At 38.8% G+C, this 288,358-nt stretch overlaps 8 protein-coding genes across 11 annotated transcripts; 3 read left to right on the top strand and 5 right to left on the bottom strand.

Moving 5' to 3' along the window:
- Positions 1 to 7,659: 7,659 nt before the first annotated feature.
- On the bottom strand, positions 7,660 to 11,822 carry ANKRD66 (ankyrin repeat domain 66). Its single transcript, XM_070956694.1, is given in 3 exon segments — positions 7,660 to 7,916; positions 9,260 to 9,488; positions 11,504 to 11,822. Coding segments are annotated over 3 exon segments (738 nt in total). The 3' UTR covers positions 7,660 to 7,726.
- A 16,864-nt stretch (positions 11,823 to 28,686) lies between these two features.
- Positions 28,687 to 46,584, bottom strand: LOC139326983 (meprin A subunit alpha-like). The gene is made up of 13 exons (XM_070956688.1): positions 46,495 to 46,584; positions 46,378 to 46,402; positions 46,198 to 46,254; positions 45,588 to 45,628; positions 45,437 to 45,512; positions 44,845 to 44,962; positions 43,207 to 43,382; positions 35,825 to 36,046; positions 35,066 to 35,200; positions 34,183 to 34,398; positions 32,559 to 33,026; positions 30,258 to 30,425; positions 28,687 to 28,715 (listed from the first exon to the last, which is right to left on the bottom strand). The coding sequence occupies exons 1-13, from the start codon at positions 46,582 to 46,584 to the stop codon at positions 28,687 to 28,689; spliced, it is 1,821 nt and encodes a 606-aa protein (XP_070812789.1).
- Positions 46,585 to 94,395: 47,811 nt separating this feature from the next.
- On the top strand, positions 94,396 to 116,681 carry PLA2G7 (phospholipase A2 group VII). Its single transcript, XM_070956682.1, has 11 exons — positions 94,396 to 94,464; positions 102,780 to 102,881; positions 103,900 to 104,050; positions 105,271 to 105,364; positions 108,270 to 108,338; positions 109,515 to 109,659; positions 110,265 to 110,378; positions 111,732 to 111,823; positions 112,791 to 112,961; positions 115,084 to 115,232; positions 116,578 to 116,681. The coding sequence occupies exons 1-11, from the start codon at positions 94,396 to 94,398 to the stop codon at positions 116,679 to 116,681; spliced, it is 1,260 nt and encodes a 419-aa protein (XP_070812783.1).
- A 7,264-nt stretch (positions 116,682 to 123,945) lies between these two features.
- Positions 123,946 to 143,089, bottom strand: TDRD6 (tudor domain containing 6). Its single transcript, XM_070956672.1, has 5 exons — positions 136,843 to 143,089; positions 135,774 to 135,892; positions 135,568 to 135,657; positions 132,417 to 132,471; positions 123,946 to 124,189 (listed from the first exon to the last, which is right to left on the bottom strand). Exons 1-5 carry the CDS (start codon positions 143,087 to 143,089, stop codon positions 124,104 to 124,106), a joined length of 6,597 nt encoding a protein of 2,198 aa, XP_070812773.1. The 3' UTR covers positions 123,946 to 124,103.
- An 8,389-nt stretch (positions 143,090 to 151,478) lies between these two features.
- RCAN2 (regulator of calcineurin 2) lies at positions 151,479 to 173,758 on the top strand. The gene is made up of 4 exons (XM_070956668.1): positions 151,479 to 151,565; positions 164,766 to 164,939; positions 167,273 to 167,444; positions 173,533 to 173,758. Exons 1-4 carry the CDS (start codon positions 151,479 to 151,481, stop codon positions 173,691 to 173,693), a joined length of 594 nt encoding a protein of 197 aa, XP_070812769.1. The 3' UTR covers positions 173,694 to 173,758.
- A 3,638-nt stretch (positions 173,759 to 177,396) lies between these two features.
- On the bottom strand, positions 177,397 to 189,217 carry LOC139309052 (bis(5'-adenosyl)-triphosphatase ENPP4-like). 3 transcript variants are annotated; one of them, XM_070933124.1, is made up of 4 exons: positions 189,032 to 189,217; positions 184,211 to 185,075; positions 182,136 to 182,306; positions 177,397 to 180,235 (listed from the first exon to the last, which is right to left on the bottom strand). In XM_070933124.1, the coding sequence occupies exons 2-4, from the start codon at positions 185,058 to 185,060 to the stop codon at positions 179,871 to 179,873; spliced, it is 1,386 nt and encodes a 461-aa protein (XP_070789225.1). In that variant the 5' UTR covers positions 185,061 to 185,075; positions 189,032 to 189,217; the 3' UTR covers positions 177,397 to 179,870. The 3 variants fall into 3 exon arrangements, with proteins under 3 accessions (XP_070789225.1, XP_070789227.1, XP_070789226.1); XM_070933126.1 differs by having other exon boundaries at positions 189,002 to 189,058; XM_070933125.1 differs by lacking the exon at positions 189,032 to 189,217 and adding an exon at positions 188,910 to 188,984.
- A 1,706-nt stretch (positions 189,218 to 190,923) lies between these two features.
- On the bottom strand, positions 190,924 to 193,027 carry LOC139309047 (endogenous retrovirus group 3 member 1 Env polyprotein-like). Its single transcript, XM_070933119.1, has 2 exons — positions 192,137 to 193,027; positions 190,924 to 192,036 (listed from the first exon to the last, which is right to left on the bottom strand). Exons 1-2 carry the CDS (start codon positions 193,025 to 193,027, stop codon positions 190,924 to 190,926), a joined length of 2,004 nt encoding a protein of 667 aa, XP_070789220.1.
- Positions 193,028 to 213,231: 20,204 nt separating this feature from the next.
- On the top strand, positions 213,232 to 284,473 carry CLIC5 (chloride intracellular channel 5). 2 transcript variants are annotated; one of them, XM_070933122.1, is made up of 6 exons: positions 213,232 to 213,660; positions 257,367 to 257,476; positions 257,753 to 257,878; positions 259,074 to 259,180; positions 278,844 to 279,025; positions 281,743 to 284,473. In XM_070933122.1, the coding sequence occupies exons 1-6, from the start codon at positions 213,232 to 213,234 to the stop codon at positions 281,908 to 281,910; spliced, it is 1,122 nt and encodes a 373-aa protein (XP_070789223.1). In that variant the 3' UTR covers positions 281,911 to 284,473. The 2 variants fall into 2 exon arrangements, with proteins under 2 accessions (XP_070789223.1, XP_070789224.1); XM_070933123.1 differs by lacking the exon at positions 213,232 to 213,660 and adding an exon at positions 227,379 to 227,708.
- Positions 284,474 to 288,358: the final 3,885 nt, after the last annotated feature.

The following is a 288,358-nucleotide window of genomic DNA, read 5'->3' as shown; positions in this document are numbered from 1 at the left end:
ATGGCACGCATGCCACAGGTGGCACATGGAGCCATATCTGTGGGCACACGAGTGTTGCCCTAGCTCAGCTCCAGCGTGCATGCATGTGCCGATCAGCTGATTTTCGGGCCTTCCAGGCCCACCGGAAGTCAGGAAACGGACCATTTCTGGCCTCTGTAGGGACTCCGGAGGGGTGGGGAAGGCTGCTTTCACCTTCCCAGGTTCCAAGAAAGCCTCTGGAGCCTGGGTAGGGCGAAAAACGGGCCTACAGGTGGAGTGCAGGGGGGGGGTCGCATGCGCATGGGTGGGGGTGGGTCGCATTGAATTATGGTTGTGGGCACACATGTGTGTGACCCCCCCATGCTCCCCCCCTGCTTTTGGCACACAACAGCAAAAAGGTTAGCCATCACTGACTTAGTGCAATTTTGCTTGGAAAATCATCTCAGCATAACACATGGTTGTGTTGAATAAACCAACACAAGCGACATTTAAACACATGGACAGCACTAAATGGACAACATCAAATTAGGTAGAATTCATTTTATGCCAACAATGCTGGAAAGATTCAGTTATATCTGTTAAGACACTTCCTGGCACTTATTGCAGCTCTGACCATCAGTTATTAATGGCTAAACTGAAACTCAAACTGTGCAAAAGGGAAAAAAAATCCCCAAAATTCAATGTGAACAATATCTTACCTATCTATGCCATAGAAGTTATGAATAAGTTTGAACCAGTGAATCTAGAAGGGAAAGATCAAAATGAACAGTGGCCAGAGATCCAAGGTAACATGGAAATTGCTGGAAAGTATGTGTCAGGCCAAAAACCAAAGAAAACAAACAAGTAACTATCTGATGATACCATCAAAGTAGCTGATCAGTATAGGGTTGCCAAAGCCAAAGATAATAAGGATGAAGTTAAAAGGCTGAATGCAATTTTCCAATATGAAACCAGGAAAGACGAAAAGAGGCAGTGGGAGAAGGAGTGTCAACACCTGGAAGAAGCTAATAGGACGGGACATACTAAGGTCATGTTTGCTTTAGTGAAAATGATGCGATCCAGCTTTTCAGTATGGTAAGGAATTGTTAAAGACTGCAACAGGAATGTACTAAGTGACCAGTGGGAAATCAAGAACAGATGGAAAGAATATACTGAATGACTCTATTACAATTTGTTTTCCATCAAGATGATAATGACAACCCAATTAATAAAGAACCAAACATCTTGAAAGAAAAGGTAGAATGGGTCATGGAGAAATTGCCGAACTGGAAAGCCCCAGGTATTGATGGAACACCTGCGGAATTACTAAGACCAGTGCCAGTTAACATCATTACTGCCCTGTGTCAAGAGATATGGTCTACATGTCAATGGCCTCAGGACTGGAAAAGATCTGTTTTCATCCCATTAGTAAAAAAGGCAATGCCAGGCAATGCTCCAATTGTCGTACAATTGCATTGATTTCTCATGCAAGCAAGATTCTGTTAAAGACCATTCCATGGAGGTTACAGAAAGTCATGGACCAAGAGTTACCTGAAGTACAAGCTGGCTTTAGAAAGGGGTGTGGCACTTGAGATCACATTGCCAATATTAAATGGATTATGGAAAAGGCACATGAATATCAAAAGGATCTATATGTGTGTTTTATTGATTACAGAAATGCTTTTGACTGTAGAACACAATAAGCCATGGGTGAGTTTGCATCATCTTGGTGTCCCAACCCAGACTTATCAGATCACTATACACTGATCAGGAGGCAACAGTGAGAACACTTTATGGCAAGGTGTCAAATTTGTGGCTGGATGCATCACGTGCTGGCCATGCCCACCCCCGGTTTAGTAAAGGGGGAAAAGGTAGTGATATGTCACGTGATGACGTGACATGAGTTTGACACCCCTGCTCTACGGCAACACAGATTAACTCAGGATCAGTAAAGGAGTTAGACAGGGATGTATTTTATCACCATTTTTGTTCAATCCGTATACTGTAGAAATTAGACCTGGAACCACCTGATATGGGAATGAAGATTGGAGGAAGAACCATAAATAATTTGAAGTATGCAGATGATACAACACTGTTGCCTTAAAAATAAGGAAGATCCTGAAAAAGACCCTGAAGTTTTAACATCAGGAAAGCAAAGATAATGGCAACAACTGCATATGGACATGAGATGTTTAAAATCAGCAAGGAGGAAATTGAAGTAGTTTTGAGAATTTATCAATGGATCAAGAATTGTTCAAGATGGCAGTTTTATTCTGAAATCAAATGCAGGACAATCTTAGACTGTACTGCAATGGTTAATATGAATAAGATCTGAAAAAGCAGAGATATCGATATAAATACAAAAAGGTTAGTTAGAACAATAGTCTTCCTTATAATCACTATTGGTGTGAGTTGGACACTAAGAATGGTTATTCAAAGAATTGATGTCTTTGAATTGTGGTGCTGGCATAAATTATTGTGTATATCATGGACAGCCAAAATAACAAAAAAGAGACACTGAATCATATAAAACCAGAAACATCACTATAAACCAAAAATCACAAGACTACATCTGATTTTCTTTGGCCATGTCATGTGTGCAAATTCATTGGAAAGGCAATGATGCTAGAATGGTTAACGGATCAAGAGTGGGCAAGCAAAGAATTTGCTGGATTATAGTTAAAGCTGATACAAAGATTGAACACCCAATAACTGAAAGAAGCTGTACTTGACAGGGTAGCATGGAGAGTACTTGCCTATAAAGTTGCCAAGAGTCAGAGTGACTGGTTAAAACTAATTATAGAATGGATATGGATATAGAATGGAAGTTACTTGGCTTGGCAAGTAGCAAGATACTAGGACAATAATTAATATTGATATGGCTGCAAAAAACAGCAAATGAAATTATAAATTGCTTCAACAGAAATGATTTCTAAATCATGTATTGTGTATCATGCGGAGGGAGTAGAAAAAACAGGTTTAAGCACAAGACCTTGAAATAATCTTTTTTTTAATGAGTGCAGAAACAGCAATAGCATAGATAGTGTAACTTAATGGCTTTTGATTAGAAAACAGTTGGAGGGAGTGCCATTGGTGTCTGACTCAGGACTTCGCAGAGCAGTTATTTTCTCCCTTTTCTAACCTGCTAATCTTGCAAAATATCTAGTCACAACTTGGCAATAGGCTTCCAAGTCTTGCTGACATAAATGGGATCACTGTAGAGGTGAGCAAATGGAGTTTTTAAGTTTCAGTGATATAGACAAAGAGGATTTTATTCATCCTCTGGAAAACAGCTGTTGCTTTTCCAATGCAACTCTTGATATCCCTCATTGCATCTCCATTTCAAGCGAGTACACTGCCCAAATAGGTAAAAAACCTTTCTACTTCTTCAAGTGGTTGTGTGATCCATGTGTGATTCCCTGTATCTGTGCAGTGGAGCTCACATACATGATCTACATGATTCCTCCATACTTATCCTGAGGTCAATTTGGTTGCTTCTTCATCTACTGTAAGGCAGTTGTCACTTGTATTTTCATATCATCTTCCTCAAGTAGGACAATATCATCTGCCACTCATTACATAGGACAGCAATTTGACTACGTACATTTGTTTTCACAGTCTGTTGCAAAGATTAAGTTTAAAAACTAGTTCCAAAATCTTACTGGTAATATTTTATTTAACTTTACATGGCATTACTAGAATATACCCTGGAACATACAGTCACTATGGCATCTACTATTAGTAAACTCCTGTTATTTAGGACAGTCATGCTTAGTTCACACGTCTTATACACCCAGCCCTGAGTGATCTTTACCATGAAGTCAGCCAGAAGTGTTATTTTACTTGGATTCTATCTTTTGTGTCTCTGTCTTTGGCAAATAAACTGCCTTAAAATTGTGGAGCATGCTGATAGATTTTTGATAGAATTAAAATATACCGGTAGTTCTTTCCCATTTTTTCCAGTCATTGCAAATTGCTACTTTTTCATATTAATGTGGAAAATTAGGAGCAAATGTGTTGTTTAGACACAGAAGGGACTTTGCTACTGTATATCATCTAAAACAGCTGACAACATGTTCTGAGCAGTAGCAGATAGCAATGTCCTAGGAACAGTAGCTATATGATCCAGTTTACCTCTTTTACCACTCAGAGAACAACTAAATTGCTGACCTATAATTTTATAATAATTGAGTTAGAAGGAACATAAAAATGCTAACTCTCAGTTAAACCAAAGCTAGCATTTTAATTAATTGACACAGAGACAATAGTTTCTGTTCGAAGGTAAATCCACTATTGTGATCTATATTCATGCAAAATTTTTAAAAATGTGCAGGAAGAGAATGTGCTTTATAATCCCTTTGCCAGTGTGGTTTTCCAATCCACTGGATTCTTTTCCATAAAAACACAAAGTGTTTTTAAAAGGAGTTAACTAACAGGAATTGCACTTTTCTTAATAACTGTATCCTGTGAATTATTCTACAATGCTATTTTTCTACCTCACAGAGTTCCTTTAGCAATAGTGCAATGTTTTTCAAACTTGGCAACTTCAAGATGTGTGGATTTCAGCTCTCCAAGAATCCTGGTTGGGAATTCTGGGAGTTGGGATCCACATATCTTAAAGTCGTCAAGTTAAAAAAAAATGCAACAGATTGTCCTAACTTGCCTATGTTACTATGCAAAGCGACAAAAGAATTATTTAGATCAGGGGTCACCAACCTTTCGGACCTCAGGGACCACTAAATTCATAATTTTAAATCCTACGGACCACTAATATGATTTTTTTAAAAAAGATAAATAGTATTTAGTGCAATATAAAAAATGCAAATAATTTTTCTGTGGACCATCAACATTTTCTCGCAGACCACCAGGGGTCCATGGTTGGTGACCACTGATTTAAATTAACAAAGATAAAAAGGAATTTGGAAATCCTCTAATCTAATCTTGTTTAAGCAGGACACCTTATATCATTCTGGACAAATGACCATTCAATCTCTTAAAAATCTCCAGTATTAGAGCACCCATAACTTTTGAAGGCAAGCTGTTCCATTGATTAATTGTTCTCACTAACAGGAAATTTTTCCTTAATTCTAGGTTGGATCAAGGAGACATTTCCTATTCAGATTTCCAGGTAGCACAGAAGTCTTCTTATGTAGCAACTCATTCTATAACAGGACATGGAGGATCCCTCAGTCACCTTCTTTATTGTGTAATATACCTTTAGCCAGTTACATTCTTAAGAGGAAACTCAATGCAATCTGGATGCTTGTGGTTAGCATGTCATGGCTTTGGGTGAGAGCAAAATAACCAGTTACTATGAAACCAGAGACTCTATGTGTAAGCAATCTAGCCAATATATATCCTCTACCTGATCTGAAATGAGACACCAAATCAAATTCAAGCTCAGAAGAATCTTGTTGAAATGCAGGATCAGGATAAATAATGAAAATTTGATTGAGCAAGAAGGAAGAAATGTACAGTCATCCAAAGCTCACAATAAAGTTAATGTTCACTCACGGCAATTTACCTTAAGAAAAAACTTATTCTGTTTCATTTAGCAATGAAAAGAAAATGGTCAGTGAATGCCAGAAGAATTTTATGAAGTGGCAATTCTTACTTGATTGTTAACCCACGTGGGTAAATATTTCTAGGTTTCAGATGAGCTGCTGGAATGGAATTGGAAAGAGCCATGCTCTAATCCAACCTCAGCAGAAATCCATTGGGTAACTTTGGCTCAACCATTCCTTAATTTAGTGCATTTCACAAGGTTGAGGGAAAAATGGGAGAAATGAGTGCGATGGATGCCAAACTGAATTGGGCAATATACTATAAATTGAATACATACAGTATATACCTATATACATGTGGGGATAGGCAATTAAGGAAATAAAAGGTAATATGTAATGCAATCATTTATTTCCATAGTGAAAAAAGCAAGGCTGTGTGAAACTTGTTACCATCATAAATAATAACCCAAAAAAATGGCAAGCAAAGGGGCAAAGTTCCAAGAATGGCTAGGCTTTTATGGTTAGTCATAAGATACTTGGATTTCTTAGCTGTTGAGGTCGTTATTGGTCTAGCGATTAAGGTACAATGTTAGGAACTGTGAGACTATGATTTCTAGTTCCACCTTAGCTATGAAAGCTAGTTGGGTGATTTTGGGCCAGTTACTCTCTCTCAGCCCAACTCACTACAAAGGGTTGTTCTGGTAGGGAAAATAGGAGAAAGGTGTGTTGGATATGTTAATCACCTTGAGTTATTTATAAAAATAATAAAAGTCGGAAATAAATAAAGTCACTGAATGTTTTCAGAGTTACACTGAAGTGACACAGGAAATTGAAATCCATTTATTAATTCTTGGTAGCACTAAGATCTCTAGTTTTTTCTTCTATGTGGTATCAGCCACTTATTAATGATAATTTTTTTCCCCAGAGCAATAAAAAATAGCATCTCGAGCAATCTGTGATGATCTTCCAAACAGAAGTATGAAGCTTACAAGCAAACTGGATTTAGCTTCCTAAAAAATTAGGATTGGGCCCACTCCGTAAGGCAGAGCCACCAATGAAAACGCTGTTACCTGGTCTTATGCCCAGTGAGGTATTGGAATACTCAACAGGTGCGTCCAGGAAATTCAAACAGGCTGATTTTCCCATGGCATTCCCTCATAAAAACTGGTGCCTCCCCCTAGCCCCCTAGTCAGCACTTACATGCATTTATGTCAAACATAGAAAGCTGTTGATCCAGCTTCTAATGGTGTACTTTAGAACTTCTTTGCCTTCCCATGAACTCTACTGTGCCAAGACTAACTGACAGCACTCAAGGCTTTCCACAGTGACTATAGAAAGTTGATAAATCTGTAGAACATTTGAACCTGTCCTTTATGCTAGCTTTTTCCATTGGTGTAGAACCATCTCTTAATTGCTGTCCACGCACTAAAATCTAAGTTCTTCATACTTCAGTAGGTTTCAAATGTTTGGAATAGAATTCAACATTACCTTATTATCATAACCCCTTATTTCTTATCCAAGCACCTTGTTTATAAGGTCATAAGTATTAAAGCTATATGAAGTATTAACTTCCAACATGCAGTAACCCAGCCCTTGCTATCTTCACTGTAAGATATCCTATATGCAAAATATATATAAAAAGAAAGAATGTTATCAAAATAATCTTAAAATAATCTTAATTTAAAATTTTTGAAACCCTAACCTAGCACCTTGTTAAAGTACAATATTCCAACTATCTGCATCTTTCTCATGTTTATCGTCAAACAATTTGTTAACAATGAATAAAACTGTAAAGTTTCTTTATATACATTAAAAAGCAAGAGAAATAATTTTCATCTGCATTTAGTGCAACCTTGTTTCACACTTTGGCTATTGTGGCAGCATCTTCCAATTAAAACATGGCCCAAAACACTAATAAAATAAAAATAAAGAATATTAATATTCCCCTTAATGTTAATAAAAATATTAAGAGAATATTACAGAAAAGATAGACATAGTGTAGTCATAAATCACAAAATTTTATTAAATTAGAGGAAAGCTTAAAAACATGAATATATTATACAAAAGTGCACAAAATGAATCAGGCATAAAGCATATAAAAATAGTATTTTTCATGCATGTTTTAAAAAATGTCTTAAACTGAGATAGTGACTAACTAGTTCAAAATAAGAAAAATAATAAATGAAATAGATGAGTTGCAATGACTATAAAGTTAAGGTAGCTGAGACCCTCTTGTCTAGCTTATCTGAAATATAGCATTCTTCTCATTGTTTTCTTAAAGGAAGTTGCACGCCATCCTTTCCGTGCATCTTGTGTTTCATATGTTTCTTTGGAGAGAAGGGTTTACTTTTCAAAAGTTCTTCCTTCTTAAGCTCCCAAGCTTCATCCTTCTCATCCAGTTGGATTCCCTTTGATTTTGCCATCTGGCAATATGCCCTGTATTCTATTTCAGCTCTAGATCAAAAGGAAAGAGGAAACAATTTTGGATAGTTGATAAATGGGAGATATTGCATCCGCGTTGACCATAAGCTCCTCTTGACCTCAGTTCTAAAATTAATTAAAAGCAAAACAGCTTTGGCTTTGCTTTCTCAAAGCCTAGAGGACACTAACGCAACAAAATATGGGGAAATTCCTTAAATACATATGGAGGCTTTATCATTACTGCAGTTCAGCTCTACAGAGAAATATCATTTTAAGAGCAATGAAGACAACATCACTGAATGCTTATTTAGGCAAAGAGAAAGCAGGAGGCAATCACTCATAAAGATTTGCTAGTACAATTACTATCCTCAATCCAACTGTGTTATATTTTACTTCCTTGAACAGAGGGTTGTGAATTTTAAAGTTGTGAAGAGTTCCTCATAGAACAGAGGATGTGGAGAGAGCAGATGGGAAGGTGTCAAACGTGAGGAAGAGGGGATTTTTTTGGGGGGGGGAAGAGAATGACATAAAAAGGCATACAGGTACTCTTCTACTTCCAACTGTTCATTTAGTGACTGTTCCAAGTTACAATGGCACTGAGAAAAGTGACATGACCATTTTTTCACGCAACCCATTGCAGAATCTCCATGGTCACATGATCAAAATTCAGCAACTGACTATTTGTGATGATTGCAGTGTTCTGGCTTCATGTGGTCATCCCTTGCAAGTCAAGGACAACCTATACTGATCGAAAGAGCAGGTCCCAAAGACCAGCCTACAAAGGAAAAGCAATTAATTGTTTGCTTTCCCAACATGCATTGGGAGAAAAGAAGCAGGGACATCCACCAACTGGAGATTTGGTTAAGTGTAATGTGGTGAAAATGGAGGAAAAGGTTGAAGGTTTAGAAAGGCTGAGAGTTAAATAGATTAATACTGCTGTGCAGAAAGTTATTGGGCTTTAAAGCCCAAACATTTTGAGTTGATTTAAGATCATTCTCAGAAACCCTGCTCATTATCCATTATCTTCATCCCAAACCGTATGATCTGGAAATGCAAAAAATAGGAGAGGTGCAGCTCTTATGCCATTGCTCTAAAATACTACTCCTAAAGTAGATTTGGCTGGCTGCTCTTTTAATGTTATTTTAAAAGCTTTTAATTTTTGAAAGATCTTTAATATGTGATTTGACTGTTTTTTTTTTTAAAAAAAGCAGATTTTTGTATTGACTGATTTGGATACTATCAATTTGAATTGTTTTGATAATTTCATTTCCCCCTCTAACTCTGGAGTGAAGTAAGCCCCTTTGCTCCACCACAAACTAGCATTAGGAAAGTTACAGGGTCACCTGCCTTAATTCTTTTGCCAATACCGTGCTTACATTTCTAAGAATTTGACGCAGGCTTTGTGCCCATAGATTTCTGCAATTCTTCTTGGGACATCTCCATAGAGATCTGGGGCATCCATCGGTGCGTGCAAGGAGTGCAGTGTTCTCAACACGCCCAGTTGCCCTGATTCTGCAGCAAAATGAACTGGAGTCCAACCTGCCTCAGTTCGCAAAATCAAGCGAGCGCCACGTTCCACAAGCAGCTTTACTATCTTTGAGTGGCCTGTTGAAAATGCAAACAGATTAGAGTGATAAGGACAAGGGCAAAAGTAGCTACTTCTGTCTTTCCCCTTAAGACAGAAGTAGCTCTTTTTACACCAGCCTCTGGAATCTCTTGTTTTGGGAAACTTTTTTTTTTTAATTTGGAGAATTGGGTTTGTTGTGACTTCTTCAAACTATTAATTGGAGAACTTTTTCACATTCTGCATTGGCTGAAATTTTCCTGAATTACCTGGGTGGATATCATGCACTCCATTTTTTTAAAATGTCTATTCATACAAATACATGGTATAAAGTTACATGTCACTTGGCATTTACCTTGTAACCACAACATATTGGAGATTCATGGTTCACATATTCTAATTTATTTATTTACTTATCTGAATGGTATACAAAGTTAAAAGAACAAAAAAAGCCCAAAACCACAGAACCACCATTATAAGGACCATTTAAAAACATTAAAAAATAATCCGCAGGAAAACACACTCCTTTTCCCTATTAATACAGCTCCTTTGCAGGCACCTCACCCACATCTCAGGAGGGCTGACTTATATTCCCCCTCTTGAAATCTTTATACTTATCGGTTTCATGAACAACACAATGGAGGTATTATTTACCAATATATCTACGTTATTTTTGGGGTATTTTCTTTTCATGAATTTAAATAGGTGTCTAAAATATGTAGATCCTTAGTAGGGGAACACATGTGAGGCGATAGCATAGTGACATTCCCTATTGGCTGCCTTCCCGCCTTCTGACTCTTGTGTAAAAATTCATAGATGTGGTGGATGCCACAGATCAATGCCAGTTCTTTTGTCCCAACAATTCCTTGTAAAGGGCAAGTCGGGCCTTCGCCCCATGCTTGAGTCAGTGTATTTTGCGTTTAAATCATAGTGCTTGTCATTAGAGGTGTTCTCATGTGTTGGCACTGCTTTATGCCCAAAATTGTAATGCTAAGCACTCTATAGCATAGCATATTTTTTTTCAAATCAAATTTAAACTTTAAGACTGAAATCACTTTTGTCATTCACAAACCTTATTTTCAATTAAGTCAATATTTTTTATTTTATTTTATTTTAATCTGGATGGCGTAGCATTTTTTTTTCAAATTAAATTTAAACTTTTAAGACCGCAAACATGATTCTGGGTGGCTAATAACAATTTTAAAAAAGCAGATCAAACCAAGAATCTTTTCCCAGCATCCCATGGACACTTCCATTGAGGATTTGGGAGATGGGCAGGAAGGGGGATGCTTGGAGTCTGCTCCAAGCATGTCCCCCTTCCTGCCCATCTCCCAAATCCTCAATGGAAGTGTCCATGGGATGCTGGGAAAAGATTCAGGGTCTACATCCAGCCACTTCTTCTATGCAGGTTCTGCTGCTGACCATGTCCTCTCATACCAAAATACAGGATTACAGATTCTGCACTTCTCGCTGCCTGGGGAAGCACTTGTAAGGCACACAACAGCACCTCATTTTAACCCCAGGGAGAACTCATGAAAGATCCGTGGTGAAAATGTGAGTGAAAAGGAAGATGCTCCGGGGTTCCTGCTCTCATTCTTCTGCCTCCTGCAACGTTGCATAAAAATCGTCCCCGTCAACTCGTTTCTTTACTGAGGCAGAGCAAAGGAAGGATCGCCTGGCGCGCCCTTTCCGCTTTTATTCTGCTAGGTACCTAAACTGGGATAACCAAAGGCCCCGCCAATAACCCGCCCTGGTAATCAGCCGCAGCACTGATTCCAGAATCTAAAAGGGAGGCAGCCTGTTGCTCCTGACTGTCTCGACCTCTGCTTTTGCCTAACTTTTACCTGCTTTTGATTTCTGTTACACCGTGGGGATATATCTTTGCTAACCGATCGGAGCGGCTTGCTTGCTCCGATCGGGATGTGGAGAAGGGCTGGGAATATGCCGTCTGCAACCTGAATGCTGTAACTTGCCTCCACGCACACATTACTTCGGGCACAGCGCCTGTCCTCCAGTTTCCTCCCGGCGCATGCGCGTCCCCCGGGCGATTGCTTACCTTTTGCTGCCGCCCAGTGGAGGGGCGTGCGGTCGCTCCAGTCCGCATCTTTGCAATTTGGGTCTGCGAGCTCCCTCTGGAGGATTTCTTCCGCTAAGTCGTATTTACCCAAAGCCACCGCTTCGTGCAGCTCCGTCATGCTGCCTTTGGCCAAGTTCTTGAAGTTGAACCCGCAGCTACGAGTTCAGCAAAGCCTCAAAGAAACTAGTTTTTGTCCTCAAGAGAGGCGGGTCAGATGTGGCGAATAAATTATTCCGGACCCCTTTCTGCTACTGCCGCCATCCGCCCCAAACACCCCAAGGGCTGCTAAGGGCAACATAAACAAAGAGAGAGCGCCATTTCCCCCCTCCCTGCCATTAGGACCCAGCTATCTCCCGGGCGACACGAGTTGCTACTTGTTTCCTAGAGAAACTGGCTCCTCCTGCGGGGAAGCCTTCGAGATGCCCCCGCGAGCCTTCCATTCACGGCGGTCGGCAGGAGGGCGACTCCGACGGCAGGAATATTATGAAGTGGTGCGTTGTTGTTTTTTCTGGTGGCCAGGCGTTGCTTGAACGAGAGGAAACCCTCTTTGAAGTGCAGCGAAGGAGCAAAGCTGCCCTTCAAGCGGTCAGGTTGGCCTCTGCTGGATAAAGCGGGGGTCGCTTGCAGAAACCGGGGAAAGTTTGGGGGGGTAGTTTAGGCACCTGCTGCTTCGGGCACGAGTTCTGCCTCCCCAAACAGCCGCTGATCCTCCCAGGCAACCGCGCAGTGTCCCTTATCACCTCTCTCGGGGTTATTTTTTTTTCTTTGTGCTTCTGGTCCTACAAATGGCGGAGTAGAATCCCCTTTCGAGTTATAATAATGGATCGGCGGGACAATCTTCTCCTTTCTGCCCCTAAATACCGAGCATCGGAACCAGCCTTCTTAGTTGCTTCCTTATCAAGGGTGGATTCTAATTTTTTTTTACTACCGGTTCTGTGGGCGTGGCTTATTTGGTGGGCGTGGCTTGGCGGTCATGTGACTGGGAGTGGCTTAGTGGTCACATGTCTGGGTACGGCTTGGTGGTCATGTGACTGGGTGGGCGTAGCTGGGTGGTCATGTGATTGGGTGGGTGTGGCCAGCTTGCCGTCACTCATGTCAAGGGTTATGGTTACGGTGCCTGGCCTCTCCTCCCCGCAATGGCCTCAACAAGATACAGTTTCTCTGTCTATTTATTTACTACTACTGAACATCCAAAATATATTATTTAATCCTATGTACATATGCCATATGTGTATATGCATATTACATAGTATAGTGTATAGGAACACAAAAAGATACATTGTTTACTATATATACTGTATGTGTATGTACACACACACACACACACCTCTTCTAAAACTACATATTCAACCTCCCTTACAACATTTGGCAAAACACACCCAGAGTCCACTTTCTGCCACACATTTAACTATAACTTCTATACATTTAGAACATTACACACGCCTTCAGATGTTCTTCCCTAACTTGTACATCACTGTTAAAGCCAAGAGAGATCATGGATTGAGTAAAATGTGGTGAAACTCACTTAACAACGCTCTTGCTTAACAATCAAAATTTTGGGCTCAATTCTGGTCATAAATCAAGGACTATCTCTGCCTTTCTCTGTATGGCAGCCTTGTCCTAGTAAACTCCATCTCCTTTCTGACAATTTTCCTCTCTGTTAGAGGCACCAAAATAATCCAGGCGATGTAAGGTTTCCTGCTGGAGCAGGGGGTTGGACTAGATGGCCTCTAAGGTCCCTTCCAGCCCTAGATTGCTATCCTGTTTCAAAGCGTCTTCTAAAGCCACGTCTAAGTGCCAGGGTTTGTGGTCTTTCCTTCTTTCTTTCTTTCTTTCTTTCTTTCTTTCTTTCTTTCTTTCTTTCTTTCTTTCTTTCTTTCTTTCTTTCTTTCTTTCTTTCTTTCTTTCTTTCTTTCTTTCCTTCCTTCCTTCTTTCTTTCTTGTCTCTCCCTTTCTTTTTCTTTCTTTTTGCTCTCTCTCCCTTCCTCTCCCTTCTTTCTTTCTTTCTTGTCTCTCCCTTACTCTCTCTTTCTTTCTTTTTTCTCTCTCTCCATTCCTCTCTCCTTCTTTCTCTTTCTTTTTTCTTTCTTTGTCTCTCCCTTCCTTCCTTCCTTCCTTCCTTTCTCTTCCTTTCTTTCTTTGTTTTTTCTTTGTCTCTTTTTCTTTCATTCTTTCTTTTCTCTCTCTCTCCCTTCCTTTCCTACTTTCTTTTTCTTTCTTGTCTCTCTCTTCTTCTTTCTTTTTTTCTCTTTCTTTCATTTTCTTTGTCTCTTTTCCTTTCTCTCTCTTGCTTTCTTTCACTTTTTCTCTCCCTCCCTCCCTCCTTCAAAGTCTAGGAGAGTGAGACTGGGACTGGGAGGCCCGAGAGAAAATGCCTGGCCGTGGTGGCGGCGGCAGCAGCGGCACCCAAAACAGGAGCTTCAGGCCGTGGCAGGAGGAAGCCAGTAATTATGAGATTGGTTTTTATGAGAAAAATAAAGGTTATATACTGTATAGGGTTTCCTACCTAAGCTGGTGGTTGGACTAAGAGACCTCCAAGGTACTTTCTATTCTATTCTATTCTATTCTATTCTATTCTATTCTATTCTATTCTATTCTATTCTATTCTATTCTATTCTATTCTGCCCTAGAAATAACTGTTGGAAAAAGGGAAAGTTGCTTCTAGAATTCTCTTTTTATTCATTTAAAAAACTTGCTTTGTTTTGCTTTTTACTTTTTTTCTTAGAAATTCTTTAGATGCATACATATAATTCTTTTTTGTTTTTGCTTTGCTTGCATGTTTTAACCAATAATATAATAGACAGGTTTTTTTTAAAAAAATTAACAGTTGGAATTTTTTAGATTAAAGCCTTTTCAATAACAAATGATATTTTGAAATGATCTTATTTGTTATTGGAGATGCAGTGAAATTAATACTTTATTTTGTATTTTTGGAAAAAAAAATAGAATCAAAACACTCACTAAGTGAGAAACTACATGGTTATGGATGAAACATGTAACAGTGATACCCATTGTCATTGGGGCACTTGCTAGCATGTCCAATAATTTTATAAAACATTTTTTTTATTAAAAAAAAATCAAGAAATTGCAGCTTCCTGTAATAACACCAGCAGAACTGCAAAAAACTGCGCTACTTGGAACATCGTAAATGTTAAGAAGATACTTGGTTGATACCTAGGATGCTGGCAGCAACCTGTATCAACCATTAGCACCAGTCAATGGTATTTGTGATACATTTTTAAATGTTTGTTGCCTGAGTTTCACGTTTAATGAATAAAAGATAATAATAATTGGTCATCTATTGGGCTATTGTTAGTCATCTAGTCTTCCCTAATTTGGTGTGGGTTGGGAAGCATTTTTATTGTGAGGTCTCATCACAATGAATAGGTATCACGTATGTCCCACAAACTAGCTAATAAACACAAGTTCTAGACTGTTGCATAAACCCACTCTCTGAAATTCAGATTCAGTGTGTTGTAAGTACAGGATGGTGGAGCAGGAGCCACATTGTAGTTACTCTGCCAAGCACAGAAATCTGTCCAATTCTTTCCTCTGTACCATCTTTCCTTCTAAATTGTGCATATTTTTCCAGAGATCTCCCTGCTTTCTTCAGTGGCACTAATTTTTCAATGGCATTTTTGTTGTTAGCTAATCTTCTGATTCTACCAAACCTATCAACAGGATTTTGTACTGACACTTTTATCAATATTGAAAAATTGAAAAATAAATAAAACTCTGAGTAGCCTTCATTCAGCCCATCAGTTTGCTTTGCTTTTCCTTTGTGAGGTGATGCTTCATAATGGTGCTGAGAGGTAGATGAGCTCACAAAGGGGAGGTATATAAAATCTTTGGGTGGGCTGAATGAAAGTTGCTCACTGATGAGTTTTACTCTGTGTGCACGTTGACTAGTGGTAGCTTAGATCAGATTTTGGCTTTCTTTAACTTTTCAGTACTTGTTTGTTTGTTTGTTTATTTGCTTATTTTTCTTATTTAATATACTTGTTTACTTAGATTACTTTACACACAATATTTATTTATTCATTTATTTCTTATATTTATTTATATTTATTTCTTATATTTACTTATATTTATTTATTAATTATATTTAATATATTTAGTTTAGGATTAGAATCATTAAATTCAGGGCATTAGGGATGGAGACATTCCTCTATTATGGGGGGAAACTCCTCTTTGAGGTAAGAGATCCTTTGTTTTATTTATTTACTTGCCAACTTGTATGTGCAACTCTAGGATTAGTTCAGGATTTGAAATTCTATCTGCTTCTTTGGCAATTTCTTTAGGAAAATTGTTGAAAAAGTGATGAGGCTCAAGACTTGGGCAGAAACAGCACTGGTTGCCCCTGGTGAATGGTTGGGGAAGGGCACCTTTCTTGGTTCTTTTACATTTCTAAGGGCTTCAGTATTATTCACCAAAACATCCTGGACTACTTAGAAGGGTAGGCAGTTGAGAACAACTTGTGGTGATACTGCTACTTTCTGAGTGGGTTATACCAGTTATTGGAAATAAGGGAGGAAAGGAGAAGTCATCCAGTGGCTGCTCATTTCAGTACATGAAGCTGCTGAGGGAAGGTCATCCCTCAGTTTTGGATGTAGGATCACTGATATACTGAGGAAAACCAAGTGCATATCCCAGGGATGTGCCATGGATATGGTGAAAGTCCTGACCGAGTGTTTGGGGGCTGTTAGGTTCTAAATCAGGAGTTTCAGACTCGCAGCCCACGAGCTGGATGCCCCATGTTGGCCCCATCCCCACCCAGTTTAGCAAAGGGGGGAAAAGTCCTGATACCTCACATGATGCCGCCGTCACGGCATGAGTTTGACACCCCAGCTCTAAATGAAGAAGCTGAGATTTAATCTTATGTTGTCAATTTTATTATACGCAACACTGGAACCAGAACAGTAGATGTAGCAATGTCTTCTTTGATAACTGTATCGGAGGAAAGATGGATAGAAGCTGGCTCAGGCTGTATTATTTAATAATACATAGTATTTTTATATTGCTGGCTCCATAGGAAGTCTTGACAATTTACAAACATCTGCATAACATCCATACAACTAGTAGTCACGAGGTCTAGAATCACTTTACACTAAACTAGAGATGGGAGGATCCTAGCTTCAGACCAAGTTGTCATCAGCACTATCTTGGAGGCTCTGTCAATTGTTTATACAACAAGGTTTATCTTGGAAGAAGAGTGCCATTAAAACATCACTTTAACAGCAGAGCAACTAAAGGCAGCTTCAGCTGTCCCTGCAGCTGGCTAGAAGTGAAATTCATGATGTCATGAGGATTGTTGCTTAACAATGGTTAATGAGGGTCTTCATGCTATGGTTAGAGGGACATGAGGATGAACTAGCTGAGTTGATTCACTCTAACTTTCTAAATAAGATTAGCATATGGGATCCAATGGAACTTTTGTTCCTGTTAATCTTTTTTCTATAATTGGGAAATTCTACCATATGTATATTTTTAAAAATCCAAGTGGCCTTCTGTGTCCAAAATCCTTTCTTTCAAAATTGAGTTGACTTGCTTTGACCATAACAGCAAAATACCATCTGAAGAAAAGCCTTGAAAGTGTAGTTTCCCAGAATTAATTATATTTCTCAGTTTAAAAAAAAAATCTGAAAGAAGACATTTGCCCATCATTGATTTGTGCTGCCACAAAATTTAATGAAAGCATGAATATAGTCAGTAGGGGGTCTCATTCTCTCTCTCCCCCTCCCCATCTCCACTAACTAGGACAGTGTATCTCAACCTTGACCTCTTGAAGATGTCTGGATTTCAACTCCCAGAATTTTCTCACCGGCATGAATTCTGGGAGTTGAAGTCTACACATCTTCAGGTGGCCAAGGTTGAGAAATACTGAGCTAGTGATGCTAAATTTTGCCTTAATTATGAGATAGGTTTTTATAAGAAAAAGATTATGAGGCAATGCTTGGTTTTCTGCCCTAGAAATGTTGCACAATCTTATTGGGCAGAACAGAGTTTGCTTTTATGCATCTATATTATTGACCATCTTAGACCAAGCCAAGTCCAAAAACAGGAGATAATTCCTGGAAGCCTAGCATTCTGACAAACTGGCCCTCAAGAGATACATAGACATAAACAATAAATACATACTATGCAAGAGACAGTCAACAAGACAAAAAAGGAACAAAAAGATTAAAACACTTCCCCACCAAAACAACACTTAGATGAGCATAGACTAACACTGAGATTAAAATCCTACCAACAATCAAGAAGTAAACAATACCCCAATCAAGGAAGTACCACACAAGCTAATGCAAATAGCGCAACAAAAAAATCTCCAAGACTACTCCCTCCAACAGTGACAGGGCAAGCTACCAGAAAATAAATTGAGAGCAAACCCCACTCCTTCCTAGCACTGATGATGTTACCTAGTTTGGGAAATGAAACAGCTGCAAGAAAGGAACCAGCCTCAGAAAAAACCAAGGACCCCTCATTTCTCATTATTGTCCTTTCTGCTCAAGCATGTTTCTGATGTGACTTTCAGCAGCAGTGTGGATGTTCATAAAGAATTAGGATTGGGAGTGTATGCAAGGCCAAGCGTCTCATGACACATCTTTGGAAAACTGGGCTGCCTGAGCACATTTTGTATTGCCTCAGAAGTACAGGCCAGAGGCAGGAGGTGCGCTACTTCTCCTTGTTCAGTTATACAGAAATAGCCCCCTATGTTCACATCAGAAACTTTTTGTTCAACATAAATAAGGAATCATGTTGATTTTGACTTCAGGAAAGATGGCAAGCAAGTAAGCAAAGATGATTTGTATTATTCGTCAAGCATGTATTTTAAGATGGATACAAGTGTAAACATAATTATAAATACATGAAATGAATACGAATAAAAGAAAGCATTAGGACAGGGACAGTAGGCACACTGGTGCGCTTATGCACGCCCAAAAGACCAGTCAAGTGAAGCAGTGGGAGTGGAGAAAGAACAAAGAATCCTAATCCCCGGACATTGATTCTATAACATGTGGGCCTCACCATTTTCATTTGATACAGCATGGCAAATTGAAAACAAATTCTAGGAGTACTTCTTGCAGTACTATTCTTGCAGTACTATTTGTAGAGAGTTAGAAACAATATACTTTAAAAAATGGGTTCAATCTGCCAAATTGTACAGCCTATGGAAATTGCTGTTTTTTCTCTCACACTGACTTCAATAGAGAAATACTCCCCCAGAAATGAATAAAGAAATAAAATCCCAAGAAAATTCAGTTTAGCTCCTATCTTATTAGCCTGATTTAACTTAACAGAAAACAATCTATTATGTTCTACTAGCTGCAGAGGCAGAGCATATAAAAATGAACCCTTTTCATTAATCCAAGCAGTTTTTGTTGACCTGTGAGATACACACACACACACACACACACACACACCCATATACCCATACATACATATTCATATATATATACACACAAACACACCAGTGGTCCGAACCGGTTTGCTACCAGTTTGGTGGCCGTGCATGTGCACTGTGCACCAAATACACCCTGTGTGTGCATGCACAGTGCAACCAAATGCACACTCTGCACATGCATGCATGCACAGTGTGACCAAACATACTCTCTGCATGCACATGCATGCATAATGCAACCAAACACATGCTCTTCATGTGCACATGCGCAGTGCGACAATGCACGCTCTGCACACACATACATGCGCAGTACGTGCCAAAAGGAGGCTTGGGAAGGTAAGTAGAAGTGAGGGGGGGATCAGCTGTGGCGCGCGATTTAGCTTCGCTAGAAAGTAGGATTTCCTGCTTTCTAGCAAAGCTAAACCCTGCTGCACAGCTGATCATCGGAAATACCAGTTCGGAGAAACCAATAGCATTTTTTAACTACTGGTTCGCGTGGACCAGTAGCTTTTTTTTACTACAGGTTCACCCGAACCAGTAGTTTTTATCACTACCGGTTTGCCTGAACCGGAGTGAACCGGAAACATTTCACCCCTGAAAAACACACACACACACACACACACACACACACACACACACACACACACATATTTAGAGCTAGAGGATTCCTTACAAATTTTTTAAAAGTAGAGGGAAGGTCGACAAAATAATTATTCTCAGCAGCTTCATCTGTATTCAGCCTGTTTAAGGATTGCTGCTAAAAATCTAAACCTACCATATTTTGTCCCATCTACAAGTATTAACATTTTCCTTAGAGGAGGCATATATAAATTCCACTAAAAACATGAAGATGCCACAATGTAAAACTGACAATAGATTGATGTAGTTACTTTGCTTTTTAAAAGGTGGCTTTATGGTCCAAGCATTTTATTTATTTATTTATTTATTTATTTATTTATTTATTTATTTATTTATTTATTTATTTATTATTTTATTTTATTTATATACCGCCCTTCTCCCAAAGGGACTCAGGGCGGTGTACAGCCAGCATAAAACACACAAATATAAAATTTAAAAACAATTTAAAAATATTAAATAGTTTGGCCCATATCTAATTAAAATAAATTTTATCCAATTTAGACATTTAAAATTAAGAATTAACAATTAAAAAATTAAAATTAGGCAGCCCGGCTTGTTGAAATAAAAGCATCTTGAGGGCCTGGCGGAAGGTGCGTAAGTCGGGAATCCTCCGCATCTCGGGGGGCAATTCGTTCCAGAGGGCAGGAGCCCCCACAGAGAAGGCTCTCCCCCTGGGGGTCGCCAGCCGACATTGCTTGGCCGACAGCACCCGGAGGAGCCCCTCTCTGTGGAAGCGAATTGGCCGGTGGGAGGCTGTTGGTAGCAGCAGGTGGTCTTGTAAGTACCCAGGTCCTAAGCCATGGAGCGCTCTGAAGGTGGTAACCAATACCTTCAATCGCACCCAGAGGACCACCGGGAGCCAGTGCAGCTCGCGCCATGACGCTCCCATAACCACCCATGCGGCCGCATTCTGGACCAGTTGGAGCCTCCAGGTGCTCCTCAAGGGGAGCCCCATGTAGAGAGCATTACAATAGTCCAGGCGGGACTTTTGCCAGAACTACTGCAAAGTGTTTTAGAAAAAATGGCCAGAGCACAGCCAAAGGACATTGCAACTAGATAAGACTCCAGCCAGTATGATTGTATCCAGACTATGGTTTATAATACTTAGTAAATTCGCCTCCTCCAGTTGGCTTGTCCTCAGGTGTTGACAATGTCTTCTTTTGGCAGGTGTGTCTGAATAAATATAAACAATACCAAAGAGACCAAAGTAAGTAACCAACTATTTTGTTTCTGTGAAAACCTGTAGCAGGAGTGGGGATACAAAGACAGTCCTCCCTCTGCCTCACACCTGACCCTTCCTATTTAATGGCCAGCCTTAACTTTCAGTGTTGTTGGTGGGTTAATATGTAATGTCTTTTGTGAATATTGTTTAATAGCACAAGTCTTTTTCCATAAAAATACAGAAATAAAATGCATAGAAGAACTTGCGTTGCTGCAAGGAAGAGAGCTGGCTGAAAAAAAGTCACAATAAGAGCTGTAAGTCATTCATTTCCCTTAAAATGTTGTTTTTGTCCACATATTTATATTATATGACTGATGTTTGCTTCTTGTAATTTCTGCATCTTAGTTGGAAGAGGAGAACAGCCGTTTAGCCAGCAAAGTGGCTGTTCTTTTAAGGGAGAATGAGGAGCTGGAGAAGAAAATAAAAGACAATCCAGAAAGTGAGTATCATTTAAATTTAATATTTTAATTGTTTTCATTCTAAAAAGAAAAGTGATTTATTTCATCTTAAGTTTGACTGCATTAGTTCTAGTTCTTTTGTTATTTTTTTGCCAGGAGATGCTGACAGAGATATGTATAAGGACTATGAGGTGCTAAAGGACAAATACGAGATGTACCAGAAAGTCATCAGAAGAGCAAAGACTGTAAGTATCGTACATGATAGTAAGAAATTAGAACAACCTTGTTAATCAAGATTTCATCATGCATTAAAAGTTAATTTTAATGATTCAAAATCCCTTTTTAAAAAATTTGATAGATTTGTGGAATAAATGGAGATATTGGCTAAATGCCAGGAATTTCCATTTCCACCACCAGTGTTAAAGAACACTGGTGGTGGAAATGGAGAAATTCACTAAGATTGAATTGAAAGAATGGATTAGTAAACCAAAAGAAAATCAAATATATAAATTGGAAGACTGGAAGAACAAGATAAAGAATGTAACACAACTAAAGAATGTTTTAGCAGATATTAAATTATATTGGTTGTATTTAATACAATTAGAGAAATGAATAAAAGTGGAAGAAAGATTTGAGGAGAAAGATAGATAGTTAACAAAATTTGAAATGATTATAAAAGAATCTGAGGTGAATGAAGAATATATAGGTTAAGGAAAAATTTGGGAAATATATAGAATATTAACTGAATTAGAAGAGCAGCCAAAAGGTTTATAATTAATTTGGAAATCAGATTTAGGATAAATAAATGATAATGATTGGAAAAATATTTGGAATAGAAGAGTATATAAGAATATGTCAAGAGCCTTGATAGTACAGTGGTTTAGTGCACCCTGTCATTAACACAGCTGCCTGCAATTTCTGCTGGTTCGAATGAGTGGTATAATGAAACTTGGAATGTGGCAACAAATGATAAATTAACAACAGAAATTAAATTTTAAAAAGGGATGATCAAAGCAAACAATTATAATGAAATATGCAGGGATTTTATAAAATCAGCATTGGTGGAAAGCAAAGGGAATAAACGTACTCAAAAATTTATGTTGTTTTGGAGGAGATAAGGGCACAGTTAGAATATATTGTATGTCTTTTAGTTGTTATAGAAGAAAAAATAAAAGGGAAAAAATGGTCGCTGGGATGGGGGTGGACTGTAAAATTCATATTTTCCCCCCTTTTTTGTATTTAGATATGTATTATGTTTGCATTGTTTGTATTTGTATTTAAAAATTTTTTTTTTAAAAAAAGTTAATTTTGATTGTACTTCACCAATTTCTTTTTACAGGAGGTCTCAAAAGAAAGGGAAAAAACCAGAGAACTGGTAAGGGCTCGGGATCAGGCAATTGATGACGTCTGCTCTGAAATTGTATCCCTACCAGTCCGGGGAAGACCAAGACGGTAAGATTTGTCCTTCCGTTTCTTGGAGAGAAATAAACGTGTTTCAATTGATGATTCTCTACTTTGTTCTAAAATATTTGTTTAACATTTTTCAGTCTCTGCCAAAGAAGTGTCCACAGAAACACCTGATTGCGTTCAAAAGGTAAATGATACCATTTTTAAGACATTACATATTTTTATTCTGTAGAAAAGTTGTTATGCAACATTTGGTAATAAAAATAAATCAATTTTGCAACAGTGTTTATTCTTTTACAGAATCTAGGCATCAAGCTGTCGGCACCGGCCCCTCCAGCAACTGAATCAGAGGAGGAGGTGGCGTGGGATTCAGGGTCAGCAGCAATGCCCCTGGCCAGTCGATGCCCCAAGGCCCTGAAACAGGGTGGCGGACTTTGACAGAGTATGTTAGTGAGTTCCATCTTTGTACAAACGCCATGTGCCAAGTAAATAACTAAATAATAAACCTGCTTATGAACATCTTTCAAATTGCTAACTGGTTTGGTCGCTGATGTAGTCCAACACTGTCTAATGAAAAACAAGCTCTTTCCATCTGAGCAGAAAAAACATTGCCCTATACAGAGGAACAAAAGTTCAACTCCTGATTGACAAAATAATTTGTGGAAACTGCAAGAAAAGCAAGACCAACTTGAATGTACCATAGGTTGATTACAAGAAGGTGTTTGACTCCATTCAACCTGATTGGATAATCAAGTACCTAGAACTATCATGGGTCAACAGAAACAGCAAAAGCTTTGTCAAAGATCAATGTCACAATGGAAGACACAGCTGCTGGTCAATGGTGATAACAGACTGGGAGAGGTTAATATCAAGACTCTTCCAAGAAGACTCCGTATCACCACTATTATTTGTCATTGCACTAATGTCTCTGTCAACAATGCTGAATAACTCAGGCTACGGCTATCAAACATCAAAAACATCTGTAAGAGTATTCTGCCTCCTTTACATGAATGATCCAAAGTGGTATGGAAAAGCACCAACTGAAATAGAATTGCTGCTCAACAGTGTTGAGCCAAGGTATCACAGTGGAGTTTGGACTGGACCCATCAAATGAGGAAAAATAGTGAAACTGAAGGAATCAAGATGCTCTACGGAAATAACATGAAGAGTTTAGATGAGGACAATCACTAGAAATACCTGGGCTGACAACATCAAGCATACTCAAGAAAAAGGTTAGAAATGAACATATCAAGAGAATGAAGAAGATCTTAAAGTCCAAACTGGTTGGAGGAAGTACCTTCAAGGCAATTAATACCTGGGCAATTCCAGGCATTGAATACACAGAGGAAATAGTGAATTGGACTCAAACAGAACTAAAGGCCATCAATAGGAAGATCAGAAACATAATAACAATGTATCATGCCCTTCATCATTGCAGCAATGCTGACGAACTCTACATGCCCAGGAAAAAAGATAGGCCTGGAATGTTGTAAGTACATCAGATCATTGAAGGGGAAAAAAAGGGCTTTGTAAGAATATCTGAAGGGAAGGGAAGAAGATGCACTGAAGCTAGTGTATCAGGAAGACCTACTGAGTACCGGAGAGACCAAACAGGCCTGCAAGAAAGACCAAATGAAGAACAGAAATGAGACATGGGAAGACAAAGTATTACGTTGTTAGCGTGTTAAAAAGAAAATAGGCAGAGCTGATAATACTGGTAATGGCTAAGAGCAGGAAAGTTGAAGAAAGAGACCAAAGGGCTAATTCTGGCTGCACAAGACCAAGCCTTAAGAACAAATGCACACAAGGCCAGAATTGAGAAACTGGGAACAGATAACAAGTGCTGCCTTTGCAAAGAAGCTGAAGAAAGAACCACCTGATTAACTCCTACAAGTAGATCACATTGCAAGATCTGCAAAAAGACAAAAAACCATTTGCCTGCAAGTAAGAACTGTTGGGACCATGAAATAAAGGCACAGGAAATGAAGAAGCTAAAGGGTTCTAGGACTTCAGAATTCAAACAGACAGGTAGCTGCCATATAACAAGCCAATTGTCAATAAGAAATACAAAACAGTCTTGGAGAGTGGATGTGGCAATACCTGGGGACAGTGAAATAGAAGAGAAAGACTGGAGAAGATAACAAAATACAAAAACCCACAAGTAGAAATAGAACAATCCCCATTGATTAATTGCAAAACGCATCTTTACTCACAACAGGTTACCTCCAGGGACAATATCTCTAAAACCATCAGACATTAACGTCTGCCTATCCTAGGTCCTTGGGAAGGACTCAACATGTGAATAAAAATGCCAAATCCATGTCTGAACATCTGGCTGACTGTGCAATGAACCATTATAATAACTAACTGCAAAACCCCATGCTTTCTCCCCTTTACAAGGACCCCACGTGTAAGGAGGCTGCCCTAAGTATCCTTAGCAGAACTGGTGTGAAAGGAAGAATATTTTTCTCCTTCCAGCCAGCAGTAGATTCCCCAACTTCATCTGTTGTATAAAATCTGTTAGGCTTTGTCATCCATTTGTGTATGGAGGGAATTTAGATGACCACCAAGATTGGGAATAGCATCAGGACTGGGATTAGCAATCGAGACAGGTATGGTGTATCTTTCTGCCAGCTCTAGGATTGGGGGAGTGAGTGAATGAGTGGGTGGGTGCATTAACAGCAGCGGTGGAGAAAGGTTCCAGTGCAACCCCTGGCTGTGATGTGAAATTCCACTAGATGGAGGCAATCCCTTGCATTGCTGAATTTCAAGCATGAGAGAGGATGTCAGCTGTTTTGGAAGTGTTTGTCCAAACAGCAAAAATTAATAAAATAGGAGAAACATGATGTAACTGAAAGCAAGTCTTGGCAACCGATGCTTTGAGACAGTAGGGGAAATCTTATTTTCTGTGTGAAGATAAAGCAGTGGCTATAAATCACATTCCACAATGTCATGTAATTAAGCATGTACCTAAGTGCTCAATTGCAGGGTGTCATGCTGCATACCACGGTGAGGAAATGCAAATCTATGTAAGACTATACTATAGTAATGTCTTACATAAACATGACATGACATATATAAACATGACAAAACAAACAAACCAACAAATACAAAATTATGCATATACCCACATATATTATATGACACAGAGAAACAACAGAGTCTAGTTCAGATGTATACATGTACCTGGTGAGAGAAACCAATCTTGCATGTTTACCAGATGGATGGCGGGTAAACAAAGCTGTTGCAGAATCTTGTAGTCCTGCTAGAAATACTCCAAAACCTCCCCTCAGAGCGGAGCAATAGAAACAGACTATAAAGTCTTGTATTGGCCTTCTGTGTTTAGAATCCTTTCTTTCAAAATTGAGTTGATTTGCAAAAGATCAACCGAAGAAAAGCCTTAGAAGTCTAATTTCCCAGAATGCATTTTTCTTTTTCAAAAAAAATCTAAAAGAAGACATTGACTAACCATTATTTGTGCTGCCACAAAAATTAATTAAAGCATACATGTAATCACTAGGGGGTCTCCCTCTCTCTCCCTCCCTCCCTCCCTCCCTCTTTCTCTCTCTCTCCCCCCCTCTCTCTCCCTCTCTTTTGTATACAGTTAGTTCAGTTAGTATATTAGTTCAGTTTTTCTCAACTTTGACAACTTAAAGATGTGTGGATTTCAACTCCCAGAATTCTCTTGCCAGCATAAATTCTGGGAGTTGATGTCTACATATCTTCAGGCAGTCCTGGTATGCTTCACGGTTTCGAGTTCACTGCCTGTACTTTCTTAACCCAACGCAAACATTTTAGTTTTAAGGGTCAGAACTTTCTTCGTAGTGACTTAAAAATGCATTGGGGGAGATGTGAACAGGGAGGAAAATCATGGATATTCTCAAAGCAACTCACTTGAATTTATTTGTGGGGTATCATCTCTCAGCTTACCAGCAGCAGCATTTACAGTGATTTATATAACACACTGGTGCATTTCTAGAACTGAAGTACAAATTTCTTCATTCTGAATCCCCAGGAAAGAGAGAAAAAGCAAAATATTTTGCCAAGGACGTTTTAGTGAATTTTTGGCCTTACCCTTTCAATATTAGGCTGTAAAATCTATGGTGAGAATGTCCTGGAATTTGCCCAAATTTAAGTTCATTGAATAAATAATACTATTGAACCATTTCATCCTCTGCTGTCCCCTTTTCCTTTTGCCTTCTATATTTCCCAACATCAGAGTCTTTTCCAATGAGTCCTCTCTTCTCACTTGATGGTCAAAATAGCTGAGATTTAGCTTTCCTTTGATTTGTCTTTCCAAAAACAATCAGGGTTGATTTCCTTAGGATTGATTGATTTGATCTCCTAGCAGTCCAAGGGAGTGCTAAGAGTCTTCTCCAACACTGCAATTTGAAAGAATCAATTCTTCAGTGCTTGGCAAGGATACTGTGAGAGGGTTACCATTTCCTTCTCTAGTGGACCACATTTTGTCAGAACTGTCCACTATGACCTGTCCATCTTGGATAGCCCTGCACATCTTAACTCATATCTACTATGGGCTGTGAAGCCCCTTTGCCATGATAAGGCAGTAATCCATGAAGGGGTATAACTTTTAATGGATTATAAAATATATATTACATACTTATTAACTGGCTTAGATTAATTAAAGTTAGAGTGAAGTACATCCTTTAACATACCCCTCAAATACTAAGTCTGACCCTGAACTACAGTAAAAAAAAACAAAAAACATTCCTTTTTATGACCCTGTAATCCCTTAATATGAGGTGGAGATGAGCAACTGCATGGAGCTGAGTGTTTACAAGCCAGATGCTCTTCCTGATGCCATGTACAGTTCGCAGCAGATTTTTTTTCTTTGTGCCCTAGGAGAGAAACACCTGCCGCTACCTAGAATTGAACTCTCAACCTTCTAAGTGGGAGGTGACTGTCTTCACCACTAGGCCACCATGCCGCTCTGGATACCCTGATATACAGTATTACTATGAAAATGTAGAATCTGTCATTGTCAGGCAAAAATTCTCATCCCATATTTGATACTGAAGGGCATTATTTCATTAATTCCCCAGAGGTGTATCTTCCTTTTACTTGAAAACTCTCCGTCTATCATCAAACATATATTCACTGTATTTTTTTTTATTTAGCGATCTGCAAAAACAGCTAGATTCCCAAATAAAACCTACTTTTCATCAAATATAAATCTATACTGTCTTCTGATATGTTATAAATTGTTACGATCTGATGAGCGGCCGCCCAGCAACGGAGGCTTCCTGATCGGCTGAGCTGATAGCTCGGCCGGCGGGAGGTGTGAATGTTTTAAAGTGTTTTATTGGCCGTGCGAGCCCAGCTGCAATATAAATAGCGGCTGCGCACGACCGAGGTTAGGTTACATTTTAACCCTTGTGTTTGTTGCTGTGAATAAACCGTGTTGCTTATCTTGGTCTCTTATCCGCCGTTCTCAATTCAGAACATAAATAATTTTCACTATTGGATATTTCAACTGTTTGCTGTTTGCAGGTTTATATGATGTGATTAAGATGTTGGATTTGTCAGCCAAAAGGTAGGAGTTTGAGATCCAAGTGGCACATGATGGAGTGGGCTTCCGATACTTGCCCAGCTCCTGCCCACCTAGTTTGAAAGCATGCAAATGTGAGTAGATAAACAGGTACCACTTTGGTAAGAAGATAACAGCATTCCATGTGCCTCAGAATATAGTCATGCTGGCGACATGACCATAGAAATATTTTCAGACAACACTGGCTCCCTTGGCTAAGAAACAGAGATGAGCACTGCCTCCTAGAGTCAGACATGACTGGACTTTACATTTTTTATGACTTAAAAAGTCATTTTTTTTGACAAATACAGCATGTGGACTATGCCACAGTTATAAACAAAATTTGAAGAATTATAGACTGAGATACAAAAGATATTCAGATTAACTCATGAAACAGTGCATTTTATTATTATTATTTTATTTTCCACTTCTGTTTTCAAGGGAACAGGGCCGGTAAGCGTGAATCCATAGGCCAACTGTCAGAAATTGTTTGGGATAGCTGATGAAAGCAGATGAGATGGACATTTGTTTGTCAAGAATTCCAAGGATTTATAAAATACTACCTGGATCGTGAATAACTGCAGATATGACCAGAAGGGGAGAAAAAGAAAAAGCTTTTAATTATAATTGTCAGCAAGAAGCAGAAAGATAAATTACATGATCTTTGGACTTGAGAAATAAACTGATAAAAGTTTTTCTGCCCAGTAAGCAGAGCTCTCATGTAAAAATAGAAGTTCAGTCATGCAACTGAACCCAGGGAGCTACAGGATTACCTTAATCTATATTTTATTTTACAATGAAGCCCAAATAGAGCTCAGGTTTTTTCTTCATGCGTCCACATAAAACAACTACCGGTAAGTTTAAATGTGTGTGGTCATCACATAAGCATATATAAGTATACCTTATATAGTTCCTGTATGCATCTCACTTGATCATGGCCACTATGACATTTCATCCACGCTGCCTGTTGTTTGTTGTTGATTTAACAGTCAGACTGGCAAGTTATCCTGATTAAATTTCTTCTCCTCTCACCCTAGTATTTCCTTTGATCTTTGATTTTGCATTGAGGATTCCACACATTGTGCTGAGCACTGTTTGAGCTTATCTTTAGCAAGAACACTGTTCTTTGTGAGTTCCCTTCGCCCCTCCTATTAGTTATATCAAAAATGTATGCAATTCATCCTCCCCCTATTCTGCCTCTTGCTCCGATTTGCTCCTTCTCATCTGATACCTATCAAAGTTATGCAACAGTCGATCACATCAAACCTAAAAGTGGCAACCATGTTCTTATCTACTTTTTCTGCTTAAAACACCTGCCAAACCACCTTCATATCCTTTGTGTCCATGATTCTTCTGTCATTTTTTTCCCTATCACTCTGATCTCACAGTCCCTTCTTTGATTTCTATCTGGGCTTCCTGTCTCCTCCTGAGTCCAATGCAGACATTCCATGGAGCTGGTCTCCTATTCCCTCGACTGTCCTGTCCTGATATGTGCCTGGCCTTGGTGTTGCTGCTACAGCTCTGCTACCACATGTAGTCCAAAAACCTGTTTCTTCTATCTGGCAAATGTGGCCTTAGCTATCTTCCCTAACTGGGCGAAGACCTTTAAAGTGAATCAATTATTGTCCAGCCTTAAAAAGCAAACCACACATATTAAAAAGCTGTGCGGCAGGAGTGAAATCTAGCAGGTTCTGACAGGTTCTGGAGAACCGGTAGCAGAAATTTTGAGCAGTTCGGAGAACCAGCAAATACCACCTCTGGTTGACCCCAGACTGGGGTGGGAATGGAGATTTTGCAATATCTTCCCCCAGGGGTAGAGAGGGAATGGAGAATTTGCCGTATCCTTCCCCTGCCACGCCCACCAAGTCACACCACACCCACCAAGCCATGCCCACAGAACCAGTAGTAAAAAAAATTGGATTTCACCACTGGTGTGCAGCCTTTTCAAACAACATCTCAATAAAAGCTACTTCTTAAATGAGTATGGGACAAGTAGGCAAACCAATGACTATTCAAACTCAGGTGAAGCGACACTGCTTTAAATATTTTAAATCTTTCTGTGTAGAACTATATTTTTCAAAGACTTCAATACAATACAATAAATAATATTTTGAACCTACTTTCAAAATTTGCCAAAATGATGAGATTGCCATTTTTAAGAAAATTTCTCCGACGCAATTCACTGTGTGGCAAGATGTAACGCCATCCCCATCTTTGACCTACGTGGATATTATAGAAAGGATCAACAGCTCCAGTAATGTCAGCCTTATCCCAAAAAGGTTTCCCATCTGTCAAGCAAAATAAACAACCATAAATAAACTGAAATGGATCAATATTTTAAATATACAACCTCCAATGTTTTTAGTAGGCTATGTAAGATTCAAATAACCAGGCACAACATTCCATCCAACATTTTTTAATGGAGATGCTTAAATTCTATTTGGAATTTAAGATAATTTTGATTCAGTGGAATGGGAGCATTGTTCTTCCTACATTGTTTTATAAAGTCTGTGTTAATAAACTTTCTCATTCTCCAGAGTAATTCTTGAAAAAAATGATCCTGGTCTAGTTACCATAACTTCCATTATATGTTATGCTGGGGATTAACTGTAAAGCCCTATGTGGTTGGGAGCAGGGTACCTGAGAGATCCTCTTTTTACAAGAGTTTCTACCTGTCCAATTAGATCAAATATAATGGGCATGCTGCAGATCCTGTCAGCCAAAGATTGTCAGCTGATGGGAGCTAGAAAAAGAGCTTTTTCTGCAGCAGCCCTTGTTCTGTGGAACATTCTCCCTGCAGAGATTATAATGGCTCCTACCCTGTTAACCTTCTTTAAAGCTTTAAAGACCTGGCTATGCTCCTCAGCCTGCAGCACTACATGCGACAAAGGCCCTGCTTCCTGGATTTATTTTTAAGAAGCCAGATGTCTGGTTTTGTACATACTCAAATTAGATGTTTTGATGTTTTTTTTAGTATTTAAATGTCTATGGAGATTCTCAGTCATCCAGGTCATGGTTGTTTTTTAAACACTTTTAATTGTTTGTTTTTATTGTTTTAAAATGTTTTTAAGATTTTAATTGTAATATATGTTTTTGAATTGCAAACCACCCAGACTTGTTTGCTGAGATGGATGGCTATAGAAATTGAACAAACAAACAAACAAACAAGCTGGATTTACATGTTACAGGGTTTGACTACGTCTGCAAAATGGAGACTTAGCTCAGACAGTATCTTGTTTATAACTAAGTCTGCATTATATTTTGTCAGTGAATACAGATGTGGCAAGATGCTAATTTATTTTCAGAGCCATTTAAAATGCTACTGATAAACCTTGAAAAATCAAATGATGGTAAACAAAATCTAAAAGAGCCTGAGTGGCACAGCAGACTAATGCTACTGTTAAAGGTAGTATTTAGCTTCCAGCTGCCTGCAATTACTGCGAATTCAATTCTCACCAGGCTCAAGGTTGACTCAGCCTTCCATCCTTTCTGAGGTAGGTAAAATGAGGACCCGGTTTGTGGGGGCAATAAGCTGCCTTTGTATAAAATATACAAAAGTATGAAGGCTATTGCTTAACGCCTTGTAAGCCACCCTCAGTCTCTGGAGAAGGGCGGCATATAAATAAATAAATAAAAATTACTGCCATGGTCTAAATACACCTACTTTTTCCAAATGAAGGAGATGACGGAATTACCGGTAATAAAGTAGCATGGAATACTATTAATAGATTCATTTTTAGATTCCTTAACATTTTCTTTTCCTATCAGGTGCCAACTACTTTATGCTTGATATTTTTTACACTTATTGTCACCTGAATTTGTCATAGGTTCTAGGGATTGCCTCAAATTTACCACCAACCCAAGAATTTGTAGCATTTCCAGATTGGATTTCACTCAGTAAATTAGAAATGGAGTAAGAGGTATAGAATATAATAGTTGATTTCTATTCTGCAGAAAATTAGACTTGTTTGTTATGATAACCTTAATACTTATTTTGTGTCCAGATAGTGCTATAGTATCTTAAATAATTATGTGATTCTTAACATATTTTAATCTATCCAGTCATAGGGATTATTTCAAACTCTAGGCCAGCTGGCATTGTTTTACAAAACTGTCATTTAAGTTCAAAAATAGTACAGATTATTGGAAGACAGTTTGAATACATTGTCTTAGATATATTCTAATTATTAATCATAACCTTGAAGATTTAGTAAGTTTGCCTGATTAATTGATAGAGCCACCTGTGAAATTTGCCAGCTTTAACCTTCACTTGCTTATTAACAGAATTACTTTAGATGATCTCACTTACCGATAGCATCTTTGCATCACACTTGAAAAAGGATCTGCTAAGCAGCCATAGAATTATGCTGCTAAAAAAGAAAGCAGTCAATTCTGCATAACCCCACACCCCCTCGACTTACTGTAACGCTGGTTGGGGTCTGTAACAAAACTTCGACTTGCTGACATCCTTTGGGTGATGTCAGGATCTTGATCCACTATGGTGAGTGTCACTTGCCTGTTCCCAGCTGGCCATTCTAATGCTCCATCATTCTGGCTACTACATAAAGAAAACATCATTCCCACGTAATCTCCATTTGATTTGGCTGGACCACGGGGATAGAGACTGAGCACAAAGCAGTAGCCTTCAGAGTTATAAAAGATAGGGCTTGACACATAATCTCCTTTTGAGGAACTCTTTACAATGGAAGTGAAGTTTCTTATCTGCCAAACGCTGGTAGGACATTGCGTTTCAGTCAGAGTAATATCATCAATGTGAATTCCTCCTTTGGAATTCTGTGGGTCTCCTTTAAGGCCATGAAAAACATAGCGGAATTTGGTCCGGCTGTTGAAAGGAATGTTTGCAAAGTTCCACTGTTTCTCTCCATCACCTGAAAGGGGAGAGGGGGGGAGATCTAATATTTGATTCATTTACACATTCAACCCATTTTATGCTACTTTCCCCGCGATTATCTCAAAGCAATATTTAGCAGACATTAAGTGAGGAAGATATGACGATGAAATTACTATAACTTAAAAGAGTTGAAGAAACAATTGCATTTAATAAAGTTGGAAAGTCCTCCATCGTAGGAGTGCATTGCACTGATGCCATGTTTGAGGTCCTTTACGTGACCACAGAGAAGCAACAGTTTTGTCAAGGTGTGTTCCAAACTTTGCTTAATATTTGAATGTCTTTTGAAAGAAGACTGATTTTTGTTCATTCTTTATTTTTTAGATTTAATCCTTCTGATCTCAGCTGGTCACATATATGAAAGACTAACCTGACGTATTTTAACAGAAGGGGGTTTCTTAACTTTGGTAACTTTCAGATATGTGGACTTCAATCTCAGAATTGGAGTGGCTGTCTGACTGGGGAATTCTGGGAACAGAACGCCACACATCTTAAAAGTTGCTGAGGTTGAGAAACACTGTAATGGAGTGATGAGAAACTGTTTGGCGTGGAAATTAGGAGATAATTTGCATGCCTGTGTGCGCCCCAATGTGCATGCACGTGCACACACACAGCTGTTCCTTTCTACTTGCCACAGATCTCAACAAAATCCCTGAAAGAGGAGAGCTGTGTGGCTTGGTCTGTCTCACAAGATAGCTTCTGAGTTAGCTGGATGAGGGGGAAGGCTTCTTCCTTGTCTCAAAACAGTAACAGAGTTGGAAGGGACCTTGGAGGTCATCTAGTTCAACCCCCTGCTCACACAGACCTGTACGAGGGATTCGAACCTCCGAACTGCTGACCTTTCTGATCGACAAGCTCAGTGTCTTAGCCACTGAGCCACCTAGTCACGCTATGTGGAAGCTCACAGACTGCACCAATAGGCTTGCAGTGTGGCATGAAGGGGGAAGCCAGGACAATTCTTATTCCCTCTCTGCAAAAGGCCACCAATCTTTTCAAAGTTTTTCTGGATTTATAACACACACCAATTAGATATTGGATATGAGGAGCGAAGATATCTGATGCTCTCTTTAGAAGATAAAGTGTAGTCCTGGATGTGTCATTGTAACTAAATCTTCAAAGGTTATTTAAGAACTTACGATGGATGCTTTTCAGTTTCATTGACTTCCTAACGTTTCCAGTACCATCATCAGTTTTAAGCCATACAATCAGCTCATCTTTTGGACTGCCATCAAATTTGTAATAAAATTGTAGACACTTTTCATTTCTTCTTGGATAAAGAATACGGGACTGCAAAATGGCTGTTTCACCTGAGAGGCCTTTGGTGGTATCAAAGCTCATAACGTACTCTTTCTCTGTAAAGTAGATGAAGGTGATTTAATGTCCTGTGGACCATGATTCACTTCAGACAATTGTGCAGGATTTCACTGGGTTTAAACAGAGGCGCTCGTGAAAATGTGCTACTGTAATCTTATAATAATAGTAATATTAGCATTCATAACTTTGGTTTCCTAGCCCTGTCTACTTCAAGGGGCTGGCATCATTTTTGCAGGTCTGAATATGCTTCCCTCTCCTTCCCTTCTTCCTGTTATCTTTCTGAAACCTGGGAAGGGTCAATTCTGAGACACTTTCTCAAATTACTTTTGCACCCCAGATTTCTTTTGTTTGGCCATTCCCTTGGTTGTGGGTCTCCCTCCTGATCCTCAAGGTTTTTCCTTCTGCCCACAACATATAATTTTTTTTAATGCCCATATATTTGCAAGAGGAACATAATAATAATTATATGTATGTATTTATGTATGTATGTATATTAGTGTGTGTATATACTGTATATATATCATTATAAGGAGAATTTCATTTCTGATTACTTTGTCACATATTAACACTTTGGATACAATTAACGTTTCTAATTTTGTCTTTTTCTTTCATATGCTATATCCTTCCTATTGGTTTTCATTACTAAATGATTTCCAGTTGTACAGCCACTTTCTCATCCATTTAAATTACACATTAGTATGTTACCTAAGCAGTTGTTGTTGTTATCCCGACTTGTAGTCAAGGTATGTTTCCAGGTCGCATCGTCTCTTCCATTTTGCACCATGCCACAGATATTGATGGACTCAAATAAACATTGGTCAAGCAGAGTAAGACTGGAAGCTGCAGGAAACAATCCTTGCATTTCAGATTAAAGAAATCTAAATACAAAACTACCTTGTTAAAACAACCTAGGACAGTTTGAGAACCATTCCCAGCTCCATATGAGTGAGTATTAGTGTAATGTAGTGTAGGCACTGAAGGCAATTAATGGGGACTAATAGTTGGATCCCTTCTGTTTCAGGATCATAGGCAGCCGTAGGCCACAGGTTGTGTATCCATTGATTATGTAAGTTTGGTGGTTGTTGAATGAAACAATCTGGATGTTACTTCCTTGGCTAATTTAACTTCCTCATTGCACTGGTCCTTTTCAGAGGTGATAGATTGGGTAGGAGAATTCATGCATAGAAGCTACTGAAAGATTCCTTGGGAAAAACATGTATGATGTATAATCTTGGGTGATGTCATGCAAGGCTTAAGAAGTTGCAGTGGGTGTGTCTGCATTCTGATGAACTGCCAAAACACCTTTGTGCATTCAATTCTGTAATTTCCATAGACTTATTCCTAATATAATATAAGGTGATAGACTTAGTGGTTAACTGTTCTTTGTTGGTAATGAATATATCAGATGTAAGGTTTCACCATTACTGTAACATTAAAAAGTTGAGTAAAATAGAATAAACTTACCACAATGGTACATGCGGTTAAGCCTTTCTACATCTATCTTGCTCATATCCTGGCTTTGCCCAATGACGTTGTTGAATTCTGGAATTTTTGTTGTAATTGAAGGGACAGAATTGTTCTTACTGAATGAATAAGGTCCATAATGCATGACAGATTCATAATCATATGGAGTGTATAAATCAGAAATAAAACTGTCATTATATTTGTTGAAGTTATATGCCTGACCTAGGAAAGAAAATACCAAACTTGTCAGGCAAGTTTGACTATTAATGCTTTAATATTTTATTAAACAATTAGCGGAAGCAATCATTTATAACAGATATAACTTATACAACTTTGTTGCAATATTTTCAGGATCAGACTCAATAAAGATAATAAGAATTAGAGATTTAAATATATTTCTCTTTAATAATAATAGGCATTCTATATTCGCTGAATATTCAAGATAGAAGCAAAGAAAATGGTGAGGGTGGCTCCTTATATATACAAGGGGTGGAGCCAGGAATGGGAGTGGTAAATTATGAATACATTAAAATCCAAAGAATAAGTTAACCCCTGATGTCCCATATATACATTATTTACACAATAGAGAATAAGGCATTTATATCTGACAAATCCCCCTCTAAATGCCGGTTCGCTATACAACACCAATTACATTCAGATTCAGGACAATATAATACATACAATTTAGAAGTTAAATATTTGTGCTGTTTAGAAGGTAAAGGCTTCGTTAATATGTCAGCTAATTGTTCAGAAGTATCACAATGTATTGCTTTGATGAACCCATCTTGAGATAATTGTCTCACGTGCTTAAATTTTATATCAATATGCCTGGACCTTTGTCCAATGGCATCGGATCTGGATATTTCAATGGCTGCTTTATTATCTTCATGCACAACAAAAGGTAATGCAGGTTTTTTCCAAACATCTGAGATCAAGTCATTGAACCATACAAGGTTATTTGCAGCTTTGGATAAACAAACATATTCCGCTTCTGTGGTTGAAGTGGCTACCAGTTCTTGTTTACCAGTGTACCAGTAAACTGGACAATCATTCAATAGAAAAATATAACCAGAAGTACTCTTTCTGCATGATGTATCACCAGCCCAATCTGCATCCGCATAACAGGTAATTTTTGGTTCTTTGTCATTATTAGGTTCTAATACTAAACAAAAATCTAATGTACTTTTCAAATATCTTAGAATTCTTTTGACAGCTTCCCAATGATACATGGTTGGTTTGCTAACATATCTTGACAATAAATTGAGAGGTAATGCAATATCTGGTCTGGTCCAATTAGATATATAAAGTAGTGAGCCTATAACTGATCTGTAAAATGTATTATCTTTAAATTCAGGGGAAGACTCATCAGTGTTTCTAAGGAAATCAGTTTGCATAGGAGTGTCACAGGTTTTGGCATTGTTTAAATTACATTTGTTTAGAAGTTCAATGATCTTATCTTTCTGAGTAAGTTTGAATCCCCTTCTAGTTTTGTTAATTTGTACACCAAGGTATTTATTCACTTTACCTAGAGATTTCAACGAGAAATGTTCGTTTAACTTATTTACAAAGATTTCTCTGCTCTCTTTGTGTTTTCCTATATATAAAATATCATCCACATAAATTAATACAAATTCAATGTGATCATCACTCTTTTTTACAAAGAAACAGTTATCAGCAGTGGTAGCGTTGAAATCCATGGTCTTTAGTACTTTTACCAAGCAATCGTACCATCTCTTGCCAGATTGCTTTAATCCGTATAGACTCTTATTTAATAACCAAATTTCATTCTTATTAGTGTATTGACTATGTGGTGCTCTTACATATATTTCCTTATCTAGTTTTGCGTGTAAATACGCAGTCTGTATGTCATATTGAAATACGTCCAGATTGAGTGCAGATGCTACTACTAGAGCTGTTTTAACACTCTCTGTCCTCACCGTGGGGGAGTATGTATCAGTATAGTCTTCTGGATATTTTTGTGCATAACCTTGTGCAACTAGTCTAGCCTTGTATAAAGTATTGCCTCCTTCTAGGTTCTTAATTTTATAAATCCACCTGGTACCTATAATTGTTTTATCCTTAGGTGCGATCGCAGGAGTGAATACATTTAATCCTTGCAAACTTTCCATCTCTTTTTTCATAGCTAGTTCCCATTTTTCTCTTTCTTCACGAGGGAGTTTTAATACTTCCTCATATGTATTAGGTGTTATTTGTTCTTCATTCATATGCATTATGTAATCTTTGTATTTACTTGGTATTTGATTTCTATTGTTTCTAATAGCTCTTTCAGGTTTGCTATGGTTGTCGTGCAAATATCTAGCTTCCTTTTTTGTTAATGTGTCTGTCTTTATTTTATGTTGACTATTTGTCCAAGTTTTGGTTTTGTTCTTATTTTTGTTAATGTTTTGATTTTTTATTGTCCCTTCCTCGCAAGATATCGCATCTTTGCATTTATTTGGAAATATTTCATTAAGGTGCAGTTTAGACCAATTGGCCTGCTCATGGAACACAGCTGTTCTGGAGACTATAAATTTGTTATTATTATCAATGAATCTGTACCCTTTGGTTCCAGTTTCATATCCCATAAATCTTAATCTTCTGGATACGTTTTCTCCCTTTCTCCTCAACTGCTTAGGTATGTGCACATCTGCAGTGACTCCAAATATGTGCATGTGTGCTAATTTAGGTTTCCTATTGTACATCACCTCATACGGTGTCTTATTCACAATACTGGACCAGGTTCTATTTTGAGTGTAATTTGAATAATGTAGGGCTTCTGACCAGAATTGTTTGCCTAAACCAGCATCCTCTAATGTGCATCTAATCATGGTTTGTAGTGTGGAATTCTTTCTCTCTGCAATCCCGTTTTGAAACGCAGAAAATGGATTGGACGTGAAATGTAGCATTCCCTTATCCTTTAACCATTGGGAGAATTCTTTAGACATGAATTCACATCCCCTATCTGTCATAATTTGTTTTATTTTGATATTATGTTGTGTTTCTATGCGTTTGTAGAATTCCTTAAATTTCTGAAAGGTTTCATCCTTGTGCTTTAATGTGTAAACAAAACCATAGCGACTATAATCATCCACTATTGTTAGAAAGTAACGTTTCCTATAGGTAATTGACGGAGTTAATGGACCAACTAAATCCATATGTACTAAGTCAAAAATATTGTTAGTTGATCTGTTAGATTTTTTTGGTCTGGGACTGGTTTTTAGTTTGGTGGATTTACATACTGAGCATTCCAAATAATTATCACAATTTTTTATTTTGACACCTTCTGCGTGTTCAGTCATTTTTTGAACTACAGGAAAGCTTGCATGTCCTAACTTCCTATGTAAGATGTGAGCACACTCATCATGAATTGGTTTACCTATTTTTGGTTTCTTCTCATTGTGTGTATTTTTGTGATCATGAGGTATTTTACATTCATCATTGTCACTGTTACTAACATTTTCATCATCTGCTTCAATACAATCTTCCATATTTGAATCAATGTTATGTAACCATCTTTCTTTTGTTATCAGATAGGGTAGACCTCCTTTTATCATCACAGTGCCTATATTTGTTTTGTCCTTCTCTAAAGTTGCTTTCCCCTTTGAGAAAACTATATTGATGTCAGAATCTCTGCTTAGTTTTATAGCACTTAGTATGTTATGAGGTATTTCTGGGATTAATAATACCCCCTCTATTTTACCTAAACCAGGCAAGGTCACATTTCCTCTGCCTAATACTTGAACCTTTTCTTGATTAGCTACCTTTATCACAAACTTATCTTCTGTAAATGAAGATAATATACTTTTGTTGTTAGTGGTGTGATTGGTTGCACCAGAATCAATAAGCCAATTATTGTTCTCATTTTGTTGTGTTTTGGTGCTTTCTTGTTTGTTTAGTCCATTTAGTGACCCAGATTTTCTCTCTTTTGAATTTTCTCTACCCCCTCTACTTTCTCTGTAATTTGGTGGGCTTCTATATTTGTGTCTATCTGTGGAAGACTGTCTATAATGGTATTTGCTCCTATATTCTGGCCTATGTCTCTCCCTTGAGACTTTGGGACAGTCTCTTCTACTGTGTTCCCTGGATCCACAATTGTGGCATCTAAAGGCTTCATTATATTTTTCTTGGAAAGCTACTTTCCTAAAAGATTTGTGTTCTGTTTGATTACTGGAATGATTTTTTCTTGAATTGTCTTCTGCTATCAATTTGTTAGATAGACTTTCTATGGTTAAATATCCTAAATTAATAGTATCTAGGTGTGACATAAAGTTATCCCATGATGAATCAAGTGAATTGATAATAACACTTTTCATTGTTTGATCTGAAATCACTTCCCCCCTCAATTGCAGCTCAGCTCTTATTTTGTTTAGAGATATCAAATGCTCACTTATAGAAACCCCTGGTTTCACTCTAGAAGAAAAGAAATCCTTAGACATTCTTGTAGTTGTAGCTACGCTATCGCTGTGAAATAGATTAAACATGCATTGAATTATTTCTGACACAGTTAGGTTTGATTTGATGCTATGATACATTGCAGGAGACACGCTAGATATTATTATGAAAAATGCTCTATGATGTAAACAATCTATTTTTAAAGTCCAAGGTCTTCTTGGAGGACTAGTTATAAAGAATAGTAAATTTTCTTTCATAAAGACAACCTGAAGTTGTTGATACCACTCTTGTAAATTAATGCCATCAATTCTAAGTTTTGGGAAGTCACTGGGTAAGTTCCCCACATTATTTTGTCCATTACTTACAACCTGAGGCAGTCCGTGGTCTCGCAAGTGCAGGAAATTACAGAACGGCATGGGGATGCTCGCAACGAGTCTGCGCGGTTCTCTGGCCAGTTCAAGTCTTTCGGGGCCGTCTACGTAGCTTTGCACATGCGCGTTGCTCATTTCTTCCTTGGCGTCGTCGTGGAAGGTTCTCTCCATTTCAGTTCTCTCGTTCCGCTCCTCTTCAGATGAGTCGGTCTCTGGTTCGGTTTTAGGGGTTCTGGTGGTGGCGACAGCTCTTCTCTTTCTTTCGTGTGCGTTGGCACTTGATCCGGTCTGCGGTGTAGGACGGAATCGGCATGGCTCTCTGGGCTCAGGTGTCGTCGCCTTCGAAGTCAGGATGGGAGCGTGCAGGTCTCGAGTTGTCGGTTTGATCTCTTGCTTCTTCGTTGGTGCCTTGGAAATTTTCAATCTTGGCCCAAAAGCAGCAAAAAGCGTTTTTATTGCTGACTTTACTTGAGACTTTGTTAAATCGTCTTCACTTTCTGATTCTGGTTCTTCTGAAGAGTTTGAGTCTTCTTTTTCACTTTCGTCGTCTGATAGCGTTTTTCGCGCCAGAAATTTTGAACTGAGCGTTTTGATTGGCTCTGCTTCACTCTCTTTTGAAGTTCGTTGAAACCAAGATGGCTGCCATTCAAAATTTCGCGCGGGATCACATCTTTTCTTTTTCACAACGACTTTCTCAGTATTCATTTCACTCACAGTTTTTTGATCTTTGGGTTTTTCTTTAACGACGTTTTTCTCTCTCGCTGCTCTGTTGTTCTTCAGCATTTCTTGGAGGTTCGCGATGAGGCTTTCATCGTTCTTCTGGCTTTTTAGTATCTTCAATATCTCTGACCTGAGTTCGTTATTTTCTATTTCGATTTCTTCCTGGTCATTATTTTCATTTATCAGTTCTTCTTCTTCAGTGGTGTATTCTTCGGATTCTCTCGAAATCGCGTTAGTGGATTCGTTGATCATCTCTTGTTCAGTTTCTATTTCCTTGCTGTAGGCCCTGGTGTTGGGCCTATCTTTCTTAGACATTTTTAATTATTTATTGAGTCAATTAACCATCCTCTGCTACCAGCTTGTTGCAATATTTTCAGGATCAGACTCAATAAAGATAATAAGAATTAGAGATTTAAATATATTTCTCTTTAATAATAATAGGCATTCTATATTCGCTGAATATTCAAGATAGAAGCAAAGAAAATGGTGAGGGTGGCTCCTTATATATACAAGGGGTGGAGCCAGGAATGGGAGTGGTAAATTATGAATACATTAAAATCCAAAGAATAAGTTAACCCCTGATGTCCCATATATACATTATTTACACAATAGAGAATAAGGCATTTATATCTGACAAACTTCATCCGTAATACATTATTTAACAGATGGTTTCATCACATCCCTTATATTTTATTTAATACTTATAAGAATCCACTGGAAATTGCTTTACAATTTTTGAGTGAATTAATTTGTTGTTGCATTTTAAATTCCAAACAACAGACAGAGTTCAGTAATGGGTTGGTTTTTTGTTTAATAATTGAAAGCTTTACTAAGTTTTACTACTTTAATAACTAATAACTTTACTAAGTCTGCACTGCTATTAATCTTCTCATCATTCCTATCACCCATCTCTTCCCACCTATGACTGTATGACTGTAACCTTGTTGCTTGTAGCCTTACGATTCATATTGACTGTTTCCTAATATGATTTGATTGCTTATTTGTACCCTATGACTATCATTAAGTGTTATACCTTATGATTCTTGGTGAATGTATCTTTTCTTTTATGTACACTGAGAGCATATGCACCAAGACAAATTCCTTGTGTGTCCAATCACACTTGGCCAATAAAGAATTCTATTCTATTCTATTCTATTCTATTCTATTCTATTCTATTCTATTCTATTCTATTCTATTCTATTCTATTCTATTCTATTCTATTCTATTCTATTCTATTCTACTCTACTCTACTCTACTCTACTCTACTCCAAGATGGAGCAGTTAGATATGTTGAGAGACATTTGATCCAAAGAGTAGTAGACCATTATACCTCTTAGAAAATAAGATTTAAAGTTTGGGAATAGTCCTCAATCTATAGAACATTTATTCTTGAATAATTAAGTGGTAAATAAAATCACACACATAACATAGATTTGTGGATTGGTCTGTACTTAATGCATACTTAATGCACAACATTGTTGCATTGTATTGAACTGCTGTTTGGTACTTTACTTCAATCTGCCTTTTGTACATCTTTAGTCATGTGGCCTTGTGCCTTTCTTATTCTCCCTATTAATTGAAACAGAGATTGATAAATCTATCTCTCATATTTAGGAATTGTCTTTTAGATGAGAAAAACACAGAATTGTTCATCCTCTCTTGAAGCAAGTAGGAGGCCCAAAATACTCAGGTCAGTCTGTTTTTTCCTTGCCTGAGACACGTGGCATTATTGCATTATGATAGGTTTAATATCCTTTTTAATAATTATAAGGTAAGTTACACTTTCTAAAATCAAATTGAGTGAGATGATTTCTAGCTCAAATCTATCTGAAGTAATAAAAATCCAAATGGGAACAAAAGATTTGAAAGGTGCCAAACTTTTCTGTCCCTTCCACTTACCATCAATGATTTGATTCCACCAAATCTTAACATAGTCATCTCGATCAGTGCGTGACTGTTCATGATAAAATCCAAGGGCATGCAAGACTTCATGCTCCACAATATCTTTATATTCACAGCGTGATCCAATAGAAATGACCTGGCCAGTCTGAAGATTTCCCACATAAGACCAGCATCTGTTATACAAAGATATATTTATTCATTCAAAATAGCTGATTTAACACAGCAACTAATATAAACACAAAGCCACTTAGCTTACAAGAGCCAAATGATAGCAGAGTGAGAACTCCCCATCTACCACACAGGATACCATCCTACGTTTCTAAGTTATCCATTCAAAAAAATAAACTGATACTGCTTTATATCAACCAAATGCAACCCCTGGGTGACGCCTATTCTTATAGTTCTTAAAAGGCAGAAAATCATAGGACTATTCATGACTTATATCGAACAATCACAAGTTTTACAGAAATGACTGTGTATTCAAAGACTTCTTTGCTGTAGACATTAGCCTCATATTGATGGCAACCAAGGGAGGGTGATGTCATGGGAACAGAATTCGTCAACAGGAGTTTCTAACTTGGTTCCATTCTCATTTAGGTATCAAGATAAACAGGTTTACTAACATATATATTCATGTTTATTAATAATCCATGTGATCCAATGGGGGGGGGGAAGGACTATTTACTGCATGTCCCTAAATCAAGATCTTGCAGAAGACCTCAGCTTTGTTTATAAAAACAAACAAACATTTTAGCTCATTTCCAGGTGGAATTATCATATTTAGTTGGGGGTGTGGGTTGATGAATTATTTATGCCAAGCAATCCAGACTGCATTATCACTGAACAGCAAGGAATTTCCCAAAGCATTGCATTTTTACTGAATAATCATTAAAAAATATATAGAGGATAGATTACAGACATACACAGAAAGAATAGGGAAGGTGGATGGGAAAAATGGCTTTTATTACAATGCCCACTGAGGTGATATGGTAATCCATTACTTCAGACTATAAGCAGTGTGTGTGTCTTATAAAGGGAAGAAACCTTATAGAATGCTAGCATGTCAGGAATTCTAGAAATTCCTCCATGATACCTAGGATTTACCTACATGTTTTCTTAATAAAGCAGTGTCCAGCTCCAAACAAGAGATTCTGTGTGCAGTAAGCTAACTATGGGTCTAGTGATCTCAACTGGAACTGCAATATGCAACCTGGGGAAGATGAAGAGGAAATCTACCATTCCTTCTGGCAACAAGCAGGGAATAGGTTTCCTTGAATACACTGACTTCTCAAAAGGCTGTACTGCAGACTAAATGACACCACAAGAGAAACATGCCAGGTGGTGCAAATAATAGGTGGAGAATATCCAGATGACAAGAAGGACATGCAAGGGCTACTTCTTCTTGCTTGGTAATAAAGCATTTCAGGGAAATCAAGGAAACACAACCTGATCCAGCCTTGAAATATGGGCAAAAGCTTAGTTTGTGCTTTATACTAGGTTTCGATAAAGAACGAGGGAAGGAATACAATATCATTTAACTACTTTAACTACTGTGTACTTTAATTATGGGCAATAATTATTTAAATGCTACAGCTTTCTGTCATGACATTAGCTTGTCTGTTTGAATAAATTTACCCATCCAGCTTTTCAAATTGGAGGTAGGACTTCTCTCCTTCGTAGGGTTTAAAGTCAATGCAAGATTTGAGTCGAAACATCTCAAATGCTTGAAATATGACACCCTTGGTATTCAGGCCTGAAAGAAAAGAATGCATGTTTTATATTCTTATCCAGGCTGTAGACAAATGAGATGAATGTTAGTTAGAAATATTGGATCTTTTATTACTAGAACCCTCTTTCTCACTCAGTGCTTGTTCCTCTCCATCAGGGCTTGACTAGAAACAGCCTGGAAGAAAGCAACCACTTCCATATTGCTGTCAGGAAGGTTACATGAAGGTAGCTAATGGATCAGACTCAAGGTGAGTTTCTCTATCTACTAAAAAGCCTGAAATCTGGAAGAGCTGGCTGGAAACATTGAAACTGAAGCCCAAGAGAAAATGAGCATTCAGTTAAAGAAAGGAACTTTGAAGGAACATTTTTAGGGAGTTGCAAGGGGAAGAGGGCAGATGATCTACTCAATTTGCCCTCTACTGGAATTTACTGCTTAATCCATTGTATGTATCATGGTAATAATTAACCTAGAGTTCTAGACCAGAAAATGTCTTGTTACCTATACTGGCGCCAATTTTGTACGGAATTGGAAGTTTCCATCTATAGACGTCATTCCTCAGTGCATTTCTGTCAAACTGTTAAGAAAATTAAACTATATTTTTTTAAAAGTTTATTTTCTAATCTCTTTATAAAAAGTAGATTAACCTTACCAGCATGATAATGTCACCTTCAAAGAACTTCTTTCCTGTTGCTAAATTTGGAATGAACAATAATTAAGAGCAAAGCAATATTTAAGAAATTATTACATGTTTTTGTTATCAAAATCTTAGACATATAGATAAAAAACAGCATTTGATAGAATTTTTTCCCCATTTACTATTTAACATGTCCATATCTAGGCCTGAGAATTAGGCTGGATTTTTGCTGCATTGCTATACACTTTAGCTTGAACATTTTTTTTACTGGACACAATAGAGTGAATAGACATCTGAGTCTTCGGAGAAAGGTGGCATACAAGTTGAACAAATAAATAGACATAGATTGGATGTCATTAGTCATACACTGATGTAGGTTCTTTGTCATAAACAATCTCTCAGAGCATTCTCTGATGTAGTGGATATGAAGTAAAATAATTGTGATAATGAGGGAGATAAGAATGTCTGAAGCCAACATGCTATCTTGATTGATTGTTTTGATGTTCTGTATGTAGCCCTACTCTTTTCTATTGATATCAGTGGATCCCAGGCAAGTATTTCCCCCCCCCCCAATTTATATACATAAATATACAGTACAATAGTTCTCTCCAATGGATTTGCTTACCTGCATTGATTTCAGGGATGCCTTGCCTAGGTTTTCCTTCATCTAAGGAGTGCCCTTCTAGATAAATAAATACATACATTAGTATTCAATACATTCTTCTTTACAGATAATTACTTCAGATTGTATGTTTCCCACCTTAGAAAAAGATACTTATTTCTTTTGGAGTTTGTTTTTATTTACCTTCATGTTCTGCTGTCCTCCTGATCTGCAACGGCAATTGAACATTTTTAGAAACTCAAGCAAGGAAAATAAAACAGTATCATATCAAATCCGGAAGTATCTAGGAAAGTATCATACCGTAAGGGTGGAAGATACAGTCAGCAGTGCAGCCAGGCACAGGAGACGAGGAGAAGACATTTTGGAGTGGCTGTGAATGATTGAGGGCATGTCTTAAATAACATGTAAATTTCCAGTCTTTTTATGCAGTGTCAGAGAAAATTATTAAGAATTAAGCAACTACAGGCTAATATTTAATTCATCTTATTGTTTCCTAATTATACACTTGACAAGGAAATCAGTTTAAACAATTATTTTATTTATACACTCCCTGTCAACTTCTTGATTCAACAAAATGTAACTTGTCAGTAGCTCAGAGGAACAATGGATAAGACAGAATAGTGTGAGCCTTGATAGTACAGTGGTTTAGTGCACCCTGTTATTAACACAGCTGCCTGCAATTTCTGCTGGTTCGAATCTCTCCAAGGCTCAAGGTTGACTCAGCCTTCCATCCTTTCTAAGGTAGGTGAAATGAGGACCCAGTTTGTGGGGGCAATAAGCTGACAATGTATATACAATAAAATATACAAAAGTATGAAGGCTATTGCTTAACACATTGTAAGCTGCCCTGAGTCTCCGGAGAAGGGCGGCATATAAATCAAATTAAAATTAAAAAAAAAAATAGTGTAACAAAGATCCCATAAATCTGTCACTCAGTTACTGTAACAGCCAGGCTGAAACTCACAAAGAGCATTCCTCTGAAAGAATGGTGAACCAGAAAAACCCTTTAAAAAGTAGGGCTTTAAGAACATAGAGGATGCCTATATGTACACATATGTCTAAAGATAACCTGAAAGATTTAGATGAGGCCATCTCTATTCCAGAGTTGTACAATTGTAGGAAATAAATACTTCAAAACAGATTTATACAAAGATTTGCTTTCTCTATAAATACCTCTACCTGGGAATACTGAAATTTACAGAAGAGATATTTGTAGCTCAGGGTTGAACTCTGGCAACCTTGATGTTCTCTGAACTTGGTGCTTTTTCTTGCAGATCTTTCATTACCAAGTTAGGTGACATAATCAGTGCTAGGTGGGAGTAGGGTTTTCTCTCTTTTTATATACTACTGACTTGTTCTGCTAGTAGTGGAAATGTTTTTGGTGGTTTCTTGATTAGGCTCTTCTTTACTGCTAGATTGTTTGTATGTGTTGATAGTTCCTTGATTAGGGTATTCATTTAATAGAATAAAGGAACTTTGGAAGGGACCTTGGAGGTCTTCTAGTCCAACCCCCTGCTCAAGTAGGTGACCCTATATCATTTCAGACAATTGGCTTCCAGGCTCCTTTTAAAAGTCTGCAGTGATGAAGCACCCACAACTTCTGAAGGCAAGATATTCCACTGGTTTATTGTTCTCTCTGTCAGAAAATTTCTCTTTAGTTCTAGGTTGCTTCTCTCCTTCATTAGTTTCCAACCATTACTTATTGTCTTGCCTTCTGGTGTTTTGGAAAATAAGTTGGCCTTCTCCTCTTTATTTATTATTTATTTATTAATTAAATTTCTATACCGCCCTTCTCCAAATAGGACTCAGGGCGGTGTACAGCCAAGGTAAAAACAGAGCATACAAAATTTAAAAACAGTATTAAAATAATTAAATATTTGGCCGTAAATTAAAACAACCCAATTTAAAATCAATTTAAAATTTAACTCAAGCCAGCCCAGCTAGTTGAAATAAATAGGTTTTCAGGGCCCGACGAAAAATCTGGAGGTCTGTTATTGTACGTAACTCTGGAGGAAGGTTGTTCCAGAGGGTGGGCGCCGTCACAGAGAAGGCTCTCCCCCTGGGTGTCGCCAGCCGACATTGTCTGGTGGATGGCACCCTGAGGAGGCCCACTCTGTGCGAGCGTACTGGCCGGTGGGAGGCTATTGGTGGCAGAAGGCGGTCTCGTAAGTACCCCGGCCCTAAGCCATGGAGCGCTTTAAAGGTGGTCACCAACACCTTGAAGCGCACCCGGAAGACCACCGGAAGCCAGTGCAGCTCGCGCAGGAGAGGTGTCACATGGGAGCGCCTCGTCGCCCCCATAATCCCCCGCGCGGCCGCATTCTGGACCAGCTGGAGCCTCCGGGTGCACCCCAGGGGGAGCCCCATGTAGAGAGTGTTGCAGTAGTCCAGGCGGGAAGTGACTAGTGCCTGAGTGACTGTGCGTAGAGAGTCCCGATCTAGAAAGGGACGTAACTGGCGTATCAGGCGAACCTGATAAAAAGCCCCCCTGGCCACGGCCGTCAAATGATCTTCTAAAGACAGCCGTGCGTCCAGGAGGATGCCCAAGTTACGAGCCCTCTCCGTGGGGGTGAGTGATTCGCCCCCAATAGCCAGCGATGGCGTCAGCTGGCTATATCGGGACGCTGGAAGCCACAGCCACTCGGTCTTGGAGGGGTTGAGTCGGAGCCTGTTTCTCCCCATCCAGGCCCGCACGGCCTCCAGGCACTGGGACATCACTTCAAGGGCATTGTTGGGGTGGCCTGGGGTGGAGATGTACAGCTGGGTGTCATCAGCGTACTGATGGAACTCCACCCCGAAGCCACAGATGATCTCACCCAGCGGCTTTACATAAATGTTGAACAGAAGGGGCGAGAGGACCGAACCTTGTGGCACCCCACAAGCAAGGTGCCTCGGGGTCGACTGCTGCCCCCCCGTCAACACAGATTGCGACCGGTCAGAGAGGTAGGAGGAGAACCACCGCAGAACGGTGCCCCCCACCCCCAACCCCGCCAACCGGTGCAACATGATACCATGGTCGATGGTATCAAAAGCCGCTGAGAGGTCTAACAGGACCAGGATAGAGGAGCAACCCCTATCCCGAGCCCTCCAGAGATCATCCACCAACGCGACGAATGCCGTTTCCGTGCTGTGCCCAGGCCGGAAGCTGGACTGGAGCGGGTCTAGATAGACAGCTTCATCCAGGTACCGGGGAAGCTGTTGCGCTACCACACTCTCAACAACCTTCGCAAGGAAGCGAAGGTTGGAGACTGGACGATAGTTAGCCAAAACAGCCGGATCCAGAGAGGGCTTCTTGAGGAGGGGCCTCACAACTGCTTCTTTCAAAGCAGCCGGCAGGACCCCCTCACTCAAAGAAGCGTTAACAATCTTCTGGAGCCAGCCTCGTGTCACCTCCCGGGAAGCCAGTACCAACCAGGAGGGACACGGGTCCAATAAACATGTGGTCGCGTTCAGCTGTCCCAGGACCCTGTCCATGTCCTCGGGAGCCACAGGATCGAACTCCCCCCAGATAACACTCTCAAGACCTGCCTCAGTCATCCCGTCCGGACATACCCAGTCAGAGGCCAGCCCTTCCCGAATCTGAGCGATTTTGTCATACAGATACTGCACAAAGTCCTCAGCTCGGCCCTGCAAGGGGTCATCCCGCGCTTCCAGATGGAGGAGGGAGTGGGTCACCCTAAACAGGGCGGCCGGGCGATTATCTGATGATGCGATAAGAGTGGCAAAATAGCTAGATTTCGCCGCTTTTATCGCCACTAGGTAGGTCTTAATATGAGACCTCACCAGTGTTCGGTCGGATTCAGAGCGGCTGGTCCTCCAACTACTCTCCAGGCGTCTTTTCCGGCACTTCATCTCCCTGAGCTCCTCAGAGAACCAAGGAGCTAGGTGAGTTTGGTGCCGGGTCAGAGGCCGCAAAGGCACGACACGGTCCAAGGCCCTGGCAGCCGCACTATCCCAGGCGGCCACCAGGTCCTCAGCCGAGTCATGAGCCAGAGTCTCAGGAAATGGCCCAAGCTCCATCTGGAACCTATTAGGGTCCATTAGGTGCCTGGGGCGGAACCACCTGGTCGGTCCCGCCTCCCTGCAGCGGGGTGCAGCAGTTAGAAAGTCAAGTCGAAGGAGCGAGTGGTCAGACCATGACAAGGGTTCAATGTCTATATCCCCTGTATCAACGCCACTCAACCACTGACCAGAGACAAAAACTAAGTCCAGAGTCTGTCCATCCGTGTGAGTGGGGTCATAAATTAACTGAGTAAGGTCCATGGCCGTCATGGAAGCCATGAACTCTCGAGCCACCTCAGACGTTTCGCCGACAGATGGCAGGTTGAAATCCCCCATGACTAGAAGTCTGGGGGTACCAACCACCACCTCAGCTATGACATTGAGCAGCTCGAGCAGGGCTGTTGCCACGCGGCAGGGAGCCAGGTACATGATCAACAAGCCCATCTGTACTCCACGACCCCACTTCACAAAAAGGGACTCACATCCAGCTATCTGTGGAACAGTGGTCTCCCTCGGATCAAGACTTTCCTTTATAATAACCGCCACCCCCCCCGCCCCTGCCCTGAGCTCTCGGCTGATGGAATGCTCGGAAACCTGGTGGGAGCATATCCACGAGGGGAACCCCCCCCTCATGGCCCAACCAGGTCTCCGTAATACCCGCCAGGTCCGCTCCACCCTCCTGAATAAGATCGCAAATGAGGGGGGCTTTGTGACAGTCCCTCAAATATTGGAACACTGCAATCATGTCACCCCAGTCTTTCTTTTCAGGAGAATAGACATACTCAATTCCTGCAACCATTCATAGCCTTCTGTCCCCTAGTCATCTTTGTTGCTCTTCTTTGCACTCTTTCCAGAGTCTCAACACCTTTTTTATATTGTGGTGACCAAAACTGGATGCAGTATTCCAAGTGTGGTCTTCTCAAGGCAATTATAAAGTGGTACTAACACTTCTTGTGATTTTGATTCTATCACTCTGTTAATCCAGACTAGGATTGCATTGGCTCTTTTGGTGGCTGCAGCACACTGCTGGCTCATATTTAAGAAATTGTCCACTAGGATTCCAAGATCTCTCTCGCAGTTTACTGCTATTGAGCCATGTTTCACCTAATCTGTACCTCTACATTTGGTTTTTCTTGGCTAGGTGTAAAACCTTACTTTTCTCTACAATGAACTTCATTTTATTATATAGAGCCCAGTGTTCAAGTCTGTCAAGATCCATGTGGATCTTGAGCTTAACCAGAAGAATAGGAGTGTTGGCTATTCCTGTCAGCCTTGTGTCGTCTGCAAATTTGATGAGTTCCCCTTCTATTCCCTCATCTAAAGCATTCTGGTCTAGAAAGAAGTTTCATTTTGGTAATGAAATATATAAGAATTGTTCATAAATTTCATGAATAAAGCATCCAGGTATATGGAACCATTGAAGTATTAATAAATGAGAAAATGGCCTGGCCAAACTGTTATATATTATCCCTGGAAACTCCTAGGGAACTGCACTACCTGACACTGCGGTTTCTTCCCCTAACCCCCAAAATGTTAACCTTAGACTGTCTATTGTCGGCCTCACCCCATTCCTAAGGGGCGTGCATTATTAGGGCTGTTTACTGTAATTTATTTATTTATTTATTTATTTATTTATTTAATTAAATTTTTTATACCGCCCTTCTCCAAAATAGGACTCAGGGCGGTGCACAGCCAAGGTAAAAACAAGACATATATACAAACATGGTGAATCTAAAAAAACTATTTAAAATAATTAAATGTTTTGGCCGAATTAAAACCATTTCCAATTTAAAATCAATTTAAAAATTAAAAAATTTGGTCAAGCCAGCCCAGCTTGTTGGAATAAATAGGTTTTTAGGGCCCGACGAAAAATCCGGAGGTCTGTTATTATGCGTAATTCTGGGGGGAGGGTGTTCCAGAGGGTAGGCGCCACCACAGAGAAGGCTCTCCCCCTGGGGGTCGCCAGCCGACATTGCCTGGCGGACGGCACCCTGAGGAGGCCCACTCTGTGTGAGCGTACTGGCCGGTGGGAGGCTATTGGTGGCAGAAGGCGGTCTCGTAAGTACATCATCAGATAATCGCCCGGCCGCCCTGTTTAGGGTGACCCACTCCCTCCTCCATCTGGAAGCGCGGGATGACCCCTTGGCTAACTATCGTCCAGTATAAAAAATTTAATTAAATAAATAAATAAATAAATAAATAAATAAATGCACTACCTGACACTGCGGTTTCTTCCCCTAACCCCCAAAATGTTAACCTTAGACTGTCTATTGTCGGCCTCACCCCATTCCTAAGGGGCGTGCATTATTAGGGCTGTTTACTGTAATTTATTAATTTTGATTAATTTTGATTAGTATTAATAATATGTATTAATATGAGGGAAAGCACTGTTATTATAGGATTACTATTGGAGAATGCAATTATTGTTACTATGATGAATGTTACTCAAAAGAATTGTAACCAGACAACACACTGTTTATATGGATTTTGAACATCTTGCTCTTTTTATCTATATTACTAAAAAAAATTAAAATTAAAGTGTAAGAGAAATAATTTTCATCAGCATTTAGCTAGTACAATTACTATCCTCAATCCAGCTGGATTTTAAAACGATGCAGAGCTGTCCTCATAGAATAGAAGACATGGAAAGAGGATGCATCAGACGGGAAGGTGTCAAACATAAGGAAGAGGGGATTTTGTGGGGGAGGGGGAGGGAATGACATAAAAAGGCATACAGGTACTCCTGTACTTCCAACCGTTCGTTTAGTGACTGTTCCAAGTTACAATGGCACTGAGAAAATTTTCCCTTCTAACTCTGGAGTGAAGTAAGCCCCTTTGCTCCACCACAAATTAGCATTAGGAAAGTTACAGGGTCACCTGCCTTAATTCTTTTGCCAATACCGTGCTTACATTTCTAAGAATTTGATGCAAGCTTTGTGCCCATAGATTCTGCAGTTCTTCTTGGGACATCTCCATAGAGATCTGGGGCATCCATCGGTGCGTGCAAGGAGTGCAGTGTTCTCAACACGCCCAGTTGCCCTGATTCTGCAGCAAAATGAACTGGAATCCAACCTGCCTCATTTCGCAAAACCAGGCGAGCGCCACGTTCCACAAGAAGCTTTACTATCTTTGAGTGGCCTGTTGAAAATGCAAACAGGAGATTAGAGCGATGAGGACAAGGACAAAACTTTCCCATTGAGACAGAAGTAGCTCTTTTACACCAGCCTCTGGAATCTCTTGTTTTGGGAAACGTTGTTTTTTTTTAAATTTGGAGAATTGGGTCTTCTTGTGACTTCTTCAAACTATTAATTGGAGAACTTTTTCACATTCTGCATTGGCTGAAATTTTCCTGAATTACCTGAGTGGATATCATGTACTCCATTTTTTCAAAATGTCTATTCATACAAATACATGGTATAAAGTTACATGTCACTTGGCATTTACCTTTTAACCACAACATATTGGAGATTCATGGTTCACATATTCTAATTTATTTCTATACTTATGGTAAAAGAACAAAAAAACCAACACTCACCAAAAGCCACAGAACCACCATTATAAAAACATTTAACAATAATCTGCAGGAAAAACACTCTTCTTCTCCCTATTAATACAGCTCCTTTCCAGGCACTACACCCACATCCCAGAAAGGCTGACTTGTATTCCCCCTCTTGAAATCTTTATATTTATTAGTTTCATGAGCACCATATGGAGGTATTATTTACCAATATATATCTAGGTTATTTAATGGGTATTTTCATGAATTTAAATAGGTGTCTAAAATATGTAGATTCTTAGTAGGGGAACACATGTAAGGCAATGCCATAGTGATATTTCCTATTGGCTGCCTTCCCTCCCCCAGAATCTCTATTTTTAATATCTGGCTAATGCCTTCCATTCGATATTATGCCTATAAACCCCATTGCCTTATATCCACACTCAACTGATGATGGCCAAGACCAGCCTTTAATTCTACCATTACTCACCAGTCTATTTAATGTGGCAACTAGATGAAGCACAATCTTATTGGGGAAATACCTTCTGACTCTTGTGTAAAAATTCATAGATGTGGTGGATGCCACAGATAAATGCCATCTCTTTTGTCCCAACAATTCCTTGTAACGGGCAAGTTAAGCCTTCGTCCCACGCTTGACTCAGTGTATTTTGCATTTAAATCATAGGACTTGTCATTAGAGATGTTATCATGTGTTGGCACTGCTTTATGCCCAAAATTGTATGCTAAGCATAGCATTTTTTTTCCAGATCAAATTTAAACTTTAAGACTGCAAACATGATTCTGGGTAGCTAAGAACAATTTTTAAAAAGCAGACCAAAGCAAGAATCTGTTCCCAGCATTCCAAGGACGCTTCTATTGAAGATTTGGGAGATGGGCAGGGAGGGGGACATGCTTGGAGCAGAGAGTCCCCATCCAGCCATGCCCTGTTTTTGGCCTGAATGGTCTCCTGCATTTTGCAGACCAAAATGGGGCATGGGGGGGGGCTGCACTTTTAGTTTGACACCCCTGGACTATAGCAATGAGGTGAATCCCCGGAAGGGAGAGGGTGCATTCTAGAGAAATAAGAGGCGACCCAACCCAGTTATTATGTGTGGGAGAAAGAGGGAAACACAGGCTCTCCCTAATAGTTCACAGAGTATATTGTACAAGCAGATTGTGGGATCCTTAGTCTGCCAATAGTCTATAGTGTGAAACAGGAAAGAATCTGAAGAATTGTCACATTATTCTTGGTTTTGGACCTGACAATATCCAGGCTTATACTCAGAAGCTTACATAACATTTACTTACAGTATTTGACCTGTAGGAAGACTGTTTTTCCTAAATGATTACCTGCAAATGGCATAGTCTCATTTACATCTACAATATCTATATACTACTAAAACGCTCATTGTCATGCCTTTCAACTGGGTAAAATGGCCCATCATAGTTCTTGAACCAAGGCACTTCAGATGGGCTAATTTATAGAATGTGTCCAAATCTGGGACCCATGACTCTTAAGAGGATTAAATTAAGGAACATTGTGGCTGCTTAGTGCTACTGTGCTGGTGGGCTGATGCGGCAATCATGTGATCTTCATTTTCAGTATTCTATGACAGTTACCCACACAATCTCCCAACTTTCTGCTTCTTTCCCCTACCCAGCGGCCTCCACTAACCTTCCTGCTAGAAGGGAAGGGAAGGGAAGGGAAGGGAAGGGAAGGGAAGGGAAGGGAAGGGAAGGGAAGGGAAGGGAAGGGAAGGGAAGGGAAGGGAAGGGAAAGAAGGTTTCTCATGCTCTCTGCCAGCTTCCCATAAAAAATCTCAATGTGGAAGCTAGCAGAAAATCAGAGTCGTTTCCACTCCCACTGCTTTTTTGCCCACCTATGGTCATTCTATTTCTCTGTTTAGGTAAGGAAATATTTCTGAAATGAACACCCAATGGGGAATGGGTTGTCTAGCCCGTGAGAAAAATAAAAGTTGTAGAAACCAAAGTAATGAGCAAAATGAAGATTGAAGATTAACCTAACGATGACTAATGCTTAAAAGTGGCTGTTTGCCTGCTGAATGTACAGGCAGTCCTTGAATTAAAACCACAAATGAGCCAAAAAATTATGTTGCTACGTGAGACAGTTGTTAACTGAGTTTTACCCCATTTTACGATCTTTCTTGCCACAGTTGTTAAGTGAATCTGGCTTTCCCATTGACTTTGCTTGTCAGAAGTTGCAAAAGGGGATCAAATGACTCTGGGACTAGTGGTGGGTTGCTAAAAGTTCTCTCCGGCTTGGGCAAACCGGTAGCGGCGGTAGCAGGAGGTTCCACCCACCTGCCTGGACACTTCTGCACATGCGCAGAAGCATCATGCGTGTGCGAACACGCATGCACAAGCGAACCAGTAGCAAACTAAATTGAAACTCACTACTGCCTGGGAAACTGCAACTATCAGAAATTTGAGTCAGTTACCAAGCATCTGAATTTTGATTATCTATCTAAGGGATTCGACAATTGTCAGAAGTGTGAAAAACAGTCATACTTTTTCAGTTCTATTTTAACTTTGAATGGTCACTAAATGAAAGTTGAGGACTACCTGTAATCTTTTAATAAGATTCAGAGAGGGCTTTTCTGTTTGTTATTTTTTCTTCATCTCCATTAAGTTTTGTTTCGATTTTTTTATTTTCCAGAGCAGTTTCTGTTTCCTCATAGTAGCTTTTCCTTCTCTTTTTGTTGGAGGGGTGGAAAGGAAAGCATGTATTTGTGTGAGAGAGAATAGTTGGTGTATGGAGATGGGGAATCAATGAACTCTGGGATACTTTATTTATAGGCAATTAATCCCCCAAACTGACTTTTCAAGGCTACCAGTGGTGTACCCTTGTCACTGTAATTGAGTCCATCCACTCCCTATTGATTATCCTCTTCTTCCATTTCCTCTTTCCCAGCCTTAAAGTCTTCTCAGGTGAGCTGGGTCCTCACATCTTGTGTTCAAAATTTGAGCCTAGTCATTTGCAATTAGTAAGTTAAAAATTAGTAAATTTCTACTTTATTTTTTGGTGGGCGGTTCTTCTGGCAGATATATCTACACACACATATAATTGTAATATCTCCACATTAATTGAGGGGCTGAGATTTCAGGATTGGTTTTAGCTGGTGTTGGCCTCCCTTGATTGATAAGATAGAAAAGCTAGCTATGCAGGTGGTTTTGGACTGTATTGATAATTAAGAGACTAAATTATCTGTAGCTCAGAGTTGAATCTTGGGTGCTCTTTGACTTTGCTTCCTTACTTGTCTGCTCTGCAGATATTTCTTTACCAGACTAGGTAATATATTCAGTACAGTAATTCTTTTCTCTATTCTAACTTTATGGAAGGGGGGTGGTCAGTTTAAATTACAGGTTGCCTTCCTTTGTGGTAAATACTATACATTCTAGCTTCATAGCTAAGCTAGTGTGAAGACCAATGAAAGGGCAAACATTTCTTTTATAAATCCTGTGTTTTTCTAGTTTTTGGCTACTGCTATAGATGAGAATGTGACTCTAATGATCCTAAATCTATTGTCAGAAATACTGAGTGCTGTATCTCATCATTGCTATCACCATCAGTATTCATTGGTCTTCATGTGGTCACTGCTATGGCTGTCATTGCCCTAAATTCTTGCACAGGACATTTAAACTAAGAGAAAAAGTGGGACTAAAAACACCAGAAGATTATGCTCTTCATATCGCTTTCCATGGGGCAGGAAGAAATCTTGTGCAGTAGATTCACATAAAAATGGAATTTGGTTAAGATTAGAGCTAGGATGAATGGGTAATATTGATTTTTAAAAGAAAGAGAGAGAGAGAGAGAGAGAGAAAGAAGAAAATAGAGAGAATAAATACTATGGCAAAAAGGGAATATATAAATTGTGTTGAAATGACTAAAAATTGTTTAAATTTGTGAACTGGCCAATACTCTATTCAGAAAAAATACATTGTATGTGTGTCTGTCTGTGTGTCTAAAAAATAAAAAAACTTAAAAAAAAAGATTCACAGGGATTGCACAATAGTTGTTAATGGTTACATTAGAATGATGTCACAATGCTTCTGGAGGAAAGCATGACATTTTTCTTTAACTTATATCCATTGAGAATGTATAATAATGATATGCATATAGGAGTAGGAAGGTACTTTATTAGCTATAAATGTAGGAAATAACTTCAATAAGGGTTGTAGACAAAACAAAAACAGCTGCAGATATGACACAGGATAAAAGAGAGAAGATTGGCATCAAAACTAATACTAGCCAAGCCAAAACAAAAACCTGTGATCAAAGGACCAAAAAAAAACTTTCTGCCACTCTTTTGTAAGTATATCATTACTTTGACCCAAGGAGAGGGAAGCATTCCTGGTCACTGTTGGGATTCATCTTTCTTGGGCATTTGCCACTTATTTTGAGACTGCATCTAATTCAGTAACAGGGCCTAAAGCAGTGATGGTTAACCTTTTCTGAACTGAATGCCCAAAGCGTGCGCGTGTGTCCGAATCCCTAAAATGCAGTGTGCATGAGGCCCCTTTGCATGTGCCCTGCACTCAGTGGTGGGTTGCCCCCGGTTCACATTGGTTCTATAGAACTGGTAGTAAAACCAGTGGGAGGCTTCGCCCACTGGCCCTGATGTTATCAAAATGCTTTTGCACATGCACAGAAGCTTCTGTGCTTGCGCAGAAGAGCGCATGTGTGCGCGCACGCGAGTGAAGAGCATTCCCATTGCAAACCAGTAATAAAGGTAAGTAGAACCCATTTCTGCCTGCACCCCATGCATGCTCACGTGCCCCCCTGCATGCCCCCCCCCCCGCACATGCACGGCAGAAACCCGATGACTAGCTGGCTGGTGGGAGATATGTGCGCATGCGCAGCAGAGGTGAACTGGGGCGACGGCTCACATTCCAACAGAGAGGGCACTGTGTGCCACTTATGGCACGCATGCCGTAGGTTTGCCATCATGGGCCTAAAGGAAATCCTTTCACTGCAACCCAGATTGAAGGATGTTATTAAATCAGGGCCACATATATGCATGCACACAGACATGAAAAACACAATAGGCAGACAAGGTGTCCCATGCTGTTGCAAAGAACATCTTACCCTGAACTTCTGCTTGCATTTGGAAAACAATCTCAGTTTATGTAGCAAACTGAGGAGAGAGGAGATTTTCACTGGAACCATGGCAAGGGTTAAAAGGCTGAACTCCCCATTGTTCATGGTAGTCATTTATGCATCCATGTAGTTGCTATTTGCAAAGGTTATTTCTTTCTCTTGGCCACTTAATAATTTTAGTTATTTAAGTGAATGAATGAATAGAAAGAATACATATATAAAAATTTGGATTTTTGCAGGAACCTTTTGGACACTGAGGATGAACTTTCTAGTATCCGGTGGGATTCAGTACCTATGGATGTAAAAGAGTGGTTAACAGACACTTTTGCAAAGAAAAAAGAGGCATACAGACTGCAACCTGATGAAATAACAAGCATTCGGAGTATTTCATACGCTTTAGAGAATGGCGTTGTGGTAGAAAGGCAAGCATAGATTGCATAGCAAATTATGAGTTTTTCAGAATATGACCTAAATGATGTAGTTGATAATTAGAAAAATGAATTCCAGACTCAGAGCTGGAATTGACCAGAGCTGTTGTTGTTATGGGAAAAGGAGGAGGAAGGAGTATTATGTATGTTCACAGTCTAATAAATAAATCTACAGTAACAAAAAAATAAAAAAGATCATCTAGTACAGGGATTAAACTGTTTCAGCTTTAGGTAGGAGTGTTAGGGACTAGATCCAAAAATAGTTGATCATGTTTTTATACCTATATAACAGTGATGCCAAATGTTTTTGGTGTTCTGACCGAGGCTTCCTGATACAATAAAAGCACACAATGAGTCCCCAAAAACCCTCTTTTTATTTCAACGGCTGTGAATTCTGCTCATTCAGAGCCTGTTCATTCTCAATCTGTTCATTCACAGATGAGTCCCAAATAGTTGTAAAGTGTCCGACTGAAGTCTGCCACAGTTCTTCTGATAAGGCTGATAAACACCCACCTTTATCTCCCTTGACATGCTGCCAAGACCTAATTGGCAATTAACTTTGCAAGGCCATACGGAACACAGAGTCAACATGGAGTTGCAGTCTTGAAACCGGCCAGCACAAACAACAGTTGCTTCCTTCAAGGCCCATGTGCCTTTACTCCTCCTTTATGTCTTATGGGAGGGGCCAATCATCTCCAAGCCCTACTCCCGAGTCGACCCTTTTGTTTTAACTGTTCTTGCCTTCTGGCAGCTCTGTGCATGTGTGTACTGGGAACAGGCTCCCCCTGTTCCTCTGCCTCCCTGATGTCCGACTCTGAAGGCTCCGGAGTCCACACATAACTCCCAGATGGTCCTGGCCCCATCTCTGCCTCTGATGCAAAGCCCTCATCCAAGCCTTCCCCAGACTCCAGGACTGGCCCATGGTCCTCCCCAGCCTCCTCACTTTGCTGCCAGCTCCGCAGGCTGCTGGCAGACCACAACATTTGGCACAGAGTGCCCAAGCCAGAAGGGGAAACCCAGTGACCAGCTGGCTGGCATGCATGCGTGCCTTGGAAACCTGACGACCAGTTGGCTGAACTGGGGTGATGGCGCTCGTGCCCACAGAGATGGGTCTGCATGCCACCTCTGGCATGCGTGCCATAGGTTTGCCATCACAGCTATATAATAGAGTGCCATAGGCTGTAATCATCATTGGGGCTATGTAATCCCTGCAATTTGTGAACCTGTGCAGAAAATTCAAAATGAAACATGAATCGTGCTAATGCAAGTCCAGCCCCTAAAATGTGTGTCTTTGAAGTGTATAAAAACCAACATGTTCTTGCTTGCTATTCCTTTCTTTCTATGTTTTTGTTTGGAATTTATGGTGGCCCTTGCACCCTCTTTGTTTTTCTATTGTATGATGTAAGAGATGACCAGGCTGTACCTGAGAGAGGGGACAAATGCATCCTTAGTCCCTTTGCATCCACAGGAGATCTAGGTCCAGCCCACCTTGAATTCCTTTGAAGCCATGTTGACTATTAGTAGTTCAGATTCTTGTAGAGAGCTTTAGCTTGCAATAAATCTTTATATTCATTTGAACTGCCTGGGTTTCCTGATTTTCCTGGTGCTTGACATAATCTCTCTTACCAATGTCTTGCCAGCCCCAACTTCAAACTAAGTTTTATCTGTTGAGCCATTCATCACTTCCATTAAGAAGACTACAAGTAATTCTTGATTTAAAGCCATTCATTAAGTGACCATTTAAAGTTACAATGGCACTGACCTCTGGTTGCAACCTTGGCATGAACAGCTGGAAAATAGTGGGCTCTGCTGAGCCCTGTGAAAATCCAGCTGGTAACAGCTGCCAGGAGACCCTTCGGGGTCATAGCCGTCTTGTAGGGATAGTGAAGGAAGGAGAGGCGCTTCGCTGACCATGAGGAATCTGCAAATTCCTCGTTAGGTCTGAAGCAAGATCTCCCTGAACAGCAGCAGGCACGGCTGCCCCGAAGCCAGGACAATCGGGAACCAAGATTGTGCAGGAGTGGTGTATGGACAGAACATTGAAATTGGGTGAGATATTTACTAACTTTTACTTTAACGACTTGCAATAACAAAAAGATTATGAAAAGAAAACTCCTAAGCTTAAAATAGTGGCGAATTGACACACGGAGAAAAAAAGAAAAAGCTGGAAATGACAAGGTGAAAAAAAAGCCCAAGAGAAGCTATAACACTATAGCTATAGCCCAAGAGAAGCTATAAAACACAGACAGCTGAAAAAAGCCCAAATAATCTGAAAGCGGCTTTAGGGAGAAATTATTTGTGTATTTGAATTTCTAAACCCCTTGGATTTATCCCACAATCAGCTGTTTTTGACAGATTGCTTATTTTGGATTGGGGCATAAGAGAGCCATCTACTGGAGAAAGAGAAGTACTACAATACTATAGCCGCAGTATATTTAATGAAAGCTAATCTAATACACAAAGTCTGATACACAGAACTGAAGTAACAACATCTGGTGAATGGCCTGACCTTGACTCTCTTGTTAGAAGACGACTGGAAAAAATTGAGAACATTCAATAGTGGTTTTTTTTTCTTTCCTTTTGAAGAGTTATAAAAGGAACTAATTTGCAAATAACTAAATCATACTAAAATTGACTTGGATTATAGATTAGAAAGACTGGAAGAATTTAGTGGACTAACCTGGACAAATTTGGACTTGGACTTGGACTATTAATGTTATTTAATAGAATATTATATGAGGCAAAAGAAGAAAAGGTCAGAAGAAAAGAGAGAAGGAGGAAATAAGATTTTAAAATTTGGACAATTGGGGAACTATAAGGCTGAAAACTATTATGAAATAAAATGTGGGGTTTTGGCGGTATAGCTATGGGATTGATGTAACTTGATAAAATAGAAGTTTCTTAAATATTGAGATATTGGAATAATATATACTTTTTATAAGCTGTATTAAATCACTATAAAATGGATTTATCATTTTACATAGGAAAATAATGTAAGATCTTGAATCAGCTGCATGTAATCCTGGGATAAAGCTCTGTATTATTGGAAAATCTTGAAAGCAGGTTTTATACATTCACTCTGGGTAATCTATAAAACTACTAGAACATGACTATATGTAACCATCCATTGATTCCTGTTAAGTGTATTTATAAAAGTCTGACTACCATATTTTTTGGTGTATAAGATGCACTTTTTTCCCTCCCTAAAAGGCTGAAAATTTGAGTGCGTCTTATACTCCGAATGTAGCTTTTTTGAAGCTTTTTTTCAGCCCTAACGAGGTGCTAGCGAGTGAAACAATCTTCCAGGCTTTGCCTGCTCCCTCCAACTCTCAGCTGTGCTTCAGAAGCTTTTTTCACTGAAGCGATCTCCGTGCTTTGCCTGCTTTTCTCATTGCTTTTCTCTCCAAAGATCAATTGTGCTTTAGAAGCTGTTTTTTATCCCCAAGCAGGGGATAAAAAGCATGCGTGCACACTCAAAACCAGCAAACTAATGTGCTGAAGCTGACCAGACTAAGGACGCTAGCCAGATAAATACCTGGTAGGCAGATTCCCCCCCCCCCCCCATTTTCCTCTCCAAAATCTAAGCTGCCTCTTATACTCCAGTGTGTTTTATACTCCGAAAAATACGGTAATTGCTTTGATATATTCTGTTGTCTATCAGCCAAGTATGGCAGAACAAATTAGTTTTTAGGATATTTAGTTAACCATTGTAGTTGGCTGTGTAAAACAACATCATAAATAATAAAATGCAGTGCTATGGTAGGTGATTCTATACTCAAAAGGGAATTGATGAGAATTTTTCAGAAGATGGATGGATGGATGGAAGGAAGGAAGGAAGGAAGGAAGGAAGGAAGGAAGGAAGGAAGGAAGGAAGGAAGGAAAGAAATACATTATCCCCCTTCCTTCCTTCCTTCCTTCCTTCCTTCCTTCCTTCCTTCCTTCCTTCCTTCCTTCCTTCCTTCCTTCCTTCATTCCTTTATATTCCATATATAACCAGAAGCTGACGGCAGACAAAACTCATACTGAGATGAAAAAGGGAAGCAGGAAAGATGCCAAAAAAAGGAGTGCAGGGGAAAATCCCCCCTGATCTGGCTGGAAGTGAAGAGGAGAGCCAAGAAATACTTGCTCAAGTTCAATCAGGGCAGGAGTTGTCTTGTCTTGTTTCAGAACTTCAGCTGCATTCTTTGTCTTTCCCAGTGCATTGTTCTGCTATTATATTCTTGTTTCGTCTGAGAAATTAGAAGGAAAAGGAGGAGAAAAGTAATGAAGATTCCTAGCGAGGACTGTAGATTGAACCACATTATCTCCAGTAGACATTACTATATCAGGTCCAGGAGTCCACCCCTACTTTAGAGAGCCATGACAAAACTGTGAGATAATCTAGTTCTAAATCATTCTTAAAATTGAAATTATCTGTTAGTGGCCTCAGGTTTGAAAGCTGGGTCCCCAAGAATCCCACTGGATCTTCTGAAGCTCCTATGAGTCAAAGATCTTGGAACCAAGCATGCCTCCACCTAACTATTGGAAGCTTAATATGAAATGTCAAATTCCACCCCACTTTCTAAAAAAAAAAAAAATCTAATTAAAATTATACAGTTTATTTATTTATTTATTTATTTATTAAATTTTTATACCGCCCCCTCTCCCGAAGGAGAGAGGTAAATCATTTATAAATAAAGTCAACCCAGTAGCACTCTGCTGGCCGAAAATGGGCTGTGGGGAGGCCGCATGTGGCCCGTTTTGGCAGGCAGAGGCACTGCGGGCCAGTCCTTTGATATTTCCAGGTCGGCCCCACGGGCTAGATTTAAGCACCCAGTGGGCTGGATCTGGCCCATAGGCCTTGAGTTTGCCACCACCGATACAGATCATACTTACACTAGTTACTTGTTTTTCAATAAGAAAAATGCTGGCAAAACCTCTGAAGGAACTGTGCATTAACAGGCTTTTAAAAACTTGCACATTGTGTTTAATAATTTCCTCCCATCAATATTGGGAAGAATTAATATTAACGATAGTGTCCTATGGGAATCTAGAGCAAAGTATAAAATTAGAGTCATGACCTTCAGAATAGAGACAGATGGATGTATAAAATCCAAATTTTGTGTTCTGGTCCAACACTGTAACCCCTAAACCACCTGGTATAGCAGCCTTGGCATTGAATTTGGCCAACTCTGTACATGGGATTGTAATCTTGGTAAATAAACTCGCTTACATGTATTTAATTTGTCCTAGGGAGTTCCGTACAGCCACTACGTCAATGGGCATGGCTTATGAATTTGAAGTAATACAAGCTATGAAGGTGAAATCTTTATTATTGTTGTCTTTCAATAAAATAATAGGATAAATCTTTCAGAAAGAGCAGTTCTAAAGAGAACGACTAAAACAGAAGCTACTTAGGTTACATAAGAAAACTATATGGTAAATTCCATGACGATTATGTCCAATATGGAGGGATATTAGGAATTATGGTTTGATAATATTGTGGGTGAAGGAGCACCCCTCACCTTATTGTTCCTTACTGCTGTTGTAGAAAGACATAACATATGCTTTGTTTAGATTTTTAACTAGTGGTATGAGGATATCTTTGCCAAAATATTTAGGATTATAAAGAATTAGAAAACATGGACAGATATCTTGCTAATGAAAGGGAAAGCTGCAGTACAATATTGTCATAGACACGCACAGAGAGAGAGAGAGAGAGAGAGAGAGAGAGAGAGAGAGAGAGAGAGAGAGAGAGAGAGAGAGAGAAAGGGAGGGAGGGAGAGAGAAGGGGGGGGCAAAGTTAATCATTTCTTCCTTTTCCTTATAAAAATCTCCATAAAAATGCTATGTGAAAGTCTCCATAACATATGCATGCATATGATAGCTGTTTCCTATGGGCTGACATTAGCTGCTTCTTGCTTTCCCCAGGCAATTGACAGACGTGCTTGGCAGGAATTCTGACATATCATACTCCTTTTCTCCAGCCATGTTTTATTTTCTTGCTGAAAATGTTGCTTGTATGTTTACACAATCAAAAGCTTTTTCCCTGTCTCTCTCTCTTTTTAAAAAAAGAAATCAGCATTTTCAGATGTTCAAATAAATCTTGGCATGGCGATAGAGATAATGCTGTCATGCTTGCCAATTAATTAATACTTTGCCCAGCTGATTTTTGTGCAAAAATATGCCTTTCCCATTTTTGACCCTGAAAAATCTATTCATTCATATAGCCTGGACTGGATGCCTTTCCTATATTTAAGTGACAGTTCACTCTAAATTCTCTTGCAATGCAGTAAAATATGAGCAGGATTCTTAATTAAAAAGCATATTCTTTTCTTTTGCTTTTCATACCACAGCTGTGGCTCCTTCCCCCTCCCCCAAAATGCATATGCACTACTGAATGTTGTGGCTATATTTTAGATTATTTATTTATTGATTTAGCTTGATGTTGACAAGCTCACACACACACACACACTCCTATACAGAAGAGTGTTAGGATTGGTGCCAGGTTCAGCAGGGACTTTGATGCTCTGTCCTATTTACATAGTGGGCTCAACTTTCAGCCCAGCTCCTCCCTCATCCTCTCCCCCTTGTGGGGCCAGCATCAGACAGATACTGCTGCAAAAGAACTTTGCTGCCAAGTCTGTGGTTGGCTCTATTATCAGGTAGTGCTGGAACGATTCCAGGACCATCAATCTGAATTTATGAAAAACTCACATCCAATTTGGATGGTATGAAATTATATTAACATGATAAGTCTTTCTATAAAGGGTCATTCCATGCCACAAGTCCTGTTTTTTATGTCTATATATTTAAGAACTGCTGTATCTGTCTGGGTCACATCTAAGGCTTTGCGAGTATGTATAGTAGAGTGATATTATGGATTTTGTTCAAATTAATTAAATGAAATTTGCACATTTATACTGCACATGTTCTTGAATTCTGTTCTGGCCCTGTTAGTATGAAATGAGACCAGTTTTGGAAAGCTAAAATACTTGTATTTATGTTTTAGCTTAAATTTTACAGATCTTGTTGTGGCCAATTCTGGCTAAATATATTTGCTTATTTATATATGTTTTTCATTATTGACAGACTATCGATAAATGGGATTTTAATGTGTTTACCTTAGATGAAGCTGCTGAAGGACACTGCTTAAGATTTATGATGTGTGAAATATTCAGCAAATATGATCTTTTGAAACGTTTCCAGGTCAGGAACTAAATAGAAAACAAAACCATAATATGTTAAACCCTCCTTTCCCCTGTGTGTGTGTGTGTGTGTGTGTGTGTGTGTGTGTGTGTGTGTGTATCAGGAAATACAGAAGTCCAAATTCTTAACAGGCTTAATATAGAGCACAAACACTATTAAGACATGATCATCAAGTTGTCTTAGTTTATAAAGTTCATCAGGAGCAAAATAAGATGCTTTAGTATATCTCGCCCTTAGGACTTAAGAGAAAAATCTAGCAAATTTCTGAACAGATGTGGAATTGAGCTGTTCCTTCTGATCTTCTAAAGAAAGATCTTTTCATGATGCCCCAGTATTAGCATTGTTTTGGGCCTAATCCATGTATAATTAAAACCCTCCATATGACATTGAATACTGAAAATCAATAGTTGCAAGAATGACACCTTGTTTGATCTTGTGAATGGCTATTGTATACACTCAATTCTTTTCTCCCACAGATACCACTTAACATTCTAATCTCCTTTGCAAAAGCTTTGGAAGCTGGTTACAGTAAACACAAAAATCCATATCACAATTCTATCCACGCTGCAGATGTTACTCAAACTGTGCACGCCATTATGATTCATACTGGAATGATGGTAAGAGATGACACAATACCCCAGAGAGATAAATTCTCTCTTTAAGAAGCCTCTGACGTTAAGTCACATATGATAGTTGTATCCTACATCTGGCAACTAGCTACTATCTGAAAATTAATAATGTACTTTGTGTACTCAGTGGAAAAGTAAGTTTTTACTCATGAGATTTCCAGTGGCAGATAAAGCTTTGCTGGTTCAAAGTCTATTTGCTTTCTCTGCTTCCTCATCAGTGAAGTAAAGAAGCAGCTCTGGATGCGCCCATAAGATTGTATCTGTCTCCATGAAGTATTAGATAATAAGCAACTTAATGGTGCAGACCAACATTTCACAAAATGTAACCCAGATTTTATTGTCCCTCCGGTTGTTATTATTATTATCTTCCCATTCTCTCCCTGTGATGACTTCCTTGGCAATATTTACACTGTACTTTTGGGGACAAAACCCCCCAAACCAACCCAGTAATACTGCAGGAATAGAAAAATAATGGAACCAAATTGCATTTTAAGCATGAACAATGAAGCACCATTGGAGTGCTATAAAGGCAAGCAAATCTGTGATACTTTGATCCTTCAGATGAAATTAGCAATTTGCTTTTAGTGCTTTTATTTGTTCTAAGTTCCCCTTTCCAGTTCCTATAGCTCCTATAGTTCCTATTTCAGTCATGTCCAGTGTTTTCCTTCATACCTCTTCCAAACTCTGTAAATTCTCCATCTGTTTCTGGTTTTGTAGCCCATTCTTCTAAACCTCAAGAGTATGTTGGATGCCTGACATAAAAGGGAGAGGTTTCAGATGAAACCTTCACTGGTGGGATAAAGGTCGTCTGGAACTTGGCAAAGGGACTTCCGACTTACTGTCTTTTGTGTGTCCCAGAGAAAGTTGTGAACTAATAAATTTGCTAAAGTTGTCAGGATGGGCATTCTAGCCAAATGTACACCCAGCCATTTACTTTCATTTGCATAAAAATGAGTAAAGCATGTGGGTCGACAGATGTTGCTAACACAGTTTCCAACATTCATCACCACTGACATCATAGTGCACATTGCAATGATTTTTGAGTTAGTGCAGTTTGTGCTGGTATATCTATGTTTATCAGAGAATCTTACATATGGAGATGCAGAAGGAGGAACTGATTGGAACCTGGCACAAGCTAAAGTACCAGTATTTGATAACCCACTTGATATTTACCTGAAGCTGCCATTTATTGCATATGAGAGGACGTTCGTTTCAGTAAAAATCCTTTCCTCCCACTCCCCATCTATTTTGTAAAATAAGAGATAGTATTTACAGATACTGTAGACTTCGTACTTTATTATTGTGTTAAGGAACATCATGAGCTTCTAATTCTTTCCACTAGCAATGGTTCACTGACCTGGAGATCTTAGCTATTTTTTTTAGCAGCATCATCCATGATTATGAGCACACCGGAACTACAAACCATTTCCACATAGAGACAAGGTAAATCATCTGTCCTATTCTACCTGTTGCCAAAATGGAAAGCTTGAGTGGTTTAATGAATTATGGCTGATGCTCAATAGGCATACTTAAGTTTAGCAAAGCAAATAGTCCCTGCCTGGGTCTTCCTCTGAGATAAGGAATTATTACTCCTTCTGAGATAAGGATTAACAAACAGGTAGGTATATGATGACTCAGAGCTGGAGATGAAACTTTCACTACTCAGTTCCTATAGTTGATCTCATCCAGCCATAGAAATGTAGGAGCTAAAGTGATTTAGTGTTTGGTTTATTTCCCATTAACAGTAGTTGTAGAGTAGTTGAAGCCCAAAGCATTCATTCCACTACCCCTGTATTTCATGAAAGTGAACTTCACTATTGACAGACTGCTGGCTGACAATATGCTTCTCAACTGTTTGTGGTTTCCACTAATAATTCTTTTATGATGAAAATACAATATAATCTATTTCATTTGCTTGCAGGACTCCATTTTTTAATCTCTCTTAAAATGTTGTGCAGGTGCAAGAGGATCCAGGCACGTAATTCTCTCTCAGCCAGCCATAAAGCTGCTGCTAAATAACCTCTATTCAGATAGATATTTATGAAACTGTTATTCTAAAAAGTAAACATAAAGGGTATCTCTATCTATCATCCACCCATCCATCCATCCATCCATCCATCCATCCATATCTGTCTGTCTGTCTGTCTATCTATCTATCTATCTATCTATCTATCTATCTATCTATCTATCCATCCATCCATCCATCCATCCATCATCTATCTTTTTCCATTAATTTATCTTTTTCCATCAATTTAACACAAACATTCTTTGGACTTCTACATTAGGTCAAAAGCTGCTCTTTTGTATAATGATAGATCAGTTCTTGAAAATCATCACCTGAGTGCTGCTTTCCGCCTGCTGCAAGACAGAGATACAAATATCTTAGGCAACTTAATCAAAGATGAGTGGAGGTGAGGCTATATATTGATATGTAGCTAAGCTGTTACAATATATACAGTATTAATTGCCAGTTTCTTTTGCTTTCTTTCTGACAAGCAAAGTCAATGGGAAACCAGATTCACTTAACAACCATATTGCTAACTTAACTAACTGCAGTGATTCACTGAACAACTGTGGCAAGAAAGGTTGTAAAATGGGGCAAAATTCATTTAACAACTGTCTCACTTAGCAACATAAGCTTGAAGGTTGAGGACTACCTGTAGTCAAATCGTGTAAGTTGCTACAGTGTAAAATACCAATGATTTTCAATAACTCTTCGAATTTACCCTAAAGTTGTTTCCTTGCTTTTTTCATGTTGGGGATGTGATGACTATTTGAAACATTTTTCAGAAGTCCAAATGTGGAAGTTAATTTGTTCACATTTGGAGATGGCCCAGGGACTTCTTTCCATGCTAACCTCACTGAAGCAGAACAATTAGAACAAGTAGTGAAGGCATCCAGTGAAGGGCTTATACAGATGGAAATAGATAAAAAACCGAAGCCATACTTTGCAGCAAGTGCCTGCAAATTGTTTTTCCCAAGTAGAAGATAGGATAAAGTGCCTCTTAAGGCTTGGTAATATTTGGACATTCTTATTTTGACAACACCTAGAATAAAATGTTCCTCTGCTTGCTTTCAGGGAGTTGCGTCGCATGGTTATTAATATAGTTTTGTCTACAGATATGTCACATCATTTCCAGCAGATGAAAGTCATGAAACATGTTCTGCAGTGTCTCCAGTTAACTGACAGGTTAGTTGTATTGGAAAGAGAAGCTGTCCTTACTCTGAATAGGGAGTAGGAGGAGGGCATGGAGACTGCTTAAGAGTTCTAAAGTTTTTTTCTGGCTAAAAAAAAGTGGATCCTTTTTTTGTCTGGTGATCAGAATGATCTTAATTTGACAGGACACACAAGGATAAAATCATGTCTTTTCTGGTACACATAGCTGATATCAGTCATCCAGCAAAGCCTTGGGAACTGCACCATCGATGGTCAGAAGCATTACTGGAAGAATTCTTTGAACAGGTGCTGGATTTAGAAGTCTAAGCATATATTATAGGTCTGTGCAACAATTTGGATTTAAAGGCAAAAGGCTGATTCAGAGCATACAGAATGCAAATGTAGTACCTGTCTGCAACTTCTTAAATGTTTTTAAGGGACTTTTTGGTCTCCTCCTCATCCCTGCCTTCCAACTTTGCTATGGAGCATATGAAAAAAAGGCAGGGGGAGAGGGGTATTTACAATGTCAATTTCACTGATGGAAAGAAATTGCAGGATAAAATCTTCTGATGTGGCTCTTGGTATTTTTGCTAAAACGTGTGTATCTCTCTTCCTCTGTTTTAAAAAGAGTATGTTCAAAATACTGTTTTTAACTGTTTTCATAGTATAGCATGTTTAAAGCATCACTTGTTCAGAATAGCTCATGCTTCTGTGAATTCCTTCCTCCAATGCTAGGGAGACAAAGAGGCTGAAATGGGACTTCCAATTTCTTCACTCTGTGATCGCAAGACAACCAATATTGCAGAATCCCAAATAGGTGAAGCTCATTTAAAACAGGGGAGGCAATCTTTGTTTCCCCTCCACTCTTTTTACTTCTGACATTGTTGACTCTTCTTCCTAACCATTCTCCAAACAATGACTGTCCTTTATGTTAAGCTTTTTCTTTTTTTTTTTGAAGCTTCCCCCGTCAGTATCGACTAGGATGGAGAGAGGGATCTTGGTAACAAGTCAGATTGCAATTATGATTTCATTAAATTACAATGTCGTATTTTTCTCTTCTAGAGAAAACTTTTCCCTTGTCAGTCACATTGGGGCAGGGGTGAAATCCAGCAGGTTCTGACAGGTTCTGGAGAACTGGAAATTTTGAGTAGTTCAGAGAGTGGAAGTTTGAGTTTGAGTAGTGGGGTGGGAATGGAGATTTTGCAATATCCTTCCCCCAGAAGTGGGGAGGGAATGGGGATTTTGCAGTATCCTTTCCCTGCCATGCCCACCAAGTCACGCCTACCAAGCCACGCCCACAGAACCAGTAGTAAAAAAAATTGAATTCCACCACTGCATTGAGGTAATTCTTTTAAGTGTAGTAAAACAACCATCGGAATAAAGAATGATTCCCTTTTACTTAGGTAATGAAATGCATCATTGCATTGGCTGAATTCATACATCACATGAAGCCATGGTTTCAATAAAGGAGAATATTTGTAGCTCAAGGGCTGAAATGAGGGGCCTTTGGTGCTCTCTGAGCTTGGCTGTTTTCTTGAAGATGTTTCATTACCCAAACTAGGTAACAGGTTACATTACAACAGGTAACATTATTCATACCTAGTATGAATAATGAAACATCTTCAAGGAAACAACCAAACTCAGAGAGCACCAGAGTTACGCTTTGTTTCACTGATGCTTTGTTGAATCACATTGATATAATTTATGTATAACATTAAGTTGGAAACAATGATTTAGGAGGCTGGTGAAAAAAATATATGCCTTTCAGAAGAAAGAAATTCTTCTTCCATCTACTTTTTGGAGAGAGATCAAAAATTAAAATGTATATGTGAGTTCAAGTCCTGCCGTAGCCATGAAAGCCACCTGGGTGACTTTAGGCCAGTCACTCTTCTCAGCTGAAAACCACCTCACCAGTTTATTGTTGTGGGGAAAACAGGATGAGGAAGATCTATTGGATATACTGTATTCACTGCCTTGAGTTATTTGTAAACTAATAGAGGCGGGATACAAATAAATAAAGAACCCTGTAATAATGCTATGCATTTTAGAAATTAATGACCTGCTTTTTATCAGGAGCAGCCTTCCCAAACATGGTCTCCTCCAGATATATTAGATTACAACTGCCCTAAATTCTAGCCTGCAAAGATGATTTTTTTTAATGGTATGTGGGAATGACCTTGGGAGACAGGGCAAAGTGAAACAACCCAATAAAAGACAGCTGAGCCCACAGCAATAATGTGGGTGGAGCCAGAGGCTCACAAGAGACCCTAGTTTTGGCTCTGTAAAAAGGAATGTGGGAAGAGAAATACTGTCAGTCTTGCAAGATTCTGTTAATGTAACCTTACAATAATGTATAATTAGGTCACTTGATTATGCTTCCTGTCTGGTCTACCTCATAAGGCTAACGGGTTTGGAGTGTAGAAGTAATAATTTTACTGAGGCTTTGACTAAGGAGCTACTAAGTGACCATTAAAGAGAGCATTTTTAAAGACTTTTGGCCATTAACCACACTCAACTGAACCTGAGTAAAGCTTATTTGTTCAGTTTTAAACTAGTCATTGTGTTTAAATTTTTCCTTTCTTTCTTCCTTTAGGTTTTATTGATGTTATAGTAAAACCAGCATTTGTTCTTCTACTTGAAAGTGTGGAAAAACCACCTACTCCTGTTACATCTGAAGCTGCTAATTCTCTATGTGAAAAAGATAGGTGTGGACATCCTTGCTTATTTCAGTTACTGTTGATTCCAAAATTCTGTTTCAGCTTTCCTTTAAGAAATTTCTTGAAATAACTTTACCAAAGTAGAAATTATAATGTCATGTTCTAAACACTTTACAGGAAAGGCAAAGAGCAAGATAGCACTCTTCTTTCCATTCATTGTTTCCAACCCTGGGAACATGCAAATACATTTTCTTTCCACTCTTCCAAATATTCTTTTCCAGTTAGTTTTAATATATTTGTGAGTTTCTAGAAAAGTTGACGGGGAAGAAGAGAGACTCAAGAAATACCCAAAATGTTTGGGGCAGTTTCACAACTGGAGGAGTTAAGTTTTAACTCCATCACTTAGCAACTCTTGCAACAATGGCAACACACTGTAAGGCCGGGGTCTCCAACATTGGCAACTTTAAGCCTGGTGGACTTCAACTTCCAGCAAAGCTGGGGAGTTCTGGAAGTTGAAGTCCTCCAAGCTTAAAGTTGCCAAGGTTGGAGACCCCTGCTGTAAGGGATATTATACAAGTAGTCCTCAGGTGACAACTACATTTAGCCCAAAATTTATGTTGAAACATTTGTTAAGTGGGTTTGCCCCATTTTACGACTTTTCTCGCTACAGTTGTTAAGTGAGTCATTGCATTTGTTAAGTTAGTAACATGGTTGTTAAGTGAATCTGGATTCCCCATTGACTTTGCTTTGTCAGAAGGTCGCAAAAGCTGATCAAATGACTCTGGGACACTGCAACCATTATAAATATGAACCACTTACCCAGGGTCTGAATTTTGATCATGTGACCATGGGGATGCTGCATGAGTGTGAAAAATTGTCATAAGACCCTTTTTTTCAGTGCCGTTGTAACTTTGAATGGTCACTAAATGAACTGTTGTAAGTCAAGGACTATTTGTAGTATTCTGTGCCAGCTTTTCTCAATGGCATTAAGGGAATAAATTGTTATAGGTGGAGGTGATGGTGTTCTTGCTTTTCCAGCACAGGTTTGGGAAGAAACTAAATAAGAGTTTACTTTCACAGGTATAGCTATCTTCTGTATTCTTTTACAATTCATGCAAAAGTGGCTTCTACATTAAGTTTACATTATAAGATAATAGTAGTATCTCATACAGTAATACTGTGTTTGCTTAGTCATGGCAGTAATTAGTAGAATCTCATAACACTTCTGTAACATACTGTATGCATAAAACACATATTATCTATTTGTTGTTGAATTGAGAAATAACAACAGAAGAGGTTAATGCCTGTTCTTTGAAGCCTGGTGAGCAGATACAAGATTATGTAGTATTCCCTAATCTTTGTGTCATATATTCTGTCTCATGTATTCCAGCACTTATTCTCCCCCGTTTCCACAAATTAGGTGCAACAGTCTGAAGAAGACCAGCCCTCACATTTGCTCCCACATGTGTACTGTCATGTTCAGACTTTCTCATGGAGACTAGAAGAATGTGGTAGGGTAGAATGTTAATGGAAGGATAGAGCAGAGGATTAGTGTACAGACTCGTTCAATTTTTTTCATATAATTTGTACATCTGAATAGAATTATTTCATAACCAGATCTCTAGGTCATGTTTTTTATACTAGCATTGTTCATTGCTTTTCCTATAATTATTTCAGTGCTTGCTTCATATGTAAGATGTGATGCTTGCTTTGTTTTGGGAGTTTTGCAGCTTTATTCTTTTTTTTTTCTTTTTAAAGATGAATATTCTGCTTTAGGAGCTGTACAATGGAATAATATAAAGCTCCCAAAGAAATTGCTTATCTGAAAAGCAGAATTTATGATAACAACTCCATGTTGCTGTAAATATTTATTAAATGGTTTATGCAGAAATATAAACAACACTATGTAAACTGAAATTAGTTCTTTTGAATGTTTTTCAAAGAAACATATTCTTTCCTGGAGGTATAGAAGAACTGATAAACTTGAGACAACTATCTGTCCCAAATTTCCATGTTGCATCTTACAGAGAGGAATTAAATTCCTTTAATTTCTTGATTCAGAAACTCCCCTATTACAGAACCTAAGTGGGAGTGGGCATGCTCAACATTGTAGCACGTTCCCTGATTGCAAAAAAGCAAGTGATAGCTATAAGAGGAAATGGAATGGAGTAGTTATAAACATACTGGTGAAAAAGATCCATCCATGTAAAATGGTAAAGAAATTCAGCTCAGGATGAAGAACAGGGACCTTTGATTTTTGTGGTTTTCATCTCCCCTGAAAGCAGAGGTGAAATGCTGCTGGCTCTATCTGGCTTGCGGGAGCTGGTAACGCTGGTGGTGGGTAGTTTGGAAAGCTGGTAGTGCCAGCGGTGGGAGGCTCCGCCCCCCCTAAACCGGGACAATGTCACATCCATTTTGACCATCTGCACATGTGCAGAAGGCTTTACGCATGCACAGATGACGGTGCACGTGGTGCATGCACATCAGCAAGCCAGTAGGAAAGGTAAGTACATTTCACCTCTGCCTGAAAGGTATTTATTAAGAGCATAGCATAAATGAACTACAGTACTAAATGTTATTATAGTCCTCCTTAACTGTATTATACAGAGCTGTGGTGGCGCAGTGGCTAGAATGCAGTACTGCAGGCTACTTCCGCTGACTGCCAGCTGCCAGCAGTTCGGCAGTTCAATTCTCACCAGTTCAAGGTTGACTCAGCCTTCCATCCCTCTGAGGTCGGTAAAATGAGGAATCAGATTGTTGGGGGCAATATGCTGACTCTGTAAACCGCTCAGAGAGGGCTGTAAAGCACGTGAAGCGGTATATAAGTCTAAGTGCTATTGTTATTTATTAGATTTTTATCCCACCTTTATTACTTTATAAGAGCCTTGGTAGGACAGGGGTTTAAGGCACCCTGTTATTAAGCTTATTAAGACCAGCTGCCTGCAATTACTGCAGGGTTCGAATCTCGCCAAGGCTCAAGGTTGACTCAGCCTTCCATCCTTTCTAAGGTAGGTGAAATGAGGACCCAGTTTGAGGGGGCAATAAGCTGACTTTGTATAAATATACAAAAGGATGAAGGCTATTGCTGAGCACATTGTAAGCCGCCCTGAGTCTCCGGAGAAGGGCGGCATATAAATCAAATTAAAAAAATAAATAAATAAAAAAAAATAAGTAACTCAAGGCAGCAAATATACATAATGCTTCCTTTTCCACCTGTTGGACTGAGAGAGAGTAGGTGACTCACTAAAGTAATTTCTAATTGTGGAACTATCCTGGTTATTACAAGAAGTCCTTAACTTACAACTATTCATTTGATGACTGTTCAAAGTTACAATGAAAAAAGTGATTTATGACCATTTCCCACACTTCTGACTGTTGCAGCATCCTTGTGTTCACATGCTCAAAATTCGGACACTTGGCAATGAGCATGTATTTGTGATGGATGCAGTATCCTAGGTCATGAGATCGCCTTTTGTGACTTGACAGATAAAGCCAATGGGGAAGCCAGATTCACTTAACAACCATATTGCTAACTTAACTAACTGCAGTGATTCACTGAACAACTATGGCAAGAAAGGTCATAAAATCGGACAAAATTCACTTAACTGTCTTGCTTGGCAATGGAAAGTTTAGGATCAATTGTGATTTTTAAGTCGAGAACTACTTGTATTAACCACAAACCTACTGTCTCCTGTTAATTTGCTATTCCAGGTTCACTTTAAAATGTGATTTGCATTTAAATACAATCCACATTAATCCAATGACAAAATAGAATTATATGATTAAAACAAGCATGTTAACAATTCCTTCCTTCCTGCTTGCTTTCTTGTGTGACTGCCTTCCTAGGAAAGAACAATCCACGGAGAATAATGAAGTAAATCCCAGTGGAAACTGTCTACCTAAAGATTATGTGATTTGCCTAGAAAAACAGAATTTAAACCTACCAAGCTTTAGGGGCCAAATTCTGCACAATATTGAAACAAATAGAAACAAATGGATGGATAATAAAGAAGCTGTTAACAAAGGTATGGATAACATATACTGACATACTTGTGTTTGATCTTAATGCAGATATTCATATAAACAAAATTTTATATTTTTTTTAAAAAAAATTGAGATAATTTGAGATGAAGGCAGTGCCAATAAAAATTTATGCTGCCTCTCCATACTGTGGTTTATAAAATGAGGAACAACCTCCACTGAAAATTCATGACTCTACAGAAATGGATACTTTCTTCTTCTTCCTTCTTTCTTCTTTTCTGAGTGCAAAATTCCTCCTTCATTTTCTTAATAATTTGGGGGAGTAACATGTTGTCCAATAACTGCAAAGGTCAGACAGTAAATACTGTGGGTAGAGCTGTAATGATCAGATTCTCAAAGCAGAAATCAATTTTTAAAGGTGTACCAACCAATTCAAAACAGAAAGCCAAGCAAACACAAATTAAAATTACTTACTACTGAGCCATAAACTTCCTGAGAGTAGCTGGACACTAAGTAAGTGTGATACAATATTGGAAGAAAAATAAACTGTATTCAGGGGTGATAGAGGTGATAGAGATGAAGGCAGTGTACTATTGTACTACAAGTCCCAATCTTGTGACACATGAAAAAAGCAGAACTTGCATTGCAAAGTTTGATTCAGTTTGATTGGACAGCCATTTGTCCAGAATGATATAGGTCTCCTGCTCGAGCAGGGGGTTGGACTAGAAAACCTCCAAGGTCCCTTCCATCTCTGTTAGTCTGTTCTGTTCTGACTCTGCATATGCCATTTGGTTGAAATCATTGGATCTCTTGAGGATGCCTTGGTTGAGTATGCTCTAACTTGGTGCAGAGGAGCACAGAGATTACACCTTGGAGAAAGTATAATGAGACAGTTAGCAAAACATCATCTTAGCCCAAGAAAACAAAAAAAATATGTGAGAGAAAACACTTAAAGTAGACTCCTTGGCTCACTTTAGTATAAAAAGTAGGGAAAGGAAAATGCTATCAGGTTTTAAGTTTCTCTATCAATAAAATAAAAGTTGTGAGAATTAAATGAGGAAATTTTTCTATGAGTGTCAGTCATGAGTATTGAGAAATAAACATAAGCAAAATGTTTTCTTTTTTAAAAATGACTAAAATAAGCATAGGTAACCTTTTAAATATCCCAAATTATTCCACTCACAAAGAATTGATTATGGAGAGAGAGAAAGTGGCCCTGGTCGTAGTCCCAGTTGGTGCCTAGGACATAGAATAAGATGAATGTACAAATTTAATGTATATTCAGGTGGAAAAATTGCTATGGATATGTAGCTCCAAAATAAGGGTTCTGATAAAAAACCAAATTGACAGGGAAAATTAAAAGAGCAAATTCTTCTTACACCTTTGAGATTACTCAAACCATTATATTAAAAGTTCCCCTGGATATACCATATCACATACCAGGAAAAACACCACTAAGCCCAAGAAGTAAGAATAGTTAATAAGCATTATCAAGGAAGATTCTAGAAGGAACAAAGGCTTCATCTGGAAATAGGTCTTTTCTAAAAAAAGAACAAAAAATAACACTATATAGTCCCATACAAGAGATGCAGGCAAGGAAAAAGAGCCACCCACAAGTAGCATGTTGCCAGGATCAAAATGCTGAAAGAATTCTTGGCGTCAGCTTTTTCACTGCAGAAATCCTATGCCTGACATGAAATTTTCCAGAAAGGAGAGTGGGGAGGTTAAACAATTAGTGGTATAAAGAAGTGGTATTATAGTGACAAACTGAACAGTCTAAAAAGGTTGTCCATTCTTATGTCTATACCTGCATCCTATTTCTCCTTTCTAAATGGGAGCTCTGTGCTATCACTTGGTTTTCTGCGTATACAAAAAGACACTAACATGAGAAAAATGTACAACCTAGATAGGGAACTTGTAAGAACAAATCCAATGAAAAAATTGAACTTTAGGAAAATTCACAAGTGCTGCATAATATATTATTTTAACAGTCTTTCTTCCTATAAGCTTAGGGTTTTTAAAAAACTTTTTAACACTGTTTGAACATTTATTTTTCAGGAGAACCGCTAGATAAGGAAAGCAACAAGGCTAAAAAGCAAGTTACAGTTAAATCTAAAGGACAGCAAGGAAAACCTCAGAAAACAACAAAGGAAAAATCCCAGGTTTCTAGCCCAAAGGATTACTGTACTGCAGCACAAAATCCCTCAACTTGCCGTTGTCAACTTTGTATCAGCAAAGCATTTGAACCAATGGAGGTCAGCTTCATAGTTTACAATGCAAATTCATCAGAATTATCACAACCACAGCAGGATACTGATGTCATGGATGTCACGGAATCATATGGTATGAAAAGCTCTCTTGTACAATTGTTGACTTTGTAGAATCATTCTTTTTGCCATGCAAAATGTATCAAGGTGTCTTTGGTTATCTATAAATAGACTTCATTATGAATTCAGGTAAAGGGGGAAAAAACTCTTGTTTATTCATACCCATAGGTTTTTTTTTTACCCATAGTTCTAGAAAGCTATAGATGAAATAGATTTACAAACCAGAAAATCTATATGATGCAAATGAAAATACATAATACTATAATAAATGCAGAATTTTACTTCTGCAATATTTTTCTTAAAAAATATGTAAAGATATACCTGCAAAATTCAAACAAACTCCAAGTGCCTGTGTCTTCCAAGCATTAGAAATTCAATAGAAATTTCTGTTAACAGGGTATGGGATATTTTTCCTTTGTAGATGCCTATTGCTTCATGATGAATCCAGTTGAAACTTCCACTTCACCAAATTCTCTTTGCATTTTTTCCCTGCTGTCAGAGCCGTTCCATACATGAATTACCACATTTGACAAATCCTATCTTGCTCCATCAAATTAAATAATTTTTATTAATAATTATGCAAATTTTCTGTTGCTGAATGTTCACTTGTAAATTTGAGGTGATGTGGAAATCTTTGTCTACCATCTGTAACTTCCAACAGAGAATTCATCTTTCTAAACATTCCATCACTGAATTCCAGATGTGTTATATTTTCATGTCTTGATTAGGTCAACTAATTGAGATTATGTGTTCAGCTAGTGTTTCATTAATGGGGATCACTGTAACAAAATGAAGTGGCTTATTCTAATTATAGCTTTATAAATTCTAATAAAATGTAGATTTTAAGCATAAATCATCTCTGGATATACATGCATATTTTAGTCTTGATCAGTATAATAGCTGTTATAATTTACATCTAGCTGTCTGCATATTGCTAATACATTAGTATCTTTTTGCTGAATTACTTTAAAATTCCTTTGTAAAATTGTCCTGATACATTTTATAAATATAAGCTTACAATTTTTTTTAAATAAAAAATTGACCTTCATTTTTTTCTAATATGAGACAGCATTACTTTTCATACAAAATGACTTAATTGAATATTCCTTTCTATGCATTATTTTCTAGAGGAACTAGTAGATAATGAAAGTTCTTGGAGGAAAGCAACATGTCAGAATATAGATGAAAGTGTGCAAGAAATGAGAAACATGGTTCCCAAAACGAAGGTTCTGCATCCTGATGAAAGTGATGATGTCATCATTGAGGAATTTATGCCAAATGATCCAGAGCCCCCCAAAACTACTAAACCACCTGATGATGTTACTCCAATGGATTGTCAGCAACTACCTAATCTTGGATTTTTACGGACAAATTTAACCAAAAGTGACCTGGAAATTTTTTCACTGTGGAATGGTAATCTGCTGCTTCATGGATAATACCTGGGGAAACCGGGATAATTGAAATGTATTAGCAAGAAAAAAGTACATACAAAAACCAGAAATCAGGAAATATCACAATAAATATACACTTTGTGTATGAACTTTACAAAATCTTAAGTAGGACAATTGGATTTCAACTGCAAAAATGAGAAATAGTGAGAAAACTACACATCTTATTTATTTATTTATTTATTTATTTATTTTTGATTGATTGATTGATTGATTGATTGATTCGATTTATATGCCGCCCTTCTCCAGAGACTCATTATTATTATCATAATTATTTTAGGATTTGTTTTCTAAATGGTAAAGTACTGAAAAAGTTACTGTAAACTTGTGTCACATGCTGGCCCGTTTAGCGAAGGGGGAAAAAAGTCGTGATACGTCACGTGATGACAATGTGACTGCGTGAGTTTGACACTCATGCTGTAAGGCATCAGTTTTGTTACTTTTCCCTTTGAAATGGGCAAATGTGAGAATGCAAACAGCAAGAACAAGAACCAATGAGCAAGTCATGAAAAAGGAAGCATTTCTACCGATAGGTCACTTTAGAGTTCCTAGACTGAATATAGACACTAGGTAGTATTTCAGAATACTAAAATACTATTCTTTAAAGCATTAGTAAGGTGGATATCTCCCCCAGTTAAGCCCAGTTTTGGGGGAATTATAGCCTATTTTGCATGGCAGTTTTAAACTGTTTGTGTCCTTACTGAAACCAGCTGGAAATCAAGACACGTTTTTAAAAATGGCAGATTCCAATTTATTTTATTTTTTTACTTGGCAATGAAGCTAGCCAGGGCCTCTGTCAGGATGGCAGTTATCATTAGCCTCTGAGTCTAATTGGCAGATTCCTTTATTTAAAAAAAAAAAAAACTGGTAGAAATGTTGGCAGTTTCATCTGTTTAAAACACACCCACAATTTCATAAAACAAAAAGAAAACCTAGCCTTTCATTGGTCCACCAGTGAAAAAAGGAGGAGGAAGGGAGGCTTTCAGAAGGGGGTAAAAATCCCAGCCACTTGGTACGAAACAGGTAAAAAGGGGAGCCCTCCAGTCAAATACCCAGGGCCAAGTGGAGCTGAGGCATCTGCCTATGATTAAGTGAACTGAAGTTGGCAATCTACAAAGCACTGTTTGTGCTGGCATACATCACAAAGTGCTACTTTTGATGTACAGCAAGAAAATATAGGTGGAAGTTGCCTTCATGGTGACCTGGGGGTGAGTTGAAGACAACATCATGTGTGTGCCCCTCCTTAAGAAACCATCAGAGGACCATTCTTGTGCCAGGAGAACAGGACATGTGGATGATCTTTATATACATGCCTTTTTCTTGTCAATGCCATATGACTTGCCATGTTTCCATCCAGAATACTTTTTTTTCAATCTTCAGGCCTAGCATATGCCATTCCTAGAAAATCCAATAATAACTATAAGCAATGCTTCTTGTTTCCAAGATAAAGCAGTGTCAAAAAGGTGCTGCCATCTTCCAAAAATTCTATGACTTATTCATAAAATACTAGATTTTCTACAGGGAGAAATATATTAGAAAGATGCATATAATCAGAAACCTCGTTACTTCATGGAGAAGCTCTGATTAGCACATGTAAACTGAGAAAAAAAATGTGAAACTAAAAATGTGGGGGGGGAAACCAATGAGCCTATCATGTGACCATCTATATATAATTTTCATAGCACTTGGGAATCATAGTTTTTTAAAATCAAAATTGCATCTGCAGTGAAATTCACAACACATTCTATGTGCTTTTACAAATATTGCTGGCCCTAGAATGGTAATTATTTCAAGATGTTACTTTCTCTCTCTACAGAAGAAGTTATGAGACGTGCAGCTGATCAGCAGAAAAAAAAATTGACCGACACAACCGTACAAGTGGCAGCGCAATTGGTGCAAAATGAACAGTGTCAAGGAAGTGGAAAAGCTCCTGCTCAAAATCCTGAAACATTCATCTTACAAGTAATCTCCGTTGATTCTCCTTCTGCAACATGCCAAGATCACACGTCATGTCAGCAGGGCGTTGCCAGTACTCCCGCCCCCACCAATGCTCCTGTACCAGCATCAAATGTCTCTCAAGCAAATGAAGCAAATCCGTGTGGAGCTGCAGCTGTATCTGTCACATCCCTGAGTTATGGGGTCTTTAAAATCCCTTAGTAACTTGTTCACTTGCAGAGTCGGATTGCTCTGTCTTCAAGCAGAATAGGCACCCATATCACGTACAAGGCCAGTTGACGCAAATAAATAGATCTTTTGCCTGCTGGTGGTTCAATTTTCAATGCAGAAAATGTTCATGTGGGAACTTAAAAACCAAGCAGTTGTTTTAGTGAGGTACAGGGCATGTATGAAGTCCAAAGTAATTCCAATTTATTTTCAAAGTATGCATAGCCTTATTATTTTATTTTAATATAATGTGGGGGAGGGGTACCATGAGAACTGTCATGGACACCGTGGCAACTATAGATCACATTGCTGATTTTTTTGTTTGTTTGTTTAGTAACATGGAGCCACTATTGTTTGGTTAACAGAACACAATATTAAAAATCCTCATCAATATTTGTGAACATTGCTATGAAGAACAAAGTCCCTCTGAGCTGAGTACAACTTAGTTCTAAGTAAATGGTGCCACAGCTCTCCCAATTTTCATATCTTGTTTTATTTAACTTTGCTTGACTTCTTAGTTTTCTTGGAGATTTAAACAGCTTTCTGAATTTAAAATCTAAATAGAAAAATATTAGTTGGTTAGGTGCCATTGAGTCATGCTTGACTTCTGGCAACAGCTTTGTGTACAGTAATATACTTGTAGCTCTTCCAAGGAGGTCCCGTATTAATTTTTCTACCTGCTCCCACTAGATAGCAGCAAAGATATAATTTCTTGTGGCATTTGTTTTCAACTAGATCTGTGATGATGAACCTATGGCACACGTGCCAGAGGTGGCATGCAGTGCCCTCACTGTGGGCACACGAGCCATCACCCCAGTTCAGCTTTGCCACACATGTGCATGCGCCTCCCACCGGCCAGCTGGTCTTCAGGTCTCTGCTGTGCATGCATGAGGGGAGGGGTGCATGTGGGGAGGCTGTACGCGCATGGGTGTCGAGTGGGGTGCGTGCATGCGGAGCTGCATGCGGGGGGCGCGCACATGTGGGGGGGTGAGGTGCATGCCTCACACATTGCATTGGTGGGGTTTGGGCACATGCATGCGCTCTGGGAACTCAGTCCGGAAAAGGTTAGCCATCACTGAACTAGATCAACCCCTAGAATATTTATTTTTATTTTATTTTATTTTATTTTGAATTTGTATACCGCCCTTCTCCCTGAGGACTCAGGGCGGTGAACAGCCAAGTAAAAACATCAAGTACAAATATTAAAATACAGTTAAAATATACATATATAAATTTGGCCCCATTAATTAAAAACAATAAACAAAACACTTAAAAACACTTAAAAAATTAGGCCAGCCCGGCTTGCTGGAAAAGGAAGGTTTTAAGGGCACGGCGGAAGGCACCGAGGTCTTGGATTCTCCTTATCTCTGGAGGCAATTGATTCCAGAGGGTAGGTGCCCCCACAGAGAAGGCCCTCCCCCTGGGGGTCACCAGCCTGCACTGTTTGGCTGATGGCACCCCGAGGAGGCCCTCTCTGCACAGGTCGATGGGAGATCGTTGGTGGCAGCAGGCGGTCTCGAAGATAGCTAGGCCCTATGCCATGGAGCGCTTTAAAGGTGATAACCAACACCTTGAAGCGCACCCGGAAGACCACTGGGAGCCAGTGCAGCTCGCGTAGGAGCGGTGTTACATGGGAGCGCCAGGTTGCTCCCGTCACTACCCGCGCTGCTGCATTCTGGACCAGTTGGAGCCTCCGGGTGCTCCTCAAGGGGAGCCCCATGTAGAGAGCGTTGCAGTAGTCAAGGCGAGAGCTACCATAGCTGAGCAGCAAAAATTCTGCAGCAAAAGTATACAGTAGTAAAATTCTGTCTTTTTTGCCACCTAATGGCCAACTAGGCCAGACATGGTTATCCTTACACAATGCCTAGAAATTGTAGTTGCATTCTAAAATTAAATGCTATTGTTACAAATGTTTTCTTTAAAGGTAGTATTTTCCTATTACCTTGCACAAATTTACGGAGTACTTCCAGTGTTAAGATAAAAAATCATATCTAGGATGCTCAACAAGTTATTTAAAGGCACAATGAGTATATCATGCCTCTGTGCGTGGTTTTCATGAATCTTAATGAATCAAATACCTTTTTGTAGTCAATGAAAGCCATGCACAGAGGCATGATGTACTCACTGTGCCTTTCAATGACTTGCTGAGCAATCTGGATATGATCCATTGAGCTGTAACCACTTCTGAATCCTGCCTGGTCCTTTGGCTGGGCATCATTTAATGTTTTCAATGTTCTTTTTGCTATTATCTCGGTGAAAGCCTTGTAGATGACTTTAAAGGCTTATTGGGGGACAGTTCTTTCAATCTTCTTGGGCCCTTTTCTTGTGTATAAGAATCACTTCAGCACTTTTCTATACATCGGGTATTTTTTCTTCTCTGAGGCACCTTGAATAGTTTGCTGGTATCTTGTGTAAACTGACCATCTGCTTTCAGCATTTCAACCGTAACACAGTCATTTCCGGAAGTTTTGCCATTTCTCATTGATTTTATGGCACTTGATACTTCCTCTACTAGGATGTCTGACATTTCCTCTTTCATGGATGTTGTTACTGTTGAGTGGTCTTGATCTTTGTATAGCTCTCAATAGAATTTTCCAATTATTTCCAATATTTCCTGTCTTGTTCTACACCTACAGCCATCTTCATGTTTGCATTTTCCTTGATTAATTCCTTTGTTTTCTTCAATTGCCTTTTTCACAAGCTTCATGTTAAATGGATATATTTCTTCTTGGATATGTTTTCTTATGATCTTGCAAAGTTCAAGGTACTCCAGTTCATTAGTAAAATTTATAGTATTCTTCATGAGTACATCATGCCTCTGAGCTTGGTTTTATTTTTTATTTGAAAACAATTTTTTATTTTAAAACAAAGGCGAAGCATAAAACCATCATCATTCCAAACAATTACAGACAGTGTATCGATCGGTTAACATCCTTTTGTGCTCAATCCCATCTTCACAATATCCATATATGACCAAAGCTTATTTTTCATATTTTTTATAAAAAAATTTTCACAAATTTTATCTTAACTTCCACTTCATATTACATATTTCATCTCCATATTTTATTATCTATTCATTGATAAAACAAATCCCATATCAAATAATATTGTTTATCTTCCTGTTCTCTTATTTCAAATGTCAATTTACTCATTTCAGCACAGTCCATCATTTTCTTAATGACTTCTTCATCAGTAGGTTTCTTCTCTCCTTTCCAGTTTTTAGCAAATACAATTCTAACTGCTGTTAAAACATTCCCGATTAAATATTGCAACTCTCTATCATATGTCTCTGGTAAGATCCCTAATAAAAATATCTCTGGTTTAAAGTCAATATGTCTCTTTATCATTTTTTCCAACCACGTGTGTATCTTAGTCCAATAGCTTCTACGCATGTCCACCACATATGGTAGTATGATCCTGGAGTCTGATGACACTTCCAACATTTCTCTGATTTATTCTTGAACATTCTGGCTATCCTCGTCGGGGGTAAATACCACCTGTAAAACATCTTATACAAATTCTCCTTATATGCTGTAGACATTGTCATTTTATAGTTATGCGACCACAATTTTTGCCATTTCTCTAAATCAATACCATGACCAAAGTTTTTCCCACAGAGCTTGGTTTTAATTGACTATTTTCCTTGTATGATGTGGCCATTTTCAGTTTCCAATTTCTCTCCAAAAGCTTTTATTTATTTATTTATTTTTATTTAATTTGTATACCGCCCTTCTCCAACAGGACTCAGGGCGGTGAACAGCAACAGTAAAACACAACATATAAAATTTAAAAGCAGTTTAAAAGACATTAAATAATTTTGGCCATCAATTTAAAACAACCCAGTTAAAACCAATTACAAATTAAAACCGCATGGATGGGATCAAGCCAGCCCGGCTAAATGAAATAGATGTGTTTTCAAGGCCCAACGAAAAGTCCGGAGGTCTGGTATCGTGCGTATCTCTGGGGGTAGGTCATTCCAGAGGGCAGGTGCCTCCACAGAGAAGGCTCTCCCCCTGGTGGTCGCCAGCCAACATTGTCTGGCCGACGGTACCCTGAGGAGGCCCTCTCTGTGCGAGCGAACTGGCCGGTGGGAGGCTATTGGCGGCAGAAGGCGGTCTCGTAGACCGCCTTTTGCCATTTATCCAAATCGATATTATATCCAAAATGTTTAACCCATACTATCATCGTCTCTTTAACGTGTTCTTCTTCCATTTTATAATTTAATAAATAATTGTAGAGTATCCTTATCAATATGTCATCAGTCCCCACTAATATCTTGTAAAACGTTTTTAGTTCTTTATAAAAATAACATGTTTTCACATCTTTCACATAACACATTTGTATCTGCAGATACGACCACCACTCTAATTCCACCCCTTAGTCTTTTAATTCTAATCTGGTTTTCAATTCACCATTCTCATTTAATATATCCTTATAAGAAACAACTTTTTCCATATTTATAAGATTTGGGTGTATTAATGCTTCTAAGGTGGAGAGTCAGACTGGTATTTCCCTATAGTTTTGTTGTATAATTTTGTCCTGCACTGATAACAATGTGTTTCTTACATAATGTCTTTGGAAATATTGATGTACTGTATTTCTCCCGTACCAGAGAAACGCATGCCACCCCAGTTGAAGGTCATGACCCTCCAATAATAATAGTCTTCTATTCCTCAAAGTTATCCATTCTTTCACCCATGTGAGTGCAGCTGCTTGGTAATACAATTCCCAGTCAGGCAGACCAAAACCTCCTTTCCCCTTTGACTCTTGCAGTAGTTTCAGTTTTATTCTGTTTTTTTGCTTGCCAAATGAATTTCAAGATTATTTTATTCAATTCCTCAAAATCTTTTTTTTCTCTAGTATTATTGGTATTGTTTGGAATAAAAAAAGTATCTTCGGCAGTGTGTTCATCTTTATTGCAGCTATTCTACCCATCATTGACAGTTGCAAGCTTTTCCATCTTTCTATATCCAGTTTAATTTGATGCATTAATTTTGTATAGTTGTCCTCTTTGATTGTTACATATCTTATTGTTAGATTCCTATGAATTTCACTTTTTTCACTATCTGGATATTAATTTTCTTTATTAATTCATCCCTCTGTTTATTTGTAAGATTTTAAACTATCATTTTGTTTTTTTCCTTATTTATTTTTAGTCCAGCAACCAATCCATATTCCTCTAATTTCTCTATGAGTCTCAGGCCTGATTCTAATGGTTCCTCTAAGATGAAAACTAAATTGTCAGCAAAAGCTTGTAATTGGTACTTTTCTGTTTTGATTTCCATTCCTTTGATTTGCTCATCTTGTCTAATGTTTCTAGTTAGTACTTCCAGTGTTAAGATAAATAATCATATCCAGGTTGCTCAGCAAGTCATTGAAAGGCACAATGAGTACATCATGCCTCTGTGCATGGTTTTCATTGACTACAAAAAGGCATTTGATTCATTATCTTAACAATGAATCAAATGCCTTTTGTAGTCAATGAAAGCCATGCACAGAGGCATGATGTACTCATTGTGCCTTTCAATGACTTGCTGAGCAACCTGGATATGATCCATTGAGCTGTAACCACTTCTGAATCCTGCCTGCTCCTTTGGCTGGGCATCATTTAATGTTTTCAATGTTCTTTTTGCTATTATCTCGGTGAAAGCCTCGTAGATGACTTTAAAGGCTTATTGGGGGACAGTTCTTTCAATCTTCTTGGGCCCTTTTCTTGTGTATAAGAATCACTTCAGCATTTTTCCATGCATTGGGTACTTTTTCTTCTCTGAGGCATCTCGAGTAGTTTGCCTGTATCTTTTGTAGACTTACCATCTGCTTTCAGCATTTCAACCACACAGTCATTTCCGGAAGCCATTTCTCATTGATTTTATGCAGGGGTGAAATCTAAAATTTGTTACTACCGGTTCTGAGGGCGTGGCTTGGTGGGAGGGGGGGTAATGTGACTGGGTGGGCGTGGCCAACTTTTTTAAAAAAAACTTTTAAAAGCATTTTTTTTTACAACCTCTTCAGCCGAAGAAGTTGAAGAAAAAAATGCTTTTAGAAGCTTCTGACAATCCCAGCTGAGCCAAGCGATCATCAGAGGGTTTTTTTTACTTTTAAAAGCATTTTTTCAGCCAACAAGGTTGTAGAAAAAATGCTTTTAAAAGTAAAAAAAAACAGCCTCTGATGATCTCGTGGCTCAGCTGGGCATTGGGGGGGGCGCACAGGGATGTTTGCTACCGGTTCTCCGAATCACCCGCCTCCATCGCTACCAGATCGGGCGATCCGGTCCAAACCAGGAGCATTTCACCCCTGATTTTATGGCACTTGACACTTCCTCTACTAGGATGCCTGACATTTCCTCTTTCATGGGTGTTGTTACTGTTGAGTGATCTTGATCTTTGTATAGTTCTCAATAGAATTTTCCAATTATTTCCAACATTTCCTGTCTTGTTCTACACCTACAGCCATCTTCATGTCTTAATGCAAAAACCTTTTTTCTTATATTTATATGTATTTCTTGTATTGCTTGATTAATTCCTTTGTTTTCTTCAATTGCTTTTTTCACAAGCTTCATGTTAAATGGACATGTTTCTTCTTTAGCAGCTTATCACTCTTTATTTTCATTTTTTTGTGACATTTTTATCATTTTCATATGCTCTTTTTGACAGTCTATCTTCACTTTAGCTTGTACCATTCTACGGTCACTTCCAACATTAAAGCCATTGATGACAGTTTAATTGCAAAATATGGTTTTATCACTTGACATGATGTAGTCAATTTCGCTTGTGTACCCAGATGGACTCTTTCATGTCCATTTTCTGCTAGTCTTTTGCTTGTAAAATGAGTTCATGATATAAAAGTTCCTGTCTTTCGACAAAATATACTAGTCTGTTGCTTCTATTGCCATTTTTCTTTGTCTTGAAGATGGGCCACATTATCGTAAAACTCTTCAATCTCATCATCACTACAGATTATATTGGCGCATAAACTTGGATGATTTGAAGCATGTATTGTTTGTTCGATTGAATGATACATTGGGTAACACTGTCTAATATACTTTCATATTTTATTAGAGTCTTTCAGCTTTTGGTGGATGAGAAAACCAACCCCACCACACTGTCTATCCTCAGTACGGCTAGTGTAGAGTAGATGCCCAGTCCTATCAAGTTCGGCTAAATTTTCAATTTTTTGACGTGCTTCACATAATCCAATGATATCCCAATGAACACTGTTGAGTTCAATCAGCAGTTCTTCTAGTCGAGCATCCATTCTCATTGTTTAGATGTTGAGCATTCCTATATTCAAAGTCCAAAGGCAGCCTGATTTAGCCAGAGATTCTTAGCACCCTCTGCCTTTAGGCAGGTCTTTCTGCTGCCATAGGTAGTTGCCCTAGGGCCGTTTTTGAGGTTGTATTGACATGTTGAAGGAATAGACTATAATCTGCCATGATGGCCTGCCACCGATCACATCTACAGGTTGGCAGATGTGATTGGTGTTAGTCTGGGGTATCCATCATGGCCTGTTTGCTTGGGTGACCCTTCTGGACATATACATGTCTGACAACATAGCCCACAGTTTCATGTACCTGCAGAAGCCCCTTCGCCTCATCAAGCCCCCAATCATAGAATGGGCCTCTCCTTTTACCAACATATAAATACACATATAAATATATACACCGGAGATCTTAATATTAAGTAGTTTTGGACTGAAATTGTCATCAGATAATTACTACCCCATTATGATATGCAGTGGTCTTTTAAATATTATACTCAATTTTGGATAAAATAATTAACCTGGAAATATTCCCTGTGTTATATATGTGTACACTTTTGAGAGCAGGCAATAGAATTTCATTTTTAATGTGTACCAGAGAGTCCACAGAAAAAATGACAATAAAGGTTATGTTATTTAAATATGATTAGTTTTCTGTTTAAACCAGCAGGCTTTACTCCGTTCTAACTATACTGAAATGTACTCTGAAATTCATGTTTTTCTCACCTCGCATTTCAAGTTCCTCTTAATCTTAAATATATCTCTGTATACTCATACCAGTTATTCATACTTTTAAACATGACTGTGATTATTATAGTTTGGGAAAATAGCACTAAGTAATTGTGAATAAACAATATTTGTTCATATTACTGTCCTTTTAATGTTTATTCAATGACATTCTTTATAGTCCTTATTAGTATAAGAAAAACTCTTTTTATATAATTTTGGCTTCAGTTTATTAACAGAATTATTAATAAACAAAGACTGACATTAAACTAGGACTGCACTCTTGATTATCACACAACAACTTTAAAAAAATAACATTTTTGAGCATCGGTTCTATGTTTAATATATGTACCTCAGCTAAAGAATTTCTCAATTTGTTAGTAATCGAAGTACATTTCGTATTTTTGCAGTGGGATAGGGCCAGTGGTGGGTTCTAACCAGCTTTACTATCGGTTCTCTTTGTGCACGCGCTTCACGCGCGATCACCTCTTTGGTCACTTGCTTCGCAATAAAATATAATAAAATAGATTATAATAACACCATCCCCAATAATTTCTACAAAGTAACAACCAGTAAATAGATGTGGCAGTATTTTATAACTCAAAAGTCATCTCTGGTGTGATGGCCAGTGTACAAGTTTAATCAAGAAGCCAAAGCTGATTAGAAAAGTTGTTCCTGAAGTTACTCCAGGGTCAAACCATCTAGGGCTTTTAAAGGTAAAAAAACAGCATTTTGAATTGCCAATAGAAAAGAATATTTGTAGCTCAGTTGAGCTGGTGCTCTCTGAACTTCATTGCTTTGTTGTTGTTTTTGCAGACATTTTACTACCTGATTAATAACATCAACAATGCTAGGATTACTTGGATAATGAAACTTCTGCAATAATAATATATACTAGAGGAAGAAATAAAAAATGTATAAAGTAGCTGGCATAATTAATGATTAAATCTAAGTTTAACTTTGTCTCATTTTCTCTGTGTTAATTACACTTGTCCAAGTTAGAATCATTTTGGTATGTTGTTCACTTATTTTAAACATTTTTAAGACCCACTTCTATAACTGGGAGATGCCACCATGTTTTTCTTTTCGCATTGTTTTAAACCGGTGCAATGTTTAAATGTGGCTTGGGAGAAAGGGAAGTCAATGCAATAGAGAGAAGATGGGAACGCAGAGTCCTGAAATTAAGGAATTTGTGCAATGACAACAGATGCGCCCTAACTGCTCGGTGGCCCTCTTTGCTGTGAAATCTGGGTTACCGGAGAGTGGTCCAACCCGTCTCCAGGGAGAACAGGCGATTTCCTCAACTGCGTCTGATGTTATGTCCATCCTGGAGAAGCCGCCTTCGTCCAGTGGCGGTCAGCCTCCCTGCTTTCCCGGCGTGCTACCAGAGGGCGCTGCAGCAGCAGCAACACGGGGGGGGCGGGGGGGACAAGGAAAGCCGGAGGAAAACCAAGGCCGGTCCCTTTTTCTTACTGGGGGGACAGGACTGCAGAGGCCGCCCACTGATGTCGAGACCAGGTCGTCGTTCTTAAAAGAGCTCGTGCTCCCGTGTCGCCAGCCCCGTCAGCATCCCTTCGGCGCCGCAGGCAGTGCGCAAGTCCGACGCGGAGGCTCCGAGGGAAGAGGCGGCACGGATTCGGGAAGGGCGTCCAATCTAAGCGGCGTCCGCGCCTGTCTCCGCAGGGCAAGGGGAGGTTCGTGCCCACTTGGGGAATTAAGCTTTCTGCTGTTGTCTAGCGGGATGCTTCATTTGATTTATATTCTCGCGCTTTTCTCCTTCTCCGCAATTCAAGCCGTTTTCTCTATGGCGGTTTGCTTCCAAAATAAATTGGAGGAGCGTCATTATTTCTATCCTTGAGCCTCTTCTGTTTAGTTTCATGCAACGTTGTGAGTTGCTTTTGCCCAGTTTCAGTTTCAGGGCCTATCTAGTTGAAGTGTGCTAACTAATTAAAAATAAAAATTTAAAACACATTGCTGTAAGATTCGAGATGGTAAGGGAAGCATGTTAACAATGTGTACAAAAAGAGCATTCTCCAATTCTCCAAAGAATTCTGTCGTTTGTTAAGGATATACCAAAAGAGATCTACCGGTAAAATGACAGGACAATTTCACAATAAATACCTTTCTGACCAAGGTAAGTATGGACATTCCCAAATCCTAAGTATTTCTGGGCTTTACTTGGGAAGTTCCAATATCTGTATTATTAGTCTTTTTAAGTTCTTAGGGTTGCCTTTTAAATTAAGAGAATAGAATATTTATTGCAGTCAATGACAAGCACATAAAACACTGGTATTTTATGAATATTGATCAGTTAGTTAATGTAACAGCTCTGTCAGGCTGCTGCACATCTTGCAGATCATATTACAGAATTTGGCCATACTTAGAATTATTTGAAGAGTGACTTTAATAGAACTGATCAGAGTGGCCATGATACATAATTTAGGTTGGGATTAATAGCTGATAGCAAGTGTTGGCATAAAATACACAGTATAATAAGGCAACCCAAAGGTACTTTTTCAAGAGGCAACTGAACTTCCTTGTTTTTTCTTTGAAAACTTTTAGCTTCTCATCATGGAAGCTTATTCAGCTCTGGCAGGATTTGGAAGGATTTATATTCCTTACAGACGTCAGGGACCACTAAATTCATAATTTTAAATTATGCGGACCACTAATATGAACCCAGCACGCCGCTTGCTGAAGCGCTTGGACTCCCAGTGACAGGATGGGGTCCTTCAGGCACTCTCCCCCTCTCTTTCTCTCTCTCTTTCCTCCCTCTCTCTCTCTCATCTCTCTCTCTCCCCCCTCTCCTTCTCTCTTTCTCACCCCCCCTCTCTCTTCCCTATCTCTTTCTCTCTCTCCCCCCCTCTCTCTCTCTTTCCCTATCTCTTTTCTCTCTCATCTCTCTCTCCCTTTCTGTCTCTCATCTCTCTCACCCCTCTCTCACCCTCTTTCTTTCTCTCTCATCTCCCTCTCTCTCTCATCTCCCTCCCCTTCTCTCTCTCATCCCTCTCCCCCTTTCTCTCCCCCTCCTCTTTCTCTTCCTCTCCCATCTCTCTCGCCTCTCTCACCTCTCTCTCATCTCTCCCCCTCCCCCTCTTTCTCTCCCCTTTCACTCTCATCTCTCTCGCCCTCTCTCCTTCTCTCCCCCCTCTCCTCTCTCTCATCTCCCCCCTCTCTCCCCCTCTGCCCTCTCTCTCCCTCTCTCCTTCTCTTTTTCATCTCTCTCCCCCTCTTTCTCTCCCCCCTCTCTCTTTGACTTTCTCACATCTCTCTCTGTCTCATCTCTCTCCATCCCCCCCCCCCGTCTGTCTGTCTGTTTCATTTTTCTTTCTCTCTCATTCTGATTCTCTGGCGTTCTCTGGATTTCGCAGGCACTTCTTCAGCCTTTGTTGGTGCTGGACGCACAACCTGATCTCTCTCCCCCATTGTGAAGCACGCTAAATTTAACTGCGTTACAAGAGCAGTGGGCAGGCCATGGAGTCACCAACAACAGCGGCAGAGAGAAACAGCCGGATCAGGCCAGTGTCTCCGGGCTGAGAGGAAGTTGTGTGTCTCCCTGAGAGACCAAACTGCATGGAGCACCAACAAGGGCTGGAAGAAACGGCCGCAAGACCCAGCAACAGATGAAGCTTTGTTCCCGGTCTGAAACATGGAGTGAATCTCCATCCCCCGCCCTTCCCTTCTCAAGCCAGGCGAGGAGTGACTGGGAGGGTGAGGGGTGGGGACAGCCAATGGTGGGTTCAGTTGACAGGAAGCCACAGCAGGGGGAAGAAAGAGCTGCGGGTTGCTGACACCTGTTGCTTTGGCCCACCTGCGCTACCCCCCTTTTGCACCATTACCTCATTCTGACAGGTGAAGGCTGTGCTACTTGCTACTGGCAGAGAATTCCAGCCCCACCATGATCTGCCTGGCCGGTCCCATATTCCAGAGTTCTAGTCATAGGACTAGCCATTGGTCATCCCAGAGCAGCTCGGGTGCGCTGCAGACCACCAAAATTTTCTTGCGAACCACCAGTGGTCCACGGACCACCAGTTGGTGACCTCTGTTTTAGAGGGTAGTTGAAGCACTTGGAGGTTTATCTGTGTCGTCAGGGTTACAGTAGTGCTCCTGGTTCCTATAGTCTGCAATTTTTTTTTCTGGAAATCCATTTCTACTCCTACACCATTCAAAGGGTGTTCATCCCAAATTGTGTAGCTAAAAGTCTATAGAGATTCTCAGTCATCCAGGTCATGGTTGTCCCATGGTTGTTTGGGACAACCATGATCTGGATGACTGAGAATTTCCACAGACATTTATTATGGGGAAAACAGCAGTTTAGTTCCAGTATGTGAAAATATATATCCAGGATTTACAGTGAGTCTTGCTAATGCTAACCTCATGATATAAGATCACATTTGAAATACAACAGGGTATTTGGAATAAGGTCCTGAGAAATTTAGTCTGAACCCTTTCCAAGGGGGAAAAAAACTTGTATGTACATCAAAGAATAATTGTGACAAGACCTGGGCTGAATATACTCAAAAGTACAGCAAACTGTACAGTACCCCTTTTGTATGAAAGTGATTTGGAGGGCTGTGGCAGATTATTCATCTAAAGTTTGCTGAATACCCTGTTTCCCCAAAAATAAGATCTCCCCAGATAATTAGCCCAATTGGGCTTTTGAGAGCATGCCCTAAAATAAGCCCTCCCCCAAAAATAAGACCTAGTGAAGAGGTGGGTGTTTGAGAAGTTGGAATTAATTGATTGAATTCACGGGAAGTATTTTTTTATGGTACAGCTTGTTTCCCTGCACACAATGGCGAGAAACATGACACAGTTGGAAATCAAGTAAGATGGCAAGAGGAGCCCCGTATTGCTTCATGCACCCCAAAATAATAAAACTTCCCTGAAAATAAGACCAAGAGCTTATTTTGGGGTTCCAAAAAAATATAAGATTGTATATAGACTTGTTATATGCTTGTCTGGCAACTTTGCAAGATGATGTGAGAGGTTATTCCTCCTGGTGACTATAGAATTGTTGTAATAGTTTCAACAGTGATGGTGCCAGAATGCAAACTTACTGGATCAAGATTTCGTTAGAATAATGGGACTCTAAGGACTGCATCTGATCTTTAAAGTAGAAGTGTCATATAGTTTATAAATGAATAAATGGACCCTTCTGCCAATGATTAGACCAGGAAATTAAAGATTGCTGTGAAATCAATGAAGGGAGCCTATAGATTTTCATGAGGTTTTGAAGCATATTTCTCTGTCAAGTATTGCAGAATAAGAGCATGACAAGTACGATAAGAGTGAAAATAGAACAGCCATTTATGAATCCAGCTTGTTCCTTGGCTAGTATTGCATATTCTTCAGATCTAGCCTACCCTGAAACCTTATGGTTAGATGCCTGTCCTAGATACTGATGGGGCAGTGCTTAGCTGTGAGAACATCAACTGTTTATTAAGTCTGTGAAATCAGCATCTGTGCTGGGGAAGAGGGGAAGGTACTGAGGGTCTGAACAGTCAGTTCCTTTGGGATCTGTGTTTATCAAGGGTGTATCATCTGTTCTACCGTATTTTCCGGCGTATAAGACGACGTTTTAACACATGAAAATCTTCTTAAAAGTTGGGGGTCGTCTTATACACCGGGTGTCGTTCTCCTGTAACCAGGCAGACCAGCCCAAAAGGCTCTGACGAGCCAAACTCTGACCATCCCAGCTGAGTTGCCTGCTAATCAGGCAACTCAGCTGGGATCGCCAGAGCCATTTAAAAGGAAAAAAAATTTCCCCCTCCAGCTTGCTTACCTTAGCTGCTAGTCGCAACGCTTGCCTTGCTTCGCTTGCCTGAATCCATTCCATCAGCAAGCAACTCCCTGCCTGCAATCAAGCAGGCAGAGTTGTGGACTTCAACTCCCAGAATTCCTCAGCCAGCAAAGCAAAGCTGGCTGAGGAATTCTGGGAGTTAAAGTCTACAAGTCTTAAAGTTGCCAAGGTTGGAGACCCCTGTTCTATTGGGTAAGTTTTTTTCCCCTTTGGGAACTTTAAAAAAATAGTTAATTGGGATTTTTTTTAGTTGTTCTTTATTAGACCTAGCCATTTAAAGTTTAGGAAGCTTTAAATTTAACTTTCATATAAAAATAAAAATAAAAATAAAATAATATTTGTGCAGCTTTCTGAGATTTAGTGTGTTTCTGTAGTGTTTCACTCTAACTACACAAACACACAAAATCTCACAAAGCTGTATGTGGAATTTTGTGTGTGTAAAGTGTGAAAGTTGGGTTTTTGGGCTTTTTGTGGCTGTGTGAGGTTCCTGCTTGTTGCAGGGGCCATTTTGGGTCTAGCACAGCTGCTTTTACATTGTGGGTGAGCCAGTTGATGTTTTTTAATTTTTATTTGGTGTGCGTTGGAAGAGGGGTAGTATACGGCGAGTATAGCCCAAACCCTATATTTTAACAGGAAAAGTCGGGGGTCATCTTATACGCCCAGTCGTCTTATACGCTGGAAAATACGGTATGTAAAGTCTAGAAATTGTCTTCCCATTCAGTAGCTAGTATTAAAACATGAAAGTTGAGGCTGTTAGAATGATGGGAATAATGTGATGTTAAAACATAGTTGTATTGAACTGTGCCATGCCTATGAGTAGCTGCTGCCGCCTTTGAGTAGGTGCTTCTTCTTTTGTTGCATCAGCCTCTTGTATTGCCTTTTCCTATTAAAGAGGTCTTCTCTATGTTTTCTGAAACAATTGATGAGTTCATTTCCAATGTTAGTGGTCATACCATGGTTGGTTTGGAAGTGCATGACATAAAGGAAAAAAAGGAGTTACAATCATTTAGGTGGTGATCATTGGCCTCCCAACATTCTTGAGATAAAAGAATTTCATATTTGATAATGAAGCTCATAAAGCTGTAGTCTTTGCATCTGGCACACCACCTGACATTATTCCAAGAGACAAATGTCAGCAGGTTCCTGGAGCCTAAATGTAAGAGAAATGGTTCCCCTTCATATACTAAAGGGGCCAATGAATTAGAGGTGCTTCAGTCAAGTGCAATTTTCATAGGAAGGTGAATATATTCCTGAGGGGCCATCATTGTAAGTTTGGTTGTTGGCTTCGGTCAGGGCCGGATTTAGATGAAAAGAGGCCCTAGGCTATTCCACTTATGAGGCCCTTTCACCAGTGGTGGGATTCAATTTTTTTAACAACAGGTTCTGTGGGCGTGGCTTAGTTGGGGGTGTGGCTTGGCAATCATGTGACTGGGTGGGCGTGGCTAGCTGGTCACGTGACTGTGTAGGCGTGGGTAGCTCGTCATGTGACCGGGTGGGCGTGGCTATGTGCATAGGGACTACTCAGAGGGCTGAAAAAAGTCATTTCTGACTGGGCCTCGCACTTTTGACCAGTCCTCACACTTATGACCATCCTCACATTTATGCCCATGCAGCTTTCTTAACAACCATGTCATTCATTTCACAACTGCTTCTCTTTACCATGGTGACAAGATAGGGCAAAAACGTAAAATGTGAGGACAGTCGTAAGTTCGAGGATTGGTCAAAAGTGTGAGGACCAGTCAGAAATAACTTTTTCAGCCCTCTGAGTAGTCCATATGCATAAAAGGATACAGCAATAGAGAGGGATGAAGGAAGGGAAGGGAAATTAGAGTAGGAGGGAGGGTAAGAGAGGGAGGAAGAGAGGAGGAGAAGGAGAAAGGAAGAGGAAGTAGGGAGGAGAAGAAGAGGGGGAGGAAGAGAAAGTAAGAAGGAAAGAAAAGAGAGAGGTGGTAGGTTTGAGGAGAAAGATTGCTGTACAATAAAAAAGATGAAAGGGAAGAAAGCCAACCCCAAACAAATATAAATATATTAAGATAAAAATGAATTGTTAAACTTTAAAGAATAAAAGAGAACAAATATGAATAAATAACAATAATTAGGAACACACCTACAAACATACAATGTATTTTCTTTGAACAGAGTATTTAGCCGGTTCACAAATTTAAACAGTGTTTAGTCATTTCAATTTAATTTACAATTTCTATATTTCCTTTTTGCCATATTTATTCCTCATCTATTTTTGTAAAAAACCAATATTACCCTTCATCCTCATCTCTAATCTTAATCAAATTCAATTTTTCCCTTCTATTCTATATTATACCCCTTCCCATTGTCATCTATTTTTATATCCATCCTCACATTGGTTAATTATGTAATATTAGTTGTTTAATATAAATTCAACATTTTAATATAAATCAATTAGTTATATAACTACCTTTTTTGTATATTAATCAATATGAACATGAATATTCCAATTATTTCCATGCAATCCAATTTCTTACAAATCAATTAATTATATTTACCAATAATAATAAACCAAATAATTTCCCCCATATATTCCTCCAAACCACAATTTAACCATTTCTGCTTTCAGAAATATACAATTAATAGTATCTCAATTATTACAATTCCCTAGTTAAATAGAGCTTTTTTTCTTTTGTGTTTTAAAATCCTGAACTCTCCTCTTTTTCCCTAAATTTCCCATTGTTTGCACCTACCTTTTTTGGTGAGGAAAAAGAAAAGTTCTGCCTGCCTAATTTTCCAACCTTGCAGCAACAGCAAAGCAGTTTCAGTTTTGTTTCTCAGCATAGCTAGGGGAAAAAAAATCAACACTCTTTGCACGGAAGCAGAAGAGCCCTGAGCAAAACAGCTGAGACAAATCAGCTGAGAGCCGGGAGGCCAATTAGCCTATGCTGAAGCTCCGTGGGCCAATAAAATTACAAAAAAAACACCGAAACCTTTGTTAAATTGCTGGCTCCCCCGCCCCTCGCCCACCACTATTTATTGGCAATTAATAGTGGTGCGGAGGGGCGGGGCAAGCCAGCAATTTAACAAAGGGTTCAGCTGCACCACTGGCTCTAGGGCGGCCCTTTGAAGCCCCGCGGCAAGAATTTGAAGTTTTTTTTTCCTCTAGCCATTGGAGGCAGCAATAGATTGGGAGTGGGCAGGGTAAGCGAATGGCCGGCGATCCAACAGAGCAGAGAGTGAGGGTGAGTGAAGGCGTGGAAGCTGCTTTCTCCATCCTGCTCTCTTGTGTCCGGAGCCGGTGGGGAACCACGTGGCAGCCCACGTGGATCCCAGGCAGCGGAACTCAGGCTAGGGAAGGGGTGGGCAATTGTGGCTCTTTTACAACCTGTGGCCTTCAACTCCCAGAATTCCTGAGACAGCCAAGCTGTCTCAGGAATTCTGGAAGTTGAAGTCCACAGGTTGTAAAAGAGCCACAATTGCCTACCCCTGGCTACGGTAGGCTGGCGCCGCGCGGGTGGGAGGCGAGGAGTGGGCGAGCCAGCAATTTAACAAAGGGTTCGGCCGAACCCCCTAGAACCCCCAGAATCCCACCACTGTGTAGGCCCCTCTTGATCTTGAGGCCCTAGGCTGAAGCCTAGTTAGCCTATAGGAAAATCCGGCCCTGGCTTCGGTTAATGACAGAGTCAAACCATTTGGCATTTGCATGAAATGATTTTGGGAAAAGAACTAAGTCATTTGTGTGTGATTTGACTCCAAAACCAGGAAGCAGGAGCGCCCAGAGATTACTGGGATGGAACCGATGTTCTGAGGGTTCTGAACATAGCAAGTCACTCTGATTTCCATCTAGGAAAGTAGTACACAGAGACCGCAATTAAGCTTTTATTTGACAAGTTGTCTTGCAATGGGGCATTTCCATATGATTTAAGTAGCTGGCATGCTCATCCTCATCAGAAGAAATGCATCTCAGCTCTAACTTGATCAGGACACACTTGGATGCTGGAGATTGGCTTTGGATAAGACTGAGAATGATTTGGTCTTGGCTATTGCCTAGCAACGTGACTGGTCTGTCCACTTTCATTTTGAGAAAATTTCTTAAGGACATTTTGCTTCTCTAAGATGTCAGCAGGGCAGCTGTTACCATGAAAGACTTGGAAGGGTGTAATATGAAACCTCCTTAAATAGTTTTTAGCATTATTGGTGAAATCCTTGTATATCTGAAAGTAAGAACCACTCTTGTGTACCTAGTATGGCTAAGTAATCTGGGTAGCAATTCAGTACTGATAGAATCACTGTGAGAAATGAGACAATACATCAACTATGTCAGTGACTGATTAAATAACCCACCTGGAATGCCATCTGTCATGATTGGCATTTCTCCATTAAAATTATTTTCCTGTCTGGTGTCCTTACGCTGCCCCTCCCTTCCATAATGGATTATGAGATCTTCTATCCATTGTGGTTAATGTTTAGTCATTTCTTGTCAGGGAATCCATCTGAAAGTTTAAATTTAAACAATCTATCAAGGATTTTAAGCTATCAATTTTGCTGTTAGTCATCAGAATTTTATTATAAATAAATATCACCATTTGTGCTATCAGGAACAATTCTTCTATTATTATTGCTTTTTTTCTTCTTTCCTTTTTTTTAGGTAGCAAAAATTTGCTTTTTCTATCTTTTCTCCCCTTTTCATTTTAGCCATTGTCCCTCCACTGCAGGATGAAGGCCTCTTCCACATATTTCCAACCAATATGGTCTTGAGCTTCCCTTTGCCAGTTGGGCCCCAATACTTGCTGATGTCATCAGTCCATCTTGTTTTAGGTCTCTTTTATGGATGCTTTTTATCGAGTGGGATCCATTTTTATGACTGCCTTGGTCCACCTGCCATCAGTTCTTCTTGCTATGTGACCAGCCCATTTCCATTTCAATTCTTTTACTCACTTGATGATATCCTATATTTTTGTTTGTCCTCTAATCCATGTGCAGGTCTTTCTATCTTGTCTTCTATTGCTGAACATGTATCTTTCCATCGCTCTTTATGCCATCATAGCTTTTGTATTGATTGTGAGGTTAGTGTTGATGTTTCACCGGCATATGTTAGAACAGGTAGCACACACTGATTGAAAACTTTTCTCTTCAGGCATAGTGGGAGGTGAGATATAGATAGATAGATAGATAGATAGATAGATAGATAGATGATATAGATATAGATATAGATATAGATATAGATATAGATATAGATATAGATATAGATATAGATATAGATATAGATATAGATATAGATAAGAAACATTTTTTTCCCATATTTATAAGATTTGGGTGTATTAACGCTTCTAATGTGGAGAGCCAGACTGGTATTTCCCTATAGTGTTGTTTAATTTTGTCCCACACTGATAACAATGTGTTTCTTACATAATGTCTCTGGAAATATCGATGTGCCGTATTTCTCCCATACCAGAGAAACGCATGCCACTCTACTTGAAGGTCATGACCATCCAATAATAATAGTCTTCTATTCCTCAAAGTTATCCACTCTTTCACCCATGTGATTGCAGCTCCTTGGTAATACAATTCCCAGTCAGGCAGACCAAAACTTCCTTTCCCCTTTGACTCTTGCAGTAATTTCAGTTTTATTCTCAGTTTTTTTCCCTTGCCAAATGAATTTCAACATTATTTTATTCATTCCTCAAAGTATTTTTTTTCTCTAGTTTTATTGGTATTGTTTGGAATAAAAAAAGTATCTTCGGCAGTGTGTTCATCTTTATTGTGGCTATTCTACCCATCATAGTATGTGTGTGTATGTGTGTTTTATGAAAAACATTTATGAAAAACATAATCTAAAATGTTACATATACAGGACAGTCCCTTTTAGAGTTCTGTTTCTTTCAGTAGCAGGTAATTCATAAATGGATACTATTAAATATTGCTACCATCATCTCTCCCCAGCTAATCTCTACAGTAACAAAGGAAGGGAAGGAAGTAATAAATATATGCATATTATAATAGTTCCTTACAAAGATTTTCTGCATCAGTAATAATATATACTAGAGGAAGAGATAAGAAATGTATAGAGTAGTTGGCATAATTAATAATTAATCTAAATTAATTTGTCTCATTTTCCTCTGTTGAATTTTCAGTGCATTTCTCATCTGGACAAACCCGTTTTAATATTTAACTTTGTTGTTGCATTGTTCAATTTAGTATAATTCCCATACTTTTATCCATTTCTTTGTTTTTCAGGTTTGTCTGCAAAAGTTAAAGCAAATGGGCATGGAAATTCCTGAAGGGAAAGGCCCTTATTCTGTGGGATGTACAGACCTCATGTCTGGTAATGGTATTGAGGTACTTATAACTGCCATTATTAATAAACCCAATTTTACATTAATAAGAATGTAAACAAGCCAAAGAGCTTGCATGAAAAGAAAACCAATCCAAAATATAAAATAGTTTAGCCTATTATCCATCTAACATTATTGTTTTTAGGGTAGAAGTTTTATTAATTACTGTAGTCAGGTAACTGGCAGAATGTCATTTCCAAACAAAGCAGGTATCACCAAGGTACCTGTGCAATCAGTTTCTCCATTCCTCCCCTGTCAGTTATGCATTATATAATTTGAACCAGTCATGATCCAAGCCCACTATGGTCCCATTCAGAAGTCTAACTTGTTACACAAATACTTAGCTTTATTTATTTATTAAATTTCCATGTCTCCCATCTTGCTGAGATGCCTCTAGGTGGTTTATTGTTGTTCTCTTTTCTTTTTATAATTGTAAAAACAACCTGGCTTTCATTTAAAAAACTTTTATGGAAAACCTCCATAACAAATCTATGTTTTGGATTCATTCACATATCTCATTCATTTTGCTACCATAGAAATAAGGAAGAAGGTGTTCATTTGCTTTTTTCACTCATTACAAAATAAATACAAAAATCTATCCAAGCCAATTTTAAGGCGATTATAATAATGGGATATAAAAAGGGATACTTTTTATAATGGGGATACTATAATAATGGGATATAAAAATGGATTTCAAGTTGTTTGAGATAGACAAATTTTCTGTGTATAGGGTAGATATACAATTCCAGACTGCAATGAAGTGCAAAGTTTCACCATTTGGCTAGGCTAATCCCATAAATCAGCAGATGCAGATAATGATACCATCCAAATTCTATTTTGGTTATGGCCGACATGAATACTAGTTCAATTTGAAGCACTACTTTTAAGCAAATTTTTGTCACATGTCAGTGTTTAAAATAAGTTGAATTAAGGGTACAACACTTCTTATTAATTCATGCTTTTTTAAAAAAATTAACATTTAGAAACAGCTTTCAATAATTACTTTTATTATTTTATACTAGGGGACTTTTTTGCGTCTGTATTATCCTTCCCAAAATCATATGAATTATGAAAAGACAAAATGGATTCCCAATAAAGAATATTATTCTGGACTGTCTCGTTTTCTTAACATGTATTGGATAGTAGGGGAATTAATTCTAGCAGATTATTTTGGTAAGTTTCAGAGGGGTTATGAATTATAGCACCAGTCCATTATGAGCATATTCTTATGCAGATATGTTTTCAGTCTCTCGCTCTCAAGTGTATGCATTTTCTAAATCTGATTGTTAGGAAAGTTATTATGTAGATACTAGCATTATTCTGATTAATGCTATTAGAGAAATAGATTCTTATACATTGAGACTTTAGCTGCTTGTTACTTATTACAGATAATCCTTGATTTACAACAGTTCATTTAGAGACCATTACAAGGGCACTGAAAAAAGTGGCATGGTCATTTTTCACACTTACGACCGTTGCAGCATCTCCATAGTCACATAATCAAAATTCAGACACTTGTCCACTGGTTCATATTTATGACAGTTGCAGTGTCCTGGGGTCAAGTGATCACCTTTTACAACCTTCTATCATCAAAGTCAGTGGGAAAGCCAAATTCACTTAACAACCATGGTAAGAAAGGTTGTAAAATGGGGCCACTTAACAATTACAGTGTTTCACTTAACAACTGTGGTAAGAAAGGTTGTAAAATGGGGCAAAATTCATTTAACTACTGTCTCGCTTAGCAACAGACATTTTGGGCTCATAAGTCGAGGACTACCTCTATTTGTAAAAGAATGTTATAACACACTATGAAAGCTATATAAAATCACTTTTATCCCAGTCCCATCCAAAGTTGATTTGGATAGAAAAACATATAGTGAAAGATAGAAACAAATCCCACAAACTATTCCAAGGTACAGTAGTTTAAGGCAAAACGTACTGGTATGTTACTATACTTTTTTATGACCCATAAGAATCTAGAAAAATTGCTAAAGCTTATTTATGAACTCTTTCGGTCCAAAGTGGCAATATTTTTTATTCAGCTTCAATTACGTCCCACAGAGGAAATTGAGCTTAGATTGCTTTATTGTGTTCAATTTCAATGATTCCAAACATTGTGAATGCTAAAATGGCCATCACATGATTAGTTAGCACACAGCACAATTTGTACTACCATTTTTCTGAAAAGAACTTTATAAAATATATTTATATGGGACAGTGTCATTCGGGATAAAAAAAATTAACCTTTTGCATTAAGTGTATCTTGAATTATTCTTTAAAAGCTAGCTTAAGGATGCAGTGCAGTTTTCAAAATGAGTTCAATTTCAGTCTAGTGAAATCATTAAAAAAAAAAAAACCAGAAAAAGTAACAAAATTTGCTTTCTTCTGTCTAGGCTCAGTTACATCTCCTGCAAAGTGGAATGCTGAATTCAAGACTGGAGAAAAATATCCCCTAATTATTTTTTCCCATGGACTTGGAGCATTTAGGTAATACTGCCTATTTACATATCTGATATCTCTGAAAAAGCAAGTCTGATTTACCGTGTATGCTTGCATTCATTGCAGACATTACACGACAAATTACTTCTAAAACTAAAATCCTGTGACATTTCTGGGCTCCTACATAAATGGATAGCTGCCTTCCTGTTGATAGTGGTGTTCCTCAAGGTCCAACACTCTTCATACTTTACATAAATGACCTTTGCGATCATATTAAAAGCAACTGTGTTTGCCAATGATGTTAAACTATTCAACACCATCAACAATGCAACTACCCTTCAAAAAGACCTTGACTATGTGTCAGATTGGTCTAACAAGTGGCAACTTCAAATCTCAACCAACAAATGCTCTGTTTTGAATATTGGCAAAAAAAATCAAAACATAAAATACAAATTAGATGGACATGACCTTGTAGATGACCCTCACTTTGTCAAGGACCTTGGAATACTCATTTCTAAAGATCTAAGTGCCAGAGCCCACTGTAACAACATTGCCCAAAAGGCATTAAGAGTTGTTAACCTAATCTTGTGTAGCTGCTTCTCTGGTAATATTGTACTACTAACTAGAGCATACAAAACATTTGCTAGACCAATTCTCGAATACAGCTCATCTGTCTGGAACCTGCACTGCATATCAGACTTAAATACAATTGAGAGAGTCCAGAGATATTTCACGAGAAGAGTCCTCCATTCCTGTACCCGCAATAAAATACCTTATGCCACCAGACTTCAAATTTTGGGCTTAGACAACTTAGAACCAAGCCGACTTCGGTCTGACCTAAGCATAGTACATAAAATTATCTGCCACAATGTCCTACCTGTCAATGGCTACTTCAGCTTCAACTACAACAATACACAAGCAAATAATAGATACAAACTCAAGGCAAACCACTCCAAACTTGATTGCAGAAAATATGACTTCAGTAACAGAGTGGTCAATGCCTGGAATGCACTACATGACTCTGTGGTTTCTTCCCCAACCCCCCCCACAAACTTTAACCTTAAACTGTCTACTGTTGACCTCACCCCATTCCTAAGAGGTCTGTAAGGGGCGTGAATAAATGCACCAGCGTGCCTACTGTCCCTGTCCTAATGTTCCTTTTTACTCTTACTCTTTTCATGCATTCAAATTATGTTTATACTTTTACCTGTTATCTTATATATGCTTGACAAATAAAATAAAATAAAATAAAATAAAATAAAATAAAATAATAAAATAATAAAATAATAAAATAATAAAATAATAAAATAAAATAAAATAAAATAAAATAAAATAAAATAAAATAAAATAAAATAAAATAAATACATAAAATCCTCATTTTTTTTCTGGCACAACTTCACCCTACATATGTCATCAGTCAGAAATATGGCAAAACGGGCAGCATATGACTTTCATAATAAATAAAAAAATTGCCTGAAATAAGTTCCATGAGCCTTTTCTTACATATTATTTAACCATTTCATAACTGCAATATTAATATTTATAGTTTGGAAGATGATAATTATGATGATGAAGAAGATTATAATCAAAAGTAACATAATTCCATGCCAAGAGCAGCCTTTGGCCATACTGACTCTATTAGCTGTGGTCAGACATACCTGTAGGAACCCAGATGAAACTAGAGCTTCTAGTTTTTGGCCATATATGAGCTTTATTCTTTGTTTTTCTGATTGTTAAAATGGAATTCTCTCAGGCCTGCCTATCTGTACAATTCCCATATTGCATTCTCCCTCTCTCTCCCTCTCCCTCCCCCCTCCCTCCCTCCCTCTCTCTCTCTCTCTCTGTCTCTCTCTCTCTATCTCTCTCTATATATGTAGGTCTTTGGTTATTCGGGTTTTCTCCCGTGTTTTCTCCAAAGACCTACATACAAACACCCGCGAAAACCTCAGAAAACAAATATATATATGGTTTTTTTTAGCCAGGTTTTTCCTACGTATAGGATATACGTAGGAATATACATACATATATATATATATATATATATATATATATATATATATATATATATATATATATATTTTGAGAGAGAGAGAGAGAAAGTGTGTGTGTGTGTGTGTGTGTGTGTGTGTGTGTGTATATATGTAACGAAGTGTGTGTGTGTGTGTGTGTGTACACACACACACACACACACACACACACACACACACACATCTGCCCTACAAGATGGCTCTGGGCATTTTTTTTCCCGTCATCCATCTCCTCCTCAATCTTTTACCATCCAACACACTCTCCACTTTATTGTCTTTGTTCATTTTTTCTGCCCTGTACATTTCTAGTTACCTGCTGACCCAGCTGCTTCTCTAGCTTCTCATAGCTGCACATTTTTCTCTGTCCCAAGCTGTGCTCTTTTTCCAATTAGCAGTTGTCCAAAAGGGACTCCTCCTCTCTTTCTTTTTCCTAATATCAACTTTGCCCGGAATGAGTAAAACCCAGGAGCGACCTATGGCATGAAGATGATTAAGGGGTGGGGGATGGGGAAGCTAAAATGTTTTACAGCAGTACATTTTCCATGCCCCTAATTGTTTACGGATGTGAATAGAATATGGGGAGAGGAAACAAACAGCCTTAAAGCTGGCTTGACCTCTTTGGGGTTTTGTGACTATGGGCAAGACTAAGAAATATTTCCCACATTGCAGAAGGGGAAGCGGAAGACTAGCAGAATGCTTTTCAATATAGGATGTGTATATTTCCCCGATCCATTCTCTTTCATTTTTTCATCTTTATACATTTTACCATATAAATATGTGGATGAGAACATGTTTAATCTTTTTTAAAATCTAGGAATTGAAACTGTTTATGTATAATGCCCTATGTCAATAGTAAGAAAGGAGATGTAGCATGCAAATGATTTAAAAGACTGACTTAATTTGCAAAATTGTATTTATTTCACTAGGACGCTGTATTCTGCAATTTGCATTGAAATGGCATCTCGGGGGTTTATTGTTGCTTCTGTGGAGCATAGGTATGCTTATATCTCAATTTTTAATTGACTGAGGTAGATACGTAGAATCTAATAAAGGACTTTGTACTTATTATAAACCGAGAATACCAAGAATTTCACTCAACCAATCACTGAGGTCCACTATGGAATAATAACTCTAGTGGTTCAATTGCCTATGGGCTGATGCTGAGCCGCTTAACTAATTTTTATTTGTTTGCTTATTTGTTTATATTTTGCCTTATTATTTTTATAAATAACTCAACGTAGCAAGCATACCTAATACTCCTTCTTCCCCTATTTTCCCCTCAACAACAACTCTGAGGTAGTTTGGACTGAGAAAGACTGAGTTGCCCAAAGTCATCCATCTGGGTGCCTTAACCACTAGACAGACAGGCTTTTACAATGCTTATGGATGATGGGCAAATTATAATATTTATGATCACAGTTGATTTTCCTGTGGAGATAAATATCATCACTAGGCAAAGAATTGAATGCTCTCCAAAATTAGAATCATTACGTTTATTTACAGGACCAAATCATAACCCTAAAATAAAGAATTGATTATAAATTCCCCCCCCCCCAAATTCACTCTTAACACTATCAAAACATAGTCTTTCAAACATTCAGAAAGTCTCAATTCCTTTTATCAATTACTAAGTCAGTCTATTAATTAAAATGGTAATGTTTTAGATGTAAACTTGAGTGGGATGGTGGCATAATTAGGAAGATGCTTGCCTCCCACTTGGAAGGTTGAGAGTTGAATCCTAAGTAGCAGCAGATGTTTCTCTCTAGAGTGCAAAGAAAAAATATCTGCAGTGAATTCAGAATGGTTTCAGGAAGGACATCCGGCCAGTAAACAGCTCCATCCAGTTGCCTCAACTCTACTCCGAATTAAGGAATTACAGGGTTGTACAGCTCCATCCAGTTGCCTCAACTCTACTCCGAATTAAGGAATTACAGGGTTGTAAAAAGGGAGGATTTTTTAGATGTAAACTCACTCTTTTGCCATCTGTACACATTAATCTTAGTAATCTTTACCTTTTACATACCAAGTTTTCTTTAAAGTTATATGCTGGTGCTAAATTAGGAATAAGTTCTACAACATTTATTTTAAACATTTATAAGTCATTGTATGAGCTTTGAGGGGGGAAAGTGTTGCTGTCTCAAAGCGCAGATAGAGTGTTTTTTTTCCATTAGAGACCAGTCCTCTTCAGCTACATATTACTATAAAAAAAACCCCACCAAAGGAAACAAAAGCAAATCCCCAGCATTGGACGAGGAGTGGATGTACTATAGGGAATTAAAACCAGATGAAAATGAACAGCCGCTGAGGCGGCAACAGGTATTCATGCAAATCTTCTAAATCCTAGTGCATTACAGAAGCATCATTGATTCAGTCTCAGGAGCCCCTATATTTTAAATCAATATGCCTAGTCATACACTCTATAGCTGAAGTAGATATGATAGTGCCGTCCGATTTTATCACTTTTAAAATCCAGTGGATGATGACTCAGAACTCAATAATTACTATGGCATGAATCTTGAGGAATGGTGTGACATAACAGTAAAGGATTGAAGTAAATATCCCCCAGCATCTGCTTCTGGAATTGACCAACAGCATAGGAGCAGAACCATGTAACCCAACATTTTATGCACCCCGGAGGTTGATGGTATTAAAAAAGCATTGAAAGATCTAAGGGAAGGAACATGGTCACATTTTCTACATTCTCTCAGCATACAGCATACAGTGACCAAGGGATTTTTCATTCTAAAATGAGACCTGAAATAAGCTATGGCCTAATTAATGCCCCCTTTAAAGGTAAACCTCTAGCTTAGAAAAATCGTAATCACACATTTTATAACATAGATAGAAGCCATAGATACACAGGCATTTTTTTTCAGATTGCTAAATCATACACTGAAAGTGGCTTTTGTCTCTTCATGTAGGTACAACAAAGGGCAGATGAATGCATTAGAGCTCTTAAACTTTTGGTTAAAATTAATTCTGGAGTTCCCACTGAGAACATTTTGCCTTTAAATTTCAACTGGAGACTTTTAAAGGTAAATGAGGTAGAAGATTCCCTTGCTAATTGGAAATTCATAATTTGGTATGTTTTATTATGTATTTCAGACTGGCACTTCGTTTGCTGAAGTGCCGTTGTAAAACAGTTAACCTTTGTTTTTATACTATTGTGATATTGGATGAATCTGATTTCGTGATTCTCTAAAGGTTCAGGTGGTACCAGAAAATCAAATCGATGACTATTAATATAATAATTGCCCTTTTAACATGTATTGCTTTTGAGGTAACTGAATAATGTTTAGACTTGTTAATTTGTGGTAAAGCAATATAAATCCATGATTCCTTCTAAAAAAAAGTGCAGTGCTGCTTACCTTTCTAAGCAAAGTGTATCATTCAAGAGTTTCCTTAAGAGAGACTGATTAGATGAAAAGCATTTGCTTCAATAGTTCATTGACTAGCCTGCTTCTCACATGGCACAAAACTTCCTAGGCCATCTGCTTTTATACATGTTAAAACATATTAATTTATCCAAGAGTCTCCTGAGACACCCAATGAATTCTGTGTTCAAGTGCAGCCCTGAAGTAGAATCACCTGAACATAGACAGACCTGAACATAGATCTAAGTCCAGGATCTTACAGCTGCTCATCTAATTCTTTGCAGCAGACCTACTATATCCCTGGTATTAATCTATATGTGTTTTACTCTATCATATGAAGCTCTTTAATAAGGCTGTTCAGATTATTCACCATTTCCAGGTAGTTCTAATCACTATTTAAAACAAAAGTTTGTGATCTTTTTATTACTGTGTACGTTATCCAGAAATATGTCACATTGTAGGCTTAGTGTTAAAGAATTTGCTGAACATCGTTAAGAAACTGGGACATGCTAATCATCTGCAGCAGTTTAATTTTGGCAAAATATGTAGTGACTGATGTCTAAAACAGTTGGAGGGTACTAAGTCAATTCTTGATTTAGAGGAATCAGCATCCTCAGTATAGAATGAATTAAAATAGAATAATCAGATTGAAAACAAAAGGGAATATAACAAAAGAGCCTTAGTGGTGCAGCAGACTAAAGTGCTGTTAATAGCACCAGCTGCCTGCAATTACTGCAAGTTCAAATCTCACCAGGCTCAAGGTTGACTCAGCCTTCCATCCTTTCGAGATAGATAAAATGAGGACCCGGTTTGTGGGGGCAATAAGCTGACTTTGTATAAAAAAGAACACTGCTTGGGGGGGGGGGCAAAGCCCTACTAAGCAGGTGTATACAAAAGTATGAAGACTATTGCTTAATGCATTGTAAGCCACCCTGAGTCTCCAGAGAAGGGCGGCATATAAATCGAGCCAATAAATAAATAAAACAATATCATTCAATGTCATTTTCTTTTCAGAATTCTATTGACTTACAGAAGATAGCAGCAATGGGGCATTCTTTTGGTGCTGCCACAGTCATAGAAACACTTAGCAAAGATGCACGATTCAAGTAAGAACTAGTAAAAAAAAAACATATTGACCTAGTTGCTCTTTTTTCTTTGCAGTAACATTTGTAGTTGTAATAGTCAAGATAGTCAGGGCTTATGCATAACATCAAGAGAAGACTTCTGTCAATTGAATTACATTGATTGCTTGATTGATTGTATGCCATCCTGTCATTGTCAGTTTTTACCAACGACATAGATTTATTTTCTCCATTATGACCTGTCCCTAACCTGGTTCTTCAGTGGCGTAGTAATCACCACTGTAACTGAGTCTATCCACTGGCGGTGTGAGGTTCGGGGAGCCGGTAGCGCTGGAGGTGGGAGTCCCAGTTTTGAACCCTCTATGCATGCGCAAAGCCTTCTATGCATGTGCAGAAGGTCAAAACCAAGACGTGATGACAGCATGCGCGCTTCCAAGCCGATAGGGAAACCGGCTGCATTTTACCCCTGATATAAATGCACAATAGTAGAACTGCAGATCTAGAATTGATTGATTGATTGGTAAATAGACGTGTATGCTACTTATTCTATAGATTCAAGGTAGCTTGCTTCATAGAACAATAAACATAAACATAAAATCACAGTAAAGAAAATGATTACACAGCATTATATCGGCCAGTTCCAAGCATTTCTAGTAAATGATGTCAGCCTTATATAGTACTCTCTTTCAATGGATTCATCTTGAAATCCACAGCCCAGTATTCATGGAAAGGTCTGTAATTCAGGATAGCCCTCAAATATTCCATGACAAATTCCTTTTGCTTTTCAATCTTTATTAAACAACTTATTTTAGGAGAGCCCACCGCCTCTTAATGTTGAACATGTCTTACAGAAAGTTTCTCCTAATGGAACTTAATAAAATTAACATAAAATATCTCTTATGGATGTAGATTTGTGATCTATAGCATCTATGTGGACTTTAGGATGTGCAAACTGGTACTGACATGTTATAGAACTTTTTTTTCTGAACAGATGTGGTGTTGCTCTTGATGCATGGATGCTTCCGCTATCTGATGAAGTATATCCCAAAGTGCACCAGCCATTGCTCTTTATTAATTCAGAAAAATACCAGTGGGCTTCAAATATCCTAGAGATGAAGAAACTTAACTATAAAGGCAGAGAAAGAAAAATGATAACTATTATGTGAGTGTCAAATATCGGTAGCCTTAGTCTCTTTCTCGTTAAGAGGCATGGGATTATAGAGTTAAATTTATATAGTTTAAAACTAATTGGATGCAACTGAGATAAGCACCCATATCACCTGCAAGTGGAGTTCCAAATTATTATTTTTAAATCTTAAATGGTAAAAATCTCATAAGACTAAAATGACAAAATCCCAGAGATGACATCCCATGTTGTTATTCGTCCCTCTGAATTTTAGTTATCCCACAGGGAGCCTGGATTACATAACCCATCATGCAAGATTGAACAGTGAAGATAATTCATTGGTCTTTCTCAGACTGCCTGGGATTCTTTTGCTGGGATTAATTTTCCATTATTGTCCATCCTGAGAATATTGTTATAGTACTCCTCTTTCAAGGTCTAAATATTCTTTCTGTGTTCTTATTGATCAGGAATATGGTGTAGGTAGATATAATGGTATGTAATGGTATATAGGGTCTTCTGTACCTATAATACCTACGTCTCCCGCTTGAGCAGGAGGTTGGGCTTAGAAGACCTCCAAGAACCCTTCCAACTCTATTATTCTGTATAGGTTAATCTCTGGATCCTCTGTTAAATACAAGGCAACATATCCTTTATTTGGTCACATTTAACTGCACCATTAATTACACACTTTTCATATCTGGATGATTTCGGCTGTTGGAAAAGTATGTAGAGCTGGTCTTGGAAAGGGGAAAGGAATTATTGAACCATTAAGGGGCAACTTTCAGAAAAGATTTCTTTTTTTTTCATTTTGAGAAAAGGGAAGTGTAAAATGAAGTAACTCAGACAGATTTTCAAGATTCTGGTTTCTTACCCTACAACAAAGTGTGAGAGTCACTTTGTAGGAGAGATGGATGGCATACAAATTAAAAAAAATTAAATAAAAAAATAAAAAAATAAAAAATAAGGTGACTTCCTGGAATCCTTGCTAGTTCTGTTTCTTTGCCTACTTTGAAGGGCTGACAACTCTGTTGCCTAAGCAGCCAGTCACTTGATTGTGAGATGGGCAGTATATACATTTAATAAATAAATAAAAACTTATATAACTAGGGCCTGCAAGCCACTATGTCATAACTAAAGGCTGTGCCCATGTTGTAACATTCTGTGTTCTATTCCAAATTAAAAACAGCAGTTAATATACAATACACAATAGGATAAGATTGCTGATGGCTTTCTTGAAAGATTACTCGTTGGGGCTGAATCAAATGCAAACTTAATAGGTCTACATGAAGACATTTCAGCAACGTAATGTACCTCTAATGCTTGATCACCCATAGAGCATGTTTTCCTAAAACCTGCTTGCTTTTCTGCAATTCCACCTTATTCAAACCAGATTAATAACAACTTACTATGGCAGAGGTTTCTTTATTCCCTTTTCTAAAAATGAGGATTATTATAACTAAACCCCAGACCTCTGGGATGTTTGCTGTTCAGTCAGTGATGTGAGTAAGAAGTCAGGACTAATAACCACCAATTAGTATTTTCCTTTAACACTTCCATTGGAATAAAATCACATCCATGGGCCTACAAAGGCATCCTTTCTGAATGAGATCAAATATTTTTTCTGCACTGTTTTAAAAGTGGACATTTCTCTCCCTGTCTCTCTGGATTCATTTACAATATTACTGATAGTGATCAGCAAGTAATTTAGCAGAATACAGATATTGTGTAGGATAGCTTTTAACTATTGTAACCTTGCTATATACATGATTAAAATAATCTGTATGATCTCATTTAAATAACCAAACATGAATACTGTTCAACAGGAACTGAGTTTTACCCCATCTTTCAATTGTAGTTGCATTCCTTTGATCTCCAAAGAAAAAGTTTTTGAATCTATTTTTAGTATAATGATAATAAACAATTCTAACTTATTATTACTGCTGGAAAAAAAAAATAAAAGACCAGAACATTACCACTACCAAAACCCTTGGGACGAACATGTGGAGGTAACACATAAAGAAGAAAACAAAAACTTTCAGAATCAAAAATATTTAATTAGGTTCCATGTATTTCAGCAGTGTTTGCAAAGATTCCTCTTGTAGGCAGACTTGTTTGGTTACTGGTTAGGCTTACCCTTATGCATTTTTGCTGTTTTCAGAGGATCAGTACATCAGAGTTTTCCTGACTTTACATTCCTTACCGGAAAGAAACTTGGGAAGATTTTTAATCTGATAGGAGATATAGATCCACAAATAGCTATTGATATTATCAACAAAGCTTCACTGGCCTTCTTACAGAAACATTTGGGTAAGTTGCTGCTTTGCTTTTATATTTAACTTTTTTAACACCCTGCATTCACTACACGTTGATAAGATGATACGTTTCAGACAATATCTTTCCACCTATGCATCACAATATTTGATGCAACTTTAGTGTTTGATCACTAAAGCTACCTGAAAATATAATGCATACATGCATATAAACTAGAACATGTTACAAGTTCACAGAGAGAAAGAGACACTCAGACAGATAGAAAGACAGTTTGGTGTAGTGGTTAAGGTTAAAAACCAGGAGACTGTGAGTCCTACTTTTTAAGCACAAAGCCAGCTGGGTGACCTTGACCAAGTCACTTTCTCTCAGCCCTGGGAAGTGGGCAATGGCAAACCATTTCTGAAATCTTGGCAAGAAAACTGCAGGGGCTTGCCCAGTCATCAGGAATCAAAAACTGACTCAAAAGGATCCCAAAAGTGTGATGTATCATCCAATTACATTGACCAACTGAAGGCGTCAGATGATTAGTTTCCTCCTTATTGGAACTCCTGAGACACAGGTAGCCAGATGTTTTTCTATGGGGTTGGAACTCTCTCCTGGAAATTGAGCTCATAGACTTTTGCACTTCAGATGACTAGTATATACGGTGCACTATCTTTAGAAGCTATGCAGATTCTGATACTCAGTGGTTTAGAGACTGTCAGAATGGTATAAATACAGTCCACCTTTCCTTAAGTTCTCAGAGCAGAGAACTGCAAATGCTAAATTGTCATACTCTCAAGTATGGGGTTTAGCATGACTTCCAACTGGTTACATCTGACTACCTCCTGGTGGTCAGTGTAACTGAAAATACCACACTTCAAAAGGAGGAGTATGGGGAATCGAAGTCATACAGCACCTGTATCTCTGCTCTGAGAGCTTAAGGGAAAGTGTCCTCCAAGTAACCCCTTTATTACAAATTATCTTGTCAATAGCAGAATCTTACCAGTGGAATTTTTTCCCTGAAGATATGAACATTGCCAGTGGTTAAACTTTTTAGTGCCGAGTCTCCTAATGTTTTTGTATTTTCTAAATTGTATGTAAGTTTCTACCTCCTCTGGAAGTTTTATTGAAAAGTGGTACATTGACCTTGCAACTCAGTTTAAAAAGGGGTCTTTCCAGATTTTATAAATTAAGAGACTTAAAATGTGCTGTTTAGATGAAGTCAGCCATCCATATTTATCACTATGACTTTTTTGTTTCCAGCATGTCAGTTTTAGAGCATCAAAGCAAGCTTAATTTTAATATATTGTGACTTAGAAATATTCATATTTTCTTTGAATACAGTTTAATATTTTCATATATTTATATGTGCCATCTGATTTGAATTTATCTTATCTAGGTCTCTCTAAAGATTTTAACCAATGGGACTCTCTTTTGAATGGCAAAGGACCTAATGTCATTCCAGATACCAACGTTGACTTAACTCCAGGAGCATCTCAGTGAAAATAAACATTAATTGTCCTTAAATATTCCTGACTAAATGTTGTTTGTTTTATGATAGTTCCATTGGAACGAGTGTGTTTTAGAACATTTGAACAAAGATGTTACATGTGATTCCCATTTAACAACACTCATTCAGTGACCATTCAAATTTACAACGCTGGTGAATAGGAGTTGCAACTGGTCCTTGAAGTACCAGATATCGCAGAACCACCTTAGTCACATGATTGTGATCTGGCATAGCATCCCACAGTTGTGTGATCATAATTTGTGACCTTTCCTGCTGGCAAAGTCAAGGGAGAAGTTGGTAGGAAGTCAGAAGTTTCAAATATATTAAATCCTTGCTTAATGACAGTAATTGGGGACACCCAGGATGCCACTGCTAAGCAGCCTGATCATGTAATGTTGCACTTTATGACCACATTGCTTAGTGATGGAAATTCCAGTCCCAATTAATGTCACTAAGCAAGGACTGCTTGTACTGAGTTGGTTTCTAATGTTAAAGAAAGAACAAAGAAAGGAACCAAGTGAACATCAGTTATTAAAACAATTTATTGGTAGAGATGCTTCAGACATGATATTCCTACCATTACATGGATTTTTAAAAGCTGACAGTCTGACAGTGTTACTATTCTTGCAAATAATGTGTGAATTCTAGAAGGGCTGGTGCTGTAATTCCCAGGAGTTAAACCGAGAGTGGGATGTCACAAGAAACCAGATAACCTCTTGGTTTACCTCTATATTTCAAAGTAGAAGTTGCTTCTGCAAGAGTATAATAGTCATCATCTTCATTTACTCATCTGAGTAAATTGTCAGCTGGCACTAAATAAATTTGGTCCATTAAATGATGGGACTAGGAAAGTAGTTTATTTGTATATATATTTGATTCCAGTGGGCTAAAGTTTTTGCCTTCCCCACATTAGGATGTTCAGTCCTCCTTTTGAATTGAAATTTACTGTTTAATTTATATGCCACCCATCTTGCTATCACACAATTCCTAGTGGCTTACAACATGGCTTACTATTACTTCTACAAGTCATGTTTAGTGGCATTGTTTAGGGTAAATTGAGCTATAACTAGCTTAATGGACCAAAGTAACTTAGGGAGATCACATGCCTGCTACAGGTTACAAATATGGCCATTTACCACTCTACCTTATGATGGGCCCTCGAGTTCTTTTTGCATTACTTCAGCAACCAGAAGAAAAGTATGGTCATAGCTCTTCTGGTTTGGCGTCGCGGTGAGACAGTTGGAGAAATAGCGGGCTCTGATGAGTCCTGTGAAAACCCCAGCTGCCGAACCGCCACCGATGGGTCTTCGGACTGAACCTGTCTTGCAGGGACGGGGGAAGAAGAGGGGCGCTTCGGACGACCGAGAGGAACAGGCAAGTTCCTCGGAGGTCAGAGGGAACCCTCTATGAGTCGGTGGCAGGGGCGGCAGCCATAGCGGCTGCCACGAAACTGGGACAACTGGGCAAGAAAAGTGCTGGAGGAAAGTGGAGAAAAATGGAGGCTTTTGAAGCCGGGTGAGTGACAACAGCCCAGGCTTGTAACAACATTTGGAGCATTACTAATTATTAGAAGACCCCTAGCCTAAAACAGCGGCTATGTAACAAAGGGGCTTTGGAAAATTTTTTAAAACTACAATTTTAAAGAGACAAAGAAACAACTAATTTTGGAACAGAATTAAGAGAATTAATCTAGAGATATGGTTAAAAGACTAAACACTCTAAAAATCTGAATTGGATTTTAAAAAGAAAAAAAAGATTTTTAAAATCTGCTCTGGCTTCCGGTGGTCTTCCGGGTGCACTTCAAGGTGTTGGTGGCCACCTTTAAAGCGCTCCATGGCTTAGGGCCGGGGTATCTACGAGACCGCCTTCTGCCAATAGCCTCCCACCGGCCAGTTCGCTCGCACAGAGAGGGCCTCCTCAGGGTGCCGTCGGCCAGACAATGTCGGCTGGCGACCCCCAGGGGGAGAGCCTTCTCTGTGGCGGCACCTGCCCTCTGGAATGACCTACCCCCAGAGATACGCACGATACCAGACCTCCGGACTTTTCGTTGGGCCCTGAAAACACATCTATTTCATCTGGCCGGGCTGGCTTGATCCCATCCTTTCGGTTTTAATTTGAAATTGGTTTTAACTTGAAATTGGTTTTAATCATTGGCCCCCACGGAGAGGGCTCGCAACTTGGGCGCCCTCCTGGATTCACGGCTGTCTTTAGAAGAGCACTTGACGGCCGTGACCGGGAGGATTTTTCATCAGGTTCGCCTGATTCGCCAGTTGCGTCCCTTTCTGGATCGGGACTCTTTACGCACGGTCACTCATGCCCTTGTCACCTCCCGCCTGGACTATTGTAATGCTCTCTACATGGGGCTCCCCTTGAGGAGCACCCGGAGGCTCCAACTGGCGCAGAGTGCGGCCGCGCGGGTGGTAATGGGAGCGACTTGGCGTTCCCATGTAACACCTCTCCTGCGCGAGCTGCACTGGCTCCCGGTGGTCTTCCGGGTGCGCTTCAAGGTTTTGGTTACCACCTTTAAAGCGCTCCATGGCTTAGGACCCGGGTACTTGCGGGACCGCCTACTACCACCAATAGCCTCCCACCGGCCGGTACGCTCCCATAGAGAGGGGCTCCTCCGGGTGCCGTCAGCCAAACAATGCCGACTGGCGGCCCCCAGGGGGAGAGCCTTCTCTGTGGGGGCACCTACTATCTGGAACGAGCTCCCCCCAGAGATACGGAGGATCCCGGATCTGCGCACCTTCCGCCGCGCCTTAAAGACCTTACTATTTCACCAGGCCGGCCTGGCCTAATTTTCCCCCTCTTTTATAAAAGATTTTTAAAATTTTAAATATCTTTTAGTATTTATATATTCAATTTTAAATTGGTTTTAAAAGTTTGGGGCTTTAAATTTGTCGGGGCCAAAATTATTTAATTTGATTTTATTCTATTTTTTAAATTTTGTATTGTATGTGTTTTTATTGTCTGGCTGTGCACCGCCCTGAGTCCTTCGGGAGTAGGGCGGTATAGAAATCTAATAAATAATAATAATAATAATAATAACTGGGTTGTTTTAAATTGAGAGCCGAAATTATTTAATGTCTTTTAAACTGTTTTTTAAATTTTATATGTTATGTTTTATCTCGGCTGTTCACCGCCCTGAGTCCTGTTGGAGAAGGGCAGTATAAAAATTAAATAAATAAAATAAAAGAGGAAGATTGGATGGTTATATAATAATAAATAAAATGGAGTCTTGCATGACTAATGGAAAATGTGGATTATAGAGAGACACCATCTGGCATAAAGAGGAACTTTGTAATTTCCCTTTGTTATGGGAAACTCGTGAGCTTTACAGATAAAAACTACTGAACTCTGTGGAGGAGGATTTTTCTTTCCTGCATGCAGGCAGCTTGACTATGGTTAAAAGAAAAGAAATCTACAATGGAACTCCTACAGTTGAAATAATAATAATTTAAATGTTGGCACAGGAATAGAAGAAGGATTAAGCGCAGCCTCAAAAGAAAAAGATTTGATACATCATATCCGGAATAAAAATAAGAAAAGAGAATTAACTTAATTTATGGAGAACTAAATTAAAAACTTGGAAAATGGAAGGAAATATATGTTTGCATGCGAGGAAATGAAGATAATGTGATAAAAATAAAATAAAGATGGATTGTAATAATAAAACGGTTTTTTTTTTATAGAAATCAAGAATGTTAAAAGAAATTAATACATGTAAAGATATGTTTGATGCAAGAACTATGTTTTAATGTTAAAATGCTAAGGAAAAAAATAAGGATAAATATGATTAATTAAAAATGTTAAAAGGAATTTATAAATAGTTAAAGATATGTTTTAAGCAGGAACCATGTTAAAATGTTATGTCATGAAAAAGGATACAGAAAAATAAGATTATGTGAAAAAGCAATGCATAGATGGATGGAAACAACAAAGAAAGGTTTAAGTAGAGATTGAAAGTTAAACCAACTATGAACATGCTATGTTTAACAGCCAAAAAGTTATAATATGCTGTGTTGAACAGCCAAATAAAATTATTATGCTGTGTAACAGCCAAAACAAAACTGAATATGCCGTGTAACGGCCAAAAAACCAAAAATAAATATGCTGTGATTAACAGCCCCCAAAAAATGGAATATGCTATGTAACAGCCAAAAAACAAAAATTAATATGCTGTGTTTAACAGCCAAACAAGAAAGGGCATGCTGTGTAACAGCCAAAAAATAAAAAAGGATATGCTGTGTTCAACAGCCAAAATAAATGGTTATGCTGTGTTTAACAGCAAGAAATAAAAATGATTGGTTTAACAACAAAGATAAAGACAATAACAATGGGTTTGTTTAGGAAAATATAAAATGAGGTGGGATAAGTAAAGTGAGATTGTGTATGTTGAGAGTGATAGTAAGATAAAATGAATAAGTTAGGTTCAATAATAGAAATAAAGAGTATAAATTTTGAGTTTAATAGTTAGAAATAAAATGGGTATGTTGAAATTAAATATTTTTGGAATGTTTAATATAATTGTATGATTTATATTGTTAAAATATATCCATCTAAGCAAATGAAAGAGAAAAATGGATTGATAATTGGTTAGATTTAAGATTTAAGTAACAGATTTTTGGGGATAATGGCAGAGTTACATAGACAGATTTGAGGGAAACACTTGTTTAAAATATTTGTGTCAATTGAAAAATAAGATTTGTTAATGATTTGCTTTAATATGTGGAGCATATACGGAGCAAAAGCTTTATTTTGAAAAGATGTGTTTTATGTCTTTGTTTTAAAAATAAAATAAATAAATAAATAAAAAAGTATGGTCATTAATTAGATTTTCCAATATCTGGATCCTTGCTGTACTATAACCAATGGAAACTAAAACCAAGTTTCTATATTTAATATACTCTGTATATATAATTATCCATTCCCTCAGCCACTCCATGTTGCCAGTACCTCAGGTATGCAGTGCAATGCATATATATAATTCAGTTTTTCATATTACAATGTTGGATCCAGAAATATTCACTATCATTTTTGTTGGAAGCAAGCTAAAATTAAATATTGGCATGAGGTTTATTTCTGCTTACATTTAAGATCTATGCTTGTCACCAGGAATCCAAAAGAATACCTGGCATCCATCTAACATAGCACAGGGATATAGAATACCATCTGGAGTATAGTACAGTGACTCTATTTCAATTATTACTCAGGTACATAATTTGGTAATTTTGAATTTGGCTAAATTTATTTTTTATTTTTATTTTATATTAAATTTATATACCGCCCTTCTCCCTGAGGACTCAGGGCGGTGTACAGCCAAATAAAAACAGACTACAAACATTAAAATACTATTAAAAAGATATATATAAATTTGGCCCCGTAATTAAAAGACAATGACAAACCAATTAAAAACATTTAAAAGTGTTAAGCCAGCCCGGCTTGCTGAAAAAAGAAAGTTTTAAGGGCACGGCGGAAGGCACCGAGGTCTTGGATTCTCCTTATCTCAGGGGGCAGCTGGTTCCAGAGGGTAGGTGCCCCCACAGAGAAGGCCCTCCCCCTGGGGGTCACCAGCCTACATTGTTTGGCTGATGGCACCCCGAGGAGGCCCTCTCTGTGGGAGCGCACAGGTCGATGGGAGGCTGTCGGTAGCAGCAGGCGGTCTCGAAGATATCTAGGTCCTATGCCATGGAGCGCTTTAAAGATGATAACCAACACCTTGAAGCGCACCCGAAAGACCACTGGGAGCCAGTACAGCTCACACAGGAGAGGTGTTGTATGGGAGCGCCATGCAGCTCCCGTAACTACCTGCGTGGCTGCATTCTGGACCAGTTGGAGCCTTCGGGTGTCCCTCAAGGGGAGCCCCATGTAGAGAGCGTTGCAGTAGTCCAGGCGAGAGGTGACGAGGGCATGAGTGACTGTGCGCAGGGAATCCCAATCAAGAAAGGGCCGCCACTGGCGTATCAGGCGAACCAGTTGACCAGGAAAGCGAGAGAGACAGACTGTCTTCAAAAACAAAGTACTTCTTCAGCAGTATTGTCAACACTTCCATGTTTTTTCCCCTTCTACCATTTTAGGAGTTATTTTGAAAATGAAAGGACTTAATAATATAGGATTAGCCTTTCCTATCCCAGATATATGGACTTTGATTTTGATTAGGCCATTTCTGGCTTCTTCCCACCTCTATCCCATAAAGTAACAAAATAATTACCACCACCATCCCAAAAAAAACCCAAAACAAAACAAAAGCAAATCTGCCTTTGCAAAAAAAAATCATGTAGGAGGTTGATAAATTAGTTCCCCATGTGGTTAACAGTAAGCACACCCAGCATGTCATGTGAATGCAATTGCTACATTTGGTTTCCCACTTTTTGAAAGGCTAGAATTTAGGTAAAAGCTAGATTTGAAAATCAGTTGATCTCTTTGAGGGTTGTTTAGAAATGTAAAAAATAAATTCAATAAAAATATAATAATTAGAGTTTTCAAGATAAGTTATTCTTTAGAGTGCAATTCAAGTGAAAGAATGCTTTGAATGCTTTTATTGATTTCTTAAATGTAATTTTATTATAACAATATTTTGAACAGTATTTTAACAGAAAGGTAGAATACAAGCAAAATTGAAAATATATCTTTAAAACTGGTAACCAGTTCTGTTGTTATTTTAATATAACCTGTACTCCAAATCAGCTATCTTTCTGAGCTTTGGTAGTACATCATATCTGGGTTTCAGATTCTGAGAGTTTTACCATGACTGAAAAACATCTTCTATTTCTCAGTTCTACCCCCAGGAACACTGCTGCTATGTTGATTAACCATTTGGAATAAACATTCTATGCTATCTTATACTGGAGCTAAAGGGGAACTTTAAGTTATATTTTAATTTTTAACATAGGTTCCCTGAAATGATAGGAGCTCTCTACTACTATATTTAAAGTTGTATAAAGCATAGATAAAATTATTTATCAAAGCATAGATCAGAATGATGAAAAAAAATCAATATATGGTCAGCTACATCACTATGATCACAAATTTTCCAAATGTAAGAGTATGAAACAACAGAATGAATAGCTCAAGTATGTTTTATTTCTTTCATTAACAAAAAGGAAATTAACAACATGGAAAACCTTTCCATATTGCCATACCATTTTGAAAGTAAACTCAAAATATGAAAAAATATATAATTCTCCCTCCCCCCCCGCAAACTAGCCCCAAAATTTAAATATTCTTAGACAATGAACAGTGCTACAAATCTAAAACCTTGTTCCTGACCCTTAACTAGGAGCATTATACAAAACAATGGCAAACATTCCTGAAGGATATGAGGGAAAAAACCTTTATAAGCTCTACTGGTTTGGACAGGACATGCCTGACAAAACTCTTGGCTTTAGTTAGAGAAAATTTGAATGTAAAATGATTTAGCATTGCTCAGTTGTACTCCCAGTGCTGTCACAACTCAAATGAGTTGGTGTACTGTCATCTGAATCATGAGTCATTTCTTCCACTATAAGAAATAAAACAGTTTATTTTAAAGTAAAAAAAAATGTATTTTAAAAAACCACAACTATTTGCATATGGATTAAATTAAAATTCTAACTAAATTTCTTCACTTTCCTGGGTCATACTAATGAAACATACAGAAGTCATATTCTTTCTTCACATTGCTCTAATTCTAAAAGGATTTAATTCATGTGACTAGGTCCCATGACCTAGCAATTTTCTTCAGAAAAAAGGAAATTAATTCTGCTTAATGGAAGGTTAAGTATACAGGTAGTCCATGACTTACTAGCAATCATTTAGCAATCATAATGACCCTGGAATGAGTACTTTACGGCCCATAAAGCACTTGCTAAGGTAAACTGTTGTGCCAAGGCCTCCCTGGTCACCTGACTGCATTTCAAACACTTGGCAACCTGTTCGCATTTACAACCAGCTGCCATTGGCACTGTTCTTAGCTGGCTTCCCACATTGCAAGTAGAGGAAACGTTGGATTAGAGGTTCATTTCCTCAGCATGCCAAGAGATCCCCCCCCCCCCCCCGCCGCTTAGTGACAGAAAATCATTCTGCAACTTAAAGAAACAGACATCAAATGTAGTGCAAACACCAGTGTCTATGGAGATTCTCAATCATCCAGGTCATGGTTGTCCCAAAGGTGCTTTTTCAAGAGGCAACTGGACTTTCTGGTTTTTCTTGGAAGACATTTCGCTTCTCATCCAAGAAGCTTCTTCAGTTCTTGGATGAGAAGCGAAATGTCTTCCAAGAAAAAACAGAAAGTTCAGTTGCCTCTTGAAAAAGCACCTTTGGGACAAACACCAGCGATTTTGTGATCTTTCCTTGGTGGGGTGACATGTTAGACCCTCTCCATTATGATCTATTTAATGACCTCAACTGGGAGAGCTGGGATGGTGGTTGTTGAGCAAAGCAAGCACACACTGCAGCTCATGATGAAAGCATTCCTGGAGAACCAACCACGGGTTTCAGCAAAGAGTGGAGGCAAGTCCAACATTGACAGAGCCTACCTACAGGCTCTCTCGCTTGACCTAGCCTTTCTGCTGCAAAGCCTTGGAAGGGGTGAGCAGATTCCAACCTGAGCTGCAGCATGTCCTACTCCTACAGGATACACTCACCACTCTGTAGGCTGACAAGATGAGGGTGCTACATCTTGTCAACTGGTCCTGTTGCATTCTCCAATTTGAGGGCTGGTAGTGAAATACAAGTCTCCACCAACCATGCCACCCTCCTTCTTCCAACACTTCTGTCCTGCTGCCTCTTCCCTAGCCAGGCCTGTTGAACTCCTTCCACAGAGGAGGCTCTGCCACCCTGCCATGTGTATTCAGGGGTTGCACCCTTGCCAGCACAAGGATCCTGGGCCAGCAGTGGGAGGAAGAAGACAGCAAAGATTAGCTGGGAGGGGGTGGTAGCAGAGGGAATAGGCAAAGGTGTGTACTGTGGAGGATAGTCAAAAGGGCGAGACAGATGGAGGGGGGTTGAAGCACAGGCAGTTCATGTAGGGCAGGAGAATATGCTGCATTATTTATAAATGTGGGCAGGGTGCAGGGTGGATAAAAATCAACCATTTTTTAAAAAAAATCAAAAAAATCAGATTTTTTTAATTTAAATCAGATATTTTTGATTTAAATCGGATTTTTTTTTATTTTTATCGAATTTATTTTAATAAAAAACTTTTGGGGTAAAAATCTATCGTAAGATAATTTTCTATTTAAGATACATAAATAATTTAGTTTATTCAGCATGAAATGGAGCTTAGTTATATAGCATGAGGCTGTATATTCTGCAACACTGGGACTATCGGTGAGTCAACAGTGGGTCAAAGGAGTAGCAGAGATGACAGTTGCTCTTTAAAAATTATGATTTAAATCGAGTTGATTTAAATCAAGCCTTTTTACTAGTGATTTAAATCATGATTTAAATTGTGATTTAAATCATCTCGATTTAAATCAAATCCACCCTGGCAGGGTGCCAAGGAACCAAATTTTGATCACATGACTGCAGGAATGCTGCAACAGCCAGAGCTTCGAGGATTGGGCGTAGGTTCCATTCATTCAATGATATTATATTTCATCCAAAATACATAAAAAATAGTCCTTGACTTATAACTACAATTGGGACCAGAATTTCATGGTTGTAAGTCAAGGCATTCATGTGACTAGACCCGATGTTACTATTGTTTTTACAGCGGTCATTAAGCAAATCACAGTCGTAAGTCTGAATCAATTCTCCTGAATGGGATTTTTTTTTGCCAGAAACTGATTGCACATTGCAAGCAGTCATAAATGTGAATCAATTGCTAAGCACCCAAATCATTAAACAACCAGTCCTAAGTCGAGGACTACCTGCACTGAATGGTTTAGTTCTTCAAATAGCAAGAAGTTGTATGTAGAATCCATACAGGGAGCTGAGTTGTACACTGAATCCATCTAGAGCACCAATAAACAAAGACTGCAAATTTTAATATTCCACAATTTATAACTGTAATTGTAAGCAGTTATGGTCAGAAGTGATGTTGTAAAGCAGGTCATCATGTGACCGATCCAAAAAATGACCTATTTTGTACTAGTTGTTAAGCAAACACCACGGGGAAACCACAGACAGACATAAAAGCGGGCTGATTGCCAAATGCCAAAAATGTAGTTACATGGGGGGGGGGGGGGCGCCAATAAGAATTTCAGAAATGAGTCATAAGTAACTTGGGGGTGGGTGTCTGTTGTAACTTCAAATGGTTGCTAAGCAATTGGTCATAAATTCAGGACTACCCATATACTTGTTTGCAACTACATTTCACAATGCAAGATCAGTCACAAAGGTATTCTTGGCAAACCCATTTACCATTACTGATTGGAAAATTTAATTCACCTAGGAGGAAATCCAATAAGCTTTCAAGGAACCAGAGAAGTAATAAAAAGTAATTTGGAGGATATTCAGTTAATATAGGATACCAGGAAAAGTGAGACTGGTAATAAACAGATAATAAATTACCCTTTTAGTTCTCAGCCTTTTCTCACCCTTCTTTAAAATTCAGATGCTGGTAAAAGAGCAGATTGCTTTTGCTACAGAAACTGATACCAAAGATCAGTGAGCCTAGAGATTTCATATAACTACCATGAATAATAATCTTTTTTTTGTCAGAGTAAACAATCTTTATCCCCCAGATGTTTAAAACCAGTGCTGTGGAGTCGGAGTCGGAGTCGAGGAGTCGGAGTCGGAGGAAATTTTGGGTACCTGGAGTCGGAGTCGGAGTCGGCAAACAATGCACCGACTCCGACTAAATTTAGATTGGAATTTTAAAAAAAGCAAGTTTAAATGTCCCAATTCACAAAAAGTTATAATTAATGACTTCTCTACTGTAAGAATAAAGACCAATGCATGCAGTGCCTCACGTAACCGCAAAATGAACACGTTAAGTGACCGTGAAGAAGCATGCTTTTCATGTGCTTCACTATAAGGCACGCAACACACAATTAGGAGTGGCAATACTTATACTTTCCATAGTGTTGTGTTCTGCTGTTACAGGGAACGCAGCGCCCATGGGTAACCTAGCCTCTCACTGATAAGGGATTAAGTAAATATGTTTTTTGCAGGACTAGAGACACTTGCATAAGTGAAGGGAATGGAGGGTCAATAGTTCAAGACTGAAGCTGTAAACCATTGGAAAAACTGCTGTCATTCAGCTAAGGCTATAAAAACTTGTAACTCTGATTGTTAGCTTAAACTTTAAACATGACTAAACACTGTTTAAATTTATGAACCGGCCAAATACTCTGTTCAAAGAAAATACATTGTATGTTTGTATGTGTGTTTCTAATTATTGTTATTTATTCATATTTGTTCTCTTTTATTCTTTAAAGTTTAACAATTCATTCTTTATCTTAATATCTTTATATTTGTTTGGGGTTGGCTTTCTTCCCTTTCATCTTTTTTATTGTACAGCAATCTTTCTCCTCAAACCTACCACCTCTCTCTTTTCTTTCCTTCTTACTTTCTCTTCCTCACCCTCTTCTTCTCCTCCCTACTTCCTCTTCCTTTCTCCTTCTCCTCCTCTCTTCCTCCCTCTCTTACCCTCACTCCTACTCTAATTTCCCTTCCCTTCCTTCATCCCTCTCTATTGCTGTATCCTTTTATGTATATGGACTACTCAGAGGGCTGAAAAAGTTATTTCTGACTGGTTCTCTCCCTTTTGACCAGTCCTCGAACTTACGACTGTCCTCACATTTTACGTTTTTGCCCTATCTTGTCACCATGGTGAAGAGAAGCAGTTGTGAAATGAGTGACATGGTTGTTAAAAATGCTGCACGGGCATAAATGTGAGGATGGTCATAAGTGTGAGGACCAGTCAAAAGTGCGAGGACCTGTCAGAAATGACTTTTTTCAGCCCTCTATACACATAGCCATGGCCACCCGGTCACATGACCAGCTAGCCACACCCACCCAGTCACATAACCTCCAAGCCATGCCCACAAAATAAGCCACGCCCACAGAACCGGTAGTAAAAAAATTTAGAACCCACCCCTGGTTGGGGGTCACCACAACATGAGGAACTGTATTAAAGGGTCGCGGCATTAGGAAGGTTGAGAACCACTGGCTTAGAAGAACTTGGTGGAACAGCTTCTTGGATTCAACTGTAAGTGTTTATATTGTATAGGACAAATCATGTCTAGGTTTAGTGCTGGGATATATAGCTTATTTGTTTGTATAAAGCCATGTACGTACAACTTACAAGACTGTGTATGTTGATATTAAAAATCTAATTATATGCCAGTTAGTATAACATATTTTATATTTTAGGGAAAGAGGCATCCTAAACAATGGCAAAAAGACTGCTAACAACAAACACAACAAAGTCTACTGTTTATGAGCACTTTGCATTATCAAGTGATGGAAAACATTACGTGTGCCAATGTATTAGAAAAGATGATGATGGTGAAAAACAATGTGATGCAAAAATTAGCAGTTTCAGTGGGCCTGATAAAAATGCACCTACAAGAGCATCAAATTTGAAAAGACACTTACAGCGTTTTCATCCCAAAGTGTTAGAAGCCGTGAATGAGAAAGATAGCAATGAAAACATTGCATCTACTTCTGTGACAAAAAACGTTCAGAAATCTACTGGAGAACAATCACAAATAAGAAAATTCTTTATATCTGACAAAGTTACCATAAGGATGACACCAGAAAAATTCAAACACCACATTATTGAAATGGTAGTAAAGAATAGTGTACCACTATCCTTCTTTTCACAGACAGCCTTTTTAGGCCTAAATGGAGAAATGGCAAAAAAAACTTGGTGTTTCTCTGGAAAGAGAAAGTATAAGGAAACTTATAATTGAGGAGGCCAAATGTAAAAAGGAAGAACTACAGAAAGTTATGAAAGGACGTTTTGTCTTCCTTAAAATGGATGCATGCACACGTCACAGAGTCAATTATTTCGCTATTAATGTTAGATTTGTGGATGAAAATAACAAAACAATAACACGGACCCTCGGAGTAAAGGACACTCAGGCACATCACACCAGTGATTACCTTCAGAAGTTAGTGGAGGGTGTTCTAGAAGATTTTGAAATTAAAAAGGAACAGATTTTATGTGTTGTGACAGATAACGCTTCTAACATGTTGAGCACAATTGAGAAGATGAAGGCAGATGAAGAAGGTATCAAACAGATATTAGACTTAGAGGAAGACAGCTCTGCAAGTATTAGAGAAAGTTTAGAAACTGAAGAGAATGCTGACATTTTTTTAGACAACTTTGTTGAAGAAGCATTGAAGCTTGCTACTATTCATCATATGCGATGTGCTGTTCATACACTGCAACTTGCCATAAGAGATGGATTAAAAGATCGCCATGCAGCTACATTAATTGGCAAATTACGGCAAGTAACTGTTGCAGCCAGGGCCCCAAAAACAGATGCAATTTTGAAAAGACGTGCAGGAAAAGGAGCCATTTTGGATCAAACAACTCGCTGGGGAAGCACTTATTTAATGGTGAAGCGTTTGCTTGAACTTAAAGACTTCATAGAAGAAATGGACAATGAAAATCTTGCATTAACTGCAAGCCAGTGGACACAAACAAAAGAGCTGGAGAACCTTCTTTCTCACCCCTTCACTGTCACCAAGAGGTTGCAATGTGATGATCTAACCCCGGGTAAATTCCTCTTGGAATGGAAGAGCCTGTTATATCGCCTGAACAAAAATGGAGGGTTAATAGCTGAGGGCATTGCATCTTCAATGATGAAAAGAGAGAGTCTTTTGCTGGAAAATGAAATCTTGTTAGCGGCTATTTATGTCGACCCAATGAGCCGACTTTTATTGAACAGTAAACAGATTGCTACTGGGAAAAAGGCCCTCTATGATGTAGCAGTTCGCATGAAGGGATTACGACCTGAAATACCTCCACAGGAGGATGGAGTTCTTTTAAGCAATAGTGGTAACTCAGAATCATCTTCTTCAAACGAAGAATTAGACTTTGATTCCTTCTTAGACAAAATGGAAGTTGCTAAAGGAAAGCGACGTCGCATAAGCGTTACAGAACCAGTAAATGTCCAAATAAAAAAATTCCAACAGGAGTTTTATAAAGCACTAAAAGAAGTTGAAAAGTATGATCGCTCATCAAAACTTACTGTTGAAGAAGCCATCCTTGTTTATCCAGAGATCGTTAGTGATGTGGCCAGAATAGTTACTGCAATGCCACCCACCCAAGTCAGTGTCGAAAGATTATTTTCAGCCCTAAAAATAATAAAGTCTGACTTAAGAGCCTCTATGAAAGAGGATCTGGCAGAGGCAATTCTCTTCCTTAGAACTCTACATTGAATTGATTTGCATTTGCTAAGCCTATAACTACATTTCAAGATTAATATAAACCATTTCTAGGTTTTACAGATTTTGTTTTTGGTTCATATAGATAAGCTTTGTTTTTGTTCTAAAACAACCAAATAATGTGGTTTGTATTTTTGAACTGGTAAAGTTCCTGTTCCTGATGTTTATGCCTGCTGCTACTATCCAGCAACTTGATTAATTAAATTAATAAAAAAAAATTAATAAAACTTTGTTGTTTTCATTGTGTTTGTCTTTTGCTTAAACTGTTCAAATACAGTAGACTGTTGGCTTCCCAGCCAGTAGTCCTGTGGTAATGACATGTATGTTGCCTTTCTTTCCTTCAAGGAATGTATAAAATACATTCGCATATTAATACAGAGGAGTCGGAGTCGGGGAGTCGGAGTCGGAAGTACAAAAAACTGAGGAGTCGGAGTCGGAGTCGGAACATTTATCTCCCGACTCCACAGCTCTGTTTAAAACTATAATCTCTATAGTCCTTTGGCTGGGATGAAGAGAACTGAAATCCAAATATCTGTCAAAAATCCTTAGCTAACAGCCTCCTCACTGCCACAAACTTCACAATTTGTCCTTCCAATTTCTCAGTTTTAGGAAAACAGCTGATTTACTGCTTGTCATTTTGCAATCAGCACAAAACCTTTTCAGATCATCAAGAAGCTTTTGTAAAATCGTACAGTAGCTATTATATAGCTAGAAAGGGCATTCTGCAGACACTGCCCTGTGGATCATGCTAGAACAGGAAAGACATTTTCTTGTAGCCACAGATTGGACTTCTTTGTCTTCAAGAGAAAATAAATTAATCTCCCCCAAATGGGAAGAAGTCTAATTTAGGAGGAAATGACTTGAACAGTACGGGTTGGTACCTGCAATAGCCCTTAATTAATACTCCCAATTCCCTAGAAATTTGCGGCCCATCTATCTAGGATAGCAAAAGGAATGCTATAGAGCAGCATGTATCCTGCAAGCCACTGGCTGCCAACTATTAGGAAAAAGGAGATATTTTGAAAAGGAAGAATTTTAGCAAATTATATGTAGATCTGGGAAGGCAATTTCAAATATACATAATAGCTGGGGCAGAGCTTTTTTGAAGAAAACCAAATCTATTTGCAATATTATAAAGAGAGAAGTGGGGCTGAACAGTATTCTTTATGAAATTGGTAGTATTTCTACTCAGCTGAGAACTGTTACAACTTAAAACATGATGTAGAGTATAAACACACTTATTTCTACTCTCATAAATTCTGGAAAATTAGAAATGATTTACTTGTATATTTGCTTGAGTAAGAAAAAAGACACTTGAAAAAAAAGCGAGCACAAAAAAAAAAGGCACAGAGTAGTACATATATAAAATGTGTGGTACAAGTTCACATTCTTGTTAAACCTACCTTCCATTGCCAATGGCACAGGGTGCAAGTTATCTGTTTTATTCTTGGACATTATCTAAGAGGAAAAAGAAAAATAATTTCTAGAAGAACAGCTTACAAAACAGAACAATACTCAATGAATACCCTATGTTTATTGTTGGGCAGCATACTAAGATTCATTGCTTTTAAACTATGCTACTTCCTCAGTATGTAATATGTCCAAAACACTCCATATTGTATCTTCTTGTTAGGCTTCTATTCCAGCACTGAAATATTACTTAGCATTTCTTATCAGAAAATGGCATGAGGGGGAATAATTACAAAATAAATATTTATTTAATCATTATTTTTATTTCAAGAGTATCAGGACTGGGAGGGCGTGGGTGGCCTAGCGGTTAAGGTGCTGGACCTATCAACTGGAAGGCCCGCAATTCAAGACCCAAATACCACATGACGGGGTGAGCTCCTATTCCTGCTCCAGCTCCTGCCAACCTAGCAGGTCAAAAACATGCAAATGCAAGTAGATAAATAGGTATCACTTCAGTGGGAAGGTAGAGTGCTCCATGTGCCTTGGCATATAGTCGGCATATAATCATACTGGCCAAATGACTACAGATACGTTTTTGGACACACTGGCTCCCTCGGGTGAGAAACAGAGAAGAGCACTGCCCATTAGAGTGAGATACGATTAGACAGGGGAAACCTTTACTTTATTGGGACTGGAATGCATCACAAAAAATGAAAAGTTTAATTCTTTGCTTCTCAGTACCAATTCCAACCAAAATTATTTGCTTCCAAAGTTCGCACAGTATGGCAGCTAGTTGTTGAAGAATCAAGTTCTTGTCAATGCCATCCCTACCCTTTTCTCCCACCTTAACAGTACCACTGGAATGGAGTTCATCAAGAATTCAGCTGAGAGAGATTTACAGTAGGTCTTATTTCCCTGTATAGCACAGTTACAATGTTAAGCTATGTACTTCTATGTGTATGGGCTACTTAAAGACATAACCATAAAAGCCTTAATGAAACCACTTTTTTGGGGGAAAGAACCTATCAGAATCTACCAGAAGTCCTGTAAGAATCACAATGTGCTTTACTAAGGAAGATTTATTTTTAAAAATATACAACCTGGCTACCAATATCTGTTCTGTCCCAGCTACAGATCCCAAAGAATGTAGCACACACAAACTCTGAATAAAACTCAGTTTACTTCAAAACACAGTCTTTTGCAAATGCAGGCTGTTAATAAAACGTTCTTAACAACCTGCCAGAAATTCCACAGATAAAATAGAGTCTTACAAGAGTTGGCAGAAAGCCCAGAAGCCAGGTTTGCAGAGAAAATCCAAACTCAATGATCAGCAAACGAATGTTGTTTCCTGCAGCTTTTTACAAGCTGTGTGCAAACTTAAATAGGCTAAGGGAGTGGCCAATTAGCCCCAAGCCTTACTCTCGAGACCTCCTCCTGAGTAACCATTCCTGCCTTTTGGCAGCTCTGCGTGCCCGTGCATTGAGAAGAGGCTCCTCCACTTCATCCTCTTCACTTAAAGGAGCCTCTGGAGGTTTTGAAGGCCCTGGTTGAATCCCTGCCTCTGGCACTACATCTTCTTCAGCCTCCTCGCTGTCCAACTCGAGCACCGGCTGCACAGGCTGCTGGCGCGACACCACACCAGCCTCGTCGTCGAGATCAGCAACAATCCGCACAGGCTGCTGGCGGGCCACAACAATATCAGAATCTCTGTTAGACCTTACTACTTAAAAAATATGCGGGTGATGAGTTGATGAAATAGCAGCAAGCATAAACATGTGTTTTTACATAAATTAAGATAACTTCAGCACAGGATTTTATTAAAAAGTCATCTTTCTTTGGTATTTTTTTCTAAGTTCTTTATAGGAGCCATTTCAGTTTTTTGTTTTGCTAACTAGGCTTATTCTTAAAACACTTGTTTGCATGGAAAGTTTTTAAAATAGTTTTCATGGCTAATTGGAGGAATTCCCCCCTCTATCTATCATTATCATTATCTATCATTTTCTATTGATTATCTGTATTAAACGTACACCAGTGATGGGTTCCTCCCAGTTCCTCCGGTTCCTTCGAACCGGTAGCGGTGACGATATGACATCACCGAACTGGTTCTGCCCCCCCGCTCCCCCGCATTATTCTTACCTTTTATTTAGCCCCACCCCCAATCTATTGCTGCCTCCTGAGTCCCAGCTGATGGGCTATAAGGAAAAACTGGTTAAACTCTTGCCGCGGGGCTTCAAAAGGCTGCCCTACAGCTGATCAGTGATAAAAGGTAGACCGGTGCCTCCAAAAACAAATGAATAGACCGGTGCCTGCAAATATAAATGGGTAGACCAGTGCCTGCAAAAATATAAGTAGACTGGTGTCTGCAAAAATAAATGGGTAGACTGGTACAGCTCTGCAAGCAGTTAAAAGCCTGGTAGACCAGTACCTCTGCTAAATCCTAAAGAATTGTCACATGACCATCAAGCCACAATATAAACCAGGCCCACAGAACCGGTAGTAAAAATTTTTAGAACCCACCCCTGACATACACATATGTAACGACAGAAAAGAGTATTAGTAGCTCAGGGTTGAACTGAGATATGTCTAAGAATTTCCTTGGCTTAGTCATGCACATATCGTAATTCTTAAATAAAGGCCAACAAACGGCCTAAGTGTTACTTGCATTATCTCTCAGCCAATAAACTAGGAATATTAGTTGCACACTGACCACAGGATGGAAATCAGTTTTATCTCCAGAGAGGAACCTCTATGACCTTTAAAATATCAACAATAGTTTGCTATGCTGATTGGAGTAGTTGAGATTTATTGTTCAAAATTTAGGAGGGTTGTCAGTTTTATGTCTGTCTTAAGCAAATGATAATAATCCATTGCATACCAATAATGCCAATGGTTACTATTTCCCTCCCTAAATTTTAGCAAAAAAATTGTTAAGTTTTCTACCAATTTTGGTGAATTTTTTTTTAATTTCTTGCCACTAACTTTGCTTATTCAAGTGGTACTGAATTACCTACCAACTTTAAATCCTATATGAAACCTGTTCCTCACTTATTCACTGAATGAAAGAAAAATTAATTACAACAAGTCAGTGAAAAATAGTCAAATATCCATAACACAATTGCTTTTTTATTAGTTAGGAAAATATACCTGAGTAAAATCTGAATCCAATTCAGGAATCCCATTCCAAACATGTATAGGATTGACTACCTCTTCATTTCCATTTGAAAAATTCAAAACCTTTGTTTAAAAATAACATAAGATTTAAATATTAATACCTACAGAAAATTAGAAGACATTGATTTATATAATAGAAGCACAATTAAAGCACACTTAATATATTCAGAACTCCTTACCTTTGTACCTTCAGGAGATATGCCTAAAATCTCAGCCTTGTACCACTGAGTACCTGACCATACCATGCATTGGGAACCAATATCAAATCCCATTAAGTTGCAAATGTTTTCTTTTTTTTCTGCAAGAAATAACACATTGTTTATTTACATTATTATTCATTTTATGTACTATAGATGGGGCAACAAAATTGGCAGCAGCAGTTAACATTGGCAATCTCAACTAATACATGTAATCCTTGATTTACAACCATTCATTTAGCAACTGTTCCAAGTTACAATGACACTGAAAAAAGTACGCTGCAACTGTTGTAGCATCCCCACAGTCACTTGATGAAAATTCGGGCACTTGGCAACTGGCATGTATTTATGAAGACTGCAGCGTCACATGATCTCTATTTGCAAGTTCCCAGCTAGCTTCCAACAAGCAAAGCCAATGGGGGAAGCCAGATTCCTTAAGAATTGTGACATTTACTTGTGCAGCGATTTGCTTCACAACCATGGGGGGGAGAGGGAGATTTTTTTTTTTTTTATTTATTTATATGCCGCCCTTCTCTGGAGACTCAGGGCGGCTTACAATGTGTTAAGCAATAATTATAAAATCAGATGCAACTCACTTAATTGCCTTGCTTAGCAACAGAAATCTAGGTCCCAACAGTTTTCAAGCATAGATTTATGCTTGAATTGTCGGATTTAAAGTCGCTGAAACATCTAGGGGAATTATTAGGGCCACACTCCCAGCCATTTCATTCACAAAGGCAAAGTAAATTCAGTCATATACAGTATCTCCCAGGTGAAATGGATCTAATTAATCATTATTCTCCAGCTGGATCTGGAAACTACACATTTTTAAATGAGAGCAATGCTTTATATAGGGACAGTTATATAGTCTATACTCAATATTTTGAAAAATAATTGTAAACCCCTCTCCAAGAAATTAATTGCCATTATTTTTTGCCCAGTGTTATGTCTGATTTTTTCCACTTATTTTGCCAATCTGAATTTGCCAACTGAACAAAACAGCAAAATCTCAAATCAACTTTGTCACTCAAGTTCTACATTAATGCCTTACCTGTATCATGTATTAAGGATTCATCCACTTCACTTAGCTGTATATTTGTTAGATAATCCTTTTCAACACAAATATTGTCTTTAAAACTTCCATGAATGCTCATCTGCATTTCTTCATAATTCTTTCCCAACACAGGTTGCCCTTCTGTAAAACTGGGCTTTTTATCACTTTTTCCCAGTTTACACTCTTCAACAAGACTTTCAATGGAACAGAATTCTTGTGGCTTAACTTTAATTTCTGAAAATGATGACTGCATTTTATTATCTACAGGAACAGATAAAGCAGGGTGTTGCAAATATAGCGTATTATTGCTGGCTTTCTCAGTCAGTAAAGGAAAAGCTTCAGATGGCATCACTTCTACTATTACATTTTCATGTTCGTTCATTAGTGAAGTATTCTCTTTTACTTTGTGTGCTGACTGTTCTTCCACATGTTGTGGTTCAAGTGCATGCAATTCTGACCTCTTTTGTGTTTCATCATTTATTTCTATTGTCTTTGGCTGTAGCATGTCTTCCAACAAGGGCATTTTTAACTTTTCTTTTTCGGGTATGTTCTTTGCATTATTTAATTGGGGAAGCACTCGTAAGGGCACAAAGTCTGACAACCTTTTTGTGTCATCCAAAGGCAACTGAATTTCAGGAGAGTCTAGCATTAATATTTCTTTGTCCTCTGCTCCTCCCTGAGATTCAAGTGTATCATATTCAATTTTACAAGTAGAAAGCTGTATTTCAGAAAGACCTGTAGAATCTGTTGTGTTTTTTCTGTTTCCAGATACGGAATGGTTTGTTTCATTATTAAATGCATCAAATGTGGTCTGCTGGTTCCCTGTATGAAATATTTCATGGGTGATAAAGTGGTGTTTGATTTGATTTTTGGATGGCTGTGCAGATGTTTCTGATAAATTTCTGTCTACTGACTGTAATAGATTTGGACAACATAATACAACTTCCAAATTACTTTTTTGGGGGGTCATTGTTGTACAAACAGAAGTTTCAATTTCAAATAGCACTGATTTTGAATTCTCTTCTTCTGGATTTCTAATCTGCTCTTCAGGGTTGTAATTATTTGCAATAGTGGAATCACCATTTTCAGCATGATATTTCCAAAAGTGTTTCATTTGTTCATTGATGCTTATATTTTGACATTCCAATTTAACTACAAACAAGGGAATTTCAAAAGAATCATAGTTGAGTTTGTCCATAATTGTAATCTCTAATGGAAGATCAGCTATCATATTACAGAAAATGTCATTTATTCCTTCAGCCCATGAACCTTTTTCAGAATTAAAGCCAAAGAGACAACACAAAAATGCTTGTGGCGGAATTATTAACAGTTCATCAGGAATTTGCCTGATCACTTCTATGCTGACAAGTTTCTCAGTTCCATAATCAATGTTGATTACCGTCAAGGAATTTTCCTCTATACGACTAACAACTGCTCGGTGAAATAAATTATCACTAGACTTTGCTAGACAAGGACTGCCATTTTTAAGATCATCAATGTGGATTTTTGCATGTTCTTCAGCTTCCTGAAGTTTTATTTCAATTGAACTAATATCATTTTCAGTGAACTGACACCAAAAATATCCTGGATTCTTTGGAAATAATGAAAAGGCTTTTATAGTTTCGCCTATCTTAGGTGTCTTCCAGAGAAATGATTTGCTAGCTGAAAGTCTACTGTGCTCATCAGAAAGAATATATTCACATAAGCTTACTTTGCCAATCTTAGAAGATCCTTTGTCAGATGTCTCTATCGGGTCATATTTTTTATATTCAAGGCAACTATTAATCATATCATCCATTATATCATCTTTTTCATCACTGAGTTTTATTTCCCATTTGCCGTTTACTTTCTCAACAAATTGACAGTTCATCTGAACCTCACTTGTCTTTTGGGAGAAATACACCACTGCTTTTTGTGTCCATTCTGGAATCTCTGACATCTTAGTACTACCCAGGATACAATGGATGCTCATTACAGGGAAAGATAAACAGTCTTCAATAAGTTTGCATGTATTATGAATGCTAACTACTGCAGTATTGCCATAATCAATATACCGTACCTCTACCAATTCACTAGTGGATTCTTTAATAATTACAGCTCGATACCATAAGCCATCTTCTGAATAAATTGCACATATTAAATCTCCTACATTAAGCTGTTGCCCCACTAAGCTTGAAACTGTTTTAGAGCTGTTTATTTTCTCCGATATACTATCAAGGATAGGCTCATCTTCCACTAACTGTACATAAAAATCAGAAAGATTATTTATGTGAGAAACATACACTAAAGATTTAAGACCAGGTTTTATGCTTTTTTGAGGTAGTTCATATATATTTTTAGAAGAATATGTTACAGATTTGGATTTATTTTTAATATCACATCTCTCCCCTTTCTTATGAAGGGCTGCACATTTCATATCCTTCCAATCTTCCACATAATTACTTTTGCTAGAGCCGTCTGTGAATTCTAGGCATTTTCTTGCTACCTCTTTTTTAGTTTTCTGCTGCAATTGGCATGTTTCTCCAAAAGCAGCACTAGATTTAGTATTGTCCTCAAGAACAGGTTTGACAAAGTCTACCAAAGCTAGCCCACTTTCACTGTTTTCTTCCGTATTAGCTGAGTATTGGGAAGACAGAGTGCTGTTTTCTGTGTTTTCAGTAATCTCTTTGCTAGCCTGCAAACCTAAGCTTTGTTTCAATTTTGCATTGATCTGCATTTTACCATCATACAGTTCCATTATCAATGTTCCATCAGGATCTTTTGCTACAATCAAAGCTTTTAAGGGTTTATCTAACACTGCCTTTTCAAACCACTCAATAGCATCTTTTGTTGGATCAACAATATCAGAGAGAGAACATTTTATAGCCTGCATAGGCAAAAGCATTAACTCATAAGCATCATTTGGTACTACAACCAGGTCTTCGTTTTTTAATAATTGTGTATTCCCAAAATCTACAAAAAAAACTTCTTTGCTATCATTTTTTGAAGTTACTACAGCCCTATACCAGCAGTCATCAGTATACTTTGCAAGATACAAATTTCTAGAGTTGGGTGAAGTTTGCAAATTGTACGTTTTGCTTAGTTTACTAATGTTACTAGTTAAATTTTCAAGAGCATTTGCATTCCTAGCAAGTTGGCAGAAAAAAAAACATGGGCTATTAACATGTGTGACATAAATAATCTCTTCATTTCCTCTTTTGATATTGTGGGTCGAGTAATAGTATGATAGAAGTTGAACAGATGATACCAAGGGTTTCTCTCTGTGTACAAATGTGGCTAGATCCTTTCTTATTAAAAAATGGCAAGCACTTTCGAAAGGAGTAATAAGGTCAACAATATTAAAAAGTTCTGTACCATTTAATGCTGCTAAAGCAAATGTAATACATTTCAGTGCCACTTTAGATCCTGAATCCACAAATTCACGAAACGTTTCGATGGCTTTTTTATCCCAAACAAAAGGATTTGTATGTTTTGGCTGAATTAAATTGTAAAGGCTACATCTAAAAGCTTGAGCTTTTAGCTTCAGAAACTCTGCTGTAGTTGCACGAATATTTTTCAATGAAACATGTTTTTTATTTCCATAATCAACATAAGCTACTTCAACCTCTTCTGGGTAATGAACCTTATTAATGATAACAGCTCTGTACCATTTTTTATCCTCAGAACACTTAGCCAAACATACCGAATTTGGCCATTCATGAAGCTCTGCTGAATGCATACAATAATCCTGAATTTTAGCCATAAGCATATTCAGTTCTTGGGAATTCTTAAATAATCGACACCAAAAATGACTAGGATTTTCTATGTGTGTTACAATCACATCAACTGTACTTCCAAATTCAAGCTGTTCTTCACCTGCCTTTATTTCAGAATAGTTCTGTATCTCACATGATGAATTATCACTGCCACCCAGAGCTGATGAAGAATAAAAAGTTCCTTCACTGGAGTGATGTTCATTTCTAAACATTTCAGCTGCAGAAGAGGCTGAAGAATCATGTTGTGGATGTTTTACTTCATCTGTCACTGGTATTATTTTTTTCACAGGTCTTAACCTCATTGGTTTACTTTCAGGGTCCCCTGCCAATAGCTTATCTGATATTGCCTGGAGAGTTTCTAGTACTTCATGGTGCTTTGTGTAGTTTCTCTGGGACATGATTTTAGCTAAATTTTTTTCTCCCACTAGAGAATTATCAAAAAGTTCAACTATATAAACATCTCCTTGCATGCCTAGAACTTTGATCATCAATTCCTTGTTTAGCACGGATTTTTTAAAATAATCGACAGCTTCTGAGTTCCATGACTGACCTGGGAAAGGATTATCCAGTGCACACCGGACTGCCACGGCAGGAAGTTCTCTGAATTGGGGAAGCAACTTCTTCACCTTATACAAGTCAACTACTTCAGTGTTTCCCCAATCCATCAAATACACCACAATTCCTTTCCCTTGAACTTTAGTAACAAGGGCACGATGATAAGAGTTTTCCTTCAACATGACACAGCAGAGGGATCCTACCTTGGGCTCAAGTAGAATACATTCTAATTTCTTACTGCGAGAATAAAAGTCTCTTAAGTTCCGCCGTAGGTGACAAAGTGGCTGTTTAAGTTCCTGCAACTGCACCCAGAATTCTGAAGGGTCCTGAAGAAATGATACCTGAACATTACGATACTCGCCTGCCTTCAGACGTACAACAAAAGGTGGGGTAGCAGCAATTCTGGGCAATATCTCTGACAAAGAAGCAGATTCCTTTTGGACTGAGACACCCAAGCTTTCTGATTCAATAATTAAACCAGAGATGCATTCTTGATTACTGTGCAGGAGGTTTTGAGCCAGGCAATTTGCCTGTACCCCATACAGGCAGTTAAGGTTGAGGCCATCTTCCCCATATAGGGTAATGTAATAGATATGCTCAAAGGGACAGTAAGCTTCGATGTGAGCTTGCATTACCTTGCCCAAGAGCAATGTTTTAAGTTGATTAATTTGTGAATGCGTCCAGCCACAGCCTCCATCAGTAATACCTTGCAGTGAGCAAGGGTAGGTTACTACTGGCATGCGGAAATATTCAACAGGCAAGTTGCGCAAATGTCTCTTTGTTACAAACTCTTTCCTGCCATAATCCACACAAATCACTTGAGCCACTGCCTCCGGTTGATCCTCTTGATCATCGGCTGGGTATGTTTCTAATAACAAAGTTCGATACCAGCATCCATCTATACCCTGGGCTGCACAGGGAAAGCCTGGGGTGGGCAAAGCCTCTTCTACAAATTTTCCCTTTGATACCTCAAAAGCTTGGTGCATAGCATCTGAGAGTAGCTGGATTTCTTTAGAAAGACTACGTAGCTGGCAATATATTCTATAGGGATCAGAGATTTGAGTCACCACCACAGGCACAGTCACATTCAACTCCAGTTGAGGATAGAAGAAATCCATTGTGACATGGCCCTGCTTGGACTGGGCAGCAGAAGGAAGGACTGGGGATTGGGACAAAGTGGAAGTTGGCTCCAATGGGACAGAAGCAATCTCGGGAACTTCTAAGATAACACTCAGTAGGGTGCTAAAAGCAGTAGAGGCAAGACTGGCAAGCCCAAGATGGCGCATCTGTGTCAGCAACCAGGGCACCTCCAGCACCACAAGGCACTGCGAGATCAGCACTTTTCGGATGACACCAGACAGCTCTTTGCCATGGAGGAAACCCAAAAAGTCGATGGCCTCAGCCGCCCATCTTAAGTTAAGCGCCTGGGATCCTAGCGGGGTCTTTGAGCCCCTAAGAGTGGTCTTTAAGGATGCCCCGGAATCGCCGGGTGGGAGCAAGTCTGCAACAATGCATCCCATGACTTCGGACGGCAAGTGGAAGAGTTCGCTGCGGCCCCGCGCCAAGTAGTAGGAGCTAGCGCTCACCGTGCGGCCCTCGTCTAGCAGAAAGACGCGGTAGTTTTGGCCCGGCTTGGTCCGGCAGCTGACGATACGGCAGCGGTGCCACCGCCCGCCCAGCTCCACTAGACACAGGTCACCCAGAGCCAGGGCTTCGCCCTCGCTGTCGCCGTCCCCTCGGCCCCCGCGGTCCCCGGGAGAGTTCGCCAAGCGGGGCCCCACTTTGATCTGGAGGTCCTTCATCAGCCGCAAATATTCCTCTCTGCGTTCGCCGGGCAGACCCCATAGCCTCACCAGCGGCACCTTAGGGTGGACTTCGACGAAGGAGACCCGAAAGGTAAACGAGCTGCCAGGGTTGAGCAGCGGGGAACACATGGCTGGCCCGCCCCTTCCCCGCCTTTCAAACCGTCCGAGAAACGCCAGGCGGCGGTCGACGACCGCGTTACATAGAAGCGCTCGACTCCGCCCCTTCCTGCCCGCGAGCGTCGCCCGGCTTCTGGGTCTGCCAGAAGCTGTGGCGCGTGTGGTAAACAACGGCGTTAAGGAGGAGTGAGTCGGCAGAATTGGGAGACGAACTTTTCAGAGGCGCCACGCGCCCGGGATCACGTGCTGACTGCCGCGCAGGCGCAGATGCCTTTTTGATTCAAACGGTCCCCGTGGCGAACAAACATTTCTGTGGGGGAAGCTGGGCAGAAAACCCAACTTTCGCCTTATCCTTCTTTCATCCTTGAAAGCAGAGGATGCTTATAAAAGAGACTAAAAGTCATGCAAACGTTTTGTCCAGTGCGCCCAGGGTTGGTGGAATTGCATCGTGGCAACAACCAAAGGAAGAGGAGTCGTACCAAGGATACTGACACCAAGACCGTGAATAATAAAATAGCCCGTCAAATCAATAAGCCAAAACAAATCTTGAAAAATAGTTGAATTATGGGTTGATAACGTTTGAAGAGGTTATGCTCTCTGAATGAGCTGTACAGTCTGCTGCACCCAGCATCTGTATTGTATGGTCTCAACAGAGTCAACCAGTAGGGCTTCTTGGTGGAAAGAAATCTATACAGGCAGTCCTCCACTTAAAACAATTTGATTAGTGACTGTTCAGAGTTGTGGCACTGTGAAAGACATCACTTATGATCATTTTTCCTATTTAATGTCTGTTGCAGCATCCCCATGGTCATGGCAAGAAAGGTTGTAAAATGGGGCAAAATTCACTTAACAAATGTGTCACTTAGCAAGGTGTTGAGGGCTACCTGTACTGTGGACTCATTTTTTTTTTTTAAAAAAAGAAGTGACTTCCATTTTTCAATTTTCCAGAAGGATGCAATTACTATTAAAGCTTCTCCAATCAGCATGTTAATATCTGATACACGGCATTTTCCAATAGTATATACAGATAATGTATCACACAATTGCATACTTTGACCAGATAGCAATAGTTTGTAAAAGCTGTTTATATTTGTACAGTATGTTGCAGGTATAGAAATGTATCAGTTTCCACAAAAACTCTCCAAGACTTTGATGCTTATTGAAGTTTTAAATTGTTGAGAATTGTGTAAGATGACATTGAACAAATACTGAAACATCATAATCTTAAAATGTCAGTTGCAAGTTCAAGCACTTCTTAAGTATGTTAACTTATATATATATATATATATATATATATATATATATATATATATATATATATATATATATATGATTCCCAGTTGTGTTTTCTAAGACAGATCAATCAAAGTCTGTATGTCAATTCATTTTATTCCATTTTTCTGCAAATGAAAAAAAACATTTCATATTTAGATTATGAAAATTATATTTGTGCATGTGTGTTGAAGAAATGTGATAAAAGACCTAGCCTGGAGGATAATCCATATACTTTTTCAAGAAGTGTGAATATTGTCTTTTCACTTTATAAAGTGGACTGAATCCAGAATCCTTATGTATACTGATCAGTTTGCCTTCTGTCATAAATGGATTTCTATAGTAATTGATTTCAAAGGATAACTGGAGGCTAACTAATATATTTATTTCTCAGATGTGTAGGTATGTTCATGTCAGATTAACAAATGAGTGATACAACAGAATTGTACATTCTATATAGACAGAGTGCCCTTGAAGAATTTTGGAATAACGTTGCTCTCTGGAGCTTGCAACCAATACTGCAAGTTTGCAAAGGCCAGGCTGATGACAGTTTTTATAACTTGCAGGGTGAGGAAGGAGTGCTCAGCTTTCTTCCCGACTCAGTAGAATTTGGCCTTCTCAAAGAGGAAGGAGCACTGAGGAGAAAAATAAGGCTGCAGTGCAGGATATCATCACCTGCAAAAGAGTATCAAATTAAAGAGTAAAATTTTATTTGAGTTTATATGGAAAATAAATTTATTGTTATACTGATTCAGAAAAGAACATAGGACATAAAGGGAAGTAATTCTGTTAACATTCATTATATACTTGGATTTTCAAAATTCTGTTCTGATTTTTTTGTCTTTGTTTTCTTTTGGGGGCAGCCACTGGCTAGTAGATAATGGCAGAGTATGATCAGAATTGAGGAATATGTTTTAAAATCAAAACCATAATAGACAGCATAAGTCTTTTAGAAAGCTAATGCAATTACACCCCAAAATTCAGTGGAAAATCACATATTTGTCAGCAAGTTTTCCCATTTTTCTTGGAACAACTACAGTATAAATGTAGAAAGTTAGTACCCACCCCTCTCCTAGAAGAATGAAATATTCTAGAAAATATTAAAAAGGCAGAATATTATATTTCCCTAAATGAGAAAAAGAGGAACATGTTTTTAAAGACAAAGCAGCTCCCTGCACCTCCCTGCCCTCGGCAGTTATTTGGTGCCCATTGAGAAAGACTAGGCCAGCCTATCTACAAGACAAAAGGCCTCCAGCTCCAGGGTGATGGCATTAAGACATGACCCTCCAGGACATAATAGGATTATCTGTCAGCAGAACTCACCACATGGCACAATCAAGCCCTTGCATTACATCAGCCCAAGGTTCAACCAAACTTGACTTCAAGACAAACATAACCCCACATGGCCCCATGGGAGTCTGACAGCAACCAATAGAATACATGCTCTTGGCACAGGAACAGGAAGCTCAAGTTCAAAGCCCAAGAGAGGGTATAAATACCTCTCTCTCTCCACTCCATGTGGTCAGCTACCCAGAATCACAAGTGCTTGGTGGTTGTGCTTCACCATTGAGCCATCTTTCCAATCAGCCTCCATGTTTCCAGTGTCTTCCTCTCCACTTGGAACTGAATCCAACTGGACATTACTTCCAACATAAAGATGAATGAAAACAAACTTTGCCTAAACTTTCAATGTATTTTTTGCCCTAAAATGTACCATAAGCAAAGCAATATATGAAAAACGACACTGATGTTAATACTGCACTGTGTGTGTGGACACTGTGTGTCCAGTTCTGTAGATAGTGAAGATGTTGTATTTCCTGACTAAGCAGACTAAGCCATTATCAAAGTTGTTTTTCCTGATCAAAAATACAGAGACTTGAGAAGCCCATCTGTTACTGTATATTAGTGTACTCAAATAAGACTGTTGAATTTAATCATTAAAAAATGAAATTCTGCCTGGGAAATAGCTGCAACTATTATTCAGGTCTTGCTCTTGAGAGGCTGGAAAGCCTGTGGACATTTCTACATGGTTACTGTGCTTCTTCAAAAAACCAGCCCTCAACTAGACGTTGTCATCTTGTCTCTTTGCCACTTACTTCTGGCTCAGCTGAGGAAAACATACTAAAGAAAATATTTTCATCTGAATTGGCCATGTGCTTATTGGCAGAATCCCTTCTTTACACCTCTCCTCAGTTCCTGGGCTTTAGCCAGATTCTTCTAGTAGCAGTTCAGACATCATACCATGATGCGAAGACATTATTTCATAGATATTTCAAAGGTAACCAAGGGATTTTGCAACTCCTGATTGATTGACTGACTGATTTCAGATTACTTCTCAGCATCAACTGCTGCAAAACAGAGTGAGGAAGGACAGGATGCTGGTTGAATTATGGCTTCTATTAGTCAACTGGGAAGAGGATTGATTTGAGGCCAGGGACAGCAAAGATTATGGTGACTTGGTTTCAAACTGTTGGGAGGAATTCAGGAGTGGAAAGAATAACTGGAAGAGTTATGTAAGTATTTGAAATGAAATAAAACGACAACTTTATGGGAGATTTGGTGGGATTTATCATGCCGCTGAGAGAGATAAAATCTATTCTTCTGTCTCAGTGGATGATACTGGAACAATATCAGTGGAAGTGAGTGGTTATGATCAAGTAAGAGCACTGATGTAAAATGGAGCAATAACATGAGAGTTCCTTCATAAAATTTAAATTTACACATAGAACTTGCCACTAGGCACAATTTATTTTCTCTGAGGTTTGTTCCAGGCCTGGCAAATATAATTCTGCATTTTGGTTCCATTCCCTCTTAAAATTACTCATTCTTGTTTTGACTATCTCCTTTCTCAAAAGAGAGAGGTACTTAAGGGGGCTAAGAAAGATATGTTAATGTTATGCTGGTTTATGATAATCAAAATTTGATTTGATATGTTGGAAATCTAAATACTTGAACTAAATTACTCTTTCATTTAATAGAAGAGAACAATGTAAGTTCCTTAAAAGAAGAAGAATATGAATAGAAACAAAAGAGACAATTACTAAATGGAGGTGACCACCTGAGAAGGGACATGGCAACAAGGACAGAAAACAGATTGCCTCACTGTTGATTACGATTGAAATCCTGTAATCACATGGGTTGGCTCCAAGATGTCTATTTAAGCAGAAACCAAAACCTAAAACTTAAAAAGAACTGGAAAAGTACAGTACTAAGAATAGAAGCAAAACCATTGATATTGCTAAATCGGAATATGGTCCTAAACATAGCAGTATACTGTAAACATTAAATATGAAAGCACAAAGTTTTTTTTAATAAGCCATTCTAAATGTAGACATGGAAGACTATGGCTTTATTTGATTAAAAGGTTTTGAGCCATAAGAAAGTACAAAGAAAGACATTTATAAACTCTGTTCAGTTACAACTTTTCATAATTCAGTGCCTAGGGGTTTTGCATCCCCTAATATTTACAATCAAATATTTGCCCATTTCTAAATATACACATCTTTCTGATGTTTCTGAAAAATAATAATGACGTTCCAGGTATCTGCAGTAAGTATTAACTGGTGAAGAACTATGAAGAAATGACTCTCCACAAATCAGTAACATTTAGGAAACAGTATATTTATAAAGACTACTGATTGTTTTATTGGGGTTGTTAAATATGTTGCTGTTCATTTTTCAGTATTTTTTATGTAAGGGTTTGAAACAAACAATTTTATTTACTTCTTGTGCCAGGATTAGTGAAATATTAATGTTCCCCCAGCTACCATACATGTTTATATTGGATGTATTTCTCCATCTAGGAGGGATATAGAAACACACACAGGCAGCCAATATCTAAGCAATTAATTTAATGTGGCATCTTTGGAAATGTACCATAACACCCCTATTAAAATATACATAGATCAGGTGAATGTAGAAGTAGCAAACCTATATTCAGGTAGTTTTTGGCCTACAATCATTTGTTTGGTGACCATTTGAAGTTACAACAGCAGTGAAAAAGCTGACTTATCATTTTTCACACTTACAACCATTGCACATCCTTATGTTCACATGATTAAAATTTGGATGTTTGGCAGCTGGCATGTATTTATGATGGTTGCAGTGTCCTGGAGTATGAGGCACAGTGGCTCAGTGGCTTAATGGTCTCTGTTCCAGTGGTCCGAGTCCTAGCACTGCATGGCAGGACGAGCTCCTGTCATTTGCCTCAACTTTTGTCCATCTAGCAATTTGAAAGCATGTTCTATGCAAGTAGATAGATAGATACCACTTTGGTGGGAAGATGAGCTGGTGCTCTGTCTAATCAGTCAGATTCCTGACAGCTCTGAACCTTCCTGGTTGCGGCACCCATTTGCGAGGTGGGTGCCACGGAAAGGGGGGGAAACGAGCAGGCCTTGGGTGATGCTGTAGGAAGAGCTGCTAACCTTTCTCTTTGATGCGAAGCCAGCTTGCCCTTCTATGGTATACCTTGGAAAGCACACAAGCGTGTCCTCTAACAGGACTCTGCAATTGCATTGTGGTCTCCTGGCTACTGTAACAACAATAATAATCACTATTATGGAAAAGAAAAAAGTCTGGTTCATTGATATTGCAATACCAAGTGATGCATGAATTGAAAAGAAACAATTAGAAAAAAAATAACAAAATACCATGATCTGCAAATTGACACTAAGTGATTGTGGATGAAGAAATCAATGGTTATATCAATAGTAATAGGAGCCCTTGGATCAATAAGCAAAGGATTGCCTAGATACATGGAAATTATGAATTTATCAGACCTGAATATTCTGACTTTGCAAAAAACCACCTTACTCGGAACCACCTATATACTCAGACATTATCTTAACAGCTCTTAGGTCCTTGGTTAGGAGTTGAACTTTAAGTTTTTACCAGTCCCAGACTGTGAATCAAATAGAAGATTAAATCAATGATTATAATGATATCCTGGGGTCATGCAATCCCCTTTTGCGATCTTCTGACAGGTGACACATATGGGGAAGCGAGAATCATTTAACAATCATGTTACTGACTTAACAGTTCCAGTGATTCACTTAACAACTGTGACAAGAAAGTGTACAGAGCCCCCCCCCAAGGAAAATTAGTTGGGGAGCAGTTTCCCCAAAATAGGAGGAAGGCTCCCCTGAAAAAAAAGCCAACTCGCATCCTCTCGCAAACAGGGAAATTGCCCGAAACAGCTTTTCGCAACAAGCTGAGTGCCTGTAAATGAGATACATTTGTATCCATTCACAAAGGCAAAGTGCTCCTTGTGAATGGATATTCAGAATCCAGACAGCTCCATTCATAAGCAAAGTACTGCCAGCTACAGCTTTCGCAAGGACAAAAAATGAGCAGATTAGAGACACGAAAACAATGACACTTCAGTTTACACTCTCCCACCCGACCTCAAGGACAGGGCATGACCTCTCAGACACAATAGGAGTCAGGCAACAATAATTAGAGTACTAAAAGGGTACTCTCAAGCCAGGGTTGGATTCTACTTACCTCCGCTACTGGTTCGCAACGGGAGAGCGCGCACAGAAGCTTCTGCGCATGTGCAGATCATTCATGATGACGTCCGGGCGGATTGATGGAGCCTCCCGCCGCCGTTACCATCGGTTCATAAGAACCGGACCGACCCGGGAGCAACCCACCACTGTCTCAAGCACAGATTAAAGTACATACAACGGACCTAGGAATCTAAATCACAAAGCCCTAAAACCATATAAAAATCCATCCACTCACCAGGTTGTTTTGTCAGCTGTCCTAGAACTGATTATTGCTGAAGTCGCGTCTGACCACCAATAAAGAAAACCTTCTTTTCAAGCAGCTGGCTTCTCTCTTCATTTGGTGGCACCCTTGTTTCTTCCAGCTGGAGACTTGAGCCAATTCTTCCTAAAAAAGGTCATAAAATGGGGCAAAACTGGCTTAACTGTCTTGCTTAGCAATGGTAATTTAGGGGTCAATTGTGATTGTAAGTCGAAGATTACTTGTATACCAATCCAGTGGCCTGTCCATCTCATTGTCATGCCTCTAATATTTAAGAAGCCCCCTTATTCACTGAGGAAGAGCCAACAAGGTCTATACAGTCTGAAAATGCAATCAAGACATGCCTAGTGGGCAACCTATATGTTTCAGATTGTCCGTCATAGCCATCTCCTAATCCATTGCAATGTTGACAATTGCTTTTATCTAAAGAATACCTCCTTATAAAATCTTTTCTTTTCTTTTGGTGTAATATGTAACTGGCCAGCCTTATTTTTCATGAAGGGAGTGCAGGTTACCAACATAGTGTTAGGACCTTTACCATCTTTTTGAAGGGATTTATGTGCATTCCTCATTTCTGTCTCTCTTCTAGTCTGTCCTTGAGAGAAAAGCTTGTTCTATGAGAACCAGGAACTCATTGTATCAGGCACTCATGCTGATTTATGTCCACTGTGGTGGTCATGTGATCTCTTTTGTTATTGTTAAAGGCACATGAATTCTATCAGAAAAAAATAGCAGTAACCATAATGCTAAGCCTGACAGGACAAGCAGGAAGTATTTAGATGTTCCTTTCTCCTTTTCCAAAAGCAGGACATTATACGATATGTGTCTGTTGAATTTTAATTCTCAAGGAAAATTTGAAACACAGAATTAATCTTTTGCCAACAAAGCACTTGACTGACATAGCTATGATGACTCAGGTGCTGATTAGGTTTGCCATAATTGATTTAGTCTGGGTTCAGATGAAACACATAATCATGTCCTGCTTGCACTAGAGATGATACAGCAAAGAGTTGGGGAGGGGGGGAACTGAGCTGATGTCAGTCTATGTGGTGATGTCATTGCAATGAGAAATAGATTTGGCTAGCGCTAGGCTTTGCTTATTTAGCTGGAGGTTGAATTAGGCAGAGACCAGGCACAATAGAAAAGCTGGTGCCTTCCTCCTTCCCTCCCCCCTCTTCGTCTCTCTCTCTCTTCCTCTCTCTCTCTCTTACAAACACACACACACACACACACACACACACACACTCTTACTCTCTATCTCTCTCTCTTTTGAAGTAGCATCCTGACCAGTTAGGAGTTAGAAAGCTCTTTTATTTTCTTGACTCTGGGGCTACATAAGCTCTTGATTTATGTCAGGAAGGAGATGCCAGCCCATGACATGGACTGTGATGTCTCTTCTCTAGTTGCCTGTGTAGTGGATATAGAGGTATTTACCAACCAAGATGTTAAGGTATGTGCATGCCTTTCATTCTGCAGAGATGCTTCTGACAAGGACACTTGCAGGATGACAAGAATGTTTGATGTCCTGCAAAAAGCAGATCAGATTGTCATGATTATTACCATAACAACCAGAATATTGGGAGTCTCGTATGAAAAGATTAGGGAGCTATTTCTTTATCTTGTTTTTAAAATGGATTTGTGATATAATAAATCTAAGAGTTGCATCACAAATGAAACCCTAATTAAATAGTAAATTCTCAGTTTTTTTCCGTCTGATGCCTCACACAAATGACCTATCTTTTTAAAGTAAATTAAGGAATAAATTGTAAATGCATGTGAATGTATGTTTTCTGAGTATAATTGTTCTGTGAGGAAGCTGTGTTGACCTTCAGGTGTTTGTATGTTAATGTATTATTTAACTGAAAAAATATCTTTAGCTTTGCACTGCATAGCCAATATGTGAGTGATTCACCCGAGTTAAAGGGTTATTTCAGCCAAAGTTGGACAGTTTTACTTTTTTGCATAACATTTTGAAAACTTGAGGTGCATTTCTCTGATTTCTTCTTGATCTCCTGTTGTGTACATCAATGATAGTGATTTTTTTCCCTTTTTCCTTAAGATGTTGCCAAACATCTTAAAAATTAAGAAGAGTATTGTGTACACTATTAGTGTACCTAGTCAGAAAAGCTTTCCTTTTAAGTGATATTTGTAAAGAGCACAGTGTATTATATCTGTCCATCTCACTACTGCAGTATAAGGGAAAAGAAAGCCCTGAAGCAGCAGGCAAAATCATTACTGCAAATTGTTTTATTTTCTGTAAATTGTGTCAGTGGCAGAGGATGGATGAAATATATTATCAGTTTGTTTGTTTGTTTGTTTTAAAAACAACTAAAATTCTGAATACAGTAACATCTAGTATTTCATATTCACATTGTGTAACCAATATACTTTTTAATAGATTTATTCTTTTTAGAAGCATGTGATAAGATGAAACTCTCCTGGGCTCCTGAATTTCTTTCTCTGTATTGGGGGTTGGAGGAGAATGTGTGCGTGTGAGAGAGGAGGGGAGGATGGGGGGGTTAAGAATGCAGTATTTTCTGTTTGTTGCAAGATGAGAGTTTGATGTAGTCTGTATAATGTAAAGATGAGGATGTAATCAAATACTAGAAATATATTGGAATACCTAACAGCATCTCGATCAAAGTGAAGCATCTCAATCAACAGTTAACTATCATTTTTCTTTTAAGGCAAACCTAGAATCTAAAGCCTTGGTCAAAGTCACTGCAGTATATAATGGTGTACTCCAAATATAGCCAGGCTGGGGAAAAGCAAGGGGATGATAACCAGATCCAGTCTTCTGGCAGTTTTCAATGAAAAGCTTCCCCTGATGGCAGGGGGTATTCAACATTTTGTTATATATGTGGAAAAAGAGTCTCCTTTTCTTAAACACTTGTTCTCACATAAGAAAAGGCCTCCATTCAGATGTCTTTCAAAACAAGACACCAAGGAGAAGGAATGCCACATAAATGAAATCCTTTGGGCCAGAAAAAAGAAAGAGTTGGAAAATGTTGGGCATTTTTGTTGGCAGCTTATAGCCAGGAGCACTGAGTTTGGATTCTGTAAATCTATTCCAAAGGGTAGGTTCAGGGACAAATGTTGCAGAACTCACCCAATGGAAAGAGAGAACTGCAGCAGTGATTTCCAAGGAGAGCCTTTTGGGGTGTCCATATGGACTAGGTCAAACTTTTTCTTGGGAAAAATGCCAGTAGACATTGGGAAGGGGGAAGAAAAAGGAGAGAGGGAATTTAGTCTCCATTGCCAGGAAGCTACCAAATTCTCCAAAGAAGGAATCCTCTCTACTTTTCATCTGGGGCGCTGATGGTACTCTTGGGCCTGTGCAGTGATTTTTTTCTCCACTGATTGCTTTTCCCTTTTGACCTCCTCTGTCAGAGAAGCAGAGGATAGACCTCCTTTGCTCCTACCATTTGTGTATTGCTCAAGGTAAGATATAGTTTCTAGGAGCAGCAGTGGTGACTGCTTTGGCTGCTTGCTATTTTCCTGGGCAGGTAGAGCAAAGGGCAACAACAGGGAAGACAAGAGGCAGCAGCTGCCATTGACGACCCATATGTGCATTTGGGAGGGCAGTTGTCAGAAAAGGAAGGAGAAGCCACTACCAGTAGTATTTTACATAGTCAAGTTAATGGGCATGTTGCTGAACACCTCTTCTCACCCCCATCCCAATGGGCAAAATCTTGAACAAATGCAACAGATGATCTCTCTGTCTTTATCTCTCTCTCTCTTTTAAAAAAATCATTTTTTCACAAGTTATAACCAATAGGTAAACTGTTCCTGGATATTGGCAATGAGGCTATACTGCTTCTATTTTATAATTTCTATTTTCTTTGCTAGCAGCAGAACTCTATTTATTTTGTATCTATCTATCTATCTATCTATCTATCTATCTATCTATCTATCTATCTATTTATCTATTAAATAAATAAAATCTATCTATCTATCCATCCACTTCTGTTCATCCATCCATCCATCCATCCATCCATCCATCCAGTGGAAGAGTGATGGAGAGAGAGTGAGAAATGATATTTAGTTTAATGTATATAATCTGTTTTGTTCCTCCTATTGCCAAGGAAATCTAAAACGGGTTAAAGAAAATATTACTCAGTTTATCAAAGTTCTCATACAAGTACTGTAACAATAATATATGATTTATTAGTCATATCACATTTATAACATATATGCCTAACATAATTTATGAATATTACTAAATTCAATGCACTTGTACTAGTACTTCTATAGACAAATTTACAAAATATTAGTTTGCCAGTTACAAGTAAAAAAATAACTTGTACATGTTTCCAGAACACTGACAGAAAATACATCAAAGCAAATGAAAGAACTCTAATGTATTTGATGTAGATTGAATGCCAGCACCCTCCAGAAGAAGTTATATTGCCCTTGTGGCTTAGTTGTGGACTTCCTGGACATTGAGATGGAATAGGCCTATTGTCTAATCCAGCAGGGTTCCTCAATTGTGCTCACATTGAATATAATGACATAAATCATGAGAAATTATACAATCATGATACCAGAGCAACTGATTTAAGAGCAGATTATATGGAAGAGTGCTACATCAACATGATGGTTTTATTTCTTGCTGTCTTTGATTTTTACCTTTCTACTTTTTTTTCTTCCAAATCAAATCTTTATTATGGTCAAAGACCAGCAGCATTAAAGGGTGGGTTGCAGCCAATCAAAAAGCATAGAAAATAATCTAAACAATAATAAATATAAAAAGCTAAAAGATATAAACCAGAAGTATATATAAAAACAAAATCTAAAATCTTGTAGCTTTTTATAATTATCATTTTTTAGCTTCTGATATATTTAATTGACTGTACCCTGCCTTCCTTATGCTGGTCTTTGACAGTAATAAATATTTGATTTGACCTTGCTGATTTGATTTGATCTTGCTGTCTGCAGACAAATTCTGCTTCTACTCAGCAGTTTTGTCTCCTTACTCCCAGGGAGGGAGGCAAGGTTACCAAGCATCTCTCTGGTACTGTTGGCTTTGCTTTCTCCTTGTCTCAAGGTTGGCTTTAGTAAAGTTGTCACTCTAACCCACTACTCCTCAATTGTGCAGTAAGAGTGTAATTTGCTCTGGATTGTGTTTCTCCTGAAGGCAAAAGTGGCAAAGGACTTCTTCCCTCCTTTTCCCTTTCATGCTTCATCTCCATGTGCTGATTAAAACAGGGTTCCTCATCTACATTGCAATATGGATTTATAGCATATAGCAATAGCACTTAGACTTATATACTGCTTCATAGTGCTTTTACAGCCCTCTCTAAGTGGTTTACAGAGTCAGCATATTGCCCCCAACAATCTGGGTCTTCATTTTACTCACCTTGGAAAGGATGGAAGGCTGAATCAACCTTGAGCCATTGAGATTTGAACTGCCGAACTGCAGCTAGCAGTCAGTTGAAGTTGCCTGCTGTGCTGCACTCTAACCACTGCACTACCTTGGCTCTTAATATAATATATATAAAATGCATACTAAACTTCTGACTTATTTCCTCCCTCTCCCATTGACCATTTCTTTCCCAAATATTTATCATTCTTTGCCTACTTGGGTTGGAAGCCAACAGGTGAGCTTAAAGTGAGATTTTAAAGAAAACTCAAATGTGAGCTTCCAGCCCTCCTCAGCAATTTAATTGTGCAAGTGATTGCTAAATGGCCACTAAAAGTAAAAACAAAAGGAAGGGTGAAAGATACTTCTCTCTTTTGCACTTCTTCAGGTAAGAAGCATGCCTTTTTCACAAGAAAATTTGGAACGTTTTAGTCTCTTTCCAGCAAGGAGGCCTGTGTGTTCTTCTTTTTTGGTATTATTTTGTGTTTCTTATTCTTGTTAAACACTGGCCTGGAATAAGAACTAAATGGTAACCATTGCTCCATTCCAGGAATCCATAGAGGGGATTCTTTGGGCAAGCATAGTAACATAACAATCTGCTTTTATACACTTTTCCAACACCATGGACAAAGTTGTGGCTACTGTCTTGTTTTGCTACAAATTCTAGTTCCTTGTCTTGAAGGCAGGGATGAAATCCTCCCGGTTCAGACCGGATTAGGCAATCCGGTAGTGATTGTGGCAGGTGGTTCGGAGAACCAGTAGCAATGGCGGCGCGAAGCTCCGCCCACCCGCCCAGGTGTCATTACTTCCTGGTTTTAACCAGGAAGTAATATGTTTTTTACCCTCTGTGCATGTGCAGAAGGTTTTGCGCATGCGCAGAGGGTCTGTGCGCACATGTGACACACGCACGCAGCACCTGCACTTCCAAACCGGTAAGGATGGTAAGTAGATTTCACCCCTGCTTGAAGGGATTTTATAATTTGACTTTCAAGAAACTTCAAAAGTGCAATCATATGCAGGAATATCTTCAGGGATGGTCAATGACATTAGAGTAGTGAGCACAAACAGGAAATTGAAGCCCTGTCTCTTTTTGTATGTTTGAAATGTATGGCTGAAAGGGGTGGATCTTCAATCCCTGGTCTTGTCCACCATTCTGATGTTATGGACTCTTGCTAGGGTCATCCATGATTTTATGGCATCAGCAAAGTGTTACACCACATTCTCGGCTCTGAAGGAAGGCTTCCTAATCTAGGCAAATTGCCCAAACTGGCATGGAATAACATCTCTGGTCCTGCTTCCTATTTCCAGTACAGAAGACACCCAGGAAAGCTAATGTATTGTCTTCTGGAGGTAATCCTTGTTTAATGACTGCCTTGTTGCAGTGATGAAAAAGTAATTTTGTGACTGGTCCCCACACTTACAATATTTTTCAGGCCTGTAAAGGAGATGAAAGTTGAAGGAAGACACAGTTTCACTTAGCAATCACATCCCATAATAACCAAGTTGGTCCCAATTGTGGTTGCTAAATGAGAACTATCTATTCAATCAAAGAACACTTGCTCCAGCAAACAGTGGGGTTGACCCAGCAGTGGAATTCAAAATTTTTTACTACCGGTTCTGTGGGCATGGCGTGGCTTGGTGAGTGTGGCTTGGTGGGCATGGCAGGGGAAGGATACTGAAAAATGTCCATTCCCATCCCACTCGGGGGCCAGACCAGTGGTGGGTTCTCCCGGTTCTGCCCGGTTCCGCTGAGCCAGTAGCGGTGACGATATGACATCACCGAACCGGTTCTGCCCCCCCGCTCCCCACCCCCCCGCGTTATTCTTACCTTTTATTTGGCCCCACCCCCAATCTATTGTTGCCTCCTGAGTCCCAGCTGATGGGCTATAAGGAAAAAAACTGTTTAAACTCTTGCCGTGGGGCTTCAAAGGGCCGCCCTACAGCTGATCAGTGGTAAAAGGTAGTTTGGTGGTAGACCGGTGCCTCCCAAAACAAATGAGTAGACCGGTGCCTGAAAAAATACATGAGTAGACCGGTGCCTGCAAAAATAAATGGGTAGACCAGTGCCTGCAAAAATAAATGGGTAGACCGGTACAGCTCTGCAAGCAGTTAAAAGCCTGGTAGACCAGTACCTCTGCTAAATCCTAAAGAATTGTCACATGACCATCAAGCCACGCCCACAAAATAAGCCCCGCCCACAGAACCAGTAGTAAAAAAATTTAGAACCCACCCCTGGGCCAGACAGAGGTAGTAGTTGCCAGTTTTCCAAACTACTCAAAATTTCTGCTACCGGTTCTCCAGAACCTGCTGAATAGCACCCCTGGGTTGACCCATTTGAGCTGAAGAAGAGCTGACTTGTTGCAGGTTCCATCAGCCAGGGACTGACATTTGGTGGGTCTAAGGAGATGTGCCTTCTCTTCCATGGCACCTGCCTTATGGAACATCCTTTCCTCTGAAATTAGATTAGCTCCATCTCTTAGAATATTCCGAAAGGCTCTCAACCTGGTTATGTTGTCAGGCCTAGGTTCCCAGGGTACTGGAGATTTGCTGAGATGCCTCAATTGTTGATGTGGCCATTTTTATCTTTCTTCTTGCCTTTAGGCTTTTAGATATTAATATGGATTTTTACATTTAATATCTGTAGTTTTTACACTGTTGTTTTATCTCATTGTTGTGTGCCATCCAGAGCTGATTTTGGTTAGTTGGGTGGCTATATAATTTTGATTAATAAATAAAATTTAAAAAATAAATTAAATCCTATTACTACTTTCTTGCTTCAATTAAAAGTCAACTGCTGTAATAATTGAAAATGCATTTCCTGGGATTAACTACTATCAGGAAGGACTGCTGAAATCAGGAAGGATAGCTGAAAATTAACATGTGTTTTTGCTGCAGTCCTTACTATTGTGCATCACAAATAAATAAAACTTAGCTGAAACAGCATGATGCCTTGTGCAAGCAACATCTGCCCTGAACCAAATATTTCCTGGAAGACTGAACTCTGGTTTTAGTTGCATGAATTAGAATTCAGTCAAGAGAATCTTTAAATGTCCTCTCATAAACCTTATTAACCTTATTAAAGGTTTATGGCACATAGAATTAAAAATTCTATATACTTTCCTGTAATGAAACAAATTAAATGTAGGATCAAGACCGTATTTTTCAGAGTATAACACACACTTTTTCCCCCCTAAAAGAGGCTAAAAATTTGGGTGCGTCTTATACTCTGAAGTCTGAATGTAGCTTTTTCAAAGCTTTTTTTCAGCCCTAACGAGGCGCTAGTGAGTGAAGCGATCTCAGTGCTTTGCCTGCTTTTCTCATTGGTGCTCCCTCTCAGCTATGCTTTAGAAGCTGTTTTTTTATCCCCAAGCAGGGTATAAAAAGCGTGCACACTCAAAACCAGCAAACTAATGTGCTGAAGCTGGCCAGACTAAGGATGCTAGCCAGATGAATACCTGGTAAGCAGATTTGTTTTTTCCTATTTTCCTCCCCAAAAGCTAAGCTGCGTCTTATACTCCGGTATTCATCTGGCTAGCATCCTTATACTCCGAAAAATACGGTGCTCTATATTGGTAAAACCAGCCCAATTTATTCTATCCACTAGAATATGCAACACAATTTGTCTTAGTTCACTGAGTACTTAATGCACAAACCAAAATTGCCTTCTAAGCTGTTGATATGAAAAAGAAATATAATATTTCTTTATTTCTGCCAGACTAAGACAATTACGATTGTTATTCTGTGCCAAGAAATAAATAGGAGACTTACTTTCTTCCTGATTTCAGAGCTGAAAAGCCATTTCATTTGTCCACAAAATTAGATATAAAATACAGTAAAACCAATACCAAGGGCCAGTGTAGTGGTTAAAACCATCAGGCTGGAAACTGGTAGGCCATGAGTTCTACTTCTGCTTTAGCCATGAAGCCATCTTGGTAATTTTGGGCCAATTACTCTCTCTCAGCCCTAGAAAGGAGGCAATGGCAAAAGACTTCTAAATCACTTCTGAAAATCTTGCCAAAAAACAGGGACTTGTCCAGGCAATTGCCAGGAATCAAAAACTGATTCAAAGGTACAACAAAACCCAAAGAAGCATCTTATGGTTTCTCTGCATCCAGTTCCCACTTTTACTCAGGATAGATTTTCACTGCTACATGGCTTACATTTCTGGAACTTCAGATTTTATTGCTTATTCCATATCCCATGTTCTTTTGTAACACCTCACCTAACAAACAGTTCTGGAGAATTGTACAAATTTGCACACTCTTTTGTGTTAGCCAAAACTGTGAAGATTGGAATCCTTTGCCGCCAATTTAGTATTTATTTTCTCTATTTTAGGAATTACCTGATGATAATTACATGTTTAGATATAGTAACTGGCCACTCATCGTTAAAAGCCAGATTGAGACACAGTGAAATGTCAGCTTTCTGGATCTTTGTGCAATGAACTTTGCATACAATGGTTCAAGTTCTGTGGTGATTTGCATCATTTGCATCAATTTATGTATTTATGCAATGTCATTTGCATAATTCTAAATTCATATTTGTGTAATCTGTATCACTGGTATAATGAACTCATCACATAAATCATGTTATCTGTGTCATGTGGATCACTGCAATAACATGCTCTTCGATTTACCACACCCTGGGAATGATCAAACTCCTTTCTGTAACAAATGTATCGGTATTAAAATTAGGCTTCACTGCATTTAGGTGTCTGCAGCATCTACTTTGTTGTACTATTGATTAATCTGTTTATTGGGTTAAAGAAATAGCAATAGACTTTTGCACTATATTAAGACTAACATATTAGCTTCGGTGCCCCATAGCCTAATTTGGCAGATACAATGGGAAAGAGAAAACAAGGCAGAAAGAAATGTAATGCAGAAGATACAGAGTTATTTTCTGGAGTAATTATTCATGATTAGGTACAGGGCAGATAGTTTTGCACTGGAGAACTTAATACATATCATGTCTGTGGAGATTCTCAGAGGTCCAGGTCATGATTGTCTCAAAGGTGCTTTCTTTCAAAAGGCAACTGTCTTCCTTGTTTTGCTACAAGACATTTTGCTTCTCATCCAAGAAACTTTTTCAGTTCTGACTGAATGGTGGAGAATGGAAGGATTGATATTCCTTGGAAGGATTGATATTCCTTGCAGTCATGTGGTTGTTATCCCTCTTTGTGAGAGTCATTGAGGCCACTTAGAGGTTTATCTGTGCCCTCAGGGTCACCTGAATCCTGTAGTCTGCATTTTTTCCTGGAAATCCATGATGTCAGCACTTCAACCTGCATTTACTCTAGTGCTGACATAAGAAGGAGAAGAGGGGGCAGCTGGCAAGAGGACGCTTGACATTTCACCTACTTATTTTCCTTGAAGATAATATCCCCTAGGAGATGAGAGGGAGGGGGATATTCCTGGGAACTTAAGTAGTAGATATGGGGAGAGTGATTTGGAAGAAGGCCTATGAGACGCAGAGATTTGGGGAACGGAAAGGGAGGGTGTGGGGGCAGGATGTCAGAGTTGGCTACGCCATGATTGGGGCCAGATTGTCGTGCTTAATAAAATGAAAGATTTCTTCAAAGACTATCTGTTTGGAAATGCAATTTATTTTATTTGAGACAATATCGAAACCTGACACATATACATATGGATATATATCATACTATAATACATATCATATCATAAGAACCTATGTTCTATTCACCCATGTTAGAAAATCTGTGGCATACAGTTTTGTGTGAACGGCTATTGTTAAGGAGTTTGTATTGCTCCCATTTGCTCCCTTGAGCCCTGCTGACGCAGTGGTTAGAATACAGTATTGCAGGCAAACTCTACCCACAAGCTGGAGTTTGATCCTGACGGGCTTGAGGTTGACTCAGCCTTCCATCCTTCCAAGTCGGTAAAATGAGGACCCAGATTGTTGGGGGCAATATGCTGACTCTGTAAACCGCTTAGAGAGGGCTGTAAAGCACTATGAAGCAGAATATAAGTCTAAGTCAGCGGTTCTCAACCTGGGGGTCGCAACCCCTTTGGGGGTCGAACGGCCATTTCACAGGGGTCACCAAAGCCCTCTCTCGCCCCACCCCCCACGCCTTCACTCACCCTCATCCTCTGCCTCTGTTGGATCGCTAAGTCGCCGTTTGCTTACCCCGCCCACTCCCAATCTATTGCTGCCTCCGGAGTCCCAGCTGATGGCTAGAGGGGAAAAAAAACTTTAAATTCTTGCTGTGGGGCTTCAAAGAGCTAGCTGCAAAGAGGTAAATTCCTGGAGCAGATTTTTTTCCCTCTAGCTATGCTGAAAAAGCGAAATTGAAAGTAAGCAGGCTGCAACGTGACAAAATGAGGCAGAGAGATTTCTTTTTCTTTTTCCTCACCAAAAAAGGTAGGTGCAAACATGGGAAATTTAGGGCAAAAGAGGAGAGTTCAAGATTTTAAAACACAAAAGAAAAAAAGCTCTATTTAACTAGGGAATTGTAATAATTGAGATACTATTAATTGGTTAAGTTGTGGTTTGGAGGAATATATGGGGGAAATTATTTGGTTTATTATTATTGGTAAATATAATTAATTGATTTGTAAGAAATTGGATTGCATGGAAATAATTGGAATATTCATGTTCATATTGATTAATATACAAAAAAGATAGTTATATAACTAATTGATTTATATTAAAATGTTGAATTTGTATTAAACAACTGTATTACATAATTACATAATTAACCAATGTGAGGATGGATATAAAAAGAGATGACAATGCGAAGGGGTATAATATAGAATAGAAGGGAAAAATTGAATTTGATTAAGATTAGAGATGAGGATGAAGGGTAATATTGTTTTTTAAAAAAAATAGATGAGGAATAAATATGGTAAAAAGGAATATAGAAATTGTAAATTTAATTGAAATGACTAAATACTGTGTTGGAAGAAATATCCTTCTGGGTTCTGCTCCAAGTGGGGAAAAAGACACTGGAAACATGGAGACTGCTTGGAAAGATGGTTTAATGGTGGACAGGATCACATGGCTTGATGCGGCCCATTGTGTTAATTTCTGTTGCTATTGTGTTGCAAATGTCCTTTGACAAAGGATTGACTTTCTGCCTCTGGCCCATTAACAAAGGGTGGGGGGCAGGAAGGTGGGAGCTGCTTTGTCTGTAAAATATGCTTCTCCATTTCTCATCCAGGTAGGGAAATATAATATTCTGCCTTTTTAATATTTCCCAAAATATTTCATTCTTCTAGGAAAGGGGTGGGTGCTAACCTCCTATAACTGTTTAAATTTGTGAACCGGCCAAATATTCTGTTCAAAGAAAATACGTTGTATGTTTGTATGCGTGTTTCTAATTATTGCTATTTATTGCTATTTGTTCTCTTTTATTCTTTAAAGTTTAACAATTCATTCTTTATCTTAATATCTTAATATTTGTTTGGGGTTGGCTTTCTTCCCTTTCATCTTTTTTATTGTACAGCAATCTTTCTCCTCAAACCTACCACCTCTGTCTTTTCTTTCTTACTTACTTTCTCTTCCCCCCTCTTCTTCTTCTCCCTATTTCCTCTTTCTTTCTCCTTCTCCTCCTCTCTTTCTCCCTCTTTTACCCTCACTCCTACTCTAATTTCCCTTCCCTTCCTTCATCCCTCTCTATTGCTGTATCCTTTTATGCATATGGACTACTCAGAAATCACATTTTTCAGCCCTCTGGGTAGTCCTTTTGTGCACAGGGACTACTCAGAGGGCTGAAAAAGTTATTTTTGACTGGTCCTCGCACTTTTGACCTCGAATTTACGACTGTCCTCACATTTTACGTTTTTTGCCCTAACTTATACCATGTTGAAGAGAAGCAGTTGTGAAATGAGTGACATGGTTGTTAAGAATGCTGCACAGGCATAAATGTGAGGATGGTCATAAGTGTGAGGACCAGTCAAAAGTGTGAGGACCTGTCAGAAATGACTTTTTTCAGCCCTCTTGAGTAGTCCCTATACATATAGCCATGGCCACCCAGTCACATGACCAGCTAGCCACGCCCACCCAGTCACATGACCTCCAAGCCACACCCACAAAATAAGCCATGCCCACAGAACCGGTAGTAAAAAAGTTTAGAACCCACCCTTGGTTGGGGGTCACCACAACATGAGGAACTGTATTAAAGGGTCGCGGCATTAGGAAGGTTGAGAACCACTGGTCTAAGTGCTATTGCCATTGCTCCCATTCGTATATTGTATGACCATGACCATGACAATGTCTTCTAGTTCTTTAAGCTGTGATTACTTTGAGCCCTGGGAAAGAGGCAAGGTCAAACCACTTCTGAAAACCGTTGCCAAGAAAACTGCAGGGACTCATCTAGCGTCAACAGGCATACACAAGTATGATACTATATAATGTGCCAAAAGTACCATGTCATCGACACAAGTTTCTTGCCCAAACTCCAAGACAACCACTATTTATGGATGGCATGTTCTCACAACAGAGTTTCAATCTCCCTGTCAAGTCACACCACTCAAGCTGGCTGAAGCTGGATCAAGTTAAGATTAAGGTTAGGAACATGGTATTTTCCATCCAAAAATGGAAGATTTCCTATGGAGACATTCAGTGTGACTTGGGAGTAGTTTTTTAGTGGGAGAGTTTTTGATCTGCTGGGCTCTACCGGATCTACAACACAACTTTCCCCTCATATCTTCCTTGTGGGTATAGATGTGTGAATCTATGCTTCTGTAGCTATTTATGTCCAGTCCAGCCAGAGAAAACTGACTCTTGCTGGTTTAGCCCTTTCCTTTTCTTTCTTTTTCTTGTGATTCAGTGATAGATATTGACTTTTGGGAAGCGGGTATGCAAATATACCAACAACAACAGATTAATGTGATGTGGATTCTTGGGCACAAAGGATGCAAGTGAGTGAGATACTGAAAAATATATGAAAAATCAGTCCCTTGGAAAGCAGTGAGATTAGAGTGAAAATGAGTGAAATAATTGCAAGGAAGGGATTAGAATTAAGGGATTCAAATTATACAGTTCCAAAATATTATATGGCTTTTTAGCATCATCACAGTAAAGTATTCCTCAGCCCTTCTTCCCCCCTTCCCTGTCGGTCAGATTGATATATGTGTTGAGTATTGTTTTACTACATGTGCTTACTTTATACTATGGTATAAAATTGATAAAGGAAAGAGTTTGGGTATATAAAGATAGTTTGGTCCTAAAATTCAATTTTCATCACTGTTATTTTCTTATATTTATCACATTTACAGAGATACAATGGACTTTCAAGATAACCAGATAACTTTTTTACCATTACAGGAGAAATTTGAGAGCTTGTTCCGTGCTTATGATGACTGTGTGACATTTCAACTGTTTAAAAGTTTTCGACGGATAAAAATTGACTTCAACAACCCCAAATCAGCTGCTAATGCTAGAACGGAACTTCATGAAACACAGTTCCAAGGGAAGAAACTAAAGCTTTACTTTGCAAAGGTAAGATTCTTTTTTACCCAAGCATTTTCTTCACCCAGATGCAAATAAGGTAATTTAAATTTTGAGCATATTAATGTCAGACAAGAGACCAGAAGGAATCATAATAATGTGTGTATGGGTAAAGTGTACAAAATAGTAATCAATCAGAATAGAGCTGAAAGGGACCTTGGAAGTCTTCTAGTCCAACTCCTGCTCAAGCAGAAGACCCTATGCAACTTGAGACAAATGGCTATCCAGTCTCTTCTTAAAAACCTGCAGTGATGAAGCACCCACTGGTTAATTATTCTCACTGCAGTCTCACCTTAATTCCAGGTTGCTTCTCTCCTTAATTAGTTTCCATCCATTATTTCTTGTCTTGCCCTCTGGTGTTTTGGAAAAGTAGTCGACCCACTCTTCTTTGTGGCAGCCCCTCAAATCCTGGAATACTGGAAAGTTAACTTTAGTCTGAGAGTCAGTTTGATATAGTACCAGGCGAGGCTAGAAACAGGGAGACTGTGAGTTCCAGACAGCCAGCTTGGGCTAGTCATTTTCTCTCAGCCCTAGGAAAGAGGCAATGACAATGGCAAGCCACTTCTGAAAAACCTTGCCAAGAAATGTTTAGGGACTAGTCTAGGCAGTCTCTGGAATTGGACATGATTGCATGGAAGAAAAATAAAATTTCTGTCTGTCTTGTTTTGCCCCATGATAATCGAAGCCAAAAGAGCAGTCACCTGCTAATCTGAACTAAAACGTTTTGGTACCTTTGTCATGTCATGATCTATATTTTCTTTATGGTATCACTTAAAACAGTTTCATTTTGTCATATTGCAGGACCAACCAAATTTACATAGAGGCAACATGAATTAATGTAACTGGTGATGAAGCACCTCAGTCAATATTTCTAAATATGATAAATAGATGACTAAGATACATGGGTTAGAATTTCATTGTTCTCAAGCTCTAGTCTAGCTTCTTTCCCACTTTTCTTATGTATATACAGTGTGAAATTATGAGGAACATTTTTAATAGAATAACAGAATAAGAGAGTTGGGAGGGAACTTGGAGGTTTGTAGTCGAACACCTTGCTCAAGCAGGAAACCCTATACCTGTGATGGCAAACCTATGGCACGCGTGCCACAGGTGGCATGCCGAGCCATATCGGTCAGCACGCGAGCTCAGCTCCGGCGCGCATAATAATGTTAAGAGGTTGCTCATTGTTGCAGAGTGTAAGATTTCCATTTCTTTTTTTAAAATTAAATAGTCAGGTATACTGTATAACTTAGCTGAAGCAAGGAATCTTGTGAATGCTTAGACATCACCTTTTCTGCCCTTCAACTGTAGGATTTCTACAGAGAACAAAGTCATCCCTTTATTTTCTTTGCAGATCAAGTGTGGCACCGGCTGTCAAAAAGACAGATTTAGCTTGTTTCCATTGGCCTTATAGACAGCTACATTAGCCCATCCCTTTAGAAAGGGAACACAGTTATGAGTGTAATTCAATACTACCTGAAAATAGCAGAGCATTTATTTGTGGATCCACTTTCTGTCCTTTACTGCAGCCTTCTTTTCCATTCTGGTGCCTTTCAGATTAGTAGAGTCTGTCATCTGCATCTCTATAACTGTCTGGTTTGGTTCTGCAACCCAACAAGACAGACACAGACTTCAGAGGATAATTAGAACTGCAGAAAAAATAATTGCTACCAACCTGCCTTCCATTGAGGATCTGCACGAGTCAAAGAGGGCTATGAAAATATTTACAGACCCCTCGCATCCCCTCGCATCCTGGACATAAATTGTTTCAACTCCTACCCTCAAAACGATGCTATAGAGCACTGCACACCAGAACAACTAGACATAAGAACAGTTTTTTCCCAAACGCTATCACTCTGCTAAACAAATAATTCCCTCAACATTGTCAAACTAGTTATTAAGTCTGCACTACTATTAATCTTCTCATCGTTCCTATCACCCGCCTCCTCCCACTTACAACTGTATGACTGTAACCTTGTTGCTGGTATCCTTGTGATTTATATTGACTGTTTCCTAATATGATTTGATTGCTTATTTGTTCCCTATGACAATCATTAACTGTTGTACCTTATGATTCTTGACGAATGTATCTTTTCTTTTATGTACACTGAGACCGTATGCACCAAGACAAATTCCTTGTGTGTCCAATCACACTTGGCCAATAAATTCTATTCTATTCTATTCTGTTGAGACTGAAACCAACAATCGTCTGGAAATTGGTTCCAAAAATAGGGGGGGGGGTATTGGACTGAACATAATTGTTTTATTCTTCTGTCCTTACTCTCCTGAAGCAATACTCTGTTTTGCCCCTCATCTCTGTAAAGGTCCAGACTCTGGAGAATGATGGAGAGGCCTTCCACTTGGCTCCACCCCAGCCATCCAAGCAATTCCTCATCTCACCTCCAGCCTCTCCTCCTGTAGATTGGCAATCAAAGACTGATGATACACCAGTCATCAATTATGACCTCCTGTATGCTGTTTCTAAACTGGGACCAGGTCAGTTTCATGATTCTTTTTTATTTTCAAGTTTAGGAACTGAAGACCAGAAAACAAAGCAGACATAATGAGTGCTTATGTCTGCTATTATTGTTGAACTCACCATTCTTCTTTCTAGTTGCATAAGAGTGATCAGGTGTAGCAGTATTCTGGGGCTGCAGGAGTGATGGATGTTGATGAAGGGGCACAGGAGAGTGGACTGCCATGGGTATGGCCACAGCCAGTATTCCCCGAGTCTGCCTTTCCGATTCACTTTCTTTCATGCGTATGTGCATTATCTCACCGCTCTTTTTCTCATTTCTCTCACACTGTAGCTTTTCTCCATCCAACTTTTTTCATTTTCACTCTTCCTCTCTCTTTTTATCCTCCCAGCCCCCTAAATTAGGATCCCTGTCTGTATTCTTTTTTCCTGCTTAGCCTTTTCTTATTTGTTGCTCCTTATTGTATTGCAGAAGCCCTCTGGCCTCCCCCCCACTCCCTCCCTCAGCAAAATCCATCTTTGTAATAAAAATGGTCAACATAACTGTTACAAAATTCCCAGGGTCTAATCTGCGCACCCTTATTTTTAAATTGAAATTGGCTGCACTCAATACCAAAGTCGAAAGATTTGGGATCTCATACAATAGAAGAAATGAGACCACAGGAGCAAAACTTAAATAATAAAATAAAATGATTTATTTGTAAAGTTTCAGTTACCAATTCCTATTAATTCACTCATTCCCACAGCCTTACAAACCACCCCTCCACTAGGTTGATTGGGAATTGGCTAGGATTTTTGAAGACAACATTGCATGCAGCAGATGGACAATCTCTGTCAGAAATCTTTCAGTGACCTTTGGGACTCCATAATTTTTTATTCACTGTACAGGCTGGCAAAATGGCTGTACCTCATTCCATCAGATATTTATTTATTTATTTATTTATTTATTTATTTATTTATTTATTTATTTGTCTAATTTATATGCCGCCCTTCTCTGTAGACTCAGGGCTGCTTACAATGCATTATAGCAATAGCCTGCATACTTTTATGTATATACCTGCTTATTAGGGCTTTCGGCCCCCCCAAGCGGTGTTGTTCTATACAAAGCTGGCTTATTGCCCCCACAATCCGGGTCCTCAATTTACCTACCTCGAAAGGATGGAAGGCTGAGTCAACCTTGAGCCTGGTGAGATTTGAACTCGCACTAATTGCTGGCAGCTGGCAGCTAAGTGCTAGCACTTAACAGCACTTAGTCTGCTGCACCACCGAGGCTCTTCACCGAGGCAGAGTGGTTAGACTGAAATAGAATTTAAATTGGCCTGAGAGTTAATTTTTTTGGCCAAAGATTGGTCTGTTTGTCCTACATAGCATCCAGAGGAGCATTGCTGCCAGATGATGGCAGAAGAATGTGTGAATCTTCTGCATGAAATAATTGGGATCTGTTATGGTGCTGTTGGTATATATAGGAACAAGCTAGACGTCTGGGTTTGCTTCCAGGTCTGGCTCCCAAGTGAACATCACTGTTTTGTTGTTTTCTTTTCTTGTGAGAATCTGCTCAAGATTAGGTGGTTGTTTGTATGCATATATGGACTTGCTGCCCAGTACCTAAGAAAGAGCAGTATCCTTGTCCAGTATGGACTGTAGCTTATTAATAGTGTGTTTGAATGGCTTGAACTGGGAGCTGTGAGAAGACCAATGGTCTTCTTTGTTCTGTTTCTGTAGTCTGGCTTTTAATAGGTCCTCCTTGGGAATTGATCTGACTGTACAGATTTGTCTGTTCATCTCATTGGGTGAGTTGAATCCTTGTTTTAATGCTATATGTGAAGTGGATCAGAATAAATATGGCGGTAGCATAAAACCTGGCAATAGATAATAGATTGGTGGTGTCTTCTGGATGGAAGCTGGAAGCATGTATTGTATGCATTGCAATTTGTGGGCTTCCTATACATGTTATTTATGTGTGTCTGTTGTACCATTTACAGAAGTAGCAATAGCAATAGCACTTAGACTTATATACCGCTTCACAGTGCTTTACAGCCCTCTCTAAGTGGTTTACAGAGTCAGCATATTGTCACCAACAATCAGGGTCCTCATTTTACCGACCTTGGAAGGATGGAAGGCTGAGTCAATCTTGAGCCCATGAGAATCAAACTGCCTGCAGTACTGCATTCTAACCACTGTGCCACCACAGCTCAGTTTTGTAGGAGGACTATGTTAATCTACGGTGGCAAAAAATCAGGAGGCGTCTGCTAGCAACTTTTCTGGTGAATTCATTTTGTTAAAAGGCACAAGCTCTTTGTGTTAGTCTGATAAAAAGTTACCAGATTCCAATTTTGGTCTTAGAATAATAGATCTTCTATTGGTAAAAATTGATGTCTGCCTTTAATGAGCACAAATGGTATCTTGGAACATTTATAATATATTGAGCTTCTACATAAGAAAATTTTAAATTATAAATTAAAATCCAAATTGTTTTTTTTTTTTGAACAAAGAATTTTTATTGGTTTTTTTTTAAAAAATTTTTCAAACAAATCAAGCAAATCAATTAGACATTTGTGCAACCCCCCCCGTCCCTCCCCCGTCCCCCGACTTCCCAGAAGAAAAACAGGGTATAGATTTTACCAAGCATACATTAAATATGCTAAATTAATGCAAGACATTAAAACTCCCTAGACCCCTTAACTCCCCTTCTACAGATTATTCATCAACCTCCCTTTAAACACAAAATAACATATAATCCTTTAGCCCTAATAATTTTTTTTTAATTAAAAAACCAATAACAAACACTAGTAGATAATACATACTTAATGATTTGGCTATTCCTCCTGCTTTTGTTCTCAATATTCAAATATTTTTAACAATAACTAAACCTTAATTAATCATTGATTAAACTCTCAATTCATTTAGTTAATCATTATAGTTAATCATTAATACATCAATAATTAGGCCAGAAAAAATTAATCTTCCCTTCTTCCTTTCTTTCTGTATTTTTTCCAATCTTTCTTCCTCCCTCCTTCTTTTATTTTGAGGAGGTTTTGAATTTTAACTGGGGGTTGATGTATCTTTAAGACTTGTCCCTTTCTCAAAACTATTTCCTCTGATTTAGAGCCCCCATCTCGACTCTTCTTGCTTGTATAGACAGTCAGTTCATAGAACAAAGAATTAACTCGATCAGTTTGCAAAGAAAAATCCAGTTGCTGCATTTCAATTAATTGTGTGAAAGCCTCTGCCAAATCCTCCGAGACCTCGTAGAGCTGATCAGTTTCTTCTTCCTTCTGCTCCAAATTATATTTTTGAAAAGTTCTGTCAGTTAATTCCAAAAGGGCAGGAAGAAGATTTGAAGATTCTTGAGGGTCAGCCAGTTCCAGCTTCTCTGTCTTAATCAAAATGTCTCCTACATTGTCATTATGCTTTCCTTCAAAAACATCCCCAGTTGCTTTTTTATCCTCCACCAGTTCTGTAAGTTTTTGTTCCATGATTGCTGTAAAGTTATTAATAATTTCAGTTTGATTATTCATGGCTTCCTTTATAAATTCTGCAAAGTCTCTGAAAAAAGCCTCCTGGCTTTGTGTTTCAGTTCTCTGTGTCATTTCTAACGGCATTACAGAGCCTCCACTTTCAGAAACTCCTTCCTTGGAAGCCATATTATTTTAAAAGAAATTTTCTTTTCACAGCCATAAAGTCTCTCAAACAACTTTCTCAAATTTATTTGTAATTTATCAAGCAAGATAGTCTTTTCTAGACCCAGCTCTCAAATCCAGCAGTTTAAATCCAGTCTCTGAGCAAAAGTCTATTAACAAGCACTTTCATTTCCTACTTTCACTTTCATACCCACAAAGACACCATTTCCAGCTAGAGCTCGGCAAAATCAAATAGAAACAATGTATCCCAGGAGTTAAGCATATACTTGCAAAAGCTTGTTCTCCTGCTTCCGTTCTGTCTGCTTTTTGAACTCAGTTGATCTTCTTCTTGGCAGCAGAGTCGGTCGCCGGCGTCTGGCTCCGTTTAAATGGAGTCGCTACGGATCCGGAGCTTCAGTGGGCTGAACGGGGAGCTCTCACCCTCCAAGCCCCTGGAATTGCTCCAGGGGCTCCCGGGGAGCTCTACCCTCGCCCACCGGCTCTCCTCTCCTTCTTCTCCCAAAGGAGAGGTTTTTAAGCCATCTGACAGCTGATTAGCGCTGTCAGAATGGCTCGAATGGAATCACGGGGCTGGTGGTCCAAGAAGACCGTCCGCCAGGCGGTGCCAACCGGAAGCCTCCAAATTGTTATTTTACTGATATACTGATACCCTAGTACAGTGATGGCTAACCTTTTCTGGACTGAGTGCCCCCCACAGGCGCCGCGCCTACCTGCATGCACGCCCCCCCACATGTGTACATATCCCCCCCGCATGCACCCTGCCTCCCGCACATGAGCTCGTGGGCCCCCGTGCACAGCCCATACCCCACACATGCACTTGCGCCCCCCGCGCACATGACCCGCCCCCTGTGCATGCGTGGCAGAGACCCAAAGAACTGCTGGCTAGTGGGAGGCGCGCTCGCATGTGCGGCACAGTTGAACTAGAGCAACAGCTCGCATACCCACAGAGAGGGTGCTGTGTGCCACCTCTGGCACGCGTGCCATAGGTTCGCCATCACAGACCTTGTACTTTGTGTTACTTTAATGACTTGTTTCATTCAAGTGACCTTGCATTATCATAGATTGTGGCAGCACCTGGTAACAGTAACTGATTTTTAAAAATCTGAATTGGATGTTCTTGGATGAGAGACCCCCAGGAAATACCAAGGACGTGGCCCGCCCTAGGAAATCATAATCACAGTGACAAGCTGAACAAATTCCAGTTCTAACACAGGAGCATGGATAGGCCCAAGCACCAGACACTTTGGCAGTTCAGTAGAGAGGCTTGACTGGTCACATTTGCTGATGATCTTTGGCAGAGCTGGGATGGTACTGGTGCATCCAGTCTGGTATTCCTTGATCTCTCAGCAGTTTTTAATATGATTTGTCACAGGGTCCTTCTGGTCTGGCTATGCAGGTTAGGAGTGGGGGGCACTGTGTTGCAGTGGTTCCTTTCTTAGTATGTTCCACAACCGGTGTCTCAAGGCTCAATCATCTACCCTCTCCTGTTTAACATCTACATGAAACCACTGGCTAAAGTCCTCTGTCAGTTTGGAATTTGACATCATCATGACACTAATAATACCCAGCTGTATATCTCAACTCTGAGCTGTGCAGGTGAAGTTGAAGTTACCCAGTCTCTGTAAGGGGCAGAATAGATTTCAGCTCAATCCAGCCAAGACTGAGTAGCTGTGGCTATTTGTCCACACAGGGTCAGGGATGTTTCCATCATTAGTCTTGGATGGAACTGCACTTTCTCATTCTAGACAGGTATGCAACTTGGAGGCCTTTCTGCTTGAAGAGCAAGTGGCAACTGTGGCCATCAGGTCCTTCTGACAGTTACTCATGCCTTAGTCATCTTGTTACTGGATTATTGAAATGTGCTATACATGGGGCTACCCTTTGAGACCATCCAGAAGTTACAATTGGTACAAAACGCAGTGCTGGAAGCAGTATTGGGCACCTCTCAGTGTGCCCATATATATCACTGCTGCTACATGAGTTGCACTTATTGTCAATCAGCTTCTAGGTGAATTTCAAGGTGCTGCCATAAAAGGTACCTAAGGCCTGAATATCTGAGAGTCAACCTATTTACAACTGTTCCTGCCACCTATTATGTTCTAGCAGAGTGAGAATGCTTCAGATCCCTACTGTTACATGTTGTCGTCTTATGGGACCAAGAAAGTTTGCCTTCTCTGTTGTGGCTCCTGCCCTCTGGAGCAGCATCCCCCCAGAGATATGGACAGTCCCTCTCTCTTTGGATTCCAAGAAGCACTTAAGATCTAGTTTTGGTATCAGGTCTGCAGTTAATGATTTTGTGGGGCCCCTCATTTGATTTGATTTTTTTATTGTGTGATTGTTTTAGTCCATGTTGTCTGTAGGGTTGTATGTTTTTATCTTTTTTATTGATTTGTATTTGTAAGTAACTCAGAGTCTACTGGAATGGGTGACTATAAAATAAATGTAAAATATTTTTCTTGACTTCCAGGTGAGAAATATGAACTACATGCAGGTACTGACTCCACCCCAAGTGTAGTTGTGCACATCTGTGACAGCCATGCAACAGAAGAGGAGGCCCCAAACAATATACCAAAGCCACAGATTATGCAGACTCGACGTCCTAGCCTACCATCCTCCATGTGTAGTTGATTTGCCCCAAGAACATACCTTCTTTTCTTTTCTCCTAGTAGAAGTCAGCCATGTCTTTCTGTGTAATCCAGTATTTAGTTTCTTAGCATATTCCTTGTGTGGTAATGGAGCCTAAGCAACAACAGGGCTCTGAAAGTGTTCTTTGTAACCATTTTTATGTCACATTCCTGTAGAACAGAAGGAGAAGAGGAGATTAGAGGTGGAGGGATTTCCCAAACTTCTTAAGGCTGAAACCTGGGATAAAGTCAGCAAGCTTTTCTTTTAAGGAAACATATATCAGATTTCAGTGCACAAAGTAAGATTCTTTAAATGCTATTCATTAAATGGAAGTAATAAACTTGGATGTGTTGTTCTGATCAACAGTTCCCACATGTTCCAAAACATATTTCTATAAAGAGGTTTTTCTCCTTATATTTACTGTGCAGCATAGCTTTCTTCTCTGGGCTTGTAATACCCTATCTGCAAGGAAAGGGCCTTGGAGAGCAGAATTGTGGAAGGTTCTATCTGTGAATTCTTGAACAGCCATTCTCAGAACAAACAGCAGAAACAAACTAGGTTCTCTGATATTGGAAAGTAAGAAGTCAGACCTCAGTTGTGCATAGCCTATCTTTTTTTGTTTGTTTTATAAAAATTCCTTTTAATGCACAAATGCAACCAGTGTGAAGTAATTCAGCTACTACCCGAATTCAAATTAAGGCAGTTCAGCCCTTACTGAAATTAAAACTATCCTAGTGATTTCATGGGTTTAAGATAAATTATTTGATGCGGATCTTTATTTCCTTTAACAATGAATTCAGATAGTTGAATGACAACCACTTTTCAGACTAAAAGATAGGACTATTCCAATTAAGGTACAGGCTTCTTCAATATTTCAGCACATGTTTTTACATATATAGAATTATATAATTGGGTGTCAAACTCAGGTGTCACATTGCCATCATGTGACGTATCGTATTGTTTTCTCCCTTTGTGCAGCTGGGGTGGGCATGGCCTGTACATGATGCATCCAGCCCACAGGCCGCCAGTTTGACACCCCTGCTTTAAACCACCTCAGCACTCATGTTTTGTAGCTGTGATCATGCCTATCTAGCTCCCTTGCATTGTTACTCAAGTTACAAAAAAGGTCAGTCTTTCTGTTTGCAGCTGTATGGTTCTGGTATTTCCAAACCCAGATCAAAGTGCTAGTTATAACCTTTAAAGACCATATCACTCAATTCCAGATTATTTTAAGGACCATTTCCTTCTGTTGGAATCTGTCCAGTCTTTACATTTAGAAGAAAAGGGTTGGTTACAGTCTCCTCTCAAGCTAACAAAAGATGAACCAGAAAGTAAGTTTCTGTAGCAGGCCACTACTCAGAGCACTTTATCCTTGGACATGTGTCAGGTACCCTCCTGACTTATTTTGGTAACTTGATTATTGATGGTAATGGAGGTTTGGTTTGGGGTGGTACTCTTTTGTTATCTTTTGTTCCTGATATAGGTATTGATTTTTATGTCTGTAAATCAACTTAATGACAATGAAGATACTAAGGTGGTTGATAGGTTCTACCTTTTAGGATCAACCATCAATAGTAAAAGAAATATATTGCAGACTAACACTTGGTAGAGTAGCCATGAAGGCCTTGGAAAATGTATTTAAATGCTTGATGTGTGCATGCCTACAAAGATCAGAATTGTTCCAGCCACAATATTCCCTAGTGACATCTTGGAAAGCAAAAGGTGGACTTTGAAAAAGTCAGGTAGAAAGTCTATTGATGTTTTTGAACTTTAATGTCAGAGAAGACTCCTGAGAATACTACAAACAACATAAAAAGCCCCAATCAATGTATCATCAAACAAATCAACCCAGATTTCCTACCTGAAGCACAAAAGAGAGACTCAAACAATCATACTTAGGCCACATTATGCAAAAGACAATGACGACCAGCAGCAAGCTTAATCTGAAAGACAAGATTAAGCACAGATAATCACAGGGGAAAAAAACCTATGGTTGTTGATTTGACACCAAATTAATGGCACATTATCAGCCAAATCATCTGGACTCTGAGGAATTGGATGGTAGAGCAATGTTCATAAATATTTTGATTATGGGGGAATACTAAGAATTACATTTTTTTTTTCTTTGTACAGGGAAGTGAACAGACATATATATTGCTGAAGGTCTGCAATAATCTGTGGTGGATACAAAGGGAATAGCATATTCTATAACCCAATTTATTAGCTGGAAAGAGCATTTAGTGTGTGTCTCCTGCCTGCTTGTTTTTTCCAGTCTGCTGGGTGAAGATGGCAATATGTATCTCCTGTCCACAAACTCATGCTCCCTCAATCTTATGCCAGAGTTGTCAGCTCTGGGCTTGGCAGTTGGAAAGGCCTGAGGGGGATGTACAAAATCTATTATTTCTTCCTATTCCTCAGATTTACCCATCTTGGAGAGGTCAAGCTCAGGATTGCAAGGCTTCTGTGCAAGGTTATTTATATTGATTAGTTGTATATTGTCATAAATGGTTGAATGTCTTCTGTTGCAAGATTGCCTTGATTTTTTCTGTATGCTTAGTTTTCACTGCTTTACTAACTATAGCAACTACTACTTGGTAAGGATTCTATTTTGTTAGAGGTAATGTCTATCATTCAGATCTGCAAAAACATCAGGTTTCCAGAGAGACCATGAGCATTTAATCTGTTTTAAGACTGTAGTATTTTAAGATATACCGTAGCTAATGTCCACTTTGAATAAAATACCTCCTAAGCAACTCTAATGGTTTCTTAGAATTTTGTCTCAAATAAATGCTACAAATAAAATGTGCTGTAAATTCAAGAGACTTCATATTTTTTCTAATAGCATCACCATAGCTGTCAGTCCTGGAGGCCATCTTTTTCTTTGGATCTTCAGGGCTGCCACATTTAGTGCTGTGGGAAACTGGGAGGGGGGATTACATAGAGCAGTGGAGATATTTAACCATAACAACATTCCTTTCTCTGAGAGTCAAGGACATTTGGCCCTGCATCTAGAGTAGCGTGACTGGGAGACATCTCCAGTTGGGACGGTGCAACAATTGGACCATGTGATGGACATATGGGTGCAGGGGAAGGGACTTGGACTTTCTTTTGGGTGGAGAAAACCTGGGAACTTTCAGATTTGGGTTTTCCCAGATGTGCCAATATGACCTCTCTAATAAAATGGAACTTTGAAGAATTTCTAGCCTCGGAGTCTTCTTTCGTTGGGGTGTTACTTGGAACCCTGACAATAGCACCATATACTTTCTGCTATAACAGTACAGGCAGTCCTTGATTTACAACCACAATTGAGCCCAAAAGTTATGTTGCTGAGATATTTGTTAAGTTTTACCCCATTTCAAGACCTTTCTTGCCACAGTTAAGTAACATAATTAATTGAATCCCCCCCCCAATTGATTTTCTCATGTCGCAAAAGGCGATTAGATGATCCTAGGACACTACAACTGTCACATAAGTTGCCAAGTGTCTGAATTCTGATCATGTGACCATGGGGATGCTACATTTGTGTGAAAAAGTCATAAGATATGTGAATAAGACAATACAAATGGTTTGTTTTCTTCAAGCATACATCTTTTGCATATTTTTTTCTTCCCATAGTCAACTTAAATAGTTTTGGGAATAGCTCAGAAAAATGATATATGCAGTATACGCCTAGAGTCACAATTCAAAAGATTTACAGAAGTCAGTATCATGAAGCTAAACCGGAACATTTATTATGCAATTTTTAGTTTTTAGGAAGTAAGAGAGAATAGCTTATACAAAAGGCAAGAAAAAATAATGGCTGTTCTGAATGTTCCTATTATTTTGACTGGCAAGAATTTTAGAATGAATGAAAAAGTACTTAATCTAAAAGTAACAAAGCATAAATCTTAATACTGAAAAATTGAAAGTGTAACAGCCTCTTTAATCAAAGTCAACAAAGATTGTCCAAAATCCCCAATTACAAAGACATCCCAATACATAGTCTTTTAAAAAATTGTAACATAGTTCATTACTGAAATTTATTTTCCCAGTATAAATTTATTCCTGATAATTGCAGAGATAAGTTGCTATTCCCAAAATTGGTAACATTTTCGGTAACAGTTGCCAATGATCTTGAGATGAAGGATAAAGAATGTACTGTAACAGATTTTTCCCATTAATTCATCTTTTCCTTGATGAACTGTTGGTACTTGAGGTCCATTATCTGGTTAGCCTAATCATTTAAAGGATTTTTAACTTTTTGAAGTTTTGTATAATTGCTTTATTTTCTGTTATCTATGTTATGGGAATCAAAATCTGAAAGAGTCCCTGAGGTATTACATTTGTGTAGAACAGCTACAAATATCTTTATACAAAGATAAAGTCTTTCTTATTAGGATATCAATTTTCAAAGCAAAAACAAAAAAACCTTCCTATTTACTTCCAAAACACATTTACTTTCTGATAACACCAACCATTACTTCTCATTATGTAATAGAACGATTTTTTGAAAAAAGATTGAATTTCTGTTTTCTATGTTTTACTTCTTAAAAGACTAAATTTCACTGTACTTTTAATCTAAAGATTCTGGTTTATTCCAACAATTAGAATACCAAAGTGCCACCTTAATAAGAAGAAACTGAGTTTGAATGTGCTCCCTTAATCTCATGTACAAATGCTAAATAGGAGATATCTCTTGGTGTCAGAAGCTCCTCACTCAGTGTCACTATTGCTTAAAGGAGGCAAAAACTGAAAAGCTGCTTCTGGTTTTGGGGAGGACTGTCACACAATTATTTAAATAGCACATCTCCTAATCAATATTGTAGTGCTGGATTTTTTTTTTTTTTTACAATAGCTGTTATCAGATAAGTACAGTTATATCTCCATGGGGTATTACAGATTATAAGGATTCCATTATCATTTCATAAAGAAGACAAGCAAAGCAACTGAAGTTAAATATGGAACATTTGAAATACCAAAGAAAATTATGTGTCCTCCTATGCATTAAGTATTCACTTTTCCTGAATTCTTTCTGAATGAAACAGACAAACAGAAATGGTATTGCATATTATCTGCCTATTACAAACGGTCTACTTTAAATCAAGCAATTATTAGGAATTTAAAAAAACTGAACCATTTCTGAACATAAATGTCAATTAATTGAATATACAGTACAGAATCTTATTAATCATATACAAACTGCAAGCAACTGAAAGTCTTAACTGTCCCCTTTACCTTCCAAATCCCTTTTCTTCTTATAAAATATAATTTCTTTTGCAGATTCATTAAAAATATATGTATGCATAATACAATATTATTAATTCAAACACATGAAACACCTGAATACCTACCAAAATAGATTGAAAACACCATATCTGTCTAAATGGAGAAAGACAAGACATATTAAACTACGTTTAGAATCAGTCCACAACTTATAGTTAGGGAAGAAATTATTGAAGATATAATCTATCTGCTTTGGGATAGTTATAGTAGTATTATGACATGCTATTTCTTTTTGCTTGGTGTAGCTTGAAGATATTCCTGCATATAGAGTTTTCTAACAGCTTGAAATAAAGGAAACATTCGGTTTGCAGAGATTGACACGGAGTGCACAGTGCTCTAGAATGTTGAGTCCTAGCTATTAACAGCTTCTAAATTAAACTCTTATAGCAACTATTCCTCAAAATGGAAAACAAATCTGGATTATTTTCACAATTATAATCTTCTTTATAAAGAACTTCATGACTGTTTATATTTTTTCCAACCAGTTTTAGGGGCATCTGAAATGACAACTCACTGGCTTCAAAACAGCAGGAATGTCTGGGCAATCAAAGAATTGTGCACATCAGAATGGGCAGGGCCTTGGTTGCCTAATTTACCCTGCCTTTTAAAGCTGTGATCATTGTTATAGAGGCTCCTGTCCAATTTCAGGAAATATCACAATATCTCTAAGCAGTTGTCCATGAAATATATGCAAGCAGATTCACTCACAAATAATCTTATTCTTATCACTTAGAAATAAATAAGTTTTACTACTATTAATTTTCTATTGGTTTATATTAGAAAATAAATTCTAGTCAAGATTTCTTTTTCTTTTTCTTCTGTAGTTTGGTGGATCTTTATTAAAGTGCATCATATTATTCGCCAAAATAACTTAAATTTCTGTATTGTCTTTTCAAAACAGTAGTCAGAACAGGGGTCTTATCCTATTAAGGGATCATCATCATCTTCCTGAAGCTGAAGTCTTGAAAATGGACGTAGAGGAGGAGTTCTGTTCTTGGTGATTATTATAAGGCACATCAGCGTAGTTAATACCATAAAGACACCAATGACTATTCCAATTGCTTCAGGAACATTTATGCACCATTGGTCAACTAATAAACACTTGGAATTGTTCAAAGTCCCATTATTAGGCTGGGATTTCAACCCTAAAATATGGCACATCATTGGATAAATATCAATAGTACGGATTGAATTCAGTCTGTAATTTTTACGGAAGGCAGGTCCGTGAGCTGCCAAAAATGGCTGCATACTTGGAAGAGTGTCATCATAGCCATGGTCTCCTACTGAAAAATAAAGAATCCAAGAATTGTTAATGTATTACAAAGATTTAGCTAAGTTATTTTACCTAGTAAATATAATCCTGCCATTACAGAATTATAGCTTAACTGTTTTTTCAATAAACTATTGTTTTCTGCTTGGTTAAATATCCAAGCAAAATATTTAAATGTAATATTTCAGTTCATTAAACTGTTAAAATTACATAATGTTCACTAAAAGTATCTCCAATAAAATCAACTTAATATTTAAGAAGACTATAACAAATATATTAACTCCTACGATAAAGAAAGTAGTTTAACATTATCTCCTATTAAACCTGTTTGTCAAGCTAAGATAGCTTTCTGCTATATAATGTATGAGAATACCCCTTATTGTCTCTCATTTCCCGTTTGTCACCCTATAGAATAGTCCCATCGCACAAATATGTTTCAGGATATTTTTACACTGCTCTCTCAAAATCGAATATTCTGTGGACATCCGAATGTGTTGGACTTTCCCCTTTTTTCTATTTCAGCAAATCTTGGGGTTTCCTGATATGACAATATCAATCTCTTGTTTCTCAATGGCCTATTTTGACTATGTAAGCATAGTAAAACATGTGAGTTTTCTGTTCATGCTTATGATATATAATTCTTTTTTATTACCAAACCATGTAAAAAACTTTATATGTTAAATTCTAAATTTCACTGTAGAAAGGAAGGATATCAAACCAATAATTAAGTTTTAAAAAGGAATAAACCTCTGTAGTCTCCCTATTGTATTTTAAATTGTTCTCGTCTTGTGTATCTAGCTAACCTAATTGGCTACTATTTCTATAGTTTAGCTGAAGCCAATTGCTGAAATCTCTCCCTCCGAATAGTTGCAATCAATATTCTGTGACTGCAGATATCTGTAACTTTTCCCCCCATCAGAATTAAGTTTTCAGTCAAGAAGGGATACAACTGACGGACACTATGCTAAGAAAGAGCCTGTATAGCTCTGCAGACTAAAGCACTGTAATTTAACACCAGCTGTCTGCAATTAAAGTAAGTTCGAATCTTGCCAGGCTCAAGGTTGACTCAGCCTTCCATCCTTTCTAAGGTAGGTAAATTGAGGACCCAGTTTGTGGGGGCAATAAACTGACTTTGTATAAAATATACAAAAGTATGAAGGCTATTGCTTAACCCACTGTAAGCTGCCCTGAGTCTCTGGAGAAGGGCGGCATATAAATCAAATTTAAAAAAAAAAAAAGTCTTTCGTGTTGTCCAGAATTCACCCCAAAATTTCCTGCTGCTAAATTTTGTATCTGTCTAACAGAAGTGCCTGTACATCATTTCTCATCACAATCCTTAGTTTGTAAAACTGGTGATTGTGCTCCAAACTTCTAAATGAGATGCTATCTGATTTATTTAAACAGTTTTCTGAGGCAATTGTTTTGGTCAAACATTCATTTTTAAATGTTAATACCATTTCCAGCCTGACCACATGCAGCAGTTATGAAAAACAGATGGTTCTGTCCATCATTCACATACCAAAGTATGCCCACTGTATTTAGTAAGAAAATGTGACTTTAGGATTTCATATTTTTGCAAATAAGGCAATCCAGTTTAGTATTGTGCTGAATTTCTGAATACATAGAATTAAGCAAAATATATTAGTTAAGAAAGAATCTAATCCTTAGTGCTTTCAGATATTTTCAAAAGGTTTCTAATTCCAATTTCATTTAAAATTGTATTTTATTCCAATCTCATTTTAAATTGTTTTTATCGGATTTTAGCAATAATTTGTTTCAGGAAGTCTGCACTTTGATATGGCCTATGATTAATCAATAATCTCAAAAGGTTTCTGTTTTTTAATTCTTCTATGCTTTAAATAACTTTATCTCCCCATTAAAAAGGGAATTATATATGTTTTAAAAAACCTTACATCTGGGAAGAGATCCATTCTGTACAATTGTCCAGCCTTCATCTGCAATCAAAATTATTGGCTGAATGCGCTTATTGTGATGGTAATGATATCGCTCTGGAATTTCTTCTTTAAGATAAACCTTCATATTAGGGCTGCAGTTTTTCATTAATTCATATACATGTGTCACATCTAAAAAACAAAGTGTAAATAAGTTGGGTCATTTATTTATCTGTAAAACTTGTTACTGCAAATATAAAAACTGGATTCATATTTCTTAAGAGCTGTACATTTAATGTGGATTTCATCTACTCCCATTTTAATATGCTTATTTTCAGAAGTCAAAATATATTTCTTAAGGAGTTAAATCATTCTACACTTTAAGAATGCAACAAGGGACATTCTAAACCCAAAATATTCTGCATCTGAAATGCCACATCCAAATATTTTGAGCTCAGAGTAAAAGACTGAGTTTTGTCCCAAGCTCAGAACAGTGTGTTGTTCAAACATCTTAAATTCTTAAACACTGTAATGTTACATTGTTTTTCAGCATAGCCAACAGAACAGCAGAGCCAGTTCTATTCCTGCTCTTATTGGTGGAGGGGAAAGACAGATAGAACCAATACATGCTCAGAATCAGATGCTGATTTGCTTGCATATAAGGTACTTCTTGATGGCTAATCACATACTTAAGACAGCATAAAAACTGCTTTCAGTTTTCTGCCTCCAAAATAGGTAAGTTTTAGGCTTTAAAAATGATTATGGATTGATATACAAGCGAGCAAATAAAGCTTTAGGAAAAATTAAAGGTTTGTGTTTTTAAAATGATGAATTTTTAAATTCAAAATGCAAATGTTGAGTTTTTGTTGAATTTTAGTGCATTGCTCTATGTATGCTCTTGTTTCATGCCAAATGCAAAGGCAATGTCACTCTGTATTATATATTGTTGCTGGTAAATAATCTCATTGTATTTTTGCTGCTGCTATTGCTCTTTGAATGTACTGAAGAGAATCGTGCTACAGGTTTACTTTCCACTAGGCCTCTATGGCTATTTGTAATAGACAGAATACATTATAAAAACCTAGTCTAATTTATGACCTGTGGGAATTTTTAAAGTTTAAAAATTACTCACCAGCATATTCATAGGTATGGTGGTAGTTAATAGTCAATATGTACTATCACCTCACCTTTAATTGCCCTAGAATGAGACAGCAAGCAATCTGTTTCAAGTTCCCTAGACCTCTATAATAAAAGACTCAAATGTTTAATATGTCAGCCCTGGAGGCCATCTTTCCTTTGGAATTTCAGGGCTGCCACATTTAGTGCCTGGGAAAACGGGAGGGGGGATATGCAAGGAGTGGTGAAGATATACAGCTATAACAACATTATTTTCTCTGTAAGTCAAGGACGTCCAGCCTCCACCTGGATGGGAGTGACTGGGGGCTGTCTCCAGTTCGGACAGTGGATCGATTGGCTCATGTGATGGACATGTGGGTACAGGAGATGGGTCTTTGACTTTCTTTTGGGTGGGGAAAACCTGGGAACTTTAAGATTTGGGTTTTCCCAGATGTGCCAATATGACATCTCTAATAAAATGGATCTTTGAGGAATTGCTAGCCTCAGAGTCTTCTTTCGTTGGGGGTGTTACTTGGAACCCATACTTGATATTTGTTATATGTGTAACATGGAATATTCAAAACATGATGAATTTGTACTGACAACACTGTGAACTTTTTGAAGTTTGGCTGAGCTCAGGATAAAACAGTTTTTTTTTATTTCAAGGACTTTTCTATATGCAATAACAAATTTAAACGAAGATAATTTTAGAAATTTGCAGTGTTAATCATAGTATGATTGGAATCAGCTTTGTTTATCTATTAACCTTAACTAATATGACATATAAAATTATTATGTCTCAGTTGAAAAAAACACTATAAAGGAAGTTTTTCATTCATATTTTTCTGGTCAGAATCAGTAAATATTCAGCAAACTGAGAAATATTAGTGACTTATGAAATTACATATTATAACATTGAGAATAATACTGTTAAAAATACTGAAGAGTAATAGATTTTACATTATTATGAATATACTTACTATTTGGCAATAAGGCAGCAACTGGGCTTCTGTCTATTAGCACATAGTTGCTAGGATCAATGCAATGATCCAGTTTGATTAATCTCTCCTGGGAGCACTGTGCCATGCCATGATCACTTGTAATGATAACATTAATTTCCTCCCACAAATTTGAAACTTTAAGCTTCTCAACAAGGAGGCCAATATGCTTATCTACTTCTTGTAATACTTTAGTCATGTTCTTGGTATCTTCTGGTCCATATTTGTGTCCACTTGCATCTGGTTCTTCCCAATAAAGAGTAGCAAAAGTAACTAATGGATCAGAACTATTCAGCCATTCAATAATCTTTTCTACACGTTCACTGAAGCTTACTGAATAATTGTATTTCATAAAAAAATGAGGAAGAGTATTATGAATTTTTACATCTGTGCCAGGCCACATTGCAGAAGCACTTGTTTTGTTCTCCTGCCATTCATTGCTTACCCAAATAGGAATTGCTTCATCCCACCAGAAAGGATCGGTATCATTAAACTGTGAAAAATTTTTCTTTGTATCAATGTCAAACATTTCATTTGCTACAATACCATGGCTTTCTTCATACAAGCCTGTGACTATACTGTAGTGGTTTGGAAAAGTTTTTGTGATGAAAGCATTGGTAACATGCTCTACTAATACACCAGCCTTAATAAAATCTTGGAGATGTGGAAGTTCATATTTCTTCAAATAATCAGCCCTGAAGCCATCAAAAGACACCAGAAGTAATCTTGGCACTGACTTGGTAACAGATTTACCATCGGAGTAAGAAATTATTCCATTAAAGAGTAGTACTATTACTAAAAAAAGCATTCTGGATAAGATTTCAACAAGCATAGGAAACAAGGATACCTGAAAGGAGGAGAAAAAAATGAAATCCCGATTAAGAATTTCAAGCCAAAGAATTATTTTCATCCTAGACAAGCACTGAATTCAATTTCTAATACATTCAATTTATATTCTACTTAGAATAGTTGCTAATTATTATAACTGTACAGTTCCACGTATTTTTCAACTGTGCTTTACACATAGTAGAGACTGGTAACCCAGCAGCCTTGGTTTCTACAAGACCAAATCTAGTATGAAATCATAGAAATCTAACAAAATTTCAGTAGATTCTTATATTCTTATGTGAGATTGCCTACGGAGGGTAGGAAAATGGTGTGGGCATATTACCCCACAAGGTTGCTGCTTCAGGGAGAACAGGAGATAGGAACATTATGTATGCCACCTGGAGTTTTATAAAAATAAGCGTACATATTATTACTATTAATAAAGTGATTTTTGTTTTTGCTTTCTTCATAAGTCAGGGTATTTCTATTTTTAAAAAGATTTAGTTTAAATATATCACTGATATATTATTTATATAATATATAAATTATATTTATACTGTATTATAAATATAATGCCGCTATAGGACATTGCATGCCAAAACAAATAGACACAAATATAGTTTCTTCCCCCTGTGCCATCATTTCGCTGAAAAACGAATTACCACAATACTGTTCTTTGTCTAAGGATATTTACCCATGTAGTATTGTACTATTACTATTACCCCTCTCATCTTTTCTACTACCTTCTCTTATTAGTATCTTATGAATATATTACTTTGTTGTTTGTATGCCTAGTGAGAGCTTAAGCACCGGAAACAAATTCCTTGTGTCTAATCACACTTGGTCAATAAAGTATAGTATAGTGTAGAGTAGTACAATGCAGTGCAGTGTAACATAGTATTCAACTCTAGTCTAGACTAGTCTCATCTAGGCTACAATATCACTGAAACCCAAATAGGACAAACTATAGGTAATCCTCAATTTACAACCAGTTGCTTAGCCACTGTTCAAAGATACAGCACTTTTAAAAAACTACTTATGACCTATCTTCGAAGTTATGACTGCTGCACAATATTCTGCAATCAAACTATATGGTTTGCTTAACAATTATTGTAACTCAGTTAATGTAAAAAAAGACCATAAAATAAAGTCAGGTCACAATGGTAATCCACTTAATGACCACAACTTGCAATCATAATTCCAAGCCCAATTGTGGTTGTAAATTGAAGTCCTATATATCCTCACTTAATATACTGGCATTAATATATTCTTTCAAAAATGTTAGTATCCAAAGCAAAGCCTGTAGTTTTTGATAGCATTATATATCCCAATCCCAAGCCTGCAAACACTTTCAAGAGATAATTGCTCAATAAAGAAAATAAGATAGTGACTGTAAAGCATAAGTAGTTGATTGACTGTATGCTAAGTGGCATATACTAATATGGCAAGTTTGTTTAATTTTATTTTGAATGAACAACAGAATCTATATACAGGTAATCCTTGACTTGCAAGAGTTCGTTTAGTGACTGTTCGAAGTTACAGTAGCTATGAAAAAAGGGACTTATGATGGTTGCAGTGTCCCAGGGTCACGGAATCATAATCTGACAAGCAGAGTTAATGAGGAAGCCACATTCATTTAATAGCTGTGTTACTAACTGAATAACTACAACTGTGGCAAGATAAATCATAAAATGGAACAAAGCTCAGTTAACAAATGTCTTGCTTAGCAACAGAAATGTTGGGCTCAATTGAAGACTAACTGTATATTTTATAACAGAGATTAACAATATGCACTCACTTAGGATCCGCAGAGATACAGTGGATGCAGAATTCTCCAGGATCCACTGGGTCCCTCAAAAGCACCCCTGCCCCAAAAAGTAATTTTTTAAACCCCCTCCCACCAGTCCCTATCTTGCAAGAATGCCCCAAATGAATTGGAATTCTGTCATATAAAAGCATAAACACTGGCTTTATTATGGTCTTAATCAGAACAGAAATCCTGGTTATAAACAGTCAAATTATGAGAAGAATAAAAAAGTTAGTCAAATGTCAACTTCTATATTCTAATCCAGAGTTTCTTAAAGTGTGGTCTTGGGACCCTCTCAGAAGTTTTCCGAATCAAAACAATTTGCCAGTTTAGACTGAAAAATACAATATTTAAATCTCATCAAACAATTGTGAAAAGCAGCTACATGCAGTATCAGGCAGGAAATTTAAAGGCTATCCTGAGGCCTACCTGGGTCAGTGACAGAACGGTGATAACAATAGCACAGAACCGAACAAATAGATGCTTTTTGTCATTTGGATTTAGCACATGTGAATCTAAGAGAATTTATATAAAAATTAAGCAAACATGGTGCCAAAATAATTCCCCATGGCAGTTATAATTGGGTTTGAGAACTATCTGGAATGGCTGCATTTTACTCTGAATAAAAGTTTGTTTTGTCAAAAAAGCTTATCAAAACCAATCTTTTATCAAAAGTGGAATTCTTGAATTCATCCCACGTGTACTCTTGAAACTGAATCAAAGGCTGCCTTGAAGACTAAAAATGTGACAAATGGCTATTTGTACAGACAGTGTATTTGTCTATTATATGCTATGAAATCAGATAATGATCTACTATGGATCTTTGTTCTCTTAAGACCATTTGCTCATGCTTGGGAATATTCTTTTGGTCCTGCAAATCAGAAAATGTACAACACAGATGTCTAGCATAAACTTTGTGGATAATGCATAGTAAACTAATTTATTATTTACAGCTTGCTTTCTATTACCATTCTTTACAAAAATGGACTGTCAGCCACACACAGCAATTCCATCTGGCTAGATGTGGGGTCTCTGAAAAGGCACTTTGATCAGAGCACTGGCAATCATATGGGAAGGGCTTGTGTGACACTGGAGGATCTTCACCCCCAATAAGAAATTTAGCTACCAAATGTTTAAAAGTGGGGTGCAATTCTTGTTTACAAAGCATTCAATAATTTCTATAAGAGTAACATTGTCTTTTAGATAAATTAAAACATGACATATAATATAAAATGCATGGGAGTTATAAAACTAGTTGTATTTTTCATAAATATAATGGAATTGCATCTTTAATCCAGTGCAGGTAGTTTATGGAGTTAGGTTAAGAATACATAATGATTTATAAAACAGTGGAAAGGGCAATTGCAGTAAAAATGTTATACAGGAAGAGTTAAAAATAAATTGTTTTGTTTTATAGGAATACTTTTTCCTTCTTACTCTTATTTTTTTGCCTACATAAATTTTACTCTACTTTCTAATTTAAAATAGTATATCAAGAATAAACTATTCTATACTTGCCTTATAACATATATATACCTGGCTCCAAATTCCCAACATGAAAGTAAAAACCTATTTTCAACAATTCGCATTCATCTCAAGATAAACAAAATACCGCCCAAACCACAGGCGCAGTATTTTCTTCATCTCGGATCAGTGTCACCTTCAAACCACATTAGTAAGAGGCACTGAACAACAAAAACAAACAAAAAAAAAATATTGGCGTTTGGTAGAGTTCAGCATGTAATGCCCACCAATTGGAGAGGTATGAAAATATGGACTCTCCGACGGAACACAAATTTCAGGTGTTCGATACCAAATCGTTTCGACTTGGACCCAACCTAAAAAAACTTCCTCATTTTTCCACCAGTGCGTGCAGTGGCAACTTTCTCCTTATCTATAGCGGTCCGAACCAGGAAGGGACTCCACTTGCCACGGCACGGAGAGGAGGAGGATTGGGGGGGGGCAGGAGGAGGTCACGGTCGCCCCCCCCCGATAACGAACAGCAGAAACGAAGGGGATCTGAGCTCCTTGAAGCTCTCCTCTTACCCGAAGGCAATATCCCACATCCTCCCACGGGGCAAGAGGCAAATACTGCCGCGAGGGAAGGAAGCGCCCCGCCGTCCCTCGTTCCTACTCACTCGTAATAAGCAGCTCAAACGCTCTCTTACCACAGGCGCATGCGCAGTTAAATAGCCGCCGCGAACCAGCAACGGCCGACGGGTTTAGCACAGTCAGCGCCGACGGCGACGGAAAGAACGGGCCGCCCTTGGCTTACTCTGAGGATTCTTTTTTTTCGAGCTCTGATTGGTCACTTGGCGGTACTGTAGTGAAGCGGTCGCGCCGTTTGAGTCGGAGAAGCAGGTGCACGGCGGGTGGGGCTTTGGGAGTAGCGAAGGACGGAACTATTGGCGGGGGCGGCGCTTAGAGAAAGAGGCGGGACAGACAATAAGGAAAAAGCAATGCGAGCTCGCGAGTTGGGATGGCGTAGTTCAGGGGTGGGCAAATATGGCCCTTTTATGACTTGTGGACTTCAATTCCCAGAATTCCTGAGCTAACATGGCTGGCTCAGGAATTCTGGGAGTTGAAGTCCACAAGTCATAAAAGGGCCATAGTTGCCCACCCTTGGCATAGTGGCATTGTAGCGACGTCAGGAGGTCGTTGTTCCACCTTGTTTTTCCGCAAGATCTGAGGAAATGGAGTCTCTGTTGCGCCTTCCTGACCACCTGGATCGTTATTTTTCCAGTTGAGATCTTCACTAAGATGGACTCCCAGGAAGTTAAAAGAGGGGACTCTCTCCACACAAGCTCCCCCCCTTTTTTAAATTTGATTTATATGCCGCCCTTCTCTGGAGACTCAGGGCGGCTTACAATGCGTAAAGCAATAGCCTTCATACTTTCGTATTTTTATACAAAGCCAGCTTATTGCCCCCACAACCCGGGTCCCCAAATTTACCTACCTTAGAAAGGATGGAAGGCTGAGTCAGCCTTGAGCCTGGTGAGATTCGAACTTACAGTAATTGCAGACAGCTGGTGTTAATCACAATGCTATCAGTCTGCTGAGCCACCTTGATGTAAAATGGGGCAGGTTCCTCTCTCTTCTTCCGGAAGTCTAGCACCATCTCCTTGGGCACAAGACTCCTGTAATACTTCTCAAAATGCAATTTTGTAAGAAGTTTAATAATTCATTGGCAATCACTGTTCCCCAAACCACTATCCCAAACAATACATATTGCAAAAATTTGCTCACAATCAATTTAAGCATAAGTTCCACTTATCACCTGCACTGCTAATCCAGTACTTAATCCATCTGTTTTTTGATATATTTTCTTTATAGCATTTATTTGTGGCAATCAGGAATTCAAGCTAATGTAAGGTCCGGCTATACGCTTAAGCTCTCAGTGAACCAAAAAGAAAGACTTAAACGGAGGCTTGAATAAGAATCAACATTTAATCTTTGATCAAAGACAAAAGGCTGGGTAAAACCATTCCAAACACATACAAAGAGATATGTATATGGGAGGGTTCACATCTTCAGAGAAGATGTAACCACTTTTTATACCTTTAAAGCACCAGTTAGGTCCCCAATTCTGGCCCCTTAATTTATGTTTGTGTATTCTTTGTTGCCCTGCAAAGGAATCTAAACTTCCAATTAGTCTTATCTTTGTTTACTTAATTGGCCACTTAGCGCCTGGCTCCTGAAGACCAGATTTTACCCAGATCAGACATAAATTAGGATTGAGATGTAAATTACCCCTTTGTTGATGGCTGGAGTTCCAACAGATACGTACCATGTTTTTAGGTGGCACAGAAAGAGATTGATATGAGTTCAGGTCAAATGGCAGGGACATACGTTTGACAAATACCAGATACATTTCAGAGGCCTAATGACAATATGTTTGTAACAGGAGATACAAATAGAAAGGAATAATATATGTGATACAAAAGCACAATATATATGTTACAGGAACCTAATGATTACAGAATAACAAGCTTTTACTAAATCTAGTATATCAGTATTTTATATTCTATATTATTGTTTCCCTACATTTCACTCTTTTTATTTAAACGATGGAATGCTTTCCATCATGCTGTAAAAGAGGTACATATTTAGTAGGGATGGTTTTAAGAATCATGAGATTTGCAGGCTTTTGACGAGAACTTGTTGGCACTGAGGATGCTAAGACTGTAATCCCAGAGATAGTCGATGTGACTATTTTTTGGATTAAAGGAATGAGGCAAGGGAGAAAAAGGAGACTCCCAAAAGCCAATAGCACCATGAACCCAATTCGTTTCCAGTCAGAGAAGATACTGCCGAACCAGTTAAAATCTACCGCTCCAGTCCATTTCTGGACAGGGACGTGTGCGAGTTTTCTCATCCTGGCAGTAAGCTCCTCTATGACCTTACCATTATCATCAATTTCTAAACAACAATTAGTGAGATTGAATTTTCCACAAACTCCTCCTTCTTGAGCAAGTAAATAATCGAGGGCAAGACGATTCTGATAGACAGCAGTGCGAATCTTGGTGTTAGTTTGAGCAAGCAGAGTAAGAGAAGTGCTTGTAGTATTGGTAATGAGTTCAACAATCGCTTGCAACCGGATTAAACGATTGAGTAAATAAATTGGTGTGCGGTAACCCCACATCCCATCCTCAGCCCACGTGGCTGGGCCATATACCTGAATAATCCTTTCAGGAGGCCAGTCTTCATCATGCCAAGTTTTCTGATCTGTGATCTTGAGATCCCCAAATGTAACGGATCTTTTATCCCTGTGTCCTACTTCATCATAAACTGGGACACCAAGTCTCTCTCCTTGAGTGATGGGTAAAAGAAAGAAACTAGGTTTAACGGTCCCTAAGGCACAAGTACCACTCCATTTACGTGGAAGGGACACATAAGCTTTTCTTCCACAAATCCAAAAGAGTCCATCTGGGGCAGGCCAAGATGAAGAGGCATCATGGAGACGATCCCAGAGGGAGGAGAGCTGTTTGTACTCAGAAAAGGGGTTTGTTGGTTGAGTAGCATTCACACCAGACCACCAAGTGGTGCTTGCATTAGCAGCTACAATAAGGTTTTGACAGACTAAATCCCCTAAAGGGATTGTAAAAAGTCGGGAGACAGGTCTTTGAAAACATATATCTCCAATAATGGAAGTTTGTAGGATCTCGGGGTCGGTCTAGAGAGGACCATGTGAGGTTCAGTTGGGGAAGAGTGTTCAGGTTTAGTTCCCTGGACTCCCATGGCCATCGTTCCCCCATATTCGTGCCTCCACAGACGTAGCAATTAGTCACATTGAGGGATGATGCAATCCTCTCAGCTAAGTCTATGAAAAGGTTTTTTGTTATTGGAGGAATTTCTACTTTCTTCTCCATTTCCTCATAAAAGGAATGGAAAATTGTGAAGCGCTCAGGCTGATGCACTGTTCTGGTAACCTTAATTTCAATCTGGCCAAAGGGGTCAGTTCCCCGTCTGTTTATCCCAAGACCCACATTTAATGTGCCTGGAGGGGGAGCATTGAAAAGTAGGCACATAGGGTTGCATTTATAAAGATGACAAGTTGATGTGGCCTCCCCCCAGGAGATATTAAAGAAGCTAGAACCATAACAACCACTTAGGGGTGGTCCTGGTCGAGGTTGGGATTTCTTAGTGTGCCAGTATGTATAAGACTGAGAAGAAACACCATATGAGATAGCAGGAGGGTTGTTACAGAACTCATAGAGGTATTTTTCTAAGGTACAATATGACTTGTGCCAATCTAAAGAACCACATTCAATAGCATAACAGGCATCAAAACAGATTTGAACCTGAGGATTCTGAGAAGTACTCTGATTCCTCCCAAGAGAGACACCAGATTTTTTACTACCTCGATAACCAGTAACTTCAATGTTCAGGATGAAACGGGAACCCTGGGGGTTAAAACATATGGGGTTTCCATTATTAGGACAGATCTCATAGGTAGTAGTGTTGTGGACACAAAATGTGTTATTGCTGTCCTGACAATCATAATGAGAGTGATAGACAAGAGTTCTGGTAACTTGATTGCCATGGCGAGTGGTAACCAAACATTGTTCACACTGGGACTGGAAGAGTTTGGCTGCGGGTATAAAAGTCCCGAGGATCAAAAACATTGAGACAAGTTGTGGAACCAAAATAAAGAGCAGAGTCATTGTCACCTTTTCCAAAGAATGTGCGGGGAAACCAGCAGCAACAGAGCAGAAAAACAGCAAAGACAACAAAAACAGCAAACCAAATATATTCAATGGGTGTCCAGTCTATCCAGTTCATCAGTGAACAGGTCAGCAGGCGATGCTGGGGAGCGGTGAAGTTTCAGCTTGAGTCCTTCCAGCTGTTGGACTTGCCACTGCTCAGAGGGCTCGGGGACGTGCTTGACTCGTGATGCGTGGACCCACGCTTTGACGCCGTCCACTTTCACAGCTGTGGGGGTGCTCAGAAGAACCTGACGGGGTGTAGACCACTTGGGCTGAGTGCAGGTGGGAGAGAGTTCTTTGATCCTTACCCACTGGCCCGGTTCAGCCAATGGTGGCACATCAGCAGCTGGAGGTAAAGCGGATTGGACCTGTTTAGAGATAGAGGACAAAACCTGCGCCAGATTATGCAAATATGAGGTGATATTTCTTTCCCCTTCACTAGAATCTGGCAGGGCAGAAGCAACAAAGGGTCTCCCATACATCATTTCAAAGGGTGACAATCCTAATTTCCCTGAAGGCAGGGCTCTAATTCTTGCTAAGGCTAGTGGTAGTACCTTAGGCCAGGGGAGTTGGGTTTCTTGGCATAATTTAGACAAGTGTGTTTTCAGGGTTCTGTTCAAACGTTCCACTTTTGATGAAGCCTGTGGTCTGTAAACAGAGTGGAGGTGCCAAGGGATGCCTAAAAACTTACTGACATCCTGAGTAACCTGTGAGGTGAAATGCCTGCCATTGTCAGACTCAAGACCCTTAGGGACCCCAAATCTTGGGATAATGTGATCAGCTAAGGCATTCACCACCTCTCTGGCTTTTTGGGTGGAAGTAGGGATGGCTTCTGGCCATCCAGTGAATAAATCCACAAATACAAGAAGGTTAGATTTTGCTCCCCTTTTTGGGAGTTCAGTAAAGTCTACTTGCCAAGCCTCCCCTGGGTATCGGGCAGTTCGAAGATGACCGAGAGGAAGCGGACTGCCCCCTCGGGGGTTGTTCCTTTGGCAGATGTCACATTGAGAAACAACAGTCTTGCAAAGGCCACGCAAGTTTGGATTGCAATAGCGGGATGTGAGCCACTTCTGGAGTGGGCGAGGACCGCTGTGAGACATGCGATGAGCTCGTTGAACAAGTTTCCACACCATTTGTTGAGGGAGCTGGATTCTGTTTTGAACAACCCACCACCCATCGCACCACTTGCCATCAGGGTGTAGCTGGTCCCTAGTATCATATAGGGCAGGAAGGTGTTGCGTGGGGTCACAGGGAAGCAAAGCTGAGAGATTCTTGGGATTGACAGCAGGGCCTGATTCAGCAGCTTGGCGGGCCCAATAGTCAGCAGCCCGGTTCCCACGAGAGATTTCACTGTGGTCTGTCTGGTGTCCTCGACAATGAATGATAGCTAGCTGGGATGGCTGTCTGACAGCTGTGACAAGTTTTTCTAGCAAGGGCTTCATCTTTAGACTTTTCCCATCTGCACCAGTAAAGCCACGAGCCTTCCATAGAGCAGCATGAGTGTGTGCAGCCAAAAATGCATAACGACTGTCAGTATAGATATTAGTGCGCAGTCCAGCTGACAGATGGCATGCCTCGATCAGGGCTAAAAGCTCGGCTGCTTGAGCGGACCAGTGAGAGGGGAGTTGTCGTAGGAGGAGGGGGCCATCTCTGCAAACTACAGCCAGTCCTGTGTATCTTTTCCCATTTTTTACAAAAGAAGAGCCATCAGTCCAGAGTTGGGACTCAGGATTGTCAAAAGGTTCAGTCCTAAGATCTGCACGAATGCCTACCATGGATTCCAAGACAGCTAAACAGTCATGCTGTGGACCATCCTCGGGGGGGCAAGGCAAAAGGGTAGCTGGATTCAGCCTTTCACATCTATGAAGCTGAACAGAGTCTGATTCTAAAATCTGGCTTGCATACTTAGAAATCCGGCATGAGGTGGCCCATGCTGGGAGTTTGTGTTCGAGGAGAGCTTGAACTGAATGAGGCGTATAAACGTTAAGGGGAGCCCCCAAAGTTATTTTATGAGTCTCCTGGATGAGGATGGCTGTGGCTGCAACAGATCGGAGACAGGCTGGCCAGCCTCTGGCCACTGGATCCAGGATTTTTGAAAGGTAAGCCACAGGAACTCTTTCGGGGCCCAGTTTTTGCAATTTCCTTCTTATATCAGGAGCACTTTGTCCCACAAAGGTCATTTTCAGCAAAACATCATTAGCTGGGCTATCAGGGTCGAGGTCAGTAAACCTCCGAAATCCATCTTTCAAAAAATCAGTGGGGGATTCCTTTGGATTTTGAAGGATCTGATGAACTCGGTGAAAGTTCACCGTTTTTGGAACACCGAGCCTCAGTCCTTGAAGGATAGCATCCCTGGCTCTCTGGAGGATGAGGGCACCCTGATCTGTGTTGGGATCAACCTCATAGCTGGGGCTAAAAAGAATCAGGGGTTCAGGCCATAAAGCTGGGGCATCGTTATTAGTTTGAATGCCATGTTCTCTAGCAGCTTTGTAGTGTGCCATGGTGGCTTTAAGAACTTGTTGTTTTTCCTCAGTAGACAGGAGTGCCGATAAGAGAGTAAAAATATCAGGCACATTAGGTCTATGAGTGGCCATCACACGTTGAACGAGTTCAACATAACTTTGGGGGGATTCCCTGTAAGAGGGAAGTCCTGCTTTCCAATTGAAAAGATCATTGGTAGTAAAAGGTGTGTGAACAAACACCAATTCATCTTTCATAGGAACTTGTCGAAGGGGGGCTAGGACTGAGGGACCCGGTTGGTCAGCAGGTGCGTAAGTCTGTCCCGTCCTAGTGTGAGGAGGACTTAAAGCCGTCAGATCTGGATACAGAGCTTGGGCTGCCTGGGATGTTGAACTTTGTGGATTAGCCTGGGACGGCTGTGATGTTGTTGGGAGCACCTGAGCTTGTGGATTAATCTGAGGGGCAGTTGGACGCACCTGATCCTGCACAGCGGATTGTGCTGTTGCCTGAGGTGCCTGAGCCATTAAAGGCACAGCGTTTACATCAGGTGAAGGGGGAGCAACATAATATGGTGGGGGAAACTCCTCTTCTTCTTCAGTCACTTTGGATAGCTTTTTCTTTTTTGCAAAAGTGACAATGGGGCAAATTTTAGAAGAGGGTGTTGGAGTGAGCCCACATGCTTTCTGGATGTCTGGGCGACAAAGGAGATTGGAGAAGAAGCTAATGTAAAGCTCCTCTTCAGTTCGTCCTATGGAAGCCAGAAATTCAGCAAATTTGTTGACAAAATCTAAATCAAGGCTGCCTTCTGGAGGCCAGGTTCCTACGTTAGGACCAATTAAGTAGGTTGGCCAGATGGATGTGCAGAGGGCTTTCAGTTTATTCTTTTTTAAAACAATATTTTTTCCTGCAATAGGCTTTACTGTGTCCCAATGGGCTAACACGCAGTCCAGAGGGGAACACGGCTTTGTTTTTCTTACAAAGTTACTCATTCCGAATGGACTACCAGCATGGTTGCCCATTTTCCAGGGGATTCCTTTCTGTCAGCTCAAAGCCTGACTAGACTTTCTCTGTCTCCTGAGGAGATTTCTCACACCTTTCCGTCGGTGCGAAGCCTAACCAAACTCTCTCTTTTTCCCTAAGAGATTTCCCAGACCTCCCCTGCGGGTCCGAAGTTTGGTCAGAGCCCTCTCCTGCACTACAGATTCTTATTCCAACAGTCACACTCCTTTCAAAGCGATCGTCTCTGGCTGATCTCCTCTCGGATAATCAGAAACGCAGATTGGATCTCCGCACGTCGCTTCGAGGGCAAACCTCTGAGGAATTTCCCTCGTCTCATTCACACACTCACAAAGCAACACTCCCCTCCCCACCCAAAAGAAAAAGTCTCTACTCACCTAGCAGAGGACAGTCTTCCCCAATACCCAATTCAAGCCTCAATTAGGGCGTTCAGGTCCGGCTGGAAACAGAATCTGCCGACGGCCGACCAGGTCGAAGTCACCGGTTTAAACTTGCCGGGAGCGCTCTTGACGTCGTCTCTGGTCCTCGCCGGTTTCTTCCGTCCGCCGTTGGTGAAGGCCGCCAAACCACAAGGGGGTTGGCTGTATGGGGGGCCAAATGTGGCAACCTTGAAGGAAAACTTTGCCTTCAAGCCCCACGTTCCTTGGGCGCCAGAAATGTAAGGTCCGGCTATACGCTTAAGCTCTCAGTGAACCAAAAAGAAAGACTTAAACGGAGGCTTGGATAAGAATCAACATTTAATCTTTGATCAAAGACAAAAGGCTGGGTAAAACCATTCCAAACACATACAAAGAGATATGTATATGGGAGGGTTCACATCTTCAGAGAAGATGTAACCACTTTTTATACCTTTAAAGCACCAGTTAGGTCCCCAATTCTGGCCCCTTAATTTATGTTTGTGTATTCTTTGTTGCCCTGCAAAGGAATCTAAACTTCCAATTAGTCTTATCTTTGTTTACTTAATTGGCCACTTAGCGCCTGGCTCCTGAAGACCAGATTTTACCCAGATCAGACATAAATTAGGATTGAGATGTAAATTACCCCTTTGTTGATGGCTGGAGTTCCAACAGATACGTACCATGTTTTTAGGTGGCACAGAAAGAGATTGATATGAGTTCAGGTCAAATGGCAGGGACATACGTTTGACAAATACCAGATACATTTCAGAGGCCTAATGACAATATGTTTGTAACAGGAGATACAAATAGAAAGGAATAATATATGTGATACAAAAGCACAATATATATGTTACAGGAACCTAATGATTACAGAATAACAAGCTTTTACTAAATCTAGTATATCAGTATTTTATATTCTATATTATTGTTTCCCTACACTAATAAATTGAATTTCCCTCAGATAACTAAATCGTTTAATTTGCTCAGTTCGATTCTTAGCTCTGCAAGAAATTATTTGCCTCCCCAACTCCAAAGCTAGAACTTTTTTTTTCTGCTGTAGTTAATAGGCAAGTTTTCCTACTGCTGATACATAGTAGGAAGAGGACTTCTGGTCCATGAAAGAAAAAAAAATGTCATTTATAGATTAATTATGGCAAAATCTGGAAGATTCATGATGGGATAGAGATTAGAAGTTGTTAATTAGGGTAGTTCTTAATGCTGAAGTCAAATGTTATCAACTATATGGGCCCCTTCAGGACAATATGTCAATAAAATCTCTTGTAAATTTAGTTAATTCTCCACCCTTATAATTAGCCCTCTTCTTATTTAGGAAGCAGTAGTTGCACTTAAACTTCCTCAGTAATTTTTACAAAACCAATTCCACTATCTTTTCCATTTTAGTATTTAAATTTCCAGCTTAGATAAAAGAACCCATCCTCTTCCCAATACCAAGATGGTTGAAAGTTTCTTCTGTAGTGTTGAAATTAGCTGCAAGGAACACAGCTGCCTGAGAGAACTGAGCTCCTGTTCGAACAATGCAAGAATGCAGTTAGTCTGCAGCAATCCTTCCGAGTACTAATGGCCAAATATGGCTTTTTCAGGCTCGTGCCTCGGTGTGCATATTTTCCAATGAGACAAACCGAGACAGGGAAATCATTTTATTACAATTTATCAGAATATTCAGACAAAAGGGATTCCTCATTTAAAGAGGGAACCCTGATCTTTAGCTTACATCCCTTTTTATAGATAACAAAGAAATCTGAAAGAGGAAAGTTGATTGGACAAGATAACAGCATACATGTTTATTAAAATGAGGTGGAGAATTATAGGTTCAAAATATCTGCAGGTTCCTCCTTTATCAGGTGGTCATCTCTTAATAGTATCAACAAGGAATTTGCTTGAACACATTTTAAATGTGCTATTAAAGTAAACTTACTCAGTTGCAAAATCAGTAGGAAACCCGTAGCAGTGAAAACATCACTTTGGCATCCCATGGCAGTGAAAATAACTGAGTTCCATTTGTGCCATTTATATAAATGTACAGGTAATCCCCCATTTATGACCACAATGGAGCCCAAAATTTCTGTTGCTAAGTGAGACAGTTGCTAAGTAAGTTTTGCCCCATTTTATGTCTTTCTGCCACAGTTAAGCGAATCACTATAGTTAAGTTAGTAACGTGGTTAAGTGAATCTGACTTTCTCATTGACTTTGTTTGTCAGAAGGTTGCCAAATATGACTCCAGGACACTGCAACTGTCATAAATATGAGTTGTTTGCCAGGCACCTGAATTTTGATCACATGACCACAAGGACATTGCAACGATTGCAAGTATGAAAAACATAGTTCAGTGAAATAAGTCACTTTTTTCAGAGACATTATAATTTCGAACAGTCACTAAATGAATGGCTGTAAATCGAGGACTTACCTGTATTATGTCTGGGTCCAAAATTGGAGTAGATAGAGTATATAGATGTTTTAATGCTATCTGTCTCACTGAAAAAATATCATGAAGTTGAGAACTGTATAGGAAAATACAGCTAGAAGGATTAGGCCACTATACTAATTTTTGAATATGAATCAAGCATAAGACAGGCAAAAATGTTTATGTACCTCCTCCGTTCAAAGTAGTCTTGTTCCCATGTACAGTTTCTCTTATTTTGTTAGTATTTATTCAGTCTTCTTTTAAGAAGCATATTGTAATGACTTGTATATGTGTCTACAAAGTAGTGCTTTAATCAATGATTACAGCATCATAGAAGTATTTGTAAGTGCTAACAATCAAATTCAGCCCAATCTGAAATTCCCAAAAATGATGCTCAATCTTCGTTGTTTGGTTGATAGTTATCCAACTTGTTTTCCCCAAAGTATTGCAGCCAGACGCTCTGCTGTCTTCTTGGCTTCTGGCCTTGGCTTCCTTCAAAAATACAAGCCATGGACGGTGCTTCATACATCAGAGGTATATGCAGGTAGTTATAATTCTTCAGCATGGGCAAAAATCAGTCATTTGGCTTTTGCTTGTCTTTTTATTTTATTTTTTAATTTAAACTTAATATTTTGCTATTTTAATATTAATTTATTCTTAAATGATAATTTAGATCAGATATCATAATATTGTTTACTAGAGTTATAGTCTACATTTTTTCTGAAGATAGTGTACATAGCATTTCTCTCATAAGTGTGCAGCACAACAGCAATCTAGTGAAGTAGATTAAAGATAAAGGTTCCCCTCGCACATATGTGCTAGTCGTTCCCGACTCTAGCGGTCGGTGCTCATCTCTGTTTCAAAGCTGAAGAGCCAGCGCTGTCCAAAGACGTCTCCATGGTCATGTGGCTGGCATGACTAAACGGCAAAGGCGCACGGAACACTGTTACCTTCCCACCAAAGATGGTTCCTATTTTTCTACTTGCATTTTTCACCTGCTTTCAAACTGCTAGGTTGGCAGAAGCTGGGACTTAACGGGAGCTCACCCCGTTAAGTGAATTAGATTATGAAGAGGGAAAGTGATTGTTCCAAAGTCACTTAGTGAGCTTCTATGGTTGAGGATAGACTAGAAAGCCACGTCTCTCAGCTCTTGGTCCAACATCTTCACCATTATACTACACAATAATCATTGTTCAATTTCTTCACAATATCTGGAAGAGTTGCATGCTGGCATGAAATAAGGCAAAATTTTCTGACAGGAGAACAATCAACCAATGGAACAGCTTGCCTTTGGAAGTTGTGGGAACTTCATCACTAGAGGCTTTCAAGAAGACACTGGACTGCTATCTATCAGAAATGGTGTAGGGCAGTGATGGTTAACCTTTTTGGCACCAAGTGCCAAAATAAGCACACACACGTCAGAGCGCTGGAACCCGGAAGAGAGTAGCTGACCGGTGTGCATGCACGTGAGTTCCATCGTGCACATGCGCACCAGCCAGCTGCTGTCTTCTGGGTTCTGCCATGCATGCATGCGCCGGAACCTGGAAGAGCAGCTGGTTGGTGCGCATGTGCACCGGACCAGCTGGCTGGCGCTCATGCGAGCAACCGAACCCAGAGGAGCTGCTGGCGACGCTACGCGTGCCCACAGAGAGGGTTCTACATGCCACCTCTGACATGTGTGCCATAGATTCGCCATCACGGGTGTAGGGTGTTCTGCTTGGGTGGGGGGTGGGGGGTAGATGATGTACAAGGTCCCTTCCAACTCTGCTAATCTGATATGCTCATCTGGTTGATGTTTTATAAGGTCAGGGAGAATGGGCATGATGATGATGCTATCCGTTCAATCGTGTCTGATTCTGGGCACTTCTATGGACCAATTCCTTCCAGATATTTCAATCTTGTATAGCTTACTTCACTTGTTTTATGCTCTGTCTAGTGTCTCCTTTGATAGTGTCTAGCCACTGTGCTTTTAGTGACTTGTTTATTTTAGTACTGACCAGGGGTGAAATCCAGCAGGTTCTGACAGGCTCTGGAGAACCGGTAATGGAAAATTTGAGTAGTTTGAAGAACTGACAAATACCACCTCTGGCTGGCCCCAGAGTGGGGAAGGAATGGGAATTTTGCAGTAACCTTCCCCTGGAGTGGGGTGGGAATGGAGATTTTGCAGTATCCTTCCCCTGCCACGCCCACCAAGCCACACCATGCCCACCAAGCCACGCCCACAGAACTGGTAGTAAAAAAATTTGGATTTCACCATTGGTACTGACCATTCCAAACATAACTGTCCTTTCCATGAGTGTGATCACATGACACGGACGAAATAAGTAAAGCAGAGTTTTGTGATTTTTGCCTTGCAGTGAGTGATATATCAGGTTTTATACATTCCTATACTAGTTTGTTTGCCACCTTTGTTGTCCAAGAAATGTGCATGAGCCTTTCCCAACCCCACAGCTTGCAGAAGTCAATTTTTCTCTTGTTATTTTTTTTCATGATCCACTTTTTGCAACTGTAGGTGGCATAGGAAACACAATAGCATGGACTAATCTGCATTTAGTTGATGGGCTGATACCCTTGCTTTACATACTCAATTCATGCTCATCAATATTATGCAACTCAGTGCAATTTGACAGTTTATTTCTGGTCTCCATACTTCTTTGATCAATCTGTGATCCATGCACTCATTTGATCTCTTCACTGCCAATTATTTTTATATTTCCATTCTTCACAGTGGTCATGAACTTGGTCTTTTTGATGTTCAGAAAAAGACTGAATTTCTCAGTTTCTTCTTTAATCTTTTGATCAGATGTTTCTTGTCCAGCACTAAATAAAAAGCCCCCTACAGGGAAGGAAACTATGACTTTACAGCTAAAGATAAAACACTGGCCGAGGATCAAATCCACTGAAACATGAACTATGTGCAAGGCATTAAATTATGGGCTAGGTAACCAGGGAGAACATGCCAACTATGAAACAGTGAAGGTAGTGAGAAACTGAAGTGGGAAGTTTCCACCAATGCAAATAAATAAATAAAATCAGAAAAGCAATATTATTTTATGACAGAACTAGCTGTCAGATGAAGTTGACTGGTGGCATAGTTGCATAACAGTTTACAGACTAACAATCTGATACTGAGACAAACAGACATCCAAATGTACTGGTACATCTCCATCTGCTGGTCAAATATAGTATGTAACATAGCTTGTTTGCCATTGCCTTATCTGGTTTCTTTGCTATCCAGCCAAAATCTATAATTTTCTAGTCTACCGTCCAGTATGCTAAATGTAAAAATAAGACCAAAGTTTATCATGCCATGAGACAGAAGAGGACATCATTTTTCTCTGGCAGGGTTCTGGATAGAGAAAAGTTTCTCCAGTGTCATATGTGCTAGTTGGACTTTTAGATTCTTGATCCAGAGAGCTAACATATGACTTATAAATCTTTTCCTTTTGGTGCCCTAGGTTTTTTCCCCTTTCATTTTCTATATGGTTGTGCTATGTCTTCCATGGGCAGGAAAAGTTTAATCCTATAGAGAGTTGAACTGAAGAACGTAACGTTTCTCTGTGTATATGTGCACGTCTGAGATCACTGGGTTGTCCATTATGTTCTATTATTTTGAAAACAGTCCTCTGTACCAGCCTCTGTGGTTGCCAGCCTCTCCCAGCCTGTGTTACTGGACTATGATTTGTACTTTCCCTCACTGATGCTTACTTTGTCTTCAGTCACATCTGTCTTCAACTATCTGGTGGGTGATTATTGCTTATCCTTTGTCTATTCCTATCACAACACCTCACACTTAAGCGCATTTAAACTAGTCTTGGCAAAGGAATATGTCAAGAGTGATGCCATCATCTTTAAACATATTTAACACTCATTCATTTATGCTAAGCTTAGTATCCTATAGAAGAATTAGTACAGACTTCCGGCGGTGACGTAGAGTCGTGGCGGCACAGGAGAGAAGCACTCTCTTTCTGGTGTCGATTTTTCTGAGCTTTGGTGCCTTTTTTGGTGGAGACCGGTCCCAGAGAGACCGGGAATAAGGAGGGGAAGCTTCGGGGGAGGCGAGGAGAGGTGCGATCTCCCGCCGTACCGAGAAGATCCCTCAATCCAGGCTTGGGAAGAAGCCGGCAGGCGCGGCGAGTGCAGCCGGCCCGGAGACCCAACAAGCCGATTAAGACCATCGGGAGCAAAGGAGTGAGTACAGTGCAAGATCGTAAGGGCGGAGCAGAAAGCGGAATTAATTTGGATTATCTATTTTGGCGCAAAATCGAGGAGAAAGTATTTTCCGGAGGGGCAGCATGAAGAAAGAAGAACTCAGAGCGTAAAGGGGCGACAACTGAAAAGGCGAGCAAAAAGGAAGGCGGCAAAATACAGAGCAGTGAAGAAAGACTAAAAAACATCAAAACAGGGAAGACGAGAAACAGATTTAAATTGTGGAGATTAAAGGAAGAACGGACATCTCTTGTACCCTCTTTTTGTAGCTGCTCTAACAGAAGGAGAGAGGTAGTTTGGCAAAGTAAGGACTGCATACAGTGACTGGGCAGATTAGAGATCGCCATATTGAAACCGGAAAGGACTCCAGAAGTAATAAAAGAACTTGTCTTTTTCGTTCGCTGAAAATATAACGAACAAGGCTTATAAGAACACTGAAAATATATTGCTCCTACTTGCTTTTCTTATTTGGCATAGATAAATTATTATTGGTATTTATTGGAATTATTGGAATTAATTAAGAATTATAGTGATATTTATTTATTTATTTATTAGCAAGTATTTAACAATTTAGAAAAATATTTAAAATTTATAATATACATAGAGACTTAGAAGTAATTATTAGGATATTTTTCTTCTTGATTTTATATAATAAGTAGGACAGCTACTGATTACTGAATAACCAATAATTAGGCATTAAGAATTGATAAATTGTTTAGTCTTTGATTATATAAACTATATATTTATATATATTTCAATCTATATTTGTAATTAAATTTATATTTATATTTTACTATATTTTTATGGAGTATTACATAGAGATAATTAATTATTTAAAGGAATTTACCTAAAGAAAAGAGATCTAGTGATTGAAAGGTTATTGAACTGAACTTTCATAAAAAAAAAAAAAAGGAAACGAAAAGAAAGAAAGAAAGAAAGAAATTATATAGAATTTGGATGGTGATTTGGGAGAAAGTTGATAAAATATTGGGGGAACAATATAGGATTTTGAAAGAAATGACTAGTACCATCACAACAACGTTGAAGACGGGCAAGAAAACAATATCAATCCTAGTGGGAACGGCAGCCTCCCCAGTGACACAGAAAATCCTGGAGGGAATGTTTGCATCAGAAAAGCAACCTAGCACACCCAATATGCCAACAATGCAGGCCACGCTCATAACAATTCAGGAAACCATGGCCAAAATGCAAGAATGCATGACCAGAAATCATGAACAATCCAGAAAAGACATGGACGAGGTAAAGAGAGAAGTCAAGAATGATATCCAAAAGATAGATGGGAAAATAGACTTGATACAAGAAATTATCCAAAAAAATGACCAAAGGATAAAAGAAATAGAACAAAAAACTGAATTGACAGAAGAAAAATTAGAAGCATTGGATACAAAAATGACAGGATTAAATAAGGAACTTGAGAACACCGTGATGCAATTAGAAATGGAAAAGGCATTTTATCTGCGTTTCCAGAATGTAGCGGAAGATAGGGAGGAAGATCTGATGACGGTAATGGCGGAGATGATAGCAGAGGCACTTCAAAGAGAAAAGGACGAAATAATTAATGAATTAGATGAAGTCTACCGGGTTCATACAAATTATGCCCAACAAAACAAACTCCCCCGGGAGGTACATATAAGATTTGTAAGAAGGAAGGTGAGGGATATTGTATACAAGATAACAAAGGATGAACCAATGTTCTACAGAAACAAAGAAATAATTACTTTAAAGCAAATACCCAAAAGAATAAGAGACTTGCGAAAAGACTATTGGTTTTTGGCCACGTTATTAAACAAAAGATAACGTGGCAGGGAAAGAAAATAAAGGTGGATTCGCAGAGTAAAGCAAGGGAATTATACGATCAAATGACGGGTGTTGAGATAACAAATGGCAGTAAAGAAGAGGAAGGATGGAACACCAAAGGAAAACAGAGAAGAGAATGCGAAAAAACCCCACAACAAGGAGGGAAAGTAGACGAAGGAGAGATTCAGGAAGAAGAAGAAGTGCAAACAAGAGGCAAAAAAAAGGAACAGGAAGAAACAAAGAAGAAACAACAGGAAAGTCAGTAAAAAATGGAACAGACTCTTAAAATCCTATCGGTAAATGTTAATGGCCTCAACTCACCATCTAAACGACACCAAATTTACAAAAAAAAATTGAAACAAAAATCAGATATTGTGTGCCTCCAGGAGGTACATATAAGAAAACAGGATATAAAATATATACAATATAAGAAATTAGGTAAAGAATATGCATCATTGGCAGAGGAAAAAAAAAGAGGAGTAGTGGTATATATTAAGGAAGGAATAGATAGCAATATAAGATATGTGGATACAGAAGGCAGAATAGTGATGATAGAGCTAAAACTTGATTTCAAAAATATATTATTGGTAGTAATATATGCTCCAAACAGTCAACAATTAGAATTCTATAAAAAAAGTACATGAGAAAATTATGGATCAAAAAATGGAAAATGTATGTCTGATTGGAGACTTTAATGCTATTCTAGATGTAAGAAAAGATTATAAATGTGGTCAGCAAAATAAAAATAAGAAAAACGTATTACCCAGAACCTTTACAGATATGGTGGAAGAGTTAAATATGATAGATAGCTGGAGATTCTTTAACCCCGAAATAAAAAACTTTACATATTATTCGAATCTGCATAAATCCTGGTCTAGGTTGGATATGGCTTGGATAACCAAGATGTTAATGATGGAAATTGAAGAAGTAGAAATTTTATCAAACAATTGGGCTGATCACAACCCAATAATGATGATGTGGAAAGGACAGCAGAGAAAGAAGAATAGATGGACAATGAACATACAGTTATTACAAGAAAAAGAATATAAGAAATACATGGAAAAGGAGTTAGAATGGTTCTATAAGGAAAATACAAAACAACACACCTCTCTACAAAACTTATGGGATACAATTAAGGCATATGTAAGGGGTCTTACAATAGCCTATAATGCAAACAGGAGAAAAGAAAGAGAAAAAGAATATAATAAATTACAAGAAGAAATTCAAAAGTGGGAATGTAAATTGCTAGGAAACCCAGGGGATGAAAAAATAAGGGTAAATTGGATAACAGCAAAACATAAATTGAATATATTAGAACAAGGGAAATATATAATGACTTTGAAATATATAAGGCAAAATTATTTTGAACACGCAAACAAACCAGGGAGGTGGTTGGCGTATAGACTGAGGAAGGAAAGGGAAAAAAGAACATTCAGAAGCTACGAGATGATGAGGGAAGGATACAACAGGGCTTAGAGAAGAAAAAGGAGATAACAGTTCAATATTACCAAAAACTGTATGAGAAAGATATAGTAACAGAGGAGGAAATTGAACATTACTTAAAAGGGGAGGGATTGCAAACACTAACAAAGGAAGAAAAAGAATTATTAGATGAGATTACGATAGGGGAATTATAAGAAGCGCTGAAGAGACAGAAAAATAATAAAACTCCGGGGACCGATGGTCTACCAACGGAGTTTTACAAAACATTTGGGGAATTATTAAATGGAATGCTATTAGAAATATACAATGAAGCGCTGATGGAGGCAAAATTACCAAACACATGGAAAGAAGCGTATATCTCCCTAATACCAAAAGAGGGGGCAGATACCACATTAATAAAAAACTATAGGCCGATTTCTTTGTTGAATACCGATTACAAAATTTTCATGAGTATAATTGCCAATAGGTTGAAAAAAATATTACACAACAAAATACACCAGGACCAAAATGGTTTCTTGCCCACAAGACAGATAAGAAATAATTTAAGGATGGTAATGGATGTTTTGGAATATTACGAGGTGCATCCAGAGAGACAGGTGGCTCTGATCTTTCTGGATGCACAAAAAGCGTTCGATCAAGTAAATTGGCAATTTATGAAACAACAAATCAAAACTATGAATTTTGGAGAGAAATTTACTAAAATGATAACATCAACATATCAGAACCAAAAAGCATGTATTTTGATAAATGGAGATCCAACAAAATTTTTTGGAATAAATAAAGGAGTAAGGCAGGGATGCCCGCTATCACCCCTACTTTTTATTTTAATCTTGGAAAACCTGCTAATTAGAATTAGGGCAAACAAAGAAATACAAGGATTAAAGATTAAGAGAGAGGACTACAAGGTCCAAGCTTTCGCTGACGACCTGGTCTTCTTCATAGAAAACCCAACAGAAACAACCCCGAAATTACTAAAAGAGATTGAAAAATTTGGAAAAGTAGCGGGTTTAAAAGTTAATAAAGAAAAGACAAATATGATAACAAAAAATATGACAACAAAACAAGTAGAGAAATTAGTGAAAGATTCAGGATTACAGGCAGTTAAAAAAGTGAAATATCTGGGGATACAGCTAGAACTATAACAATAAAACAAGACAATTATGAACCTTTAGTCCAGAAAATAAAAGAGGATTTAGAGAAATGGGGGAAATTAAGACTATCTTTGTTGGGGAGGATAGCAGCAATAAAATCAAATATACTGCCAAGACTCCTTTATTTATTCCAAACAATTCCAATAAAATTGGACAAGAAATTCTTTGATAATTTGGATAAAATAACCACAAAATTTGTGTGGGAAGGGAAAAAAGAATAAAACTAAATATATTACAAGACGATAAAATTAGAGGCGGATTTGGTTTCCCGGCATGACAAAAATACTACAAGGCTGCAAGCTTACTTTGGATCAAGGAATGGATAACCTTGGATAATCAAAGGTTGTTAAACTTGGAAGGACATGACCTGATGAAGGGATGGCATGCCTTTATTTGGAACACCGGGAATAAAATATATAAACACTTCAATAACCACACTATTAGGAAATCTTTAATTAATACATGGCAACAAATCCAACACAAACACTACATAAAAATCCCCGGCTGGCTATCGACAATAGAAGCAATAACCCACCCCAATATATTATCAAAATAAAAAATACTAAGATATAGAGAAATACTAGATAGATGGGAAACTGAAAACCAGAGAAGAATTAAAGGAACAAGGAATAGCAATAGACTGGTGGCCATACTCACAAATAAAGATAAGATATAGGAAGGATCAGGAGGAGGGAGGAATAGATTTAAAACAAAATCGATTGGACAAATTATTAGAATCCAAAGAAGGGAAATTAATTTCGAAAATTTATAAATATTTACTTGAATATGATTTGGCAGAAGAATTGGTTAAAGGGCAGATGATAGCCTGGACGAGGAACATTGGGCACAGTATACAACTAGAAGAATGGGAAAGAGCGTAGGAAAATAACTATAGCATGACAAAATCGGTAGCCTACAAAGAAAATCACTATAAAATGAGGTATCGATGGTATCTGGCCCCCGCAAGGTTAGCAAAAATGTACCCAAATGTAAATCCGACCTGTTGGAAGTGTAAAAAAGCACGGAACTTTTTATCACGCTTGGTGGCTCTGCCCAGAAATTAAGAAATATTGGAACAAGATAAAAACATGGATAGCAGAAATAACAGATTATGAAATTGAATTAGAACCCGAAATTTTTTTATTAGGTATGATTAAAAAGAACATTAGGAATGATATAAAATATTTAATACTTCACATAATAAGGGCGGCTAGATTAGCGGTAGCACAACTTTGGAAAACAAATAGATTGCCAACCGATCAGGAGCTAATAAAAAAGATATACACATGCGCAGAAATGGACAAATTAACCTTAGAGTTACAGGATAAGGAGGACTCAAAATATTTTACAATATGGAATAGATGGTACCAGTGGATAAATCAGAGGAGGGCAAATGGGTAGAGATGAAATTTAGAGGAAATTAATACAATTAAAAACTGCACTGTCAGATAGATAGAAAATGAAATATGTCACTGTAGGTTTGTATATATGTATATATAATAATAGAAATTAGTTAGTAGTTGAAGTTGTTTATTGTATATGTATATGTAAATTTGTTTCTTGATTAAGTTAACTTAACTTAATCAAGCTTTTGTATGTTTTAAATGTTTTTAAGAATGAATAAAGTTTTGCTTTTTAAAATTAAAAAAAAAATTAGTACAAATTTTCTTCTGCATTTTTCAGTCACTCATGGCTAGTATACTAGCACTGAGGATAGCCTTTCATGATTTAACAATTTGGGTTTTTTAATACATTTTTTATTTTTTAATATAATTCTATCTTCAATTAAACAGTGTGTCGTCAAGATTTAATCAAGATTTACAACAATATTCATTACATTAACATTAATTCTATAATATTAAAATGATAATATTAAACATAATAATCATAATATGCAAAATGCCATCTATAAAACATCTTATATAAATTTTCTTTGTATGACATTGTTAATTTATAGTTCCTATCTCACAGTTTCTGCCATTTATCTAACTCTATTGTATAACCAAAGTTTTTTGCCCTTATTATCATTGTCTCCTTCACTTGTTCTTCCAATTTTGTGCCTAATAAGTACCTGTATGTTTTCTTTATCAGCTTTTCTTCTGTCCCTGTTAGTATCTTGTCTAATTCTGTTAGTTCATTATAGAAACCATACAATTTAACATCTTTCTCATATCTAGAATGTATCTGCACCGGTGAATACCAGGCCATATCATCCCTTGATCGCTTAATTCTTGTTTAGTTTTGAGTTCCCCCTTTTCAGTCAAAATATCTTTGTACCTAACAATATTTTCCAATATTGTTGGAACATTTGGGTGAATCAGTGCTTCCATTGTTGAATGCCAAACTTGTATCCTCAAGTAATGTTGTTCTCTAATCTTCTCCCACACTAACAATAATACATTCCTAATATAATGTCTTTGAAAGTAACCATGTATTTTATTTTTCCCATACCACAAGAAGACATGCCAGCCCAATTGCAAATCATGCCCCTCCAAAGTCAATAGTCTTGTATGCCTCAATACAATCCATTCTTTAACCCAGGGGTGAAATCCAGCAGGTTCTGACAGGTTCTGGGGAAACAGTAGCGGAAATTTTGAGTAGTTCGGAGAACTGGCAAATGCCACCTCTGGCTGGCCCCAGAGTGGGGTGGGAATGGAGATTTTGCAATATCCTTCCCCCAGGAATGGGGAGGAAATGAAATATTGCAGTATCCTTCCCCTGGAGTGGGGAGGGAATGGAGATATTGCAGTATCCTTCCCCTGCCATGCCCACCAAGCCATGCCCACCAAGCCACACCACGCCCACAGAACCGGTAGTAAAAAAAATTGGATTTCACCATTGCTTTAACCCATGTGAGTACCGCAGCCTCATAATACAATTCCCAATTCTGTAGACTTGAATCCTGCAGCATTTTAAAGCTTATTCTTGTTTTTTTTCCTTGCCAGATATATCTTAATATTACTTTATTGAGTTCCTCAATACTTTATTGAAGTATTTTTTCCCCAATTTTAACAGAATTGTTTGAAATAGGTGAATTGAAGTAGTTTCGGTAATATATTCATTTTTATTGTAGCTATTCTTCCTATCAATGATAATTGCTCCATTTCTCCAAATCTGCTTTAATTTGTTGCAGCAGTTTATAATACCTTCCTTAATAGTTACACATCTTGCTGTCAGGTGAATCCCTAAGTATTTTACTTTCTTAGTAAACCTATTCTCTTCATTAACTCACAATCAACACCTCACACTTAAGCGCATTTAAACTAGTCTTGGCAAAGGAATATGTCAAGAGTGATGCCATCATCTTTAAACATATTTAACATTCATTCATTTATGCTAAGCTTTTCCTATACAAGAATTAGTACAAATTTTCTCCTGCATTTTTCAGTCACTCATGGCTAGTATACTAACACTGAGGATAGCCTTTCATGATTTAACAATCTGTTGCAGTTACAGTTCAGTTCACCCATTCCCCTGAATTCAGGATCCTTTTCTAACAATTTCTGCTCTTATCCTAAACTTCCACTTCCCCCTTTTGTATTATATTTATATTAAGGCACTTTGCTCCCCTTTTTTATCACCTTCCTGTACCTTTATCAGAATTGTACTTTAATCCATTCTATAATTCTTAGGAAAACTTTGTAACTGTGGGTCACACCATAAACTCCCAGATAGATTTTGCAGAAAAATCTCTTATGCTTTTTGCTTTGAAACAATATTAAATTTATCTGTTTGCCTTTCCATTCTTCTTGGTTTCTTCTCATTGTTAACTGCAAAAATTGGTATATCAGAACCCTATAAATCATGTTTTTTTCATTTAGTTTCTTTGTCTAGTTAAAAACCACACTATTTGTGACTTTGTCCAGTACCTTGTGTCACCTCATTTCTTTAACTAAATCTGCCCATTCTTCCTCTGCCTAAACTCTTAATTACTTTTCTCTGTACTATGAAAATCTTCTATAACTATCAGCTGTAGTGGCATTTACAGAATACATGTAGATTTTATTATAGTACTTTGCTCTGGTTACTAATTTCCCAATTAAGGGAGCCCAATTTAAAGCTAACTCCAATTTGTACATTTTAATTACATCTTGATATTTGGCATGTATGCAGATTAAACGGTTGGCTGAGGATGCACAACAACAAGGGAAATGATACTATCTTTACAGTGGCTTTTCTGGAATATCATGTGCTACTGTCAGACAATAATATTGTAAGACTCCTGATTGCATTTCCTTGGAATGGGGCAAAAAAAGGCCTATGTTCTCTGGAGTCTTTTTCTCAATTGAAAAGGTGCCACTAACTTTTCTACATTGAAACGGCGATATTAACGGATTTTAGTCCTTCAAATTCTTACATTTCATAGCTGTTGGAGGCACATAGATAATAAATAATGGCCAACCCAGTTTTTTGCTAGTGAAGTTTGTATATCAGAAATATACTATAACATATTAGGAAATTAGTGACTCTGCCCCTAGCAATGAATGACACCCTTTGTAAGCAGAAGGTTCTTCATCCAAGCCAGTGTACGTGGTACTTGATTTTGTTCTCTCAAATGGATAGTGACGAAGGGGTGTGTGTGTATATGTATGTATGTATGTAAAAGTAGAAACTTAAAAAACTTCGTTTTTGTATCGGTAATCTCCAAAAGTTATACAGTGAAAATTATTTCTGAAGATAGATCTTAAATTCATAGGAAATTATTTTGATGGCTAAATATGAATCATTATTTCATAAGTTGTGTCTGCTTTCCTCAAGTTTTGTGAAGACTGAGCCCTACTATAGTGAGCCCTCGGCAAAACTAGAAAAATCTTTTCAGACTGTTCACTACACTTTTGTATCCATTATCTAAATTATTGTTCTAAAGTGCTTTTTGAGAAGAAATGGTGATCCTTGGGGGGGGAGGGGAGGTCCACAGGTTTGCCATTAGAAAAACAGATGAGAACTAAGGAAAATATTTTATCTACAATATCTGCTGAGAATATGTGAGTCAAAGTTATTTTGAAGAATAAGTGCTCACACTTCGAACTGTGCAAGGGTTAAAAAGTAGTCAGTCTTCAGTGGATATGCAGTTTGTTGATTTAAAGCTCTTGTAAATGATTGTTGGAAACTTCTCAGGTGTAACAATGTGTTCAGAAAGCATATCACAAGCACTGCTTGCTCTTAAGTAGGGTTTTTATCTATCACCATCGGCAGCTTGATTTGAATTTCCAGAGGAACAGATAATTCATTGAATTGTCTGTCATGGAAAATGGGGAGCTTACCAATGTACATGAAAAAACAGAGGAAGCTAGGTTTTATGAAAATCCAGACTTAGAGGAAGAAAAATGTGAACAAGTCTCTAGTCAGAGCAGTGGAGATTCACCCTCTCCTCCTTTAATTGCCATGCTAGACAACATGGACATTAGATGTGAGAATAGTAAAGAAATTAGCCAGCAAAACTCTTTTTCCTCCCAGCATGGCTCTGGCAGGGGGGAAGAAACAGATTCTCTGCAAGGTGGTTTTGAAGATAATCAATACAAAGAGAGAGTGGACAGAGCTTTTGAAAGCGCAATGATTATGGAGGATATTTTCAAAACTTTAAGAAATACTGTCAGATTTCCCTTCAACGACAATTCAGAAGAGAACAACAATTTTCCAAAAGAAGAACATAAGATTTTCCTTGTTGTTAAGGTAAGTTTTTTTGCTAGGCATGAATACAGTTATGGTAGTCTCAGACATAAAAGCATATACTTGACAGTACTTAAGCCAATTTAGTGCTTTTTCCAACACTGTATGGAAAGAGACAGTGTTGTGAATATCAGTTTTCCAATTTATTCTTTGAGTAGAAACAGAACCTTGTTGCCATTCACTTACTGCAGAGGAAGCATACAGAAACTAAGGATATATATTTGTTGGTGCTCACAGAGGAGAAAAGCAAAAGCCGTTTCCTTGATTACATGCTCAGAAGTTAATCTATTCCACAAATTATGCAGAATGTGTTTTTGCAATTCTGCTTTTACTTATCTATACACAATTACTTTGGCTGCAATCTTGTAATCACTATCCTTGGAGAAAGTCATTGAAATTAATGGAATTTACTTCTCAGTAGAAATGCCTGGGACTATACTTTAAAATACCTGGTTATAGTTGCATGGTGTTAGAAAATATATTTTTTCCCTATAGAACAAGGGTGTCAAACTCAAAACCCGGGGGCCAGATCCAGCCCGTGGGGTGCTTAGATCTGGCCCACGGGGCCGCCTTGGAAACAGCAAAGGACCGGCCTGCTGTGCCTCTGCCAGCGAAAACGAAGCTCGGGAGCCCATTTTCTCTGGCAGAACACTCGGGTCCCACAGGTGCCCCTGACACGAGTGACGTCAAGCTAGTCATGCCCACCCTGGTCACACCGACTTGCCCCCCCACCCAAAGGTCAAACACAACTCTGATGCGGCCCTCAATGAAATTGAACCCCTGCTATAGAATTGGCAGAGGCTCTTTTTTTTTAAGCCTCTGACGATCCCAGCTGATTTGCCTGATTGGCAGAGGCTTTCTTTTTTTTTTTAAGCCTCTGACGATCCCAGCTGATTTGCCTGATTGGCAGAGGCTTTCTTTTTTTTTTTTAGCCTCTGATGATCTCAGCTGAGCTGCGTGATCATCAGAGGCTTTTTTTTTCTTTTAAAAGCATTTTTTCGGCCAAAGAGGTTGTAGAAAAAATAATTTTAAAAATTAAAAATTTTAAATTTTAAAAATTAAAAAAAAGCCTCATGATTGTGCGGCTCAGCTGGGCAATGGGGGAGGGGCAGGGATTTTTGCTACCAGTTCTCCGAACCACCCGCCTCCATTGCTACTGGATCAGGCGATCTGGTCTGAACCGGGAGCATTTCACCCCTGTTCCAGTGTTTTTAAATAACTGTTCTCTCCCCTAATGACCAGCTGGGTAGGTATGAGTAGGGGATCATGTGACTGGGTGGGAGTGAGTGAAGTCGAGTTGCCCATCCCCAGCCAGGTTTTGTGACTCCCGGTGTTTTCTGTGGGAAATGGGTCCAAATGGCTCTTCAAGTGTTAATATTCCTTCCAGTTGGTAGTTAAATATATTTTATTTCTTATATTTTAATAGTTCAGAGTGCATCTGTATAAAATGAGGTTTTGTTTCAGTGGTGATAATAGTATTCAGGTTATTTCTGAAGAAATACAATAATCTGAATGAAACGTGAAGTATAAGTACAGAATGCACATGCTAATTTATAGTCTCAGCTGTTGATGTTACACTTTCTTCTCAGTTTTATCAGGTCATTATCTGAAACTCATGTTTGTTGTGTGAAAATACTTTTAAGTGTTTCATTTATAGCACTTAGCAAGTCATTGTTTGTTTTTCAGATTATTTCTCTTTAAACTGTAATGGATATATTATTTTATGAAAGGATTGGGGAAAATTATACTAAAAACGCTATTTAGCAGCACAGTTCTATTCCTGCTTACTTTGGAATAACTATGAGATAAGACTGAATTCCATTCTGTACCTAGGCAGTTCTCTATCATACCAGTTCATTATTCAGAGATTATTTGCAGATACTATAAGATTAACAAATAGTTTCTGGGTGCCTGAAACAAGTTTGAACTTGCTAAACATAAACAAAGGTTTCCATAGGTTATGTTTTATATACAAAATGAAATGACTCCCAAATTAGAGTCTCTGTTCATGGATCATATTTCCATAATTTCTTGAATAGTTAAAAGACACCTACTCCAATGTTTATTATGTAAAATAAGATAGCAATAACTCATTTGACAAAACATTTTGCATATTAAATGGAGGTATCATATTGTTAATGATTGATTATTCAATTGTTCAAAGAAAAACAGCTTTCATATTCTGCTTACAAATATAAAGAACAATAGAAGAATGTGCTTTCTAATTTTTTACTCTGTTTCTGATGCGTATAATTTTCTTTTCTAGCAGGAGTTGAGGTATTTTACAGGCTCAGGCTACATATCGACTAGGCCTTTTAGAGATTGCTGAACAAGAGCCTATACTAAGTCCAGCCTCTTCAGTTTATCAGAGGCTCCTATATGCAATTACACAGGGGTAGGAGGTCAGGAAATGACAATGCCAACATCTTGCAGGTCTACTGACTGTTGATAATTGGCTTCTGGCTGGATTATCCCCAAACTGCTGCCATCACGCAGGAGGCATTGCTGTCTGCCTGTGGATTTAATGCAATTTCTTTCATTGTGCAATTCCAGGAGGCTCGTAGGATGGCAAAATTAGTTTGAGGACTGCATGTGGCTCACATGGATTGCTACTTTATGTCATAACAAACTTAATGCCATATCAAGGTGTCATTAATGCTCTACCTTTTGTTCTTCAGGTGCCACTGAGAAGTTAGGCCCTTTCTTCCCAAGAGATTAATCATTGAAAAAGCAAAACATGAATTGGCCAAAGAAGGAGCAGTTTGCTTCACCTATTTTAAGATTGACCTTATCTTTCAGCATTGTATTTCACATACTGCTCCATCCTATTTTGTTTAACTATGATTTATTGAACCATAACTGACTAATTCTCACAATATGCTAGACTAAACTATGGCTTATGAGCAACAATGATTAGATTCACTCATTAAGCCAAACCTAAACAAATCACTTTATGACTTACTGTGTTTCTTCGAAAATAAGCCCTACCTCGAAAATAAGCCCTAGCCTGATTTTTTAAGTATGCGCCTAATATAATTCCTACCCCAAAAATAAGCTCTAGTGAAGGGGGCTGGGCATGGCTAGCACAGGAGGCAGTGAGTGCATGGGGACCAATGGTGTGCGACAGCAGTTGCAGCCTGTGCAGAACATGTTGATTACCTGTCCAAGCAGCAGGCAGAGATGGGGGGAGACATGCGATCTGGATAAGCTGTGAGGGCCCTGGGAAAGCTGAGAGACAGTGGGACGGAGTGGGTTGGCGGCTGTGGGAGGCTCGTCTTTGTGCGGCAGCACCAGCACCAGCACCAGCAGCAGATGGAGGCAGAGGTGTGAGAGGGAAGGCAGGTGATCCCGATGCTCCACGTGGACTGCAGGCATGCCGAGAGATGCGAAGATGAGATGCCCGCCTCTTGCGGTCGCCCACCTGCTCTGGCCCACTGTCTCTTGGCTTTCCCACGGCCCGCGTGGCGCATCTGGATTGCATGCCTCCCCCCTGTGCCTCTGCTGCTGTCTGCTGCTTGGACAGATAATCAACTCACCTGTGCTGCATGGGCTATGCAACCCCAGAGTGCACCGACCAAGGGGGCAGTGGGCTGCACCTGCTGCTGAATAATGTCTCCCCCCCACGCTCACCATCTTTTGTGCGTGCACGGGGGGGGCAGCACCCTGCCCGGCTGATCACCCTGAAATCATTTTTCCCAAAAAATAAGCCCTAGTGCTTACTTTGGAGCTCCAAAAAATATAAGACTGGGTCTTATTTTCGAGCAAACATGGGTAGCTTAATGTCTGTACAATACATTTACAAGCTTTATGTGTAAATAGTATTGGTTCTCAATAGTTTTCCCGTAGAAATATGATCAACTTCACAGTGAAGAACTTTATTCAGGAGAGAGAGGGGGAGGGAGGGAGCTAGGGAGGGAGGAAAAGTAAAATGACTGAAATATTAAACTGTTGGATGTTATATGAAATTACTATTGCATATTGCAAGTTGTCAGAATAAGGATTGGGAAAAAATAATTTTAATGAACAAGCAAGTTTAAAAAGCCAGTGTGGTGTGATGACTAAGGTGTTGGACTAAGAACAGGGAGATATAAGTTCATCACAAGCCAGGGAAACTCACTCACTCATTTTTTGAGCCCAACCTACTCCACAGGATTGCTGGGAAAGGGAAATTGAGATAGCAGTGGCATTCCCACTATCTCATGCTGTTGAAGGAAACTTGAACTTAAACATAATTAACAAATATTCAAAAGAAGCTTGTAATGTACCATTTTAATTTGAAACAAAAGTTAATTTAAGAAATTACATTATATCATAACAATATGAAAGGAAATAATTGCCATGACTTCATTGTTTCAATTGGAAGATATTTATAGGCTTAATTTTAAAGGAGATGGTACATATTGAAGAAATCTTTTACAATTGGGGACTGTAAGGTTAGAGTCATCTAGGACTTCAAATAGGAAATAGCGGCTTTCTTCTTTTGTTTTAAAACCTGGTTCTGATATTAGCAATAGCAATATCACTTAGACTTATATACCACTTCATAGTGCTTTACAGCCCTCTCTAAGCATTTTACAGAGTCAGCATATTGCCCCCAATATTTCTAGCTTTGGCTTCAGTTCCCTTTTGAGTTTGGCTATAGTAAGCCAGAACCCAGATCTTGGGACCCTGGTGGTCACCACCTATTTTCTGAAAGCCACAGGAATTTTCATCCTTTCTTATAATGCAACTGTGGCCCTAATACAGATTGGTACACCTTTCAAAAGGAATCAGTGGAGTTGGCATAGAGTTACAATACATTTGGCATTTCATAGACAAGCTGGTTTTTAAACTTTGAATGCTCATTCAGCCAGGAATTTAAGAAGATCTAAAATATCCATAATTACTTATTTATTAGTAAAGAAGGTAGCACAGCCTTGTTCCCAACCACTTCCTTCAACTTTCTTCCTTCTCTTCTTTCCAGGTCTGTATGCCATCTTGCTGTCATGGCACAATCTCTTCATTAAAACATATATCTTTCCAGAGTGGTGGTGGTGTTTTTATACAAGATAATACAAGATTATACAAAATAATCCTAACTTGGCATCAAGCAATGAATTCTTCTCAGAATTCATCTGACTCTCAGAATACATCTGACTCTCAGATCTGATCCCAAAATTTGAAGCTTACAAGATTGTACATCCTTCCTTCGTTCCTTCTTCCCTCCTTCCCTCCCTCCTTCCCCCCTCCCTTCTCCTGTTATGAACTCCTGTTTGCTACATGCTCAGCCCTGTTACAGATAAACTATTTACTGAGAAATTGGGCATACTGTACAAAAACGTTTGTGGTTAGGCATCCCACTCCTTTGAATTTCTTTATTTTTTCAGACCAATCTTTTAAAACAGTAAAACAGTGCCCTCTGCAAGCTGTTATGATAAACAGCAGCAAAAAAAGACATGAGGTAGGTAATTATTTTTTACTGCGGTAGAATCTGTTACTGATTCTAAATGTTTTCTAAACACTTAATTTGGACATTTTATTTTCTAAATACATCGATATCATTCCTGTGGCTTCTTTGTCATGATATGCACATGATCAGTGAATTGGTGTCCATAATTCAGAAGATGGAAGCAGAGATCACCCTTCCCACCTCACATGCATACATAGTACAGAATGGAGGCAACCTTCATATTCATGACAGTAGGGTATTTTATTTACAATATTTTACAGGGAATTTGATTAACTGCATTCTTCAATATGATCTTGTCAATTTTTTCTACATTAACTTCATATATGGGAGTATAAAAATAAGAGTAGGAATTTGATATATACCTATATCTGTAACACAGTTGCAAGTCATTATTTAAATTTTTGATTTTTTAAAAATTTTTGTACTTTTATCCTTTCCATCCCTTTTTTCAGTTCTTTTTCTTCTTGCTTTATCTTTTATTCGTGTATTTGTTTTTAAATCCAATAAAGTTACATAGAAAACAATTTACATGAGATGGTGAAATGTTAATGTTAACGATCTTACAAGATTTTGGCTACTGCTTAAAACATAATGATTTAATTTTGAGGTTTGCTGTTGACATTTTAAAATGTAGAGAATCTCTCATAAACTGTGACAGAAATAGAATTAAGGTTGGGCCATACAATAGATTATGAGAACAAGCTCATCACTTCCATCTCCCAGGTTTTGTAGCCTTTTCCACTAGTGCCTCTGCAAAACATCATTTCATTGCCACCACAAATTAAATGCAGTCTCAGGATATGGCAGCTCTGGATAGGCCAATCTTCACAAATTCTCTGTTGCACTGAGCTGTGTCACTGTATATTGCTCAAAGAATAAGGGAGGCTGGAAAAGGCATTACACTGTTACAGGCTTAATATTTACCACTGTTGGCTTTTTTTCTATTGCCCAGTAGTTTTGCAAAGCGTGAAATCTGCTGGATCTCCTCTGTTTAGAACTCCCAGAAAAGGTATGTTCTTGTTACAGGGAAGTTGCTATTAAAATGAATGTATTAGACAATTACATATGTGACAGTGATTTTGTGTTCATCTTACCAAGAATTAAACTTTGCTCTGAAGCAAGCCATAGCTTAGGCCCAAGAAATGTGAGAGAGCCTTAAAGATAAGATACAATAAAGCTTTCTTGCACAAAATGTTACAACTCCACTTCCAGAGCTGCTGCTCTGTTTTATTATTAATGGGTTGGTGTGATCATATTCAGTAGTCTATTCCTTAGAGGAGAAACTATAATGAAACTCTTGCAAAAGGAAGCCCTAAACTTCATTTGTGGTGTGTAATTTTAAACCTTTGTAGTTCTGGATTGATAGGCAACACCCTGGCTACCCAAATGAAGTTATTTCTTACAGTAACTTGAGAATGCACTATTTGTTTCCTAAATACATTGAAAGTAATGTGTTGACCAAAGCAACATTGATTACCATAATGTGGCAGATACTGTTTTGCTGATATTTTTACAATTTAGTGTTGTTATAGAAACAAGTCAGGAATTGGCACCAATAAAAAAACAGAAACGGTTAAATGAATAGACAAGTTGAAATTTGATAAGGAAAGGTAAAATATGAAGTTTGACATGCTCAATTGATGATCTGTCAATGGTCGTAACTCATGTTTCTGAATTTCATACAAGATGTTACATTGTGCTTCTAATGTAGTCAGATTTGCAAATCCTTTTAGCATCTAGATGTGTACAAGCCAGATCCAGGTGATCTTCAATTTAGATATGAGCAACATTGAAACAAAGATTAATGTTTCTTCAAGTGGCACTAAATCCTCTAAAATTAATACATCATTGTTAAATCTAGATTAAGTAGTTGCCATCTTAAATGTAGTTACTTGAAAATGAATTTTATTGACAAAAAAATAAAATGTTTGCTTCATATCAAGGTACTGGATGTTCTCTGAAAAGCATGGGTAAGTGATTTGGGTTGAGGAGATAGGGAGTATTAACTTTCACTTTGCAGGGATATGCAAAAATGCTCAGGTTAAAGTTCTTGAGTTCTTAGGGAGGAACTCAAAAACAACAGATATTTAATTACTTAGTTTAGGTAACTGCTGAATCTTAGCATTCTAAAAGATTTTCATATTTTTTCTTATTGTTTAATTAAAAATATGTTTCCAGAAGAAATATAGAGCCCTATAAGCATTTTGACCTGTGCAGATTCTAAAAAGTCTTTCAGACTACAGAATTGATTTGGATCTGTTTGATGAGATTAAAATGAGCTGGATATTTATACCTTGTCTAGCAAGAGACAACAGAATAAAACAGAGGTGGGAGCACCTTTAGTACTAGTACAATCCTGTTGAGTATATTTCTGAGCTAGTTCATTCATACCTTTCACTAATAATGGCTACATATAGGAATAGTATGCCAAGATATACTATGTTTTTGTGATGGTATAGAATGATATGAAAAGTTGGATGTCATCCATGTCATAGTGATAACTAGACCCCAAACCTTAAATGACTTATTCCCACAATGTCATTAGATAGAACCTTAAAGTCAGCAACCAACCAAGATATTGAATAGAAGTCCTAGATACCACTTTCAAAACATGTTATTCTTATTTGGTGGGCCATCAGCAATCAGTCATGTGCTTTTAGGTTATTGTTGAATTCTTACAAAAACTTCATTCTTTTTGGAGAAGTGATGGATTCCAAATTAAAATTGTAGTATGCTGTTGAATAAACATCTTAATTAAATGCAGTGCCAGTAATTGCAAATCTAGCAAAGTTATCCTCTTCATTGCTGCAGTTGCTTTGGATAAAAGTAAAAAGAAATGACTGTAATATGAGGGAATGGAACATGCAAAGAGCAAGCAAAGCAGAATAGTGAACTCCAGTACAACTTTTTTTAAAGAAGTATGCACAAGATGAAGAGAATAGAGACTGTTTTCTCACTCTTGAAATAGAGACTGTTTTCTCACTCTTGAAAAATTTGAGGTTTTTGTGCCTAGCTGGCTTTTCTTATGGGAATTCCATTAGTTCTTGATGCACTCTCCCTACATATACACATGATTGATTCATCATGGAAAGTCTTATCAGCCAGCATTACTTGTTTATTTTTTGGATCAATTTATTTTTTAATGTATTAAAGCCTAACTTGCAAATTGTATCTCTGTGTGGCTAACACAAGTTGAAAATCTTATCAGCACTAATACAGAAAACAAATCACAACAAAAGGATAATGTAACTGAGGCGAGCCCATATTCATTCAGTTTCTACCTAGTACAGATGGTTTATCCACCATTCTGCCCCATTACCCAAGAGAAAATCATTTTTTTTTCCTAAATATGACATCCCATAAATTACGTGTGATTCCCTGGGTCTTAGATTGAGTATTAGTACTTAAGCAATATGAAAACCAACTGAAAAGGTCTATATAATCAGTTTCTCCCTAGGCTCCCTAAAGCTTTAACTAAATTCTGAACAGCCTTCCCTAAAAAAAGTAACTGACATTAAAAAAACATTGTCTAATACTATTGGATATAGGGATGATTTCTTGAAGAAGGGACAGATCACTATCTCTTTAAGAACTGGCAGAATGACCACTTTACTCAAGGATGAATTTGGCACCTCATAGACCCAACTTCACATCATCTCCCAGGAGGCCTTAAGGAAGGTCATGGATCTGATATCCAGGTATAAATGTATCGATTTGCAGCCCAAGGGCCTTGGCCAACTTTCTCAGGATTAACAGGATATAGAGTCATAATTGTATGGCATTCAGTCTGGGGTCTTTGTTTTCAATGTGATATTACAATAAATAATCATTCCTATCTCCTTCAAATATTATACCACTTAGAGTGGCCAGTAATCTGCTTTAAGAAAAGAGGGCACAACAAAAAGATGATTTTTTTTAAAAAAAACAAATGTAGCCCCACCTTTTAAAAAATACCCAAACAAATCATTTAACTCTAAGCTTAATTACTTTTGCAGTCAAAAAGGTCCAACTCTGAATTATTGCAACCTACATCTTGTAATCCTACTGTCAACCACTAAAAGGAAGAAATAAGGCTTAGAAATTTGTCTCACAGCTCAGTCATTTGATTTGCCTCATTCACTTGTTACTGTCTCACCAATGCAGACTCCTTAAGGGCTTGGTGAGTCAGTCTTGCACTCACAGGCACTCCTGCCATCATCATGCCTTGACCCATGGGAAGTCAAGGTAGTAGGATGACTCAATTTGAGCTACAAAAATTTGGTTGATCACTACATGGCAATGAACAGGAAGTGCAACATCCTCATCAGTAAAATGAATGATTTCATTAAACTTATACTGTATATGCTATCTCCTTTTAATCATTAATATTCTGTATGTCATAGATGTTCTCAAATGTTGCATACTGTGATTATTTATTATGAGGCAACTGTCCCATGCAGACTTGCATAGGCAAAAGGAATTTAAATTAGCACAGCACTACTACCTTCCCTGTGCTAGCCTGATCAATCTTTTTTGATTTGTTTTTAAGCTGCTTCTGGTCCCTTAGGATTCTGATCCACAGTTGAGAACTATGTATTAAATGCACAGGCATCCAAAGATCCTATTTTAAAAAACTATTTTTGAAGAGGTACATTTAGACAGGAAAGGCAAAAGCTTAGAATATCCCCCACCAAAAAAAAAAAAAAAAATCAGCTACTTACAAATTATGTAACAATAGTTGAGCTTCTCCCCAAGATCTCCAAAGGATAGAACTTTATGGGCTAAGAATGTGGTATTGAGCAATCTGAAGCAGGGAATCACTTCATTGTTCCTCCATCACTTACTGGCTCTAGATTTTTTTGCCTCACCTGAATGCCACTTTGAAGGAAGAACTCCTTCAAAGACAGTTTTGAAGGATAAATCAAAGAGTTTTATTAGGCTGCTGCAGTCTGTCTTTGCTGCTTCAGGTGAAGGAAATGCTGGTTCCCTCTACAGCTGGACTGGTCATGGACTCTTATTTCAGCACTGCCAGTAGAGAGGTATTGCATTACTCCTGAAGGTAAAGATAAGCAGAGCAGAGCAGGCCACAGAGTTCTGGGAGGATATGAAGCCTGAGATGGATTTTTCATTTTGTCCAGTAATCCTGATCCTAATGTTTTTGTGAAGTTTAACATCTGTAAATCAAAATACCTCATACTGAAATGTGAAAAAGTCTACAATTAAAGCAGGTCTGGGAGGATTGATTCACATTTCCAGAGCTGTTATTGCAGTCTGCAATATAACTTGGCAGCTTGTATGTGTGGAACTTTTTTCCAAAGACTTATCATTTCACATTCCTTCACTGGAGGCAGGTTGTTGGCTTGCTACTCCATGAATAAAGTTACAATGAGGATACTCTTAGAGAACATAGTCTGGGCTCTATTTGGAAGCAAGCATTATGTTCTGATTGAGAAGCTGGAGGAAAAGTAGTATATATATGGAAGAACAGTAACACAAACTGTTTTCATGTACCTTTTACTCAAACTCGCCCAACTTACTCAGCCCTGTAAGCCTCCAACAGTTTCTTCATCTTACTAACTTAATGCTCAACAGGCAAAAGAATCCCTCAATGGCAACCAAAGGGGTAAAAAAGAAGGGATGGAGCAAAGATATCTAGCACCTTCTAATACCAGGAGCATTGCAGCAAATTAGGATAGGATAGGATAGGATAGGATAGGATAGGATAGGATAGGATAGGATAGGATAGGATAGGATAGGATAGGATAGGATAGGATAGGATAGGATAGGATTGAATTGAATTGAATTGAATTGAATTGAATTCTTTATTGGCCAAGTGTGATTGGACACACAAGAAATTTGTCTTTGGTGCATATGTTCTCAGTGTACATAAAAGAAAAAATATATATTCATCAAGAATCATAAGATACAACACTTAGTGATAGTCATAGGTTACTAATAAGCAATAAATTCATACTAGGAAACAAATAAAACAATATAAATTGTAAAGATACAAGTCACATGGTTATAGTCATAGGTGGGAGGAGATTGGTAATAGGAAGGATGAGAAGAATAATAGTAATACAGTCTTAGTAAATAATTTGACAGTTGTGGGAATTAGTTGTTTAATAGAGTGATGGCATTTGGGAAAAAAATGTCCTTGTGTCTAGTTGTTCTGGTGTGTAGTGCTCTATAGCATTGTTCTGAGGATAGAAATTGAAACAATTTATGTCCAGGATGTGAGGGGTTTGTAGATATTTTCACAGCCCTCTTTTTGACTCATGCAATATACGGGTCCTCAATGGAAGGCAGGTTGGTAGCAACTGTTTTTTCTGCAGTTCTAATTATCCTCTGAAGTCTGTGTCTGTCTTGTTGGGTTGCAGAGCTAAACCAGACAGTTATAGAGGTGCAGATGGCAGACTCAATAATTCCTCTGTAGAACTGGATCAGCAGCTCCTTGGGCAGTTTGAGCTTTCTGATTTGGCCCAGAAAGAACATTCTTTGTTGTGCTTTTTTGATGATGTTTTTGATGTTAGGTGTCCATTTTAAGTCTTGAGATATGATAGAACCTAGAAAATTGAAGGTCTCTACTGTTGATATTACATTGTCTAGTATTGTAAGAGGTGGTAATATAGGAGGGTTTCTCCTAAAATCTACCACCTTTTCTATGTTTTTTAGTGTGTTTAGTTCAAGATTATTCTGATTGGAGTGCAAGGCTAGTTGTTCAACCTCCCGTCTGTATGCAGATTCGTCATTGTCTCGAATGAGATCAATTACTGTTGTATCATCTGCAAACTTCAATACTTTAACAGAGGGATCTTTTGAGATGCAGTCATTGGTGTATAGAGAGAAGAGAAGTGGAGAGAGCACACAGCCCTGGGTGGCTCCTGTGCTAATTGTACAGGTATCTGATGTGATTCTGCCTAGCTTCACTTGCTGCTTCCTGTCTGTTAGGAAGCTTATGATCCATTTACAAGTGTGGTCAGGTATAGCTAGCTGATTTAGTTTAGTTAGAAGAATATCTGGAATGATGGTATTGAATGCTGAGCTGAAGTCTACAAAGAGGACCCTTGCATAGGTCTTTGGAGATTCAAGGTGCTGTAGGATGTAATGCAGAGTCATATTAACCACATCATCTGTCGATCTATTTGCAAATTGCAAGGGGTCTAACAGCGGATCCGTGATGGTTTGCAGGTGGGCCAGCACTAGTCTTTCAAAGGTTTTTGTAACTAACTAGCCAGATGTTAGAGGTCTGAAGTAATTCAGTTCCTTGATGGAGGGTTTCTTCAGCACTGGGATGATAGTAGAGCGTTTGAAACAAGAAGGAACATAGCACATCTCTAGTGTTTTATTAAAGATGTGGGTGAAGATGCGGGCCAGTTGGTCAGCACAAGCTTTTAAGCAAGAAGAAGTTATCTTGTCTGGGCCTGGTACTTTTCCAGCTTTTGTCTGTGAAATAGACCTTACATCTCATTTTCTGTAATCACCAGAGTGGTGGGCCTAATGGGATGGGTTAATTGTAGGAGGCTTTGCTGTTGTAGGTGTGTCTGAGATGGGGATTGTGGAGTTGGGTGGCAGTAGTTTTCTCTCAAACCTACAGTAAAACACATTCAGGTCATCTACCAGTTGTTGATTTCCTTCAGCATGGGAAGGTTTGCTGTAATCGGTGATATTTTTAAGAGTTAATTAAACTAAAGGAATTGCCCAGAATTGATATTAGATCATAAACGTTATGAATGCAGGAAGAATTTGGGCAGATAATATGCTGTGGAGGTGTGGCCACGTGAGGATGCCTTATCTCTCATCTCTGATTGTTGTGAATACAGAGTATAATTGCTTACCTTCCTTTCGCCCAATCACATTGTCTTCCATTCCCTACTACCCAGTTGGATATTTGGATTTTACAAATGTTCTCTTTGATATCAGGATTCAATTAGCACCCTTTGGTGAGTGAGTGAGGCCTTTGGCTTTTTGCTTTCTGTGCCAGGAAAATGTTCTTTTGCAACGATCAGAGCAATCAAGCTGTGTTTACCTCCATCAATTGTGTTTGGGGAGTAAATGAAGACTTGAGGAAGGCTCTCATACTGTTTTTCAAAAGTATTGCATGCGAGAATGCTGGAAAGGGGAGTGCAAGAAAGAACTATTTTGACAGAATGGGATTAAAAGAAATGGTTTGTTCTGAGGTACCATGGGCTGTGCATTAACCCCACCCTCCTCTCTTGCACTTGGCTATTTTGGGCTGGCAGCATGAGCCAGAGCTCTGACAGATGAGCACTCAGAAACACAACACAGAGCACTGTAGCACTTGTTGCTCTGAACACCAATATAAGCTGCTCCTGCTTTGCCTTTCTTGTCCTTTCTGGTATATTTTGTTTACAGTTTCATAATTAGGAAAATTATTATCTGAGTTAGTGGAAGTTTCAAAAGCAGCAGCAGGAGCAAAGGGATTGTATAGAAAAGGAGCAGGAAGCTATCCCAGTGCTGTGGGTAAAAAGCGAAGCCTTGCTGGCCCTGGACCCTTTACAGAGCAAAGAGAACAGCTCCTTGCCTGGGGCGATCAGAAATGAGCGACTCGTCTCCTGCCAATGGAGAAGGAAAAGACCCTGAAATCGAACTCTTTGTCAAGGTAGGTGAGACTTTCTTTAGTCAGCTGCAGACATACCCAGTGTCCAGAGTTCCATTGTGTTTTAGTGCAGTTTTCTCTCGTTTCCCTCCCCGTTCTTGTTTGCTTTCCCTCCTGCTGTTGGCTTTAGTCTTTGTTGCTCCAGTGCCATCTCCTCACTTGAATGCCAAGCCAGCCACAGTGGTTTCCTCTCTGAATTTACTTTGAGGAAGGAAAACAGCCTGAGGCATCCAAGAAGCCTTGTAGCATGCAGGATGTTAGGGAAACCTTTATGTGTGCAGTCAAACATCTATTAGGACAGAAAACAACGTGACACCTGGAACAGGCTCATACTTGCATGTATTTAATCTGATTTTATTCAAAATGTGACTAGTAGCGGTTAATTATGCAGATTACCTACTCATATAAAGAAGCCAAATGACACAAAGTGAAACATTTTTAGTAGTATATTTCCGATTGCTTATTTACATGTGCAAGACATTATCACCTATGTTTGCAGTCACTGGGTAATTAAAAATGCTAGCTATCAGAGAAGGATAACGTGTGTGTGTGTGTGTGTGTGAGAGAGAGAGAGAGAGAGAGAGAGAGAGAACCAATGGTCTTTCAGACATTGTGAACTTTTATCTCTCAATAGCCATAACTAACAAGGGCAATAGGAAATCCTGCTGGAAGTATAGACTTCATGGCATTTTAACCATCTTCAAATAGAAATAGTAACAACAATGAAAAACAATAAGAATGATATATGATATGCTGCCCTCCAAGCATGGAAGAGGAAGGGAGAAAATACAGATAAGGGTAAAAATGAGCTCATTTAGAATATGAGAAAGGATGCAAAATGTATAGTATCATTTCCAATCATGCATGAGCAAAAACTGGTGAAATAAAAACTGAATCTAAATAAAATTACTAAGCATTTTACCATTGCAAAACCCATTTCAGGCTTGGTGCAGATGCTCTGCTCCTTGGAGAACTGTATTGCCACATAAGATGAAAATTTCCATTGCCACTATTCCCAGAATACTCCATGACAGCATTTAGGGCTTTGGAGCTATTGATCAAGAGGCCAGGCAAACTCCTTCTGCCCCTCTCTTCTGCTGATGTGCAACCCTTCCACTCTCTTTAAAGAAAAACTAGATAGGCCTTAAGTCAGCTTGATTGAAGAATTGGATAAAATTTTGTCTTGGTTATATTGCTGGCATTGTTATGTCACCCTGATGTCCTAAATGTTTACCTGTAGTTAGAATAAATCAGTCAACAAAATATCTTGCTAAAACAATGGTAAACTTAGAGAGTATTGGCTGAAAGTGATGTTCTGTCTCCCTTGCCTAGTTGATCTTAGGGTAGCTAAATTTAGTCAGTTGAGTAGCCAACTATTGCCAAATAATCTACAGGAATCATTCTGTAGAGAGTGGCTTAACCTATTTTAATGGCATCATTTCAATTCATTCCAGTATTCTTTTATTGTAAGAATGGTGTGGTTGATGGTGTCCTAGCTCTGATTCTTTGAAACCAAGATGTAGACACTGTGCAAAAAGAGGTTCTTCTAAGAAAACTGTATAGTGGATAGCCACTATGATGACTTTGATGGGTTTCTCTGTGGGGTTTTTTTTTTCACAAGGACTCAAATTGATAGTTCTCATTACAACTTGTTGTGTAAATGAGTTTGACCAGGTGCTGTGCGCTTCAGAGCTTTCACCAAGAGGTGCTCTTTTCCATCTTCCTGCAACAACTGTTATTGGCTGCCATGAGTTTTATTTTGACATGAATGCATTTACTTGCTTGATACTATTGCATAAGTTACCTCTTCACTTCAGGCTGTTTAGGCTGGCATAGCACAGAGATGGCAGTAAAGCTGTAGTCAATGTCACAAGGAGATGTTTGTAACTTTACAGATTACAACAGTCATTCCAGAACAGTAAATGTCACTGGGATCATCTGTCTTTGCCTCTCTAAGTATGCAGGGGGATCAGCAAGGAGCACTATAGCACATGAATAACTGATTGAATGCTATCCCAGCTTGACTGGCAATGCCAGGATTAGGAGACATGATATTTGACCTGAGGTCCACCGTGAAATAATGACAGCTGTATATATGCCATGGTGAGTCATGGCATGTAATCCAAAATTCTGAATTAAACGTTAGAAAGTCCTGACTTTGTAAAGTTATAAAACAAATGTAGTGAACATGTGGTAAGGTTGAGCTAGACCAGTGGCACATCCTAATTATTCAAGAGTACTTGAATATTATTATTGCTCAGCTTATGTCTGCAAACATACATGTAATGATAGCAGATTTGGGAATAATAATACCTGGCTTGATTTGAACAATACTAGCTGTTTAAATAGTGAATGACATGCTGTATGTGGCACACATCATTTTTTAAAATTATTATTATTAAAGGAAACTGATTTCAGTTCACTATTTCCCCACTGGGCAACTCCTTTGAAGACCTTAGAATTTTTTTACCTAGGAATCAAAGTACAATAAAAGTTCCAAAGCTGAACCTCATCACTAATGTGTACAAAATTGAACAGAAAATGAAACAGCTTAATTTTAAGTTCCAAGCTCAAGAGATGTAGAAAATTTCAAGTTGCCATGGTACTGCATGTTAGAATTAGGATGTGTTCTTGCGCTGTGATCCACAGTTTGTATAATAATAAAGGTGGAACTTTTTTTTTACCATTTCTCTATGCAGACATGTTCAGAAATATTTAGCGTAGCTTGTTAGAATAACAATCAGAGACATTGGCAGGAAATTACTTTTTGCATATCAGCTAGAGTTGTTCTAGTGATCCAATTAGCTTAAAGTCAGCAAATGAAATTTTCTTACCCAAGTGGATCTTAACCCTTTGCTTAGCCAGTCCTCTGAAGCAAATAAATGTGAGAATCAAGGAAAGTGAAGTGTGTTTCAAATATATCAGCACCTCTGAGTTTTAGCAATCAATGGGTAGTATAATTGATACCAAAAATAATTTCTGGGAAAATATAATCAGTAATTTACTTATAAAAAATTACAATTAACTTTTTAAATGCTTAGATTTTTTTTATTATTATTGCTCTTTATTTAGTTTTCTCATACACTGACCTTGGCTGAACTCAAAAAACCCTGAGCAGACCGGGAAAGAAAAAGCTAAGAAGTATTTGGATGGGAAAGTAGTTAGTAATCACAGGATGATAGATTAGTCAGAGAAGTTGGGGGGGAAAAAATCATTCTGGCATGTTTTTTTGGAAGCAGAGAACCACTTCTGTATTGTTTCCAAGTGAATTATACAGCGAATGCCCATTTTATGTTTTTTTTTTAATATAACCTCTATAATATTATAGTTTTTATAATGTATAACTTTTATTATATAACATACCAGTCTGGCAAAATAATGGGTTCAATTCATATACCATGTTAAGCCATAATGAGGTTTGAGGTTATTTTAGGATATTGTATGAAAGGCAATCAACGGCATCATTTTCTGTAAACCTGAAGATGTGAACTCTTCCATTGTGTTTTAAGTTTCAACAGGTCTTTGTTTAACTGGTGCCTGAAATTGGTTTTAACATAATGTAACTTAAGAAGAAAGCAATAAGAAAAAATAATTTCACAGCAAAAACTGTCTGTCATGACATGCTCCTAGAACAGGAATTAAAGCTTAGTAGAGGATATATTAAAAACGTGAATAACTAATATTTTTGATATGATTTATATCCAAATGTAGTTGTTCCTAGAAGCCCAGAGAGAAAGAGAAGGAGGACATTAACACAATGATAAGCTTTATTCAATTGTTAGCTCATTAATCAAAATTATTAATATTAGCATAATTAATACAAACCATAAGTCTTGTCTATCCAAGGATCTCTTTCAGAAATAGCATTGAACTGTGGTTTATCATTGCATGCATGAACCTCTGATTCATGTATCCTTTGGATGTAGCTGCACTAAGGAGATTACAAGCATTTCCCTACCTTTTTCAGTTACTATGTTAATTGTTATCCCAAAATCTTGAACTGGGGTCAGTTAGCTGCTGTTTAGATTTCCTTCTTCCCTCCCTGCTGCCATAAATGATAGTGATGATTTTCTAGGGTTTCAAATATACAAATAGACTGATGTGAGAATAGTGAAAATAGAAGGAAAATTTCTCAGATCTTCTTTTTTTGAAAACCCAACTTTCACTAATAAATGTTTTTCCTAACCACTATGATATATTTTTGTCTCCTTCTACCAGTAATAAATATTACTGGTTCAATGCATTCATATTAAGGGCCATTTTTCATATGAGATTTTCATGTTTTGTACAAAATATTGGGCCAGGAACAATTGGTGCTACAAGATTCTGTCTGTGATCTGCTTATATCCATATTGATGGATCATGCCATTGCATTTTAAAAGAAATTTGCTGCATATTTCATTTCCTAGTACTCAGATTCAGTCTTGAATTATATTTACTGTTGGAAATAGGGTTTTCTTTTCATTACTTGGATTTACTTTCATGTCATGTTTGCATTTGTAAAAGGGACGTTTTAGAGTCCAGCTTTTGACATGCTGTGTTATAAGTGAGCCAAAGATTGATGTGGGAAAAATGGAAATAAGCTTGCAATATGTTAAATCCTGATAAGAGAATAGAATTCTGTTCATTCAGAAAGGTGGGCATTTCACACTGCTGACAAATCTGCTACTACCCTGTTTCCCCAAAAATAAGACATTCCCTGATAATAAGCCCAATCAGGCTTTTGAGCGCATGCCTAAAATAAGTCTCCCCCCAAAAATAAGCCCTCCCTGAAAATATTTAAATGCAGAGCTGGAAATCAGGTAAGACAGCAAGAGGAGCCCCATCTTGCTCCATGCACCCCAAAATAATAAGACCTCTCCAAAAATAAGGCCAAGCACTTATTTCGGGGTTCAAAAAAATATGACAGGGTCTTATTTTCGGGGAAACACAGTAATGAGATCAATCTTAGTGTATGTCTGTACTTCATGTTTAAGCTGCTCCTGCCCTATGCTGATGCCAGCTTGATTCTATACTGATTTATGAAAATCCTGTCTTGACTGAGATGCTTACAAGGTATCCCAATCAGACAAAAACTACCACATCCCTTTATTGGATAATTCACCTGCTGCTGTCCCTTCCACTTTTCTCTTCAGGAAAGCAATGGACAATTGCCTCCCTTCTTGTTACTATGTCTTACTGGATATAAATACTGTACTTTTATTCACGTGTATATCAGTGGTGAAATGTAAAATTTGTTACTACTGGTTCTGTGGGCGAGGCTTGGTGGGGGGTAATGTGACTGGGTGGGCCTGGCCAACTTTTTTTTTTTACTTTTAAAAGCATTTTTTCTACAACCACTTCGGCTGAAGAGGTTGTAAAAAAAAATGCTTTTAAGAGGTTCTGACGATCCCAGCTGAGTTGCCTGATCATCAGAGGCTTTTGTTTTCTTTTAAAAGCATTTGTAGAAAAAATGCTTTTAAAAGGTAAAAAAAAAAAGCCTCTGATGATCGCATGGCTCAGCTGGGCATGGGGGGGGGCAGGGATTTCTGCTACTGGTTCTCTGAACCATCCACCACCATCGCTATCGGATTGGGCGATCCGGTCCAAACCGGGAGCATTTCATCCCTGGTATATATGGATGCATGTGTGGGAAACAGACATTCAATCAAAGCATCCAAATCTATATATGGTATATGCAGGCACAATAATCAGATTGAAAACGAAAGTCCCTTTCTTGTGTTTTCCTGCTTTTACTGTCCAAAATCCACGGCCATGCCTGTTATAGCAGGTGTTTCTCACTTTCTAAACATCCACATGTTTTAACTGTGAGACGACCAGTAGTGAGGAAGGCTTGCTATAACACAGGTTGCAGTAGACCCTAATGAGGAAGAAGAGGCCAGGGACCATTTCTATGTTTAGAAAGTAGCTAATCAATCTGCAGTGAGATTAAAGTGCAGCAGGCCAACCTGATGACAATTCTCAAGATGATAGAAGCAGGAAAACTGTGCTTTGAAAGTAGTACTGAAAACATGCCCAGAGGTCATAGGCATAGTGGGTAGAGGGGGATGAGCAGAAGGTGATGTGTGTTTCTACCCTTCAAAAATGATTGTTGGCCCACATTGATGATGGGTTAACCTGGCAGAATAAATAACCCTTAATAAAATCACTGAAAATCCTTTTCTCTCTTGCAGTGCTAAATATTGCCTGCTAATATAATTTACTATTTGAATTTATAATTCAAATATGCTTTTTTATTTATTTGAACAATTATTGGAACAATTTATAATCCATCCCCATCATTGCAAGAAATGTAGGTGATAAACACTTAATAAAAAAAACACAACCTATAGTAGAGTATAGCTTGCCCTAGAGTATTATCTATTAATGTACAGGTAGTTTTCACTAGTGACTGCATCATTTAGTGATTGTTTGCACTTATGATAGTGGTGAAAAAAATAATTTATCACCAGTCTTTGCCTTTACAACTTTTGTTAAGTCTGTAAAGCACAGGAAAGCTAAAGTAAGATCCGAAGCACACTTCGCTTAGTGTGTTGACAGTTGACAGTTTCAACTGTAGTTGCTAAATGAAAAATATCTGTATGGGATCTGAGAAGATAATTTATTTCATCCAAATTTCAGCAAAAAAGGCAGGGTGTTAAAGAAAAGGGAGTCTGAGGTCATACAATTTTTACTTGAGTAAAAAGTTCCTTAATGTTTAATGGGTTGATTAAAAATATGTTAGCCAGTTCATTTTTAGTATTTATCTTATATTGTCTAGCATGACATTATTCTTACTCTTCACATCTTGAGGATAAGCCTCGGCAACTCTTTGTATCCACTTAGGGTACCTATGTACTTTAGAGGGTTATGATCTGGTTCTTCATATTCATTAAACATGTCATAGTAATAATGTTGTAACATATGATAAAAGGTGCCTGCAAAATCTTAATCAGAGCTGTAGCTCCTAGGAGAAGATCCCATTGAATTCAGTGAAATGGAACTCTGAGACTGTTAAGCAGGGATCAATAGAGTCTGAAAAATTGATGCTGCCTTAAGGTGCTTCCACATGGATCATTTTTAGTACACCAGAAGTAGCTCTGCATCTTGGGAGCTGAGCTATTTCATTTCTGGTTGACTTATTTCAAATTTGAAGTATCTTGAGTCACTGAAAAGGCAAGCTTTCCCAATTTACAGTTTGGAAGCTCTGTAAAATCTGTGGATGGGCCTTTTTCATAAGGGCAAGATGCTGTTAATAAAACATAAGAATAATGCTTGGTGACTTTATTGTCCCCTAGCAACTTCCTCTGTCTTGAAAATCACTGTGCAAATAAATGCATACGGCATGAGCTAAAACATGAATGGGGTGGAATTTTGATTTAATACTTTGTGTTTTCTTGTTCAATACCTGAATAAAGGGACTGATTATCTCACATTACTTTTAATATTTTGAGGTTGGGGGCAATGAAGATTACATAAGTTGGTTTCAAGGGACTGGAAAATAGAAATAATCGCAGTGGGGAACTTCTGAGGCTTATGGCAAATTTCTGGATAAGTAAACTGTTATGTATTGATACTTTGAAGCGGGAGTTTCAAACCTGCCTATGTTTCTGATTGGCTGACAGTCCCTCCAGGATTGTATATAAGGAGGGCTGCAGCCTCTGAGTTTTCGCTGAAGTCTCACTGTAAATTAAAGAGCTGTTGTCACTTGTTTGGTTGTGCCTCTCGTTATTCCCGAACCACTTCATTGGCGACGAAGGTGGGATAGAGGTCACAAGAAGCGAACCAGTGAGACCACGAGCTTCAGCTAGGCGACGAGGCGAACTACAGGAGGCATACCGAATATGTCTGCCTACGTTCCGCCCAAGCCTTTTGATCCGACCCGCGAAAAATGGGTCTCGTACCTAACGAGGTTCGAATGCTCGCTCGAAGCCAGCGACATGCAAGGGCTCTCCGCTAATCGGAAGAGGGCCCTCTTCCTAAGCCACTGCGGACCGGACGTGTTCGAGATGGCAGAGTCACTGTGTGAGCCAACACCAGTCCAGACCGTCTCCTGGGACACCCTGATGGCCACGCTCCAGGCTCACTATGCTCCCGTGCCCTCCAAGTTCGTGCAGCGATACCAACTCAGACAGCGCATTCAGCGAGAGGGAGAACCGGTCAGCGCATACATGGCCAGCCTGAGAAAAGCCGCAACCCATTGCGACTATAGAGACTTGGACGATGCGTTGCTTGAGCAACTTATCTGTGGTGTTCGGGACATTAGGCTGCAACGGCGCCTGCTCGCCAAGCCCGACTTGATGCTTGCTGGAGCCCTAGACGAGGCCAGGGCTCATGAAGCCTCCACAAAAGCCACAGAAACGCTGCAGCATCCGCTGACCAGCAAAGACAACCCCAAGTCTGCCCCGGTGCACAGAGAAGACGCCGGATCCAGCTCGGAGTCCGAATCGGATGAGGACGTTTTCCGAACGGAGCACCAGAGAAAAGACACAGGCAGCCCGCGGCGAAGCTGCCCCAGCTGTGGAGGGCACCATGATAGGCTGTCCTGCAAATACAGGGAGGCTATCTGCAGGCGTTGCGAGAAAAAAGGGCACTTGGCGTGAGTCTGTAGAGCCAGTCTGCCCAGAAAACACCAACCACGTGAGCGTCGCAGCCAACCAGAATCAACGCGCCAGAAACAGCCAACGAGAGAAGGCGGCGCGAAAAAACGGCGCGAATTTGAACCTCGAGATGGCCGAAGCATTCACATAGACCAGGCCAGCGCGGAAATCGAGGACAAAGTCAGCACGGTGGTCGAAATCAACGGCAAGCCATGCTCGATGGAGATCGACACCGGATCAGCTCTCTCCATAATGTCATGGGCGACCCTAAAGACCCTCCTGCCATCGTTCCGGAAGGACCAGCTCTCCAAACAGAGACTGCACATCCTAGACTACCAGGGGAACCGAGTCCCCCTCGAGGGCGTGGGCACGTTCCGAGTCACCTACGGAGATTACGAAAGAGACCTGCCACTGACCATCGTCACGAAGCAGCTTCCCAGCTTTCTCGGCATGGGGTGGTTCTGAGCCCTCGGCATGGGTTTCACCGGCGTTCACCAGATGCTCAAGTCATCGTTAAAAGACAGCCTCCTGACCGAGTTCCAGGACGTTTTCGGGGACACGTTGGGCAAGTATGTGGGGACCCCTATCTCTCTTAATCTAGACCCCAACGTAGCCCAAATAAGACTCAAGGTGAGACGGGTGCCCTTTGCATTGAAACCAAAGATCGATGCGGAACTGGACAAATTAATTAAACAAGGGATCTTGGTTCCCGTTGACCACGCAAAATGGGAGACCCCCATAGTGACCCCAGTTAAGTCGGACGGCTCAATTAGAATTTGCGCCGACTACAAGTGCACGATCAACAAGGCTTTGCAGCCGAGCGCCTATCCGGTGCCGATCGTGCATCATCTATTACACTCCCTGGGGCCCGGAAAAATTTTCGCCAAACTAGACCTGGCCCAGGCCTATCAACAACTTCCTGTCGACGATGCCACGGCTGAGGCACAGACAATAGTAACCCATAGGGGTGCATTTAAATGAACCAGGCTCCAGTTCGGGGTGAGCGTAGCACCCGGCCTATTTCAAAGCACCATGGAGCGCCTGTTGCAAGGGCTTCCCGGGGTGGTGCCATATTTTGATGACGTCCTAGTCAGCGCTCAGGACGAACAACAACTAGGGGACAGAGTTAGAAACGTCCTGTTCAGATTCAGGGAAGCGGGACTCAAATTAAAAAAAAAACAAGTGTATGATAGCAGTCCCCTCCTTTGAATTTTTGGGGTACAGGGTGGACGGCACAGGCATCTACCCTACCGAAAGCAAGGTGAGAGCTATTAAGAGCGCACCTGCCCCCAAGACCAAAGCAGAGCTCCAAGCCTTCCTTGGACTGCTCAATTTTTACTCAATGTTCCTGAAAGACAAGGCTACCGTCGCAGATCCCCTACACAAGCTATTGGGGAAGAATGTACCATGGGTCTGGGGGAAACCACAAGCAGCCGCTTTTGAGGCAGTAAAGAGACTTCTATCGGAAGACAGTTTCCTAATCCAGTACAACGCGGCGCTACCGCTTGTATTGGTTTGTGACGCCTCCCCCGTAGGAGTTGGTGCCGTCCTAGGCCATAGACTGCCGAATGGCCTAGAGGCGCCCATTGCGTTTTACTCTCGCACTCTGTCAAGCGCAGAGCGGAACTATAGTCAATTGGACAGAGAGGCTCTGGCTGCAATTGCGGGGGTTAAAAAGTTCCACGAATACCTCTATGGCCGGCAATTCGAACTTGTGACTGATCACCGGCCCTTGCTAGGACTTTTGGCAGGCGACAGGCCCACCCCCGCTGCTCTTTCCCCACGGTTGACTAGATGGGCTATTTTTCTTTCGGCCTATTCATATCAACTTGTACATCGACCCGGACGGACCCTGGGTCACACGGATGTCCTCAGCCGCTGCCCCCTACCTGACTTACTGACCAATCCAACACCAGAGGCCTCCGTCCTTCTACTGGACACATTAACTTTGGGACCTATTTCCTCTGCCGAAGTGGCAAAAGCCTCAGCCAGGGACCCGATCATTCGCACTGTGATGGGGTGGGTGCTGAAAGGGTGGCCGGTCAAGGTGGACGGGGGGGATTACCAAGGTTTTGTAAACAAACGAAATGAACTGTTTATGCAAGGTGGTTGTTTGTTGTGGGGTGACAGGTGGTAGTGCCAACAAAGCTTCGAACAAGGGTCTTAGAATTGCTGCACGAAGGGCATCCGGGCATTGTCAGAATGAAAAGTTTAGCCCGCAGTTATGTATGGTGGCCCAACATGGACCAAGTTATCTCCGAGTGGGTGGGGAAGTGCAGACCCTGCCAGGAGTCTCGCCCCGATCCCCCGGTAGCACCCATCCGAGAGTGGGAGAAACCAAAAGGGCCATGGGGGAGGATCCATATTGATTTCGCTGGCCCCTTCCATGGGCAAACATTTTTAATTGTAGTAGATGCCTTTTCGAAATGGCTCGAAATAATTCTAATGCCCTCTACCACAGCCGAGGCAGTTATTAAAGCCCTTCGCAAGCTATTTGCCACACATGGCCTACCGGATACTCTAGTATCTGACAACGGCCCTCAATTCACAGCAACCCTGTTCGAGGGTTACTTGGCCGGACTGGGCATCCGCCATGCCCTATCGGCCCCGTTCCACCCGGCTTCTAACGGATTGGCCGAACGTTTTGTAAGAACGGCCAAAAAGGCCCTATCCAGACTAGATAACGGGGACTGGCAGGCCAGGATAGACCAATTCTTAGCTGTCCAGCATGCCACACCATGCACAGCCACAGGGAGAAGTCCAGTGGAGCTCCTCATGGGCAGGAAGCTTCAGTGCGTGTTAGATAGGCTTCACCCCAACTACTCGCACGAAAATTTCAAGGGAGAGACCTCTGGACTAAGACATTTTCAGGTTGGGTCCCCGGTGTTCGCTCGCAACTATGCCAGTGGACCTCTATGGGTTGCAGGAACCATAGTGGGCATAACAGGCCCGAAATCTTATACGGTAGACGTAGGGGTAGACAGACTCTGGAAGCGCCACATAGACCAACTGAGAAAAAGGGTAGTCGGCGAAGCAAACATCAATTTAGACATCTCCGAACCTAACTATAACAACTTTCCCAAAACAGCTAACTCAAGCCCGGGTTCGCGAGAATACTTAGCTGACAAGCCCTGGCTCCAGCGCTGCCCCAGCGAGTCGCCACTCCCAACCGGGGATAACCACGCCCCGGACAAAATCCAGGAGGTTCCATTGGCGGAGCCGGGAGAGACAGAAAGTCCCTCCGACCAGCTCGACGCCCCACCAAACACTGAACTGTGCAGGTCAACTAGGACGAGAACTCGGCCTGGGCACCTGCGAGATTTTGTGTGTACTTATGTAAATATTTGAATGTTAGTGCCTTCTGGGAAGGGAGGGGTGTTATGTATTGATACTTTTAAGCGGGAGTTTCAAACCTGCCTATGTTTCTGATTGGCTGACAGTCCCTCCAGGATTGTATATAAGGAGGGTTGCAGCCTCTGAGTTTTTGCTGAAGTCTCACTGTAAATTAAAGAGCTGTTGTCACTTGTTTGGTTGTGCCTCTCGTTATTCCCGAACCACTTCATAAACCATGATGTTGGCATATGCTGACAAAATGCTTTAACTAGCCTCTTCCTGGTTATAACATTGGATAACATTGATTTCACAAAAGCAAGATAAATACAGGTAGTCCTTGAGGTATGACAAACTAATTAACAAAGTTACACCAGACCTCCCAAGGGCTACATATAACCCCATTTCAAAATTATTTGCCCTTATGAACCACCAAAGGGTTGCTGCAGCGCCCCTCTGCCTGCCTCACTCTCCTCATAACATCCCACTAGAACTCTGCAGCACTTGGCCTGCTTCCCACATGCGCATCACTCATCACACTTATCTTTTGAAGGTTTCTGCACTTCATGTTGTGGAGGCCACTTGTGGGCAGAGACCAAATGGTAACCGCCAGACAAATGGCTTAGTTTTGCTGCCTTAGAGAGGTCTGCACAGTGCTGCAGAAGCTTCTAAATCTTTTCTACAGCACTTTGCAGTTGTTGTTAAGGCAGCAAAGTGAAGCAGTTTGTTTCTGGACTGTGGCAGTGACCCAAATGTAACCACCAAGACAAAATGGCAGTCATTTTTGGAATCAAACCATTAGGCTGCAAAAAACCCCAAAACCCTAGTCATCCAGCACTCTGGAAGGCCTCACAGCTCTTCAAAAGGTAAGTTAAGAGGAGGGTATTTAGCCTGGTGGGGTGGTTATCAGCCCAAGGCTTGGGAGGACCTAGTGGGAGCGGGAAAAGGTCTCTTGATGGTCAAGAGCTAATCGGTGGTTCGTTTACCTGGCGCAAAAACCATTCAATCAGAGTTGAGGAAAATTTGTCACTTTATTTCTGATCAGAAGCAAAGGGGCTCCCTGTCAGCAAACAAAGGAGCTGGGAGGAGCCCTTAGCAAGACTGGCATTCTATTTTTATACCTCAGGATACAGGAAATGCAAAGCAGCAATACAATGACTGGTTAAGAATTTCTTATGGACATTAGAATAGCACGTGTGCAGTCATGCTGTTCAGCTTGGAATAGCATGTGTGCAAGTAGTGCTATTCAGCTGTTCCTAGCATGACCTATACCACCTAGACCCCTGCTTGCCCCACAACCCAAGCTGCAACAATCTTCTAGGTACTGTTCTAACCACATCCTGCAGAGAGGGCCACAGCCCGGGGGTTGGGGTGCCCTGTGCTAAAAGAGCAGTTCTGCTATCCAGGGGTCCTTCTGGGCTTGCAGTGGTTGGAGACAATAGCTGATTTACCAGATATAACCTTTCCTGAATCAGGAGGTGCTGATGGAAAGAATTAGGCCCTTATTATCTCTACATGCAATTTCCACTACCTGGAGCTTCCTTGATGATGAATCAGAAGCTATACTAATACATAACACAATTGCCTGCCTGCCTGCCTGCCGACCAATGCAAACTACAGGTAATCCTCGTCTTACAACCATTCTTTTAATGTCCAAAGTTTCAACAACATTGAAAAAAGTGACCTATGACCGTTTTTCACACTTACAAGAGTTGCAGCATCATTATGGTCACGTGACAAAATTTGAATGCTTGGTAGCTGGCATTGGTTTATGATGGTTGCAGTGTCCTGGGGTCATGTGATCACCTTTTGTGACCTTTGACAAGCAAAGCCAGTGGGAAAGCCAGACTCACTTAACAACTGTATTACTAATTTAACTGCAGTGAGTCACTACTGTGGTAAGAAAGGTTGTAAAATTGGGCAAAACTCACTTAATAACTGTCTTGCTTAGCAATGGGGATTTTAGGCTCAATTGCCATAATTCAAGGACTACCTGGAATACAATAGAGTAATAACAATATTGTGGGGATTCCATTGGCTGCCAGTTTGCTTCCAGGAACGCTACTTTATTGACTGTAGAGAAGAGTAACAGAATCTTGTCAGCCTGCCAGAATTTTTCCCTTCCTCATCTTATGCCAAGTCAGGGTTATTTTGAGTCTGCTTTCCCAGGAATTAATTGTTTACTTTCTTTCAATGGTTTTTCAATGGCCTTTAAGAGAAAACCATTCCTTTATCAGGATTATCTGAACTCCTTGACTATATTACTAGTGGATTGGATGAGTGCTGATAGACTGAAAATAGAAATACCATGGAGAAATGAGCAAAGCTCATATTGTTTGATTTGTTTTGAATGAAAATATAGTTTGAAGGATCAAGTTTGAGAAACATCTTGAATACTGAGTTTTGTCAAATCATACACTCTAGACTGCTGATGTAAATGGGAAAAACCTGATAATAAATATTGACATTTCCTGATCCATCTTTTCCTTTTTACTGTCTTTGGTATTACATCCATTTCCTGATGTCTTTTATGTTGATACTAAGATAGCTAAGGCTTGATTTGGCATAAGCTTGCTTTTTCTTTGTTCCATCTATAGCACTTCTCTATTTGTCAATACACCAAGAGTAAGTATTAAGACTGAAATACCCACAGTGGAGTTGTCACTGGTGAAGATTACATAATTTGCAGATATTACAAAATTGATTTATTTGATTAGAGAAAAGTCAGTAACTACATTTTGTAGTGACACAAAACCCTTCATGGACTTTTTTGCTGAAACAGGAAAAAAAATGAACTTGTGATTTATAGGCTTGATGAGTAAAAAGGGTGGAATATGGAAAGAAGGGAGCTGCAGTGATAAATACAATCACAATGAGAGAGAAGTTAAAATATAAATGAATTTATAACTACTATAAGGAAGACTAAAGTCCACTTCTCTATATATAATCTTCTATCATCAATTTTCTTTTACTTTTTTTTTACTCTTCCTTCCCCTTTTCTCTAAATTTGTGTTGTTTTTATTCTGTAAAAAATAGTTTAATAAAAATAATTAAAAACACAAGAACAAGTGTTCTGGCAGTAGTAATATGCCGAATTTAACATTATACAAGCCTATCCATGCTGCTATATCTGCATATCTTCTGCAGTAAAATATAATTTTCATTGAAATCTCAATCTGACATTTCCCTTCCAATATGCTGAAGTTCAAATGGCAGAATTCCAAGCCTTTGACGGTTCTGGAACCTGAAGTCCAATACATCTGAAAGAGAACAGATTATGAGGAAACTGCATGATTTTGTAGTGCTCTTAAATCACCACATTTTAGGACAATAGGAATGTACCTTTAGGTTTCAGAATTAAAAGCCAAAACATAGTTTGTCTGAAGCAAATTACACTGAAACCAGAACAGAATTCTGAGGACATGTTTGCGATAAAGATGCCAGATTAAATACCAGTTTGACTGTAAATAAAACATTCTATTTCAATTTTTGCAACAGCTGTACATTCATACTGTTTCTAATTGTGCTAGCAGTGTCATGGAATTTCAATAAATAATTCAGTATCTTCTCTTATTACGTTTTCAGAGTTCATTTTCAGTTCTTAGTTGCCATTAATTTTAGTTCGTCTGAAATAGTATTTAAAATGATGGAAATATGGTTGAGATTCATTCCCACTTGCAGGGATGCTCACAAGGCAAGGTACCCAGAGATTCTAAACACTAATTGAAATTCAGATGTACATAATTTATATTACATGCATAATAAGTGTTGCTAGTGAATTCCAGAATTGTTTTGAGAATTAAAAAATAGTTGCATTACCATAGTAAAGCATTTCTGCTAAAAATCATTCCTACAGTTCATTCTCCTATGATAAATGATTTTTTAGCAATTTAATGCAAATTTAAGAATTGTTAATAATAAATAAAATAATCCTAACTCTGTACTTACTTAACCTATATAAAAATGCTGATGTTTTCTGCTTTTTTGTTGTCCAGCTACAGTTTGGTGTCTTTTCCCAGCTGTTATGTCCAATCATAAGTGACGCAGGATGCAGAATGCATGATATTTGTCCTTTCTATTCCATTTTATTTGTGTGCATTCTTTGAACCATTTTGAATTAACTTGGTGCTGCTTTTAACATAAATTGCCCATGGGTCTCTGAGTCTTTTCCCCACTTTTTCCTAACAATCATATAAAAATAGTCCAGTAACCTCTTTTTTCTGCCATGTCCTGATGACATTGCTATCACCTTATAACTGACCAACATTTGAAGCACTTCTTCTTAACTGTTCTGTATTCAAGTAGAGTTTGTCCCTTCAGGCAACAAGCCAGAGCAGTTTTACTGAGGCTTGTTGCCAGATTAGCAACAAACCGGTGAAGTTGACACAGTTCATTAGCTACTCACTGTTGCAGTCAGATGACTCCCATAAGGATAGGATCAACACATGACTTTAGGTTGCTATAGGTAAAGCTCCCCTCTTTTGTTCTCTGGGCACTCCCTTTAGAACTATTTCGATTTGGGTAGGGCGAGAATCTAGTTCTTTTATCTAAATTTTCCAGCAAAATTTTGTATGCCTGGCAGGGCCGGATTTAGATGAAAAGAGGCCCTAGGCTATTCCACTTATGAGGCCCTTTCACCAGTGGTGGGATTCAAGTTCTGTGGGCGTGGCTTAGTTGGGGGTGTGGCTTGGCAATCATGTGACTGGGTGGGCGTGGCTAGCTGGTCACGTGACTGTGTAGGCGTGGGTAGCTCGTCATGTGACCGGGTGGGCGTGGCTATGTGCATAGACTTTTTTCAGGGGGCTGAAAAAAGTCAGTTCTGACTGGGCCTCGCACTTTTGATCGGTCCTCACATTTATGACCATCCTCACATTTATGCCCGTGCAGCTTTCTTAACAACCATGTCACTCATTTCACAACTGCTTCTCTTCACCATGGTGACAAGATAGGGCAAAAACGTAAAATGTGAGGACAGTCGTAAGTTTGAGGACTGGTCAAAAGTGCGAGGACCAGTCAAAAATAACTTTTTCAGCCCTCTGAGTAGTCCATATGCACAAAAGGACTACCCAGAGGGCTGAAAAAAGTCATTTCTGACTGGGCCTCGCACTTTTGACCGGTCCTCACACTTATGACCATCCTCACATTTATGCCCGTGCAGCTTTCTTAACAACCATGTCACTCATTTCACAACTGCTTCTCTTCACCATGGTGACAAGATAGGGCAAAAACGTAAAATGTGAGGACAATCGTAAGTTCGAGGACTGGTCAAAAGTGCGAGGACCAGTCAGAAATAACTTTTTCAGCCCTCTGAGTAGTCCATATGCATAAAAGGATACAGCAATAGAGAGGGATGAAGGAAGGAAAGGGAAATTAGAGTAGGAGGGAGGGTAAGAGAGGGAGGAAGAGAGGAGGAGAAGGAGAAAGGAAGAGGAAGTAGGGAGGAGAAGAAGAGGGGGAGGAAGAGAAAGCAAGAAGGAAAGAAAAGAGAGAGGTGGTAGGTTTGAGGAGAAAGATTGCTGTACAATAAAAAAGATGAAAGGGAAGAAAGCCAACCCCAAACAAATATAAAGATATTAAGATAAAGAATGAATTGTTAAACTTTAAAGAATAAAAGAGAACAAATAGCAATAAATAGCAATAATTAGAAACACACCTACAAACATACAATGTATTTTCTTTGAACAGAGTATTTGGCCGGTTCACAAATTTAAACAGTGTTTAGTCATTTCAATTAAATTTACAATTTCTATATTTCCTTTTTGCCATATTTATACCTCATCTATTTTTTAAAAAAACCAATATTACCCTTCATCCTCATCTCTAATCTTAATCAAATTCAATTTTTCCCTTCTATTCTATATTATACCCCTTCCCATTGTCATCTATTTTTATATCCATCCTCACATTGTTTAATTATGTAATTATGTAATACAGTTGTTTAATACAAATTCAACATTTTAATATAAATCAATTAGTTATATAACTACCTTTTTTGTATATTAATCAATATGAACATGAATATTCCAATTATTTCCATGCAATCCAATTTCTTACAAATGAATTAATTATATTTACCAATAATAATAAACCAAATAATTTCCCCCATATATTCCTCCAAACCACAACTTAACCATTTCTGCTTTCAAAAATATACAATTAATAGTATCTCAATTATTACAATTCCCTAGTTAAATAGAGCTTTTTTTCTTTTGTGTTTTAAAATCCTGAACTCTCCTCTTTTTCCCTAAATTTCCCATTGTTTGCACCTACCTTTTTTGGTGAGGAAAAAGAAAAGAATTCTGCCTGCCTAATTTTCCAACCTTGCAGCAACAGCAAAGCAGTTTCAGTTTCGTTTCTCAGCGGAAAAATAATCAGCACTCTTTGCAAGGAAGCAGAAGAGCCCTGAGCAAAACAGCTGAGACAAATCAGCTGAGAGCCGGAAGGCCAATTAGCCTATGCTGAAGCTCCGTGGGCCAATAAAATTACCAAAAAAACACCGAACCCTTTGTTAAATTGCTGGCTCCCCCGCCCCTCGCCCACCACTATTTATTGGCAATAGTGCTGCGGAGGGGCGGGGCAAGCCAGCAATTTAACAAAGGGTTCGGCTGCACCACTGGCTCTAGGGCAGCCCTTTGAAGCCCCACGGCAAGAATTTGAAGGTTTTTTTTCCTCTAGCCATCGGAAGCAATCCTGCTCTCTTGTGTCCGGAGCCGGTAGGGAACCACGTGGCAGCCCACGTGGATCCCAGGCAGTGGAACTCAGGCTAGGGAAGGGGTGGGCAATTGTGGCTCTTTTACAACCTGTGGCCTTCAACTCCCAGAATTCCTGAGACAGCCAAGCTGTCCACAGGTTGTAAAAGAGCCACAATTGCCTACCCCTGGTTACGGTAGGCTGGCGCCGCGCGGGTGGGAGGTGAGGGGCGGGCGAGCCAGCAATTTAACAAAGGGTTCGGCCGAACCCCCTAGAACCCCCAGAATCCCACCACTGTGTAGGCCCCTCTTGATCTTGAGGCCCTAGGCTGAAGCCTAGTTAGCCTATAGGAAAATCCGGCCCTGATGCCTGGCCACCCAGTCACACTGTAATTTATATGGAGACAAAGTTTCTACTACATCCTATTAAATCCTATTTGAAGAACTGCCTACTCTAAGTAGCATCAACCTATCCAATATGTTTAGTTAGAATGGAGCTGTTAAGAATCTCAAACTCAGATAAGGGAAGTGGGAACAAGAATCTGCTGCTGCTTCTGTATATATCCAAAGGAAAAACCATCTTCCTCCTGAGAGTCTTTTTAAAAAAAAATATATATACATTTTTTTCTTTAAAATACATAAGTCCTTAATAAACAGGATCAATTTACTTGCATAAAGTATTAATGATAATACTGATAATATTACTAATAACAACAGCAACAACAACCGTAATAATAATACTAATGTTTACTTATATATAATGAAATTCTTGCATCATTTACTTATACATATCAATAAACTTTCATCTTCTAATTTCTACTTTTTTAACTAACCATTGATAAAACAAATCCCATGTTAAAAATATTCTGTTTCTTCCTTATCTTTTAATGTCAATCAATCCATCTCCGCACAATCTGATATTTTCCTCCTGAGATTTAAGTGGCACCTTCTCCGACAATTTTCTAAAGGACACTGAAGACATAATTATTTTGCAGAATTTTGAAGAGTTGAAGAGAAATTATGTAATACTGTTTTTGTTTTGTATAATTTTGTTAGCTGTAGAAAATTTTTAGAAATCCACAGTACAAAAATAATTCATAATTCATAAATATTGAATAACCAATCACCCACCAAGGAACTTTGGGACTTTTCTGGGGTGGAGTGGAGGTAATAAAGTGACTTTCAGATTGAACTTAATAATAATAATATTCACATTCATTTACTCTGTGTAGGCTTCTGGACTACTACTACATTCATGTCGGAACCGCCTACCAAGTGTTGAAAGGATTAGCCGGTGACATCACCGTTACCCAGGCAACTCCTGAGAGGGCTCCTTTCATGTCTCTGATACCTTCCCATCAAAGTGGTGCCTATTTCTCTATTTGCATTCACATGCTTTTGAACTGCTAGATTGTCAGAAGCTGGGACAAACTGATAGGAGCTCATTCCATTACATGGCTTACTCTCACATTTTGAACTGCCGAGATGTCGACCTCTCAATGGTCTTCAGTGTTCTAACCACGAGAGCCCCACGACTCTTTGTACCTCTGGAAAGCAATAGAAAAATTGTTGGCCAAATTCCTACTTCTGCACCATGACAAAATCCAGTTGGACCAGGTTTAATTTTTGCTTTCTGAAATGCCTTTTTGAAAATACACACAACCTTTGGCCAATGTAAAAAAAAAAATCCCATGAAAATGTATGATATACTTTTGGTGAATAAATAATTACTTTTATGTTATCAACTCAATCCAAAGAGGAAAATTCATAAGTAGTATATATATTAGGGTTGTACAATCATTTGGAGGGGATGCAAAGAACTTTTTAGAACCTGTCATTCAGAACATTAATGTGGCTGTGAATGGACTGCAATGAAGATAGGACAAATGGCTGCTGTGGCACTTGTCAAATCCACAGCAAGTTATCCTGGAAGGGGGTGAAGAAGAGCAGGGACTCATACATGCAAGAATTTTCCCCCCAAAGCTTTGAATTTCATTTGCTGGAGATGTTGGGGGAATGGAAACCACAGTCTTTCTCATTTCCTATTTCTCTGCTTCACTTACGACACTGAAGTAGCCTGCTTTTATAACAGTCTACTGTTGTTCATCAAGTGTCAAAACATTCTCCACTGTTTTGACTGTACTGTAGTTGGATTGAACTGTAAATAATAAAATGATTTATCAGTATATTTTAAAAATGAAAGCTTTACTTATGCTTTCTAGGAGAAGAAAACTAGTATGAATTTCAACTCAGTGTCTCAGCAGGAAATTTCAGCAGGTGTGTATTTGTAAGGAGTGGGAGATGGTCAGAGGTGATATTCAGCAGGTTCTGACCAGTTCTGGGGAACCAGTAGCAGAAATTTTGAGTAGTTTGGAGAACCCATAAATACCACCTCTGACTGGCCCTGCCCCCATCTATTCTGTGCCTCCTGAGTCCCAGCTGATCGGAAGGAAATGGGAATTTTGCAGTAACCTTCCCCTGGAGTGGGGTGGGAATGGAGATTTTACAGTATCCTTCCCCTGCTACGCCACCAAGCCATGCCCACAGAACCAGTAGTAAAAAATTTTGAATCCCACCACTGGAGATGGTCCATTAACAATTGAGAATAAATGACCATTTTCTACATGTTCTGGTGCTATTTTTTGTCCTAAATTATCTCTATATCCTGCTTTTTATTTGCATGCATATTGAAAGCCTAAATCAGTGATGGCTAACCCTTTTGCCATCGTGTGCCAGGAGAGAGGGCGGGGGAGTCATGCGTGCGCATGCCCACACCCATAATTCTATGTGCCTCGCCCCACACATGCATGCATGAACCCTCCCCCCCCCCCCGCTCCTGGTATGCGATGGCCCGGTAGGCCTGTTTTTCTCTCTCACCTGGCTCCAGAGCCCCTCTGGGAGTCTGGGGAGGGCAAAAATGACCTCCCCCCCCGGAGGCCCTCCAGAGGCCAGAAACAGCCCGTTTGCCAACTTCTGGTGGGCCCAAAAGGCCCGAAAATTACCTGGCGCACTGGAGCTGAACTCAACGTGCCCACTGATATGGCTATACATGCCACCTGTGGCACGTGTGCCATAGGTTCGCCATCACAGGCCTAAATCAATGAATCATTGCAAATTTCCAGTGTTATTTTTTCCCCTCTTTTATTTTCCTTTGAATTTAATTATATTAGCCCTCATTCTGGCCTATTATTAATTACTAATTTTCAGCACAATATAACAGTTTAGCTGTGCATCTGTCCTGATTTGACCCCCTCCAGCATGATATCTGCAATCTGAATTTCTAGATTTCATCCTGAATCTTTGGAGAAGAGGCAGCTGAACTGGCAGAATCCCTAGGAGAGATGCCATGAGGTTCAGCACTGGTCTCCTACTGCCACCTTCTGGAACTGACTCTTTAAGTATGGCAAAGACCACTTAAGGACAGTATCTCAGTTCCCAGCCCAGGCAGGTAATCAGAGCACTCAAAAGAAAGTGTCCAAATCCCAACTGCTTTCCAGATCAGAGGCAGTATTACTTTGATTAACCAAAGAACTGAAGTACAATAAAAAATAACTCCAAATTCTCAGAATCAAGCAGCAGCCATCAATCTTCCACAGTTAACTGCAAGAAAAATTCTGGAAGATTTCCCACCCATTGAATGTGTTGCACTTTTTTTTTTTTTTGCAAGAATTTAGCATTCATGTTTTATCCATTCAAATGGGAGTGTAATGATTGCCTCTCCTTCCAACTTAAGAAAGTTTGGTTGTTGTTCTGGCTTCCCTCGGATGTTGAGATTTTCTGAATTACCAATTGGGTTATATGCCTCTTCAGATAATCCTCCCTCAGTGGTGCTTCAGTTAGTCCCCCCTGGTCAGCAAGGGCTTCTAGTTCCAGGTTCCACCCCGGTTTTCGGTTGCCATGGCTGATGGTGACTCCTCTGGTTCTCTCATTCCAGCTATCTTTCTTCCCAATGCCAATTGACCAGCGGGGCTTTTTAGGATTCTGCAGGGTTACCTCATCCTCTCTGATGGGGCATACAAAACAGGCATCCAACTGGGTGGCGGTTGATGTCTCCCCCCCACATTCGGCTTCTCTTAGTTCTCTGCTTCGTTCAGATATGGTTTGCAAGCTCCCCTCAGTAGAGCAAAGATTGCTTCTCTGGGTTGACCGTTTTGCAGATCTTGCTTTCTATAATGATTGCCTCTCCTTCCAACTTAAGAAAGTAAAATTTGAAACGTGGTCGTTCAAAAGGAACCTTTTATTAAGCAGAAGTGATAGCAACCCAGTTAAAGCAAGATCTGAATATCCATAGGCAAGACAAGAAGGATTAAAGCAGTAGAGACCCCTCCCTTTAAGTCAGAATGCAGATTTTAGCCAATACACAAGTGTGAAGATGCTTTCTTTCCCAGTTTCCCTGAGAACCCGAACAAACATGTATTCACACCGTTATCCTTTAAAGTGAAACAACCCACATGGCTATCATAAACATTCCTCCACATTAAGAGGATCTCAGGGCTCTTTGGCGTCACGATATAGGTTGTAAAATATCTGTTGACACAGGCAATGCTATTAAATCGAATCCAAGCCTCCCCCTTCTCCCAATTGATTGGCAGTATCACTCTTAGGGATCTGACAGGGAGTGATATAGTCCTGCTCCTGTGAATGAAAGAGATTTCACCCAAATGCCTTTTCAGAAAAAAATAAGAAGAAACAATCCTTTATTTTTAGAGTTACATCTTTAAGAAAAAAATTAGAAGTTATTGCAGAGAACATTACTGAGAGCAGAGATAAAAGGGATGTACAGTAAAATAGAGGAAACAGATTTCTAACTTAATTGGTTTATATAAGGAATGAGATTAAAAGGAACCTCAATCCCAGGAAATGGCTGTTTGGAGCTATGTTAGTTTCTTTTTAGATACTTGCTCAGTGATATTTCCTCAAGAAGCCATCCCTGGATCCGGCTGTTTTGGCTAACTATCGTCCAGTCTCCAACCTTCGCTTTATTGCGAAGGTTGTTGAGAGTGTGGTGGCGCGACAGCTTCCACAGTACCTGGATGAAGCTGACTATTTGGATCCGCTCCAGTCCGGCTTCAGATCTGGGTACAGCACGGAAACGGCATTGGTCGCATTGGTGGATGATCTCTGGAGGGCTCGGGATAGGGGTTATTCCTCTATCCTGGTCCTGTTAGACCTCTCAGCGGCTTTTGATACCATCGACCATGGTATCATGTTGCGCCGGCTGGAGGGACTGGGAGTGGGGGGCACCGTTTTGCGGTGGTTCTCCTATCTCTCCGACCGGTCGCAATCCGTGTTGACGGGGGCAGCGGTCGACCCCGAGGCACCTTGTTTGTGGGGTGCCACAAGAGTCGGTCCTCTCGCCCCTCCTGTTCAACATTTATGTGAAGCCGCTGGGTGAGATCATTCATGGTTTTGGGGTGGAGTTCCATCAGTACGCTGATGATACTCAGCTGTACATCTCCACCCCAGACCATCCCAACGATGCCTTGGAAGTGATGTCCCAGTGCCTGGAGGCCGTGCGGGTCTGGATGGGGAGAAAGAGGCTTCGACTCAGCCCTTCCAAGACTGAGTGGCTGTGGCTGCCGGCGTCCCGGTATAGCCAGCTGACACCATCGCTGGTTATTGGGGGCGAATCATTGGCCCCCACGGAAAGGGCCCGCAACTTGGGCGTCCTCCTGGACGCACGGCTGTCTTTAGAAGGGCATATGACGGCCGTGGCCAGGGGGGCTTTTTATCAGGTTCGCCTGATACGCCAGTTGCGCCCCTTTCTGGATCGGGACTCCCTACACACAGTCACTCAAGCACTCGTCACTTCTCGTCTGGACTATTGTAACGCTCTCTACATGGGGCTCCCCTTGGGGTACACCCGGAGGCTCCAACTGGTGCAGAATGCAGCCGCGCGGGGGATTATGGGAGCGACTGGGCGCTCCCATGTGACTCCTCTCCTGTGCGAGCTGCATTGGCTTCCGGTGGACTTCCGGGTGCGCTTCAAGGTGTTGGTGATCACCTTTAAAGCGCTCCATGGCTTAGGGCCAGGGTACTTACGGGACCGCCTTCTGCCACCAATAGCCTCCCACCGGCCAGTTCGCTCCCAGAGAGAGGGCCTCCTCAGGGTGCCGTCGGCTAGACAATGCCGGCTGGCGACCCCCAGGAGGAGAGCCTTCTCTGTGGTGGCACCTACCCTTTGGAACAATCTACCCCCAGAGATACGAGTGATCTCCGACCTCCGGACTTTTCGTCGGGCTCTAAAAACTCATCTCTTTCAGTTAGCTGGTCTCTCTTGATTTTATGATTTTATGGTTGGTTTTAAATTTTGATATGGATTTTAAATTGATAAATTTTAAACTATGGGCCAAATTTAATTATTTTAAATCTATTTTTAATCGTACTTTATGTATAAATGTTTTTATTTTGGCTGTTCACCGCCCTGAGTCCGAAAGGAGAAGGGCGGTATAGAAATTCGAATAATAAATAAATAAATAAATACTCCATAGTTGCACCTGCTGTCACTCTCAGTTTGCCAAACAGCAAGAGGGGAGGGTGGTGATGGTGGTAGATGAATTCCTAAGGAGGGAGGGAAGCTCCGGAATGCAAGAGAGCTTTCTGTTGCCGGGGAGATGTTTAGACACCAAGGTCGAGTTTGAGCAGCACAGACAATCTTTTCTGAAAACAAAACTGAACTGAACTAAACCCAATTGGTGAACTATGAACTGGGTGCTCCAGAGAGGGAAAAGGGATTTTACCTATGTGGGTTTTTGTGGCAAAATCGAAGAAATGACTTTGCTTCTGCTGTACCTCTTTCAATAAAGCTACTCTCTTAGTAATCTACAAGAGCTGAGAGTTTCTTTGGTTGAATCTGCCAAATGGGTCAGTTGACACATAAATCAAGGACTACCTGTATTCCTCAAACAGATGTTTGGGAGAGGTGCAGCTTTCCCTCTTCTTTACAGACTCTTTAATGCTCTTTTCTAACAACTTTAGGACAGGAATGTATTCCAGGTGTATGCAACTAAACAATGTATATTGAAAAATGTTAGTGTGCCAATTAAAAGGGTGATCTTTTGATATAGTTTAATAGTTCAAAACAATTGGTGTTCAATGGTTGATAATTAACAGGTAATACTATCTAGACTGCCATTATGTGGCCTTTGAGACCACAACAGTAGAGATCTGCCCTCTCCCCACGAGGTTAAGAGATTTCTTCCCTAGTGCTTTCTGAGGTTGGAAAATTCCAATCTTGGAAAGTTATGAAAGGAAATGCAGAGTCCTGGATAGGATGGGAGGAGTTTTGGATCCAATCCTTGTACAGTCTCCTGCCACATCCCCCAATTAGGGCAGAAATGTGGACAGCACGAGAGTTGCTCTAAATTAATTTCTCTTTTCCTGCAAGGGGAGCTATATTTAAGGAGAGAGTAGAAAAATGCAAATATTTTTCTATCGTCATTTCCATCCCTTTGGTCTGTAGTTGACAGAGCATTGGATATATTGGCGTGCTTTGATCTTGGCATGAGCCCATAGCTGCCAATATCAAAAAAACATTTCATCGTTGACACACAGTCACCCTTACATGCAGTACGCATTTGCTTTGGCTGAATCCTCAGTTAGTAACCAAAATGGACACATCAAAGCTATTCTGACCTCTTCCAATACGTCTTTTATCAAAGAATTGGAATCATTTCAGAGCTTCAAAGGGTGCTTTTTTGGTTCTTTTCCTGTCCACTCAACATATTTCTGAACTGTCTCTCAACTCTCCATAGAAAGAAAACTTCAAGTTGGGAGCAAGGAAAGAGAAGAATGCAGTCTGGTGATCAGTAGCATCCAGCCATATAATTCACTTCAATTTAAATTTATTTTTGGTTACAGGCCAAAATTCTGTTTTAATTTTTAATTCCAGCAGCAAACTGTATAATAAAGTAGAAATGTCTAAAAGGTAAACTGGGTAATTAATTGCTTTTTAATATAGAAAGCAGTCTATCAGATTTTATGTATACTTAGAGTTTCTTTATATTTTGAACCTGTTTTGAATTTTCAAAGAATTTATCAGGTAATAGGAAAACAGAGAATTAGTTTTATAGAATAACTAGAGCAGTTTGAAGAGGTGGTATTAATTCTGGGTTACTTTATTAATTCAGGTTACTTTATTTCCGTTGCAGAATCTTGATGAAGCCTGATGAAAGTAAATGTCTATGGTGAGAACAGCAAAAATGCCATAAGCACCTTTAGGAATAAGGTGGAAACCCCCAAAATTTACAGGGGTCATAAATTCTGCTGTTATTGTTCTGCAAATTTCCATCCGGGATATGTTGCTTGACCTTTTCTAGAACCCTTAGGCCACAGTAATCTTAAGGATTAGCTAAGAATCTACAATAAGACAAATCTGTGCTTTTTTCCATGAGGAATCAAAATTTGTTGACAAGCATAACCTGGTTTAAGAATCTGTCATGCCCCAAGAACCACACCTGAATAACAGAATATTAGAGTTGGAAGAGACCAACCCCTGCTCAAGCAGGAAACCCTATACAATTTCAGACAAATGGTTGTCCAGTTTCTTCTTAAAAACCTCCAGTGTTGCTTATGAATAGTTTCCTTTATTGTTCTTCACTTGCGGACAGAATCTTGTCAGACTAAAGCAACTATTTGCATAACTACAGATATACCCATGGAACATCTGGAGTAGAGCCATTTTAACCCCCTTCCTCCCGCCAAACTTTCCAAGCTTCACTGACTCTTTGCCTCTGAAAAGGAGCTTCTCCTTCCTGGAAGCCAAATTATATTCCACCACAGAATCTCTACCCACTTGAACAAATAATTTTAGCCAATATTTCAGAATATAACTAAGGCTGTGCAATGTGTCTTGGAATCTGAAGGGGTGTTCCCAGTGGGACTCTTAGGAGCCGAAACTTTGAAAGAGTTGTGACAGTGATAGCAGCTAGTTGATTTTACACAATCAAACATATGAAATCAAACATGTGAAATCACATTTAATTATTTATTCAGATTACTAATATATAATTAGAATATCATTTTCAAATAATATTAAGTAACAATAGGCTGGAGACATTAATACTAAGTAATCAACTGCAGACAAAAGCCTTTAGTGTATAGCAAATATTTTGATGCAATCTGCAGGATTATTTAAATGTCAAATTTAATTTTTGATAAAAAGCTAAATACCCATACCATTACCATTGATTTTTAAAGTCATAATAGTGAAATTAATATTGTTTTTTTATCTAAACATTAAATTGTTAATAATCTTTAGTCAATTCTGTACAAATACCACCATATCAAACTAACATAAAGTATTATGTACATATGCTATACAATAATATAAGAAAAAAACAATTATAACTTGGAAAACTAGGATCAAATATTTCAAATACAGCTTGGTCCAATTGAATGAAAAACTCTTTATGTTCTTTAAGCATATAGGATTGTTTTCCAATTCTCAAATGCTCAATGGCTTTTGTGGACCAAACTGATTTATTAAATTTTCTTAATATTTAATATCAAAACCAATTTTTTTTGTGAAAGGAGAAAAAGTATATATACAAAAGAGACACTTCTAATAATTTTGCTTTGAACATCCAATTCTACCCTCAACTTAGATTTGTCAGTACAAAATCATACCAATAAATCAAACAAAGGGAATGCGTATTCAATTAGAAAGCTTCCGTAGAGCATGATATATCATATTTATAAGTCAAAGGGTGTGCCAGATTAAAGAATTAGGGAGAGGAACAGTGAATCGAAAGCAGATTGGTGATATGTGGAGAAAAGAGAAAGGATGCAGCATGTGGGGAACGGGATGGTAGCCAAAAGCTGTAACCAAAAATTAACTAGCAAAGGGGCTGGTTCTCAACATCATCGCAAATCCAAAGGCAGAAAGAAAGGCATGATCTCAGATCACAAGAGAGCTTGAATTGAGCAGGAGTAGAAATAGGAAAGTCTTCCTAACAACAGTTTTACCTGCCACATTAACACTCCATATACAATAATTTATTTGTCCCAGTGAATCAGCTAATGTTTTTGTGTACTATTCCTATGTCTTTTATGATGCTTTCCCTTTTAGGAACCTTTTCCTTTGTACCATCATTCAAATATCCAGACATGGCACACTGCTTCTTCCCAGAAGAGAGGAATTCTTTGCGTGATTTTTAAGGGACTCTTTTCTCCAACTTTCCAAATTTATTCATCTATCTCTACAATATTGTTTTTGCCTTTGTTAGACTTACTTAGCTCAAGCATTCATTCAAGCATTCTCTCTCTTCATCCCATCTGGCATTTGGAGACCACTTTGAACAGCTGACGGGGAAGCCTGTCTACTCGCTCTCTATGGGTTCAGTTACACTTTTGATCAGGTTCTTTCCCTCGTCGCTCCTATTGGGTCAGATTCCAAACACTTCTGTTTACATTTCCTGCAGCAATCAGACACCAGTTGTTGAAGGATTTTTATTTTGTTGACATTAGACAAATTAATAAATCATTCACTGCATGAGGGGAGGGCAAAACGAATGACAAAGAGGTTCTTTTCCTGTTTTCTATAGTGTTTTTTATTTGTCACCCCCAAATAAATAAAATGGAAAAGGAACCTGTGAACAGACAACAATAGGCCAGCTTGTAGGTAGCAACAATTACAACAGAGATACCTAACATCTTGGATTTTGTGCAAAAATGTTTTCAATGAATGCTCTCTTTCTCTTTTCCTAAAAAGCCTAATTTCCCTTCTTCTTTTTTTTTTCTTGCCTGAACTTGACTTCAAGCCTAATGTTATATCGGTTTAATAGCTGTTTATAAAATCTGATCCATTCTCTCCAAGTCTAGAGAATGCTCACTGCCAGTTTATAATACATTGGCTGGTAACGATATGTAATACCTCTGTTCTAGCCAGAGTTTTGTTTGAAAACAAAACCAAAAATGATTTATATGCTCAGAATAGAATGAATCAAAAGAACCCATGTAGTTATCCTAAAGGAATCCAGGGTTTATTTTTATTGTTAAGCCAAACTTTGTTATCTTAAAGTAATTAATTGTTTAAATCTCTGTTGATTTCCTATTATCTGTAGGCTGGCATAGATGGAGAAAGCATTGGGAACTGTCCATTCTCACAGCGTCTTTTCATGATACTTTGGCTCAAAGGGGTTGTATTCAATGTAACCACAGTTGATCTGAAAAGGTAAATGTTATCAATTAAAGTAGTACTATAAGTTTTTGACCCTCTTGGAAGAATGTTTGTAATAATATTACATTAATTTGTTCCCATCTTTATTAGAAATCTTGATTTTCTCATGTTGATAAGAAAATCTTATCCTTTTTAATTATATGGAACTTTTTAAGATAAGCTACTCAAAAAGAGACAAAGAACTGAATCATTACAAAAGAGGAATAATATGAGTAAGTAAGAGCATACATGATTAAACATATCTTAATGTATTCTTCTTGGTTTCCACAGAAAGCCTGCTGATTTACATAATTTAGCTCCTGGGACCCACCCACCATTTCTGACTTTTAACGGAGAAGTCAAGACAGATATAAACAAGATTGAGGAATTTTTGGAGGAAACTCTTTCACCTCCAAAGTAATATATATTATCTTTGTTTCTGAAATATTTTATTAGAGTTATGTTAAAATTGCCAGGCACTATATAAAAGTAAACAACAAATATACTAATAACTGTTATTTTAATTAGTTTGCCTTTCTCATAGCTTGTCTGTCAGGTTACAATTCTAAGTGTGTATCTACTTTCTCTATCCTCTGAAGTCATATTTATCTGAGTTTGAATTGATGGGCAGAAATCTTAGGCCATGAGTTCTTCTATTTTTAAAAATCTTCATCTGAAGTATCATGTTTCGAATTAAACCACAGTTTCTGGGTCTCCAATTGGGAAATAAACTCAGATTCATCATCCAAATAAACTATATAATTAGTTCACTTCTCCAGTAGCTGAATGTCATTCAAGCATATTAGACCCAGCATATGTAAGTATGAGTATTTATGTCATGCTGAGTTGTGGGATACTTCTTCCCCCATATATAACATGACATCACTCACCAACACTTTTATGATCTGTAGGATAAATGCATTTGATTTCAGGGACTGCAAGTTGCAAATTTTATTCAATAGTCTTTGGTGGCAGCAGATACTAAAATCTGATTAATCTTTTAAGATTATGATTCTCAGCCCACAGGTAACTTTTTAAGAATTACAACACACTTTTCAAAATTCTATTTCCATGTAGAACTTTAATCACACATCTCTTTAAGTGCACACATACTGAGAGCCTCCCTCCACTTTTTTCTGTTGTTATACTGAAAAGGACTATTATAGCTTGGATTGATTTTCTGCAGAGGGAATTAAGCAATAGGCTACATTTACAATGAAATGAAGTGTGTACTGCCTAACTCCTCCATATCATTGAAGATCTATGGCTTGTTCTGATATAAAATTACAGTTCTTTGGTTTCTTTGACTTTAAGCATTGGTGCAATTAACCTTGTCATAAAATCCCAGCAGTGTGACTTAAAACTAGTTGGCTTCCTGTGGCACCACTCATTTTCAGCAGGGTCCTGTAAGGCTGACATGCTGAGATAAGAGGCAGTTTTAAAACAAAAATTGATCTACAGAAATGTTGCTTCGTGTTCAAACAGCACTTGCCAGGAACAAAATGTGTCTTTTAATAGTCTTTTTGTGCATGTATTTGTGAAGTTTTGTTTTTTACTTTCCTGGGAACATTATTTTTTATTTTTTTAAAAAACCATCTCTCTCTATTTACAGATATCCTAAGCTTGCAGCCAAGCATCGTGAATCTAATACTGCAGGCATAGACATATTCTCCAAATTCTCTGCGTTTATCAAAAATACAAAGCAGCAGGACAATAACAGTAAGTTGTGAGAGGAGAAGCCACTGCATATGCTTCCTCTGCAGACCTATAGAATACTGTCTTTCTCGGACAGTATATTCTCTTCATGAATATACTCCATGTCAAATGTATGCATCTTGCCCCCTTTGCTTCCCTCCCCAATCCTCAGCCTCTGTTTCTCCTCCCTCACTTTTGGCAATTCTTTAGGCATATGAAAACGGTCACTCAAATGGGCAATTTTAGTACGTGTCTGTATCCATAGTGTATTTTATAGCTAGAAGAAGAAATATCATTGCCATTTGTGAAAGTGTAGTGGGCATTTATTCATTTCTCATGTTGCTTTCTTACAGTAATTTGGATGTGGATTTGATTGCTGAATGTCAAAGCTGCAGGGACTTTTCTTCCAAGTGCCAACTGTAGAATAATATTGATAGTTCAGCCACCTTTGGGTAAATATTGCTTAAATCAGAGTATGAATTGATGTTAGTGGCTCTTAAACTGTCCTGATAGGGGCAGAATGCTGCTGAGAATGAAGGATGCCATGCACACTTCCCTCGCCAATTACTTCCTCTTCCTTTTCTTGGATTGAAGGAATTTGCAGTTGCATGTTCTGCATTATTTAATATTTTATTTATATTATTTTCTAAGTCTTTTCATAAAGAAATTGTGAACGTTGGCAAATTCTCAACTCAGTCTAAGCACCCCCATTTTTAGATGGTGGAAGAAAGAATATGATTCTGTTCAAATGGTAATAATATGGATATGATGGTGAATCCACATTAGGATAGTAAAATTCCTTTCACTCAGTTGAGCCCTATAGGAATTCATGTAATAGTTTCCTGGATTTTCAGTCTTTCTCTCTTTTGTTTAATTAAGTTTGCTGCCTTGAAATATACAAGTTGGAGCAGCCTGGCTAGGACTGTAAACCCAGAAGCAAACATATATCAAAGTTCCACAACTTTTAAGCATCTTGAAAGTGAAGGAATTGATTCCAGATTTTCAAGTTGTGGCAAGCTGTGTTTAAAGAAAGTGTGCATATTTATTATTTCAAGCCAGTTCAATTACAGCCAACTTGATTCCATATACCCCCAACATCACCCAAATCATTTTAATAACAGGTTTTTCTAAGGCTTGATCTTCACCACATACCATCATAGAGTCTGCTTTGACATTCTCTGTATAGTCCTAGTGCTGTAGTTGCCATAAGTATATATATATATTTTTCATTTCTGATCCAAGAACAAAGAATTCTAGGGAGATACACATGGAAGGATACTCAAAATCAAGTTTTTAAAGAATCTTCTCTTTGAGAGTCAACACTTAGAATTCCTTCTTTCTTTCTTTCTTTCTTTCTTTCTTTCTTTCTTTCTTTCTTTCTTTCTTTCTTTCTCTTGATGGGTCAATGTAGCCTTTTAAAACACTAATAAATAGACTGAACAGCTACTGTACAACTTATTCATACTTATCAGCTATATTTTAAATATTGTTTATTTGCTGCTAAGGAGGAACATATACAGTAACAAGCTCTTTCCAGTTGACTAATCCTTCTTAATGTTGTACTTACCTTGGCATGGAGAATTAGCCCTTTGATTTCATTGGAGACGGTTTTTCAATTTGCTTCTGAAATTACTTTAAAGGGTGCCCAGTGTGGGTGGCTGCATTCATTAAGGTATTTTACTGGGTTATTTTCACTGCAAACTGAACTGGAAGACCACCTGCACTGTTTCTTTCAGTGGACTTTCTAGCTGTCTGACCAGAGGAATCTTCAGGCCTGGCCTGAATTCAAATCAAGCCCCCAAAATAAAAGAACATTAAATAATTAATTGACATTGGATTAAAACTTTCTCTGTCCTCCTGCTGTTCTAACAAATCTTGTGGCTACAAGATAAATGGAATAATTGTTTGCTACTATATAGAGCAAAATGAGGATGTTGGTCAAATGGTGTAGGACATGTTTCCCCATGTTGCATGAGTTTTACCCCAGTTTAGGCCTGCTGACTTGGATGTATTTACAAGATGTCTACAAATATTTAGATTCTGCTTATGCTACTTCTTTAATTAAGCAATTGTTGGAATCGCATATGGGTCTGTGTCATGATTAATTTGAAGTATGACTTGTTCAATTAGCCGCAAGATCCAGGTTCACACAACATGTTAAGTCAAAGGCAATCAATTGCATCTGTCTTAGTGCAGTGCTTGAGCCACAGTGCATGTCACAGTTATCAACTTCCTAAGCCATTTATGATAACTAGAGGTTGGGTTAACAGGCTGTAATTAGGACTGTGCTCTTCTGAGCTTCATGGAGTGGGGAATTCTACCAAATACAATTTCTTCTGTCACCACAGCTTGAGATGAAAAGAACTGGGCCTGGAGAAATTCACTATTGGAACTTTGCCAGAGTTAAGATTTGGCAACCTTGCAGAAGGAGTGTGTGCATAATGAATTAAGGTGGTCAGAATCTAAGCATTTTTATTTTCAGGAAAAGGGTTTGAGGTTTCAGTGTATGGATTTGATTTTCAGGCCTTGCAAAATACATATTTTTCTAAATTGAATCACTGAAGCACAAACATGGATATCTCTTCTCCTTCTTCCCACCCAAATATTTTTCAAGACTTGAGTTTTATTCTCTGTTAGATTCTGAGCATAGCAGAACACAGAAAAGAAAGTTTTATGAAGGTGGAACATTCAGGGTCACAGGTGCATGTCCTATGACAGGCCAGGGAGGCAAGCCACATGAAAATGGCAGCTCTCTTCCCAATTAACCCATTCAGCAAGCAGCAGAGGGAGTCAGAGGAAAATCAGATGCATGGCTTGGGGATGTTCCCAAAGCAATCAACTGTCTATCCCTTCATCCAGGTCTTCTCTCTATGGATGTTGCATAAATAGTTCCCCCTCTACTTTTCTAATGACTATTTGATTTCATACAAGATCATACATTTTTCATTGTATTATTCAATTTCATTTCTTTAATTTTGAACTGCTTTGAGATACAGAAGGGTAACAACAAAATGGCAGGCTGACACTTTTTCTAGTAAGTACACTTACACAATGATAAAGAGAAAAATATTTTGGTGGCTTCATCTACTTCCCTTTTATGCCTGACCTGCTTATGACGTGAGAATGTACAAGCTTATAGTAGACATGGAAAAATGAACAGAATTTATGCAAATCTCTCAGAAAGCTTTGTGCTGGAGAAAAGCAAGTAATCATAAACTTCTCATGTGTGGAAAGGAATTGTTTTTCAGCTTTAATTCCTCTTCTTTGGTTTATGGTTACAGTATTCTTTAGCTCTTAAATGGAAAAAATTACAAGGCCCTCTGGGGAGAGAATGAGAACATTGATAAAATTGATAATTGATGTAAGCTTCTATGAGCCAGAATGGTAAATTATAAATTAAATATATAAAATAGCCCCTGTTCCGGTAAATTAATACATAGTATCATAAATTATAAATAAGAGCCTTGGCTTAATCTTGGGCCATTAATCATAAATAAGTTTAAATCTTGGCTGTCTGTTTTCAGTTTCTTTGCTGCCTTTGAAAATATTTTTTATATTATTACCTGTGATACATTCTGTACTTAATATAAATCTAAGATAACTTATGTTGCCCCTATTGCATTTAACCAAAAGGAAGATGACTCTGAATTTATTATTATTCCTCATACTCCAAAGAAATGTATGCAGAAAGCAACCCGTATGAATGTGTGCATGTGTTATATGCAACCACAAGAAACTATGTACCAAAAAGGCAGCAAGTTTAATTAATTACTATTTAATTATATGCAGAATGAGATACCCATTTATAAAATTAATTGATCCACATGTGCACAACCAACTTTTCTCTCTACTCTTGGACACGCAAACACAGAAATATCCACACATACTTCATCCAGCTAGCAAGCAAGCAAGAAAACAGAACAGAACAAAGATAGAAGCAGTGAAATGGCTGTTGCATTTGCAGTAGGCAAGTAAAAAAAGGGGGATGGAAATAAGGCAAGAGAAAGAGGTAACTGGGCAGGAGTGCAAAGATAAGAGAGAGAAGCCTTGTTGAAATTCCTTTCCCATTGGGACACAGGATGACTATGCTGATAGAATAACAACATTGGAAACTGCGCCATTAGCTCAATTCCATTGGCACTAACTGACTCTCAAAGGTGTCATTTCTGCTTAATCCAGAAATATTGGAGATTGAATTTGGGATTATGTTAAAAAAAAACAAAAACTCCTGCTATAGTCCTTCCTTGACTCTTTTTGCTAGGTTTATTCCTGAGGTTTTGTCCTTTGTATCAGCTTCTCTTCTTTCTTGACAATTCACACCACTATACTGCTGTGGGCTTTCATTGCTTGCCTCAATTCACACCATTTGTTCTGATATTTTTTTTGCTTTCTTCTGTTTCTTGGTCTTTGCCAGTTGCATTGACCACCAGGAGGCAGATACTAGATGACTGTTTTTTGGGAAGTTTCTATATTTATCCTTAACAAATTATTAGATTTGATAACACAGTTCCTCTTAATTCCCTACCTATGAAGTTCAGGATTTCAAAGTGATTCTTTGTGTTCTCTTTAAAAATGATGGGTGTCTGCTGAAGATTGTATTGTGGAAACTGGTTGGCTTCATTCTTCTACTTTACTTGTCTTGGAATTCATACACAAGCAGATTGTGGTCTGTTCTACAGTCAGCCTGTAGTTTTCCTTAGTAGCACGCTAAATGCAATCTGACCTGAGGGGACCCATCATCCCCCTGTATATTGCCAAGCACTTTATATTGTCTATCCTGTATGTGGTTTACAATTGTCTTCTGCTGTGCAGGATGAATTGATAGCCTTTGCTATTGCTGCTATCTCCAGCAATCTTAAATCATTGCTGTCTGATACACAGTAGGTGTCTGCTTGCTTTAGCAGGGAAGCTGAGTTGACCTTCATGCTTTGGTTGACACTGCTTGGTGTACATACTTTTGGCATACACTCCCAACATCCTTCCCATTTCTTCCTTCCTCCCAGGAAAACACCCCCACACCCTGTTCTGCCCCAGCTACGGACCCCAAAGAACGCAGCACACACAAACTCTAAACAAAGCTTATTTACTCAAAATAACTTAGTCTTTATCATTCAAAGGCTGTTAATGAACAGCCTACCAGAATTCTAAGATAAGGTAATCACAGTCTTACTAGAGTTGGCAGAAAGCCCAGAAGCAGTTTTGCAGACACGAAAGAGAGTGAACTAAAGTTGTTCTCTACAGCTTGTTGCAAGCGGCATTCCTTCTTAAATAGGCTAAAGGAGTGGCCAATTAGCCCCAAGCCTTACTCTCGAGGAGACCTCCTCCTGAGGAGCCACTCCTGCCTTTTGGCAGCTCTGCACGCCTGTGCATTGAGAAGAGGCTCCTCCTCTTCATCCTCTTCACTTAAAGGAGCTTCTGGAAGTTCTGAAGGCCCTGGCTGAATCCCTGCCTCTGGTACCACATCTTTCCAGCCTCCTCACTGTCTAACTCGAGGGCCAGCTGCACAGGCTGCTGGTGCAGCACCACACCAGTCTCCTCGTTGTTGGAATCGGCTACAATCTGCACAGGCCGCTGACAGGCCACAACACACTCTCATATACAGGGCACTATGGGGAAGCATAGTGGGGATATAATATTAATGATGCAATACTGAAAAATGCTGTTTAAAAAAACAAATTCTGGGTCTCTGTCAGGTAGTTTGGTATATGACTTTCTTACATGTGTTAAAGTATGAAGGATTCACATCTACTATGGGGTTATAAAACTCCCTTTCAATGATCTGTTAATGCATTGCGTATAATAAATAGTATGTTCCTTTTTAAAGATTTTTTATTATTTTTTTCTTTGTATATTAAAAATAACATAAACATATAAAAAACAAGAGCCATTCAGAATCTAGTAGAAATATTTAAAAGCAATGTGGACTGCTGCTAAGACGCAAGGGGGCAGCATAGTCTAGGCCAAAGATCTAAGAAGCAATTCTATTCTCTCTGGTTGCAGTCTAGCATGTTTGGAAAAATTCTAGTTGCTTTGGAAGCCTGATTTTCAAGGTATCCCCTGTTGTTCTTTGATCATTTAAATTACACTGCACACTGTGTAAACACACAGCAGCTTAATTTGGAATGCTGAAATGATCATCTTTCATTTATAAATTGCAGTGGCTTTATATTTAGGACTTGATTTTCCTTTATTGCATTAGTACATGGTATGTGGTGTAAAGAAAGGAAGCAGATAAAGGCACAAACTATCAAACACAGTTTCTTTAAAGAAACAGATCAACAAACCAAGATTGTTAGTGACAGTTTCTTTAGAAGGCCAAGTGGGGCTAGAATAAATTCAAGGTTTGCCTCAAGATGCTTTAGCCTCCAGATAGTTCTGTATTTCAAGCCCAATTTGTGCTTAGTGATTGTTGTGCAGGAATCCCTTGGGGCATGCCAAGTTTTTGGAAGTCCAGGCAACTTGATTTTTGGACTTGAATCACATGAAGTTTAGAGTTATAAGTAATGCACCAATGGAGAAAAATGTCCCCATACCTACTGGAAACTCTGCAATTCTGGGGTGGAAAAATGCAGTGCAATTTCCTTCACCATATATGCTTTTACTATAACAATGTGCCCTATTTGCTTTATGCATGAATGAGCACTCTGTTGATATTATAACTATCAGCCTTTGATATCCCTTTGTTTATGAACTCTCTCTCAGATGGTGTATATGTAGTCACTTCCCCTGAAAAGTTGACCTTGCCAATCATTCCTTCTGAGACAATTCCATATATAAAGGATGGGCAACTTTTTATCCCCAGGGGCTACACATAATATTTTTGAAAGGATCAAAGTCTGTAATGCTAATGTAAACTGGATAGGCTGCATCTTATAAATGAGCAAAACTAGGTTCTTCCTTTCTCTAATTTCAGGAGTTAGGGGGTTTACATTAAACTGTTTCTCTCAAAAGGATACATTTTTGGTATGTAAAGTTAAAAGGTGTTGGGGATTCATTAGGCATCTGTTCTTAACTACAGTCATGGTAATGTAGCAAAATGTGTCCTGATGGAAGCACCAGCCTTTCATGGTTGCATTCGCAGGGGCAGAATTGGCCCTTGCTTGCCATCCTCATTTACCTCACTTACCTCCAGTGGGTGTCTATGTAGCAAAAATGGAGTGGGAGAATTCTATGTAGCTTTGACATAGTTGGTTTCCGACCCCCTGTACAGAAATCATCTTAAGAATGCTCTATCTTTTTGACAGATATTGAAATGAAAGTATTTCTTCACCTCTCTTTTTCTCCTAGTTGTAAGGCACTCATACTTTCCTCCAATGAAAGAAAATTCCACTTGTGAAGCAATGGTGGGGTTTTTACCGGTTCGCCCCAATTCAGGTGAACCGGTAGTGGCAGCGGCGGGAGGCTCCGCCCACCCACCCAGACATCATCACAGATGCTCTGCGTATGCGCAGAAGGTTCTGCACATGCGCAGAAGCACTGCGTGTGAGCGAAGCGAGCATCCACATGCACGCAGTCACAGTTCCGAACTGTTGTGAAGGTACTACTGTTGTGAAGGTACCATTACTTAAAATGGGAGAGTTAAATAAGATACAAGCACAGAAAAAGCACTAAAGAGCATTTGATTTAGTCTTTCAAAAGTATGTTGGAAAATGCTTAGAAGAAGAAATAATGGACTTCCACTTTGCATCATCTTATTCATGTAATCCATTGAACCTGTGATACAGGAATGAAAACACTTTTTAAAGCTGGAGCTATTGCGGGTGCTTTTGACGAGTGCTCCAGGGGTGGTGTTTCAGAAAGAACACAGATAAAAAGTAAAACTTTAGAAATTTTAAAGGCATTTCTCCTTCCATCATGTTAAAAATTACCACAAAATTGGATGAAAATTTTGCAAGGATTTAGGATGAAAACACTCAAGACTTTGGGGAACCACACAAACCCCTTGTGCATCCCTGCTTAATGGCTGCTAGTTTTAGTCATGTTGATTTCTTCCTCCGTGGCCCCTTCTGCTCAAGTGGACTACAGATACTTGCTGCAAACGAACTTTATTAATAGTTCATATTGTCATCCATGTGAGAAAATTGCCAAGAATAACTAAAAGGAAAAATAAAAGCCTGCTGCTGTTCCAAAATAACTCATTTTGTAATTCATCTGATTCATCAAATCTCAAAGCCATAGGCAAAGCAGAAATGTAATGCTAAAAATGTCATTAAGACAATCCCGTCCTCCCACCCACCCACCCCCACCCCTCCCCCGTGACTTCTACCATCTTCCAAAGTCATCCAACCATTATAGTGCCAAAATAATAATAATGAGGCAGGCTTTGTATCACTTCAGCGATGGCTGGCTGCTGCCAAAAGACACCTCAGGTGTGTAGTGGGGAAATGACCTAAAGCTTTCGTTGAGTTGTACAGCAGGTGATGAATGGAGAGAGAGCCAGGATATATGCATATTGTGAAAAAAAGGTTTCAGTGAACTGGGCTAGACACATCTTGCTCTGAACCCCACAAAAATAGTTTCACCTTATATTAACATAACACTTTTCTTTTAGAAATAAGCATATAACCAATTATGCAGAGGGTCTAACTCTTTAAAACATTTGGAATAAAAATGGAGGAGGAGTCGGAAAAAACAGCTTTAGTGTTCTATCCCAACTCTGTACACTCAATTGAATTTCATGGATTATGACTTGCTCAATAAAGAGTCAATCATAAAAACACATTTTCTTTGCTAATATAAGAAAATGGGATAACATGCTGTTTGGATGTGGATATGACGGTGTGTGGGCATAATAATTGCAATTAACAAAAATCTACACTATTTTTCCATTTTAGTTATAGAACTGTAAATCTTTGGTTTAAAATTATTTTTATTTTCTTTTTGAAAACAAATCTGTTCAGTATCCCTTATTGTAATATTATCCAGCTTTTTCCAACTCTAATTCATTAATTGAGATTGTAGAAGGTATGTAAAAAAGCTTCTAAAGGTTGGTTCACATTAATTTTTATATTGCTTCATATATTCAGTACTATATATGTGCACTTTGTTTAGTTATTATATTTCTATACCAGCTATACTATTCTAGGTGTTTCATAAAATAGAGCTCAATGTAATAGAATATAAGTCAATGCTAACAAACATTCTTAAAATAAAAAATAACTGAGAAAGCTCTTATAAATATACTAATTGTTTCAGTTAGAGGAGAAATGTTGGGACTAAAACAAAACAAAACAAAACATTTTCCTGCCTTTGTACATGTTTCCATGATTGAACTCCTTTCTGGCATAAGTTGCTTTCCAACCCACATTGGAAGAACTGGCTGCTTCTGAAACTACAGAAGTTGGCCATCTTGAAGCTAATAGGATTGTTAAGAAACTGAATTGCGGGGTAACTGTGACCTTTGATGGGCACATTTCACATTTCACCAGAATGGATCAAATTTAAACCTAAAGATTAGTTGGTTAGTTTCAGCTAACCAACTGAGCAGCCGGTGGAATGACTTGCCTTCAGAAGTTGTGGCTGCTCCATCACTGCTTTTAAGAAGAGACTAGACAGCCACTTGTCTGTAGTGGTATAGGGTCTCCTGCTTGAGCAAGGGGTTGGAGTAGGAGATCTCCAAAGTCCCTTTCAATGCTGTTGTTTTGAAAGTTTTAACAAAGATGTGATGGCTTTGAAATCTGGTTAACTGATGAAGTAGATTTGTTCTATTTTTGAACCTTGCATTTCTTTTGCAGCTTGTTATTCCCCGCATACCAGAAAATTCCAATAGACCTCATATAATATCAATTGCAATGAATCTGGAAGTGATCAAGGAAGGTGGTTTTAGTTTTTAAAACTTTTTTTTTTAAAAAACAGAATAAATCTCGGGTTATTTGGGTGAGACGGAATATTTATGAACAGTTTTCCTCTTTCACTCATTTTATATTGCACCCAGTTCATCTATATGTGTTATGAGATAAATTTTGTGTGGATGAGAAGAGCAATAAAAAGAAAAAGAATCAATCAGTGGACTAAGGTAGCAGCAGTCACGATTCATTTTGCACATAGGTCATAGTTTGTTGAACATGGCTCTGCATGACAGTTAAGCAGCCCATAGATTTACAGAGATCATTTCAGTTGCAATTGAAAGGAAGATCAGTTGCCTTTAAAACAAAAAGAAAGACAGATCTGGGGTATTGGTACCACTAAAATAATGTTCTCTTATATTGCTATGACATATTTTATTGTCTCCATCATTATAAACTCTCTTGACACTTAACTGGAGCAATTCCTGCACTAAATCTAGAATACTCATTTTTGAATTTGTTATAAAAGTGATCTAAGATTTTTTAAAATCATCAACCCACCTAAGGTGGCTTGTCAATTTTATATTTGATTTATATATGGTTACATCAGAGCTAAAGTTCAGGTAACCACTGGCTCACTTTCAAGAATGCCACTTCTCTTAACCTAATGGATTTATAAAATGTATCCATCTCCTGGAGCTATGGGCAGAAAGAAATGAGTACCCCCTGATGCTGCTGGATCATTGGCATTATGCACTTTCTCTATACCTAAATATAAACAGGCTAGTTGCCCATTTGCAGCACATTGCTCTCCTCACATTTCTTAACATACTCCATGAAAGCAGGTGGCTTTAAAATGAAGGGTGCAACTGGATGATCAAAGCTCTGTGTCTTCTTAGTGGATATTATATGCACTGTATACATATAGAAAGGTGTGGGACTTTGCCTGATTGTGCTCCCATTTTGAAGCTAGTAGATGCCCATGCAGTATAGGCATTATGTTGACCTTGTTTAGAACAGGGGTGTTAAACTCAAGCCCGGGGCCAGATCCGTTCCACAGGGTGCTTAGATCTGGCCTGCGGGGCCACCCTGGAAACAGCAAAAGACTGGCACCCAGATCTTCTTGAGCTCCGTTTTCGCTGGCAGAAGGTTGTAGGAGGCCATCTTAGCCGAAAACGGAGCTCAGGAGCCCGTTTTCTCTAGTAGAGTGCTTGGGCTGCCGGAGGTGCCTGGCACAAGTGACGTCAAGTTGGCCACGCCCACCCTGGTTGAGCTCACCTCGGTCTCCTGAGGTCAAACACAACCCTGATGCGGCCCTCAATGTAATCGAGTTTGACACCCCTGGTTTAGAAGAAGCCTTTTACAGAAGGGCCATTAAATGTAATTGCTTCTGGCAAAGAAAATTAGCTGGTAGGTAGGTTGCAAAACATTTGGGGTCTTTATTCTTTTAAAAATGGGGCTATTTTGCATTTTATTTTTATGCCTTTTAAATGTAAATAATGCCTTCTCTATCATCATAGAGGATGGTGATTTGGGGAAAATTCAGTTGTACTGTAGAAAAATATCCTTCTAGCCCAGGGGTGTCAAACTCGTGTTGTCACAGTGGCATCATGTGATGTATCAGGACTTTTTTCTCCTTCACTAAACCGGCAGGGGCAAGGCCAGCAGGTGATGCATCTAGCCCGCGGGCCGTGAGTTTGACACCTGTTCTAGACCAAGAGGATAGAAATGTATTACTTTTGGGCCAGTAAATAGCTGGGCCCAATAGACTGTCCTCATGAGAAGTACTTCAAGTTCTATACTAAAAAAATAAGGTTGACCAACCAGCAACCTAGAGACAAAGGTATCTCTGAAAGCTAACGTTACCTTTTTTACCTATCAAATGGTAAAGAAGGTCTAGTGCAGTGATGGCTAACCTTTTTGCCATCGTGTGCCAAAAGCGGGGAGAGCACGGTGGGGTCACACGCACACATGCCCACATTCATAATTCTACGCACCCCACCCCCTGTGCTCCCCCCATTTTTGGCATGTGATGGTCCGGTGGGCCCAGTAGGCCCGTTTTTTGCTCTCCCCAGGCTCCAGAGCCTTTCTCTCCTCAGAGACCCTCCAGAGGCCAGAAACAGTGTGTTTCCTGACTTCTGGTGGGCCCAGAAGGCCTGAAAATCAGCTGGCTGGAGCACGCATGCGTGCCGGAGCTGAGCTCGCGTGCCCACCGATACGGCTCCACGTGCCATCTGTGGCACCCGTGCCATAGGTTCGCCATCATGGGTCTAGTGCAAACCTTGTTCAATCCTTCACAAGTAACCAACTTCCACATTAGGAATCTTAATACTCTGAAAGCAGTTCCAGATCTTGGTGTTCCCGCAATATCCTTCACCTGCAGTGAAGATAAACTTCTTTTGTTTATTGCTTGATGTGCTTAATTTTCCCACTGAAAGGAACTATTGCTTCACACTCCCTCCTGAAAGAGAAATGCTAGTTTGATGGGTTTGAAGTGCCTGTTCAGTACCGTGAACAAAGGGGCAGAGTCAGTTCGCTTCTGTATTTTAGTAGGGGATGAGCAGGAATGCTAGTGGCCTTCCTTCCTTCCTTCCTTCCTTCCTTCCTTCCTTCCTTCCTTCCTTCCTTCCTTCCTTCCTTCCTTCCTTCCTAAACTAGAATTAAGAAAAGGGAAAAAAGGTTTTTTTTTTCCTTTCTCTTGTGTGGAAGGAGTAGGGGAAAAGATGAAAGGAATTTTGTGGCTACTAAATCTGAGGCATCTCTGGGCAAATCATTCATTTCATTTCATTTCATTTATTAAATTTTTATACCGCCCCTCTCCCGAAGGACTCAGGGTGGTAAACAGCCAAGATTAAAAAACATACAATATAAACATTAAAATACTTTAAAACATAATTAAATCTATATTGGCTTCCCCCAATTTAAAACCCCTTACCCATAAAATTAACCAATTAAAAATTTTAAGCCAGCCCGGCTTGCTGAAATAAAAAAGTCTTCAGAGCTCGGTGAAAGGTCCTGAGGTCCAGGATCAGTCGTATCCCTGGGGGTAGCTCATTCCAGAGGGCGGGTGCCCCCACAGAGAAGGCTCTTCCCCTGGGGGTCGCCAGCCGACATTGCCTGACCGATGGCACCCTGAGGAGACCCTCTCTGTGGGAGCGTATTGGCTGGTGGGAGGTTATCGGTGGCAGAAGGTGGTCTCGTAAATAACCAGGCCCTAAGCCATGGAGCGCTTTGAAGATGAGAACCAATACCTTGAAGCGCACCCAGAAGACCACCGGAAGCCAATGCAGCTCGCGCAGGAGAGGTGTTACGTGGGAGCGCCCTTAAGTACCCGCGCGGCTGCATTCTGCACCAGCTGGAGCCTCCGGGTGCTCCTCAAGGGGAGCCCCATGTAGTCCAGGTGGGAAGTGACGAGGGCATGAGTGACTGTGCATAAGGAGTCCCGATCCAGAAGGGGGCGTATCAGGCGAACTTGTTAGAAAGCCCCCCTGGCCACAGCCATCATATGCTCTTCTAAAGACAGCCGTGCATCCAGGAGGACACCCAAGTTACGCGCCCTCTCCGTGGGGGCCAATGTCTCGCCCCCAATAGCCAGCGATGGCAACAGCTGGCTATATCGGGACGCCGGCAACCACAGCCACTCAGTCTTGGAGGGGTTGAGTCGGAGCCTGTTCCTCCCCATCCAGACCCGCATGGCCTCCAGGCACTGGGACATCACTTCAAGGGCATCATTGGAGTGGTCTGAGGTGGAGATGTAGAGCTGGGTGTCGTCAGCGTACAGATGGCACTGCATCCGAAAACCACGGATGATCTCACCCAGCGGCTTCACATAAATGTTGAACAGGAGAGGTGAGAGGACCGACCCTTGTGGCACCCCACAAACCAGATGCCTTGAGGTTGACCTCTGCCTCCCAGCCAACATGGACTGCGACCGGTCGGAGAGATAGGAGGAGAACCACCGTAAAACAGTGCCTCCCATTCCCAAACCCCTCCAGCCGGCACAGCATGATACCATGGTCGATGACCATTGAAATCATTGAAAGCTCCATCAAATTTCAAGCTGACAGAAAGGAAGACAATCCTAAATCCTCCCAACTGCTTCTGAGGACTGAGGGAGTTAAAAATAATGGCAACATGCCACAACCTGTGAGGTTTCTCACACTGCATGTAACAATTAAACAGGATTGTCTCAGAACTGAACCAGATCGCTGATAAAGATGAAAGGTCCATTTCTTCAAGAAATTAAAACTCCTAAAAAGATGGGTGCTCTTGGTCCTTGCTTCAGGACATGGAGTACAAAGCATGGCTCTGTATTTCATGCTCCCATCCCACTTCCATTTGGCAATCTCCAACTGAAAATATGAAGCAGATGGTCAAAAGTAGACACTGATTGGTTGAGCCAGGATTTCAAAAATCAAATTGACTTAAATTAAGTTAAATAAATAAGTTGATTTTGGAAGGGAGGTTAAAACAAAATAATATAATTTCTTCCTGGCTGTGAGAGAAAAATCTTTCATTCTTCAGGTGTTATTATTCTAAAACCCAATTGATTTTTTAGGATTTCCAGGGTTGCTTTCATAATAGCATTTTAGGTTCATTGCCATCATTACCATTTAATATGTGCCTCGTGAAGAAAAAAGCAGCTGAAGGAAATTATTCTGACAGGAGAATGTCAGTATAAAAATTCAATTTATGAGCTGACTAAAAAGAGATAGTAACACTTTTGTTTGAGAACCTGGCAACACTTCAGTCCTTTTTAGCTTTTCTTTTTAAAATGACAAGTATGACTAGCAACAACATGTGCAACGCAGGGCCCTCCTAAAAGGTACTTCTGGCCATGCCATCACTTGGTCCAAAATCCAAGCTTAGTGTGATCACCAGGCTCTGAAAATAGAAGAGTTTCAAAAACCAGAAAGGAAGAAAGCTTTTTCTTTGGTTTTTTTGCCCCCCTTTCTACCTTATTCTTTTATTCTCTTAGTCTTTATCTAAAACATGGGAAAGAAGGCCAGGAAAACAGAGAGGCTGGCATGGCATGGCTGCAGATAGATACCACCCGTAAAATGTATTGGCTTTTTTGGGGGGGAGGGGATATTGACTGTTAACAGAGGAAGAACTAATATGAATTCCAATACTTCAAAACAGAGCATTCTTTGGACATGTCACACACAGAAATCATTTGGAAGCTGATTTGGTTTTTCCCTCTAATTGACAAGCAGATTGTGGCAAAATGCCAGTCAGTGGCTGAGCCTCTCCCTCTCTTCTTTGCTAAACAGCTATAGCAATTTTTGTTTGTCTTTGAGCAAGAGGCTCAGGCCCCTGGACAATTAGGAGAGGGGTTCTAGAAGCTTCTGATTACTTGTTCCTTGGCTCTTGGGTGCTTTTCAAGAATTGTTAAACTATCCATTTCTTCTGGTTTCATTAGTATCAAGATTCTTATCTCTTACCATGTGTGCCCCTTCAGGCATGAATATGAGTATGACACTTTTGCAGATTCTGCTTTATGTACTAGCCTCCCGAAATCAATCATTCTAAGCCTGGATCCTCAACAAAACCAATAGAATTTTTTAATAATCTAATTTTAGATTTTGGCATCATTTCAGGTCTGGATTTTAGGTTCAGTTTGTGCTTTTCTCTGAGGGTTTTTCCTATTTAAAAATTACCGATAAATAACTGCATTATTCAGATATGATGCCTCATTGTTATTTCACGGGAATCAAGCCTATAGGAATGGACATAGAATTACAGTTAATTAAATACAAGTTTATTGATGAATAAGGATCTTCGTGGCAGGAGAGATACCTTGGCCACGTTGCATCTTGTTATGGTGAATTTGATATTAGATCAATTATACACTACTGAAAATTTGTAAATCATTACCATTCCAGTGGTTAGAATTTTAGCATCACAATTCAAACTGTTTGGTATGAAATAATGATAAATATTAAACTTGGTATCAGTGTTCCTTTTAATGTGAAGAAGATATTTTACATAATATTTTAGAAAGGGAAGACAATCCTGGAAAAGGAAATGAAACCCAGTTTGCATTTTGAAATATGGCCAAAACTAACAATTCTGTAATACAGTGCAGATGCAATATCCCAGTGGTCCTTAATCTGCATAAGGCAGAAGCTTATTGTTGCAAGGCACAGAATTGCAGGAGTACATCCAGTATGTCAGTGATAGAATTTTGGATTACAGCCCTAGAAATCTGGATTTAAATTTCTATTTAGGCTGAAATTGGCAGACTTCATGCCCGACTCAATAATAAATCTCTCCCAACACTAAATCTCATATTCAGGAATTTGCTTGCAGCAGAAACTCGCAGACATGGCATGGCTAGACAAGTTGCTTTATTACAGACAAGATAGTAGTTACGTATGCATAGAAGATGTGCCCACTGGTGAACAGAGACATTGAACTGTGTGCATGGATTTAGGATTTAAATTCTTGGCTTCCAACTTTTCCGAATATGGGTGCTCACTGAAAATGGCCTTAAATTGTAACATCTGAATAAAAGCGTGAACCCAGTTATAATAAGCAAACTCAGTCATAGGTTAGATTATCAGCCAATTTCTTGCTGGTGATTTGTTTAGCAATGGATTTATTGCTCTAGGGTGGCATTTGTTCTCTATGTTTTTCCATCCATCTATGGGGATATATCTTTAGAAGTGGAGTATTTTGTCAAAATTATTAAAGAAGCATAATTTATTAATTCATTTATTAAATTTATCATGCTGTCATAATGCAAACTCCACTCCTTTCATATGTGCATGCAATATCTTCAAAGATGTACAAATGGAGTGGTTTGTGTTACAGTGGCATGATGATGCTGATTTAATAATTCCCCTCCCAACCCCTCCCTGTGAATGTTTCTATGATTGTAGGCAATGAACACAAAAGAGATAGAGGTTTATATGCTAGAGATAAACCAGGGTTTCCCAAAAATCTGCCGTGAATTCTGTACCTCTATCAGAAATGAAATGATAATGCAACTCAAGTTTCAGAAAACCTGTGACTAAATAGATCAGCCATTTCAGGAGAGGAGGGAAGTCTGTGTAATATTCACTGCAATTAAATATTTTCATTGAAAAAACATGCCATTATCTACATCTAAATGTACATGTAATATTCTGTCCACAACTAAAACACCCATACCCTCACCAAAATAATTCATTTGGCATTTGACAAAAATGAATTAAAAACCCAAGGATTAACACATATTTTTCCCTGGTAATTTTTTATCTATTTTCTTCTCGTACTGCATTCATTTGTTGTTCTCATTGCTTTTATTGTATTCAGCAACCAATCTTCAGCTTCCTATTAAGGCAATGTTCCATAATTTTCCCTGTACACTTTATCATAAGCTAATGTACAATAACATTTCTTTCTTGTATTCAGTCATTCTTTAGTGACCCACTCTTCCCTTAGCAGAAAGACACACTGCACTTCTCAGATTCTGATCATTGTCATTTCTTGTGCCTTTTTGATCAGAATCCTGCCAAACATCTTCCCAAGCACATGTAACAATCTAATCCCCATGTAATTTTTGTATTCATTTGTGCCTTTCCCCTTTGAATAGGAGAACAGTGAGAACATTCTTTCAATCATCAGGCACAGATTGATCCCTCACACACATGTTAACCAAGTCACACAGCCACTGCCTGAGCAAACCATATCCATATTTTAGCATTTGACAAATTACCATCTACATCTGCAGGCTTACACATGTCCACATTTTCACATCATTTATGACTGCTTTTCATCTCCCCCCCCCAACGCTAACATTTGTAGCATTTGTTTCAATTCCATTCTTTGACGTTTCATTACCATCTTTATATAAATCTCCAAAGGACTCCTTTCAGCTTTTCTTCAGTTTCATCCCAAATAATTTCATCACTTTTATTTTAATTCCATTCATCCTGTTTAAGATTCCTTGTTTAGCTTTTCAGCAACTTCCAAAGCATTTTTATTTCTGTCAAAATTATTCTGCTTTTTTTCTGCCTCTTAATTTTAACCATTCTTTGTATGGTTAAACGTATTCCTTAAGTACGTTTTTGTAATGATCTTGTCCTCTCTATAATTTTACGCAATATTTTTATTCATTATTTGCAGCAATCATTCTCTTATATACATTTTTTCTTCTCCACATCCTCTTTCACATAATTCCGCCAAATGTTCTTTTTCATCCTAAAGAGCTCCATCACTGGAGGTTTTTAAGAAGAGACTAAAAAGTCACTTATCTAAAATGGTATAGGTTCTCCAGCTTGAGCAGGAGGCTGGACTAGAAGATCTCCAAGCTCCCTTCCAGCCCATTCTATTTTATGCAACCTTCTCATTACACTTCTGCAGGTAGTGCTGGGTTGCTTACTTATGAGGGACTGGAATTTTGGTTGCTAAGTGATACAGTCATTAAGCGAGTCATCGCGTTAGTGGACCAGATTTTATGACTATTTTTACTGTGGTTGTTAAGCAAATCACTTGGCTAATTAAAGTTCAATTCAATTCAATACAATTGTCAGAAGCTGACAGGGAAGGTTATAATTCATGATCATTTGATCTCAAAATGCTGCATTCATCATAAATGTGAGCAGATTACCAAGCGCATGAGTTGCAGTCTCGTGACTGTAGGCATAATTTTGAGGACAGGTTGTAAGTCACTTTTTTCAAAGGCTGTCCTAACTTGAGCCATTATTAAATGAACAGTCGTAAGTTGAGGACTACCTGAATAATATTTTGTTCCCAGCAGCTTCTACATCTTCTTTATTTATGTTTATTTTTTTATTCTACTTTGTAATTATGTTGAGAGATTGATCTATCTTTTGGTGCTTTTCGTTCAAGACTTCCTTTTTTTGCAATAGCTCTGCTTGCAACCCAGTATCGTTCTTTTTTTTTTTTTTAAAGAAACTCTCTTCCCAAGATCCAATCTTGCAAGTTTAACAAAATGATATTCCACATTCAGAAACTTTTATGTTTTTTTCCTCACCAGTTCTCTTAGTCTTCAATCATAAAGAAATCAATCATGCTTTTAGATTTATATTCCTTTGCCATATGTATATATTAACAGATTTATGCTTATATTTGAAAATTACAAACCATTTCCTAAGTAACTTGTCCCAATCATCATTCGTATTCATTCTTGGTTCTCCAAATAGCCCAATTTGTTCTCTCTTTCTCATTCCTGCCCATTTTAGGGGAATGGGATCTAACATATAACAGAATCATTTTTTTCCTCTAATTTCTCAGAAATCATTTTTTCTGGGGTTTATTCAGAATATTGGTTTCCTCAAAACTAATTTTTGGATCTTCCATTATCATCATTCATTAACAACATACAATTGCCATCAAACTCTGAATTCTTAATCTGATACGGATATTTCTGTTTTTTTCATGACATGTATTAATTTATGCTCTTTACCATTTACTGTTTTTACATTTCAAATCACAATCTTCCATATACTGTGATTATCACCAGATAGATTCACTGAATTTATGTCCAGAATCAGTGGTGGGTTGCCCCTGGTTCGGACCAGTTCTCAAGAACTGGTAGTAAAACCAGCGGGAGGCCCCGCCCACCGCCCCGGATTTCATCATTGGTGATCTGCGCATGTGCAGAAGCAAGGTGCGCGCACGAGCGATGGGATTGCACACATGCGATCCCATTGCAAACCAATAGTAAAGGTAAGTAGAACCCACCCCTGTCCAGAACCATTACAGCCTTGGCCAATCAAGGTTTCACATAATATTTTTTAATACTACAGAGAAGATACAGAGAAGCGTGGATGTTTATAAACTAGGCCACTCTAATATTACAGGCATTGTCATCATTCTGGTTCATACCATTCTCCATTTTGTCATAGATTTAAATATACAGTTGATTTAACCACTTCTTTCTAATTATTAAGGTCTTGAGAGAGGGTTAACAAAGGCTTTGAAGAAACTGGATGACTATCTGAGAAATCCTTTGCCTGAAGAGATAGACACAAGCAACACTGAAGAGGAAAGAGTGTCAAAACGCAAGTTTCTTGATGGGGAGGAGCTGACCCTTGCAGACTGTAACCTCCTGCCCAAGCTTCATGTTGCCAAGGTGAAATGCTTTCATATCCCTGACACACCTAAAACTCAAATACCAACAGTAGTTGGTTGCTACTAAGATCCATTTATACTACATGTTTCCCACTTCTGTTAGGAGAGAGAAGTTCAGAATAGTCTTACATAAATAATTAGGTTTCCTTTGAATGAGTTGAAGAGCCTGTAAACATATAGCAACTTCATTCATCAAGGTACTACCCAAGCATATTGAAGTAAGACTGATGAAATCAGATGTATAACTCCTAGTCTTGCTTAAGATTTTCAAACAACAGTAATAGATCCTTAATTTGCTCCAATACCACTTGCCAATCTACCCAAATCTTAATCAAATAGCCTTTTTTAATTTAAGCTTGACTTAAAGGGGACTTTACTTATAAACTGCATGTGAGTCAATAGTGTGATATACCTGAAAAAAATATAGATTTCACATCTTAGGAAATATGTCTGGTACTTCAGTATTTGAGGTGGCACTGTAATATTTGAGGTGATCAGAGTCTACCTCAAATGTTGTAATTGTTTTGGCTACTATTCTTTAAAAAGTGCCAGAAAATTTGCAACAAGTTCAGGGAAATAGAAAAAGGATAGTTTTTAATCTTAAATCTTTATTATAGTCTTAAAATCAGAATGGTCAGACAGAAGAATTACAGATAAGCTTTGTACTCTTTCATGGGGCATTTCTTCATCCTTAATATGGATGCTATGGATAAAAACAGGATGATCATTGGACTAGAAGCCAAGTCCTATGAAGAGAAAATGAAGAAACTGGAATGTTTAATTTTGAGAATAGAATATTATGTGGGAATAGAACACCATTCTTCAAGTAATGAAAGGGTGTAGCAAACATTTTCTGACAGCAAGAGCAATTAATAATGGAACTAATTACTCAGAGAGGCAGGGGACTCCCTTTCAGTGCATGTACTGAAACAGATACAACAGACAGCCATTTGTTACAGATATTTCAGTTTCAATCCTTGGCCAAGAATGGACTTGATGTCTTAAGTGGCCCCTTCCACCTCTATCATTCTACATCCCTTCTGAAACATGAAGCATCCTAGAAAATAATGGCTTCATAATTCATATAGCTTCAGAAGTTGTGTATTGTCCAGGTTAAATATATATTTTACATGGGACTAAAACAACCTTCCCAGGATGTACAAATTTGAAAAATCTCTGAACACCTTTCTTTACAGGAGTTTATGGCAGATTCTAGACTAAAATAGAAAGTCATGTCAAACATTTTGGCATAGCTAAAGAAGGCTTCCTCAACTAGCTGTCTTCCAGATGTGTGAACACCAATGCCAAGAATTTCTCAGCCAGCATGACCTTGTTGGGGATTCTGTAACTTGAAGTCCACACATCTGGAAGAAGTCAAATTTGGGGGAGGCTTGGCTTCATGCTGGCCAAAGGTCATCATTTAGGCTTTTTTCAATGAATGATAAGTCAAAGGTTCCAAAGCATTTTCTTTCTGAAATTTGGGAGAGAAAAAAAAGATGAGTGAATGAAGACATAAAAGTTACCATAAAAATTATGCATTTCCCCCACATATTAGACAGTAGTGGCAGATGGAGGCATGTCAAAAAAAAAACAGGACACACAATAATTAGCAAAACCTGTTTACTTTAAATTATACAGGATCATGGTTATCATTTTACTGTCACACACATATTTTTTAAAAAAATTATAGTGTAAAGACGTAAATAGGGCAGAAGATACTTCAGATTCTGCAAAAAGCATCTAATTAAAATTGATGTTTGGCAAATAAATTCAGCACAGACACCTCTTCATGCTGTTCAGTAAGATAAATTATGTAAAGTAAGCCAATCTGTCTAAATGTATTTTCTAATTGTTGAGGTTTCCATAAAGCTAATTATATATATCAGACAATTAATACTATTATCATTTAATTAATTTGATTTGAAACTATTGGTTAAGATTCCTGAAGGCTTACTGGCCTCTATTGGCAGAATTAGGCACATACTTATCTGTCTCCTGATTTAGTTATTTTCTGTCAAAATTAATACATTGTGTCTACAGTTAGTCTTACAGTTTCTAACTTATTGTATTGCTAATATTTCATCTAAATAGTGAAAGCATTGCTGTGCCACAAGTCCTGCTCTTTTTGGGCAAGAATGGGGTAGATTTTTTTATTTCTCCTTTTTCTGTATGTGTGTCTTTCAGCCAGTGTTGATAGCTGGAGACTGCTTGGATGAATCCTCATAATTTTCTAGACAATATTTTTTGCAGTGGATTACCATTGTCTCCTGCCTAGGGCTGAGAGAGAGAGACAATCCAAAGTCATCCAGCTGGATGGATACCTAAGGCAGAGCTAGAATTCCCAATTTTTCAGTTTCTAGTCTGATTCCTTAATCATTACACCAAACTGGCTTTCGTTCTTAATATAATAATAAATAATATTATTAAAAATAATAATAAGATGCTTGTTTGTTTGTTTGTTTGTTTAGCTGCCCATCTCACCTAAATTATTCTGGGCAGCTCATAACAATCCAATAAAAAATAAGTTAAAACCCAAGACATAAACATACTGTATAACCATCAGTAACAGCTTTAAACAAAAATAAGCATATTCAGTGCAAAAAACCCCATCCTTGTGTCAAGTTCAACAATGCCATTGTAAAATGATATTTCCTTTCTTTTGTGTCTAATAAAATCAATAGTATTTATAAGTATTAAAGCCCTCCATTTTTATTTTAGATTGTAACAAAGAAATATCGAAATTATGAATTCCCAGCAGAAATGACAAGACTGTGGCAATATCTGAATAATGCTTATGCTCGGGATGAATTCATCAACACTTGTGCTGCAGACAAAGAGATTGAAATAGCTTATGCAGAAGTAGCTAAACGCCTTTGCAAATCATAATCAGAATCAGCAAGATCCATTTCTCCAAAGAGTTCCTGTTTTATAGATGCTTCTCCATGAATGCCTTCAAATATATATGTATGGAAGTTGGATAACTTTAATGAAATTGATAACTTTCCTGGATGCATCTTGACCAATATTTCACTGATGAAATGCTGGGTGAAGATAATGTGGAATAGAGAAAGCACAACTCCAAATTATTATGTTTTATCATTTATGATTTGGCGGGAGTACTTGGAGAGGGGGGGAACCTTCCCTTTTCCTAGAGAAAATGTAGGACAGCAGAAAACATTTCTGAAATCTCTACCAATAAACTGGGACAAATGTTATATGGTCCACTGATATCATTCATATACTTGGGCTAAAAATTTAAAGGTAAATATAAACTATAATTTTGCCTTATTTCTTGCAAACATTTTTCCATGGACACTAATTATGATCTATCTGAAAATACTGTATGCTAAAATTAGGGTTGGGAAGCTTAAATTTGGAGGGAAAATAGGGGTGACAGTAAGAAAATGTATCTTAAGCAGAATGTTGCTTTAGGACTATTTAGCATAATTTAAGGCCTTCCAAAACCTATTCCATCCACTCAGATAGCAGGGCCTAAAGCTTAGTGGGAAGCTTTTAAATCTTAAATCTAATGGGAATCATAATCCAAGTATATCTAATGTGGTTCATGCTGCTCATATTACAGGTTTAAAAGAAAGGCTGGAAGTCCTATTTGGAAGTAGAATTTTTTCACCTAGGTTTGGGTTAAAGGAAGAAAATGCCACTGAACAAACCTGATTGAATATTAAAAATAGATTCATGCAGAAGATGGAAGTTTTGAAATAGTGATTCAAAAAAAAATTATGTGTCTTTATGACTTGGGGAGGGGTGTTAGAAGGAGTAATATTGGAGTGGGAGTTTTTCTGGAAGGCTGACAGATATAGGAACAGGGATCTAGATAATCTTAAAATCTCACTAATGTTCTGAACTTTAGTATTTTGTGATAGATGCAGTCTTTGCAGAAAGAGTTGTGCTTTAAGACAATGACTACTTTGTTCTGTCAATTGCTCACCACTGTATTTTCTTGTAATGAAATGTAGAGGTTGAGTTCATATTCTTTTGGCACTTGCAAGAAAAAAAATGAATATGATATAGCAGGACTGCCAACTAAGTTGGACAACATCCAGTTGCACTCTTTTAACTTCAATAAAGGAGACATTCAAATTTTCTATTATTTTCTTTAAGCCATAAAAACAAAGGAAGATTTTTGTTTGTAAAATCTTTATTTGAAACCAGGCTCATATACATAAGTGACATGGTGTAGAAGATTAGGAACCTGATCTTAAGTCTCAAGGAGCATTCTGGGGCTGCACAACCCTCAACTCTCAAAAAGTGATGCCTCCTGAGGATGTTTCCATATGGAGGGCTTTGTGGACTAGCAACAAAACATAATATATAGCTAGTTCATCTTGTCTTGCTTAAGTTATATTTCTGTGGAAAGCAAAAAGAAGATAGAGAATACAGAAAGCAGTGTGAGTGGGAAAGGTATAATAAGGACCTGATGGTGACATCCATAAATTCTATTAAGTCAGAGAGCTGTCATAGTAAAAGTCTTTCCTTGAAACATATAAGAATTCAAAAATGTTTTTTTTTTAAGTAGCTGAAGAAATAACCCTGCAGCTATGTTCAGAATGTAAGTAAGCTAAGACAATACAGATTCCATCAGCCTCTCCATGCACTCTGATGCAATTGTCACATACCTACCATAGATTGCAATGTACTTCCACTGGAATCCACAGTAATCTAAAAAGAGCTCTTCCATCCAAAATCTTGGCTGCAGAAAATAAAGCTGTGCTGTATCCTTTGTTTATATCCAGCATTTTGTTTTCATTGAACTTTGTAATGCCTCTTTTGAAAGTCCATGAACTCTCCAGTTTTCCTTCTGAATAGACAAATTAAAGACAGGCTAGACTAGAAAGCAATGGTTCCTGATTTTAAAACATTGCTGAGAAAATAGCTGGCTCAGAAAATACAAGTAATAGCCAGAAAAGTCTATTGAGCTCACAAAAATCTATTAACATAAAATAGAAAAGAAACCAGGCTGGAATTATTTCTACTTTAAAATGTATGAAATATTTTCCAAATCGGCATTCAAAAACAAATGATCTTATATATAATAAGCATGGTCTGTTTTTATGTAAAGAAGAGTGATATGAGCCTGAGTGGCGCAGCAGACTAATGCTACTGTTAAAGGTAGTATTTAGCTTCCAGCTGCCTGCAATTACTGCGAGTTCAATTCTCACCAGGCTCAAGGTTGACTCAGCCTTCCATCCTTTCTGAGGTAGGTAAAATGAGGACCCGGTTTGTGGGGGCAATAAGCTGACTTTGTATAAAATATACAAAAGTATGAAGGCTATTGCTTAACGCATTGTAAGCCGCCCTGAGTCTCCGGAGAAGGGCGGCATATAAATCAAAATAAATTTTTAAAAAATTGATATTTCTCTTTTTTAATGCTAGCCTCCACTTCTGAAACTGCTGATCAGTTAGGCTATTGTGAATAAAATTAGGGCTAATGGCTCCATATATGTAATATCAAGTGAAGACATGCATATATGAATAAGACAACACTAATTAATAGGCATAGTTATACTTCTCATTTCTTTGCTTTCAAGAAAATTCAGTCCAAAAAGTTCACAGATTTCTCCATGGATGATCAAATGATAAGGAATCAATTATATTAATGTGTGAACCAGCTTCCCTTTGAATGGAATTAAAACTGATTCTTTGCTTCAATACTAAAAGCTGAAGAAACGAGCAGAGGAGAGGATTAAAATGTAATGTCAGTGCCATTGATTCCTCAGTACTTCACAACCTTTGAGAGTAGAGAATTTCTCTGGATTTATTTGTCTATTATTCTGCCTGTTAATTTAAAATATTGCTGATCCCAGATAACTTCCTTCTTCCTCGAACTCTGGTAACAGGCAGTTAGCTCTGTGCTAGGCTTTGCCTATTCCTATCATGTAATAAATAACTCTGTGTTATAGTAATAAACTTCTTTTACTCATTCTTGCTGTCAGTCTCAGGAACACTCATATAAGACACAAAGACTTCATTCCAATGGGGAGCCATAGGCAGATTGGCCAGTCTGTATTTCCTCCTGTCTCTGAAGTTGTCCTTAAAGACCCTTTAGTTCTTTGGAGGGCAATCCTAAAAAATGCCCCTCAGGCAGAAAAGAGAGTTACCTTCACTCACAGAGTCCTTGGCTGAATTAGAAACGGGAGAGCTTATGTCCCTTTTCTTTCCCAGATGTTATTGGACTCCCAACTTCACATTCACTAAAATAGGTAAAGATTGCAGGTGTCACGCTACATTCTAAAGGTCAGAAGTTCCTCAATTCATTCTAAGGATTTCTGGGAAGGGAAGAAGCTCTTTTAGCCTTGGAAGGAATGCTTATTATCTTAGCTATAATTTAGAAATGTTCTTCATCACTTTTTGGAAGCAGCCCTCCCTGTACTGAATTTAATAGCTTTGCCTTGCCATTTATCATACAATTGGCTGCTGATACATGGAGTTCTGAAGTCTGTAAAACATCTGATAATCTTTTTACTTTTTACTTTACATACGACTTCCTTGTACTATATCAGAAATCTAAATATATCATGTAGTGAAGTGGCCCAAAAGGTTTCTACCAAATCCTCAAATTCTCTCACTTCCTACCTATTATTCTCCTCTTCCTCCAATGTCAAAGCTTTCTTCCTTGATACATAAGTTATTGTCCACCTGGTTCTCTTTATTTAGCTATTTTCCCAGATTTATCCACTGAGCAAGAAATGTTAATGTTCCTAAAAACTGACTGCTTGACTATCTCATCTCATCTTGGATCTAAACTTCCCTGCATCAAATTTATTGGAATTGCATTGCAGTATCTGTTTACTAAATATAGTAAACAGATGAGGAGAACAACTATGTATTGTAGTTTCACAAGTTTAGCATGAAGAACATGGAACTGCTAGGTATAGAGTTGCTGAGGAAGCATGAACATAAAAAAAAAAAAAAGTGTAAATATTCCTTTGGCAGAACAAGGTGAAACAAATGAAATGATATTGATAGTTGATAGAAGTGCTTTTTTTTTTTTAACTTTTAATAGCAAGTATGTTACTGTCATCCTGTTCAAAAAACAATTATCTGCTAAAGGCCCAATGTACATATTATGTTGTTTTAGAGAAGGCTAATCTTATACACTAAGACAGAACTGGCTGCAGCATATACTATATTTAGTAAACAGATACTGCAATGCAATTCCTACATTTAAGGAAACCATGGCTTCTATAATTCAAATACTGAATACTATAGTATTTTAGTGCTTTGAAATGAGATCTGATAAAAAATAAAGTAACATGCTAATATCCTGTATACTATTTTCATACTTTTCTCCTTTATTAAAGCAAGCTATTAAAATATGAATTTATGCTAATTTTTATGAGGAATCAGCTTTCTTGAAAATAGCCACCTAATTCATTATAGTCGGAAGGCTTAGATAGTAATTGAGGAAATCTACACATTTCTAGCATGTGTATATTTTCAGCTTCTGATTGACATCAAACAGAACTTCAGCTTCTTCTTTCCTTTCCTTTCCTCTCCTTTCTTTTCCTTTCCATTGTAAATGTGAAGTAGTATGTGTTAATCCTGCTGAAGATTGTTTATCTATATTGGCAAAGTAAGATTGTTGAAAAGAATCTAAATGGTGAGACAGACAGTATGGATTAACAATAACTTTGTTCATAAATTTCTCACAAGATGTAAAGAAAGATGCAGATCAGAGGGGAAAGTAGCCAACAATATGGATTTAATCACTGATGTTTCAGAAAATGCAGACCAAATGTCTCTAAAAATGTCAATTGTAGCCAAACATTTCTTAGATATTTGTTTCAAAGACACCAGAACTTCACACAGTATTTCATTTCTAACTGGGATCCACATTGATCCCTGTTTTTGTATTAGTTTAAAAACTGCTAGTGGACACCTTTTTCTGATGGAGTACTTGAGCGGTTGACAGTGTAGGATATCTAAAAAGCCAGGCCATAACATTTTAAGGAATTTGAAACAAGTTCTATGGTAAACACCTTTTGCAAGGATTTCTGTAGGATAGCTGTAGCCCACCACAGTAACAATAATAAAAAGACATGTTGGTGTCTTAAAGATTAACAGATGTGTTATAGCATATGTTTTTTGTGGACTACAGTCCACTTCAGACACATCTGGAAAAGTGGACTAGAGTCCATGAAAACTTTTAGTATAATAAATCTGTTGATTTTTAGGGTGGCATAAGACTATTTGGTTTTTTTTAAGGATGTTGAATTCCTGAAAGTATGCAGTCCTAAGATTTGAAGAGCTTTCTAATGCTGTGCATTTTTCTTATATTGTATGCATATTTGGAGAATCCATGAAGCTATATTTACTTTTTGACACAATAACTCCAATTTCCAACTTCCTTCTAATTGCTTAATACAATATTTGGATACAGCCAGTGTAACTTGTTTCTGAGTAAATACATATAAGGAACGAATTTTTACAATATATGCTATGTATGTCTACTAAAAAGTAGAACCTAGCTAGTTCATTGGGGCTTACTATCAGATAACATTTGCAGGACTATGGTCTCACACCCTCCAATTATGTTATCATAAGACTATTAGGATTTCTGTCATTCTCTGTTAATTGTGAAGAAAAAAAGTTTAAAAACTATGAAGGTTCTACCTGAGCCACAAACTGGTTCTTTTCCATCATAGTTGTAATACCATTCATTGGGTTGACATTAAATTATTTTGCATCAATAATTTACTCTCATTCAATAAATTCTTCTATGAAAATGTGATCCTCTAAAATGTAGGAAGTAAATATCTCATACAACCTCAATTTTTAAATATTCTTTAATAATATTTGCATCAACAAGATTATGTTTTTATAAATCATTTCAAGAGATATATAGTGAATCCAAATACTTAAAATATTTGATAACAATGATTACAATGAATTATCCAGAATTGGAAGATGTAGTCGAAAATTAAATATGAATCCATAGGTGGAGGAAAGAGCTGAATATACAAGAAGAATATTACTAATGTTAGATTTTTCACTTTCAAACTATGCTGTAACAACAAGAGGTCATAATAGATATGCTAGAAATTGTTTATCAAAATCAATAATCAATTATTAAATAAATAATATAGCAAAATCATGGATAAGGTAAAATGATACTGGCCTCGATTAATTTTCCTAATCACAGATCTCTTATCAAAATATGATTTTAAAAAATAAAGTATGATTAGAGGAGAACTTACCACCAGCAAGGAAAAGTAACCAGTTTTCTATAAAAAGAGATTTCTTTGTTCACAATAAATGAGACTAGCTCTGATGGGGTTTCATTCTTAATTAGAAAAAAATAGATATATTTGTA

This window comes from Pituophis catenifer, unplaced genomic scaffold (assembly GCF_029215685.1).
Source record: "Pituophis catenifer annectens isolate HBS135680 unplaced genomic scaffold, rPitCat1.0.hap2 SCAF_1, whole genome shotgun sequence".
Lineage (NCBI taxonomy): Eukaryota > Metazoa > Chordata > Lepidosauria > Squamata > Colubridae > Pituophis > Pituophis catenifer.
This window is presented reverse-complemented; position numbering and strand designations above follow the sequence as displayed.

Coding starts and splice junctions, on each gene's coding strand:
- CLIC5 (XM_070933122.1), top strand. CDS start 213,232: ATGGAAAATGGGGAGCTTACCAATGTACATGAAAAAACAGAGGAAGCT. Junction 257,477..257,752: donor ACCACAGTTGATCTGAAAAG/GTAAATGTTATC, acceptor TGGTTTCCACAG/AAAGCCTGCTGATTTACATA. Junction 279,026..281,742: donor CCAAGCTTCATGTTGCCAAG/GTGAAATGCTTT, acceptor TTTTTATTTTAG/ATTGTAACAAAGAAATATCG.
- TDRD6 (XM_070956672.1), bottom strand. CDS start 143,089: ATGTGTTCCCCGCTGCTCAACCCTGGCAGCTCGTTTACCTTTCGGGTC. Junction 135,893..136,842: donor ATCCTTAATACATGATACAG/GTAAGGCATTAA, acceptor TATTTCTTGCAG/AAAAAAAAGAAAACATTTGC. Junction 132,472..135,567: donor TGGATTCAGATTTTACTCAG/GTATATTTTCCT, acceptor TTTTCCTCTTAG/ATAATGTCCAAGAATAAAAC.
- LOC139326983 (XM_070956688.1), bottom strand. CDS start 46,584: ATGCCCTCAATCATTCACAGCCACTCCAAAATGTCTTCTCCTCGTCTC. Junction 45,629..46,197: donor CATCCCTGAAATCAATGCAG/GTAAGCAAATCC, acceptor TTCCAAATTTAG/CAACAGGAAAGAAGTTCTTT. Junction 33,027..34,182: donor GAAACTGAAAAGCATCCATC/GTAAGTTCTTAA, acceptor CTCCCCTTTCAG/GTGATGGAGAGAAACAGTGG.
- RCAN2 (XM_070956668.1), top strand. CDS start 151,479: ATGCCAGCCCATGACATGGACTGTGATGTCTCTTCTCTAGTTGCCTGT. Junction 151,566..164,765: donor TTACCAACCAAGATGTTAAG/GTATGTGCATGC, acceptor TTACCATTACAG/GAGAAATTTGAGAGCTTGTT. Junction 167,445..173,532: donor TGTTTCTAAACTGGGACCAG/GTCAGTTTCATG, acceptor CTTGACTTCCAG/GTGAGAAATATGAACTACAT.
- PLA2G7 (XM_070956682.1), top strand. CDS start 94,396: ATGAAGCTTTGTTCCCGGTCTGAAACATGGAGTGAATCTCCATCCCCC. Junction 110,379..111,731: donor TCAACTGGAGACTTTTAAAG/GTAAATGAGGTA, acceptor TTTTCTTTTCAG/AATTCTATTGACTTACAGAA. Junction 111,824..112,790: donor AGCAAAGATGCACGATTCAA/GTAAGAACTAGT, acceptor TTTTCTGAACAG/ATGTGGTGTTGCTCTTGATG.
- LOC139309047 (XM_070933119.1), bottom strand. CDS start 193,027: ATGACTCTGCTCTTTATTTTGGTTCCACAACTTGTCTCAATGTTTTTG. Junction 192,037..192,136: donor TCAATGTGACTAATTGCTAC/GTCTGTGGAGGC, acceptor GGTCCTCTCTAG/ACCGACCCCGAGATCCTACA.
- LOC139309052 (XM_070933124.1), bottom strand. CDS start 185,060: ATGCTTGTTGAAATCTTATCCAGAATGCTTTTTTTAGTAATAGTACTA. Junction 182,307..184,210: donor TGCTGCCTTATTGCCAAATA/GTAAGTATATTC, acceptor TTTGTTTTTTAG/ATGTGACACATGTATATGAA. Junction 180,236..182,135: donor GAATGGATCTCTTCCCAGAT/GTAAGGTTTTTT, acceptor TTTATTTTTCAG/TAGGAGACCATGGCTATGAT.